Here is a 209970-nt window from a genome sequence, read left to right as displayed (position 1 = left end):
CCTCCTATCTCAGGCCTTCACTCCTCTGTCCAAGCAGCCTGAAAAGGGGAACCCTCCCACCCCCTGCCCAGAGGAAAGTGGGCCACCTGCCCCACACTCCGTCCCCTTCTCTGTAAAAGGAGAGCTGAGTGGGTGAGGGCCTGACTTCACCCGAGGCCACCATGAGATTTGAGCAAGGGGGCCCCACCTGCCTTCCTCCTGCGCAGGGGCCGGGGGTGTGGGCGTGGGAGCACAGCTGCTTTCCTTCCCACAGGTCCCCCCCAACCACGACCCCGGAGCCCTGACCCCAAGACCCCATCCCTCCGGCCTGCTGAGAGGGGCTGGCTTGCCCTCCTGCCCTCCTGTTCAGCTTGGGCAGAAGATCCTTGGGAACCGCCCCCACCCCCGGCCTGCGAGAGCACCCCTCCGTGGCCGCCCTCTAGCGGCTGCTGGGAGTGAAAGAGTTAACTGGTCTGTGGTGTTTTCCTTCCCGGACTCAGGATGTATATTTAGCAGGCCCGGGCTAGGAATGCCAAGAGGCCCTGGCATGGGCCCCTGCTTCACCACAGCACCCCTCGGAGGCTGCGGGGAGGGCAGCGGAGTGGGAGGAGGGGCCCGGGTGCCCCGGGGGTGGGATGGCGGAAGGGGAGAGGGTCCTCCGCCGGCAGGGGAAGGGGTGTGCGAGCTGGCTGTGGTCTCAGAGAGAGCATCCAGGCCCAGAAGGGGAGGAGGGGAGGGCGTTGCTCTTTCTCTGTGGGAGGAGGACCGAGTGACCCAGTCTCCCGGGGGTGTGAGGGGATTGCTGGAGAGCAGGGCTGGGATCAGTGGGCTTCCCAGGGAGGGGTGAGGGGGCAGGGCTGCAGGGAGAGCTCCTTCAGCCACCTGCTGAAAGGGTCCTGGGCCTGGGAACGTGGGAACTGAGTGTCCGCGCCAGGATGTCCCCTCCTGGTTAAGGTGCCCACCAGGCTGGTTGGAGGGTTCCAGAGGCGAGATGGCTGGTGAGTGCTGTGCTGGGCGCCACACCGTCCCTCTGGGATGGCAGACATGGTGAGGCTGGGGCTGGGGCTAGGGTGGATGAGGGGTTCCGAGGATCCCCTCCAAGCGGGGCATCCCCTACCAGAAAAGGATGGCTCTCCCTTTGCCTGAGGATCTGGGGATTGTCCGCCACCAAGACATGCCAGGTGTTACTGCTTTTAGTCTATCTTGGTTCTCCTGCCCAGGGGATAGCACCCTTCTAGAATTTTCTGTGTCACGAACTCTCATGGAGGCAATGAACCCCAACCCCTTCCCAAGTGCCCTCTCTACAAACAAAGAAGGCAGCTAACCCTTCTCTGACACCAACGCGCTGCAAGACCTTGGGAACGTCATTTCCAATCTCAGGGTATGGATGGAGGTTGGACTAGATGGGGCCTGTGGTCACGTCCATGGGCAAGCTGCTCAGCCCCGGATGCAGCACCTTGTAGAAAAGGTAGCGTCTTCGGAGCCTTTCCCACGTCCCGGGCACGGGGCTGAGTTTTTTGTGCGCACCATCTCATAGAATCCTCACACTAACACCACAAGGCAGGAATTACTATGTCCATTTTATAGATGGACATACTGAGAGTCACAGAGGTAGAGTTATTTGCCCAAAGAACACGCAGCTGGGTGGGGAGAGGCAGGGCTCAGGACCAGGCCCCTTTACCTCTGGAGTCTGTACGTCTAACCATTGTACAAGGCCTGCGGAGATGCTGGAGTTGGCAGAGAGCCCAGAGCCAGAAGAGGTGTGCGAGAGGAAGTCTACACGTCCAACTACACGCCAGCACATGCCCCTTTATTCTAACTCTCGGAATCAGGTGAAAACAGTGAGTAGTTTGGTGTAAAGTTGGGAAGCTGGGCTGGTCCCAGCCTGAAAGGCCTCTCTGTGTGGTAGGCTGAGCTTCTGAAGGTTCTCAGGATTGCGTTCTAGAAAGATCCCACCAGTGGCACTGTGAAGAATAGATCGAGGTGGGAAACTGGAGACCCCGAGACCAGCGGCTAGTCCAGGTGAGAGAGTGAGGCCAGGACGGAGGGGCCCAGATGCTTTTGAAGGGTCTGCTGAGTTTGGAGGAGACCTGGGAACAGAAGGAGGCAACAACCCCCTCCACCACCACCACCACAATGGCCCCTGGAGCACTGCTGGGGAGAGAAAAGTTTCCACCACTACCTGAACTGGGGACTCCGGCCCTCCCTGACCCACTGATCACCCTGTGCCTGTGGGAGCTTAGCCTGGGTCCAGGCATTCAGAAGTGTCCCCCCAGATGCTGGACATGTATCCAGAGATAATCTGCAGGCAAGGCGTAGTGGGGGATGGGCCTAGAAAGCCCTGCCTCAGTGGTCCTTGGTAACTGGACTTGCTCATTTGGCTACAGCTGGCTTGGCCACAGCTGGCACTTCTAGTGCCAAGGACACTGGGGCCTGTCCTTCTCGTGCTCACGTGCCAGCATGTGAGGAGAACGGACCTGGAGGAGGCTGACCCAAATACCGCCGCCATCGAGCTCAGATCGGTGGCCTGGAGAAAGTTCAGAAGGCAAGGTCAGGAGGCTCCGGAGGCTTCCCTTCTCGGAACACCTGCTCTGGTCCTCGCCAGGAGCCTTCCTACCTACAATCTTTCCACCTTACCGTTCTAGAAGTCCTGAGCTCTTAACCAACTCGCACATCCCCTCACTGCTCTGACCCCAGCATGGGAACAGATGAGAGCCACCCACAGGAGAACCAGCAAAGGCTAGTGCTTCAGAGCTTGGAGCTTGCTACGAGGGGTCAGCCACCATCACCCATGCTTCACAGGGACTCGAGGGGAATGGGGAGCAGGAAAGCATATAGTGGAACAAACAGAAGATCTCAGATGTGCCGCAAAGGGAAGCTAGGGACCAAGGCCAGCACAGCTGCAGCGAGGGGCGGCTAACCAGCCACGGGGCATCCTGTAGGACTGAGTGGTTAGGCGCAGATTTGGTATTCTCTGGTTGGTCCTAAGCAGGGACAAGAATTAGGGAAGCTGTCACTCATTAATCAGGTCCACACCATGTGGGGTCGATTGTTACAAGGCTCTGGTTTGGCTTCTGGGGACCAGTTGCTAGAGATAGTGGTCCGAAGCCCTGCGTGTCTCACTCACAGCTACCCGCTGGCTTCCTGGGCCGCTTCCTACAAACCATGACTGGATTCCTGAGCTGGTTGCTGCAGGATTGTGGGTCACAGTTCTATTTTTATGGACGGTCTGGCCATTGTCCATCTGTAGACTCAGTCTGCCACCAACAACCTGTGCATATCAGCCCAGTTTTTCAGGCAAGCACACCAGAAATTGGAAAGGTTAGGTGACAGCTCGGTTACAGAGCCAGTTAAGTTTCAGAAGTTGGACAAGAACCCATTGGTTTTATGCACAACTTTTTCCTTCCAGCCTTCTGAAGGCAAGCTCCCTGCGCCTTCTCTCCGGCTCCTCTCCTGATGCTTTGCGCTCGCTCTATATAAATATTTATTAAATGAGTGAATACTCATTTTTATGATGTCAGCGAGGAGATCAGATAGAAATGCAAAAACAGAGAGTAAGGGTGTGCTGGCTGGGGAGGCAGCTGCACTAAGAGAGGCCAAGTTCCGGGCTCTCTCCCAGCCGGCAACCTGTGAGCACCTGATCACTCCTGATTTGAAAGTTGAAACCACAGCCTGAGACTTGTGGGTTTCTGCCAATTGGGCCGGAAGGGAACCAGCCTCTGGGATGCAAGCAGTCTGCCCCCGGGTGTGTCCACCCCACCGCCCACTCCGTTGTTAATAATCAATGGATTGGGGATTCTGGTCCATCTCCCTGATGGACAGAGGCAGCCAGGGGTGGAAGAGGCTGTTTCCTCCCAGGGGTTGGCCTGGAGTAAAGCCGGGTAGAGGGGCAGGAGCCTCAGCCCCTGTGGATGGCAGAATTTTAAGGTGACCCCATGATCTCCATCCCTTGTCCTCAAGAGTTACTCCTTGATCATCGTAGAGGACATTTTGAGGCAACGGGCTTGAGCATTGGAAAGTTGAATGAGGCCAAAGGGCCCATAGTGACCCCTGAGCTGATGCAAACAGACTTTCATTAAGCCTTAGCCCCTAACTGACGGATGGGCTATTTACAGCGAGCCCCAGTAGTTCCTAAGGAACCAAAAAGGGGAAAGTTCCACCTGTCCCCATACGCCCTCCCTCCGCCCTGTAACTATAGCCCCTCACCACCGCCTCGTGGCAGCCCGTCTCTCCTTTGCTGTCCTGCCTGCTGCTCCGTAGCCGTTTATGCAATAACAATCTTTTTTGTTCTTCCTTGGGGGAATTCTCTAACCGGCCATGCCACCAACCCAGACCCCATCAGGATGCCCCACAATTATTTTAAGTACTGCAGTGAAAGGGATTTCCCACATAGGGAAAACCGCACTGCATTGGGGGCGAGGGCAGTGGTCTGAGATGTCAGGTGACCTGGAGGGTGGGGGTCAGACACCCTGGGAGGTCAGGCGACCTGGCTGCCAGTGTGTATCCCATACTGGCCCCAGAACCCCAGGCCTCTGCAAGCCCCAGTTTCTCTATCTGTGGACTGAGTTACTGGCCCGAGTAATCTAACCCTACCTATTGTGATCTGGATTCTTTTGAGCCCAAGAGAGGCCAGGATTAAGGCCAACTCCCCTGGGTTATGCCCGTCAGGTGGGTCGAGGTGACTCCTGGGTCCGTTGGAAAGAAGCAGCAGAAACCGCTTCTGAATGTGGCCACTGTCTGTGCAAACCCCGCCCCCTTCCCCACCCGCCGGGCCCCTCCCCCTCCAGCCTCTGGTCCTCTCCCACCTCAAGTGGATGCGCCACACCTACTATGAAGGAAAGAGAATTTGGGTGAGAAACAGGTGTGGCTGTTGATTTTTCCAAGGGCTTGGTTCTGCTTTCTGAGGTCTGCATGCACCCGTACACACACACAGCCACACACACCCACACACAGCCACAGCAGGGGTGTGGTCACAATCTGGCAGTGACTTCTCAGTCCCAAGGCCTGGAGACCACGTAGTCCGAGGACCTTGTGGGCTTCACATAGGCCCTGGCATCGGGAGGCTGAGCGTGGGCAGGGCCGGGCACTGCCCAAACCCCCGCTGCTCCCCTCCAGGCCCCTGCGCCCCAACTTCAGCACACTCGCAAGACGGGGCAGTGGGCAGGGGCCCTCCACACAGCCTGGAAGCGCTTCGGGGTCTCTGCGTCCGGCCTCTGCGTTCTCTCTCCGTTCTTTCTTTCCGAAGGGCATCCCACAGAGGGCTTGGTCCCTGAAAAGCTAAGGAGAGAGGCTGGTGTCCGGAGGGAGTCCCGGAGGAAAGGAAGTAGCACCCCGTGCAGAAGCCGCAGGGGACCCGAAGGGACAAGAGGAGAAAACGTGAAGAGAGACAGGGCTTGGAGACAAAAGTCTTCTTTGGCAGAGCTGCCTGGTGCCAGATCAGATGGGGCGTCATTCTCCTGAGAGACTCGACTGTGGACTCTTGGTGCTTACGGGTAGGAGGGGGCCTTGTCCACAGGCCTGTCCCCTCTCCAGAGGGTCCCCTGGCCTCCCTCCTCCAGGCTCAGGCCTGACCCTCCCTGCCTTGTAGGCAGAGCCTTCTTTCTGGAGGCAGTCCTGACTCTGTCCCCGCACAGAGCCCTCCAGTGGCTTCCCAGGGCCCCAGGATGAGACCCGGACTCCTCCCCTGGCCTGCCCTCCAGTCTGGGCTCCCAGCCTCTCGCCTCTTCCTCCCCTACCAACACCCCAGGCCCCAGCCGAGCACTGGCCTGCTCCAGCTGACTGTGGGACTCCCAGCAGCTGCTCGGCGTGGGACACACGGGCGTCACGATCCGCGCTTCCGTGAATGCACTCTGGCTACGTGCGTGATAACCATGTGGCCAACGGGATACTTTTCTCCCAGCTTCAAAGTTCTGCGTAGGCAGACATCACATCCCGGCACACCAGGGAACGTCCTCGGGAACCAACCCTGTCCAGCAGGCTGCAGGGTCTGTCCCAGCCCCAGGGAATCAGGAGGGCTCCCCTCACACCCCTTGTTGCCTGCAGAGAGCCCCGCCGTGCTTCCTGCTGCCTTCCACGGGGCTCCAGGGGAAAGGAAGGGCTCCCAGGCCCGCAGCTAGACTCCCACGGAGCTTTGCTTTTGCCCTTGGGATGGACCATCGAAAGAGGGGCCTGTTCCAGTCCCCCAGCCCCCAGCACTTGCCTGCAAGAGGGGAGACCGCGGTCCACTCAGGGGGGGCCGAGACACCACGTCCGAGATGGGAAGGAAAGGGGGCCACGCAAGGGTCTTTCTTCTCGGTGGCCCCAGGACACGGGCCTTCAGCTAAGAAAACATTTTTAGTGCTTTTTGCTGCAGACGCCCACATTCCTGAATTCCAGCCGTGAATGGAAGGCAGCAGGCCTCAGGTGGAGGGAGAGGCCCTAACCTGTCTTGGCTACAAGGAAAAGGCATAAAAAGGACCTCGACACGTGTCACAGAAAGTGCTGCAAACGTGTGCAGGGCAGACCCTCAGTGAAGCTTGGAGCCAACCAACAGGCCAGAGGCAAGTCTAGGACGTGAGGTGGCAGGGCCAAACCTGAGCGGCAGCAGCCAGAAGCCCAGGGGGGCAGGACCTCCTGATTCCAATGGACGCTGCCCTCCCCAGGGTCAGGCCATCCATGGGGGACAGACCAGGAGCTGCTTCTCCAGGCCGGGAACCATCTGGGTGGCCAGGAAGTGGGTCAGGGAATGCCAGGGAGCTGCCAAGGCTTGAAGTCACTGTGCCCAGGCCTGCCCTTCCCTGAGGGGGTGTGAGGGAGGATTGAGGCAAGAAGGTGGGGAGGCCGGAGAACTACGCGGCTCTCTTCAGGGCAGGAGACCTGAGTGCGGGAGGTCAGGGGTGCGGGGGAGGCAAGTCAGGGCCGTTGCCTTGAGGTCCCTGGTAACAGGAACTGCCTTTGTTTCTCTCCGTGCGGAGTGCTCTGTGCAACATTGAGCTCCTCCTTGGGGGGGCCCAGTCTCCGTGAGGCTTTAAGGAAAAGGAACTGACGGGGGTGGTCAGCTGCATTCCTCTGTTCTTAGACCTCCCTTGCATAGGGTAAGGGCTGTGGCCAGGCCTGTCCTTCAACCTGCCAAGGCTGGGTGGAACCAGGTGGGGCAGCTTTTGGACCAGAAGACAAAAGTCTCTTTCTCGGACACCACTCTAGGTCCCAGATACAAAGGCTCAGGTGCTGTGGAAGGCAGAATTCTAAGATGTCCCCATGACCTCCTTCCCTGGGGTTTGCTCCCATAATTAGATCAGGTCATATGGCAAAAAGGGATTTGCAGTGAAATTAAGGTTACTCATCAGTTGACCTTCAAACAGGACAGGTATCTGGGTGGGTCTGACTTAATCACATGAGCGCTTTAAAAACAAAGTCTCCGGTGAGAAAGGAGAGTCGGGATTCCAAGCACAGGAAGAATTTGATGTACTGGGTCATGGCTTAGAAGACGGGGGCTCTGCATGGAAGGGATTTCAGAACCACCTCTAGGAACTGAGAAAGACCCTCCAGCCAAGAGTCAGCAAGACCAGGGGGACCTCAGTTCTGCAACCCCATGCAACCAGGAAACCTGCTCTGTTCACAACCTAAATGACCCGGGGACAGATTATCCCCCAGAGCCTCTAGTGAGAGCTCGGCCTGGCCAACACCTTGATTTTGTCTTTGAGGCCCTAAGCGGAGACCCAGGCGCGCCCACCTCAGACTTCTAACCTACAAAACTAGGAGCTGACATGGGTGCTGTTAAGCTTCTAGGTTTGTGGCGGTTTGTTACTGAGCAAAGGAGACCTAACCCAGAGGCCCGCACGGAGATGGCTTCAAGCTTCGTAGGCTGACCCCAGGTGAGAAGGCGAAGGTAACATTCCTATTTCACCCCAAACCCTGGGGTTTGAACTCACCCTGCACTCTGGCTGTGGCCCTCCTCCACACATAGGCATCCAAATCATTGTCCATGAAACCTCTGCCAGGGGCCCCAGTTCCAATTGGTGAGCCAGGAAGTTTGGACACGAACTATTTATAGATAGACAGACCAAGTGTAGGTGAATAGCACAGCTTCTTAGGCCTCATAATCCAGGTTCCTTAGGAGTTGGCTTCTCTACTAACTCTCTCCTGTCTTTCTACCCCATTCTGATGCTATTAGATCTTCTGGTCCTTGGCAAAAGCAAAATCTCTTCTAGCCAGTTATTGAAGCCAGACTCTCTAGTTTAAGACCCAGACTCTTCTTCTAGATAGTTCCTTAAATAAGTTCCAGAATGAATTGGTCTCTCCCAGTTGCATGGACCAACTACCTTGATTTCATCCTCTGGCAGAGGTGGTTAGAGGTCCATTGAAATCCCTGCTCCCCTTGTAGCTGTCATTAAAGGGCAAAAACTACATTTCCCAGCAGCTCTTGTGACTAGGTGTGGTCATGTGACCCATCCCCACCAATAGGATGTGAGCAGAAGAGCTGTGTGCCACTTCTGAGCCAAGGCCCTAAGAAGCAGGTGTCCCTCCCCCCTCCTTCCCTTCCTCCTCTGTCAACTAGATGCAGATGCCAATGAGGCCCTGGGGAATGGCAGAGCACCCAGAAGGAAAGAGCCTGGGTTCCTGGATCACCACGTGGAGGAAAGCCACTGGCCGGTCAAGGATACCTCCCTTGAGGGGCACCCAGGTGTCTCAGTCGATTAAGCGGTGAAGCATCTGCCTTCAGCTCAGTCATGATCTCAGGGGCCCAGGATCGAGCCCTGTGTCTGGTTCCCTGCTCAGCGGGGCGTCTGCTTCTCCTTCTCCCTATGTCCCTCCTTCTCCACTCGCGGTCTCAGTTGCTCTCTTTCTCTCAAATAAATAAATAAAATCTTAAAAAAAAAAATATGTGCCGTGGTGTATTATATGAGTACGAAATATATTTCTAAGGCATTTGAGCCATTATACCATTATCTGTAATTTGAACCATTATCTATAAATTGGATAATTATTCCATATTTGGGGTCTGTTACTGATTCTTAGTAGCCTACACTTCACAAAGCACATGCATCCCTCTGCTTGGCCCTCGACCCGAAGCGAGTAGCCCAAGGTGCTGACTAACCTGGGTGAAAGCCTCTTAATGTCTCTGTGTTCCAGTTTCCTTGGCTGGCTCCTACCCAGGCCTCGGTTCGCACTGTCTGCTCGCTCCGGAGTCTGGCTGACTCAGCTGGCCCGGGCCAGCGTCCATCTGCTGTCAGCGAGGGCCTGGCTCACAGAAAAATGCACATGTATTCCCCCAAACATAGGGTTCTTATTTTTCAGCAAAGGAGGTGAAGCAGTGTATTTGGAGAAGCTGGCTTCTATTCGGCGCGTGGCTGCTGGTTACTTGGGGACACAGCCAGGGAGCACAGGTCCTCAGCCCTCGTGCGCTAAGCAAGGGCCTCTAGCGGCTGGGGAAGAGGTAGAGGGAGGTACTGGAGAGAGGAGGGGACAATTCTCTCAGAAAGCAATTAAGCCTTTCTTGGAGCCCCTGGGGACTACCTCAACTTTTGTACATTTCCCCCAGGGAGGTTGGGGAGAGAGTGGGGGTGAGGAGGAGAGCACTGTGGCTACAGTTCTAGAAAGCTCCACTGTGGGCTGTGGCTAAGGCCGGAAGAAGCTCACTGCAGGAAGGCAGCAGCAACCCCTCCACCCCGCTCCTCACCCAAGGATGCTCCCTCTGGTACCAGCAGCTGGCACACCAAGCAGCAGCACGGGGAGCCCGGAATGGACCAGGAGAGGGGGTCCAACATACAAGAAGGCCCCCCTTTCTTGGTCCGCTGCTGAAGAGCAGCCCTGGATCATCGACCCCAGCAGAGCAGACAGGCCAGGCAAAGATAGGGGTGCAGCTTAGGAAGGGCCCTGGGCTCTGCTGCAGTTCACAGATGCCACCGTCCAGCTCTCCTGTGGGCTCAGAGGAGCCAGAGGTCATGGACTCTCACATCAGCCCCGTGCTTCATGGGGCTCCAGGATGACGCTGCCTCAGCAATTTCCTGTGCAAATGTGCGTTCTGTTTGAGTCTGGAAATAACGGCGGCAGACTCCCCAGGGCCCAGGAACCTAGCCACTGGCTCCTCTTGGTGTCTTCTGTCCAGGAGCAAGACGCAACCAGATGCGTGGGGCGGCACTGAGGTTAAATGACAAGTTGACCTGGGCTGCCGCACGGACGCCGAGCCACCTTGCAGAGACGGGCAGCGAGCGTCCCCGGCCCCTCCACGCCTCTCGCTGGTCACACAGGTGGCCTGAATCCTCTGTGAGCACCAAGGGAGTGTCTCTGCTCCAGATTCCAGCCAGGGATTAGCACAAGCCCTGCTGTGGTGGTGAACTGAGCGCCCGGGACAGGGTGTATCTCATGCAGGATGCTTTTGGAGATTGCCCGTGAGGTTCTCTTCCCAGTTTTCCCGACCCCTTCACTGTGGCTCACCGCACACCCTGCCCGGAGCCTCTCCCAACAGCTACATCCCCCTCCACTGCACCTGGCCTGGCTCCTCTCATTGTGTTACTTAACAGCTCCTCTCACTCTGTTACAATTAGGACGTTGCTAATTCATTCCTTCCCAATGTCCCCTCTCCAAATCTAGCTGAGACCTTACCATGCCTAGTTCATGAACATGCCTGTCCTGATCCCCACCTGCACACCCCATCTCTCCCTGGGGGCCCAGGGAGGCCGGATCAGACAGGCACAACGATCCCGCGTGCCTGTGCTGGGTGCTGGATGCCCACGGACGATGCCAGAGACCAAGGTCCTCCCAGGACTGGCAGCTCGGATGGCTCCCGGGGCAGAAATAACCCGAGCCTGCTGCCCTTTCCTTCTGGAGTGACTCAGCAAGAACCTGGGGGACAGAAACACAAACCCGTTCCTGGATCTTGCAGAGGGCATAGCGGGCAAGGCCCTGGCCTTCCGCTGTGTGCGGAAAGGAGCCAGTCCAGAGCGGGGCACTAAAAAGATGCTCAACCTCACTCTGAATAAAAGAATCAAACAAAAACGCCCAGGGCCCATTTTCCACAGAGCAGATGAGCAAAGATCAAAGTTTCAACAGTGCCTTGAGCTGGCAAGGGTGGAGAAAGGCACTCCGGGGCTTCGCCGGCAGGACTGTAGACACGCACATCCTCCACGGAGGGCAGTTTGGCAGAACCTACCGAGTGCACAGATTCTGTGACCCAGCAGCACCACTTCCAGAAACGGAACGCCCAACGGCGCACAGCTGTAAAAGCACCTACGGGTCATTGCTTATAAGAATGACAAGGGATCTGAGGTGCCTTCTGCAGGTGAGGGATTCCACACACTTACGGTACGCCCAGGACAAGGAACTGGAGCATGGAGCTGGACACGGGTCCCAGTGACATTGTGAAATGGGAAAACTAAAGTAAAGTAAAGCAGGAGCAGAACAGCCTGTGGGTTTGGCTGGTTTCGAGTCTCGGTGAATGAATGAATAAATGAATCAATTGACAAACTCCCATTTGGGTAAAAATCAGAAAAGGAAAACAGTGCATATGGTCGTCTCTGGTCAGAGACCCAAGGAAAGGGTTCCGTCGTTTCCAGGGGAGCAGGTATTTTCATGATATACCTTTTTTGTGACTTCAAATGTTTGACCTGTGACTACAGGACCTATTGAAAAGGAAAATACAGTTTCAGCTATGTGCCCCGGAATGGAATGGAACTATCCTAGAACTGGAGGGGCCACCAGCAAGTTCCCAGGACAGAATGTGACAGTGGACAGGAGATATTGTCCCGTCCTACACTCCCCCCGCATGTGACGTTGACATGACACTCCTTCGTTTGTGCTGCACTTACAATCCTCAGGACAGTCCCTTTCTCCAGAAGAAGAAATGGAGGCCCAGAGAGGGGAAGTGATTTCTCTGAAGTCACACAGCAGGTGGTTGAGCAAGAACTTGCATCCAGGTTTGCTGGCTCCCCCCTCTCCTTTTCCCACCTCCCCTGAGAGTCCTGGGGACTCAGGTGGCTGCTGTCATGTCTGCCTAGAACGTTCCTACCTAGAACATGAGCCAGGCCGCAGGTCAGACAGGTGCAGGCACCAGCTATGATGTCAGAGCCTGGCCTCGAACTCTGAGTTGGCGGCCTCCTACCTGGGCGACTTTGGGAAAGTAACCCTTACTTCATCACTGAAGCAGGAATGAAACCACCGCCCACTTCAGAGGGTTGTCCTGTGTTTGACATGAGCTAAGTACCCAGGGAAACAGCAGCCTGGAAGTATGACCACGCCAGGCTGCCTGGATCCCGGAGCTGCCCTCTGAAACAGCGCAGCCGTGAGCTGCCTGCTTCTTAGGAATCTTGTACAAATAAAGAAGAAAAGTGTTTTGCATGCATTCCAGTGCTGGTTCTGCACCGTGGGCCGGTGGGCCTTCCTTCTGATGGATGCTCTTTTCTCCTTCCCTTTCATTCTCACCCCGTCTCGTCCTCCCTGGTCCTGCCCGGCTCTCGGCAGCCTGGAGGGGTGGTCCCGAGATTCTGCACGGAGACCGGGGGCTGCCCCACCAGCTCTTTGTTTTCTTTGGCAACTGAAATCACCCAGAAAAAAACGGAATAGAAGGGAAGAAGGCAAACAGAAGTGAGTTTTTCCTCTCCCTTTCTCCTTAAATAGGTTGGAACATGAAGGCTTTAGCTACATGTTCCCCGCTCCCGCACCCCCACACCACCACTGTTTTCTAAAATAAAACAAAAGTTTCTCTCTCATCTCAGGGTCTGGAGGGGGGAATGTCTCAGCTGCCGGGGCTGCTCTGCTCCACAGTCTCTCAGAGACCCAGGCACTTCCCATCTTGCGCTGAGTAACAGCATGAAACACGCCTGCAGGTGGAGGCCCCACACGGGGCTCGATCCCGGGACGCCAGGATCACAACCGGAGCCAAAGGCATATGTTTCTCTAACTGAGGTACCCAGGTGCCCTAAAGGAAGAAGATATTGACTAAAATAGCCCATTTCTCCCTTAATTCAGCCTCCCCTTCTTTGCTCTTACTTTATTTTTTAAAATCAACAGAATAAAACTGACTTTATCTGCGTTGGGTGTTTTGGGGTTCAAATTCGTGTCATCGCCTCCCACGATCAGATCAGGTCGGGACATTTCGACCTCCCCAACGCCCCCCTTTAAGCCAGAGGTTGTCTTTTTTTTTTTTGAGGTTGTCTTTTTGAGAACAGGTCGTCGAACTGGAAGTCTACGGCGCCCGTAATCTTTTGACCGTTTTTTTTCACTCATAATAATGCCTTTGGGATCCTTCTCATTGCAAGTGCCAAGAGCTCTCTCCCTTTACAGCTGAGTTGGATCCCGCAGTGGCGGGCTCCACAGTTTGTTCATCCACTTATGTGTGGAAGGACATTTGGGTTATTTCCAGGGTTAAGTGATCATGCACGGAAGGCTGGAAACATTAGACAACCAGCTCTCGCGTGAACAAAAGTTCTCCTTTTCTCAGAGCAGTGGGTCTCGACTGGACACAATTTTGCCCCCGAGGGAACATCTGGCAATGTCTGGAGACCTTTTTGATGGTCGCATGCTCAGTGTCTAGGGGCTGGAAGTCAGGGACACTGCCAAACCTCCCACAGAGCCCTGGCCGGCCTCATGATACCGAATGATCTGGCTCCCCATGTCACTAGTGCTGTGGCCGACAAAGCTGGCCCCGGGGGAAACGTACAGACGCTGAGATTGCTGGGTCACCGGCCGTGCTCACGTTGAACTTTATGAAAAACTGCCCAACGGTTTTCCCGAGTGACTTTCCCATGTTGCATTTCCACCAGCAACATATGAGAGTTCCAGGTGGGTCGCATCTCTCTGCCCAGGCTTGACAGCGTCCGTGTTTAAAATTGAAGCCATTATGATAGGTATATAGTGGTACCTCATTATGCTTTATGTTTGCGTTGGCCCGAGGGCTAGTGATGCGCGTCTTTTCACGTGCTTCTCTGCTGTCTGTCTGTCCTCTTTGGTAAAGTGTCTATTCAGGTCTTTTGTCCACATGGCGGGGGGGGGGGTGCACCATGCTCCCTTCCAGCACACAAGCCCAGAGGAGGCAGGAGCCCAGAAGCCTGACAAATCTTGTTCTTTTATACAGCTTAATCTCCCGCACCGCCTCCATCGGTGGAAGGGGTTGAAAGCTTCTCAGTTCTAATGACTTGCTCTTCCTTTTACCCAGCCCCATAAGGACAGACCAGAGGGAAGCTCTGTAGGGACCCCACACTAAGTCTCCTCTTTAGCATAAACTCAGGTGTGATCCAAAGGGCTTGTCTCCTCTCACTTAGGAAAGGACAAGGGCTTTAGGAGCTCTATGCCTGGAACAGAGGACAAAGATCACATACTTTTTTCTTTTTTTAAAAAAGATTTTATTTACTGACTTGGCAGAAAGAGACACAGCTAGAGAGGGAACACAAGCAGGGGGAGTGGGAGAGGGAGAAGCAGGCTTCTCCCTGAGCAGGGAGCCCAGCGCGGGGCTTGATCCCAGGACCCTGGGATCATGCCCTGAGCTGAGGGCAGGCGCTTTACCGACAGAGCCATTCAGGTGCCTCTGAATATATTTCTTATTACGCCACAGGTATAGACTTAGGACGATGGTTCAACTTTCTTTGTCCTAGCTATAGGACTTTCACACTCCGATCAGACTTTGTGTCGGTTCTAAAGGAGGAGAGAAATGCTGATTTTATAGAAAACTCAAAAACAGACATTCCCTTGCTTCCTGGGAGAACAGATTGTATTTTGCCTGAAGAATATGACGAATGCAAATTTGCTTTCTTTTCCTTGCTATGGAGTTGCTAAGTGTTTATAAAAAGATTCACAGATCAGTGCTCTCCACTCACTCCCAGGACCGAGCTGTGTTTACTCTGACAGTGAAACGGTTGTAACACTTCTGACTTCGCCTGCAACATAGTACTTATCTGTGTGAAGCACGTTTTTCATCAGGTCAAAAAACTTGCCAGAAAGTACACATATAATTTCTTCTAAAGTGGAGTGGGAATTCATCTTGTCTTGTTCTGGGATCGTTGGGTCTGAACACACACTAATCTTTGGATTCTAGAACAGGCGAGGCTGAGTCTACACCAAAGCTAAGAGCAGAGTAGAAGGAGAAAGTGGGTTTCCTGGTTGCACTGATCTGTCCAGTGTCCGGCTGTGGGATACCCGCTCTCCACTGGCCTCCTTCCTGGGACTGGAGGCCTCACCCTCCTTCTGTCCCTCCGTTTCTGGGGTCTCTAACCTTGTGTGACCCCCCTTTTGCTGCCTGTAAACTGGCAACTTCGCTATCTGACCTGCCCATCTCATGGAATTGTTTCCAGACATAAACGATCCAGCACAGAAAATGTCTGGAAAGCTACTACCCGAACTGGCTTCTCTAGGGTATGGAATGGGGTTAAGTAGAGAAGCGGGTGGAGGAGGTCGGCAGGCATCAGGATATCTTCTTTCAAGTTTAAACAACTCTGATCTTGTTTCATAATCTTTAAAAATATTAATTCCTTTTGTGATAAAAAGTTTGTAAATGTTCACAGTGGTTAAATATAATAATGTAATGATGTATTTTGTGGTCTTCCAGAATTTTCCAGCTCTGCTAAATGGCTGGCTAGCTGTTCTTCTGTACCTGTGTGTGGGTCACTCCATCTTGCGTGACCACCTTCCATCTGAGGGTGTCACTGGCTGAGATCGGCCAGGATGGGGATCTGGGTTCCAGGGGAGGTGGCTGGAAGAGAAGGTGTGGCTCCCTGTTGGCTGTGAGTTGGCTCCTCCCTCGGACTCTGAACCCCAGGTATGGGACATATGTTCCTCCCTGGGTATCTGGCCAGACCAGCCTGCAGGCAGGAGCCATGGTGCCAGAGGGAAGGATGCTGTAGGACAGAAGAGTCAGCACAGAGCACATTAAAAAAAAATCAATCACTGAGGCAGCAGCCCACCATAATGGGGGGGGGGGGATGGGTGCTGAGGTCATCCTCCCAAGGAGCCAGCTTGCAGCTGGGGCTCTGGGCATGCTGATGGCTCAGCAGGCACTGAAGCCTGCTGAAGTATTCAGTGGCCAAGGGCACAGCCAGGGGCTGGCACACCTTCGCTGGACAGCAAGGAGGAATGAGGCCGTGTGCATTTGTACTTGTTTATTTGTGGCTGAAGCTCCTCGCCCATGGGTGTGGGTGCCGACTTCCCCAGGTGCCTAGAACCCACCCAGGAAAAGCCCTCCCTTGCTCACAGCCCCTCCCAGGTCTCGGCAAGTGGCTGGGGGCACAATCCTTGGGGAGCCCAGGATATGCCAGGGGAAAAAGGACCACTTAAAGAGACCACCATTGTTTGTAATAGCAGCAGTCCCCACCGACTCTCACTCTGCCCATACCAGGAGGACAGGTCCCCAGGATGTCTCCCTTGAAGGGGGAGAGAGGGAGAGGAAGGATTGGCGGGGAGCCCAGGTCCCTCCAGCGAGCTGCATAAACCAGGTCACTTTAATACCTAAACTCAAGTTACAGAGGCTCTCAGCCCCTCCACCTGGGACATGGGGGTCCAAGGGGACAGAAGCAAGCAGCGGTTATCTCCTGGAGGCTGCAGCTGCTCCGCGGCCAATGGTGTGCTCTGGGTGGGGGTCAAGAATGAGCTGGGTCCTGAGTCTGCACTGCCTCGGACTGCGACCTGATCTTGTCCTGAACGAGCTGTCAAGTTTGGGAGAAACACCAACACATCCCCTCCAAAGGAACAGAACTCTTACTCAGAACAGAAGAAGCTCTTCCCTCTTCTATCAACCCAAACAGCAGCCCAGAGAGAAGTAATCTTGTAGAAAGAGCAGTACAGGGACTCCCCTAATTCAGGGGTTGGCAGGTTTCTGTAAAGGCCAGATGGCAAGGACTTTCCACTTACGGGCCAGGGTCTCCATCAAAACTACTCAGTTCTGCCATCATAGCATGAAAGCAGGCAACAGATTTGTCAACAAATGGATGTGGCTGTGCTCCAATAAAACTTTATTTATAAAAACAGGCAGCGGGCCACATTTGGCCCAGGAATGTCTTTTGCCCTTAGCCGACCCCTGCTCTAATTCACCAGACCCCTGCTAGGGCAGGTCTGAGCAGCCTTTAGGATTAGCCATGTTCCTAAACTCCTCTGGACCAGCAGGGAGTGGGGGGTATTCCTGTTTCCCAGAGTGCCTGGCTGTCCACCACCAAAGGGCAGGAAAGTCTGCGTGGGGGGAGGGGAAGAAGATGTTGGCTGAACTGACCCCCACCCCCAGCCCCGTAAATCACTTCAACTTTGCCCAATTTTTTAATTACACCTGAAAAGATCTCCCCCATGAGCACAGTTGTGGCTCCATAAATCACCAAGGTAAGCCACTTAAGGAGGTAACAAGGAATGATCCTTCTGGGGGGGGGAGGATGCGAGTCTAGAGAGCCCGCTGGAGGCGGAGGGAGGGGCCACAGCCCCCTCCCCCATGGGGGCCCAAGAGCCAAGGAGATGTGTTTACTCTTCTACAGAGCCTCGGGGCTCAGGGTCAGTCTCCAGTGGGAAAAACAGGGTTTCGGCTCAGACCACAGGCCACTTACTCACCGAATGACCTTGAGCAAGTTACTTAATCTCTCTAAACTTTAGTTTCCTTGTTTTATAAAATGGAGATAAAAATAGTACCTCGTTCCTGGAGCCCTGAGGTTTAGCTCAGATAACACACGGAAAGCCGTGAACACAACAGCTAACGTGTTAGGGCAGGGCCCGGCCCGCGGCTGTGACTCCCCGCTGACTCACTGGCACCTTCCAGGGCCCAGGTCTGGGCCAGGAACCGCTAAGTTAAACTGAGTTCTGACTCAGTACGGCCCTAAGAGGTGGTTCTTAGTAACCCTGGGTTACAGGTAAGGAAACGGAGGCTCCAAGGAGGGATCCCTTGCCCCAGAGACACAGAGATAGCCAGGGTCACAAGGGAGACGGTGAGAGCGCAGATCCGAGAAGAGTAGGGTGGGTGGGAACGGGAAGCCTGGGAACGCCCCCACGTGGGTTGGAATCACGGGGTTTCCACTCTCTAGAGGAAGAGGGCAGTGGCCGCTGAGTCACCATCTCCGTGGAAGGCCTGTCTCTTGCCCACCTGCCTGTCTCAGCCAGGAGAGCGGAGTGTCCTGGTGGGAAGATTCTTTGGGGGGTTTTCGGTGAACGTCCCATGCCTCCGTGTCCCGGTTTGAATGGTGTCTCGCAAAAATCCGTGGTCACTGCAAGCCAAGGGTTGCCAGCAGCCACCAGAAGCGGGGACAGGGGCGTGGAATGGGCTGTCCCTCAGAAGGCTCCCACCCTGCCCACACCTTGATCTTGGACTTCCGGCCTCCTGACCTGGGAGAGAAGCTGCTTCTGTTCTTTGAAGCCACCCAGTGTGTGGTGGTTGGTTACAGACGTCTCGGGAAGTGAACACACCCGGGGCGAGCATTGGCGGGTGGTTCCCGGTGACCCTGGTGCCCCGCACCCTGAGGTCCCTGAGGACGCCAGTAGGATGGCACAAGGGGCAGGGAAAGAACGCAGGAAGGGAGGAGGCGGCTGGTGGCCCGCTCTTGGCTTGGAAGGCTGGGGAATGTGCTCGAAGTCACAGGGGAGCGGCTGCCCCGAGCCAGGGAGGGGGCCAGGTCAGAAAACAAGCAGGAGGGGCAAGGCTGGCCAAGCAAGGCTCCATCTTCTCGGCGATGGAGAACTACAGACAGACGGTGCTGGTGACAAGTTCTCCAATAACGAGATACAGCCACACCGCGGATGCAACGAGACGACTGTTTGCTCAGCTCCCTGTGCCGCTTTCAACTGCCCTTCCGCCCCCACATCGGGGCCTGCACAGCTGTCCAGCAGACGGTCCAACACCACCCCCTCGAAGCCATGCAACTGCTTGGTCAGAGCTGTGTCAGGGTGTGGGAGGGAGGCCGGGCTGGATGCTGGCCATGTCCAGGCCTCGATATCACAGCCTTGACCTTGGTGCCCAGGGCCTGTGCTGGCCCACATTCCCGTGGCCCAGGGCAAGGCAGCGGCACCTGGGGGAGAGGGGGGAGGGGACTAAGGCTGCCCAGCAGCTTTTCAGTTGAAGGGCTTTCTGGGTCCCCATGCTCCAGCCAAAGCTGGGCCCTCTGGGTGGTCACAGGAACAGCCCATCTAAGCTGGGCAGCTCAGGAGCCTGAGGAACGGGGACTGTCCCTGGTTCTGCGTAGCTTGCCTCTGAAGGTAGCAGGCCTCTGTTCCTGCCCTCTGCGGATGACCACCCCATCGAGGCAGAGCCCGTTCCTCCCTACCCTGCATCCGGGCGGCCTTGTAACTACTCTGAGCAGTGGAATATGGCGAGAGAGATGCTGAGCCAGATTCGCACCTAGCTGTGAGAGGACTGGTGTTCCCACCTGCTCTCGAAATCCCGGGTCACCCCTTGAGAGGTGGAGGCCATCCTGCGGGAGCGAGAGGCCACACGGAGGAGCCCTGAGCTGCCACCTGGGACTCCAGCCCCATCCGGCCCCAGCCGCTGTCTCAGAGAAGACCACTTCCATCACGGGGGAGAACTGGCCAGCTGAACCCTCTGGACCCACAAAACCATGAGAGAGATACATAAATTGTTTGAAGCTACTACATTTAGGGACAGCTTGGTGACCCAGCTCTGCATGATAGAAATAGTCTGAAAGACTCATCAACCCTTCATCCCCGTCCCTGGGCTCATTTCTGGGTGCCGCTTCCAGTCGGGGCAGCAGCACTGGGTTACTCAGGGGCCGCAAGAACTCTCAAGCCCCAAAGTCTGCAGCTCCTCATCGACGATCTGACCCCACGGTCTCCCCAGTCATTGGCCCTGGTCGTGGGGCCGACTTGCAGGGGTCGCTGCTCTTTCTGGGGCAGGCAGGAAAGCTCAGCATGAAAATCCGTAAAGCTGCTGGGACGTTTGTGGCACTCCGGGGAGCTCAAAGAGACACCCGATGCCTCTTACTTGAAGAGCATTACATTGTGTAGCCAGCACTCCAGCCTGTTGAACCTCATCTCACCCATGAAAACCACCAAAGTAGCAGGAGGCATTATTCCTTTTGTTCTAGAACAGGAAACTACCTTGTGATGACACAAACAGGAGTGGCATGTCCCCTGGCTGCCCGTCCGAAAGCTGGCCTTGTGGGCATTCCGATCGTGTCCAAACCATCCTGGAGAGCGGCGGTGGCCTCGTCAGGCAGGGGACAGGGACGTGGGGAAGAGAAACTGGCTGCGGCCAGTAAGCCCTGGTTGTGGTTCTGGCCCCCAGCCCCCTTCCTGGGGGCAGGCGTGGCTCTTAGCTGTGATAACTCGACTGTGATAACTCACCTGGCCGCACCTTAGTGCCTGCTTCTGGAAAGGGAGATGCCCTCCAGCAGAGACCTTGGTGTGAACTGAGGTGGGCTTTTGTGACCGCCTCCAAGGATGGAGCACCACGGAGGTGACCATCGGTGATGCTGAAGGCCAGATCACGAAATACAAGTTCTCCGCCTTGCTCTCCACAAAGCTGGCAGAACTCTCGAGGCTGCCGGGCTGTGAGGAAGCCCAGACCAGCCCACCTAAGAAGGCCACATGGAGAGGCCTTGGGGCTGCAGGAAGAAAGATGCCTGTCGGGGCCCCAGCTGCCTCGGTTCCATGCTGCTCCTGCTCCATCCACTGTCCACGCCAAGAACTGCCCAGCTGAGCCCTTCCTGAGCTCCTAACCCAAAGAAAACGTGACAGCTAAGAAAATGGTGCTTGCTGTTTGAAGTCACTAAAGGTTAAGATGGTTTGTCACACGGCAATAGATAACTGGAACAGAGTGGGTTGGGGGCTGGTGGGTTGAATGGTGTCTCTCCCTTTCCTCTAAGAATCCTCAGAATATGACCCTGCTTGGAATAAAGGCTTGCAGGTGTCCTTAAGATAAGGATACTGAGATGAGATGATCTTGGATTGGGGGGAGCCCTACACCCAGGATGAGTGTCCTTATAAGAAACGAGAAAGAAGACACAGAGATACAAAGGAAAAGGCCACATGAGGTCAAGGGCAGAGATGGGAAGGATATGGCCACAAGCCAAGGGACGCCTAGAGCCACCTGAAGCTGGAAGAGGCAAGGAAGGACAGAGGGAGCCTGGCCCTGCTGACACCTTGATTTGGGACTTCCGGCCTCCCGAAACGTGAAAATGTTCATTCTGGTCATTTGTCACCACCAAGTTCAGGTTACCTCCCCAATATCCTCAGAATTCAACTTTTTGGCTGAGTGTGCCCCCAACATCTTTCTCCCAAAATCTTGTGTGAATTTGGGACTGAATCACCAGCCAGCCGGAGTTGGCATACGATGCCCCACAAAAGTGAGGACACGGCAGCGGCAACGGGTGTTGGAAAAAGGAACACCAACTGCAGTGCTGACGAGGGTCAGGCGGGCAGTGTCGGGGAAAGAAAGCTGAGCAGGAGAGGCGAGAGGGAATGGAGGGGAGTGGGGCAAACCAAGTGCTCCAGCTGATGGTCACTGGGGAGCAATGTGGGCCCAGAGCTGCCACATCTTCCAGTTTTCTAAGAGAACCTGAGAATCCAGATTTCCATGTAAAATCTACTTTTTAAATTGTAGTAGTCAATTCCGATTTTAAACATTGGGTGGGTAAAACAACATTTCTGTAGGCTGAATCAGAGCTGAGAGTTGCTGGTTATGACATCCATTCATGACCAACTATTTGAGCTTGGCACTGACCTGAAATCCCACGTCTAGCTCCTTCTCTCCTGGACACTCTTCCACCCAGATTCCCAGCTAGCCTGCAGTCCCTTGTCCTTGATCCCACAGCACTTCTCATACTTCCATACCTGCTAGCACCCCGTATCTCAGCGACCTGTTGACATGACTCCTGCTGATTAGATCAGAGCTGCTTGGGGGCAGGGACTGTGATTCAGCTGCCTTTGCACCCCGTGCCTGGCACAGTGGGAGTATGCAGTACAGAGTCGTTGGAATGCACCTGCCAAATTCAGAGCTCTTGTAGGAAGAGCTGAAGAAACTTGCTGGAGGTCACCCAGCTCACTGGAGGCAGAGCGGGGACTGGGAACCACTGCCCAGCTGGGCAGTTTTCTGACACACATCGCTGGGTGCCTGGCTGGACCAAGGAGCCAGTGAGGGCCAGGAACAAGGGGCTGAGTGGTGTTCCTTGGGAAAGTGCCGGGACTCCACCAAGAAACAACTTTTAGAGAAGAAGTGGCTTCAGAAACAGGAAGGGAGACATGGGCCTCGGAGATGCTTGGGGCAGTCAGGTGAGAAAGTCATGGAACAGAATCAGCTGCTGGCAAATGGAGGGTCTAAGGAAGAATCTGATGGACACAAATTTGGTGAATCAAATCCACAACCCACTGGGAAGTATGAGGACACTCCAGTGAGAGACAGCAGCCTGGGCTTGGGGAAAATGGCCAAGACAGCAGGACTTTCAAAGTGACCTAAAGGCTGCCATAGCAATGGCATTGGCCTCCAGGAGGGTGACCAAGCTAACCCTCTGCTCCCATCAGCAATTTCAACCAGCTGTGCTGTAATTAAAGAGAAGACTCAGGACACCTGGGTCACTCCATCGATTGACTGTCCAACTCCTGATTTTAGTTCGGGTCATGATCTCAGGATCAGGAGATTGAGCCCAGTGTGGGGCTCTCCACTGAGTGAGGAGTCTGCTTAGGATTCTCTCCCTCTCCCTCTGTTCCTCCCCCTGCCTGCATGCTCTCAATAAATAAATAAAATCTAAAAAAAAAAATTTAAAGACAATCCGGACTCACATATATACGGGGTTTTACACACCACACTTGAAGAGATACTTTGAAGTTCTAATCCCGTACCTGTGAATGTGACCTTCCTTGGAAGTAGGGTCTTTGTTGATGTCAACAAGTTAAGATAAGGTCATACCGGAGTTGGGTGGACCCTAAGTCCAGTATGAATCCTGTCCTTAGAAGGAGGCCATGTAAAGACCAACACTGGGAGAGGCCATGTGACAACAAAGCAGAGATTGGAGTGAAGAAGATGTGAGCCTGAAACACAAAAGATCACCAGCAACCACCAGGAACTGGAAGAGACAAAGAAAGATTCTTCCCTGGAGACGTCAGAGGGAATATTGCCCCACAGACATCTTGATTTGGGACCGATAGCCTCCGGACAAGTGAAAGGGCATTTTTCTCTTGTCTAGGTCTACCCAGTCTGTGATACAACAGCCCTACCGAACCTCTACAGCGTGTTTACATCTATTCTCTAAGTTAATTGTCCTAACCTCCGTTAGCTGCTCTCTGTCACTATCTGCGACCGCCAGCCTCCAGGATGGCCCCACCTTCTGAAGTTTGCTTCTCTGTATGGTTCCTTCCACACCCAAGAGAGCAGTCCTGTGTAACCAGTAGGCTACTGTGGAAAAGATGCGTGTACCGTCCATGGCTCAATTCCAGTGTCTGCTTTGCCTCCTCTTGGAGTAATTGCACTGGGCGAAGCCTACAACCATGTCCTGAGGCCACGTGAACAACCTGTGGAGAGAGATCCACTAGGAGAGCAATGGAGGTGTCCAGTCAACAACCAGCTCCATGTGAGGGCTCCATCTTGTTAATGGGCCCTCCAGCCCAGCCCACTCCCCTCCTGATGAGTACAGCCCAGGCCAACACCTTAGCTGCAGCCTCATGAGAAACTCGGAGCCAGGCACTCCCTGAATCCGCTCCTTGATTCCTGACCCACAGAGGTTGCATGTCCTGATGGACATTGGTTGCTCTACACCACTGAATTTCATGGTAATTTGTGATACAGCACTAAGTCAGCACTATGTTTTTACCCCACAGAGACAGTCTGTGTAGGAGCAAAGAGGCCAAGGTCTGGAGTCAACTATCTTTGACTAGCTCTTGGTCTTCAGCAGATTACTTCAACCTCTTTGAGTTTCCTCATTTATAAGCAGGTAGAGTCATTAGAACTCATATTATAGAATGTTGGGGGACCAAAGGAGTTAATACATAGCTTATAATCATCCTTAGCACGTAGTAAATGTTACTGTCATTATATGGGTGAGAAACAGCCCAAGAGAGGTGAACAGATGTCTTCGCGGCTACACAGTCTGGAACATGGAAGTTAGGCAGAGTCCTGAACCCAGTCACTTGATTCCTCGTGCGGCGATCATGCTTTAACTGACAGACTGTGCATCCTGGGTGATTCTGTAACGTCTCCCACTTCCTTCCCTGTAGCAGGCCGTTTCAGCCATGAAGTGTTGTCCACAGCTGACCATGCACATGCACGTTGTACTGGGTCGGGGGGACAGCAGGTCAGGTCAGGCTGTGGCTCTGGCTCCAGCCCTGGGGAGAACCCCTCAGTCCCTGCAGGGGGGATGCTGGAAAGTCAGGCAGCAGTGGGTGGGCACCCTCTGAGAGGGCTTTCCTGGACCACACTGGATTGACAGAGTGGGCCCTAGGACCCCAAGGGGGGGCCACTGTTTTCAGCCCAGGGTTCAGAAGCTGTGCAGAGAGCAGGATGACTGTCTTGAAATGCAGTAAGATATTAGAGCAAAAAGGATTGTCAGGGAATCAATCTCTACGGCTTAGGCTGCTTTCATTGGAGCTGATCAAAGTGACCTTGGACAAGCAAAGGCCCAGGAGTCACCAGCTCCCATGGGGCAAGTACCCACTCCTCTTTTGCTCAAAGTCTATGGCTCCTGTCCCACATCTGTTAGCAGGAAACAGTCACAGTGCATAATGCAAAGGGAGAAAAAGGGCAGAAATTTAAAAAAAGGGCAGCTGAATCTGAAAGGTACCTTTGAATGAGCAAGATCACCTATGGAAATTAGATGCAAAAACCTCCAGGTGTGCTTGTAGCTAATGGCCAGGTGTGTGGCTCTTTGGAAAACATGAAAGAAGCTTACCGGGTGTGGTTTTTCCTAAATTGTCACTGAAGAGTGGCAGAGCATGCCTCCTCAAAATATGCCTCTTTGGCATAAGGATTATTTTGAGCCGATTATTTTGAGAAACAGCAGACACCCGGAGAAGCTCTGGAAACTGTCAGTTACCCTTTTGTAAGGGAAAATTTACATTTATAAAGGAAATCTCCCCTTGGTAAGCGTGTCTCCCTCTCTCTACCAGGAAGAGAAGGACAAGGTTCTAATTCTCGAACACCCACGTCAATCTGCATAACAAATCTTACTCTCTTATTTGCCTACTTTTCCTGGTCCCCTCCCCAGTACTGGCCTTGCCCAGAACTTTCTTTTGTCTTAGCTGAAGATAGTATTTAGGCCTGAATTCTAAATCACCTCTTGGAGTTACTCATTTCCCCCATATGGTTCTCCTGTAAACTTGTTTCTTTTCCTCCTACTAATGTGTCGTTTGTTACGGAGTTCCCAGCTGAGAACCTAGAAGGGTAGAGGGAAAATCGTCTTCCTTCTCCTACTTCACCGTGACCCCAAATCCCCTAAACCAGCCGCCAAGGCTACCACGTTCCTCCAGAGGACTTGCTTTTTTTCTCTGGAGTCTCACCACTTCTAGAAAGAGGAGGCTGGATAAGAAGAGGGAAGACCAGACGCCAGCCGAAAATAATTCAGTGATGGCCGCCTCTGACCTCCAGGAAGAGGAAACCTACAAGGGTCAGCGCCAGGAAAATGTTTATGAGGGCTTGTGGTTGGGACTGGCTCCTATTTTTTTTCTTGAGCTCTGCCCCCTTTCCATCTTCGGAATCCTCACCTTCCAACAGACGAGAGTCCCAGCAATGCTTCTCCCTGCAGTGCTACTCCCACTGGGGACGCCACACCTTGCCCTCTCACTGCTTGTCTCCCCAACAAGACCCCGTTCCCAGGAGCACAGCCATCTAACCCGACTGCTCCGTGACCACATGCCTTCGTCAGCAGCAGCCTCTTGGCCCCGACGCCTGCCATCCCTCTCCTCTCCAGGGAAGTAGCCGAGGCCGATCTGTATTTTGGCGGCTCTTACACTTTATCAGCCCACCAACCTCTGCAGCGCTTCTGAAAAGAGAGTCTGAGGGAGTCTTGAGCTCGGAGGAACGGCGCCCTTATTGGGAGGACTACAGACGGGGCTGGAAAATATGAGGGGAAGGATCAGGAGGGCAAGACGAAGGAGGAGAAGCCTCACAGGAACTTCCTGACCCTTAATCACGCTTTTAACACAGGAGGGGCCGAGGGTGGGTGTGGGGGAGGAATAGAGAAAACCACAAGGCCCTCATTTCCTGGAGTGCTTCTGCGGGGTATCCGCTCTGTGCTTCCCTAACCCCAGCGTCACCCTTACGCGCACGCACGCTCCCAAGTCCCTCCTTCCGGAGGAGCAGGAAACCCAAGCCTGCAAGCCTTCTGGGTTTTGCCTGCATTTCCCCTTCCTTTCCTCATAGGTGCCTGCAACAATCCTTGGTTTAACCTTGCCTCCCTGGTTCTCAAGGTCAGTGTGCATCCCTAATCCCACGTGGGGGGGGGGAGTGCACCTTGTAGAACAGGCTCTTGACTAGAGACTTGGGTTCTACATCCAGAATGGGACCCAGAAATCTGCTTTTTATTTTTTAAAGATTCTATTTATTTTTTTGTTTATTTATTTATTTATTGGGCGGGGGGTGGGGGGAGAATGTGCATGGGAGGGAGAGGAGGAGAGAGCATCCCAGGCAGATTCACCCCTAGCAGGGAGGCCACCCCCGGCCCTCCACCCGAGGATCTCACAGTCATAGAGATCATGACCTGGGCCTAAATCCAGAGCGGGCAGCTCCACCTACCGAGCCACCCAGTCATCCTGAAATCTGCTTTTTAAATAAACAATGCAACCGGTTCTGAAGCCCGAGGTTGAGGTTGAAGAAAGCCTAAGCGCCAGCCTCGCCCCTGTTTCTGCGAGATGCTCTCTCCCTACACAGACCCGGGGCCGGGCAGTGGAGGGTGACGAGCCTGGGGCCGGAAAGTCCCAATTCGTGGGCATTCTGGCCAAGGGCTCTCAGATCTGTGGATTGTCATAATCTTCACAGAGATCACATGGGGCACAGATTTTTACCCCATTTCACAGATGAGCACGTTCTGTGCTCTCTGGACAACTCTGCAGCTCCTTCTGGTTCTGAAAGTATGGTTTCATGACAGGAGGTCAAAGGCCACACCTAAGCCTTATGTCCATTATCACGTGACCTGGGGGGTTGCTCTATTCCCACCCGGGGCCTCCAGTTCCCACATGAGGATAATAAAGCTGGCTGCATCATCTCTACGGGCTTTTACACAGGCTATCCAGAAATAGGTTCATCACGGGGGCTTAATTTTGTCGTCACGGGGTTTGATTATGACTCGAATCTTCCTTCACCCAAACTCAGCCTTCAGACTTTATCGCTCACACTGCAGAATCAAACCATGCCATCTCAATTAAAAAACCATAAAGAAGAAGAAGGAAGAAAACAGGGTCTCAGAGGAATTCACCACAGGCTTTATCCGGGAGGGGCTGTGCCAGAAAGCCTGAGAACGGGTTAATGTGGCAGGGCGGGTCTGGGGACAGATGGTAGAAGTCAAGAAGCCCAGCTCCGGTCTGGACGATTGGCAGCGAGAACACAGGCCGTGGCATCGGCGGGCTCCAGTGTACGTGGTTTATGGCCAGGTCCCACTTTAGCGTAACCGCAGCTGCTATTAAGACCCTCAAATGCACCATCCGTGGTTCTGAACTCTGCGTAATGACTGAACTCTGCCTTATCATCAGAGGGGAGGAGAAGAACAGCGTGGAAACCAAAGGGGCTGAAATTTCAGCTGCTGCCAGGCAGCCGGGAGCTCCAGCACGCTCCCAGAATAGCGCGGCTGGGTTCCCGGCAGCCTCCCGCTGCACCGCAGCTGGGCTTCCGGCAAGGGAAACAGAGTCAAGCCCCAAGTGGCGCAGGGGGGTGGGCAGGGTGGGAACAGCTGCGACCAGACACTGTTGAGCAGCCTGCCAGCAGGCCCTGCCCTGCTGGAGTGCCAACTCTGGTGAGTGCCGCCAGTCTCCTGTGGCGCCCGGGCTTTCTCCATCACCTCGGGGTCCTGGCTGAGTTCGAGAGTCGGGGTGCTCTCCAATCCAAGGAGATGGGTCAGGGCATCGAGGAGGACTGGGTCTTTTGAATGCTGTTGAGAGAATTGTGTTGGTGGCTGACGGGGCCGGTAAAAGGCAGGCTATGGACCGTGCAGAGGGGCCGTGAGTGACCATAGGGGCCAGCGGCCACCCAGAGAACAGGGTTGGAGAAGGAAGAAGGGGTTAGAGAGGGAGACAGGTGACCTTACCAGAGGCCAGGCAACTGTCTCCCGCAGCACTGGCGGGAGATGGCTTCAGAGGGCGAAGGGACTGTCGGGAGAAGGGAGGGTCTCAGGTCGATGCTGGGGGCTCTGTTGTCATCATCTTTCTCCCGTGCAGGCATGTCCAGATCCTTCCCTTACTTCCTCCCTCACAAATATTGATTGAGGCCCTACTATGGGCAAGGCACCAAGGGAGCCAAGATGGATCTTTCCTTCAAAGAGCTCACACCCAGGTTGGGGACACAAGACGACGTACACTAATGAGGCAGAAAAGGTAAGAGCTATAGGAGAGATGAGAAAAAGCACTTGGTGGGCACCCCACAGAGAAAGTGCAAGTCCGGCGGAGTTCAGACCAATGGGTTTTAATCCACGGCACACTGTTTGACCTTTAGGAACTTCAGTTTTTAAATCTATAAAATCAAGATCATATCTGCTTTATTGAGCTCCTAAGTTTATAAGGATCGAATATATATAAAAGACACTTGAAAATTGTACAGCACTACACAAAGACAAGCTATGATGAGGACTGCATTGTCAGACCAGCTAGCATCTCTCTGAACTTCCTGGCCTGGACTTCTGGGAGCCAGAGGGAGCCAGGGATCTAAGTAGGGGGTTCATAACCGCAGCAAGGCCAAGGCTAGACCCTGAGTCTTACCCTCCCCCTTCAAGAAGGCTGCCTTGCTCAGTTCCTAGCCGGTCAGTCCACTATTCTGCTGATATTTATTGCCTTTTTTTTTTTTTTTTTTTTTTTAGTGTGTATAAAGCACTATCCTAGGAACTGTGAGGAAGGATAGACATGAAATCTGAGTCCAGTCCCCATCAAGCCTATCAGCAATTAGAGAATCAAGATATTTGTGGATAAGGTATAAGTAATGACACAGAGCACTGCTAGGCTAGCAAATCTGCCTTAGAAGGGGAGCTCTAGGGGAGCAGAGGGAGGATGACTGTGGGATGGGGTCACCAGCGAAAAATCCTGGGAGGAGCACAGGACTTTCCAAGGGGACTGATCAGAGAGGCCCTGAGGGGGCTTCCCGGACTGAGAGTCGGGGGCAGTGTGAGCAAAGCCACAGGAAGGCAAGTCCAGTGGCCAGACTGGGAGCTGACCTCTCAGGCTGGAGTGGCCATTTCCTGTAGGGAAGAGGAGGGGGGTGAGGCTGGCGCCCGGGGTCGTGAGCTGGCTGGGGAGGTCTTGAATGTTGAGCGAGCAAGCTTATCTTTCCCTGCAAGGCGGTGGGAGCCCATGAGCCAGGGGTGAAATCAGAGAATGCCCCCCTGATGGAAGGGGGTTTGCAGGGTGACTGGAGTGCTGGGGGGGGGTGGTGGCGGTGAGAGGAAGACTGTAAGTGAGGTGATCAGTTTGGGGCCATGTGGCCACTGGAGTAAAGTAAAGGGTACCCCATCCCTGAAATGCTCTTAGATGGGGGTGAGATCCTCCCTCCCCTGAAGGTAAGGGGGAACTAGACACAGCATCGTGTATACATTTCTTTCTCATTTTTGGAAGGGGTGAGAAGGTGGAGGGGCCCAACTCCTTGGACCACCTGCTTTGACCCTGGTTCCTAGATCCACTGTGCACTGATGGACACTCTCCAGACCTGGGCAGCTCAGAAAATCCAGTTCTCTCCTCCACAGGGAGTTGATTAGTGGCCACTGAGCCATGGACGGGGCGGGGGGGTTGTGCGGTGGGGAGAACAGATTTGTGCCCACTGTGGATGGGCTTGGCAGCAGGAGACATTCCAGCAGGCTCTGCCCAAGGCCCGTTTCCGGGTCCATTTCCAGAGGGATCATCCATGGGCAGCCAGTTGTGGTGAATTAGTGTTTAACTTGCCTGCTCCCAGACCCCTGGCTTCTTGCTTCTTAAGGGACCCGAGTCCTTAAAAAACAAAAACCAGGGGATACCTACTGGTCTCAGTGTCAGTCCTATAAACCCAAGAGAAAAAAGAGGCATAGCCAGACACTGTCGGCTGGGTAGTATTCAGTTAATATGGAGTCTGGGAGCAAGGAAAAGTCAAATGCAAAATCTGTTTACCAGTCAGTGGTGGGGCCCTCAGCTGCCTGGCACAGGATTCCAGGTACCTACCTGTCAGGGAGCCAAGAGCCCTCACCCTCAGCTCCAGGAGGGACTGTTCTCGCTTCACTGCGGCCAGGCCCCAAGATCAAGGGCACTCAACCCCTGTGGGGGTGAGAGGGAAGCCCTCCCCCTCCTCAGAGAAGGCAATGGCTCCTGAGAGTGAAGCCACCCGCTGAAACTGCAATGCGGGACTCCTGCTACCCAGGCAAAAGGCAGTCCCTCTAGGGAGCAAAGCTGACCTCTAGCCTCCTGACCCCTGTGCCCCAACCAGGTGGCCAAGTTCCTCTACCGGGACTCTGAATGGAGGGCATTGTTGGTCCAGGGGCAGTGGACTTCTCCAAAAGGCACTGGGGGTAGTGGGCTTCCCAGGAAGGTCTCCGGGCCGTGTGCGGGGCAGGTGTGGTGGGCAGTGGGGCAGGTGCCCAAGGCTTGCAAGGTTGCAAGGTTGCAAGGCCCGTGGTGGGAGTGAAGGTAGTGGCAGACCACTGTCCAGGGGCTGCACCCCTCCGCTACTCTTACTGCCACCGGCCTAACCACAGAACAATGGAGCCACCACGTGATCGGCTCTGTGCCAGATGCCGGGGACCACAAGATGCGTGAGCCATGCCCTTATCTTGAGAACGGCACAGTCCGATTGTGGAGACAACGGTGGACAGGACTGATGAAGATACACTGAGATATGATAAGTAAACAAACCCATAAAAAGCTGTGGGTAAAGCAAGTCCAAGTTCTTTCTGGGGAAGGTGAGGAAAGCTTCACAGAGGGACACTGGGGCTGAGCTTTGAGGCAGGGCTGATTCTGTAAAAATTTTGGTCAGAAAAAGGGAGGGAAGTATGGGGCGCCTGGGTGGCTCAGTGGGTTAAGCCGCTGCCTTCGGCACAGGTCATGATCCCAGGGTCCTGGGATCGAATCCCACATCGGGCTCTCTGCTCAGCAGGGAGCCTGCTTCCTCCTCTCTCTCTGCCTGCCTCTCTGCCTGTTTGTGATCTCTCTCTGTCAAATAAATAAATAAAGTCTTTAAAAAAAAATAAAATAAAAAAAAAAAAGGGAGGGAGGTAGAAGGTAGACGATGTTGGAGGAAGAAGGAACAGCAGAGGGGAAGGCCCAGAGCACGGTGTGATAAGGCTGTTCTGATAAAACAGAATTGAAAAAAGGTCAGAGAAGCAGCTTCTACAAGAGTAGACAGGACCAAGATTTGGAGGGGATGCACCAGGAATGGAGAGGCTGACCGCTGGGCACCTGTGAGGGGCAGACTTGTGGGAGGAACACTCCACACTCGGGTTCATCTGGATGTTTCGGTGAGCCGTAAAGCTGAGGTTATCAGCCCATTGTACAGGAGAGGATAGTAGGGCCCAGGGAGGTGCAGGGACCTGTCCAGGTCACAGCTGGCTGGTAGCAGCGCTGCTGCTGACCCCTGGGCCCTGTCAGTCCCTTGGCGTCCTGCAGCTCATTGAAGAAAGGCCCGGATGGATGGAAGGAGGAACCCAAGCACCATATATAAGGGGAGGGAGGGAGCCAGACACTCCCTGACAATCCATTAATCCAGGATCTCTCTGAACAGTGTGGGGGTTGGGGGGGGCAGTATCCATAGAGGATGACTTCACAAAGTGATATTTTTTGGTGAAAATGGGAGTTCATAAAGGCTTCTATGCCTATAGGTCATTAAACTGGGTGAATGGCATTTGGGGGCACAGACAACCTTATACCTGGAGTTCTGGAAAACACCACCCCTCTCACAGAACTTCCCTTCTGGCCAACCTAGGCTGCCTGTGTCCAGCAGCACCCTTCACCCCCACGGGGACTCACGGGGGCTGGAGTGGGATGGGGCTCTCATGATCTGGACCTCCAATGCCACCATCCCACACCCAGCTGGGCCCTGCCCGAGGGACTAAACCAGAGGGCACCAGGGATCCCGGAGGCTGAAAGGGACAGGTCATCTGCCCCGTGGGCCTGGCTTTGTTTTGAAGGCAGATCCTGTTCCAGAGTGAGACGGGGTGAAAGGGACCCAGCAAACCTTTCTCAGAAAGCTGCCCTACATTTCCAGGGGTGCCTACTGTGCAGGTTGGCATGCCTCTTCACCCACTCCCAGTGGGTGGCCAGGCCAGGCGCCTCATACCCCAACCTCACCCCTGCCTGGGCAGGGACTGACAGGGGAAAACTTGCCTCTTGGGAGGGTCCTCTACCTGAAGGAGTTCCAGTAGCCGGAGAAGATGGGTTGGATCCAGAATGCTTTCACTCCCAGACCATTTCCCCTACACCCACCCTCGGCCCTCAGAATTGGCTTTTCACCTATGCTAATGAGCGGCCCTCCTTGCAAACTGATTTCAATACTTGCCTTGTTAATGAAAGCCACGAGTCAGAGGCGGGAGGGACTTACTGGCTCGCTTAGGGCTTGCCTTCCCCGCGGGGGCACCTGCCTACACACCCACAAGGGAGGGTCGAGAAGACGTGGGGGCAGGGGTGGACTTAGGGGAGGGGGACGTAGAGTAAGGCACAACTTTGCACCAGAAACGCGCTGTTCCTCTTAATATTTAAAAAGAACGGAAACAATTCAGTGATCACCGCACTTCCCAGACTTGCAAGCGACGGCAAGGCACAGGGAGGGAGGCGGGTTCTAGAAAACAGGGCCCCACCGCCGGCCCCGGCCGCTAAGCAAACAATCCCTCCTGGACTCCGAGAGGCCGGTGCGCGAGGGGAGGGGCAGGCCTGGGGTTTATCGCTCCGGCAGCTCCTGGTGATTCATTGAGTTTGACTCCTGCTTGTCGTAGATTGAGGCACACAAACAGCCCTGGAGGTACCCCTCCCCTTTCCCCGCGCCCTCCCCGCAACCTTGCCACCCCCCGAACCCGGGACCAGCCGCCTCCCCTCCCCGCCCCTCCCGAGGGCGCTCCGGGCTGTGCAAACACGCCCCGTCGCCCGCCCCGCCACCGGCTGGCTCCGACCGCGCGCTGCTGGCGATCCCCCAGGCAACTCGGCGTCACGAGAACCAGCACCCCGGAGACCCGGCGTCCTGCCCTCCCTCCCCGTCCCCTGGGCCCCGGCCAGACCCAACAACCTCTCCCTTCCCAGTGCGCCGCGGCCCCTCCGGGCCTCCGGAGCTTGCTAACTAGGCCCCGCTGGGCGCCCCCGGACCGCGCTGCCCACCTCCCGCAGAGCCCGCCAGCCCCAAGGGAAGGCGGCCGGAAAAAATCTCCTCTTGTTTACTGGGCCGGGGACGTCCCAAACTGGATTCGCTTCCCCAGTTTTGCGGTTCCCTTTCTGCTGATTCCTGGGGCTGGAGGGGAAAGGGTGGTAACCGGGGGATCCACCCCGGGGCAGAGGGTGGGGGTGGGGCGGAGGGTACTCGAACTCGTGGAAAAGTCCGCGGGCGGCTAGAGACCTGGACTCGGAGTTAGGGCCGATGCGTCCCTGAGCGCAGGGACCGCGGGGGCCGGGTTAAACACTGTACCTCGGGGAACATGACCGTGAAGGCTAATTAGGACAAGTCGGAACAGGGAACCGGGACGCGGGGAGGGGAGGGCTTGCTCGGAGTTGGACGGTGTCTGGGGCGGTCGCAGGAAATCCAGGCGCAGGGGAGTCAGGCCCGGGGTGACGTTTGTTCACGGTTCCGAGTGGATCCCCGCCCCGCCCCGCCCACGGCGGTAGGGACGCTCGCGGTGCGCCCTCCGCACCCCCATGCACGTTTGGTGACCCAGGTGCCAGGGAAAGGCCGCGCGTATTAGAGGCGGACAGTCGGTGGGTGGTGTGTCCACGTGTGCAAGCTCGGGGAGGGGGCACAGAAGACGTGACAAAGACGGACTTTGTGTCCGAGTGTGCGCCTCGCTCTAGCCCAGAGCAGCGAACTGTGCCCGGCGAGTGTCCCTCACGGAAGGGCCAGGACGAAGGTGACGAAGGCTCGGTGAGACGCACCAAGGTGGCCGCCGCGCGTGTTCGTGTGTGCGCGCGCTGGGACATGCGGGGCGAGAGAGCCCGCCGGAGAGGTGTGCTGGGTTGCACCCCAAACCGCTTTCCTGAAAGTGAGCGCGCGTGAGTGCGCGTGAGTGCGCGCGCCCGCGTGCGGGGGCGTGGCAGTAAACAGCAACAACACTCCGGCCAGCTCCGCCAGTAACTCCGAGCTCCCTCCCCGGCCGGAAAGTACGCCTCGCCGGAGCCTGGAGGTGAGTCGGCGGGGGGGAGGGCCCGGCGGGCTTTGTTGCTGTGCAAACGGATTGCACATACCTGGAGCGCCGCGGCCGCGCGATAAGCGCCTGAATGGAGGTGATGTCACGGTGATGCAGGCGCCGGCCCACCCTCTCCCAGAGAAAGGAGCGGAGTGCGGGGAGAGGCCAGCGCCCGAAGGAGCGACTGAGTGCGGCCGGCCCGGCCCCGGTTCCCGGGAGAGGCAGGCCCTGCGCCCCGAGCCCCCGCCCGGGCCCCGCCACCCCAGGCGGGGGCTGCGTCTGGCTCCGCTCCCTCCGCCGAGCCCCTCTCACCCCACTTGCGCTCCGCTTGGGGCTGGAGGTGGCCCCAAACGCCGCGCGGCGTGCGGTGGGCGGCGCGTCCCAGGTAAGGGCTGCTGCCTCCCGCTCCGCCCTCCGCTCCGCTGCCCGGAAGAGCCCGGTCGGGCCGGCGGGCCGTGGGCGAGGGCAGAAGCCAGAGGGTGGAAGACCGGGGCGCGGGGGACGCTGCGCCAACTCCGCTCGGTCGCAGAAACTTTCCAGACCGGCGCAGGCTGGGGACCAGGGGTGGGGGAAGCCCGGCGCTGTCCCGAACTCCACAGTCGCTGCCCCCTCCACTCCCGCGGCCCTTTGCGTGAGTCCACGGTCAGCCCTGACTGGTGGGGCAGCCTCCTCTCCGGTGCCCGGGGATGGGGAGGGCAGGTTTCTGTGGCCTAAGGGAATGCGGGAGACAGGATGGGTCCCTGCTCCCCAGGCGGTGGGAGCGCCGGTGCAGACCGCAGGAGTGAGTAGGGAAATTCTCAGAATCTTGTAGAAAGTTTGGAATCAGACCATTAAGGAGCCCCTATTTCTGGCAGCTTGGCTCCTAGATCCCTGCTCCCCTCTCCTACCTGCTAGGGCTTTTCAGGGAGGAGGGAGGGGGCTTGCAGCCGCAGGGGTTGGGGGTAGGGCCCCTCCATCCTCAAGCCCGCAGTTTTACACCTCAGAAAAGCTGATCATTTCAAAGCTGCACGATCTTGGTCCTACAGCACAGGAATCAGAATGTGTCAAAATAGGGTTCTGGGCTCTTGGAGGTCCCCACCTTTTCTTCCTATGTGTGTGTGTGGGGGGGGGTGCGGGGCGCATTCCGGAGTGGCATTCCACAGCAGACCCTTGGATTGAAGACTTCCACCTTTCAGAATTCTCAGGAAATTTTGGCCCAAAGGTCCACTTAATGTGGAGGTCTAGGCTGAGGTTCTCAGAAGCCTCTCCCTCCCCAGCCTGGATACCTCAGTACCTCCTAGCAGGGCATCTCTGATCCCTTTTATCAGTGGGTTTTTGTCTCCAGAGCCCCCTGGACAGGAGTAAGGGGACAGAACTTCAGGGAGGGGAGGTGGGATGGGGGAGAAGGGAAGGAGATGGGAGGGGCTGTTGGCGGGGTCCATCCATCTGTCCTGATAGGCTGCTGAGTGCTGGCAGATGAGGAAGGAGGATGCTCTGTGGTGTCCCTGGGTGAGCCTAGGTGCCTTTGAGAGGGGGCTGTTGGGGGTCACGGCACCCTTAAATGTAACCACAGGCTGCGTTTCTATGTCTTACTCTGTCCTTGAGCCTGGGAGATCCAGAACAGGGCAGTGCTGTGAAGCCCTTAGTACCTTCTTCGGGATGGTCTCCTGTGCCCTAGAGGTTCTCAGGTTCTGGTGTGAATGGCAGGGTTGAAGTGGGGGTTCTGGAAAGGTGAGTGGGTCTGAGTGCCTCTGATCAAGCCAGTCAGGGCCCCCTGGGCCTCTGAACCCACCCCCTGCTGAGGCCTCCCTGCTCCCCTTGGAGAGAGAAACTGGGAGGAAGGGGATTCAGGAACTGGATGGGGCTGACTCAGACCAGAGCTGGGGGCTGAGTGGCTGAGCTGCGGAGAGGCTGATTTCAGAGGTGATTAAAAATATTTGTATGACTGATTCCAAGGAGGTGAAGCAAAAGGGCCCCTTTGTCCAGGAAATAATCTGAGACTGGGCTGTGCTGCCGCCGTGGAGAGGGAGAAATTCGTGGGGCAGGAGGAGGTCCCCTCCTTGGTCCCACTGAGAACCTTGAAGCAGAAGATGTGACTCTAGACTGAAGAAGGCCGGGGAAAAGCGGGCACTGAGTCTGTTCTGCGAATGCTTTTTAAATGCGTACTCTGTTCAGGGTGCAGCTCTAGATGTTTGCAGGGAAGCTAAGATACACATGGCTTGTTCACTGCCCTCACACACCTTCCAGCCTGGTAGGAGAGGCCCTTGCGTAGAAGAGCCATCCAGGCCCAGAAGACAACCAGGAAGTGCAGGCTTTAGGGACCTGCAGGACGGAGAGCCTCTTAGCAGAGCTGGGTCCATCTCTTTGCAGTGCTTTTCGCTTTTGCCCCTGCCATCATGTAAAAAGTGGCATGGGTTGACTGTTTGAATCTGCTTTCGTGGAGGTCAAAGGACCTCTTCTGAGCTTCCTTCTCTAAATCTGTTGGCCTCCACGGATCACTGCCCTAGGCTTGAGTAGGTGTATTCTTGTCTCCATACTGTCCCTTGCGTGTTCGGGGGAATAGAGAAATGGATTGTGTGGGGTGGGAATAGTTTGTTTCATCTGGGGCTGGCAAGTTTCAGGGCTGCTAAGCAAGCAGGGTACCGGGTCAGGAGGAGGAGCCACAGGAAAAGTTTCCTCTTTCCTCTTCCCACATTGGTGGGGCAGAGAGCTGTGAGGTTGCTGGATGCTGGGTAAAGGCGTGTACTTCTAAGAGCAAGATGGACGGAGAAGAGTAAGTGACCAGAAGGGTTGCAGAGCTAAATGGGACCTAGTTTGTTGGTGGGTTTTTTTTCCCCCTTCATCATGACGTGGCTGTTAACCAGATTTGAACTTGTAGTATGGGCTTTGGTATCCTTTTCCCCTCCTTCAGCCAGTCCTTAGATTTTATTTGGGAAATGATCTCTCAGATCTGGCCGTTATGGCTTTACCTTTGGCCTCTATCTTTAAACGGGTGAATGTGTCCTCAACAAATCGATTGCCTGTGCATTTGGCCAGATTGAGATCTTAAAGCACAACCCTGGTTATTCCACGTTTGTGCAAAACACAGCTTTCGGTGGTTCCCCATTGCCTTTAGAATGATGCCCCCAACTCCCTCCCTGTAGCATTTCTAGTCTGTGTCTCCCCTTACAAACTTGGTTCATGCTTGATACAATACTGAATAAAACGCTGTTGAACGGTCTTCTCCATTCTCTTTTCTGACCCGTTAGCTGGAAAAGCTTCCACCTGGGTGTTCTTGGAGCACCTTTCCCTCCCCCAGAGGCAAATTCTTTTGTGTGGTACTTAACCATTTTCTCACACACCTACCTTATCTCTCGTACTGGATTTTAAAAACCATCAAGTCCTGGAGGAAAAACAAAACGGAAAAAAACACCAACAAACAAACCAACCATGACTGTATTTGTTCATCTTCGTTTCCCAGAGCTCGGAGAACGACTGGCCTTTGTCCCCTGCAAATGCACAGTAGATATTTTCGGATTGGGAAGCGATGCCTGTTTCTAAACTGGCACCCAGAGCTGGGAGGGGGTAAAATACTGGAAAATAGCAGATACCTGGGGGGCTAAGTCGAGGTGGCCTTTCTCAGGGCGCACTGCCACATCTCCAACTCTACCATAAAGTTCTGGCTGCTTTGCTGTGAGCTCCAAACACCCAAGATGGGGTTGAAAGCTTAGGAACCCCTAGCATGGAATCTGCAAATCACCTCTCTCCTTGGAGTGGATCGGTGTTCCTCCTTATCCATCAATCATCGACCCTTCTTTCTTTCCAGCACTTGTAAACACAGTTTATGCTTTATTGATCTACGATTACACAGAGTCCCCTACGAAAGCTGATTTAAATCTCGATGCAGGGGAAACGTGCTTTTGCTTTAGAACTGAGCTCTGACCATGCAGTTATTTGGAAACACAGTAAAGATGTTAGCTTATTAAGAGTTAATGATAGGTAGCATGGGGGTGGGGAGGAGCCAGCCTAACTGAAAAATGAAGGACCCGAGTGCATCTGGGTGACTCAGTTAAGCGCCTGCCTTCATCTCAGGTCATGATCCCAGGGTCCCAGGATCAAGCCCCACATCCAGCCCTCTGCCCCATGGTGGGGGGCTTGCTTCTCCCTCTCCCTCTGCCTGCTGCTCCCCCTACTTGTGCTCTCTCTGCCAAATAAATAGAAATCTTAAAGAAAAAGAAAAAAATGAACTAGCTGAGAAGGTCGAGATACCTACAGTGTTTTCAAGGGGTGCCTTGGGCCTGTGGGATATATTAAAGGTCTTTGAAAATTGATGATCTTTATTATGTAGATTCATTTAATTTTTGAGCTTTATTTTCTGTTATCTATAGCAGGTACTCTTCCACTTATCAGTGACAGAGAGACCGTTTCTGTTGACTGAGATGCAGGACTTTTGTTCACCTGTTAGAAATTAGGTAACTAGGAATGGTGAAAACTTAAGGGGGTAGACAGTATCACCAACCGCGGAGGAGGAAGGATGGAGGTGGGGAAGAGTCGGATCATGCCATTCCCTTGAGAGCCACTAGTGGTCACTATCGTCCTGGGAAGCTTGGTTGCCATCCTTTTTCTTTTCTTTTCTTTTTTTTTAAGATTTTATCTATTTATTTGTCAGAGAGACAGAGAGAGTACAGGCAGGCAGAGTGGCAGGCAGAGGGAGAAGCGGGCTCCCCGCGGAACAAGGACCCTGATGTGGGACTTGATCCCAGGACGCTGGGATGACCATGACCATTGACCCAAGCCAAAGGCAGCCGCCTAACCGACTGAGCCACCCAGGTGTCCCGCTTGGTTGCTATCTTTCTGGGAGTTCTGGGGACCGAAGAAGGGAGAGAGAAGAAGAGGGTTTTTTCACTGTTTACTTGAAGAAGGGGTGATATAATGTGCATATCTGCATTTTGCAGTATTTTTGAACTTGGCTGTTTAGAACATCAGGATTCTCTGTTCTCCAAGTAAATTTAAAATCTTTCACTAATTAGAGATTTAATTTCTCTTAACCTGCCACATTCTTTTTTTTTTTTTTAAGATTTTTATTTATTTATTTGACAGAGAGGGAACACAAGCAGGGGGAGTGGGAGAGGGAGAAGGAGGCTTCCCGTTGAGCGGGGGGACCCCGACGTGGGACTTGGTGCCAGGATCCTGGGATCGTGACCTGAGCAGAAGGCAGATGCTTAACAGCTGAGCCACCCAGGTGCCCAACCTGCCACATTCGTCACCTTCAATCCACAGAGGGCTAGCCCAGCTGGTGTTGAGGGCAGGGGTTCCGTTTTATTTGCGGCTCACTAGCCGCTCTAGAGCTGCTGTTGACGTTGGGACTAGTTGTCGGGACTGGTCCAATGAGTAGTACATAGAGTAACAGGGTACCTTCCTGGTGTGAATGAAAGATCTCTTTTTTTTGCCTTCTAGCTACGATTCCTTCAGGTCTTCCATGACAATAAGTTCCTCTGGGCTTTGCATTGCCCTTCCCCATTCTTGGATTTAAAATGTTAATGCCTCATAGGAGGATTTTTGCATGAAGTCATTAACTCCCTAGCCGAGAAATTATTTTATCCTTGACTCCGACAACCAAGCTAGACAAAGAAGTCTGGGTTCCGAAGAGGAGAGCTGACGTGGGAAGTGGGCAAATGAAGGGCAGACAAGGGAGGTGGTAGGGAGGAATCCGAGAGAACCGTCTCTCTCCATTTTTTCTGGCTGCAGGCCATGCCTTTCAGGGGGCTCGGAAGTCCGTGGTAGTGTGAATGAGCGCATGGTGGGTGGGGCATGGCCATGAGCATCACAGAGACGGAGTCTCAGGGCAGAGAGAAAGTGCAAAATGGGTGATAGGCTTGGTTTTGACTTGCTTTCAGACCTTGTCACCCTCAGCTCAAACGCAGGAGCTCAGGGAGTTTTGGGGTCCTGGTTAGAATAGGAGAGGGGGAACCTGACAGTTCCGGGACAGGTTCTGCCTTTTCTATGACTAGGAACAGAGATGACAATTGGCCTTCCATCTCATTTGCCTCTCTGGTCAGTGGATACGCTTCCCAGGAGTGCTGTGTCAAGAAGGATTCTGAAGCCTGGGGGGACAGCCTTGTGATCTGCTCCCGCTGTGTGCCCTGGTTCAGGATCAGGGGAAGCAAGTGACTTGTGTGTCCGAGTCTGGCCTTGGAGGACTAACTTTGCCTTTTCCCTCGCTTGTCTCTAGGGACCCAACCGGCGCCTGGCCTGGGCGCCAGGATGGCCGTCCCCAAAACCTTGCTGACGTGCCTAGGGCTGCCTCTCTTCCTGTCCGCCGGCACCCAGGCCCAGAACCACGTGCCGCCTGGCTGCAGCCCAGACCTCAACCCCCTCTACTACAACCTGTGTGACCGTTCCGGGGCTTGGGGCATCATCTTGGAGGCGGTGGCCGGGGCGGGAGTCGTCACCACTTTTGTCCTCACCATCATCCTCGTGGCCAGCCTCCCCTTTGTGCAGGACACCAAGAAGCGGAGCCTCCTGGGGACCCAGGTGTTCTTCCTGCTGGGGACCCTGGGCCTCTTTTGCCTCGTCTTCGCCTGCGTGGTGAAGCCTGACTTCTCCACCTGTGCCTCGCGGCGGTTCCTCTTCGGAGTCCTGTTCGCCATCTGCTTCTCCTGCCTGGTGGCCCATGTCTTCGCCCTCAACTTTCTGGCCCGGAAGAACCACGGGCCGCGAGGCTGGGTGATCTTCGCGGTGGCCCTGCTGCTGACGCTCGTGGAGGTGATCATCAACACCGAGTGGCTGATCATTACGCTGGTGCGGGGGGGCGGCGGCGAGGGCGGCCCTCAGGGCAACGGCAGTGCGGCCTGGGCCACGGCCTCCCCCTGCGCCATTGCCAACATGGACTTCGTCATGGCGCTCATCTATGTCATGCTGCTCCTGCTCTGTGCCTTCACCGGGGCCTGGCCGGCCCTGTGCGGCCGCTTTCGGCGCTGGCGGAAGCACGGCGTCTTCGTGCTGCTCACCACGGCCACGTCCATGGCCATATGGGTGGTGTGGATCGTCATGTACACCTACGGCAACCGGCAGCGCAACAGCCCCACCTGGGATGACCCCACGCTGGCCATCGCCCTCGCCGCCAACGCCTGGGCCTTTGTCCTCTTCTATGTCATCCCGGAGGTCTCCCAGGTGACCAAGGCCAGCCCGGAGCAGAGCTACCAGGGGGACATGTACCCTACCCGCGGCGTGGGCTATGAGACCATCCTGAAAGAGCAGAAGGGCCAGAGCATGTTTGTGGAGAACAAGGCGTTCTCCATGGACGAGCCAGCCTCAGGTAGGCAGAGGGAGACCGTCCCTGGGTCCCCCATCGATCGTTCCACATCCTGGACGGCGGGACCGTCGGGGCTGGTCTCCTCAGCAGGATGGAAGGTTCTCGAATTATCGCTAGTTTTCTGCCTTAAAGTCCCTAAAAACCATTTTTTAAGGTTTTTTTTTTTCCATCTCCTGTGGTTCATGAATATATTATCACTGGAAAATTTCAAACACTACAGATGACCCCCTCCCCAGGCTCTCTCCCCGGTTTTATCCTGTTCTTTCCTGTCCTGTCCTTGGCCACCTCTGACTGATACTTTACCAACACAGGCCTCTGTTTCCTCATCTGTAAAATGGGGATGATAATGGTTCCTGTTAAATCAGGCTCTTGCAAAGACTGAGTTAATGCTTGTGCCTGGCACTTGGAAATTATTCTAGATGTATTAGCTATTAGCGGTCTGTATTCCTCTTTCACCATGATCACAATCACCCTTCCTGGACTTGTTTTTCCATTGTGTACATATTCATAGTCTTAGCTTCCTTTAAAGGTCTTCTCTGTGGAGATTTTGTTCTTTTTTTTTTTTTTTTTAAGATTTATTTGTGTATTTTAGAGAGAGTGCGCCAGAGCACATGCGCAAGCTACGGGATGGACAGAGGGAGATGGGGGGGAGAAAGAGAGAAGCAGACGCCCTGCTAAGCGCAGAGCCCCACACAGGCCTCGATCTCACGACCCTGAGATCATGACCTGAGCCAAAATCAAGAGTTCATTGGACGCTTAACCAACTGAGCCAGCCAGGTGCCCCAATTTTTTTCTTTTTAACAGAAGCACTGGGCCACATCCTGGTCTCAGCAGCACCCACTCTCCCCTGGCTTGTCCCCAAGCTCCTGTCCTGGCTCGTTGTGAATGGGATGGGGCTTTCCTGTTGGAGCCCAGCACTAAGGGCACCAGCCAGATGTACAGCCTCAGAGGGGTCAGGCCGAGGGCGTCCTGGAATTGGAAGAGGCAGGAATGGGTGAAGCTTCTGCAGCCTGTGCCAAGCCCCTGTCTTGGGAGCAGCTTGAGAAGCAGGCGGGCAGGGGTGGGGGGAAGGGGGAGGGGGGATCATTCTCTGGGACACTTGGCTGCCAGTTGAGCTCCTGGCTTCCAAAGGGAAGAGTATTTCTCTGACATTTTGTTAACTGTAAGGACCACTAGCATTTATTGAGCACCTACTATGTGCCATGTGCTGTACCTTTCCTGATGTGTCCTGTGGCGTGCTATCCTTAGCCAGCTGCCCACAGTACTCTTTGTCCGACATGACTGGGAACTGGAGAACAGAAAGACGAGGACAGCCCCCTGACCCCAACCCCAGACTGTTCTGATCCGAATGTTTTGGGGGCTTAAGACTTCAATTGCTTGGCTGTCCATCGCCAGCTCTGGAGTCTCTGCCTGGGGGCTGAGTCAGAGACAGGGAAAGTTCCAGAAGCAGAACTCCTTGCCTCTTCTCTACAAACTGAGATCCCCATTATTTCTGTTTTGGGGGGAAGGAGTGACCTTTGTCCTGTCCGGCACTTGATCTGTGATCTGCCCACTGGGGTAGCCCTGGGTCTGCATACAGGGCGGAACCAATTGAGTGGGGGCGGGGCTTGGGCACCCATATCTGCTCTCATCCTGGGTCTGGCCAGGAGGCCTTCATAGTACTCAGCCTTTGTCCTCTCAAGGCAAACATTTCTGGGGCTGTGAGGGTTTTTTTTTCCTCCTTTTTTTTTTTTTTTCTAAATGGAAAAATCAATCAAGTGGGCCTGGCACTTAGGAAGCTGGCCCTGTACAGTTGTGGTCCCTTGGAGCTGTGGGCCAGCAGCCTGCAGGAGACAGACATCCTTCCTCCTGTCCTGCTCTCGGGCCCCAGGGGTTGGTCATCAGCTTTTCTCGGACACCCTGGGAACCCCAGCAGGGTAGAACAGATCAGGACACCAACATACCCGAAGGCATGGCGAGGTATTCTTGGAGCTGAAAATAGTTCTGGAAACTTGCCAGGGTGCCACAGGACAGGATGCGTGTACATTCGCTCCTCCTGGTGGGGCTCTGGGTTGCGGGGTCCTGGCGGATCAGCAGCCAGCTGTGCCCTGGGATGACATGAGGAGTCCCAGTCCGTGGGGTGTCCGCTCCGTGTACCCTAGCCTCTGGCAGCTAGCCTGCGTTGGTGGAGGCCAAAGCTGGAGCCTGGCCACCTTGGAAGGCAGCCGAAGACCCATGTGCCCCTCTTGGCCTCTGGCCCCGGAGGGCGGATGGGGATATGAAGGTTGCTGACAGGAGCATTTTTCTTTGCTGAAAGCCAGGGGTGGGGGGGGGGGGTTCCTCCCAGTGCAGGAAAGCCCAAGCGGAAGGCAGGCAGTGGCAGCTCTTCTTGACCCCTGACAAAGGCATGCTGGTCTCTGGAGGGGACCCCCCACCTGCAGCTACCCTTCCCACCAGGTGGGCCACCCCTGGCCAGGCTTCCCCCTTGGGTCAGATGTTATCCCAGGGAAGGTGAGCCACTCTTCCCTCTCCATGCCCCCTGGGGAGCCCTGCCTGAGAGTCCACTCTCCAAACCGTTCCTGTGTCTCTTTGCAGCTAAGAGACCGGTGTCACCATACAGTGGGTACAACGGGCAGCTGCTGACCAGCGTGTACCAGCCCACAGAGATGGCCCTGATGCACAAAGGCCCGGTGAGTGTGGCCCCAGCGGTGCCCAGCCTGAGCCGGCCAGTAGCGAGGGTGCAGAGGCCATGTGGCCAGTTGCCGGCTGGGGCGGGAGGTGATGGGGACAAGGCAGGCTTCTCCTTCTGGTGCGTCGGCTTCAGGGAGCGGAGCCCCTTGGCTCCTAATGCTCTTTTCCTGGAGTTGATGTAGACACTGCCTTCAGTGGCACTGCAGGGGGACCTGCCCTATGTCCCTGGGCATCACACAAGGACCTTGGCCCGGCCCCAGGCTGCAGAGAAAGCAGAAGAGTCCTCCTTGAGCTGGTGGGAGTTGCCTGCGTTACCCTAAGGAGCTTAGGGAGGGACAAAGGAAGGTCTCAGCCAGGTAGGGAGGGGGCGTTCCTTAGTGCCCCCAAAGGCACAGAGGACCAGAAAACAGGTCTGGGTAAGTACTTCTCAGCCACAGCTGTCCCAAGAGGGCCTTGGCTCCCCTCCCCCCACAAGCAGGCGGCGGCAGCCCTCGACCTCATACCTCCCCTGGGTTCTGGAAACCAGATGCTCCATTAGCCAGTGGGGGGTGGGAACAGGAAGACAGCGGCTTAGAGTCTCACTCACTCCATATATGTTCCTCCCCCTGGGCTGGCAGTCACTGTGGGGAGAGGTCAGTGACCTGCCTTGGCAAGACGCTGGGAACAGGAAGCCAGGGAGATCAGCCGGTGGTGTTCTCACCCCCCTCCGTGCCGTGAGCCCCAGGGCAGTGCAGCGTGCAAAGAATATCTGAAACTCCAGCTCCAGCCCCTTCCCTTTCTCGGAGCTGAGGCAAGGAGTCTCTGAAGGACGGAAGCAGGGTCTGCTGGTCCCAGCCACTCAGGCTGTGAGCCACTCCCCCCGACCCCCAGCTCCCCAGGATCCTTCCTCCAGCAGCTGTCCCAGCTTGGCCACCCCTTAGTCGCCCTGGCACACTGAGTCCTGCTTCCCCGGTGGTTGGGGATCGGCGCGAACAGGGATGTTTTATCTGACATGGTGATTCTCACAACGTGGTCCCCAGCGCCCCCACCCCAGCATTACCATCCCCTGGGAACTTGCTGACAAGGCAGATTGCGCAGAGTGAGGGGTGCGATGCTGATGGTTCGCATCTCTTCCTGGCGTCATGGTGACAGCCTGGAGTCTGCCCGGATGGGAGTTACCACCCAGAGAGATGAGCGAAGACTACAGATGGGGGCTCCCCTCCCCCACTTAAACACTGACCTGGCCCCCACTGGGTGGAGCCTGATTGGGTGTGACAGCGGGTGGGGGGGGCAACCAGGTGCCCAGGTGATTCTGAGGCTCACCCACCTAGATGTTCTGGGAGCTTCCAGGGGCCCGTCAGCCGGGGATTGTAAACCAGTGGGAGGGCCTCCCGGGTCTGATTCCACCAAAGGCAGCTCGGGGCTCTGGAGTAGCAGGGGTTAGGGATAAGGCAGGTGGGCTAGGAGTTTACCTTCCTTCCAGGGCAGGCATTGGGACGGGTGCCTCTGGACCCCCCCTCCCCCTGACAGCTGTCTCTCGCCCACCCAGGAGCCAGACCCCTGCAGCTCTAGCCGGCTTCCAGGCAGAGAATTTGGGCCTTAAGTCTCCACATTGGACTAGCCTGGTCAGGTTTCAAAATCAGAAACAGGGGCATGCCCACGACCTGCCAGCTGTCCTCGGCCAGGCAGACCGGCCCCCCTGATGCCACTGGGTGTCACCTCCTGCCACTTGAGGGCTCAGGGAAGAGTTCGGGGAGAAGGGAGCCTGGGAGCAGGGGCCACTCAGTGCGGTTCACTCTGCACTGGGCCCCAGGACTTGCCCCAGGAACTGGGAGCACGAGGCAGGAGGCTTGAGAAGAGGTTGGATCCTTCTGAAAACAGCGACGCCCCGGGGGCCATCAGCGGTGACCGGAGGCCTCTTGGCCTCGTGGCCAGGCACTCTGCGGGGAGAGGGCAGGGGTTGCAGGTCAGAGGCCAGTCCCTCTGTTTGCAGCGGTGGAGTCCCCCATCCCATGCCGCCGCTGGGGCCCGGCTGGGGGGCAGTGGCGGGGTGAGGGGGGGCGCAGGGAGGGAGGTGAGCTGGCCCGCACAGCCCTGCAGGAAGCAGAGTGTTTGCGCGTCCGCCCTGGCGGAAGCGGGCTGTGAGACCGCCTGTCCTTCCTTTCAGTCCGAAGGAGCTTACGACGTCATCCTCCCACGAGCCACCGCCAACAGCCAGGTGACGGGCAGTGCCAACTCCACCCTGAGGGCCGAGGACATGTACGCCGCCCAGAGCCACCAGGCAGCCACCCCGCTGAGAGACGGCAAGAACTCCCAGGTCTTTAGAAACCCCTATGTGTGGGACTGAGTCGGCGGCCAGGGGGAGGCAGGCAGATCTGGGGAGGGCCCCTGGGACGGGGTCCTGGGAGAGGAGCCCAGAGCTCTCCTGCGGCCCCTGCCCCCTCAGTGGCTCAGAGCTGGGAAGGCCATCCCTGTCCGCCAGTGTCTGGGTGGGTGTCCCCGGCCCCCCCTCTCCCCAACTCCTCAGTGTCTGTGGGGCTGAGGACCCAGCCCTGGCTTCGTGCTCCAGCCAGACAGTGTTCTTGGGGTGGTGGCCGGTCAGTGCCAACATTTTCTGGAGTCTTCGGAGAGATTCCTGCAACCTCGAGAGATTTCTCAGGCGCGTCTGTCCTGGGTCTTGCTCCTCTGTGAGGAGCAAGGGTGCCTAATAAACACGTTTTTGCTTTACGAGCCCTTCCTCTGGGAATGTCATTGTTGACCCCGGGCTCTCTGTCCCTGAGGAGCCACCGCCTCCCTCTGAATCCAGCTCACGTGAAGGCCGCTGCTGCTGTTTCCTTCCGGGCAGTTCAGGAGCTGACACCTGCCTGCAGGGAAGGAGTTTTCAGCTGAGCCTGTGTGTTGTGTCGTGTGGCATCGCGTGCATCAGAATGGACTCCGGGCCCAGCGCCTGTCCAGGATCTAGTCCAGCATCTGGGCTTAGCTGAGATCAGACAGCTTTCCTCGGGGACCCCCCCCCTCCCCCAGCCCTGCACAGGGCCAGAGGGGGAGGGCGGACCCACCACCACCACCAGGCAGCTCTGCGGGGGGTGTATTAAGGGAAGGCGCACCAGCTTCAGACCCTCTTAGGCGGGGATGGCCATTCATGTGCTCCAGGGGATGCAGTGGAGAGCAGCAGGCCTGTGCCTTTAGATCGTGCTGTGCTGAGCACGGTGGGAGCGGATGGCTCAGAAAGCCCCGGCGCCTGTTTACAAAGTGGGTTTTCAAAGGTGGAAAGGGTCAGCCGGTTCCGGTTGGTTTCATTCCTGGGCAGTTATTAACATGTCCTCTGGCCGAGTCCTTTATGATAAACAAGGCCTTTCCACATCAGCTCATTTTAAACCACCTGGCTGCCAAGAAGGGTGGACAGGACAGCCCTCTGTCCTCTCTACAGAGTCGGAATCCCAGAATTGTGCCATTTTAGGGTTGGACGTGGCCTTATAGGCAAGGCAGGTGTGTCCCCTCTCCTGGCCCCGTCACAGGTAACCAAACAGACCCACTGAGGCCACACAGCCTCTAGAGGTGGCCAACACTGGCCAGGTTTTCTGGAGCTCTGTCTTCCAAGGCCCACCCTGGGACCAAGCCAGTGGCCTGGGCTTGGATCAGCAGCCGCGCTCTGACCCTTGGACACCGGCTCCAGGCTTTGCGAAAGGGGCTGCCAGGCCCGCCCCTCCCGAGCTTGGGAATGTTTCTCCCCAACGAGTCAGAAGCTATTTTCTGACACCGGTCGTAGGGAAAAAAAAAAAAAAAAAAAAAAAAAAAATGTCTCTGTTGGAAGGGAGAGAAAGGTTGCCGGAAGAAAAACAAATTTCTCCCAGAGTTTCCCTTCTATGTCAGATTGCACCGGCCCCGCTGGGACTCAGACACTGTTTTTAGTAGAAGCCCAAGCTTGGGCCCCCCCAGGCGGTAGGGTCCCCTTTGACTCTTGTTCTTTCTGGTTACTTTAGGCTCAGTCCCCGCAAAATAAAACGAGATGGTAGAAGCCCTCTTCCCTGAACCACACGTCGTCCTGATGTCCTCGTACCTCTGTCCGGGTTGGGCAGGGCCCAGCACCTTTCCCTTGTCACTGGAACTGGGAGGGACCGGAGGCCACCAACAGGAAGCAGAGGACTGAGTGGGGGCCTGTGAAGCCCCGAGGTGTGTGGCTGGGGCCCCAGGGCCAGTCCCTTTGCTGCCCAGCCCACCTCTCCTGACCGCCCCCCCCCACGTGACTGAGGCCACAAGGATCTACAGAACTGCCCAGCCTGGCTCCGTCCCCTCTCGACGCCCTTCCCCCAGTCACAGCCCGTGTGTCCCCACGCTGTGGTTCTCCAGATGGCCATCCTCAGATGCCCTGTCTTCACACCACGGGCCTTCCTGGCTGTGTTGGTGTCCAGCGTCAGCTTGCCCCGCCTGCGCCTGGGTGTTTGGAGCCAAGCCCTGGCGGAAGTGGGCTTTCTCTCATCAGGGCTTCCTGCCACCACCTGGACCGAGGAAGGCCCCGGAGCAGGGCCGGAGCTCAGCCCGAGGCCTGGGCAGGGACCGCTCCTCTTCGTGGCCTGTGGGTGGTGGATCCGAGCCCCTTTGGTGCTGCTTCTCTTACGCGCCCTCCTGCGCCATGGCCCCGTGCCTTCCCCACCTGCAGTGAGCTGGGGCCCACCGAGACATGGGGGTGGGGGGCGGTGCTGGGCTGCATCCTCAGGGGCCAGCTGGGAGTCTGGATCATACGGGCCGGGGTCTCAGCTGCTCACAGAACTGGGACTCGTGCCATGTCTTGCTGGGCAGATGGCACAGATTTCCGCCTCCCCTTGGGCACCCCAAACGTGCTGGCACTCTTCCTCTCCCACGACATGCTCCAGAGGGTCCTGACGGCCACCCAGGGAAGTGGGGGGCATCTTTCAGGACCTGGTGATGGTGGCAGCAGGACAGAGATGTGCGAAGCTCCAGACTCACGGGAACGAGGTCTCTGTAGCATCGTCTCCTGAGTTTGTCCTGCGCTCGGGTACCAAGCAGAGCTGGCTGGTCCAAGGGGGCCGCCTCAGGCATGAGCATGTCTGTGCTCAGTGCAGGGACTTCGCGGGGTGCCCAGGGTGGGGGGAAGAGAACAAGAGCAGGGCCCAGCCTCGCTCTGGTCAGCCCGCAGCTCTCCAGTGCCACCCTCGGGCCCCCAGCAGCCTGTGCCTTTGTTACTGGAATATTTTTCCAGAGTAAAAATTGGGCTAACAGGCCCTGCAGAGAGAGTAGGGCTGAACAGCTGCCTGTGACAGCTCCCCCCGCCCCCCAACCCACGCCCCCTCCGTCACTACCATTGACCGATCGTGCTCTGGGTTGCTCAGCTCCTGGAACAGAGTATTACTTCCCTCTATTGGAGAGGAAGAGGGAGTTCTTGGGCACTTCAGACTTTTCTTGATCTAGGGTAGTGGCCCCAAGATCTCTTCCAGTGAATAAAGGCACTGTCTTGCTTTTTGAAGTGACAGTCTCACGGGAGTCTGGGCCCCACCAGACGGCCTCGAAGAGCAGCCTGCAGTGAATGTGGGTTTGTTCATTGTCCGAGTACACCGGGGATCTGGGTCCCGAGTACACCAGGGATCTGGGTGTTGGCTTGGGGAGGATGGGCTCCTGAAAGCTGCAGGCCACCCTGGCTCCGGGGACACCCAGTGGCCCTGCTCTCTCCAGACCTTGGCCAAGTGGAGAAGACAGGTGTGTTTTTAGGAGAGAGGTGCCTTTCCCCAGGTGGTCCAGCCGTATCACAGATGAGCCTGGGATGGAAGAAAACGAAAAGAGGTTGGAACAGCACCTTAGTAAATTTCACAGTCAAGCCGTTCAGCTCAAAGTAGAGTAATTTGGACGGTAACTGCTCAGAATTAAAGGATGTTATCCTCTTGTTTCTGAGGAATTCCTATCACAGAATCCCCATGTGTTCACGGAGAATGTTTCTGGGATTTGATACATATTTTTAACCTAGTCTCTCCCTTCTAAACCAACAAAGACAGATTCCAACTTTTTCTGGGTTGGGGATTTATTCTAAGGGAGGAAACCAAGCCTCCAAAAATAGGCAAGATTTGTGCCTGTACCCCTCCCCCTGCACCCCTCCCCCAAGGTCTGGGAATGGAGGATGGGTTAAGAGAGGGGGACAGCCCCTATTATAGTTCTGCCGCTGCCTGGTGTGCTGAGTGCCATACTGGGCCCGTGGGAAGGCAGATGGGGCCAGGGGGACGATCACTACCTCCCCTGAGGACCTGCCAAGGGCCACACCCAGTATTCCCCTTTACACTGGTGTTCACACCTCCCGTAAGAGCTAGAAATGAGAGCAGCAAGACACCAGTGAAGTGACTTGCCTGGGGCCATGCCCTCCAACCCTTTCTCCAGCACCACAGGGTTTGCAGAGATCAGGCTCAGGTGCAAGTGACCCGATTTTGTTTCCTGTCTGCTGTGTGCCTTCTAGGCCCTCCCGGAAGCTGCAGCCCCTGCTTCACACAGCCCCATGAATTATTTAGATCTCTTCCAGCTGGGTAATGGTCTGACCTCATCCTCCTCCTTGGGCTGAGGGCGAGGCTCTGACCTTCCTCTCCTTTTAGAAGGGATATTGACAGATGAAGGCTGGAGGGTGGTGGGTCCCTCTGTGGGCTGTGGGTGACTGAAAGGTACAGGGAACGAAGTGAGGACCAGAAACCAGCTGCCCGTTTAGCAGGAGGTTCTGCAGGCAGAGCATGACCTAGGAATCCAACAACAGGTTCGGGTCCAACTCGTGCTTACTAGCTTTGTGACCTTGGGCCGCTCAGTTTCCTCCCCTGTAAAATACGATCACTAACACCCTGAGTTCATATTTAGTGTCTAGTTCCTCAAGGTCACTCCATGAAAGTCACAGTTTCATGAAGCTAGCTGTCCAGTGTTTTCTGCCCAGACACTGCTTTCAGGGCCAGATTTCACCGGGTTCTGCCCTCTGGAGAGGATTCCTTTCCTTTTCTCTGCTGTCCCTCATGCATGAGGTCCCCAGAGTGGTGGGATAACAGATTGCCAGGATTGGGAGGGGGTGCTAAGGAGAGGGACAGACACTGACTGGCAGGGGTTGACCATCAAGATGCTAAGAGGGTCACCTGGGGCACAGGACGTCAAGAAACCAGGCTGAAGAGGGGATCTTGAACTGCCTTCAGTGGACAGGAAATACTGAGTTCCTGTTCTGGGGACAGAGAGAAGCAGTATCTGGTCCCTGCCCTCTGGGGGTTAGGAGCCTAATTCTTCCTTCCTGCAGGTCAGACCCAAGGGCTGACGTGGACAGGGTGATACTGGGTTCCCTCCTGGATCCACACGGTTAGCATCCCACTTCCACCAACACCCCCGGTTTCTCAGGTAGGACCTAGTTCTTACTAACTCCTCTGACAAGCTTTCCTCATCTCTAAGTTGCACCCTGAGGCTCAGCTGTGCACAAGCCCTGGAACTGGGACCCCGAAGCACAGGCTGTGCTGAGAATGAGCCCTCATGGCCTGGATTCAAGGTCTGGCGCAGAGCTGGGTGGGTGCAGAGGCGCTGGGGGTCCAGATCCTAGCAGCTGAACCCTCGCACCCCGGGCCTCTCCAAGCCAAGGCCCCGGGGCGCCCCGGGAGCACGGAGAGGTCGGCTTCAGCATCCGACGGCGCAGGCAGGGCCGGGGGCCAGCGAAGGTTTTGCGGAGTCCCTAACCCAGCGCTCCAGACGTCGCCCAGCCCTCTCCGGGCGGAGCGCGCGCATCCCCGACTCCCTCCCGCCGCCTCCGCACCCAACCCACCTTCCCCCAGGCACCTGGGGGGCTGGGACGTGGGGGTGGGGACCGACTCCAGGATCCGGCGTCACTCCGAGGGGCCCCGCCCCTAGCTGCCGGCCAACCCGAGGCCGCCTCCTGCGCCCCGCCTCCTGCGCCCCGCCCTGCCATCCCTGCAACCTGATCCCCGCCACCCCGAGGAGCCGGCCCCGACCGGCTGGCTCCGCTTCCGGCCCGCTGGGTATTGGTGGTATCGCAGCTGCCTGCCCAGCCTGAGGCCAAGTAGAGACCCTCTGCTTCCGCTCTACCTACCCACACCCCGGGGGGCTGGGGCGGATCACCGTCCCCTAGGACCTTTTTCCTGTTCCTCCCGGGCTGTGAGCCCCAGACCCAGGCCAATACCGATAGCGTTCATTCCCATGTCTCTGGGCCCAACACCCAGCAGGGGGCCCAGGCAAGTGCCTTTGTGCCCAAGGGGTTCACTATGCTTGGGTGGGTGCAATGGGGCGGGCCTGCGGGGAGCCCCAGCGCTACCTAGAGTCTGCCTCTAGGACAGGGCCCCTCAGTCTCAAACCACTGACATTGGGCCTGGATCATTCTTTGTGCTGGGGTCATCCCGTGCGCTGTCAGAGCTGAGCAGCCTTCCTGGCCTCCCATTTACTAGATACTCAGTAGCAACGCCCTCGGCTTAGTGGAGACAACGAATAATGGCCCCAGACATTGATGATGTTGTGATGCTGTTCCCCTTCACAGCCGGTTTACAGCTGCCTGGGGCCAGCCTGGGGACTGTGACCTTTAGCCTGACAACATTTGGGCAGCATGTGACTGGCCAGCTCCTCTCACTGTGCAAACAGCTTCTGGTCTCCTGCCCTGTTGTGGGTGCTGAGCGGAGCCCTGGGACGGAGAAACTTGGGAGTTTTTCTGTCCCCGGCAGTCAGTGTCATTGTGTTAGAGGTTAAAGGGACACTTAGTAGTCAGGGCCAGGGTCCCCAACAAGAAAGCAAAAAAGTGGGGACAGCTAAGACCAAACCGCAGCAGCATCCTGTTTCACAGCTTAGGACCTGAGAGCATCCTGTCCCAGAGTCTGCAGGAGTCACTTTTGCAAAACATCCTGAAACAAAACAATGAACCATAAAATGTGGGTCAGTATCACAAGCTGATAGTCTTCAGATGTCAGCCCCAAAGACCAGCCACACGTGAACAACAACCAGTTAGGGAGACAGGTGCATGATAGAAGCCCTGATTGGCACACCTTAGCGGCCAAGCCACCCAGGATGCTCAAGATAGTTCCTCACAAGAGTTTATAAATTTGAACACCAAACCGGAAACTTTTAGGGTCCCCTCCCTCTCCAGGAGCTTTGTACGATCACTCAGTAAACTCTGCCTCACTGCCCATCACTCTACCTCTTCATCCTTCTAAGAGGCGTGACCAAAAACCATGACAGTAAGGGAACAAAAATCCTATAACAGTTGGACACCGGAAAGAGACATGTGTGTCCATCGGGCAGGCTCCGGGGTTAGGGGATCAGAGGTGGGGAAGGAGGTGCAGTGAGCTGAGGCCACCAACAGAGCCCACGGGCTGTCAGGTGGGAGGGTTAGGGGAGCATCCTGGCCAACTGGGGGTCAGATGTGGACACCTTGGGGCCAACCAGACCTAGCAGGGCTCCGTCCCTGTTCTCTCTTTCCTTAGGGGAGGTAAAAGCCAGGTACACACCCACACACGGAGCTAAGGGGTAGGGGAGCAGGGTTTTGGAGAAGGACAAAAAAAAGTGAACCAGTCCCAGCTGGAGAAGATTCCATCTCATCCTTAACCAGGGCTGTTTGGGGTGAGGGTCATAGGCAGGTGGAAAGTGGAGTGGGGGGTGGGGGGGTAGATGCCGTTGGCATCACCGCCACCCCCCACCCTCACCCCACAGGCCAAGTAGGATTTTCCAAAGGATCCAATTCCCTGCTTAAAGGGGAAGTGCCCCCTCCCCCCTGGACATTCATTTTACCTGCATTCGCACAGAGTCCAAAGAAACCCCAACAGGTCGAAGAGGAGGGGGTGGGTCCCTGGGGCCAGGCCGATGGGGGTCATGAAGACATTTCAACTGTTTTCTTTTTCCCTCCTTCCTTCCTCTTCCTCTTTCCTTTTCCATGAAAATCAAGTACCTATTTTTAAAAAAATTGATCTGAAAAAAGCAAAGGAATCCCAAGGTGAGCGCACCCTATAGTAGCCTCTGCCCCCGCCCCCAGCCCACCAGCGTTATAACTGCCAGCCCTTCAGGAAGGCCAGAGCCCAGCAGGGCCAGGCCACACCTCTCACTCCGCTCCCTCCGAGGAAGACAGGCAGCTTTCACCCTGCCAAGTTTCTTCCAGTGCATTCTGCCCTTGGGAGGACTTCGGAGGAGGCTGGAGATGGAGGGCCTGGGGGAGACAGAGTGTGTTTGTTGCATGTAGGGGCGTGGGACCCTCAACGCCCACTGCCCACCCCAACCTAACTAAAAACTGCAGTTTTGAGAAGACTGACTTAGATGTGTACCTAAGGAAGATGCCGGCGCGCTGACGCCACTCTCGAGGTTTCTGTGGGAGCGGCTCGGCGTTAGAAAGCACGGGGTGTCCCTCAGGGCAGAGAGTACAGTGGAGAATGACATTCGACCCATTCATTCATTCTCTCATCGGTTCTTCACCAGCATTCATTAAAAGCTGTTCCCACCATGTCATTAACATCAGTCCCCACCCTGAACTCTGGCACACAGTTCTCCGTCCCCCGTCATCGGAGGACGCACCTTCGCTGTGTCAGCCCCCTGCTTGCCTGGTGTCTATTCTCTTTGGGAATTCTGCAGCTGCTTTACTGTATCAGTAAGGTCCTGGTCTGTCCCCTGGGGACAAAACCACCCCGTGTGTGTGTGTGTGTGTGTGTGTATGCGTGTGTGTGTGCGCGCGCGCACTCGTGCACAGTGTACTTGTGTTGAGGAATGAGGGCTTACCTGGGAGAGGTTGTGTCTCATGTTGCAAAGTGGAGCCAGGGGGCCAGGCTGAGCTGCAAGAGAGTATCTCCCTGGATCATAATCACGGAAGTCAAGAGGGGGGTCTCTGGGTCCTCAGGAGGTCCCTTCCTCTTGGGGTCCAGTGAGCAGCAACCTGTGGTATTGGTTCGTGAGGACCATCTGACCACGCAGCACAGACCGAGGGGCTTCAACAACAGAAACTTGTCATCTCCCTTCTGGAGGCTGGGAGTCTGAAATCAAGGGGTCGGCGGGGTCGGCGGGGTCGGCTCTTTCGGGACGGGTCCCTGAGGGGAGGATCCGTCCAGGCCTCGCTCCTGGACTTGCAGACCGCCGTCTCCTCCCTGCCGCTCTTCACGTCTCTCCTCTATGTGTGTCCCCGTGTCCAAATGTCCTCTTTTTGTAAGGACACCAGACGTACTAGATGAACGCACCCCCTAATGACCTCAGGGTAAGTTGATCATTCTGGTAAAGACCCCCAGCTCCAAGTCATGTCCCATTCTGAGATACTAGGACTTCACCATGTGAGTGGGGTGGAGAAGGAATTCAGCGCCTAAGACCTGGGCTGGTCCTGAGCAGGTGGAGGGGAAGTGGGCGGGTCGGGGCAGGCTGTAACAAGGCAGCTTGAGGATGCCCCAGGCCCTAGGGGGAGGCTGCACGCTCCCACCGTGTCCTTCGCAAGTGTGGTCTTAAAAATGTGGCGTCTTGATCCTCTTGGGTGGGCCTTGAGATACTCCCACATGGGGGCTGGATCTCCCCGGCACCAAGCTGAGATTCTTTCTCTCCTCCCGGGAAGCAGATGGCGTTCATAGAAGGAGAGAATTATCTATTGTCCACAGGCCAAGAACACTGAGATCTGTGTACCCCTTCCCAGATACGGGCTACGGATCTGGGTCAAGGGAGGGCTGGTGGCGAGCAAACGTGAGGCGGGAGTCTCTCCGTTGGGAAAGTGTGCCTCCTCATTTCCCGTGTTTCAATAAAAGAACAGAGAAGACACTGCCTCCTCAGCATCCCAGATGAGGCAGGAGACCTGTGATTGGATGTCACGATGGGCCCACAGTCGCCACCCCTCCCCTCAACCAGGACAGCCATAAAAGCAGGGGCCTCTGCCCACCGCGGGTCAGAGAGGCGCCCTGTGTCACCCACCCCCAGGAGTGAGCTGCGCCGACCAATTCTGTGCCCGAGACCACCGGCAGAGGCTGGAGAATCCGGTCTTCCAAGGAGACAGGAGGCTGAGGTAACACCCGGATACAGTGTCGTGTTCCCACCAGAGAGCACAAGGGGAGCGGGTCATCCTGACCGGTTTCTGGCTCCTTGTGATCCTAAAGGAGGTTCAGCCTTGCAGGGCGGGAGGGAGCTCCCCCAGCCTGGCATTCCCAGGGACAAGGCGCTGACAAAATGCCTTTTAAAATGGCCATCCTGGGGCGCCCGGGTGGCTCAGTCGGTTAAGCATCCAACTCTTCTTCTGGCTCAGGTCATGATCGCAGGGTCATGAGATCGAGCCCCGTGTCAGGCTCTGTGCTCAGTGCGGAGTCTGCTTGACGATTCTCTCTCTCCCTCTGCCCTTCCTCCTGCTCGCTCTTACTCTCTCTCTCTCTGAATAAATAATCTTTAAAAAAAAAAAAAAAAAAGGTCATCCTGCCTCAGCTGTCCTGTGACCAGGGAAAGTTTTCTGGCCTCCTTCTGGCCAGCCAGGAGGAGGGACTTGGGGAAGAGGCTGGACTTCTTGGATGAATCTTGACAAGAACTGGGGAGTTCTGGGTTTTATCTTTCTGAGGATTATTAGTTTTTTTTTGGTTGTGTTTTTGTTTTTGTTTTGTTCTGTTTTATTTTGTTTTTTAGGAACTCCCTCCTTGTGCAAATTTCAAATCTTGAAATCCTTAAAGAGGCCATGACATCTTTACCTCCAGCTGCCCTCCTGGGGCTTCCTCCCCCATCACTGGGGTCTCCCAGCTCCTCCTAGCTCCTGGTCCACAGTCTGCCAGGACACAGTTCTCCGAGCATCCCCAGAGCAAGCCACATGCCAGGCTGATTGTCTGTAGACAAGGATGTTGCTGCCATGATCTCACCTGTGACCCAAAGATGGTCTGAGCCATCCTACGCTGTTCCCTACTTTTTAAAAAATATTTGAGAGAGAGAGAGCACAAGCAGGGGGAGGGGCAGAAGGAGAAGGAGAGAGAGAGAGAGAATCTCCAGCAGAATGTGGGGCTCTATTTCATGACCCTGAGATCATGACCTGAGCTGAAATCAAGAGCTGAAGGCTTGACTGACTGAGCCACCTGGGCGCCCCCTGTTCCCATTTGAAAGGATCTGGACTGCCATGACCACACCATTAGCTAGCCCTCCATGCTCGCATGCTTTATCAAATACTTCTGATGCTTGAGGACACCCAGGCACAGTGAGTGCAGCATCAAACTCCTTGCTAGGACTCTAAGACCCTCTTTCTGGATGGGACTCTCACCCTAATGCCCCCGGACTCTGGGAGCCCAAGGGAAATCCAGAGAGACTGTCTGGAGGAAGCTGCAGAGCTGCCTTTCTCCATCCCCCTGACAGGTACCAGAGAGCTCTTCTCACTGGCTCATGTCATTCAATAAATATCTATTGAGTTTACTGTCAAGTGCAAGGCACAGCGCTATCCTGTCCTATCCTATTCTTTTTTTTTTTTAAACAAAAATATTTATTTATTTAGAGAGTGAGGGAGAGAGAAAGAAAGCGGGGTGGGGAGGGAGAGGAGAGAGAGAGAATTTCAAAGAGACTCTCTGCTGAGCACGGAGCCCAACCCCATGACCCTGATCATGACCTGAGCTGAAATCAGGAGTAGAGACCCAAAAGACAGGGCCGCCCAGGCTCCCCTGTCCTAGCCTCTCCTAATCTATCCTAACCAATCTACCACCTCCAAGCACGAGGAGAGTCCCAGGCCTTCCAAATTCTGCAGGGTGGAGTTTCCTAAATGTGATTGTAGGTATCGTCTTAGGGAGCCTGTTGAAAGGACAGATTCCTACTCCCAGCCCTGGAGAGTCCTGATGGGGGAGGTCTGAGGCCCTGGGGCCCTGTGCTGGGGACCCCGATGTCTATGGTCCCCACCCCTGACTTCCCTAACAGTCCTATGTAGGCTGCTTGGGAGCGTTGAAGCAGCTGGGTGACTGGCCCACAGGGACAGTTTCAACCACTTTGTCACACTTTGGGGACTGCTGGGGGTGGGGGTTGCTGGGCGTGTGTGGGAGGAAGGGGAAGAGTGAAATGACTTAAGGCCTGTTGTCCCCTCATACTTCCAAAGAATTGAGCCTCCATTTAGGGTGGGCTGGATATCCTTCTGGAATTTTCAGGGGCTCTGTTCATCCTCCTCCCAGAATTCTGGAGAACAGAAATCAGATGGGACTGACGGGGCAGGGTCACAGGACTGGGATCCCTGACCCTGGGGCCACTTGTCTGCACCATTTCCTGTGTCCCATAAAAGGGAGAAGCCCTTTCCCACCCCGGCCACTGGGATTTTTGCCTTGACCTTTGGACCACTTCTACCTTTTAAGATAACCCTTTGTTTTCCTGTCTGTTTATGTGCTTCCTACTAAACGGTGAACTCCCAGAAAGGAGAATTGTCATAATTTTATCTTCCTGTCCACAGCGCTTGGCATAATGCAGACGGTCATTATTTGTCAAATAAACCAATACACCGTGCCTGGGCATAGAGTGCCCCCTGGTGGCTTCAGAAGTCTGGCAGGTCTCAGGTCTTGGCCAGAGCGGTCAACCTGATCCTCTCTGGTTCTGGGCGGCCCATCCAAGTGTGAGGCCAGGTGGGGCTGGATTCAGCACAGGGTTCCCTGGAAAGGCATGGTTATCCTAGGATAGTGAGGAACAGGGAAAAGGATTGAAAGGAGTCTGTGCTGTCCTGCAGAAAAGCGAGGACGGGGACAGCTGCTCTGTTGGCCTTGGATATTAAGGAAGTGGCACACACTGTGGCCCGTTTCACTTTCCCCTCGGGCACGGGGGTGATGTGGTAAAGCCAGTAGCGGCAGCAACCCCAAACCTTTGTGGGGTGTGGACGCTGGGGAGTGGGGCGATCATTAGCCTCATTCTCCAGGGGGACAAGCTGAGGCTCAGAGACGTTCGTAAGTCAGCCAAGATCACACAGCTTGTCGGGGGCAGGACTGGGATTCAAAGCCAGTCCGTGAGTCCGAGTCTCTGCTCTTAATCATTGTCAGCATGGAAGGCTTGGGGCTGGGACACCAGATCCCACAGCCACGGGCTTTGCTGTTATGTCGAGTTCCCCCGTACAAATGCCCGCCCTCCCTCTCTGGAGAGAGTTTTGGTGATTCAGGGGTAAGAGCAATTCCTTGAGGTCAAGTGTGTGGCTAACTTCTGGGCTTCCTGCACCTGCTCCCGGGCACGTCCAGGGTGGGTCTAAAACCTCTTTTTTCTCCTGCATCCTCTCTTCCCCAGGGCGTGGGCCAGGGGTCCGCCCAGATCAACTGAGTCAGAACCTCAAGCTGCACTTGGGTGGGGGAAGGGGAAGGAGGTTGCAAAGGTGGCTCAGGCACCGGATATTTTTTTTTAAGGAGCTCTCCAAGTGAGTCTAATAAGCATCCATGATTGAGAGCCCTGTAGGCTTCCATGTCAACAAAGTCAGTCAGTGGGGCTGGAAAGCTGGATCAGGATCACTCCCCTTTCTGCCTCATCCGTGGAGACCCCCCAGTGCTACTCTGTCTCTTCTCCATCCCCTCCACCCCCTGCACAGACACACACGTGCACCCCTGAAGCTGTCCGCCACGAAAGCCGCGCCTCCTGTGTTCTAGAGCTGGAAACTCAGGAATATGCAAGCCCTCATCCTTCCCATGTGGCCAAAACACACGTTCAGAAAGGGGGTCCCACTGGTGGGACCTTGGCCCTTGAGCCCAGAGCCTTACAGTAGAGAGTTTAGCTGGGAGAGATGGCAGGGAAGTTGATGCGTTTCCCCGCCTCTGCCTTCTCAATCCCAGAGGTGAGGCTGCTGCTCTGCCACCCCCACCTGCAGCCTCAGCCCCGCCCCTCTTCTAGAACAGTCCAGCAGAAGCAAGAAGTGGAGCAACTGTCCGCTCTATCTAACAGGCAGCTGAGCAGTCCCAGGTGGGCCTCGGAGCTGGCCGTCTGGAGAGGCTTCTGAGCGTCCCCTGGTCTCATTGGCTGGGAACCAGGAGCCCTAGAGACCCCAGAGTCTGAGTTCCAGTGCCCCTCACCACTCCTGGGCAGCCTGGTCGGAGAGATGGGCTCATTCCTGTTCCCTTCTCCATAATTCCCCCCACCCCCTTCCCCAGGTCCTTGTCCACCATAGAGGCCCCCCTGCTTCTCTGAAGCCCCCACATTCTCTCTCCCAGGGGCTGGAGCCTTCCCCTTCTTCCTGGTCTACTGGCTGGAGGATCGGGTAGGATCAATGCCACTCACCTAGATATGTGTGCAGAAACTTCTCTGCTTCCTGGCTTGAGAGATGGAAACCAAGTTACCTGACACAGCCGGCAGTTCTGGAAACTACCGACAGATGGCGCCATGGACCGCCCGTAGCTGCCCCATTCCCGATTTACTTGGGTTCTAGGGAGAGCAGCTTCTCTACTGGCTGCAGATCGCACTGCCCCTTGCCGGCTGGGCCCCGCACCTAATTTGTGTTCCCTAGTTCCGGCCACCTTGGGAATTAGGTCTGGGACTGTTGGACCTCCCTGGCACTGCCCCACAGCCCGCCTACTCCAAGGCTAGGTTAGGCCATTGGGTTCATCTCAGCTCTACTCTGTTTACTCTGTGCTCACTCCCCACCCCACCACCCCATTCCCTGGGGCCCTCATGTGCCCCCTGGGACCAACCAGGTCTGAAAGAGACAGGCAGGAATGGGCTGAGGGGAAACCAAGGCGGAGCAGTCAGGAGTTGAAGCTTGGAAAGTGCTGGAATTCAGGGTGCAGTGGATTTAGATACAAGTGAGCTGGGCATATGAGGGGCCAGGCCAGTGGATCTTGCCTTCAGCGCTACTGACAAGCAGTCCCTGCGCTTCTGCACTCCATGCCTCACCTCCCTGGGAGAGGTAGACATCCATTCCCTCTGTTGGAAGTTTTTAACGATGTTGGTACTTGGTTTGTCAACAGCCTTCCCTGTTCCTCTCACATTGCAGGAAGGAAGGAATCAGCTCTTTGAAATATTAATATCTGGTCAGTGCCAGGAAGGCTCTGAGGGAGACTGGGGCAGAGGAGGGAATCAAGCACAAGGCGAGGGACGTGGGATGCCTGGGTGGCTCAGTCAGTTAAGTATCTTCCTTCAGCTCAGGTCATGATCTCAGGGTCCCGGGATCGACTCCTGCGTCTGGTTCCCTGCTCAGTGGGAAGCTTGTTTCTCCCTCTGCCTGCTGCTCCCCCTGCTTGTGCTCTCTCTCTCTGACAAATAAATGAATAAAATTTTTTAAAAAGATTTTTATTTATTTGACAGAGAGAGATCATAAGCAGGCAGAGAGGCAGGCAGAGAGAGAGAGGGGGAAGCAGGCTCCGCGCTGAGCAGAGAGCCCGATGCGGGGCCCGATCCCAGGACCCCGGGATCATGACCTGAGCCGAACAGGCTCCAACCCACTGACGCCCCTGAATAAAATTTTTTAAAAGGATTTTTTAAAAAGGACATTCAGAAATCAAGATGGATAGATGAGGGGAGGTGATGGAGAGAAGGTTTTGGGCTCACACTCACAACGTCGCTTCTTAAAGATTTATTTACGTATTTGAGAGGAGGGTGGAGTGGAGAACAGGGGGAGAGGGAGAGAGAATCCCCAACAGATTCTGTGCTGAATGCAGAGCCCAATGTAGGGCTTGATCTCACCATTCTGACATCATGACCTGAGCCGAAACCGAGCGTGAGACACTTAACCCACTGTGCCCCAGAGGTGCCCCCCCCATTTTTAAAAATTTAGGTATCATGCCCTAAAATTTACTCATTTTATACATGTGCTTCTCTAATTATAAATAAATTCACAATTGTGCAACCATTACCAGAACCCGATTTTTGAACTTTTCTTCAAACTTAGTATTGACATTATTCCTAAGTGAGTTTGTTCTTAAAGTCCCAGCATTTATAGGACTTCTCCTGCTGGGAAGGAGAGAAGGGGTCCTTCCCATAACTCTGCAGCGGGGTCCCCTTGCCAGCCCACACCATGAGTTAGTACTTTTATAAACCTTGTAATTGTGTGTGTGTGTGTGTGTGTGTGTGTGTGTGTGTGTTTTGCATGTCAAAAGCCTTGACTTGTTAAATGCTCTAATTTTCATTAATCTTCTTTTGGACTCTTCATTTACTACTATATTCAAAGACTCAGGAAATGTAAGTGGATCAGACCTGTCTGCATCTCGGGTAAAGCACAGTAAGTCCAAAAGAAATAGAAAGAACGCACCAGACTTGGGCATGGTGAGGCAACACAATTAGCTTCACCTTTTCTCCCCGGAAGCATGTATACTCCTGACCTGCTGTCTTGGAACAGGGAGGGAGCCATGGACACATCTATAAGCGAACACTCCCCTACCGTAAGGTCCTATGAACTCTTGGCTTGCCCAAGTTCTTGGCTTTGAAACACATGTTCTGGGCAATGCTCTCGGGTCCCCTCCCTCTTCCGGAACTTCCTACTGTCAGTAAACTTGGTTTTGCTGCCTACCAAAAAAAAAAAAAAAAGAAAGAAAGAAAAGAAAAGAAAAGAGAGAAAGAAACAAATGCATTCTGCCAGCTTCTGGAAATGTCTGTGGGAAGACTGCTGCAGGTCGTGGGACAGATAAGCAGTGGGGTGTGTGTGTGTGTGTGTGTGTGTGTGTGTGTGTGTGTGTTTGAGGAAGCTGCTGCCCTTCCTGAGGTGGGGTCATTCCCAGAGTGTCACAAACTCACAAAGTCAAGCTCAAGGCCAACTGTGTTTCCTGAAGCCAATATTAGAAGTGTTTGAACTGACCATTTGCTGGTTCGACCCCACCCCCTGTCAGGACAGGGGCGAAAGCCCACAAGGACTGTGTTCTGTTCGTCTGGTATCATTCTACAGAGAAAGAGGCCCGGGGTGGCCCTTGGGTGAGGGAGGAGAAGGAAGCAGAAGGTGGTGATGGGGAGAATGAAGACTCCCGGGCAAGTCCATCCATTTGTCGGTCGCAGTTGCCCAACATCCTCTTCCCCGTCGCACTTCTGGGACAGCAGTTTGGTGCCCTCCACTGCCTTCTAGAACCCACTCTCTCCCTGCCCTGAGCAGTCACTCACTGGAGAGGCGTGGTAGGGTGGACGAAAGTGGGGTCCTTGCAAGTAAGTCATCTCATCTCTCTGAGTGTGGGGGCAGAGGCGAGCCCAGGTCAGGGCGTGAGTTCAATAAACAGCAGCCCAGGTGCTGGGCAGGTGCATTCGCGTCTCTGTGGTCCTGGGGAGCCTCCCTCGGGGGGAGGGGCAGGCTCCCATTTCACAGAAGGAAGCACTGATGACTCATTGGGGCTGCACCTGCTGCTGGAAGGCCGCTCAGGGCCAGGCCACAAAGGCCGGACCTCCCTGCTGTGCTGAACCCCACGTCCCAGTCACGGGGCCTCCAGGGCTGGCTCGCCTCACCCACCTCCCAGGTTATTAGCTGTGATTCAGGAGACTCGGGAGGTCAGCACTGGCCGGAAGCTGCCCCTGCGCGTCTGGCCGCTTGGTGTGTCCCTGGGACGTTGGGAAAGGACAGCCCATGGGTGCTGGGTGCTGCCCCTGCCCCCCGCTGGGTGCGGGCTGCGGGCCTCTGCTCCGACCTCGGCTCTGCTGAGCGGTAGCTTAGGGTAAGAGCGCAGATCCTAAGGGCTCTGCTGGACGGATCTTACCATGCTTGCACAGTTTTAAGTTCTATTGCCTTTCTTCCTCCTGAGGATGCAGTTTGGCAAGAGGACGAGAGAGGCGTTGACAGCCTGGCTTCTCTGTCTCTATCCCCGCTTCTGGTTGCCCTTCCCTGGGCCATGTGGTGTGGTGGGCATGGGAGCCTGGGGCGGCGGGGGCCTGTGTGGTCCCTGCTTTCGTGGAGTCTTACTGTGAAAAGGAGGGCACTCAGCAACCCCCCGGTGTGGGTGAGCAAAACACAGAAACCCATTTCAGGGGACAGGGACACGGGAGGGGGCTCAGAGGGGCCTGGGGGAGGCAGGCATGTCTTCTGAGGGGATGGCTGGAGTGCAGCCCTGAGTGAGTGAGGAGGGGGTCGTGGAGGAGGCTGAAAGGGAAGGAATGACCTTGAAGAGTCACGGATGCCCTTCTTGCTACTGTGACTGGGACTCGGAGGAGCCTCCCAGGGCTGCCCCTCAGGGCTACCCCTCCACGTAGACCCTGGAGCAGACCCCCGGTGGAGGCCCCTGCTGAGCTCCACAGGCCCCCATGAGATCAGGTCTCTGTCCCGGTCCTCTCTCTGGGGTGCGGACGCCTGTGAGGGGGGCAGGGCCTGCATGGAGCTGCGGCTGTGTGCACAGGAAGCCTCGGGAGCCCTCTGGAGGACAGAGAGTGCTCCCAGGCCTCTGGCCGGTCCTGCCCCATCTGCTCACCCACAGTGTCATCTCAGTCTAGAACACAGCATGCCCGGGGCCAAGCTGGAGAGTGTGTTATAGACCATGACCCCGCTGGTTGTAGACTGTGTCCCTGGGACTATGCAATGCACTGGAATGTGGGTTGGTCATGCTTGCCTGGGCCCCTAGAAGGTCTGGTTCCTTGACATGGGCAGGTGGGTGGCATGCGGGCAGTCCCGGGGAGTCCAGCGGAGAGGCAGGCTGGGCCAGACGGGGAAACCAGACACTTCCGGGGCTCTGTCCTCCTTCCCAGCTTCTCATTCCCGGTTATCCTTTTTACCTCCAGAGATCCCGAAGGTATCAGCCCCCTGGAAACAAAGCATCTGGCGCAGGTGCTGGTTCCCCCCTCCTGCTTCATTACGGACTCGCCCAACGGTCAGCAACCCTCCCCGGCCAGCCGGTCATGCGGCCACTTCCTGCCGGTCAGCCCTCAGTGCCCGGCCTCTTGGCTTTTGGCCACACCTGAGGGACCCCCACAGTGGCGGAGGGGCCTAGATCTCTAGAAAGGAAAAGGCAGAGTGATGGGGAGCCATCGACTGCCCAGGAGAGAGGGCAGCTGAGATTGTGCCACCTTGGAAAGGGAAGTTCTGCTGAATGGCCCCACAGCTACCCCCCGCCCCGATCTTTTCTGAGGCGCCTACCGTTCTCAGGACTCCAGGCAGCGCCTGCTGCTATGACTGGGTCTACCCAGGGAGCCCCCATGCAGCACTGTCCACCCCTGTCCCAGCTGGCCTCCGAGCACGTGTGTCCACCCTGGGAAGGAGCTCCGAACCCGATGATCCCTAGGCCTATGGTTCTCAGGCTTCGTCTTCCCCTAAATCATGCCCACTAGTAGTTGTTACGGAATAGGGAGAAAGTGTCACTTCCCTAACCTTCTGACAGCATGGGGCAACTAAAAAAAAAATTTACTTGTTTATTTTAGAGAGAGAGAGAGAGAGAGCAGGTGGTAGGGCAGAGGGACAGGGAGAGAGAGTCTCAAGATGACTCCATGCAGAGCACGGAACCCGGCGCAGGGCTCGATCTCGAGATCCTGAGGTCATGACCTGAGGTCGGATGCTTAACCGACTGTGCCACTCAGATGTCCCATCACAGGAAAATTTGTCTCATTTCGTTTCTTCCTCGGTGTTTGTGGACAGGATGGGGCCACCAGGATCAAGTCCCCTGCCCTTCCCCCTCCAGGAGTCCAGGTGTTTCCTTGGGTTCCTAAGAGAAACCTCCCCCAACAGGTTACTTGTGAAGCCCACACTCCCTATCGAATCTTATTTTCCTATTGTTTTGCTTTCTTTTTTTTTAATTTTAAAAAATTTGGGGGGCACCTGGGTGGCTCAGTGGGTTAAAGCCTCTGCCTTCGGCTCAGGTCATGATCCCAGGGTCCTGGGATCCAGTCCCACGTCGGGCTCTCTGCTTGGCCAGGAGCCTGCTTCCCTTCCTCTCTTTCTGCCTGCTTCTCTGCCTACTTGTGATCTCTGTCTGTCAAATAAATAAATAAAATCTTTAAAAAAATTTATTTTGTTTGTTACTTATTTTTTATATTTATTAATTAGGCTTCACACCCAGCATGGAGCCCAGTGTGGGGCTTAAACTCACAACCCTGAGATCTGAGCCCAGATCAAGAGTCAGACTCTTCACTCACTGAGCCAACCAGGTGCCTTTCTTTAGAGTAAAGATGTATTTCCAGGTGACATTGTTACCTCACCTTTGAGTATTTTTATGATTATTATACTGTTTATTTCCCCAGATTGGCTGTGATTGTTGACACCTTGAAGGAGCCACAGAATTTACCCACGGTTGTGCCAGTGCCAAGTGGACAAGCCACAGGAGATCCTAGCCTCCTGCTTCTCAGTCTGGTGCGTCCCCCTTTAAACCTTGACATTCAAGACCACAGCAGTGCCTTTGGGTGGTTGAACTGGAAAATATGCACTTCTGGGGAAACTTTATAATTACTAGACCAAGCAAACCACCAAGTATGACCCCTCTCCCACAGTCTCCTGTTCCACTCAAGATCTTGATCTTGGATCTCTGTGAGCTTTGATTAAACGATGACTGTACTGTCTTAGAAATTCTTCCAATGCCTACCTAACTCTGTGCTTGGAATCTTCCAGAGGAGAATGGGCAAGTCTTCTGGGTTCCCTTGCGCCTTCCCAGGGAAGGTGCTTCTGTGGCCAGAATGGAGGAGGAAAGTGAAAATCCTTTAAGAAGCGGGGAAAGGACATTCTTGGGACTTCAGAGCTAGTGCAGGGCTCCCTCCAGGCAACACTTGGGGTAACCACAAGCACCCAGATGACATGTCACACGTTAGGGTTGGTTTCCTCTGCTCATGTGGCTGTTCTGTGCAAGCTGAGCACTTGTCACGGGAGATGTGCATGCGTGTGTGTGTGTGTGTGTGTGTGTGTGTGTGTGCATATTTAGAATCTGAACTCTCGGTGGATCAGGGCACGGGGGTCCTTGTAAGCTTGCTAAGTCCCCACTCTGTGCCCAACCCTGAGCTGGGACCACTAGGGGCTGCAGAGGAAGGAAGGTCACAGCCTGAGGACACGTTTCCAAGAGTAAGAAACATTCAGGGACTCTGAAGTCACCATGCCAGCTTAGGAGGTCTGGTTCTTGAGCTGGGAGCTACTAGAAGGGGAGCTCCCTGGGGTGGCCTCACTGTGGGTGCCCCCAGGGCTGGAGAAGGACGCTGGCTCTGGCTCCGCCCCACTGGGTGCTCACCCTGACCACAAGGAAACCAGAGGAATTACTGGGCCCAGAGGAAGGAAACCAGGCCTTGTGGTCTTGGGGTGTGATGGAGGGGGGCAGGGCACAGGCCTGCGGCCCTGTAGGGGAGCGGGGGTCCTGGCACTGGAAGTGCGTGTGGCATCTGGGACACAGGTGGGATGGGTAGGAGGGTGCGTGGGTCCTGGGGGGTCTCAGCTTACCATCGTCCATGGAGGCTTCGTTCCCGCGGTGTCCTTCATTTTCTGACAGCTCTAGGAGCAGAGCCTAAAGGTACTAAACCAGGAAGCTGCAGGGACAAGGAAAAGCAGAAGTGGGAGGCTTGAAGACTAGACCCTCCTCCTCCAAGGGGCCTGAAGACGCCTGGCAGTGCTGCAGGTGACTTCTGTGCCAGAGAGATGAGCCGGCGGGGCCGGGTCCCGTGGCTGTCCTGGGCTCTGCTGCTTCTCTGGGTCCCAGGTAAGGGGCTGCCCAGACTGAGCCTGCCCCGGGGAGGGGGGCTTGGGGAGCAGGGCTGCTGGGGAGGCAGCGGCAGGTCCGACCTCGGAGCAGGGTGCAGTCTGTCCAGCACGGACCTGGACAGATGGAAGGACTGCACCCTGGAGGGGCCAGACGCGGCTCTGGCCATCCGCCTCACCTTCCCTGAGCCACCGCGGGGTGCCCAGAGGGGCTTTGTGGGCAGTTTTGGGTGAATTATTACAGGAGAAGGAGGCGAGAGCAGGTGACAGCAGCGTGGGTGGGAGAGTGGCCGCTGAGCCCGCCATGGGGAGGGGGTGTGTCTGGTGCAGGGGGTGGGAGGGCTGGGGACTGGCAGGGGCAGCCCACGGTGTCAGGGACACGGAGGCGTGTAGCCAGGGTAGCTCGAGGGATCTGGCTTTCCCATGGCAGGGAGATGGGGACAGAGCAGAGGGGAAGGCGGTGGGGACGAAGGGGAGGGCAGAGAAGCTGTGGGGAGGGGACGGAGGGGAGCTTCTCCAGGGAGCAGAGGGCTCCCTGCTTCTGGGGATCTGACATCTGTGTCCCTCAGGAGCTCGCCGCTCACAGGCGGGCACAACCTCGTCAGGTCAATCCCCGGGATACTCAAATCATTTTGGTTGTTTCGATGATAAATGGTATGTTTTCTCTAACTCTATCTGCTAACTCGTTGTCCATGGGAACGCTCTTCCTTTTGTATAGTAATTTGGAAGCGGTCACCCCAGCACGGCTAGTCTGTCCCTTACCCTCTGGGGTGTCCTTGTGTTTCATGGGATCTGTCTGCAGTGGGCGTTTGTGGTTCCTTCTGGATATCCATTTGTCTTGTTTGTTTCTCTCATCGGCCACAGGCTCGTGCGGCCGAATGATACCCAGGACGGAGGTGGCAGGAACCATCTCTGCCTTGTCCCTGCGGAGGGCAGCTGCCCAGTGGTTCCCATGAAGCCTGAAGAAGGCGTCCACTTGTGTCTCTTAACAAACGGTAGCAATGGGTGTAGGAAGCTTTTTCATGATCTGTGAAGATGATTATTTTTTCTTCTTTGGACTATTAAGACAGTGAATTATATTAAGAAATTTGAGCCAGATTTTTTCTCAGTGTATCATGCTACCTTCATGAAAGGAATTAGGGAGGTTTTCCCGCTTCTGCATTCTCTACAAATGTGTAAGTGCAATTGGAACTGTTTGTTCCTTGAAGGTTTGAGAGAACTAATTTACAAAACTGTCTGGGTTTTCCTTTTTTTTTTGGTTTGGGGGAAGACAAAGAACTTTTTTTTTTTTCCATTTTCTCCAAGCTTTATTGAGTTTTAAGTACCAAATATAAATTCTGCATATTTATCATGTACAATGTGATTTTTTTTTGTTTTTTTTTTAAAGATTTTATTTATTTTTTGACAAAGAGAGAGAGAGCTCACAAGTAGGCAGAGAGGCAGGCAGAGAGAGACGGAGAAGCAGGCTCCCCGCTGAGCAGAGAGCCCGATGTGGGCCTCGATCCCAGGACCCTGAGATCATGACCTGATCCAAAGGCAGAGGCTTTAACCCACTGAGCCACGCAGGTGCCCCAGTGTGATAGTTTGATATACATGGCACCTTACAGACTTATCGCCAGGAAAAGTCTCCTTGCTAACACCCATCTTCACAGGTCTGCATTAAAAAGATAAATATTCTGGGCCAATATCAGTAATGTATATTTTTCTAAATATAGAAAATTATCAGTTTCATATAGGTTTACAGACTTAGTGGTAGAGGCTTACAAATAACCCTGGCTATTTTTCTTATGAGTTGTGTGTGTGTCTCTCCTGTGTTTTCTTGATTTGGCTACTCTCAGCATGTTTGTCTCTCCCATATGAAACATCAGTTTTCCAATGTATACGTTCATTCTACTGTTCTTCTGTTTCTTAATTCACTAATTTCTACACTGACCTTACTCTTTCTTTCCTCCTGGGTAGGGAGTATATGTGTGTGTTCCTCTCCTGACTTCCTGATTTGGAGGATTCACTTGTTCAGCTGGGGTTTGCTGGGATAAGATTTCATGACCCTGAGCAGCCAGAGAGGAGGCTGGAGTGTGGAGGAAGGGGCTGCTGTGATACACACACACACACACACACACACACACACACAGACTTTGAGCATGACAGAAAAGAAGAAGAGGGGTGACCAATGTGAGATGGGGCAACTTTGGGGGGTGACTCCAGGGGTGCCCTAACCCAGGCCTCTCTGGTGAAGGGTCACCCTCGGCTGTGTTTTCCAGGTTGTTGGTCTCTGCGTGGCCCCACCTCCGTGATGAGCACCGTGGGGGGATCCGTGAGCGTGCAGTGTCAGTACAAGGAGGAATTCAGAGAGAATGACAAGTACTGGTGCAAGAGCCCATGTGTGTGGAGTTCGGTAAAAACCAAAGGGGCAGACAGAGAAGTGAGGAAGGGCCGTGTGTCCATCAGGGACCATCCTGCAAACCTCACCTTCACAGTGACCTTGGAGAACCTCACAGAGGATGATGCTGGGACATACAAGTGTGGGATTGATACATCAGTTCTCCAAGGGTATTTTCGTGACCGCACCTTCCCAGTTTTGGTGTCTGTGGACCCAGGTGAGCTGTGCGCACCCCTCCCCCAGCGCCAGCACCAGCACCAGGGCTGCCTGAAGGGTCTCAGGTTGGAATGGCTGAGGCAGGAATCAGGTCAGAGCCTTGGAGCAAACTATGAGCATGTGTGTGTGTGTGTGTGTGTGTGTGCGCGTGTGTGTGTGTGTGTACACGCACACACACATGCACACGTGTGTGTAGGACAGGTAGTAATAGAGAGAAAGAGAGTCAGGGAGGCTTCCTGGAGGAGTCGGCTCCTCTGCTCAGTCTCTAGAAGGCAAGGTGTACAAAGGAGAGAGGGGGAGCGCTGGTGCCAGCCCTGCTGACCCAGAGAGCCGCGCTGTGGGAAGGTGGGAGCCGAGCGGAGAGGCAGGTGCCCGCCCAGCGGAGAAGGTGCTGGAAGCAGCAGGAGCTCCAGTCGGGTCAGATTTGCAGGTTACACAGAGGTCTCAGGCAGACGGCCCGTGGCTATGACAGGACGGGGACAAGGCTCGAGTGCAGGGATGACCTGGGGCTCTCCCGAAGTCATGACCCTCCTTCTCAGGATGGAATCAGGACTACTGGGAGCGAGCAGGGCCCGTGTCCCGTTTGGAAATGCTCACTTGGCTCAGGAGAGCCCTGGGGAGACTTTGGCTCCTGGGGTCGTCCGTCCTGCTTCCAGCCCGAGTGAGCATTTTGTGTGAAATCAAACCAAAAAGGCCTTGGCAAGCAGAGGGAGAGTCCGAGAGAGCTATCCTGGGTCTGATTTGTGTTTCCACACCAGCAACAATGCCTGCCCCACGTGTCAGCATCATTGTAACCCAAGTGTCAACAACCACAGCTAAAATTACGACCACGCCGTCCCCGCCCTCCTCCGGGGCCCGGACCACCGTGGGAGCCACCTGCAGTGCAAGCAGCCAGGAGGAGTTCCTGCCGAGCCAAGGCCCGGGGTAAGGTGCCCGGACCCCTGTCCCCTGTCCCGGAGGTGGGCTCTCCCCTCAGGGATTGCTCCAGGCCAGGGAGAGGCCACGGCGGGGCTGGAAAGAGGAAATCCAGCGAGGGCTGACGATCCTACCAGGCACCTGCTACTTGCCTGTGTGTCGGTTCTCATCCCACTAGAGCCCTGTGTCAGCACAGCTCCGTGGTCCCGAGGAGCAGACAGTGTGTGTGTGGGGGGGTGGGTGGCGGTGCTTAGAGAGGTTAAGCGATTCGCAGGGTCACATAGCTATGAGAGGCAGGCTGGGCTTCAGCCCAGGTGACCCAGAATCTTGAATTTTTTCTTCCAAACTTGCGATTCTTGACCTTTTGGGGTCATGAGAATCCCACATTTATAGACTCTCTCCAGGAAAACACACGCAGATGTAAACCATTTCTGAGGTTTTCGGACTCCTTATACCCCCACCACGTAGTTTCCTGGGATTCAGCTCTGGCACTGACCCCTGGAGTTTGCACAGACCCAGCAGCCGGGGGGGGGGGTGGCTCAGCCCCATGAGACTGCCTGACTTTGGAGGCCAGAGCACTTTGGGGATCCCCAGGCCATCAGGTTTCTGGTTAACTGGTTATAAATTTGGGGGTTCCCATGACCCCCTTTGGTTTGATGATTAGCTAGATAGCTTAGAGAATCCAAGAAAGTGCTATACTTACAAATATGGTTTTATCATAAAAAATAAAGGCCGGGACCTGCCAAAGAAGAGGCACACAGGGCGAGGTCGGTCCTGAGCCCAGAGCTTCCCTGATGACTCCCAGGGGAACTGGGGCACGTCGCCCTCCTGGGACATCGATTTGCTCACCAACCAGGCAGCTCCTCCAAGCTTTGCTGCCCACAACTCTTCAAGGGGTTCCTTTACATAGGCGTGATTGGTTGAGTCATTGGCCACGTGATTGATCTCAATTCCAGCCCCGCTCTGCTCGCTGAATTTCAGGCTGACTCAGAGCCCCAAGTCTGTATAATCATGGGGTTAGGCCTTCTGATGACCAGCCCCAACCCTGACTTCATCTCTTAGCATGAACTCAAGTCTGATCCAAGGGACCCAATAGCAAAGGCACGCACACTCTTAGGGAAATCCCAAGGATTTAGAGCCTTCCTTCCAGGATCCAGGGGCAAAGTCCATCCAGATTTTTTTCTTTTTTAAAAATCATTTCTACACCAACGTGGGGGCTCAAACACATGACCCTGCTGTCAAGAATCTCGTGCTCTACCGACAGCCCCCCAGGCACCCTCATTCAGATTCCTTATTATATGACCCCCTGAATCCCTCCCACGGGCCTCCTGTCAACCCGAGGGACAGTCTTGACATCAGGCAAGGTGAAATGCAAGCCCTGAACACATCACTTCCAGAACTGACTGCAGATACACACACAGGGCCGAGCTAGGCTTTGTGCAGCTTGGATCCTGTGCAATCTGGAGTGTGGGGGCCGAGGTGCATCTTTGAGGGAAAGACTAGAACATCGTGAATGCAAACTAGACATAAAAGAGGGGTCTGGTAACGTGAGGGACCCAACGTCAGCTTCCCATCTGCTGCGGCTTGTTCACGGCATCTGCCATAGAAAGGGCAGAGCTACCGGGCGCCTGGGTTGCTCAGTCGGAGAAGCATCCGACTCTTGATTCAGGTTCAGGTCGTGATCTCGGAGTTGTGGGATTGAGCTCTGTGTCCAGCCCCACGCTCAGCAAAGTCTGCCTGAGAGTCTCTTGCTCTCTCTAAATAAATAAATAAATCCTGAAAAAAGAAAAAGAAAGAAAGAAATGGCAGAAGTACAAGATGGATTTTTGGAATCATGTTTGCAGTTGCAGGAGACTGGGAGAAATGCCAAGTAAGAGGGAAGAATTAAATAAATGATGGTCTGGAGTAGTATACACGCCATGGAATAGTATGCAGCTGTGAAAAAGAGTGGGGGTCGTCTTTATGCACGGATATATGGAGAGATGTCCCCCATGTACTGCCAAGTACAAATACAGTGCTGGCTTATGCCTCCTTTGTGTGAATGAAGAAGGAAAATAATGTACATTTCTATTTTCTTATATCTGGGAAAGAGCCTCTGGAAGGTTCTTAAGTATACTGCATGTGTGTAGAAAGGAGACTATACACTCTCTTTTTTTGAAATGTGATCTTATCATCTATTGCAAATGAGGGGGGCACGGCAAGCTCCCACCTGCTCAACACTGCCCTGTGTCCCCCTCTAGGCTCCAAGTTCTCCTCTCCTTGTTGGCACTTCTGCTGCTTCTGCTGGGGGGCAGCTCGCTGCTGGCCTGGAGGATGGTTCGCAGACGGCTCAAATGTGAGTCAGTCCCCAGCCAACTGGGGAGTGGGCCGGCACACCCTCTCGTTTTCGAGGCTCTATGTCCTAGTTCCCCAGAATGGGCATCACACACGTACCCTCAATCCACACATCCTGGCTGGCCCTCAAGGCCAGACCCCAGAGGGGGCATCTCCGCTATGTGGGAGGGGGGGTCCCTAGAAGGGAGTCTGTAAAACCATCACCTTCTTCTGTTTAACACCCTTCCATGGGGGCGCCTTGGTGGCTCAGTGGGCTAAGCCTCTGCCTTTGGCTTGGGTCGTGGTCTCAGGGTCCTGGGATCGAGCCCACATCAGGTTCTCTGCTCAGCAGGGAACCTGCTTCCCCCTCTCTCTCTGTCTGCCTCTCTGCCTACCTGTGATCTCTCTCTCTCTGTCAAATAAAATAAAATCTTTAAAAAAGCAAAAATAAAGCCCTTTCATGACCTCCCACACCCTCAAAAGTTCAGGTCTCTCCACTGACAGTCCCACCCACCCCCGCCCATTGTCATACTCAGGACAGCTGCTGCTCCCAACCTCCTAGGACCTAGGGGAGCTATACCTTCAGTCTTCCCTTCTGCGTTTGCTCTGGGCCCCTGGGGTGCCTGCTCTGCCTTCTCTCACTGGCTCTTTCCTGGTGGGCTTCAGGGCCCTTGGACTTCTTTCCCTCTGGCTCTTTCTCCTGCCCCTCACAAAGCAACTGGGGGGCCCTTCCTGGCTGCACCCCTCTGCACACACCATTGGGCCCGTTTCCCTGCTGATTGTCCCCACCTGCTTCCTTGCCTGTCTCCCTGCCAGCGTGGGCTACTCTTCAAGACCAGGGAGGAACCCGAGAAGGCACACGGTCATATTTGTTAAATTAACGTATTGTTAAATATCTCCCACCACAAGGGCACCCCAGATGCTGTGGACATCCTGGGGTCTACTTGCTCTCCTCTGGGCTCAAATAAAAAGAGAGAACAGAGGGGCGTCTGGGTGGCTCAGTTGTTAACCATCTGCCTTCGGCTCAGGTCATGATCCTGAGGTCTTGGGATCGAGCCCCACATCGGGCTCCCTGCTCGGCGGGGAGCCTGCTTCTCCCTCTGCCTGCCGTTCCCCCTGCCTGTGCTCTCTCTCTCTCGCTGTGTATCTCTGTCAAATAAATAAATAAAATAGATGGGACCTTCTTGTTGCTGGCTGGAGATCCAGCTGTCACCCAAAGGAGCTCAGATTTCTGCCTGCATTGGAATGTGGAACCTTACATTTCCTTCTTGTTCTAGAACTTTCTGACTCTAGCAGCCGGTTCTCAGGGGGATCTATGTCCAGCCTTAGGGGAGGAGGCAGTGTTCTGGAAGCTGGTGCACGGCCACCCTGAGCTCTTACCTCCTGGACTCCCACTACCCCTCCCCACGGTGGGGGTCAGGCCTTCAGAAGAGAAGTCAGCCCAGCATGTGTGTGCCTGACATAGGGAAGGAAAACCACTTCCTCTTCCCCATCTGCTTCTCTCATATCACTTTTGAGGGCCCTTCCCTTCATTGGGCCCATGTGATGTGGGCCTCCCCAGGGTGCGGGGGATTTTCCCAGCCCCAATTGCTACAGACCTCTCTGCCCTTTCACCTAGAGAGCCTCCCTTCTAAAAAAAAAGGGGGGGGGGATACGAGATGGTTCTAGAACATTCAAAAGATAAGTAAAAGCACAAAGAAGGAAATAAATTCCCCATAATAAATAAGAAAGAAAACTCCCAACACTCAGAGAGAGAGCTAACCACAGACATTTGAGGTGTGTCCTTCTAGCTGCTTTTCTCTCTTTTTAAAAGTAAATTGAATTAATTAACTTGAGAGCGAGAGAGAGCATGTGCTCAGGCATGTGTCGGGGGAGGGGCAGAGGGAGAGGGAGAGAGTCCTCAAGTGACTCCCTGTTGAGCCCTTGGTGGGGCTCGACCCCACAACCCTGAGACCAGGACCTGAGCCAAAATCTAGGGTCAGACACGCAAGCGACTGAGCCACCCAGGCCCCCCTCAACTCCCAGCTGCTGTTTTCAGTGCTTATTTATGTAGATATGATTTCTCACTTACGGTTTGCTTCATACCATAATCCCTCTTTTAAACCTTTTTTTTTTTTTTTGCACTTAACCTATTGTATCATTTTCCCTGCCCTAGAATGTTCTAGAAGTCTCTTACTGCAGAGTTGGACAGTGTGTTTGTGGGTGGGGGGGATTACACCTTGCTTCACTGATCCTCTGTAACAGGAGAAAAGCCTTCTGTTCAAATATCCTGACTCTCCCATCCCATCCCTGCCAGTCTCAGCTCCTGTCCCCTCCCCGCCCCCTCCCCTGTCCCAGAGCCTGATGCCTGCTCCGTCACACCTGCTGACGGTTCTCCCCTCAGCCTGCTTGCCGCGCTCTCGCTCATGCCCTCCTTCCCTCCCTCACACACCCAGCACCACTGTCCCGAGCACCCGCTGTGACACCAGGCCCTGTGCCGGGCTCTGGGTGACACCGCTGCGACCGGGTTAGACAGAACTCCACCTTCGGTGTTCCAGCGGGCTCCCGGTCACATTCCTTCCCCGACGATGTCCCTGCAGCTACACCAAAGGCATTCCCGGCCACGTGTGCATCCCCTGGGAGGACCCAACCTGCTCCTTGGGGCTCCAGGGGGCAAGGCCAGGGGCGCACAGAGCCTGACTCCCAGGCAGGATTCCTGCAGAGCAACGTTGTGGGCCCCAGGAGCCCGAGGTCGTGTGCCCCGAGCCACCTTCATGCTCAAGTTCCCAGTTCGGGGATGTTAAGTATATTCACGTTTTGGTGAAAGAGATCTCCAGGGCCATTTCATCCTGACAACGGGTCCTCCTGAAGGGGTGTCCCTTTTCCTGTCTTCTTCTGCGGTGGAACCATCTTTGAGTGGCTGTTTCGAGAACTAGCTTTGGTTTGGCCACTCTTCCCAAGCCAGAGCGCCTTCCTGCTGGCTCCATTCTTCACGCCTTCCATTCTCCTTTTTCTTCTTCACAAATTCACCCTCTCGGCAAAGCCTTGAACTCCTACCCTGTGGCAGATCGGAAGCAGCAAGTCCCTAGGGCCAGATTTTCTAGGGAACGGGATTTTAGGGAGCCCCATTCCTGCTTCGTTCTGGGATTCAAACTTCTAACGCTTCTCCTGTCTCTTTAGCTGGCGAGAATCCAAAGCAACTGCGGTCCCCCAGTCAGGTAAGACAGGCTGGGGGTGTACAGGAGTGGCTGGCGGGGAGAACAGAGGAGGTTGGGGGCGTGAGCAATCCCACTGGCCCCTGGAGGTCTGAATGCATCATCAGGGGATGGAGTGGGGTGCTCGCCCAGAGCAGGGAGAGTGATCCCTGGGAGATCTGGTCACTGGGTCTTGTCTTGAACCCTGGCCAATCTGTCCCCACTCCCAGCCCCCATACAAAGTGGAATGGGGGAGGGTCCTTTGATGCTGACCTGGGGGGCATTCCAATACTGCCGGAGATGACCGGAGTAGGGGCTGGGGTAGGAAGGCTGGGGCATCCAGGGCATCGAGGGAAGGGGGAGATATCTGCACACAGGCAGGAACAGAGACCCCTCTGGGCTGGACCATGGAGGGGCTCCGTGGAAACCCACAAAACCCCCCCATTTCAGCAAGGGGAACCCCACTATGCGAATCTGGAGCTGCAGACGTGGCCCCTTCGGGAAGAGCCCATGCACCCGAGGCAGCCAGAGGTGGAATACAGCACAGTGGTGAGTGTCAGGGCCTGGTTCCCACACGGGGTTCCTGGACTCCGCTAGGGGTACCATTCTGGGGGGTGGCAGCAGGCGGAGAGGGGAATGAGAGGGGCTGGCTTGGTGATCTCTCCAGCACAGGGCCACACACAATGCAGGGCAAGTGTCGATTCAGCCAGAGCTTGGTGTCATTGTAGCTGGGAGAGGAAGGGGCTTTCGGGGAGGTCAGTGATAGTCAATAGTCAGTAAAGCATAGCATTTATTAAGCACCTACTGTGTACCACACACCGATATGCAAGCCTGAGATTTCCTGCTGTTTGGGGTACCATCATCTCTTTGGTATCAACTCTGCTTTTCAGGTTTTGAATCAATGACCCCCCCCCGCCCCGACCGTCAGTCAACCCTTAGGCACATAGACTGTAAAATGAAACATGGAAGAGATCCCCCCACCCCGCAACCCCAGGGTCAAGACCCACCTGCTAGTGAAAGAGTTCGGGGAAAACAAGAGTTCCTTGTTTTTCTAACTTGGGGATTAATGATCTCAAAGTAGATCCCAGGCAGCCCTCCACCCCCGCCCCGCCAAGCCCCATGTCCACATCTGGGTCTGATGCCTGGGACTTTGTGCTGTGTTTTCACAGATGGGGTGAAGCAGGGGTGTGGACAGGACAGTGAAGAAGTCCGGACCCCCCTCCCCAATGAAGGCCCCCTGCCATAAGTCCCCTCCCCCTTGGGTATCCCCTGTCTCCATCCTGAGCTGGGGGCCCATGCTTCTCTCTCTGAGCTACCCGTCTCTCTCTCTGCAGAAGGCTCCCAGGGAAGAACCTTACTACTCGACTGTGATATTTGACTTCCAGAGTGGGGGTTCTGAGGCCAACAGCATTCGCTCCCAGAGGACCCGGGATGAGGAGACACAGTACAGTGTGATTAAGAAGACATAATCCTGTGTCACCAGCCCCATCATGTGGAGGTCTCTGTGGGCCACAGAATACCAGGGCCCGGGCCCTCAGCCCTCACTGATGTCTGCCTCAGGCTGCTCCCCTCAACGGTCACCAATAAGGCAGCTGGGTGCCATCAGCTTGGTTGGCTTTGTTTAGGATGAGTGGGAGTGGGATTCCAGTGGGGACCTGTAGGGAACCCTCCATCCCACAGGCTCTTGTCACACCCTTCCTCTCTTCCCTGCTTCCTTCCAGCAGTGTGTGGAGGGCAGAAGCTCAGTCCCATGTGGCTCCAGGAAAAGACTTGACCCTCATAGGAGGGTACCTACAAAGTTTATAAATTACAGCTCCATGGACATGTCTGGAATCACTGCGGCATGGGGAGAACTGGAGGAGGGATCAGAATACAAAGACCCTGAAGATGGAGTCTCCCTTGTGTCATGGACAAGGACCCTGTGGCCCAGAGAGCAGAGACTTGCCCATGGTTCCAGAACCAGTGGCACGTTGCTCTGGACTCTTAGATAAACTTTATTTTTAATATTAAGAGATATCAAAAAAAAGAGAGATATCAATACAGTTTAAAATAACCTTCAGAGAGAAGAAAAAAATTATTTAAGCCATGCCTGCTACGTGCCTACGATCCTATATTAAAGAACACTCTTCCCTTTTGAAGTCTGAATAGTATTCCATTTCGAGGATCTATCTCACTATGCGCATGCTTTCATCCACCGATGAACACTATTTGGTTTTTGTGTTTTAGCTACTGTGAATATGTTGCCATGAACATGGTGTGTAAATGTCTCTTTGAAAGCCTGATTTTAATTCTTCTAGATATATACCCAGAAGTGGAGTTGCTGAATCATTAGCTACATCTATTTTTAAGCTTTTGAGGAATTACCATCCTGTTTTCAACAATAGCTGTACCATTTCACATTCCCACCAGCAGGGCACAAGGCTTCCAATCTCCCCATGTGCTCCCCAACACTTGTTTTATGTTTTTTGTTTGCTTGTTTTGACAGTAGCCCTCCTAACAGATGTGGTATATCATTGTAATTTTGATTGGCATGACCAATGGCAAGCATCTTTTCACGTGTTTGGTGTCCAGCTGTGTGTCTTCTTTAAAAACATGTCTGTTCAAGTCCTCTGTCCAGTTTTGAACTGAGTTTTGTTGTTGTTGTTGTTGTTGTTGTTGAATTTTAGTTGTCTATATAATATGGATATTAATCCCTTGTCAGATATATAATTTGAAAATATTTTATCTCATTCTGTAGGCAACCTTCTAACTCTGTTGATAGCATCTTTGATGCATAAAACTTAATTTTTTTAAAAAAAAGATTTCATTTATTTATCTGAGAGAGAGAGGGAGAGGGAGAGCAAGAGAGGGAGTGAGCACCAGAGTGGGGAGTAGCAGGGGGAGAGGGAGAATTAGGCTCCTCACTGATCAGGGAGCCCAACACGGGACTGGATCCCAGGACACTGGGATCATGACCTGAGCTGAAGACAGACACTCAACAGACTGAGCCACCCAGTCACCCTTGATGCACAAAACTTTAATTTTCTTAATGTCCCATCTATTTTTTCTTTTGTTGCTTGTTCCTTTTGGGTCAGATCCAAAAAATCATTGCTGAATACAATGTTGTGAAGCTTTTGCCCTGTTTCCTTCTACGAGTTTTATAGGTTCACATCCTATATTTAGGTCTTTGATCTATTTTGAGTTTGTTTTTGTATATGCTGTTAGGTAAGGGACCAGCTTAATTCTTTCGCATGTGGACATCCTGTTTTTCCAGCATCGTTTATTGAAAAGACTATCCTTTCCCCATTGAATGGCCTTGACCCCTTTGTTGACAATCATTTGGCCACACATATGAGGGTTTATTTCCAGACTCTATTTTACTCCATTCATTTCTATGCCTGACTTCATGTCGGCATCACTGTGTTTTTTTTTTAAAGATTTATTTGTTTATTTTAGAAAGAGAGAGAGAGAGAGAGAGAGAGAGTGCAGAGGGTAGGGACAGAGGGAAGGAGAGAGAGAGAGAAAATCTCAAGTAGACGCCTTGCTGAGTATGGAGTCCAACACAGGGCTCAATCCTAGGACTCTGAGATCATGACCTGAGTGGAAACCAAAGGTCTGATGCTTAAATGACTGAGCCACCCAGTTGCCCCAGCATCACTGTCTTTTAATTACTGTGGCTTTGTAGGAAGTTTTGGAACCAGAAATGTGGGTCCTCCAGTTCTTCTTTTTCAATATTGTTTTTACTATTCCCATGAGATCCCACAAGATTCTGTATAAATTTTAGGATGGGTTTTTCTATTTCTGCAAAAAAATATCTCTGGGATTTTGATAGGCATTGTATTGAATCAGTAGATCACTTTGAGTAGGATTGACATCTTAACAATATTAAGCCTTCCAGTCCATGTACATGGGCTGTCCTTTCATTTATTTGTGTCTCATTTCTCTCGGCAATGTTTTGTACTTTTCATGACACAAATCTTATATCTCCTTGATTAAATTAATTCCTAAGTATTTTATCTTATTTAAAAAATTGTATTGTCAATGGAATTGTTTTCATAAATTCCTTTCCAGATTGTTCATTGTTAATGTATGGAAATGCAACTGATTTTTGTGTGTTGGCTTTGTATCTTGCTACTTTGCTGAATTCATTTATTGGTTCTAGCTTTTTTTTTGGTGGAATATTTAGGTTTTTCTACATGTAAGACCATATCATTTTCAAACAGAGATAATTTTACTTCTTCCTTTACAATCTGGATGACTTTTATTTATTTTTCTTGCCTAATTACTCTGTCAGAACTTCCAAAGCTATGTTCAATAGAAAAAGCACAAGTGAGTATCTTTGCCTCATTCCTGACCTTAGAGGAAAAGGCCTTAGTCTTTCACAGTTGAGCACGATGTGGATTTTTCATACATGGCTTTTATTATGTTGAGGTAGTTTGCTTCTTTTTCTAGTTTGTTGGGTGTTTTTGACCATGAAAGAGTGTTGGGATTTTGCCAAATACTTTTCCTGCATCAACTGAAATGACCATTTTTTCCCTTCTTCATTCTATTAATGTAGTGTATTTCATTGATCGATTTTTTCCATTGAAACATGTTTGCATCCCAGGAATAAATCCCACTTGATCATAGTGTGTGATCCTTTTGCTATTTTTGCTGAATTCAGTTGATTAGTATTTTGTTGAGGATTTTTTTGCATCAATGTTCATAAGGAATAGGGGATTAGTTTTCTTTTCTTGCAGTGATTTGTTTGGTTTTGGTATCAGGATGATGATACTGGCCTCATACAAGGAGTCTGGAAATGTTGCTTCTTTCTGTGAGTTTTGGAAGAGTATAGGAAGGATTGGTATTCATTTTTCTTTAAATGTTTGATACAATTAATCTGGGAAGCCATCTGCTTATAAGCTTTTCTCATCAGGATATTTTTGGTTACTGATTCAGTCTCCTTATTTGTTATCAGTCTGTTCAGACTTCTCCCCTCCCCTCTCCCCCCTCCCCTTTCCCCCGTCTCCCTTCCCCTTTCTCTTCTTCTTCTTGTTCTTCTGCTGAGAGAGAGAGAGAGAGAACATGTGAGTGGGGGGAGGAGCAGAGGGGAAGGCAGAGAGAGAATTGCAAGCAGACTCTCTGCTGAGTGCAGAGGCCAATGTGGGACTTGGTCTCACAAACCCGAGTTCATGACCTGAGCCGAAATTAAGAGTCAAATACTTAAATGAGCCACCCAAGAGCCCCCAAAACTTTCTTTTCTTGATTCAGTCTTGCTAGTGTGTAGGAATTTGCTCATTTCATCATTATCCACTTTGTTGGTGTACAGCTGTTTACAGCAGTTTCTTGTAAATCGATCTGATCCTACGGAGTCATAGTAATGCTCTCACTTTCATTCCTGATTTTGGTAATTTCAGTTTTCTTTCTTTCTTTTTGTTTGTTTGGCCCCCATCTAGGTCAAGTTTTGTCAGTTTTTTTTAATTTAATTAATTTATTTGACATACAGAGAGCACAAGTAGGCAGAGAGGCAGTGGGGGGGGGGAGGAAGCAGGCTCCCTGCTGAGCAGAAAGCCCGATGCGGGGCTCCATCCCAGGACCCTGAGATCATGACCTGAGCTGAAGGCAGAGGCTTAACCCACTGAGCCACCCAGGTGCCCCAAGTTTTGTCAGTTTTGTTGATCTTTTGAAGAAACAAGTTTTGGTTTCATTGATTTTCTCTATTTTTTTTTTCCTATTCTCTATCTTGTTTATCTGTGCTCTAATCCTCATTATTTCCTTTTTTCTGGTAGCTTTTGGTTTATTGTGTTCTTTTTTTTTTTTTTTAAATTCCCTAAATTGTAAAGTTAGGCTGTTTATTTGAGGTCTTTCTCAATTTTTAACATGAGCCTTTACAGCTATAAATCTCTCCCTTAGCACTGCTTTTGTTCATCCCATGTTAGGTATGTGGCATTCTTGTTGTCATTCATCTTTGAGTATTTTCTAATTCCTTCTTTGATCCATGGTTGTGTAAGAGTATGTTGTTGAGTTTCTATCAATTTGTGAATTTTCTGATTTTACCTCTGTTAATTATTTCTAACTTCATCCTGTTATGGTCAAAGAAAGTATTTTGTATGCTCTCTATTTTTAAAAATCTACTGAGATGTAGTCGTGACCTCACATATGGTTGACTCTAGAAAATTCCCACATGTACTAGAGAATGTGCTGTTGTTGGGTAGAGTGTTCTGTGTTCATCTGTTAGATCTCGTTGACTTACTATGTTGTTCAAGTCTTCATTTCGTTTATCTCCTGTCTTGTTTTCCATCCATTACTGAGAGTGGGTCATTGACGTCTTCAACTATTATCATAGAACTCTCTGTTCCTCCCTTCAGTTCTGTCAGTTTTGCTTCATATATTTTAATGGTCTGCTGTTAGCAAGACTGAATCAATCACATGTGTGTGATTGTTAAATATTCTCGCTGTCACTACTGATCCAACTTTATGCTGTCTGAGAAATAAACCTGAACATGATTTAAAACAGAGGGACGTGGTAGAAGATAGGATCTAAGACCTAAGGGGTTATTTGAAGGACTCTTTCTCTTCAAATGCAGAGGATTTAAAATCTTTATTTAGTCTGAATTTCCACCAATTAGGAAGAAATCCTCTGTAAAATGCCAAGTTCTAGAGTATGAGTATGTGTAATTGACGCTAGCTTCTATAACAACCACAACCATGCCAATAAAACCAGCTGGAGTGGCAGTGGGGGCTAGATCAAGAGGGTATTTCTGTTATAACTGCACACTGCCTCCACACTCCTGCCCCATGAACCTCTAAGGCATGGTGGGGGATAAATTTCCCAGTGTAGATCACCTATCATGGTGGCTACCCCTGGAGAGCCCTTAATGTCACTTTCTCAGTGATATTAATGGTCTCAGTTAGGACCATCCCAATTTTCCAGAGAAGTTCAGACAGCACAAGGGAGTGTGCTGGCTCTCCAGCTTTCCCCCCCAGAAGTCTTGTTGCTTTAATCTACACGAATTTGTCCAGCTCCCTTTTAGGAAGCTCTGAATACCCAAGGGCATTGGGAAAGGCAATCTCTGTCAAGTCAGACTTCTTAAAAGTTCTTTTATAGCCTTCTTCCAGGGCCCCTGGGGGATGTGCATCTTATAATCACATCATGAAGAATGGCAACATGGTGACTCTTCCCTGAACAAAGATTTGTTCTGGGGTGGTTGTTCAGGAAATGTCACAACCAACATTTTATTTGATTTCATATTTTTAATTTTATTTATTAGAAATTAAGCAATGTATTACATGACTTAGAACTCAAAATTTACAGGAGAAGGGACAGTGAAATTCAGCGTCTTTATTATGCCTATCTCCAGTCATCCAGAGATAATGTTAATATTTCTTATGTTTCTTCCCTGAGATATTTAATAATAGTGTACATCTGTATGGCATGTATCTGTATTCTATGTACCTTCCTATCTATATAACTATCTATTATCTATTTATCAATCATACATATGAATATATGATACATGTATATCTCATATACATATGAGATCTATCTATCTGTCCCCGAACTTCAGTTTTCTTGTTTGTAGATGGGGAAATAGCCTGATAGTTCTCCATATATTTGTGGTGAAGTTACAATGACAGAGAAGGATGCCTCCTTAGATCGCACAATACAGTAGCAATGAAGGCAGCTGATACAAAATAATGCCCCTGCCCACTGAGAGTCAACAGTCTGCCTCATGTTGGTCTTCACTCCCCAGTCCTCTGAGTCAAACCATCATGCCCTCCACTGACCTCTGCTAATCCTTCTTATGCTCGAGCCAGGAACGCTGAAGATGCTGAAGGGTCAGAGGCTTAACCTGAAAAGAAGAATCCTCGAACTCAGAACTGTCGCTTCCTGCTGGAATGGGGGGGTTGGGGGAGTGGAAACCTTTCTTTTACTAGGGAGCTATCCACTGTTCTCCCCTCCCCACCACAGGGAAGGTAGTTATGAAATGGTACCCGATGCATTTCTTTTGCTCTTGCTTTTTCTTCTGCTCCATTCATTCCACTAAGCCTGCTGCTTCTGTAGCCTTGGGGCTGGCACCGCACAGCTGGAAAGCAGAGGACAAAGGCTGCTTGCCTCTGTAGTTCCAAAACCTTCAAGGATGTGCTGGCAGAAGAAATGTGCCCAGACCAGAGATGTTGAGCGAAAGGTAAGGAGCACGAGAGAACTTTCCAGCCTCAAACCAGACAAGGATGGCCTGGACAGGGAACGGGGGAGAAGGAGGATGGTGGCCAGGGGTGGGGCTGAGCCCTGACTCAAAGGTGCCCAGATCACCGGCACAAAGACCTGCAATGGGCCACTCGAGGCAGCCACTGGCCACAGGTGGGTCCTAGCTCATGAAATGTGCTAGTCTCCGTGAAGGGGGCTGTAAGTCTAAGGCTTATTACAAATAAGAGAAAGTTAAAAAAATAAAGAAAGAAATAAGAGAGAAAGTAAAATCTCTCACTGATAATTCAACACCATGATTACATGTTGAAATGGTTATACTTTGCCTATAGTGAGGCAAATAGAATACATTACTAAGATCAAGTTTGTTTTCTTTCTTTCTCTCTCTGGGAATGGGTAAGCTGAAGTTTACTCATGCAGTAGAAACTTTGCAGTAGTGGAAAGAGATGGCTTTCTTTATCTTATAGAAGAAGAACTACTGGCCAAAGAGGTTACTTGAAATGACAAATACCAAGAAGAGGGGTAATAGAAGGTGTGATTCTTACATCCAGGCCTCCTGGATCTTAGCATTTTAAAAACCTTTATTTTGAAACAATTTCAAACTTACAGAAAAAATATGAAAACAATACCAAAAAGTCCTGCATATCCATTACCCAGATTCACTCATTTTTTAAAAAAGATTTTATTTATTTAGTTGAGAGAGGAAGAGGGAGAGAATGAGAGCAGGGTGAGGGGCAGAGGCAGAGGGAGAAGCAGGCTCCCCGCTGATCAGGAAGCCTGATGTGAAGTGGGTCTCCACCCCCAGACCCTGAGATCGCAACCTGAGCCAAAGGCAGATGCTTAACTGACTGAATCACCCAGGCTCCCCCTCCCACGCTGCCCCCTGTCTTTTAAAGATTTTATTTCAGATTCGTTTATTTATTTTAATTTTATTTATTTGACAGAGATCACAAGTAGGCAGAGAGGGAGGCAGAGAGAGAAAGAGAGGAAAGCAGGCTCCCTGCTGAGCAGAGAGCCCGACATAGGGCTGGATCCCAGGACCCTGAGATCATGACCTGAGCCGAAGGCAGAGGCTTAACCCACTGAGCCACCCAGATGCCCCTCAGATTCACGTATTTTTAAAAACATCTTGCCACATTTGTTTTCTTAATCTGTATAAACACGTTTTTATGTTTATCTGTATAAATACAATTTTTCCCCCAGAAGCTTCTGTGAATAGGTTACTTACCTGACTTCCACGGGAGTAAGCCTGGGATACTCGGGGGCTGTCCCTCTGTGTGTCCCGTGGTGTCAGATGACGTCCTTCCCCACTTGTGCCTCGCCTTGCTTTGTAGTTCAGATTCGCCTTCACAGACTGCCAACGTGATAAATATTTTCAGGATTAAATAACGTTAGGTTAGGGATTCCTGGGTGGCTCAGTTGGTTAAGCCACTGCCTTCGGCTCAGGTCATGATTCCAGGGTCCTGGGATCGAGTCCCGCATCTGGCTCCTTGCTTGGCAGGGAGCCTGCTTCTCTCTCCACCTCTGCCTGCTTGGGGGTGCGTGCGCTCTCTCTCTCTCTGATAAATAAATAAAATCTTTTTAAAAACAACAACAACAACAAAAAAAAAAAAACAACAAAAAACCCACGTTGGGTTAAACATCAGTATATTTACAGCTGGCCCAAGGAGGTGGAAGATATTTCTAAATTAGCCCGAGTCCTTTTGAAGGATGACCCAGGGCTTCTTATCAGGGTTTAGAAAATGATTTCAAGACTACGTTGGTTTGTTTTTAAACCTTGCCACCCAGCAAATCTGCTTTGGATAAACCCCTTGATGCAACTCAGCCCGGAGAGACACAGAGGGAACTGACTACTGTGTGTCTCCACCCTGTGGCCACATCTGGAATCACACATCCTGGATTCTAAGGCCACCTCGCCTTTGCTGGGGCTGGCAGGCCTGTGCAGAAGGAATTCTGTATTTTCCAGGTCAATGCAGCTGAGAAGGGCAAGGGCCTGAAATTGGGAAGGGAGAGGAAGACCCCTACTTGGCTTGGCAGTTCCCCTACCCAGCCACCCTTGGGGTGTCATTGTGCAGAAAACTCAATTCCTCCCCAACATTGAGATCCCTTATTTTGAATCCAATCGCCTCTTTCCAGTTCCTGGGTTTTCCCAGCCTGAATTCAGCATGTCAGAGGGAAGGGCGGTCTCCCCACCTGTAGTTGGCATGGCGCACTGGGTGTCCGACAGAACAGGTGTTAAGTCTCAGATCTGCGCTTACCAGCTCTCGGGGCGGGGGCTGGGGCTGGCCATCAAGGCCATCGGTAACCAAGGATGTCCTAGTGCTCCTCCAGTGCTCGCTCCCTTACTAGGCTCAGGAGCAAGTTCTTTATAAAGGCTCTCACCACTCCCTTACCCCCACCCCTCCTTTTTGTGGTCTCCAGACACCCCTGACCTGGATTCTCGTTGCAGAGAGCTCTTTGTTAGCAATTCTTCAGTTTTTCACTGGCTAATTTCTAGCAATTCTGAATTTGTCCCTCTGACTCCCCTTTGCCTCCCGTGCGAATCTGGGCCACCTGGGGCAAATGAACCCATAACACATCCTAACACCCAAGCCGAGGGCAGATCCTTGGTTCCATGTGTCTGGGAGGGAAAGTGGAAATGGGAATGGCAGGGTCTACTTTCAGGATCGCTGAGGGCGTCCTCGGGTGCGCTGAATAGAGGTCTTGAACCAAAACCTGTTCTCCAGATGCACGAATTTCTCTCTTCCTCCCTCTATCCTTTCCTTCCCTTGCTTCCCTCCTTTTTATAGTAACTGTGAAGCAAGTCTATAAGACTCTGTGAACTTCGTCTTAATAAATTGTAAGAAGGAGCATAGCGAGTCCCTCTCTGCCGGGTTCTCCGGCATTGGTTGATTGCAGAGTGATGGGGTAACTGGGCCAGCCTCAGCTGCCTTACGCAAGCGGCAACAGCCAGGGTTTTGTAGCAACGTATTAGAACAAATCGTAGTGGGGGTGCCTAGGTGGCTCAGTCAGTTGAGCGTCCAACTCTTGGTCTCAGCTCAGGTCATGCTCTCATGGTTGTGAGATGGATCCCCATGTTGGGCTCCATGCTCAGGAGAGGAAAGAAGACTCTGCAGAAACTGTGTGCGACTCTCTCCCTCTGTCCCACCCCTGCTCATACCCCCCCCCACCTCAAATAAATAAATAAAATCCTAAAAAAGAACAAATTGTAAGGACGGTGGCCAAGTACCAAACAGACACATTAACTGTTTATTTTTTTTAAAATACTTTATTTATTTATTTGACAGACATAGATCACAGGTAGGCAGAGAGAGAGGAAGGGAAGCAGGCCTGAGCCGAAGGCAGAGGCTTTAACTCAGTGAGCCACCCAGGTGCCCCCCAGTAACTGTTTACTAAGGAAAGAATGAAGTTGGCATCTATGGGTGAATGTGTGCAAGCAGGTGAACAGAGAGATGATGGGTTAGAAGAAGAAGCAGGGAGCTTGGGTTGACAAGAGTCTGTGACACCTGACGCTCAATGAGCTGAATTCAAGATCAAAGGCACCTGCAGAAGGTCCGTTGGCCCAGTTGCCTTCCTGTGCACAGAAGCAGAGATGCTCTCACAGTATAGGACTGGTCTGAGCAAGAGGGTCGAACATGCCCTTCACTTGTCAGATTATCAGCCTCATGAGCTGCCGGCTAATCCCAAGGATTAGGTCAGGAGCAGGTCTGCATAGAATTTTCCATGAGTGTCAGAGAAAGAATTCTAGGACAATAAAGGCCATTTCTACTCATGTCCCAAATGAAGGGGAAACTGCTTCGTCATTACTCAAACCAGAGCTGACCACTCAGGAAAAACTGTGAGAAGAGAGACCAAGAGCCAGGGAGGGGTGTTGGTGTACTGGGGGCACAGCACGGGGGCTTCCTGATGAGAGAGATGACAGCCGTGTAATAAATCATCTGTAAGGGGCGCCTGGGTGGCTCAGTGGGTTAAAGCCTCTGCCTTTGGCTCAGGTCATGATCTCAGGGTCCTAGGGTCGAGCCCCCCATGGGGCTCTCTGCTCAGCGGGGAGCCTGCTTCCCACCCCCCCCCGCCCCCACCGCCTCTGCCTGCCTCTCTGCCCACTTGTGATCTCTGTCAGATAAATAAATAAAATCTTTAAAAAAATCATCCGTCAGATGGTCCTTTCCCCTGAGCCTCCTTGTTCAACATTTCATTTGTGAGACACTGTCTGTCTTTTTATTTGGCAAACTTATCTACAATTCCTACCAAGTGTCGTTCGGGATCCTCTTGACGGATTCCCATTCTGATTCTTCTAAAGTTATGAGTTAGCAAGCTCTTCAGGCATATGAATCCGATGTACCCAAACTGGACCGACCCGACTAACCAGGTGCTAACGGTCATGAATCTGGTACGAGGAGGAGGAGTTGGAGGAGGACATCATTCATTCATGTTTCCATTCATTTGTTCATTCATTCATCCACTAACCCATGCCCGTGGAGTTTGACTATGTGGGGACACAATCCAGAAGGAACTCAGAGACTAGTTAGAGAGACTGACACTTAAATGTGAAAATCTTATAAAAAAAAAAAAACAAACAAACACTGTAAGTTGCAATGAGAAAGATATACACAGTGTCTTAGGGAGCAGAGAGGTTGGGCGTGTATCCTGCTATGGTGGAGAGCAAGGAGTTTTTCTGGGAGCTTCCTGGAAATGACTTTTTTTTTTTTTTAAAGATTTGTTTATTTGGGATGCCTGGGTGACTCAGTCAGTTGAGCATCTGCCTTTGGCTCAGGTCATGTTCCCCGGGATTCTGGGATCAAGTCCCGCATCAGACCCCTTGCTCACCAGAAGGCTGCTTCTCCCTCTCCTGCCAACCCCCCTGCTTGTGCTCTTTCTCTCTCCCTGTCAAGTACATAATAATAATAAAAAAGATTTGTTTATTTATGTGAGAGAGGGAGCGTGAGCAGGAGGAGGGGCAGAGGGAGAGAGGGAATCTCAAAGGGACTCCCTGCTGAGCACAGAGCCCGATGTGGGGGCTCGATCTCACGACCCTGAGATCATGACCTGAGCCAGAATGAAGAGTTGGACACCACCAACTGAGCCACTCAGGGTCCCCAAAGATGACTCTTGAATGAGCAATGGAGTCCTAAAAGTGTCACATTTAGGTGAACCAGGTGACATGGAAGGAAGCAGGCAGCGAGCGAAGAGGACCGGCCGGGGGACAGAGCTGCTGGGCCTACTACTGGAGGACAAAGTGAGAGGCAAGGGTGATAAGAGCTAGACTGGACGGGAGACCAGGTCTTCAAACATCTGCTACGGGACACCAAGAGGGCCTAGATTTTATTTTATAAGTAAGTCAGGAGCTATTGAAAGTTAACAGTTTTTTAAAAATGATTTTTACTGGGGCACATGGGTGGCTCAGTGGGTTAAGCCTCTGCCTTCGGCTCAGGTCATGATCCCAGGGTGCTGGGAGAGCCCCACATCGGGCTCTCTGCTCAGCGGGGAGCCTGCTTCCTCCTCTCTCTCTGCCTGCCTCTCTGCCTACTTGTGATCTCTCTCTCTGTCCAATAAATAAATAAAATCTTTAAAAAAAAAAAAAGAAAAAAAATTATTTTTACTATGCAAGAAATATATATTCATCATAGAAAATTTGGGAATGGTAGACAAACATAAAGAAGAAAGTAATAAAATGCCTGCCTATTTACATTTTTCCTTACTAAATATGGGTTCAAATCACCTCTTCTAAGGTTTGTGCAATATTCTCTTCTAGGAAGGTAATTTAATTGATGTAGTCACTTGCCTGCCACTGTACAGTTTGGTTGTTGGCAATTTCCTGCTACTGTTACTCCTGAACATACACATTTTGCACATAATTATTTCTATAGGGAATTTTAAATATGCAAAATCTATCCTTCTAGAAATAGCCATGCTAACATAATACATAATAATATTATTTATTTTCCCATCAGCTACACAGGAAAATATGCTTTAACATATCCCATGGCCAACATTGGGGGTGTGTGCCAAAAAATAGTTAAACCTTTGCCAAATCGACAGAAATGATATCTCATGGCTTTTCATTCAAACATGATTACTTTAGAAAAGTCTTTATAATTCTATCCCCAGATAATATCTCTGAAGCCAAAAACAAAGAAGGAAAGGAAAGAGAAAGGGGCCCATCTGAATTTCTCACCAGAGACAAAGCAGTGAAGGAGATACATATTGTCACTTCTTCTTCTACCTCGTTCTCCAGTGGGGGGTGGACAGATTATAAACATAATCAGCCCAGTCAGTTACTGGAGAAGCTTGGGCAAGGTGTCTGGAAACAAGTATCCTGTCGTGGCTCAGAGTCGGAGCAGTTAAGCTGGAAGAGATGCAAGAGGTCCTGCATCACCCATTTCACAGATGTGAAGACTGAGGTCTGGAGAAGCGAAGGGATGTGCCCTTGTCCGCACGGTTGGTACAGAACCTGGATTCAGGACCAGGCTTTAACGGGGTCTGAGTCACCTTCTTTGAAGATTCCTTCACCAGAGAAGTGGGCTTGAGACTAGCCTGCCCACCTGCCAGGGCGGGAAGAAGGGTGTTGAAAGGGGCGTGCCGGCTCCCCACGTGCTGTGTGCTCATGGGACTCGATGCCAATGGTGACCCGTGCTGTCACTTCCCTTTCCTCCCCTGATCATCTGCTCACGGATTCTTTCTGATTTCCGTCTTGCGGGCATTTCTATTTTCTTGTGAATTTTTGGCTCAACACAGTGATTTAACACGTGGGGGTGGTGCTGGGGTGGAGGGAAGGAGAAATGTGTGAGCCGCGAGAGGGCGTGGCGCCGGCGGGCGGACAGAGGTGCGGGGCCCCTTGCAGATCGTTCTCTGAGGTTACTGTGTGGGCCAGAGGGCCCCTGGTTTCATTTGGCTGGACCAATCCCCCAGGCGCTTTTGAGGTTAATGGAGTCAGGAAATGATTTAAGAAACGAGAGATTCTGAAACATGAAACATCACTTCAGTGAATTTACCCAAGTCTGGTCTTCATCCTTACAAATCTAGAACCCAGGCTCCAGGCAAGGGGAGATGTTTAGTTCTATGAGACTCGGGGATTTACTGGGCGAACATTCTTTCCCAGGGATCTGAATGCCTTCACAGGTGTCCCAGCACGTCCTTCTCCAGGTTTCTGACATCAGCTCCGTGCCGGGTGGCCTGAGTGGGCAGAAGGCAGCTCATAAGCCTGGTCAGGAGCAGGTGTCCCTGAAGGCCTCCCCTTCCATGGCGAGACTGGCCTTGAATGGCCCACTTGGTTGGTTTCCCTCCATTCCTTCCGTCTGTCCGTCTGTCCGTCCTTCCTTCCTTTTTTTCCCTTTCTTTCTTTCTTCTTTCTTTTCTTTCTTCCTCCCTCCCTCCCTTCCTTTCTTTCCTGTAGAGATTTTATCTATTTATTTTTGAGAGAGAGTGTGCACACGCATTGGGAGGAGGGGCAGAAGGAGAAAAAGAATCTCAGGTAAACTCCTTGTTGAGCAGGGATCAACAATCGGGCTTAATGCAAGGCCCGATCCCATGGTCCCAGGATCAAGACCTGAGCCAAAGGCAGATGGTCGACCAACTGAGCCACCCAGGCGCCCGGTCTCCATCTTCCTCTGGGTTCCATCACCAAATAATTTTCATCGAGAACAGTCTCTCAAACTCGGCACTATTCCGTTGATTTTTTTTTTTTAAGATTTTATTTATTTATTCGACAGACAGAGATCACAAGCAGGCAGAGAGGCAGGCAGAGAGAGAGAGAGAGAGAGGGAAGCAGGCTTCCTGCGGAGCAGAGAGCCCGATACGGGGCTCGATCCCAGGACCCTGAGATCATGACCCGAGCCGCAGGCAGCAGCCCAAACCACTGAGCCACCCAGGTGCCCGGTCTCCATCTTCCTCTGGGTTCCATCACCAAATAATTTTCATCGAGAACAGTCTCTCAAACGCGGCACTATTCCGTTGATTTTTGAGTGTTTGTTTTTAAAGATCTAATTCCATTCAATCAAGTTCACTCTGTGGTTCTTGGCATATTCACAAAGGGCATGACCACCACCACGGTTCAATTTCAGAACATCGTTGTTATTCCAAAAGCCCCACCCCATGCCCATGAGCAGTCACTGATTTACCTTCTGTCTCGACATATCGCCCTCTTCTGGACACTTCATGTACATGGAATCCTACAACAGGTGCCTGTGGGGTTTTTAAGGTTTAACGTTTTCAAGGTTCATTCATGCTGTATTGGGGGTCAATACTTCGTTCCTTTTTATGGCTGAGTCATACCCCTGGTAAAGAGTAAACCATGTTGGGTGCCTGGGTGGCTCAGTGGGTTAAGCCTCTGCCTTTGGCTCAGGTCATGGTCTCAGGGTCCTGGGATCAAGCCCCGCATCGGGCTCTCAGCTCAGCTGGGAGCCTGCTTCGTCCTCTCTCTCTGCCTGCCTCTCTGCCTACTTGTGATCTCTATCAAATAAATAAATAAAATCTTAAAAAAAAAGAGTAGACCATGTTTTGTTTATCCTTTTATCAATTGATGGACATTTGGATGCTTTTTGACTATTGTGACTCTTGCTACTATGAACATTCACGTACACATTTCCGCGTGGACATGTATTTTCACTGCTCTTGGGTATATACCTAGGAGGAGAGTTGCTTGCTCCTATGTTAATTCAATGCTTGGTTTTGTTTAACTCTTGACATTTTGGATGAGGTCATCCCTTACCGTGGAGGACTGTCCTGCGCATTATAGGACATTTAGCAGACTCTCTGCTCTTGACCAAGCAGACATAAGTAGCACCCTCCCTAAACGCACACCAATGGTGACAGCCCAAATAGCCTCAAACATTCACTAGATGTCCCTTGGGAGGCAAAATGGTCCCTGGCTGAGAACCTCTGGTTTAGAGGGCTACTTTGGCTTTTTAAGGTAAAGTCAAGTCATGACACTCATCCTTTGGACTTGGAAAACATTCTCTGTGTCCTTCAAAACTTCCCCTCGCAGCAGCCCCATTGCTGAGTTTTAATTTAAATTACCTTGTCCTTCCTACCATGGAACAGATTCCTAAGAACAAACAACACGGTGTGGCTGATTACCAGAGGGGAGGGGGTGGGGGATGGGTGAAACAGGTGATGGGGATGAAGCAGCGCTCCTGTGTGAGCCCTGGGCAATACGTGCAAGTGTTGAATCACTGTATGGTGCACGTGAAACTAATAGCACACTGCGTGCTAACTTACTGGAATTTATTTGTTTATTTGGAATTTAAATAAAAACTTCAAAAAATAAATTACCTTGGGTGCCTGGGTGGCTCAGTTGGTTAAGCATCATCTGACTTGTTGAAGACATGGAGAAGACTTCAGAGAAGACTCTGACTTGTTGCTGACTTGTCTTCTCTATCTCCCTCTGCCCTTCCTCCTGTTTGTGCGTGCTCATTCGCTCTCTCTCTCTCTCTCAAAAAAATAAGTAAAATCTTCAAAAAAACCAAATTACCTTGTCTTTCTCAGAGTCCGAGTCCCCCATACAGAGAGGTACCCCCTTTTCTGTCATTTCTTCCTTCCCTTATTCAGCATCTACTTGCTACCTGGGTTGGGTCCCAGGGGTTGCCTGCACACAGGAGGTGGAGAAGCAAACAAAATACACAAAAGTACTGCTTTATAGCTTTCCTCTTCCTCCTTCTGCTCATCACCACCAATAACAAACATTTTTTGGTGCCCAACGTACAGAAAGAGGGATCAAGCGTTCTTGAACTTTAAGATGAAAAGACTTCTTAAAGTCTTCTTGGAAAACTTGAAGACATTCTGTCTGTGCCCTCACCACTCATAGGACATTGAAAGGACAGAAGCAGGGAGATCAGAGGAGAAGGACACACCAGCACAAGGACCAGGACCCACAGGTCCTGACCCCACAATAGTGCTCTTTTGCTCCCATTACTCAGAATTGGGTGTCTCTGTCCTGCTATGATCAACCCCCTAGGCCTTCTCAGGGTGCTTCATGAACCCAGCCTTGTCAATTGGTGAGCAATCCAAGGCTGGGTTTTTTGTTTCTTCTTTTTAAAACTATTTTTAGTCTTAAAAAGTTTCTTTTTGAGTCTAAAAGGATTCCAGAGAGTTACCCAGGAGAGGAAAGACTAGAAAACTTTACAGTACCCATCCTGATTTTATTCTCAGTTCTTGATCTTAGCTGAATGACCTTAACTCTCTGACCCAAACCTGCTCCTCTAGCCTCATGTCCCCTCCTCCTGCCCTCTCGAGAAGCGCCCCCTTCCCAAGGTACTTCCTCAAGCAGCGCTGGCAGCAGGCTCAGAATCCTCCTTCTCTGGCTCCTGCTTCTCCTGGCAGAAATAGGCAGCAAATCCCAACATCATGTGGATGTTACCCCCAGCACTGTCTAGAATGGGAATCACACGCGTAATTTAAAATTTCCAGTAGCTACATTAAGAAGGCTTTTTAAAAAGGTGAGAGTAATTTTAGTAGTACATTTAATCTAACCCAGTACCCTCAAAATATTATCATTTGATGATATTGGAGATATTAAACATTTTTTTTCATAGAACTTCTTCGACACCTAGTATATCTTCAACACCTAGATGTACACTTACGGTACAGCTCAGTGCCGACCACCCCCACTGTCACACGCTCAGTAGCCACGGGCGGCTTGTGGCTGCCAGAGTGGTCTCAATGCTCCTTACCCAGCTCCCAGACCAAATCCCTTTCATCTACCTTCTCCTCCCACACCTCCAGCTGTGTCTTAATTTCACATATTAGAAAAGGTAATGGTGACAGAAATTTCAGAGCTGGTTGAGTTTGGGAAACTTAATAAGCAGAATGCATGCAAAGTTCCAGGTGTGGCAACCTTCTACTTCTTGCACTACCACTCCCGACTCCCTGTCACAGCTTCGTCCTGCCTCTGGCCAGCCGCTTTCCTTTCCAAGGCTTTAATTTCCTTTCTTTGTGCCCTAAAAATAATTTTTCTGAGGGTGACAATTCTGCCCATCTTTCCTGTTTGACAGTGAAGTTACGATTCATGTTGGATTTTTTTCTTTCCATGTTGGCTTTATCAGGATTAGTTTCATCAGTGTTCATTCTGTTTTGGGGACATTGGTGCCGTATCCTGGGTGGTGGAGACACGTATGATTCTGGGTCAGTGTCTGTGACACCAACATCGGGAACGGCTGTCAGTTCTCTATTATTAATCTATTATTAATATAATCTACATTTTGTTATGTTTTCCCCAGGGCTGGTTGGTGTGAGTAGCAAATTGCAGGCACACATCACCCCATGAGACACTGAAGACACATCCAAAAGTTCTCCACTTCTTGCAGGAACTTGAGAGTCATATGTTGATAACACCTTGTGGGTCTCTGGCTGCTCTGTTTAAATAGATGGTGAACAGTAAATGAGCAGGGATGTCTCTGAGGCTCAATTGGGTATCTCTAACAAAGGATCAGACTAGACTCTACCACCACGTACAGGGGACCTCCTAACTGGGAACTCTGGTCTGTGCCTTGTAGGATTTCTCATTTTTCCTGCTCCCACGTCCACACCAATAATGCCCCATCTTTCCTCGGCTGATGTCAGCTGCGGATGTCCTGAGCACATCCTTCCCTGGGAACTGGGAAGAAAGCTGAGCCAAAGGTCATTCGTACTTGAAGGGCAGTTCTTCCCTGAGAAACCTGGAAAATTTTAGGAGAGAAATTGGCAGCCAAATAAAGCATTAGTACTTTTTTTTGTTGTTACCAGGGCCATCATCGCCCGAGTTTAACCCTAGAACCTGGAAAGGGAGACTAGCTAATGCAAGACTGGAGCTTTGAGGAGCTTGGGCCCTCCAGGAACCTGTTTGCAAAGAGGGAGTTGTCCTTGGCCCGGAGGAGACTGATCTGGCAAACCCAGGAGTGGAAGAAAGGGTCACACTCCCAAAGCTGCAGCCCACAGAAAGACCCAGGTCTTGAGAGGTGGGTGTGGGAGCAGGGAGTGTGTCATGTTCACATAAACTGAGGTGCAGCGATCCAGGAATACAAAAGATGAGCCAGAAGTAAAGTGGGTTCTTGGAAGGTTTCCACAGCAGACATCTGGGTGGCTTCCTACCCAATTTCTGGGTCCCCCCAAGATGGAGCCACCATCTTGCCTGGCAATCCCCCTTCCCCATGTGAATGAGTGATTGGTTGAAAGTGGTCACCTTTGTCTGAACCAGCCAGTGAGGTGTCAGGGAGAGCTGGTGGTCAGGGCTCCTGGAAAGTTTCTCAGAGCAGTCTCTTGGTTTTCTTTCCCAGAAGTCTTGAGTCTGGGTGTGACCTCTGTTTGCTTCATACTCCCTGGGGGAGAACTGGCCACAGGATGAAGGCAATGCTGAGACCATGATGCAAAGAGAAGGAAGCAACTTGCACCAACCAACTCCAAGGGCATCCCCAAAGGCCAAACAAAGCAACTAAACCCACAAAATGAATAGTTACCAGAGAAACCAGAGAGGAAACTGTGGCTGCTTCCAGCTAAATGGTCTTATAAAGGGGTCAGGGTTTCGGAATGAACTTGGAGTTTGGGGGCTAACAGGCTCAGCTCAATGAACAAGAGCTGTACCTGTGAGACCACTTAGGACCAGAATCCTTAAAGGGTCCATGTCCTCAGAAAAATAGTAGTTTGGGAATTACCTGCTTATAAACAAAGTGAAATGCATAAAATAGTAATAGGAATAATAATGAATAACAACGGTAGCCTCTCTATATCCCAGTTTCAGGGAGCAAAAGTTATTAGCAATCATGCTAATAGGAACAGAGCCCCTTGAGAATTGTAAGCATGGGGTTGGGATTCAAATTTACCCTTCCCACACATGTAGGAACACCCAAAGCAGGAAAACTTAAATTACAATGATGCCCCACAGAAGCAAACATAGATACTTCCCAGAAGGAAACATGTTCCATTCCCATTTGGCTACAAAAAATTTAGCCAAGTACAAGCTCCACCTGTATTACCCGGCATAGAAGAAAACTAGTCACAATAAGCATCAGTAGAAACGAACTATAGATTTGAATCTCTGAAGACTTCTGCTGCTGAATTGGTCTGATGAAGAACATAAAGTCTGTTGAATGGGCTTAAAGAAACCTAAGAGGACATTGCAACTATGACCAAGGGAGCAGAAACTACTCAACATTGACCAGGCAGGTTTGAAATTATTATATGTCTCTCCTTCTTGCATAGGACATCTGGAAGGAGAGACATATAATAATTGAAATTAAAAACACAATGGTTGTGCTATATAGCAGATTTGTGACCAGAGGGGACATTTTGATCTGGACAGGTCCCCGAATGTAGGCATAGAGACAAGCAGAGGACACCCATGCAAGGGAGTCTACGAGGCACAGAAGCCAGAATGGAAGACCGACTATGTGCCTACTCCAGTGGTTCTCTTCCAGGAGGATTTTGCCTCAAGGGAATATTTGACAATGTTGGGAGACAATTTTTTGGTTTTCACCCTTGCTAGGGGTGTTCCTGGCTCCGAGTGAGATGTTCTAATAACTTTTCTTCCCTACCAGGCTATAGACTTGAGAACTTAAAAAGAAAATTCACTGAGGTATAATTTATAACACAGTGAAAATCACCATTTGTAAGTACACAGTTGGACGAGTTTTAGTAAATGGTCTAACTGTGGAACAGCCACCATACTCATAATATGGAAATCCTCCATTATTCTGGGAATTTCACTTGTGCCCTTCTGCAGTCAGTCCACAGCTCCTCCTCCAGTCTCTGACAACTACTGAACTGCTTTAAAAGATTACAGATTTTTCCTCCTTGGTATTTTATGTGGAATTCACCTAAAATATGAATTTTAGATGAAATTCACACAACAGAAAACGAACCACTTTATAGTGGCATTTAGTATTTTCACAATGTTGTATAACCACCACATCTATTTTGCTCCAAAACAATCTCCTTTAAAAAAAAAAAAAGATTTTATTTGTTTATTTCAGAGAGAGAGAGAGAAAGATCACCCATGAGCAGGAAGAAAGGCAGAGGGAGACAAAAACCATCTTGAGCAGACAGAAAGGATCTCGAGCAGACTCCTCACTGAGCATGGAGCCAGATGCTGGGCTCGATCCCACAACCCTGAAATCTGACCTAAGTCAAAACCAAGAGTCAGTTGCTGAACTGAGTGAGCCAGCCAGGCACCCCGCTCCGAAATAGTTTCATCGCCACAAAGGAAACGCCATGCAATGGTCACTCCCTGTTCCCCTTTGCCCTGGCCCCAGGCAACCACCAGGTTGCTTTCTGTCTCTATCACCGCTGTCGTTTTGCCTCTTCTAGGATTTTACTTGAAGGGAATCATGCAGACTTTGTCTTTTGTGACTGGCTTTTCTCACTTAGCACAGTTGTTTTATAATTCTTCCGTTTTAGAGCATCTCATAGGTTCCTCCTTTTTAGTGCCAAGCCGTTTCCCTTAGTGTGGACAGGACTTGTTTATGGGCTCGCCAGGTGATGGGTGTGGGGGTGGTTTCTTTGGTGTCTGCGTCATCGGGGGTCCCCTGCAGTGTCCCCTGCAGTGCTTTGTGCCTGCTTGGCGGTGCCATACAAATGTGCACAACAGAGGAATGAGATAATTAATGAAGAGAGAGTCTGAGTGCACCAGACGGGAGATGGGACCCAGGAGGGCTGGTGACTTCATGGGGCTCCTGGGCCACCCCACCACACTCTGGCTGGGATGGGGGCTAGGACCAGGGAATGAGCCTGGGGCTGGGTGAGGGGCCCAGGTTCATCTCCCCAGGAGGAGGGCAAGCAGTGGCTCGGTGGGCTTTACCCTCAGCAGGAACCACTTCTCGGGTTGATGGTGGGGCAGCCTGAATCCTCCCCAGAAGCCAGCTTTCTTCTTCCAGTCTTGTCACTACACGCATAAGCAGATGACACGAAACTCTCAGTTCCCAGTTCCGCATATGAACTCAAGGGCTCACCTTGGGCTGCCACCACAGAGCACTTCCACCTGTGGGATCTAGAAACTTGTGTTTGACCTTGGCTTTGTCCCCACCCAGCTGTCTCCTGAATCTTCCAAACCATTAATTCCCTCTTAAAAAGGAAGTGGCTTTTCATGAAACCAAGGTGTAAAAGGCGTAGCTCATTCCCATGAATTCAACTTTGTCTTGGGGACTAACTTAGCACAGAAGGATTTTTTTTTTTAAATGTACTTTCTGTTTTACCTGCCAGTCTAGATGAACTCCTTTCTGAGCCCCTTTTCAGGTCTTTTCTGGTCTGGCTTCAGGTAGTTTAGTGTTAAATTGTGTCATCTATGAGAAGCCAGGGAAGCCTCTCTCCTATGCCAGGGAAGAGCTTTTAAAGAGGCTGTGTGGTCCTGTGTTCTCCCCGACTTCACCAAGCACCTCTTCTTTCTCCTCTCTCTCCCCCTCCTCTTCCTTCTTCAAGATTTTATTTATTTCTTTGACGGAAAGAGAGTTCACAAGCAGGGGGAGCAGCAGGCAAAGGCAGAGGGAGAAGCAGACTCCCCGCTGAACAGGGAGCCTGATGTGGGTCTTGATCCCAGGACCCTGAGATCACGACCTGAGCCAAAGTCAGATGCTTAACCAACTGAGCCACCCAGGTGTCCCTTCACCAAGCACTTCTGAGAATGGACCAAGGGCTCTGAGTGAACGTTCGACTAGCAGAGTCTTCTTGAATCCTGCAGTCATCCCCATTTTACAGGTAAGGAAATAGATGGTTAGTGAGAGCAAATGGTCCCAGATGGCAGGCAAGGAAGCTGCAGAGCTGGGATGTGAACTCAGGTCTGTCCAATTTCAGAGGCCATAATGTAAACCATCACCGTATAAAGTTTCCCTCTCAACTTCTTTGTCTTCAGACGTCTGTTCTTTGCTGTGCCTGAGCTAAAGATACCTTCCTCTCTCTTCTCTCTGTTGACATTTCTTGGTAACTCTTTAAAGCCTATTAGTAAGCTTCTGGTTCACTGTAAATGCAGCCTCTCCCAACTTCTCATTTCCTTGTTATGAGAATTTCTGTGGATCGCAGACACTGTGTGGGGGCGTAGAGGATGACTGGCTGATGAAGGGAGTGATTTTTCTTTTTTCTTTTTTAGAGAGAGAGAGAGAGAGCATGGGTGTGCAAGCAAGTGGGGGAGAGGCAGAGGGAGAGGGAGAGAGAGAATCCCAAGCAGGCTCCATGCTCAGCACGGAGCCCAAGGTGGGGCTTGATCTCACAACCCCCAGATCAGGATCTGAGCTGATATTAAGAGCTGGATGCTCAGCTGAGTGAACCGCCCAGGTACCCCAGGAGATAATTTTTCTGGCATCCCAGATGATGTGCTGAAGCCTCCAGTGGCAGAAGCTTTGGGGATCAGGTGTGATCTGTGTCACCCCTAAAAGCTCCCCATGGGAGGAGGGAGACCCAAGAGCCCCGGAGCAAGTGAGGCTACGTTCTACCCCAGAGGAGGCTCAGGGTCAGCCCGAAGAAGGTGGGGCTGCCTCTATAGTTGCTTTAGAATTGGGGACTTACATTTCCCCCAAAGTTTTCAGTATCCCATGCAAGGTCTTCATCTTCTCACTAGTCTTTTCATTTTTGTTTTCTCTAGTGGGCTTTATTTTTCAGACCAGCCTTACATTCACAGCAAAGTTGAGCAGAAATACGGAGTTCCCATGTGCCCTGCCCTCGCCCAACCTCCCAACCATCAACCCCTTGCTCCAGAATGGGACGTTTGTTACACATGACTGATGAGCCAGCATTGGCATGGCATGTCATTACCATACTAGAACATAGTTTTGTTTCGTTTTAAGATTTTATTTTTATATTTGACAGAGAGAGAGCAGGAGCGCATAAGCAGGGGGAGTGGCAGAAGGAGAGGGAGAAGCAGGCTTCCCGCTGAGCAGAGAGCCCGATGCGGGGCTCCATTCCAGGACCCTGGGATCATTACCTGAGCAGAAGGCAGTTTACTTAACCAACTGAACCATCCAGGCACCCCAAGAACACAGTTTACATTAGAATTTACTCTTGGTTTTCTACATTCTGTGAGTTTAGACAAAGGTGTGTCCGTGATTACGGTATCCTTCAGAGCAGTTACACTGCCCTAAAAATCCTGGTGCTTCCTCTCTTCCTCCTTCTCTCCTTCCAACCCCTGGTAACCACTGATCTCTTTACTGTCTCCATAGTTTTGCCCTGTCCAGAATGTCATATAGTTGGGATCATACAGTATATAGCCCTTTCAGATCGGCTTCTTTCATTTAATAGTAGAACTTTGTGTTTTCTCCATGTCTTTTTGTGATCTGATAGCTCATTTATTTGTAGGGTTGAATAATATTCCACTGTCTGGATGGACCACAGTTTATGTGTTCATTCATCTACTGAAAGACGTCTTGGTGGTTTCCAACTTTTGGCAATTGTGAATAAAGCTGCTGCTATAAACATTTGTGTGCAGGCTTTCGTATGGACATAATTTTTCAGTTGATTGGAGCCCATCTCAAGGATTGCTGGGTCACAAGGTTAGAGTATATTGACTTTTGTGAGAAACCTCCAAACTAACTTAAAAGTGCTTGTACCCATTTTGCATTCCCATCAGCCGTGAACAAGAGTTCCTGATGCTCCACATCCGTGTCAGCATTTAGTGTTGTCGGTGTTTGGGATTTTGGCCGTCCTTTTTTTTTTTTCTTTTTAACTCTTTAAAAGTTTAAAATCAACTAATGACATATAAGCATTATTGGTTTCAGAGGTAGAGGTCAGTGATTCATCAGTCTTCTATGCTACCCAGGGCTCACTACATCATGTGCCTTCCTTAATGTCCGTCACCCAGTTACTCCCACCCCCCACCCTTGGATTTTGGCCATTCCAGTAGGTGCGTAGCGGGATCTCATTATTGTTTTAATCCCAAGATGTGTTTTCTAAATCATGTTCCATGCTGACTGCCACAGGAGAAACCATGATTTTCCTGCTCAGCTGCAACCTTTCTCTTCAGTGTTAAAAGGAGAGCAGCTGATGAGAGAACAGGCCCTCGCATTTCTATCTAAATGTGTAGAAGGAGACAGCAAGGGGCTCCCCTCATTCATACAATAGTCCATGTGCTCTGGAACCAGTGCCTAGACTTCACAGGCACTTCAGTTACATTTGTTGAAGGAATTCATGGGTAGATGAATAAGGGAGCAGTAAGGATTTGACCTGGCCCCAAACCCATGCTTTCAATGGGAACAACAGCCTTGGCCCTAATTCCCCCCCAAATCATCCTCCCAGCTCCCCACTGGACAGTGGTCACATCTCTTGGGGACTGAGGCTGGCCTCCACCTTCAGCACGCCTCCTGTCCTGGCCATGCTGAGTTGGCTCCAATCATGGGACTGCAGAGACTTAAGGGCGATTCAGGAAATATTTTGGGATTGGCAGGAGGTAGACAAGAGGGCTAAGTTTGAAGTAAGGTGATCAGAAAATTTGGAGCTGGGTTGGAGATGATGCAGGGCAGCAGACAGTGCCTTTCTAGTGGGAGAATGAGACAGTGGCACCCAGAGAGAGCCCAGACCAGACCTCTTCCCTGGTAGCCTTCACAGCATGGGCTTGAGGGGAGGTCACAGAGCTGCCAGGGCTGTACCTGGACCCTCATTCTGGTGGATACTTGACTCCCCGACAGCCCAGGTACAGAGCAGGGGTGGGGGGGACATAAGCAGACCAGCCATGGGGATCTAGAAAGCCTGAGCATGTGGAAAAAGGCAGACCAGTGAGCTGTAGGGGGAAATGCTTCAGAGGGTAGGCAGAAGGTGCTAGAAACTTCCTTTAACCTCATTTATTAAGAAAACACCATTCAGGACATAGCCAGCATCAAGAAGAACTAACCCCGTGTCCCAGGTAGTGGTAGGGGCCCTTTCCACTGGGGCGTCCTTTCCGGATGGGGCTGTCGTTGATTCTCCTGACACTGACCAGCTTCTCCCTGCTCTTGATAAACTTCCTCTGTGGTTCCAAAGCTTCTCAGAAGTGGGGTAATGGGGGAAGCTCCATTAAAAAAAAAAAAAAAAAGGAAGGAAGGGCTCACAAGGAGGAACCCGTGGGGAAGGAGAAGTTATGCTTTCTTCTCAAAAGAGCAGTCAACTCTTGCTCTCTCCCCTTCTCTGCCTCTACTAACTCCTGGTTATCGTGTGTGCCCATGTGAGAAGGTGAGGAGCTGTCCCCATCCAGAGCTGTTTGCAAGCACAAGGGCTTGGGCACCAGGCTCCTAGTGGAAACTCATTTGCTGGAAAATTCTATCCTGCCCCAGTGGCTAACTTACAATTTTGTCTTTCTCCCTACCTTGGACAGCGAATGTACGAGGCAAGTTTTGCTTCACCATTTTCATGGGAACCCAAGGGGCAGTTTCCAGAAGTGTGTGTGTGTGTGTGCACACACATGTGTGATGGGGGTGGTGTTCAGGACAGACCCCCAAAGCCTACTCCAGTGCATTCTCTTTGACGATGTCCTGAGAGTAAAAGCCCAACCGCAGATTCTCCAAAGACATAGGGGTTGTTCAATATAAACAGGAAGACACTGTGGGTAGAGCATGGACCAAGGCAGCGATTACCAGGGGCCTTGCACCCGTTTGGGCCAGCTGGTGAAGCTGCTGGGCCTTGGCTTTGCCCCCCAAGGACTGCTTGTCACCCGAGTCTGTTTACATCTTGGAAAGGCTGGATCCAAGGATGTATCTGCAGTCCATAGCTGGTGGACTATGGACCTTGGTCCCCAAGCAGGGTGATTCAAAGCCTATTAGTCTGGCTCAAAGTTTATCCTTTCTGGGGGCAGTGAAAGTGGGAGAAAGTTTCTCGTTGGCTAAAGGGCAAAGAGAGGGGGCTCTTGCTTCCCAGTGGGGAGGGGATGTTCCGGCTACCATGCTAAGGACAGGGATTCCTGTCTCCTTTTTCCCCGGGTGAGCCACCTTCCCATGGCTGCCTGAGGCTCAGAACCAAGGCCTACCTATGGGGACAAAGGACAGGGTGGACACGTCCTCCCAGGTGTTCCGAGGGAAACATTCCACATCGAACCAAGGGCTGGGGCACAGGACAAAATGGGGTGCTGTTGCTCAGAGGGCACAAACTTTCAATTATAAGCTAGGTTCTAGGTTTAGCATAGTGCATACAGCCTGATGACTATGGTTAGTAATACTGTGTGGTATACCTGAAATTTGCTAACAAGGTAGATCTGAAGTGTTCATCTCACATCAAAAAAAAAAAAAAAAAAAAAAGAGAGAGAGAGAGAGAGATAAATATGTAAAATGATGGGTGTGTTAATGAACTAGGTTGTAGTGTTTATTTCAAGGAGTTTATATATGTTAAATATATAACATATATAAATCATCACTTTGTGCCCCTTTTAAAAAAGCACATTTACACCTTAAATATATACAATTTTATTTGTCACTTATAGCTCAATAAAGCTGCAGGATAAAACAAAGGGAAACATTCCAAATGGATGTGTTTGTGTGCGTTTGCTTGTGGGTGGACACATCTCAAATGGGGGGTGTTCCTTCTTACATGATGTGACAGTCCCTTTGGTGGGAGGATCCACGGCCCATAAGGTAAAGTGACCGAGTCCATCCAAATGGACAAACCAAAAAAAAGGCATTTATCATGACACTTTTAATGATTAAGGTTATTTAAACAAATTAATTATTAAGATTATTAAAATATCATCATGCTGGAGAGACCATATCGTTTTCCTCAGAGTTTTCCTGACTGGCCTCCCCAACCTTGAAGGAGTTTCTGAGGCCCAACTTGACTGGCTTATTAAAAAACCCTTATGTATCAGAAGCTCAGACATAGAGAGTGCTGAGCTGGTCTCAGCAATGAAGGAGACCAGGGCGTGGGCAGGGCTCCATCTCTCTGTCTGTCTGCGCCCCTACTGCTTCTCTCTGTGCTTCGGTCATTGGCTTTGTGCCCCCAACTTCTTAGAAAAGAGGTGGCTTGGGTTCCACCCCAATAGCTCTGACCATGAGCCCTGGCCCCATGTTGGGTAGCATGGGGCATTTTCAACCTGAAGGAGGGGGAACAAGTCCAAGAAGCCATGGAGCCTCAAGAGGGTCCTGAGTTGGGGCACCTAGGTGGCTCAGTGGGTTAAGCCTCTGTCTTCAGCTCAGGTCATGGTCTCAGGGTTCTGGGATCGAGCCCCGCATCAGGCTCTCTGCTCAGCGGGGAGCCTGCTTCCCTCCCCCTCTCTCTGCCTGCCTCTCTGCCTACTTGTTATCTCTGTCTATCAAATAAATAAATAAAGTTTTGTTGTTTTTTTTTTAAATGAGGGTCCTGAGTTGTGTCCCTGAGCTGTGCAGAGCCAGGAGGGTGACTGGCCAGCCCCTCAGCACCCCCAGCATCAGTCACTGCTTCCCGAGGACCCAGAGACATTTCTGCCACAGCCTGGGTCTCCTCTGGAAATGGGGTCCAGGAGTGGAAGGTTCTGCTCGTCCGTCTGTCTAAGGGGCTGTGTCTCCGACGAGATCAGAGGACAAGTTCCTATAGACGGACAGTCTCTGCTGAGACCCCTTCAACCAAAGGACAGCAACGACCAACATGAGCAAGACCGGCGCCTTCAGAAAAACCAGGAGAATGTAGTGGTTCCTGCAAGAGAGGACAGAGCTGTCAGAGCCCTAGGTGCCCAGGCCCTGTCACTCCCCGTACCCTGACCAGAGGGAGCATTGGCCAGCCCTGCAAAGCCTGAGATTCTGGACCTGGAAGCCCCAGGTCAAAGATCGCCATGGCTTTGGCTCAGTGGCTCAACCATGAGGGCTCCTCAGAAGGAACCTCACATTGTCGGTTTTGCTTGGCTCTGGGCCCACCTTTATTTCTAATCACGCCTCCTGCGTCTCCCCTTTCCTGAAGTGAGTCTCAGCACCCTGGGGTGGCCCACGACAGGCTCTGTGCCTTTGCTGCTCCTGAAAATGCCAGCTCCAGGTGGCTGAGCCACACTCCCGCTCCGTGGCCACCCGACGCCTCACATGGTGGGGATTTTTTTCTTATCTCCCCTTGGCATGCTCTAGGTCATCAGGACTTTGTTGTTGTTGACAACTGAACATAAAGAAAGGTTCTGGGGGCGCCTGAGTGGCTCAGTGGGTTAAAGCCTCTGTCTTTGGCTCAGGTCGTGATCTCTGCTCAGCAGGGAGCCTGCTTCCCCCCACCCACTCTGCCTGCCGCTCTGCCTACTGGTGATCTCTCTCTCTCTCTCTCTCTGTCAAATAAATAAATAAATAAAATCTTTAAAAAAAAGAAAAAGAAAGATTCTGCAGAGTGACTTTCTTGGGAAGTTGGAATGGGGGGATGGGGGTAGGGGCAACATAGGTGGGAGCGAGTTGTTGGGAGGGGTAGCGGCTTTGGGCCTTCACTCTGGCTGTGACTGCTCTGGTGGCCCGTGAGGGTGCAGAAGCAGAGTAGGAGAGGCCCCATGTAGGGGCAGGGGCAGGATGGCAGCCACTCACCTGATGTAGGAGTCGGATGTCCCCTCTGTACGTCTGCTGGTAGTTGTCCTGGATCTTGGGCTCGCCAAGGTGCTCAGAACCATGTCCACTAGACACAGGCAGAGTTGGCCACAGGTTATGGGGACAATGACTGGGGCTCATGGGTGGCTCCCTGCTGGGCCCCGTGGGAGCCACCCTGCCCCTCGACTAGGAAGTCAGATACAGCCCCCAGGCTTCTCCCGTCCTACTGAGTTTCCTTTCTCTTTCTTTCTTTCTTCCTTCCTTCCCTTCGTTCTTTTTTAAGATTTTGTTTATATATTTTAGAGGGGAGTGGAGAGGCAGAGAGAGAGAGGGAGAGAATCTCAAGCAGATTCCACGCTGAGCACAAAGCCCGACACGGGGCTCAGTCTCACCTCCCTGAGATCTTAGCCTGAGCCCAAACCAAGAGGCAGACACTAAACAGACGGAGCCAGCCAGGCGCCCTCTGCCCGAGTTTTCTGAACCGCCACTCAGTCACTTTCCATCGACTCAGGTAGAAATAAAAAGGAAACAGGAGCCTGTGCTATATGTGCTTCTGGGGCGAGAGATCCATTCTTTCACTTCTTTCCACTTCCCCCTCTAGGTGGGACTTTAGCCAGATGGGGGCCCGGGGCCAGACGGGGTCCTCCTCCAACATCATTGGTCCTAGAGCAGTGCCTGAGCTGGGCTCAAGGACACGTGGTTCTGGAAATGGGGCAGCCAGTTACTGGCATGGTGAGGAGGAGGAGGAGGACTCTGGAGGGCTGGTGAACAAGAGGGCACATTCTGGTTCTATCGAGAGCAATGGCTATGATGAATTAAACATCTGTATGAGAAACTATGAAGACAGTTTATGGTCGACTACTTGGTCATGGATTCCTGAGACCAGCTTGGCGCTGACTGTCCATGAGCTATTTTTAGTTGAGTCCTAGGCCTGCGGAGACCCCAGGACAGCCAGAGGGGTCCCTGATCTTGGCATAATGGTCAAATCCTTCCTTTCTGCTTACAGCATCCTCTGTTACCTGAGCCCCTTCTTGGGTCCCTCTAACTCCTTGCTCACTCTTATGCAGCCAGAGAAAGTAGAGGGCAGGGTGGCTGGGGGCCCAGAAAGGAGAGGCATTGTCACATGCCCAGAGCTACTCTGGGTTGGGCAAGTTCCTGGGGTTCAGTGCTGAGACCCTCTGGGCTTCCCCAAGTATCCCCTCTGCCTCTCTCTCTGTGTAGTGATGGGTCAGGAGTGTGAGTACCAGTGACCACTTCCTGGAGCCATGCCCTGGGACCCAAGGCATCCAAGGTCCACCCACACATCTGATGAGAGACTGGGAGGCTGCCAGGGTTGTGGGTCCCCAGGACAGCTGGGCTGGACCACGGGCAGTGATGCTGGGGTCCATGTTCTTGCCTCTCCCCCAAGACCTGCCAGCCCTGCGTGCATCATCTAGATACCTCAGGTGACCTCAGGGACTGTGATGGGGACACTGTTCCCAGCTACTCAGCCATTACCCTTCTGCCCTTGGGGAGGGGGAAGCAGAAACCCTCATTCTTTCTGTCCTAAGCAAGAGGGTCTCACTGTGTAGATGAGAAAGTTCTTACCTGGGTCAATGGTCACTTTGATAGATGCCCCAAGGTCAGGTCCAGATCTGTTAATCCCACACCAGTAAGTGTCTGTGTCACTTTGCCTGACCTCCTCCATGGTCACTGTGAACAAGAGGTGACTCTGGTTGTCCCTGATGGACACACGATCTACCTTCTTTTCTTGCTCTGATCCATCGGTTTCAACGAGGTTGTGGCATGACTCCCACTCTGCTCCGCGACACCACCACTTCTTGTAATTCTCCCATCCTGGTGTATATTGGCACTGCACGCTCACCGAACCCCCCTCCAGGCCCCTCACAGACTCTGGGCCTTTGATGGAGAAACAGCCTGGAAAACAGAATCCCAAGATAAAACCCCTGCCTCCTGGAGCCAGGTCTGGCCTGGGAGCCCCAAGGGCTCAGGTGGCCCCAGATTGGTATCCAGGGACTGAGCCAGGGTCCCGGCCTTTGCAGCTACCCACTAGCTGACCCCCACAGGTCCACCTCCTCTGTCCAGCTTCCCCATCAGCTCCTGCGGTGATAATGTCCAGCCTGTACTGTCCTCACATTCCTGGTCCTTCCTGCAGTGGTGACACTCCTGACTTTCTGACACTGTCTTTCTTGGCTTCACAACTCGGTCCTCTTCCACACTCTCCTTCTCCGACTGCCCATCTCTGAGGCTTCTACTGATTTCTCTTCCTCCCTCTTTAAATCTTGGTGCAAAAGGGGCGTATTGGTAAATACTTAACAACTAACCCTCCGGGGAAGAAAATCTCCATTTGTAACATTTTCCAATTTCTGTAGTGTAAATATTCCTACCCTGGGTTGATCTCAGGCAGTCAGTGCCGTGTCACTGGACACACAGCTGAGAAAAGTCGGTTCTTGCCAGCCAGTGTGAACCAGTCCCAGAGCACTGCGGGAGGAGCTGGGGGGGGTCTCTCTCCAGTCCTCATTTTGTCCCATCTTACTACACCCCCATGGAGGAATTCTCCCTTCCTATGATTTTGGTTATTGCCAACATGCTGATAATTCCCCAAATTCACATTGATGGCCCACATTCTTTCCTTAGCTCCAGCCTATTGTTTCCAAATACACACTGTACATCTCTACCCCAAAGTCAGTAGTCCCAGGACTAAATCCTCCTTGAACTTGGTCTGTTTCAGTATTTCCTCTCTCCCTTGGAGAGCTCATGTGGTGCACTAGCAAAGGTCTGTGGGGAGTGGGATGGGTTCGGGGCAAGCAAGAGTTGGAAGGGTATCGTGCTGCTCTGGGGATTGACTCCAGTCAAGCTGAGTATATGTGACTGGACAGACACTCTTTGTGCTTGGCAATGACCTCTTGTGCTTTGATTGCATGGAAGTGAAAAAGCAGGGAGAAGCAGAGAAACACAATAGAAGCCTCTCCTGACTGTCTTAGCCCGAGAGCCTCAGGATCATCCCAGAGGGGTGAGAGGGGTTGTCTTCTGGGGGCCGCAGGAGTCAGGTCTGTCGCACCAGGAAGGTGCACCTCCTCATACCCTGTACCTTCTTCCTCTCAGGTCACTTGAGGTTTGCATTTGTGCTCAGTAGAATTATGTCTCCCAAAGATGTTGATGTCATAATCCCAAGAACATGTGAGGAGGGGTAATTATCCTGGATTATATAGTTGGGTCTAAAGTCATCAGAAGGGCTCGTATAAGATGAAAATGAGTTAGTGGTCAGAGTCAGAGGGAGATTGGAAGATGCTGTGCTGCTGGCTTTGAAGATAGATAAAGGTATCCTGAGCCAAGGAATGCGGGCGACCTCCGGAATCTGAACCAGGTGAGAACACGGTTTCTTCCCCAGAACCTCCAGAGGGAATACAACCTTGCCCACAGCAGGATTTTATCCAGGAAGTCCATTTTGGACTTCAGACTTTCAGAACTGTAAGATAATAAATTTCATCATTTCAAGCCAGTTTGTGGTTTGTGGTCATTTGTTACAGCAGCCATTGGAAATAAACTCAGTATTCCATGAGCAGAACTAACTCTACTCTCTTCAAACCAACAGCGTTCCTAGTGCACCTGACGGAGAACTTGACATCTCCATTGAACCTGTCCTCCTCTTCTCCCTCAACAACTGATTGGTGAGCCCTTGAGTCGACTCTACCTCCAAAATGCTTCTTAACATGATTTCTTTCTCCCCCGCCACCCCCGTCCTGTCACAGTTCATGATGCCAGCATGACATAGCAGAAAGAGTGAATTTGGACAGAGAAAGTCACGTCTACCACACACTACTCGGGAAGTCTTGGGTAAGCTACTTCACCTCCCTGGGTCTTGCTTCTCAATTTGCAAAATCGTTTCGCTACTTTCGAACTTTGCAGGTTATTGTAAGACTTGGGTCTTGGCCAAAACGCAGATCTTCTGTTGGGGGTTGCCCCCTCAGTGAGAGCCTTTCACCAGGTCAAGAGCCCATCTGGTGCCTGGATCATGGCCATAGCACCCAGAGAAGCTTCTCCAGTTCCTGTTACACTCCCTTCTCCACTATTCTCTGCATATCACTGTTGGAGCTTCATGCTAAAATAGTCCCCACCTTGTCCTCAGCAGCACTTGCCATGAGCAGGATTTCAGGATCTCTTCTGCAGCTGCTCCCCACTGCCTCAGAATGATTTAAAATGCTTTTGTTGGACTTCCAACTTTTTTATTCTTCTAAATCCAAGTTCTCTGTCCAGCACCATTTCCTGCTCCCCCTTGCCTTCCACTGGACCCTATAACCCCCACCCCCCACTTTTCTTTTCCTCTGACCCTGGTAGGCCCTCCCAAGAGCTATGTCACTGCTCCCACCCTTCCTTCCACCTGGAAACCCTTCTCTGAACCCAGCCTGCCTACTGATCACCTTAATTCCTTTCCCAACTAGAACTGCTTCCTTCCATTGCTCCATGACCTCACGGAACCCGAGCGCCACACTGGTGTTTTATGATCACTACCAGTCTCTCTCTGTCTCCTTTACTAGGATGCTCTGTCCTGAAGGGAAGAGACTTTGGGTGTGCATTCTCCCTCTTCCCCGTCACCAGTCCCCGTGTCTTGCATGGTATCTGGATCCTGGAAGGTACCAATCAAGTTTATGATCATTTTTGCAAAAGAGCTTGTTGTCATGCTCTTGGACATTTTGATTTTATTTTGGACATTTTGAGTTGACATTCTGATTCTGGCATGAACTATAATTTCCACACCAGGGGGCACTGAAATATAAGGCTGATAATTGCAGTGCTAACATAAAACACAGTAGAGTCTGGAAACAAATTCAAACACCATTACTGGGAGATTGGGCTAATGAATTACCGTCCTCGCACATCATGGTTAAAAGAAGACAGATCACAAATGATAACAGGGAAGACATCCCTGATACATCAGTATTAAGTTTTTAAAAAGTTGCCTAACAGAGTGTTTAGATTCCATTTCTGTGGTTCTTCTGTGGCCCATGCATAGAAAAAAATAGGTCAATGAGTGTTCGAAACTCTTGACAGTGGTCAGTGCTGAACCTGGGACTTGGGAGGAAATTTCCCTTTCTAAATCATACATTTCTATTATGTGTAAATGTTCACAATATCATCAACTGATAAAAAAAATGATGAAGAAAAAATTTTAATAATCAAAAGGACCCCATTAGGAAAAAGATTGCTAAGAAACAGTAATCATAAGAGTTGGCAGAAAAGGTGGTTTTCTTTCTTAAGACAACAACAGCAACGACACAGCTACCATCCGAAGCTGAGGGTCAGTGTACATGGTATTTTCAACAATCATAAACAGAATTAGAGATGTTGCTGCTCTGAAACAGAAGTTTCATCAATCCCAACTTTGCTAATTTAATCTTGCAATTAAGCATTCATAATGTGATTAGGCTTGTTTTAGAAAGAAATACATGCAAAGTTTCCATAAATGCATACTGTGATGGGTGGAACTATTGATCAGGTCTGTGTGTTTTGTGGAGAGTTGGTCTGAAGGAAGGTGGAGATGTTAGGACAGCAGTCAGCTGGGAGCAGAACTTGGGCTGATGGGTTTTAAAAGCATAAGGCTGTTTGAATCTCAATTTTTCCTTTCCCTGACTCTGAGATGTAACCTCTCTCCTTCATGTCAGTCCTTCGGGAAAGTCTGCCCCTTGTGCACATCCTTGCGTGAATAGTCTTGTGTCAAAGTCAAGAGAACAGTTGAGCTCCTGGTCTGGGTTGATAGCTTCCTGTCTGGGTTGATAAATCCCTGTCTGGTTTGACAATTTCCTGTCTGAGTTGATAGGTCCCTGTCTGGGTTGATAACAAGGCAGCCAAGGGAAGCGCTCAGAGCATAGGGGCTCATGGGGTGTGGGATGTACAAAGGGGTTTGAATATAACTTGTTTTGCACTGATGGAGCAGGGCGTCCCTGCTGGTATCCCCAAGCAGCCATGCCATCTCAAGCGCCAAAGAGTAATTTCTGGGGTACAGGTCGGTGCTCCTGTTCCCCCACTTGCTAACATTCCCTGAGCACCCATCAATGCCAGTGGCCTGCCTTCCCCTCAGGGCTGCTGTGGGACTGGGTACCAGAGCCAACAAGAGCGTCTTATGGGAAGTCGGGTCTTTCCAACTTCCCTCCATCCACTTTCTCTCCTTTTCATTTCACAGAAGAAACCTGAAGGCTGTCAGTTAGTGGGGTCGCTTTCCTTGCATCACTGACTACTTCACTCCCTTCCATTGTGAAATGGCAGAGTTGGAGGAGGAAGGACACCCTGTCTTGTTTCTGCAGCCAAAGCCACAGAGTAGCCACTGTGAGTCTCAGCCTTCATCTGGGAGAGAAGATTCTTTGTGTGGGTCTGGGCATGTAAGGGACATAGTGGGTGAGTGTGTGAGTGTGTGTGCGCACACGTGAGTTTGTGTCAAACTCTGTAGGAGTGTGTGAGCACACAGATGTGAATGGGGGACATGCCTTGTGTGTGGAAGCTCAAGCAGTTCACCCTTCCCCTTGGCCTCTGGGTGAGCTGGGTGTTGGGATTAAGAGAAGGAGCAGATGGGGTTCTTTGAGCTCAGATGCAAAGCTAGAGTTCAGGGGGAGAGGCAGACATTCTGAACTGCTGTTTCTTGGGAATTCTGGGCTGTTTGGAGTCCTGCCTAAGGACCATAGTGGTCACAGAGAAGCCACTGCCCTCCCCACCTGTCTACAGGTAACATCACAGGGCCTCTGTCATGATAAAATCAGAAATGGCCTTGATAATTTGAGAATGACCACAGTCCTTGTCTATTTATATCTGATCTGAATAGCAGAGTCTCCCAACATTACAGCTAGAAAGAGCATCAGAGACCTTCCATTCATACCAGAAATCCAGGTCTTAGAACAAGGAGGGGGCTTGCCTGTGTCATGTGCTGCTATCAGAACTGGAACTCCAGCCTCTCAACTCCCTGGCTATGTCCTTTGTGGGGAATCCCTGTGGACCCGTTTGTTTTGCTAGAAGGTCTGTCTCCTGGCTCATAGACAAGACTGTGTGTGACCCACATGTACAACATACATTGTGCAAACTTTTGGACTGACCTTAATGCTCTCTCAGTGTATGCAGTGGCTTTCCATAGAGAAGATACATGACCCCCTCCTATCTCCCATCTGGGTTCCTGAGCAATTTTCTCTTTCTTTGAAAGTCTCGGTTCCTGGCCATGGTGTCCAAGAGCCTTCTTAATCTTGTCTTGTGCTTTTTCAACCTCATGACCTACCAGTCACCCCAAGGCCTCCTGCACACTGAGACCCTTTGTGCATGAATGTACCATCTTTTCTCAAGGCTCCGTGTCTTCATCAAGCAGTCCTCTCTCCATGGAATGTTCTTCTGCCTTCTCTGTTTAAAGGGTTGATCCCTTTCTTCAAGGTTCATCAGATGGATGGTGTCTGTATGGGTTTCTGCAGCTCCTGTTCGGGCCTCTGAGTACCCCTCCATCAATTCCTGCCATTGTTTGTTCTTTATCTGCAAGTCTTACCATCTGAGCTGTCTGGGGTCCCCTTTCTAATGACTAATCCTGTTTCTTTTTTCCCTTCAAGTCCTCAGGGCCTGGTGAATGCCTGACACAGAGTAAGAACCCATTTTTTTTGCTTAATAAATTATAAATAATAAGTTATATTATTATATATATACATTATATTATAAAAAATAAATTATATTAATTTATAATAAATAATAAATTTTAAAAACCACATTTCATTTCCCCAGAAATCATATCCCCTGCTGCCTGGACTAGCTCTTGGTCCTCTGCCCTGCCACAGGGGTACTAAGTCCCCAGAACCCCTCCACACTCACCTGGGAAGTTGAGCAAGAGAAGAACTAGCCACAGCCTCATGGCTTCACCTCCCAGACTCCTCGCCCCTCTGTGGACAGTGGGAGGGCACACTTGGATCCCAGCTGGACTCTCGCAGCTCTGCCTGGGCCCAAGATTGCACTCTGAGTTTCTGGCCCTTCGAGTTTCTGACCCACTCACTTCCTTTTGTAGAGTATTTCCTGCTTTTAATTATTCAGCAAATTGAATGTCATTTCTTGAAAGGGATGGGGCACAGGGCACAGAAGTCGCCACTACATAAGAAAGAGGAAACTGGGCTGTGTGAAGTGGGGAGGGGCAGGATATGGGTCTGTAGCAGGGCTAGAGCAGGGGGCATCTGGTCTACCAGGCTTTGGGTCCAAGGGGTACAATAGTTTGGGTGTCAACTCTCCAGAAATGTTTCTCTAACACAACAGTGGGTCCCAGCAGCAGGCAACACGTGAGCAAGTTTGGCTTACCTGGAGATGCATTTGTTCTGGTGTTATAACCAAGGGCATAAAAGTGTCGGCTGGAGGGTCAGACACACCTGGACTCTCATTCTGAGCACCACTCACAAGCTGTGTGACTATGGACAATTACTGAACTTTTCTGAGCCTCAGTTTGTGTATCTGCAAACTGGGCTGTGATGGAGTAACAGAAGATTTGTTATGGGAATGAAGTGAGAAAATGTATGTGAAGCTCTGAGATCACAGTCCTGGGATAGGGCTAGCACTCTACATCGGTGTCAGTGCCCGGGGCATAACTTCACATGCTGGATGAAAAGTCACATAAAGCAAGCCCAGGACAGGAGGCCAGGGGAGCAAGAAGGCGATGGACTGGGTTTCCTCATTAGTAATAAGGAAAATTCTACCCCTAACCTGACATAATTTAATTAGCATCCTGATTTATAACCCAGTAGCTAAAATTCTTGAAGAACAGTTTGGGGAAGCAGATGAGTGTCTGGCCTGGTGTCCAGGCCAGGCTGCAGAGGAAGGAGGTCTTCTGGAGGTCCTTTTTGGGGGAACATTCAAAAGGCTGAGAGGAGGAGGAGGGCTCAGTCCTATAGTGACGTAAATCATATTACAAGTAGGAGTCAAAACAGTATGGTACTGGCATTAAAAACATATAGATCAGAATTGGGGGTGACTGGCTGGCTCAGTTGCGAGAGTATGTGACTCTTGATCTTGGGATTGTGAGTTCAAGCCCCATGTTGGGTGTGGAGATGACTTAAATAAATACAATTTTTTTTAAAAAACCATAAACCTATAGACCAGAATTGAAAGCCTACAAATAAGCTCCCACACATAAAGCCAATTAATACTTGACAAAGAAGCTGAGAATAGCCCATGAGGGAAAGTGTAGTTCCTTCAAGAAATGGTGATCAGAAAAGTGGAGAACCATTTGCAGAAAAATGAAACTGCACACCTCACAAATATTAACTTAAAGTGGATTAAGACTTAAATGTAAGACCCAAAACTGTGACCCTTATAGGAGAAAATAGTGGAAAAGCTCCTTGACATTGGTCTTGGCAATAATTTTTAGGTGTGACACCAAAATTGTAAGCAATGAACGCAAAATTTAATTAGTACAATGGCATCAAATTAAAAACTTGTGTACAGCAATAGAAACAATTAATAAAATAAAAAACCTACAGAATGGGAGGAAATATTTGCAAATCATGTATCAGATAAGGCGTTAATATCCCAAATATATAAAGAGCTCATACAACTCAAAATCAACAACAACAATAAAATAACAATTTCTATAATGTGATTGGTCTCATTAAAAATATATATATATATATATATATGTCAGGGGTTCCTGAGTGGCTCAGTCAGTGAGATGGCTGACTCTTCGTTTTGACTCGTGTCACAATCTCAGCGTCCTGAGATTGGGCCCCCTGTTGGGTTCAGCACTCGGTGGGGAGTTTGCTTGAGGATTCTCTCTCTCCCTCTCCTTCTGCTCTCTCCCTCATAAATAAGTAAATATTTAAAAAAATTAAAAATATGTGTGAAGTTTTCATAAACACAGACTGTGATGGGTGGCACTATTAATCAGGTCCATGTGTTTTGTGGAGAGTTGGTCTGAAGAAAGGGGGAGAGGGTAGAATGACAGTGAGCTGGGAGCAGAACTCAGGAACAGGGCCGATGGGTTTTAAAAGCATAAAGCTGTTTGAATCTCAATTTTTCCTTTCCCTGACCCTGAGATGTAAACTTTCTCCTTCATGTCCATCCTTTGGGAAAGTTTGCCCCAATTGCACCATCCTTGTGTGGCCAAAGGTAGTCAAGGGGCAAGCTCAGCCCCAAAGGGCTCATGGCAGTGTGGGATATGCAGAGGGGTTAGAGTCCACTTTGTCTTGCACAGATGGGTCAGGGCATCCCTGCTGGTGTCCCCATGCAGCCATGCCGGCTCAAGAGTTATTATTGGGGTACAGGTCTGTGCCCTGCTCTTCTACTTGCAAATGCTTACTGATCACCTACTCACCAACTCCTTTAACCAGGTTAGAGTTCCCCTAATAGTGCACTTAGGTTTCCATTCCTCCACACTCCTGCCAGTGCTTGCTCTCTCTTGTCATTTTGGTGATAGCCATTCTGACAGGTGTGAGGTGATGTCTCATCATGGTTTTATTTGCCTTTCTGTGATGATGAGGGATGTTGAGCACTTTTTTATGTATCTGTTGGCCATTTATATGTCTTCTTTGGAAACTATTTAGTTCCTCTGCTGATTTTTTAAGAGATAAAGAAAGAGAGAGAGAGAGAGAGAGAGCGCCTGAGTGGAGGGGAAGAGAGAGAGGGAGAGAACCTTAAGCAGATTCCACGAGCTCAGTGTGGAACTTGACGAAGAGCCTGACATGAGGCTTGAGCTCATGAGCCAAAATCAAGAATTGGAGGCTTAACCAACTAAGCCACCCAGGCACCCTTCTCTGCTCATGTTTTAACTGGATTGATCAAAGGATACAAACTTCCGATTACAAGACAAATACATTCTAGAGACCTAACATATAGCATGAAGACAACAGCTAATCATATTCTGTTATATACTTGAAAGCTGCTAAGAGAATACATGTTAGATGTTCTCACCACGAAAAAGAAATGGGAGTGATGTGGCGTGATGGCAATGTTAGCTAACCCCCCAGTAGTAATCAGTTTGCGATATATATGCATCAAATCAACATGACCTACACCTTCAGCTCATATAATGCTATGTGTCAGTTATATCTAAACAAAGCTGGAAAAAATAAAAATAAAAGTAAACTTGGGAGGGGCACCTGGGTGGCTCAGTTTTAAGTGTCTACCTTCATTCAGCTCAGGTCATGATCCCAGGGCCCTGGGTTCGAGCCCCACACCGGGCTCCCTGCTCAGCAAGAAGCTTGCTTCTCTCTCTCCCACTCTCCCTGCTTATGTTCCCTCTTTCGCTGTGTCTGTCTGCCAAATAAATAAAATCTTTTTTTTTTTAAGTAAACTTGGAGACTGCTAAAAAATACAAGTATATAGATTGAAAATATATATGCATATATATGGCAAACCCATGAAGAAAACAAGAACATGAATGTAAGATTCATAATTGGTTTCCTCAGAGGGCAGCTTGGGACTTCAGAAATATTAATGATGTTTATTACTTAAGCTGTGAGGTGGGCACCCAACGGTTGAAGAGTATTTGGGCTGTAAGGAGTATGCATTTATTGAGAACATTCTTTTTGTCTATGAAAGATTGCAAGGAAGTTACAAAAGAGTTTACAGAGTATTCGGAATGAGGTAAGGACAGTGGCTGGATGTGTTGGTCAGAAGGCCGTTCCCATCCATCAGATGGGCTGTGCTCCTGGGTGGGTCATCAAGGGGCAATTGGTGTTACTGACTTTAGTTATTGGGCTGATGCCGCCTCCCCACCCCAGATCCCTTCTGATGCCTGTTCCCTCAGAGGACAGCACTGAGCATACTTAGGACCAGGGGCACCTCCAAGAAGACCAGGAGCTGGAAGTAGATGCTGCTGAGCAGGGACCTGTGGGGGACAGTGACAGGAAGTGAGCCACGTCCTCAGGGAGATACCCTGGTACCTTCCACTTTTCTTCTGTCCCTGTGCCCATGTCCTGAGGCTACAATAGTCCACACAGAGATCAGGCCCAGGTGGGTCCATGGGCAAGACAGCCCTACATAACAGATACTCCCATGACCCCCAGGCTAACAATTGCCCTTGAGACAGGACTTTGAACATGGAGAGGGCCTGGCTATTGGAGTGACATAAGGGAGATCGCAGGGAGCAGGAGGGACCTTAGATAAAACCTAGGAAAAGGATTCTAATTAAGTCCTCCCCATTGGGGCTTATCCTATCTGTGGACTAGAAATCAGCACTAGGTTACTTGTCTAATGTCTGCTCTCCCATAAACAGTAGTTCCCATGAGGGACTGGGAGTGTTTGCTTTAGTCCTAGGGTCCGTCTGGCACCTGTGTGGTGCCTCCAAACCTTACCCTTGAGATTCAGTGGTTAATGATGGAGGGAACGAATGACCCCACTCACCTCTCCTCTCCCTTAGAAGCCTGGTCTTCAATAGGATGACTCCTAGGTGAGGACCTGTGGGGTGGAGAGCAGGGGAGAGACTGCAGGGGCCCCCAGAACACCTGGCCTGGGCCAGGAGCTGAAGGACCCCTTTGCACAACATTGGCACTTGTCTTCCTTGTCCCTGGAGACCAATTTCTGCAGATACCTGAGTGCGGGCTCCCCCAATCCTACAGGTCTCCAGGGGAATGTCTGCCCAGGACTCACTGGCCAGGACTCCCTGATCATTGTGCATTGAAGAACGGTCCCGCCTTCCATCACTAACCACACCATGCTCTCCCCAACCCATCTGTCCTAGTTTCCCCAAGCACTCATCATGAGCTGGCATGTCCTCTATTGATGAACGTGTTGACTTCTTCACTGTGTGAATTTCCCAACTTTTGTCAGAGCCGGACTGTGTCTCGGTGACCAGGGCTATATCCCTAGAAGAGGGCCTGGCACATGGTAGGACTTCCACAGTGAGGTGGGGAATTGGTACCTAAGTGTGGGACCGAGGCCATGACAGTCACACCCACACACCTCAGCCCTCCATGTTCCCCAGAAATCACCCAGCTGTCAAAGGTCTCCCACAGCTAGCCCCTTACCCAGGATGTTGTCTGGAACTGGGGGACTCCTGCGAGGTCGCGGTCTTCTGTGTGGGGTCTGGCAGGGTCCAGTGAAGACCTGTTGTTGATGAGGGAGGAGAAAGCAGGCTGAGGACAGGCCAAAGCTGACACCCCACAACCCCACCCCCCATACTCCTGGGTGGGACAGGTGACACTCCTCCAGGAACTTCCCAGCTGTCTTCATGGTAATGCCTTCCTAGAGGGAAAAAGAACCCTAACACTGACAATGGCAAGGCCTCCGGTATCCTGGGAGTCTTCTTTAACACATGAAAAGCCTTCTGAAACCTCCCCTTTCCCTTACCTTCCCAAACTTCCAAGTATACAATTAGCCATCCCTCACAAGCCCAGGCAGCAGCTCTTTCTGCCCTGGGGTCCTGTCCCTGAGCTTTAATGAAACCACCATTTTGCATTGAAGATGTCTCAAGGATTCTTTCTTGGTTGTAAGCTCTGGACTCCACCCCACCAAACCTCACCCACATTCCAAAACCACATCAAGGGTACTGGGGGCCCTCTTGAAGTTGGGGGCTGCGGTGCTGGGTGAGGGAGAAGCACATGTCAGGCCTGCTGTCCTCCCCCGGGCTCTCCCACTCTCTGGCAGCTGTGTGGTTCCAACTCACATAGTCCTGGTCACTCAGGACATCTGGACAGGTGTCCAGGCTCCACATCCGCTCACAGCCACACCCAGGCCTGCCTGGAACTCTGGCCTCCCCGGCCCCCTCTGCAGGTGCAACCTGCCCAGATGGGCAATTTCAGAGGCAGAGCATCCTCCCAGCAGGGCATGGGACAGTGTGTGGAAGGAGCTCAGGGCTCTGGGCTCAGCCACCCCGCCCCTGGTTTCTCCTGGCAGAGGATGGCCTGAGCTTTCCTCTGCAAAGATTGATCCAGAGCTGGGAGTGGGGGCCGGGTCCTCAGGCAGGGCTGATGTCTGGAGTGAGGACCATGAAACAGAACCCCCACATTAGGGTCTGGGGCTCCTTCTTGGGCCCCTGTCGAGACTGCTGCAGACCCCCAGGATCACAGCTGTGAGGCTGGTGCTCAGGAGTCATCCAAGACACAGTGATGTCCTATTAGAACCCCGGGGTCCTGGGCAGCCAGTAAGGGAGAGAAGCCAAAGCCCTAGGGTCCCGTTCCCCATTGGAAGGACAGAGAGACGTCCAAAAAGAGGCTCAGGACACTTTCAGCATGGACAGGACCCTTGTCAGGACAGGAAGGCAGACAGCTGTCCTCAGACTCAGGGCCATTCCCACTGCCCATCCTGGGAGAGCTTTAGGCATGAGAGTGTGACAGGGCGGGGCACACTGAGACGCTTAGGTCAGCTAGAGGTGTGCATGTGCTTGTGTGAGTGTGCAGACAACACCTGCACACACACTTAAACACGCAGACATAAACACAGACCAAATGCACGACATATGCACACACACACACACACACACACACACACAGGCACACCCCCAGTGTCCTGCATCACCCAACCCATCCTCACCCCGCTCTTCTATCCCACGTCCCACCACTTTCCTGACAGGGTCGGGGTGATCAGCCCCAGTCTCAGGCAGCCCTAATGCTGGTGTCGGGGGAGGGGTGTGCACAGCTCACCTGGGGTCACAGACAGCACAACTCGGAAGTTGAGGTCGAGCAAATATTCTGGGAGCAATGATGTATCGATCCCACACCGGTATGTTCCTGTATCACTTTCTGTGAGGTTCTCCAAGGTCACTGTGAAGGTGAGGTTTGCAGGATGGTCCCTGATGGACACACGGCCACTCCTCACTTCTATGTCTGCTTCTTTGGTCACCACAATATCCCCCAAACATGGGCTTTTGCACCAGTACTTGACATTCTCTGTGAATTCCTCTTCGTACTGACACTGCACACTCAGGGATCCCCCCACGGTGCCCGTCACAGAGGTGGGGCCACTCAAACACGAACAGCCTGGAAAACACAGCCACGTGTGACCCCTCACCAGATGGGCCTGGGTCAAGGGGATCTGTGGTCAAGGTGACCATTGATTCCCTGAAGGGACCTAGGGGTCTGGAGGAGGCCTTGGCAGGAGACAGGCCTTCCTGAGATTAGAAAGCAGATGTACCTTCCTCCTCAGAGTGGATCAAGGTTTCCTTGGTGTGTCTTGGTGTGTGTGTGTGTATGTGTGTGTGTGTGTGATGCACTAAGACCTTGTTTCTGACTATGACACTACAGTGGTCACAGGAGCCCCTCCACTCAGGGCTGTTCTGTCCACTATATTGGACATGACTCACCTGCTTTATGCACTGAATCCTCCTGGTCTTTGCTAAGGCACTGCTGGCCGATCCGAGAACCTTCTCTGCTCTCCCTCCTCCCTCCCATGTCCTCCTCCCCTCCCCTGCCTCACACCCCCATCCCCCTGTCTCCCTCCCTCCCACCCAGGGCAGACTTCCCTGCCCAGCTCAGCCCCACTCACCTGGGACCTGCAGAAGGAGCAGCACTGCTGGTAGCCACAGCCTCCCATCCCCTGGGGTCATGTCTGCAGCACAGATGTCACTCACAGAAATGCCAGGCTTGTGATGGGGGACAATTTCAAGTCTCTCACAGAGGGTCCTCTCTGCAGGGCCCACTTCTGCTTTCTGGGGTCTCTTTGCTTCCTCGTCCTGCCTGTGTTTGGTCTCACAATCTTCTTCCACGCTGGCTCAAGCTGGTTGGGGTGCAGGAAGCTGTGGGACAGAATCAGCACGAGCTAAGGCAGAGTCCTGGACCTGGTGCACAGGATCTGCTCAATCCCAATGACAAGACAGCTCCTGGTCCTGGACTGGACTGGGATTGCCGTCCCCTTCCACAGCCAACATCTGCTCCTCTCACTGTCCACACTCGCCCAGAAATGGAGCAACACGGGAGCATTTCCTGCTCAGTGGAATGTCCGCCACCCTATGACGTGTCACTTCCTTCTGGTCAGGATGGACTGTCCGGGGTGGAACCCCCAGCAGCCCATCTTCTCAGGCATCAGTGGTGACCACAGTGGTATTAGGACCCCCCAGCCTGCAGCTCCAAGAACCCACAGTCCCCGTGAGACCCTGGCTCTCCTCTGACCACACAAGTTGACACTGTGAACTCTGATGCTTTCAAAGGTTCCATTTGGGTTCTGGGTTCCGAACCAGGGTACTAATTCCCCAGGTGTGCTTCCCTCCTGTGTGTTTGCCTGGTCTCAAGACACGGACATGGAACAGCCATCACCAGTCCCATGTGCACCTCATTTTTGAATCCTTCTTGTTTGGAATGTCCACCCTACTGTGACTCTCAGGGCAGAAGACTGCCAATGGACAAGAGGGTCCAGAGACTGAAGGAGCTGATGGGACGTTGGGGACATGTGAAGCTGAGACTGGGCTTCTTCTCTCCATCCAGTGGCAAGAGGAACCATTGTGTAAGAAGAGGATGGTCTGACAAAGCACTGGCTGCCGGTGTCCATTTTGGGTTCACATGGTGACCGGGGGCTTCTTCCAAGAGCAGAATTGGGGGATGGTCCATGCCAGGAGGTGGGGAGGTATGTCTGTCCTAACTCAGAGTGGCTTGTTCTCATGACATGATGGGTTTGGGGTGGGTTTACTCTGGAAATGGTAAGGAGGTGAGTCACAGTGCAGAGTCTTGCCTGGGTTATGCCAACTCCTCAAACTTATCAGAACAACCAGGTCAATCAATTTCCCCCTAAACACTCTCTGCCCAGATCTGCTCCTCCTCCACACTATCTTATCCCGATCTAAGGCCACAGTATTCCCAGAGTTATTGCAATCAGACCCTGTCATCTGGGATTCCTCTCTATGCTCCTCCCCATTATTATTTCTTCTAGCATCTCCATCTGCCCATATCCTCTCTTCCTCCTGACATAGCAATCCTCTCTTCTCTCAGTGTAGTAGTGCCATCCCTGTTCCTCCCAGTCCCCTTATGCTTTGTCCTCCCTCTGTTCCACTCATCAGCAAGAGAGCTTTTCAACAAAACTCAGAAGTAGCCAGTACACCCTTGGTCCCATGCCCTTCAGACGAAACCCCCTCTCCATGCTTGGCTTACATGGTCTGAGTGGCCCAGCTGCTGCTGGGTTCTGCATTTCTATCTTGCTCCCCCACCACAATGTGCTCCATGTTCTATCCACTGTGCCCACCCTTCCCCAGGGCCTTAGCACCTGCTTGTCCCACTCCTCGGGTCCTCTGCCCACCTCTTCACAGTGCTTCATCCTTCTTACTCTTTAGATTGCACCTTGGATGTACTCCCTTAGAAAGGTCCCCCGGTCACTCTTCCTAGGGTCACCCTGTTGTCTCAATCACCAACCCTTGCTTGTTTCCTGCATAGTTCACTGAATCTTGTCATATGTTTACTTTTGGTGGTCTCTGTGCATCTCCACCACTGGGATAGAGCTTATATCATAGCAACATTCTGGGTCTGTTTCATTCTTCACACAATGACTCAGTGGCCAACTGCACTTTGTGACCAATGGTTGACTTCTGATAACTGTTCATAGAATGAGTGAATGAATGATTGAGTCAATGAATAAACACTGCATTGGCTGCAGACATGGCCCTAGACAACTGTGGTCCAACGAGATGCAATATCTATGGTGGTATAATGAATTCCCCCAGAACTTGGTGGCTGAAAACGTATTTATTATCTCACACTTGCTGAGAGTCACAAATCTGAGAGTGGCTTATCTGGGTGGTTGTGGCTCAGTGTATCTCTTTCACAGCACTGTGGTCAAGATGTTGACCAGGCTATACTCACTGGAAGGCTGGACTGGCCTGAAGGATCTGCTTCAGGGATAACAGTCCACTTGGGGGTTAGCAGGAGTCCTTAGCTCCTCCCCCAATACAACTGCTCAAGTGTCTTCATGAGGTGACATCCAGCTTTTCCCACGGAGAGTGATCCAAGAAGAGCAAGGCACAACATATTTATGATTTATCCTTGGAAATCGTGTACCATTGTTTCTGCCATATCTGGGGACTACACACCCACCCTGACACAATATAGAGGGCCCCTGCCAAGGGATGTGGAGATCTGATCTGAGTGGAAGCTATGAAAGGATATGATTCCTAAAATATCAGATATCTCTGTATTTATATTTCTGCAATTTCCTGTTCCCCTGTGACACTCCAATAGAAGATTTAAAAACTAAACATCAAAACATGAAAGTAAAGCTCTGAAACTTTGCTTGATTTGGGTGGGGGGTGTAGATGTTCATTGGTTTTCTGTCATATAGCAAAGAATTTCCATAATCTTCCCCGCTACTAGTTACCCAGCCTAAAGCTCAGACATTGATAATCTAACCAGATGATATCAGGATGGAATGCAGATTCCTCTGTTTTGACTGCTCAAGTACCTTTCCTCCAGACCATGATGCTGGCAGGCAGAGAGTGGCCAGCAACCAGCAATAGGGAGAAGCACCATCTTCAGACCCAGGAGAGGGTCTGCAGAATGAGAGGGTTTGTCAGGCAGCTGGTGGCCATTGTAACACATACTGGGAAACTTGACAAGAACTCACGGTTTCTTCAGTCTTCTCAGCCCACCACCTTCTCTTCCATCTCTCCTTCATTTCCTGGTGCATCTTCCTTTTCTACAAACTTGAGTTTCTGCAGCTTCTGGCTGAGCTGAGAAGTTGGAAGACCCACCAGGTGCACAGAGCAATTACAACAGAAATTTGACTTCAGGTTTGAGTCCGAGGTGTGATGGTTCATGGTATGGGTTAACTGTCCACGGGAAGCTCAGATGGAAGATGATCTTGGGTGTGTCTAGGAGCATGTTTCTAGAGGAGATGAGCCTTTGAATCCATGGACTTAGTGAGGTGGGTGTCCTCTCAGCAGACTTTTGCTTTGTGAAGCCCTCAGCATCTGAAGAAAAGAAGGATATCAAAGTAGGGTTACAAACATTCTGGGCTATTTGAGAGTGGGAAGAGGAAAGTGCTTGGCTTGGGTCCCAATGTTAGCTAGGAGGATGAAGAGTTCCATGGCCTGCCTGCACATGGAGCCTCAGTGTCCCCAGTCGCTGACAATGTCCTCATGGGTCCCAGCTTATCTCTAGGTCACCGGGAGAGGTGCCTGCGCTGTGTGCCCACGGCCTTTGGGCGTGCTCATGAATCAACTTTTGGACATGCAGGTGGTCATAGGGCATAAATAATTGGTCTAGAAAAATGATTCCTGATTCACAAAGTTAGTCCACTTGTGGTTGGCTGGAATAAGACACATGAAGAAATAGCAGGATGAACATCTAAGTCAGTGCAACCCTGTGATTGTATTGGTAATTCAATTTAGACATAATGTTAAAGATGAGTTTTGAAGCTGTTAATGGGAGGCCAGGCCAGAGCCAAAGGGCAGACTTTTCTCCCTGCACTGCAAGATAGACCCTCCCACCCCGACCTCCTGCCCATTTCTGCCCATCTTCTTGGTCCTGGCACCTCTGTCTCCTTGTTTCCCATCCCCTCAGCCACCTTTCCTTAGACCTCGCTGGCACGGATCCCAGGGAGCCCTTGAAAGAGCTGCTTCCCTCACTTCTGGGCAATAAGAGGAAGCATTGCCAGATGTCACCATACCAAGTTCCATGTCAGCTGACCGTGGTCAGGAGGGGGCACTGGGTCTATCGACCTCTTCCAGGGAGTATGGATTCCAGAAGAGCCATGTAGGCACTGCTTCTCAATAAAGCTTGAGGGGCTGGGCTAGAGTCCGAGGTGTCCTGTCTCTCTGCCTGGTTGTGTACCCTCCCCTGGACACAGGTGGTGAGGGTCCTGACTTATTCTCGTCTGAACTACCCTTTGGGCTCCGGTTCCCTGCTTGCATCTTGAGCTCTGGACTGTGAATGTCTCAGCCCACCTCTAGTTGAGACCAAGCAGACACAGTGATTCGAAAGCCAACAACTCAGGCTGATGTGCAGCATGGGGCTTGGAAAGGGAAGCAAGCTATAGGACTGAGCCAGAGGAGGAAAGGTCATCAGGATACAGTGGGTTTAGTTCTAACCCCTGGGGTGGCCAGGACCAGCGTATTTGAATCATCTGGGGGGACTCAGCAGCTAAGAAGCAATCCTGTTAGAGGAGAATTATTAAGTCCTTGAAGGGGCTGCCCAGAAGCTCTGCAAATGATCACTATCGCCATCTTTTGGTGACTTGAAGAACTGCCCCAAGTGTGCTCTGGATGTTACCTTCATCCTCATCCTGGAGGTTGGGAACTAGAAATGCCTTTTGTGCAAAACATAAGAGATTCTTGAGCATAGGAAACAAACAGGTTTGCTTAAGGGAGTGGGTTGGGGGGATGGGGTAACTGGGTGATGGACATTAAGGAGGGCATGTGATGTAATGAGCCCTGGGTGTGATGAAAGACTGATGACTCACTAACTCCTACCTCTGAAACTAGGAATACTATATATGTTAATTAACTGAATTTAAGTTAAAAAGCGAAAATTGAGAAATGTCTTTTGGGGGTGCCTGGGTGGCTCAGTGGGTTAAAGCCTCTGCTTTCGGCTCAGGTCATGATCCCAGGGTCCTGGGATGGAGCCCCGCATCCGCATCCGGCTCTCTGCTCAGTAGGGAGCCTGCTTCTTCCTCACTCTCTCTGCCTGCCTCTCTGCCTGCTTGTGATCTCTGTCTATCAAATAAATAAGTAAAATCTTTAAAAAAAATTTAAAAAATGTTTTTAAAAAGAAATGTCTTTTGTAGTTGAATATCAAGGCCTGTCATGATCCCTCCCGATCCCTCCAGACAGAGGACCAGAGCTCACGGAAATTCTGGAGCCCCATGGAAGAAGGATATTTGGTTTTCAGTCAGAAGGATGAGAACTCGGGTTTAGGGAGAATGGCCTTCTATTTATATAAATTTTCTTTGATTTCCGACAACAGCAGTTTGTCATTTTGGACATCCATACCCAGGACATATTTGGTTCTGCTTATACCTAAGGATTTCATTTTCTTTGGAGTAAGTTCACATGGAATGCATTTTCCATATGTTCACTTGTTTCCTTATGTTTCCATATGTTCACTTGTTAGTATATGGACATGTGATTGACTGATGTGTGTTCATCTTATATCCTATAACCTGCTGAACTCACCTCTTAGTTCTATGAGGTTTTGTAGATTGCTTAAGATTTTCTTTTTTTCTTTAAGTCTTTATTTATTTATTTGACAGTAAGACATCCTAAGTCGACGGAGAGGCAGGCAGAGTGAGTGGGGAAGCAGACTCCCTGCTGAGCAGAGAGCCCGATGTAGGGCTCCATCCTAGAACCCCCAGATCATGACCTGAGCTGAACGCAGAGGCTTAACCCACTGAACCACCCAGGCACCCCTGCTTGAGACTTTCTACATAGACATTTATGTCATCTGCACACAGGGACACCTTTATGCTTTTTTTTTTTAATTTATTTTCAGCATAACAGTATCATTATTTTTTCACCACACCCAGTGCTCCATGCAATCCGTGCCCTCTATAATACCCACCACCTGGTACCCCGACCTCCCACCCCCCGCCACTTCAAACCTCTCAGATTGTTTTTCAGCTTTATTCTTCTTTTCCATCTTCTATCCCCTCAATTCTTTATCTGACCTACTGCAATGGCCAGAATTTCCATGGCTGAGATGACTACATGGCGAGAGAGGGCATCTCTGCTTGCTCAGGGTCATACAGGGAAAACTCAGTTTTGATCACTAACTCTAATGTTAGCTGTATTTTTCTTTTAGGTGATCTTCATCACGTCGAGGAAATTCCTTCTTTTTCCTTCTTAAAACTAAGAAATTCCTTCTTGAAAATTATTTTTATGAGTTTCTTTTTGATCATGAGTGGGTATTGGAGGTTGTCATAGGCTTTTCCAGTGTCATTTGATATGATTCTATGATTTTTTTTCTCGTTACTTTGGTATGGTGGAACGCAGTGATTCACTTTTCAACGCTGAACCAGACTTCTCTACCTGGAACAAACCTCACTTCCTCACGGTGCATAATTCTTTGCTGGATCCATCTGCTGGCCTTCCCTATCCATCTACCTGACCCCCAGATTCCTGCCCACTGGCCTCTCAGGACCCTCCCTTGCCCTGAGCTTTGCCATTGTTCAAACCATCGACCTTCCCTCCCTCAACAGCCTGAGGCTCTTACCCAACAGAAGACAAATCCTGAGAGAATATGGACTCTGGGAAACAAAGGGAGGGTTTCAGAGGGGATGTGGGTGGGGGAATGCAGTAGCCGGGTGATGGGAATTACCGAGGGCACGTGTTGTGATGAGCACTGGGTGCTCCATGCAACCAATGAATCACTGAGCACTACATCGAAAACTAATGATGTGCTCTACAGTGGTTAACTGAACATCATCATCATCATCATAAAGAGTCTACTCCTGTCCTCTGTCACCACATTCATTGAACTCTCATCCATTCCTCTTCAAGACACTTCTTATAAACCATTATTCTTTATTTAGTTTTCAAAAACACCCATTCGAATAGAAAGGCCTTGTTTTGTTGACTGCTTTCTTCCCAGCACCTAGAAACAAGCCTGGTGCTACACAGGCTTTTGGTGAATATTTGGTGAGTGGTTGTAGGAAGGAAGGAATGTTGAGTTGAGAGCCAGCACTGGGGGTTCTCAGGAGGACAAGGTCATGGAGAAGCAGGCCTTCCCTCACCTCGGGCTCTCCGGTCACCTGGGCTGTGCACCAGCAAGCTATGAGTCCTAGGGCGTCTCTCCCCCATTCTTCCCAGCAAAACACCACACACATCGACTTGTGTGAGTGATGGATCTCATTGCTTCACTCAAGTATTGAATGATTTGTTTGTTACCAGTTTTTGGCAATAAGGGGAGAGGAGACAGGTCTGGGGCCAGAAGTTCTTCCTCTTCTGGTCTGCGTGGTGTTGTCTCTGGACAGGATAGGGATGCGCAAGGAGGGCTGAAGGTTGTCTTCATCAGGCTGACTCTGGTGCCCACAAATTGCCCACTGAGGCCTGTTGACCCAGAACACGGCACTGAGCATCATCAGAAACAGGGGCACCTTCAGCAGAACGAGGAGCAGGAAGTGGACGCTGCCCAGCAGGGACCTGTAGGAGGGACACGGTGACTGGCAGGAGTTTCTCCTGGACATGAGGCCCAGGCTCTGTCCCCACCTGCCTTTGTGCTCAGGTCCTGTGGCCTCAGAAATCAATATCAGCCTCAAAGCTGGAAGGTCCGGCACCAAGGGCCCGTCTCGTGTCCTCCATTCAAGACTTGACCTTGAGCATCAGGACACAGCAGACACTTGAGGGTGTGGTGGGGAGGAATGGAGAGAACGGGAGAAGAGGGGACCCAGGAGGCTCTGGCACCCAGAAACAGCTCTCTGAACCCACAACCCTCAACACTCCCTTGCTCCTGCGGGGGCAGATTTTGAGGGTGAAATGCTCCCTTATAAAAACTCTCCTCTCTCAACCTAGTCTGGAGTCAGCTTCAGTATGATCGCTGGAGAAGCACTTCTGCTGAAAAAAGTGACCACCCCAAGCTCAGCTCATGGCCAGTCCCCTCACCTGTGGGTCCCAGTAACTGTCCCCACACCAGCTCCTCACAAATGCTGTGTCCCCTCCCCACACGGGACCTTTCTAGAAGCTCTCTGCCTCAGCAGCCCCTCGCCTGACTCTCAGCCTGTGGTTTAACGGATGTCCTCTCCAAGGTCACACTGGGACCCTCTTGCACACCCGCTTGGCACCCTGGCTCATATCCTCTTTGCCCACTTGAACTCCAGGCCAGCTCTGGACAGTCTTGGACCGGCCAGTGGTTTCCCCCCTCCAGCTCCCTCTCTTCTTTGCCAGAGGACACTCTTTAGCTATAGGAGAGTTCGGCTTGCTGAGCAGAACAGGCCAGAAACGGCACAGAATCCATGTCCCCAGGAGGCACCCTCTGCCTGCCAGACTCTTTCTCCAGATGAGGGGCCTTCCCTCATCACTCTGTGAGAGTATAAGAAGCCTCTCTGCCTGCACTACTCTCTCTAGATAAGGGGACGTCCCTCATTTTCTGTGAGCAACAGGAAGCCCCACCATCTTCCCCACATGAGGACAGATCGATGTTGATCACTGCCTCAGCTTCCTCAGGGCTGGTGGGACAGCTGTGGGGTGCGTCCTACACAGCACATCCGAAGACACCCAGTGACGGAGCCCAGTTGCCCTGTGGTAGCTCCTCCATCAAAGCACGCTTCATTGGCTTTACCCATCCCCTCGCTCCCTTTTTATGCTTCCCGGGATCACCATTCCATAGACTAATCGCACCTAAGTCCTTGTCTCCCCCATCTGATTTCAGGAAATCCAAACCCAAACAGGCTCTTTGTCATTTGTTTTCAATGAATCTGGATTCCTTTCGTCATGCCCACCGTCTTCCCGTGCACCCCCTCTTCCTATCCTTTAATGGACAGTTGGCATTACTGGCTTTATCAGGCTGATGCCACCTCCCCCCAGATGCCCTCTGAGGCCTGTTCCCATGGAGGACAGCACTGATCATGCTCAGGACCAGGGGCACCTCCAGCAAGACCAGGAAGGAGAGGAAAGTAGATGCTTCTCAGTAGGGACCTGTGGGGGACACAGTGACAGGCAGTGAGCCCCATCGTCAGGGAAATGCCCTGGTGCCCTGCATTGTCCCTCTGTCCCTGTGTCCATATCCTGAGGCCACAACAGTCCAGAAGGTAATCAGGTCCAGATGGGTCCATGGCTGGGATTGCCCCATTATCAGACCACTTCTGTGACCCTCAGGCTTACAATTGCCCTTGAGACAGGATGTGGACATGGAGAGGGCCTGGCTATTGGAGTGACATGAGGAGACCCCAGGAAGCAGGCAGGACCTGGCCTGGGGAAAGTGTTCTATCTAATCCCTCTCCATGGGCACTGACCCTGTGTATGGACTAGAAATCAGCACTAGGTTACTTGTCTAATGTCTGCTCTCCCATAACCGGTATTTCCCATGAGGGAATGGAGTGTTTGCCTTAGTCCCAGGGTCCATCTGGTACCTGTGCGGTCCCTCCAAACCTTAGCCTTGAGATTCAGTGTTTAATGATGGAGGGAATGAATGACCCCACTCACCTCTTCTCTCCCTCTGTGGTCTGGTCTTCAATAGGATGACTCTCCAGTGAGGGCCTGGGAGGAGCAGGGAAGAGAGCTCAGGGCCCCCAGAGCTCCTGGCCTGGGCTAGAGCCTGAAGGCCCCCTTTGCACAACACTGGCACTTGTGCCCCTGTTTCTGATGATGCCCGATTTCTGCAGATACCTGAGTGCGGGCTCCCCCAATCCTATAGGACTCCAGGGAAATGTCCTCTCACCGGCCAGGACTCCCTGATCATTGTGTATTGTGAGCAATCCCACCCCCATGGCTCCCCACACATGCTCTCCCTGACCCATCTGTTCTCAGGTTGAGTCGTCCACGGTGTGAATTTCCCAGCTTTTGTCAGAGCAGGGCTGTGTCTCGGTGGCCTCTGGCTATATCCGTAGCAGGGTGCCCTGCACTCAGTAGGACTTTCACCGTTAGGTGTGGAATTGGTAAATAAGTCTGGGACCAAGGCTATGACAGTACCACCCACACAACCCTGTCCTCCGTGTTCCCCAGAAATCACCCATGTGTCAAAGGTCTCCAGCTGCTAGTCCCTTACCCAGGGCGCTGGCTGGAACTGGCAGACTCCCGCAGGGGCATGGTGCTCCATGTGAGGGCGGGCAGGGTCACGTAAAAATCTGGAAAGTTGGTGATCCACACAAAGCTGAGGGCTGCAGTGTGGCTGGGGGGATCACATGTCAGGCCTGCTGTCCTCCCCCGGGCTCTCCCACTCTCTGGCAGCTGTGTGGCTCCGACTCACATAGTCCTGGTCACTCAGGACATCTGGACAGGTGTCTGGGCTCCACATCCGCCCACAGCCACACCCAGGCCTGCCTGGAACTCTGGCCTCCCTGGCCCCCTCTGCAGGTGCACCCTGGCCAGGTGGGCGATTTCAGAGGAAGAGCATCTCCCAGCAGGGCTTGGGACAGTGTGTGGAAGGAGTTCAGGGCTCTGGGCTCAGCCACCCTGCCCTGGTTTGTCCTGGCGGACGATGGGCTGAGCTTTCCTCTGTAGAGATTGATCCAGAGCTGGGGGTGGGGGCCGTGTCCTCAGGTAGGGCTGATGTCTGGAGTGAGGACCTTGAAACAGGGGCTCAGCAGAGTCCACACTGAATGATGGGTCAGCCCGGAACTCCAAGCCAGAACTATGAACCTAGGTGGCCACCGGACAGAAGGATAGACAGAAAGAAAGACCTAGTGAGACAGACACACACCCAGGGCACCACACAGAACGTTTCCTGTCCTGAAGCCAGCTGGACAATGGTCTTTCTCTTCCAGGCGGTGGTGTCCGAGGACACTCTGCCCTTCGCTGTTAAATAGGAGCCCACAAGGCCTGGGTGGGGGGGAAAGGCCCCGTGTGACAGAGACGCCCTGCAGGAAGGACGTCGGAGGAGCCAAGGCCAACATCGGAGTAAGAACACAGGACAAAAACCTGAACACTCCGAAGGATGAACTCCATGTGGTTCTCAGGAAACAAAAACAGGGTTCTAGTAAAGAATTCTTTGTAGAACGTGGTAGTATCTTTGTGGCCATCGGACCTGAGAATTCCTTTTTCTCATTTTTCCCCCTCCTTTGTCTGAGGGGAGCTTTCAGCGGTTTCTCTGGGTTCCTTCCTGTGGGGACAAGATGACAGAAGGAATGGGGAGGGTCAAGCTGGAGGGGCAGGGTGTTCCCTAAATGCTCACAGAAGCCCCACGTTAGGGTCTGGGGCTCCTTCTTGGGTCCCCGTCGAGGCTGGTGCAGATCCCCAGGATCACAGCTGTGAGGCTGGTGCTCAGGAACCATCCAGGTCTTGGTGATGCCCTGTTAGAGCCCCAGGGTCCTGGGCAGCCAGTAAGGGAGAGGAGCCTGTACCCTACGGGAAGCCTGTTCCCCATTGGGAAGACAGATAGAGGTCCAGGAAGAGGCTCAAGACACCTTCAGCATGGTCAGGACCCTTGGCAGGACAGGAAGGCAGACCTGTCCCCAGAGTAGGGCCATTCCACTGCCCACGCTGGGAGAGCTTTAGGTGTGAGAGTGTGTCAGGGCGGGGTGCACTGAGGTCAGCCAGAGTGTGCATGTGCTTGTGTAAGTGTACAGACAACACAACACCTGCACACAGATCTAGACACACATGGACACAGACACAGACACAACACGCATACACACATCCGTGGACACACACAGGCACACCCCTGGTGTGGGTGTGCTCACCCACTGCATCCTCACCCCATTCTTCTATCCCACGTCCCCCCCCCCCCGCTTTCCCACTGGGGCCGGGGTAATCAGCCCATGTCTCAGGCAGCCCTGGTGCTGGTGTCGGGGGAGGGGTGTGCACAGCTCACCTGGTTCCACCGACACCAAAACTGGGAAGGTGCGGTCACGAAAATACCCTTGGAGAACTGATGTATCAATCCCACACTTGTATGTCCCAGCATCATCCTCTGTGAGGTTCTCCAAGGTCACTGTGAAGGTGAGGTTTGCAGGATGGTCCCTGATGGACACACGGCCCTTCCTCACTTCTCTGTCTGCCCCTTTGGTTTTTACCGAACTCCACACACATGGGCTCTTGCACCAGTACTTGTCATTCTCTCTGAATTCCTCCTCGTACTGACACTGCACGCTCACAGATCCCCCCACGGTGCTCATCACGGAGGTGGGGCCACGCAGAGACCAACAACCTGGAAAACACAGCCGAGGGTGACCCTTCACCAGAGAGGCCTGGGTCATGGGGGATCTGAGGTCAAGTTGACTGTTGAGACCCTGAAGGGCCCTCAAGGTCTGGAGGAGGCCTTGGCAGGAGAGAGGCCTCTCCTGAGACCAGAGGGAACAGCGGTAGCTCCCTACTCACGGCGTGGCACAAGGAGAGTGTGTCCCTGTTGTGTGTGTGTGTGTGTGTGTGTGTGTGTGATGCATGGAGACGTCATTTCTGACTGTGGCACTACAATAATGCTGGTCACTGGCCTCCCTGCTTGTCAGGGTCCCTCTTTCTCGCACACTGGACATGACTCACCCGCTTATGCACTGAATCCTCCCGGTCACTGCTGAGGAGTGCTGGTCCATCTGAGAATCTTCTCTGCTCTCCGTCCTCCCTCCCACATCCTCCTCCTCCCCTTGGGCTGCCTCCCACCCTTGTCCCCCTGTCTCCCTCCCCCCCACTCAGGGCAGACTTCCCTGCCCAGCTCAGCCCCGCTCACCTGGGACCTGCAGAAGGAGCAGCGCTGCAGGCAGCCACGGCCTCCCATCCCCTGGGGTCATGTCTGCAGCACAGACGTCACCCACAGAAATGCCAGACTCCTGGAGGGAGATGATTTCAAGGCTCCTCACAGAGGGTCTTCTCTGGAGGGCCCACTTCTGCTTTCTGGGGTCTCTCTGCTTCCTCGTCCTGCCTTTGTTTGTTCTCACAAACTTCTTCCACGCTGACTCAAGCTGGTTGGGGTGCAGGAAGCTGTGGGACAGAAGCAGCACGAGCTGAGGCAGAGTCCTGGACCTGGTGCACAGGATCTGCTCAAACCCGATGACAAGACAGCTCCTGGTCCTGGACTGGACTGGGATGGCCGTCTCCTTCCGCAGCCAACATCTGCTCCTCTCACTGTCCACAGGCGCCCCACACAATGGAGCAAAACTATGAGCATTTCCTCAGGGGAATGTCTCCACCCCATGACATGTCATTTCCTTTTGGTCAGGAGAGATTATGTCCGGGGTGGAGCCCCTAAGAGTCCATCCTCTCAGGCATCAGCGGTGACCACAGTGATGTTAGGAACCCCCAGCTTGCAGTTCCGAGCACCCACAATCCCCATGGGACCCCTGCTCTCCTTGGCCACACAAGTTGGAACTGTGACCTCTGATGCCTTCAAAAGTTCCATTTGGGTGCTGGGTTTCTAACCAGGGTACAAATCCACAGACTCCTCCTGTGTGTTTCCCTGTTCTGAAAAATGGACATGGAACCGCCGTCACCAACCCCGTGCGCACCTCACTTTGACTCTTTCTTCTTTGCAAAGTCCACTCTACTGTGACTTTCAGAGTAGAGGACTGACAGTGGACAAGAGGGTCCAGAGACTGAAGGAGCTGATGGGACGTTGGGTCTATGTGAAGCTGAGCCTGGGCTTCTCATCTCCATCCAGTGGCACAAAGGGCCATGGTGTAACGAGAGGGTGGTCTGACAAAGCACTGGCTGCCAGTGTCCCTTTTGGGTTCACATGGTGACCAGGGACCTTTACAAGGTGCAGAGTTGGGGGACAGTCCTTGCCAGGAGGTGGGGAGGTGGGTCTGTCCTAACTCAGGGTGGCTAATTTTCATGACATGATGGGTCTGGGATGAATTTACACTGGAAATGGTAGGGAGGCAAGTCATGGGGCAGGACCCAACATCTTGCCTGGGTTATGCCAACTCCTCAAACTTGTCAGAACAACCAGGTCCATCAAATTCCCCCTAAACATGCTCTGCACAGATCTGCTTTTCCTCCACACTATCTTATACTGATCTAAGGCCACAATATTCCCAGAGTTATTGCACTCAGATCCATTACCAAGGATTCGTCTCTATGCCCCTCCCCATTAATATTTCTTCTAGCATCTCCACCTTCCCATATCCTCTCTTCCTCCTAGCATTACAACAATCCTCTCTCCTCTCAGGATGGTGACATCCCTATTCCTCCCAGTCCCCTTGTGCCTTGTCCTCCCTCTGTTCCACTCATCAGCAAGAGAGCACGTCAACAAAACTCAAGAGTAACCAGTACAACCTTTGTCCCGACACTACCCTTCCCCCAAGCCTTGCTTGGCTTTCATGGTCTGAGTGGCCCAGCCACTGCTGGGTTCTGCATTTCTATCTTGCTCCCCTTCTCCAATGTACCCAATGCTCTAGCCTCGGAGCCCATCCTTCCCCAGGGCCTTAGCATCTCTTTGTCCCTCTCCTTGGATCCTCTGCCCACCTCTTCTCACTGTTTCTTCCATCTTACTTTGTAGATTTCACCTTGGATGTACTCCCTTAGAAAGGCCTCCCCAATCACTCTTCCTATGGTCACCCTGTTGTCTCCATCACAAACCCATGCTTGATTCCTCCATAGTTCACCAAACCTTATTAGGAAGTTTCCATGGGTGGTCTCTGTGCATCTCCCCCACTGGCATAGAACTCATATCATAGCAGCATTCTGGGTCTGCTTCATTCATCACACAATGAGCCAGTGGCCAACTGCACTTGTGACAAATGGTCGGCTTCTGATAACTGTTCACAGGAGTGAATGAGTGATTGAATCAATGAATAAACACAAAATTGGCTAGAGACATGGTCCTAGACAACTGTGGTCCAGCAAGACGTAATATCTATGGTGGTACAACAAATTGCCCCAGAACTTGGTGGCTGAAACAATAAATATTTATTATGTCACACTTCCTGAAAGTCACAAATCGAAGAGTGGCTTATCTGGGTGGCTGTGGCTCAGCGTGTCTCTTTCACAACGTTGCAGTCAAGATGTTGACCAGGCTAGACTCATTGGAAGGCTGGACTGGCCTGAAGGATCTACTTCAGGGACGACACACCCACTTGGGGGTAAGCAGGAGTCCTTAGCTCCTCACCCAGTACAACTGGTTGAGAATCTGCATGATGTGCATCCAGCTTCTTCCCTGGAGAGTGATCCAAGAAAGGGCAAGGCACAATATATTTATGATTTATCCTTGGAAATCGTGTACCATTGTTTCTGCCATATCTGGGGACTACACACCCACCCTGACACAATATAGAGGGCCCCTGCCAAGGGATGTGAAGAACTGATCTGAGTGGAAGCTATGAAAGGATATGATTCCTAAAATATCAGATATCTGTGTATTTATATTTCTGCAATTTCCTGTTCCCCTGTGACACTCCAATAAAAGATTTTAAAAACCAAACATCAAAACATGAGAGTAAACCTCTGAAACTTTACTTGATTTGAGTGGGGGGTGTAGATGTTCATTGGTTTTCTGTTACATAGCAAAGAGTTTCCATAATCTTCCCGCTACTAGTTACCCTGCCTAAAGCTCAGACACCAATAATCTAGCCAGAAGCACATTTTGAGTGATGATATCAGGATGGAATGCAGATTCCTCTGGTTTGACTGCTCAAGTGCCTTTCCTGCAGACCATGATGCTGGCAGGCAGAGAGTGGCCAGCAACCAGCAAGAGGGAGAAGCACCATCTTCAGACCCAGGAGAGGGTCTGCAGAATGAGAGGGTTTGTCAGGCAGCTGCTGGCCATTGTAACACATACTGGGAAACTTGACAAGAACTCACGGTTTCTTCAGTCTTCTCAGCCCACCACCTTCTCTTCCATCTCTCCTTCATTTCCTGGTGCATCTTCCTTTTCTACAAACTTGAGTTTCTGCAGCTTCTGGCTGAGCTGAGAAGTTGGAAGACCCACCAGGTGCACAGAGCAATTACAACAGAAATTTGACTTCAGGTTTGAGTCCGAGGTGTGATGGTTCACGGTATGGGTTAACTGTCCACGGGTGGCTCAGATGGAAGATGATCTTGGGTGTGTCTAGGAGCATGTTTCTGGAGGATATGAGCCTTTGAATCCGTGGACTCAGTGAGGTGGGTGCCCTCTCAGCAGACTTTTGCTTTGTGAAGCCCTCAGCGTCTGAAGAAAAGAGGGATGTCAAAGTAGGATTACAAACATTCTGAGTTATTTGAGAGTGGGAAGAGGAAAGTGCTTGGCTTGGGTCCCAATGTTAGCTAGGAGGATGAAGAGTTCCATGGCCTGCCTGCACATGAGCCTCAGTGTCCCCAGTCTCTGACAGTGTCCCCATGGGCACCAGCTTATCTCTAGGACACTGGGATAGGTGCTTGAGCTGTGCCGACTGCCTTTAGACGTGCTCATGAATCAACTTTTGGACATGCAGGTGGTCATTGGGCATAATTAATTGGTCTAGAAAAATGATTCCTGAATTACAAAGTTATTTCACTCGTGGTTGGTTAAATAAGACACATGTAGAAATAGCAGGATGAACCTTTAAATCAGTGCAACCCTGACTACCCTACTATAGTGATAATTCAATTTAGACATAATGTTAAAGATGAGTTTTGAAGCTGTTAATGGGAGGCCAGGCCAGAGCCAAAGGGCAGACTTTTCTCCCTGCACTGCAAGATAGATCCTCACACCCCGACCTCCTGCCCATTTCTGCCCATCTTCTTGGTCCTGGCACCTCTGTCTCCTTGTTTCCCATCCCCTCAGCCACCTTTCCTTAGACCTCGCTGGCACGGATCCCAGGGAGTCCTTGAAAGAGCTGCTTCCCTCACTTCTGGGCAATAAGAGGAAGCATTGCCAGATGTCACCATACCAAGTTCCATTTCAGCTGACCGTGGTCAGGAGGGGGCACTGGGTCTATCGACCTCTTCCAGGGAGTATGGATTCCAGAAGAGCCATGTAGGCACTGCTTCTCAATAAAGCTTGAGGGGCTGGGCTAGAGGCAGAGGTGTTTTCTTTCTTCTTTCTTTCTTTTTTTTTTTTTTTTTTTTAAGATTTTAAGAACCTGAGATCATGACCTGAGTCGAAGACAGAGGCTTTAACCCACTGAGCCACCCAGGCACCCCGGTGTCCTGTCTCTGTGCCTGGTTGTGTACCCTCCCCTGGGCACAGGTGGTGAGGGTCCTGACTTATTTTAGTCTGAACCACCCTTTGGGCTCCAGACCCCTGCTTGCATTGCGAACTCTGACTGTGAATGTCTGGATCCACCTTAGTTGAGGCCAGGGAGACACAGCTCAGGCTGATGGGCAGGATGGGGCTTGGGGAGGGAAGCAGGCTGTACGGCTGAGCCGGAGGAGGAAAGGTCATCAGGATACAGTGGGTCTAGTTCTACCCCCTGGGGTGGCCAGGATCAGAGTATTTGAATCATCCCAGGGGACTCAGCACCTGAGAAACAATCCTGTTAGAGGAGAATTATTATTAAGTCTTTGCGGATGGGAAGACCGGAAGTTTTGCAGATGGGAAGACCGGAAGTTCTGCAAATGGTCACTATCGCCATCTTTTGGTGGCTTGAAGAACTGCCCCAAGTGTGCTCTGGGTGTTACCTTCATCCTTATCCTGGAGGTTGGGAACTAGAAATGCCTTTTGTGCAAAATATAAGAGACTCTTGAGCATAGGAAACAAACAGGTTTGCTGGAGGGTGTGGGTTGGGGGGAATGGGGTAACTGGGTGATGGACATTAAGGAGGGCACGTAATGTAGTGAGCGCTGGGTGTGATGGAGGACTAACGCCTACTAATTCTTAACCTTTGAAACTAGGAGTAAAATATATGTTAATTAACTGTATTTAAGTTAAAAAACTAAAGAAAAGAAATGTCTTTTGTACTCGAGTATCAAGGCCTGTCATGATCCCTCCAGATCCCTCCAGACAGAGGACCAGAGTTCACGGAAATTCTGGAGCTCCATGGAAGAAGGATATTTGGTTTTCAGTAAGATAGATGAGAACTCAGGTTTAGGGAGAATTGCTTTCTATATATATAAATTTTCTTTGATTTCAGACAACAGCATTTTGTCATTTTGGACATCCATATCCAGGACATATTTGGTTCTGCTTATACCTAAGGATTTCATTTTCTTTGGAGTAAGTTCACATGGAATGCATTTTCCATATGTTCACTTGTTTCCTTATGTTTCCATATGTTCACTTGTTAGTATATGGACATGTGATTGACTGATGTGTGTTCATCTTGTATATCATGACCTGCTGAACTCACCTCTTAGTTCTATGAGGTTTTGTGATTGCTCGAGATTTTCTTTTTTTCTTTAAGACTTTATTTATTTATTTGACAGTAAGACATCCCAAGTCGACGGAGAGGCAGGCAGAGTGACTGGGGAAGCAGACTCCCTGCTGAGCAGAGACCCCCCCCCCATGTAGGGCTCGATCCTAAAACCCAGAGATCATGACCTGAGCTAAACACGGAGGCTTAACTCACTGAGCCACCCAGGCGCCCCTGCTTGAGATTTTCTACATAGACATTTATGTCATCTGCACACAAGGACAGCTTTCTTTTTCTTTTTTTTTCATTTATTTATTTTTATTTTTTCACCACACCCAGTGCTCCATGCAATCCGTGCCCTCTATAATACCCACCACCTGGTACCCCGTCCTCCCACCCCCCCCACTACTTCAAACCCCTCAAATTGTTTTTCAGCTTTATTCTTCTTTTCCATCTTCTATCCCCTCAATTCTTTATCTGACCTACTACAATGGCCAGAATTTCCATGGCTGAGATGACTACATGGCGAGAGAGGGCATCTCTGCCTTGCTCAGGGTCGTACAGGGAAAACACAGTTTTTGATCACTAACTCTAATTATTTTAGGTGATCTTCATGACGTCAAGAAAATTCCTTCTTTTTCCTTCTTAAAACTAAGAAATTCCTTCTTAAAAATACTCTTATTTTTATGAGTTTCTTTTTGATCATGAGTGGGTACTGGAGGTTGTCATAGGCTTTTCCAGTGTCATTTGATATGATTCTATGACTTTTTCCCTCCTTACTTTGGTATGGTGGAACACAGTGATTCACTTTTCAACGTTGAACCAGCCTTCTCCACCTGGAACAAAACTCACTCCCTCGCGGTGCATAATTCTTTGCTGAATTCCTTCTGCTGGCCTTGCCTATCCATCTACCTGACCCCCAGATTCCTGCCCACTGGCCTCTCAGGACCCTCCCTTGCCCGGAGCTTTGCCTTTGTTCAGACCTTCAACCTTCCCTCCCTCAACAGCCTGAGGCTCTCACCCAACAGAAGACAAATCCTGAGAGAATATGGACTCTGGGAAACAAAGGGAGGGTTTTAGAGGGGATGTGGGTGGGGGAATGCAGTAGCCCGGTGATGGGAATTACCGAGGGCACGGGTTGTGATGAGCACTGGGTGCTCCATGCAACCAATGAATCACTGAGCACTGCATCGAAACTAATGATGTGCTCTACAGTGGTTAACTGAACATCATCATCATCATCATCATAAAGAGTCTACTCCTGTCCTCTGTCACCACATTCATTGAACTCTCATCCATTCCTCTTCATAACACTTCTTCTTATAAACCATTATTCTTTATTTAGTTTTCAAAAACACCCATTCGAATAGAAAGGCCTTGTTTTGTTGACTGCTTTCTTCCCAGCCCCTACAAAAAAGCTTGGTGCTACACAGGCTTTTGGTGAATATTTGGTGAGTGGTTGTAGGAAGGAAGGAATGTTGAGTTGAGAGCCAGCACTGGGGGTTCTCAGGAGGAAAAGGTCATGGACAAGCAGGCCTTCCCTCACCTCGGGCTCTCTGGTCACCTGGGCTGTGCACCAGCAAGCTACGAGTCCTAGGGCGTCACTCCCCCATTCTTCCCAGCAAAACACCACACACATCGACTTGTGTGAGTGATGGATCTCATTGCTTCACTCAAGTATTGAATGATTTGTTTGTTACCAGTTTTTGGCAATAAGGGGAGAGGAGACAGGTCTGGGGCCAGAAGTTCTTCCTCTTCTGGTCTGCGTGGTGTTGTCTCTGGACAGGATAGGGATGCGCAAGGAGGGCTGCAGGTTGTCTTCATCAGGCTAACTCTGGTGCCCACAAATTGCCCACTGAGGCCTGTTGACCCACAGCACGGCACTGAGCATCATCAGAAACAGGGGCACCTTCAGCAGAACGAGGAGCAGGAAGTGGACGCTGCCCAGCAGGGACCTGTAGGAGGGACACGGTGACTGGCAGGAGTTTCTCCTGGACATGAGGCCCAGGCTCTGTCCCCACCTGCCTTTGTGCTCAGGTCATGTGGTCTCAGAAATCAATATCAGCCTCAAAGCTGGAAGTTCCGGCACCAAGGGCCCGTCTCGTGTCCTCCATTCAAGACTTGACCTTGAGCATCAGGACACGGCAGACACTTGAGGGTGTGGTGGGGAGGAATGGAGAGAACGGGAGAAGAGGGGACCCAGGAGGCTCTGGCTCCCCCAAACAGCCCTCTGAACCCACAACCCTCAACACTCCCTTGCTCCTGCGGGGGCAGATTTTGAGGGTGAAATGCTCCCTTATAAAAGCTCTCCTCTCTCAACATAGTCTGGAGTCAGCTTCAGTATGATCGCTGGAGAAGCTCTTCTGCTGAAAAAAGTGACCACCCCAAGCTCAGCTCATGGCCAGTCCCCTCACCTGTGGGTCCCAGTAACTGTCCCCACACCAGCTCCTCACAAATGCTGTGTCTCCTCCCTACACGAGACCTTTCTAGAAGCTCTCCACCTCGCCAGCCCCTCCCCTGGCTCTCAGCCTGAGGTTTGGCGGATGTCCTCTCCAAGGTCACACTGGGACCCTCTTGCACACCCGCTTGGCACCCTAGCTCATATCCTCTTTGCCCACTTGAACTCCAGGCCAGCTCTGGACAGTCTTGGACCGGCCAGTGGTTTCCCCCTCCAGCTCCCTCACCTCTTTGCCTGAGGACTCTCTTTAGCTATAGGAGAGTTCAGCTTGCTGAGTAGAACAGGCCAGAAATGGCACAGAATCCATGTCCCCAGGAGGGACCCTCTGTCTGCCAGACTCTTTCTCCAGATGAGGGGCCTTCCCTCATCACTCTGTGAGAGTATAAGAAGCCTCTCTGCCTGCACTACTCTCTCTAGATAAGGGGACGTCCCTCATTTTCTGTGAGCAACAGGAAGCCCCACCATCTTCCCCACATGAGGACAGATGGATGTTGATCACTGCCTCAGCTTCCTCAGGGCTGGTGGGACATCTGTGGGGTGCGTCCTACACAGCATCTCCGAGGACACCCAGTGTCCCAGTGACGGAGCCCAGTTGCCCTGTGGTAGCTCCTCCATCAAAGCCCGCTTCATTGGCTTTACCCATCCCCTTGTGCCCTTTATGTGCTTCCCGGGATCACCATTCCATAGACTAATCGCACCTAAGTCCTTGTCTCCCCATCTGATTTCAGGAAATCCAAACCCAAACAGGCTCTTTGTCATTTGTTTTCAATGAATCTGGATTCCTTTCGTCATGCCCACCGTCTTCCCGTGCACCCCCTCTTCCTATCCTTTAATGGGCAGTTGGCATTACTGGCTTTATCGGGTTGATGCCACCTCCCCCCAGATGCCCTCTGAGGCCTGTTCCCATGGAGGACAGCACTGAGCATGCTCAGGACCAGGGGCACCTCCAGCAAGACCAGGAAGGAGAGGAAAGGAGATGCTGCTCAGTAGGGACCTGTGGGGGACACGGTGACAGGCAGTGAGCCCCATCATTACAGAAATGCCCTGGTTCCCTGCATTGTCCCTCTGTCCCTGTGTCCATGTCCTGAGGCCACAGCAGTCCAGAAAATAATCAGGCCTCTGTGGGTCCATGGCTGGGACCGCCCCATTATCAGACAAGTTCTCTGAGCCTCTGGCTTACAATTGCCCTTGAGACAAGATGTGGACATGGAGAGGGCCTGGCTATTGGAGTGACATGAGGAGACCCCAGGAAGCAGGCAGGACCTGGCCTGGGAAAAGAGTTCTATCTAATCCCTCCCCATGAGATGTGACCCTGTGTATGGACTAGAAATCAGCATTAGGTTACTTGTTTAATGTCTGCTCTCCCATCACCAGTATTTCCCATGAGTGAATGGAGTGTTTGCTTTAGTCCCAGGGTCCATCTGGCACCTGTACGGTGCTCCCAAACCTTAGCCTTGAGATTCAGTGTTTAATGATGGAGGGAATGAATGACCCCACTCACCTCTTCTCTCCCTCTGTGGTCTGGTCTTCAATAGGATGACTCTCCAGTGAGGGCCTGGGAGGAGCAGGGAAGAGAGCTCAGGGCCCCCTGAGCTACTGGCCTGGGCTAGATCCTGAAGTTCACCTTTGCACAACACTGGCACTTGTCTTCCCTGTCCCTGGAGCCTGATTTCTGCAGATACCTGAGTGCGGGCTCCCCCAATTCTACAGGACTCCAGGGAAACGTCCTCTCACCAGCCAGGACTCCCTGATCATTGTGTATTGTGAGCGATCCCACCCCCATCACTCTCCACACATGCTCTCCCTGACCCATCTGTTCTGAGGTTGAGTCGTCCACGGTGTGAATTTCCCAGCTTTTGTCGGAGCAGGACTGTGTCTCGGTGGCCCGGGGTTGTATCCCTAGAAGGGCGCCCCGCACATGTAGGACTTCCACCGTTAGGTGTGGAATTGGTAAGTAAGTGTGGGACTGAGGCCACGACAGTCACACCTACACAGCTCTGTCCTCTGTGCTCCCCAGAAATCACCCATGTGTCAAAGGTCTCCAGCTGCTAGTCCCTTACCCAGGGCGCTGGCTGGAAGTGGAGGACTCCTGCCGGGTCGCAGTGTCCCATGTGGGGGCTGGCAGTGTCCTGTGAAGACCTGGAGTGCTGGGGGGCCTTACAGAGCTGGGGGTTGCAGTGCTGGCTGGAGGAGAAACACATGTCAGTCCTGCTGTCCTCCCCCGGGCTCTCCCATTCTCTGGCAGCTGTATGGCTCCGACTCACATAGTCCTGGTCACTCAGGCCATCTGGACAGGTGTCTGGGCTCCACATCCGCCCACAGCCACACCCAGGCCTGCCTGGAACTCTGGCCTCCCCAGCCCCCTCTGCAGGTGCACCCTGGCCAGGTGGGCGATTTCAGAGGCAGAGCATCTCCCAGCAGGGCATAGGACAGTGTGTGGAAGGAGCTCAGGGCTCTAGACTCAGCCACCCTGCCCCTGGTTTGTCCTGGCGGACGATGGGCTGAGCTTTCCTCTGCAGAGACTGATCCAGAATTGGGGATGGGGGCTGGGTCCTCAGTCAGGGCTAATGTCTGGAGTGAGGACCTTGAAACAGGGTGCTCAGCAGAGTCCACACTGAATGATGGTCCTGCACTCAGTGCACTCAGCCCCGGAACTCTCAGCCAGAACTGTGAACCTGGGTGGCCGCGGGACGGAAGGATAGACAGAAAGAAAGACCTAGTGAGACAGACACACACCCAGGGCACCACACAGAACATTCCCTGTCCTGGAGCCAACTAGACAATGGTCTTTCTCTTCCAGGCGGTGGTGTCCGAGGACACTCAGCTCCTCACTGTTAAATAGGAGCCCACAAGGGTCCTGGGAGGGCAGTGCCCCGTGTGAGAGAGACGCCCTGCAGGAAGGACGCCGGAGGAGCCAAGGCCAACATCGGAGTAAGAACACTAGACCAAACCTGAACACTCAGAAGGATGACCTCCATGTGGTTCTCAGGAAACAAAAACAGGGTTCTAGTAAAGAATTCTTTGCAGCACATGATAGTATATTTCGGGCCATAGGACCTGAAAACTCATTTTTTCTCTTTTTTCTCATTTTTTCCCCTCCTTTGTCTGAGGGGAGCTTTCAGCGGTTTCTCTGTGTTCCTTCCTGTGGGGACAAGATGATGGAAGGAATGGGGAGAGTCAAGCTGGAGGGGCAGGGTGTTCCCCAAATGCTCACAGAAGCCCCCCATCAGGGTCTGGGGCTCGTTCTTGGGCCCCTGTCAAGGCTGGTGCAGACCCCCAGGATAACAGCTGTGAGGCTGTTGCTCAGGAACCATGCAGGACACAGTAATGTCCTGTTAGAGCCCCTGGGTCCTGGGCAGCCAGTAAGGGAGAGGAGCCCATGTCCTAAGGTCATTCCCCATTGGGAGGACAGAGACACATCCAAGAAGAGGCTCAGGACACTTTCAGCATGGTCAGGACCCTTGGCAGGACAGGAAGGCAGACCGTCGTCCCCAGACTAGGGCCATTCGCACTGCCCACCCTGGGAGAGCTTTAGGTGTGAGAGGGTGTCGGGGCAGGGCACACTGAGGTCAGCCAGAGTGTGCATGTGCTTGTGTGAGTGTACAGACAACACAACACCTGCACACAGACTGAGACACACATGAATATATACACAGACACAACATGCATATGCACACACATGGACACACACAGGCACACCCCTTGTGTCCTGCTCACCCAGTGCATCCTCACCCCACTCTTCAATCCCACGTCCCCCTGCTTTCCCGCTGGGGCCGGGGTAATCAGCCCATGCCTCAGGCAGCCCTGGTCCTGGTGTTGGGGGAGGTGTGTGCACAGCTCACCTGGGGTCACAGACAACACAACTTGGAAGGTGCGGTCAAAAAAATATCCTGGGAGCTCTAATGAATCAATCCCGCATAGGTATGTCCCGGCATCATCCTCTGTGAGGCTCTCCATGGTCACTCTGAAGGTGAGGTTTGCAGGATGGTCCCTGATGGACACACGGCCCTTCCTCACTTCTCTGTCTGCCCCTTTGGTCCTTACCATCTTCCACACACATGGGCTCTTGCACCAGTACTTGACATTCTCTCTGAATTCCTCCTTGTACTGACACTGCACGCTCACGGATCCCCCCACGGTGCCCGTCACGGAGGTGGGGCCACGCAGAGACCTACAACCTGGAAAACACAGCCGAGGGTGACCCCTCACCAGAGGGGCCTGGGACAACGGGATCTGAGGTCAAGTTGACTATTGAGACCCTCAAGGGCCCTCGGCATCGGGAGGAGGCCTTGGCAGGAACGAGGTCTTTCCTTAGACCAGAGGGAACGTCGATAGTTCCCTCCCTACAGCGTGGCACAAGGAGAGTGTCCTTGATGTGTGTGTGTGTGTGTGTGTGTGTGCATGGTGCACAGAGACGTCATTTCTGACTGTGACACTACAGGAATGTTGGTCACTGGCCTCCCTGCTTGTCAGGGTCGCTCTTTCTGGCACAGTGGACACGACTCACCCGCTTATGCACTGAATCCTCCTGGTCACTGCTGAGGAGTGCTGGTCGATTGGAGAATCTTCTCTGCTCTCCGTCCTCCCTCCCATGTCCTCCTCCTCCCCATGGGCTGCCTCCCACCCCTGTCCCCCTGTCTCCCTCCCCCCACCCAGGGCAGACTTCCCTGCCCAGCTCAGCCCCGCTCACCTGGGACCTGCAGAAGGAGCAGCGCTGCAGGCAGCCACAGCCTCCCGTCCCCTGGGGTCATGTCTGCCGCACAGACGTCACCCACAGTAATGCCAGGCCTCTGAAGGGGGGAAATCTCAAGCCTCCTCACAGAGGGTCCTCTCTGCAGGGCCCACTTCTGCTTTCTGGGGTCTCTTTGCTTCCTCGTCCTGCCTGTGTTTGTTCTCACAATCTTCTTCCACACTGACTCAGCTGGTTGGGGTGCAGGAAGCTGGGGGACAGAAGCAACGAGGGTTGAGGCAGAGTCCTCGACCTGCTGTCCCAGATCCACTCAATCCCGATGACAAGACAGCTCCTGGTTCAGGACTGGACTGGGGTGGCCACCCCCTTCCACAGCCAACATCTGCGCCTCTCACTGTGCACACTCGCCCCATACAATGGAGCAACACTATGAGAATTTCCTCAGGGGAATGTCCCCACCCCTCTGACATGTCACTTCCTTTTGGTCAGGAGAGATCATGTCCGGGGTGTAGCCCCCCGCAGCCCATCTGCTCAGGCATCGGTGGTGACCACAGTGGTGTTAGGATACCCGGGGCTACAGCTCCAAGCACCCACAGTCCCCGCGGGACCCCTGCTCTCCTTGGCCACACAAATTGGAACTGTGACCTCTGATGCCTTCAAAAGCTCCATTTGGGTGCTGGGTTTCTAACCAGGGTACAAATCCACAGACTTTCTTCCCTCCTGTGTGTTTCCCTGTTCTGAAAAATGGACATGGAACCGCCATCACCAACCCCGTGCGCACCTCACTTTGACTCTTTCTTCTTTGCAAAGTCCACTCTACTGTGACTCTCAGAGTAGAGGACTGACAGTGGACAAGAGGGTCCAGAGACTGAAGGAGCTGATGGGACGTTGGGTCTATGTGAAGCTGAGCCTGGGCTTCTCTTCTCCATCCAGTGGCACAAAGGGCCATGGTGTAACGAGAGGGTGGTCTGACAAAGCACTGGCTGCCAGTGTCCCTTTTGGGTTCACACGGTGACCAGGGGCCTCTACAAGGTGCAGAGTTGGGGGACAGTCCTTGCCAGGAGGTGGGGAGGTGGGTCTGTCCTAACTCAGGGTGGCTAATTCTCATGACATGATGGGTCTGGGGTGAATTTACACTGGAAATGGTAGGGAGATGGGTCATGGTGCAGGACCCAACATCTTGCCTGGGTTATGAACTTCTCATGAACAAACTTGTCATGAACAACCAGGTCAATCAACTTTCCCCCTAAACATGCTCTGCAGAGATCTGCTCCTCCACTACAGTATCTTATCCCAATCTAAGACCACAGTATTCCCAGAGTTATTGCACTCAGATCCATTACCAAGGATTCATCTCTATGTCCCTCCCCATTAATATTTCCTCTAGCATCTCCACCTGCCCATATCCTCTCTTCCTCCTGGCATTACAGCAATCCTCTCTTCTCTCAGGACAATGGTGACATACCTATTCCTCCCAGTCCCCTGGTGCCTTGTCCTCCCTCTGTTCCACTCATCAGCAAGAGAACACTTCAACAAAACTCAGAAGTAGCCAGTACACCCTTGGTCCCATCCCCTTCAGATGAAACCCCCTCTCCTTGTTTGGCTTACATGGCCTGAGTGGCCCAGCCACTGCTGGGTTCTGCATTTCTATCTTGCTCCCCTTCCCCAATGTGCCCAATGCTCTAGCCTCGGAGCCCATCCTTCCCCAGGGCCTTAGCATCTCTTTGTCCCTCTCCTTGGATCCTCTGCCCACATTTTCTCACTGCATCTTCCATCTTTCTTTATAGATTTCACCTTGGATGTACTCCCTTAGAAAGGCCTCCCCGATCACTCTTCCTAGGATCACTCTTTAGTCTCAATCACCATCCCCTGTTTGTTTCCTCCATAGTTCATCAAACCTTGTCCGTAAGTTTCCTTGGGTGTACTCTGTGCATCTCCCCCACTGGGATAGAGAACATATCATAGCAGCATTCTGGGTCTGTTTCATTCATCACACAATGAGCCAGTGGCCAACTGCACTTTGTGACCAATGGTCGGCTTCTGATAACTGTTCAAAGAATGAGTGAATGAGTGATTGAGTGATTGAATAAACACAAAATTGGTTACAGACATGGCCCTAGACAACTGTGCTCCAACAAGATGCAATATCTATGGTGGTACAACAAATTCCCCCAGAACTCAGTGGCTGAAACAATAAATACTCATTATCTCACACTTCCTGAAAGTCACAAATCGAAGAGTGGCTTATCTGGGTGGTTGTGGTTCAGTGTGTCTCTTTCACAACATTGTGGTCAAGATGTTGACCAGGCTATACTCATTGGAAGGCTGGAAGGGCCTGAAGGATCTGCTTCAGAGATGACAGTCCACTTGGGGGTTAGCAGGAGTCCTTAGCTCCTCCCCCAATACAACTGCTCAAGTGTCTGCATGATCATCCAGCTTCTCCTGCAGAGAGTGATCCAAAAAAGGGCAAGGCAGAATATATTTATGATTATATTTATGATTATATTTATGATTTATCCTTGGAGGTCATGTCCCATTGTTTCTGCCATATCTGGGGACCACACACCCACACTGACACAATATAGAGGACCCCTGCCAAGGGATGTGGAGATCTGGTCTGAGTGGAGGCTGTGAAAGGATATGATTCCTAAAATATCAGATATCTGTGTGTTTATCTTTGTGCAATTTGCTGTTCCTCTGTGACACGCCAATAAAAGATTTTAAAAACCAAACATGAAAATACGAAAGTATACCTCTGAAACTTTGCTTCATTTGGGTGGGGGGTGTAGATGTTCATTGGTTTTCTGTCACATAGCAAAGAGTTTCCATAATCTTCCCCGCAACTAGTTACCCTGCCTAAAGCTCAGACACCAATAATCTAGCCAGAAGCACATTTTGAGTGATGATATCAGGATGGAATGCAGATTCCTCTGGTTTGACTGTCAAGTGCCTTTCCCTCAGACCATGATGCTGGCAGGCAGAGAGTGGCCAACAACCAGCAAGAGGGAGAAGCACCATCTTCAGACCCAGGAGAGGGTCTGTAGAATGAGAGGGTTTGTTAGGCAGCCGGTGGCCATTGTAACACATCTTAAGAAACTTGACAAGGACTCAGGGTTTCTTCAGTCTTCTCAGCCCACCACCTTCTCTTCCATCTCTCCTTCATTTCCTGTTGCATCTTCCTTTGCTAAAAACTTGAGTTTCTGCAGCTCCTGGCTGTGCTGAGAAGTTGGAAGACCCACCAGGTGCACAGAGCAATTACAACAGAAATTTGAGTTCAGGTTTGAGTTCGCGGTGTGATGGTTCACGGTATGGGTTAACTGTCCATGGCTGCTGAGATGGAAGATGATCTTGGGTGTGTCTGGGAGCACGTCTCTGGAGGAGATGAGCATTTGAATCCATGGGCTCAATGAGGTAGGTGCCCTCTCTGGGGTGGGTGGGCCTCATCCCATCCAATCTGTTGAGGGTCTGAGTAGAAGTGGATGACCAGCAGAGGAAGGAGGAATTCACCCTTTGCTGCCTGATGGCTTCAGCTGGGACGTCCGTCTTTTCCCACCCTCTGTACTCTGGGCTCTCAGGCCCTTGAACTCAGAATGGATTTCACTACCACATCTCTTGGGTACTCCTTAACTCCCATCACAACGGGAGCCTATTCCTTTAAGGAACTCGTCGTAGGCAGGCTTCTCCTACTGGTTCCGTTTGTCCAGAGAACCCTCACTGATACACGTGTGTATTTGACCCTGTGGCAATTAACTTCTTCAATGCCAAGCCTGCACACGAGGACCTCATTCAGGAAGATCCCTCTGAGGACTCAACAGGAAGATCCAAAACCTCATCACTTCCTCTCCCTGCAGTGTGACCTGCCAGGACATCTCCTAGAGTTGATGGAATGTAGGTGTTTTAAGGGCTGCTACAGAGAAACACAGAGAAAACATTCAGGATGTCAGCATGCTGAGCATGGAAGAGCATGGGGACCACCCCCCGGTGAACTGGGCCTGCGTTTTGCGAGGGAAATAGTGATGAACAAAGGCCAAGTTAGAAGCAAATGTTACTGCCTTTCCTTGGGCTGGAATCAGAAGGATCTGCTTTACTCCTCTTTGGCTTTAGGGTCTCTGTGAGGTTCACAGACGTCTGGGAGACTTTTTTTTTGGTGAAGATCTCAGCATCTGAAAAAAAAGAGAGAGATGTCAAAGTAAGGTTACAAACATTCTGGGCTATTTGAGAGTGGGGAGAGGTAAGAGTTTGGCTTGGGTCCCAATGTTAGCCAGGAGGATGAAGAGTTCCCCGGGCAGCCTGCACCTGGAGCCTCAGTGTCCCCAGTCTCGGACAGTGTCCCCATGGGTACCAGCTTATGTCCAGAACACCGGAAGAGGTGCCTGCGCTGTGTGCCCACGGCTCATGGGCGTGCTCATGGGTCAACTTTTGGACATGCAGGAGGTCATAGGGCATAACTGATTGGTCTAGAAAAGTGATTCCTGAATCACAAAGTTAGTTCACTCATGGTTGTTTGGAATAAGACACATGTCGAAATAGCAGGATGAACATTTAAGTCAGGGCAGCCCTGTGATTGTATTGATAATTCAATTTAGACATAATCTTTTTTTTTTTTTTTTTTTGAGAGAGAGAGTGAGAGCGAGCACAGGCAGACAGAGTGGAAGGCAGAGTCAGAGGGAGAAGCAGGCTCCCTGCGGAGCAAGGAGCCCGATGTGGGACTCGATCCCAGGACGCTGGGATCATGACCTGAGCCGAAGGCAGCTGCTTAAGCAACTGAGCCACCCAGGCGTCCCTAGACATAATCTTAAAGATGACTTTTGAGGTTGCTAACAGGAGGCCAGGCCAGAGCCGAAGGGCAGACTTTTCTCCCTGCACTGCAAGATAGACCCTCCCACCCCAACCTCCTGCCCATTTCTGCCCATCTTCTTGGTCCTGGCACCTCTGTCTCCTTTTCCTTAGACCTCGCTGGCACGGATCCCAGGGAGTCCTTGAAAGAGCTCCTCCCCTCACTCCTGAGCAATAAGAGGAAGCATATCCAGATATCACCATACCAAGGTCCATGTCAGCTGACCGTGGTCAGGAGGAGGCACTGGGTCTGTCAACCTCTTCCAGGGAGTACAAATTCCAGAAGCGACATGAGGCACTGCTTCCTTATAAATCTGAAGTGCTGGGCCAGAATCAGAGGTGTCTTGTCTGTCTGTCTTTCTTTCTTTCAGATTTTAAGACCCTGGGATCATGACCTGAGACAAAGGCAGAGACTTTAACCCACTGAGTCACCCAGGCACCACGGTGTCCTGTCTCTCTGCCTGGTTCTGTACCCTCCCCTGGGCACAGGTGGTGAGGGTCCTGACTTATTCTAGTCTGAACTACCCTTTGGGCTCCAGACCCCTGCTTGCATCTCGAGCTCTGGACTGTGAATGTCTGGATCCACCTCTAGCTGAGCCCAAAGGAGACACAGTGCAGGCTGCTGCGCAGGATGGGGCTTGGGGAGGGAAGCAGGCTGTACGGCTGAGCCGGAGGAGGAAAGGTCATCAGGATACAGTGGGTCTAGTTCTACCCCCTGGGATGGCTAGAATCAGAGCATTTGAATCATCCCAGGGGACTGAGCAGCTGAGAAACAATCCTGTTAGAGGAGAATTATTTTGAAGTCTTTGCAGATGGGAAGACCGGAAGTTCTGCAAATGGTCACTATCGCCATCTTTTGGTGACTTGAAGAACTGCCCCAAGTGCGCTCTGGGTGTTACCTTCCTCCTCATCCTGGAGGTTGGGAACTAGAAATGCCTTTTGTGCAAAATGTAAGAGACTCTTGAGCATAGGAAACAAACTGAGGTTTGCTGAAGGGAGTGGGTTGGGGGGATGGGGTAACTGGGTGATGGACATTAAGGAGGGCACGTGATGTAATGAACCCTGGGTGTGATGGAGGACTGACACCTACTAACTCTTACCTCTGAAACTAGGAATACAATATATGTTAATTAACTGTATTTAAGTTAAAAAACTAAAAAAAAAAGAAATGTATTTTGTAGTCGAGTATCAAGGCCTGTCGTGATCCCTCCAGACAGAGGACCAGAGCTCACGGAAATTCTGGAGCCCCATGGAAGAAAGATATTTGGTTTTCAGTCAGAAGGATGAGAACTCGGGTTTAGGGAGAATGGCCTTCTATTTATATAAATTTTCTTTGATTTCAGACAACAGCAGTTTGTCATTTTGGGCATCCATATCTAGGACATATTTGGTTATGCTTATACCTAAGGATTTCATTTTCTTTGGAGTAAGTGCACATGGAATGCATTTTTAATCTTGGTTTCCATATGTTCACTTGTTAGTATATGGACATGTGATTGACTGATGTGTGTTCATCTTATATCCCATGACCTGCTGAACTCCCCTCTTAGTTCTATGAGGTTTTGTAGATTGCTCGAGATTTTCTTTTTTTCTTTAAGTCTTTATTTATTTATTTGACAGTAAGACAGCCCAAGTCGACGGAGAGGCAGGCAGAGTGAGTGGGGAAGCAGACTCCCTGCTGAGCAGAGAGCCTGATGCAGGGCTCAATCCTGGAACCCTGAGATCATGCCCTGAGCTGAAAGCAGAGGCTTAACCCGCTGAGCCACCCTGGTGCCCCTGCTTGAGATTTTCTACATAGACATGTCATCTGCACACAGGGACAGCTTTATTCTTCTTTTCCATTTTCTATCCCCTCATTTCGTTATCTGACCTACTGCAATGGCCAGAATTTCCATGGCTGAGATGACTACATGGTGAGAGCGGGCATTTCTACTTGCCCAGGGTCATACAGGGAAAACTCAGTTTTGATCACTAACTCTAATGTTAGGTGTATTTTTCTTTTAGGTGATCTTCATCATGTCGAGGAAATTCCTTCTTTTTCCTTGTTAAAACTAAGAAATTCCTTCTTGAAAATACTCTTATTTTTATGAGTTTCTTTTTGATCATGAGTGGGTATTGGAGGTTGTCATAGGCTTTTCCAGTGTCATTTGATATGATTCTATGATTTTTTTTCTCGTTACTTTGGAATGGTGGAATACAGTGATTCACTTTTCAACGTTGAACCAGCCTTCTCTACCTGGAACAAACCTCACTTCCTCACGGTGCATAATTCTTTGCTGGATTCCATCTGCTGGCCTTGCCTGTCCATCTACCTGACCCCCAGATTCTTGCCCACTGGCCTCTCAGGACCCTCCCTTGCCCTGAGCTTTGCCTTTGTTCAGACCATTGACCTTCCCTCCCTCAACAGCCTGAGGCTCTCACCCAACAGAAGACAAATCCTGAGAGAATATGGACTCTGGGAAACAAAGGGAGGGTTTTAGAGGGGATGTGGGTGGGGGAATGCAGTAGCCCAGTGATGGGAATTAACGAGGGCACGTGTTGTGATGAGCACTGGGTGCTCCATGCAACCAATGAATCACTGAGCACTACATCGAAACTAATGATGTGCTCTACAGTGGTTAACTGAACATCATCCTCATCATCATAAAGAGTCTACACTTGTCACCCCATTCATTGAACTCTCATCCATTCCTCTTCAAGACACTTCTTCTTATAAACCAATATTCTTTATTTAGTTTTCAAAAACACCCATTCAAATAGAAAGGCCTTGTTTTGTTGACTGCTTTCTTCCCAGCACCTAGAAACTAGGCTGGTGCTACACAGGCTTTTGGTGAATATTTGGTGAGTGGTTGTAGGAAGGAAGGAATGTTGAGTTGAGAGCCAGCACTGGGGGTTCTCAGGAGGACAAGGTCAAGTAGAAGCAGGTCTTCCCTCACCTCAGGCTCTCTAGTCACCTGGGCTGTGCACCAGCAAGCTACGAGTCCTAGGGCGTCACTCCCCCATTCTTCCCAGCAAAACATCACACACATCAACTTGTGTGAGTGATGGATCTCATTGCTTCACTCAAGTATTGAATGATTTGTTTGTTACCAGTTTTTGGCAATAAGGGGAGAGGAAACAGGTCTGGGGCCAGAAGTTCTTCCTCTTCTGGTCTGCGTGGTGTTGTCTCTGGACAGGATATCGATGGGCAAGGAGGGCTGCAGGTTGTCTTCATCAGGCTGACTCTGGTGCCCACAAATTGCCCACTGAGGCCTATTGACCCAGAACACGGCACTGAGCATCATCAGAAACAGGGGCACCTTCAGCAGAATGAGGAGCAGGAAGTGGACGCTGCCCAGCAGGGACCTGTAGGAGGGACACGGTGACTGGCAGGAGTTTCTCCTGGACATGATGCCCAGGCTCTGTCCCCACCTGCCTTTGTGCTCAGGTCCTGTGGCCTCAAAAATCAATATCAGCCTCAAAGTGGATGGACCAGCACTGAGGCCCAGAGTCCTGTCCTCCAGTCAAGATTTGACCTTGAGCATCAGGACACAGCAGACACTTGAGGTGTGGTGGGAAGGAATGGAGAGAGAGGGAGAAGAAGGGACCCAGGAGGCTCTGGCTCCCAGAAACAGCCCTCTGAACCCACAACCCTCAACACTTCCTTGCTCCTGCGGGGGCAGATTTTGAGGGTGAAATGCTCCCTTATAAAAGCTCTCCTCTCTCAACCTAGTCTGGACTCAGTTTCAATATGATTGCTGGAGAAGCTCTTCTGCTGAAACTGCTCAACAACCTCCATCAGCCTCCAGATGTGACCACCCCAAGCTCAGCTCATGGCCAGTCCCCTCACCTGTGCGTCCCAGTAACTGTCCCCACACCAGCTCCTCACAAATGCTGTGTCCCCTCCCTACACGAGACCTTTCTAGAAGCTCTCCACCTCGCCAGCCCCTCCCCTGGCTCTCAGCCTATGGTTTGGCGGATGTCCTCTCCAAGGTCACACTGGGACCCTCTTGCACACCCGCCTGGCACCCTGGCTCATATCCTCTTTGCCCACTTGAACTCCAGGCCAGCTCTGGACAGTCTTGGACCGGCCAGTGGTTTCCCCCCTCCAGCTCCCTCTCTTGTTTGCCAGAGGACACTCTTTAGCTATAGGAGAGTTCGGCTTGCTGAGCAGAACAGGCCAGAAACGGCACAGAATCCATGTCCCCAGGAGGCACCCTCTGCCTGCCAGACTCTTTCTCCAGATGAGGGGCCTTCCCTCATCACTCTGTGAGAGTATAAGAAGCCTCTCTGCCTGCACTACTCTCTCTAGATAAGGGGACGTCCCTCATTTTCTGTGAGCAACAGGAAGCCCCACCATCTTCCCCACATGAGGACAGATCGATGTTGATCACTGCCTCAGCTTCCTCAGGGCTGGTGGGACAGCTGTGGGGTGCGTCCTACACAGCACATCCGAAGACACCCAGTGACGGAGCCCAGTTGCCCTGTGGTAGCTCCTCCATCAAAGCACGCTTCATTGGCTTTACCCATCCCCTCGCTCCCTTTTTATGCTTCCCGGGATCACCATTCCATAGACTAATCGCACCTAAGTCCTTGTCTCCCCCATCTGATTTCAGGAAATCCAAACCCAAACAGGCTCTTTGTCATTTGTTTTCAATGAATCTGGATTCCTTTCGTCATGCCCACCGTCTTCCCGTGCACCCCCTCTTCCTATCCTTTAATGGGCAGTTGGCATTACTGGCTTTATCAGGCTGAAGCCACCTCCCTCTAGATGCCCTCTGAGGCCTGTTCCCATGGAGGACAGCACTGAGCATGCTCAGGACCAGGGGCACCTCCAGCAAGACCAGGAAGGAGAGGAAAGTAGATGCTGATCAGTAGGGACCTGTGGGGGACACGGTGACAGGCAGTGAGCCCCATCATTACAGAAATGCCCTGGTGCCCTGCATTGTCCCTCTGTCCCTGTGTCCATGTCCTGAGCCACAGCAGTCTGGAAGGAAATCAGGTCCAGTGGGTCCATGGCTGGGATCGCCCCATTATCAGACCACTTCTGTGACCCTCAGGCTTACAATTGCCCTTGAGACAAGATGTGGACATGGAGAGGGCCTGGCTATTGGAGTGACATGAGGAGACCCCAGGAAGCAGGCAGGACCTGGCCTGGGAAAAGTGTTCTATCTAATCCCTCCCCATGGGCAGTGACCCTGTGTTTGGACTAGAAATCGTTGCTGGGTTCCTTGTCTAATGTCTGCTTTCCCATCACCGGTACTTCCCACGAGGGAATGGAGTGTTTGCTTTAGTCCCAGGGTCCATCTGGCACCTGTGTGGTCCCTCCAAACCTTAGCCTTGAGATTCAGTGTTTAATGATGGAGGGAATGAATGACCCCACTCACCTCTTCTCTCCCTCTGTGGTCTGGTCTTCAATAGGATGACTCTCCAGTGAGGGCCTAGGAGGAGCAGGGAAGAGAGCTCAGGGCCCACCCAGCTCCTGGCCTGGGCTAGAGCCTGAAGGCCCCCTTTGCACAACCCTGGCACTCGTCTTCCCTGTCCCCGGAGCTCGATTTCTGCAGATACCTGAGTGCAGGCTCCCCCAATCCTACAGGTCTCCAGGGAAATGTCCTCTCACCGGCCAGGACTCCCTGATCATTGTGTATGGAACAGCAATCTCGCCCCATGGCTCCCCACACATGCTCTCTCTGACCCATCTGTTCTCAGGTTGAGTCATCCACGGTGTGAATTTCCCAGCTTTTGTGGGAGCAGGACTGTGTCTCGGTGGTCCCTGGCTATATCCGTAGCAGGGCGCCCAGCACTCGGTAGGACTTTCACCGTTAGGTGTGGAGTTGGTAAATAAGTCTGGGACTGAGGCCATGATAGTCACACCCACACAACCCTGTCCTCCGTGTTCCCCAGAAATCACCCAGGTGTCAAAGGTCTCCAGCTGCTAATCCCTTACCCAGGACGTTGGCTGGAAGTGGAGGACTCTTGCCGGGTCGCAGTGTCCCATGTGGGGACTGGCAGTGTCCTGTGAAGACCTGGAGTGCTGGGGGACCTCACAGAGCTGGGGGTTGCAGTGCTGGCTGCGGGGGCGGGGGGAAGCACATGTCAGGCCTGCTGTCCTCCCCTGGGCTCTCCCATTCTCTGGCAGCTGTGTGGCTCCGACTCACATAGCCCTGGTCACTCAGGACATCTGGACAGGTGGAACTGCCTGGAACTCCAGCCTCCCCGGCCCTCTCTGCAGGTGCACCCTGGCCAGGTGGGCGATTTCAAAGGCAGAGCATCTCCCAGCACGGCATGGGACAGTGTGTGGAAGGAGCTCAGGGCTCTGGGCTCAGCCACCCTGCCCCTGGTTTCTCCTGGCAGAGGATGGCCTGAGCTTTCCTCTGCAGAGATTGATCCAGAGCTGGGGGTGGGGGCCGGGTCCTCAGGGAGGGCTGATGTCTGGAGTGAGGACCATGAAACAGGGTGCTCAGCAGAGTCCACACTGAATGATGGGTCAGCCCGGAACTCTCAGACAGAACTGTGAACCTGGGTGGCCACCGGACAAAAGGATAGACAGAAAGAAAGACCTAGTGAGACAGACACACACCCAGGGCACCACACAGAACGTTCCTTGTCCTGAAGCCAGCTGGACAATGGTCTTTCTCTTCCAGGCGGTGGTGTCCGAGGACACTCAGCTCCTCACTGTTAAATAGGAGCCCACAAGGGGCCTGGGAGGGCAGTGCCCTGTGTGACAGAGACGCCCTGCAGGAAGGACGTCGGAGGAGCCAAGGCCAACATCGGAGTAAGAACACAAGACCAAACCTGAACACTCAGAAGGATGACCTCCATGTGGGTCTCAGGAAACAAAAACAGGGTTCTAGTACAGAATTCTTCGCAGTACATAGAAGTATATTTGGGGCCATCGGACCTACGAACTCCTTTTTCTCATTTTTCCCCTCCTTTGTCTGAGCGGAGCTTTCAGCTATTTCTCTGGGTTCCCCCCTATGGAAATGACGGAAGGCATGGAGAGCGTCAAGCCAGAGGGTGGGGTGTTCCCCAAATGCTCACAGAAGCTCCAAATCAGGGTACTAGGGCTCCTTCTTTGGCCCCTGTCGAGGCTGGTGCAGAACCCCAGGATCACAGCTGTGAGGCTGGCACTGAGGAACCATCCAGGACATAGTGTTGTCCTGTTAGAGCCCCGGGGTCCTGGGAAGCCAGTAAGGGAGAGGAGTGAATGGCCTAGGGTTCTGTTCCCCATTTGGGAGGACAGAGAGAAGTCCAGGAAGAGACTTGGGTCCACTCCAACACCGACAGGGCTTTGTCAGGGCAGGAAGGCAGCCAGACATCACCAGACCCGGGCCATTCCTGCTGCCATCCCTGGGAGAGTTTTAGGCATGAGAGTGTGTCAGGGCACACAGAGACACCCAGGTCTGCCAGAGGTGTGCATGTGCTTCTATGAGTATGCAGACAACACAACCCCTGGACACAGAAATGTACACCCACCTAGACACACACGGACATATACACAAACAGACACACACACTCACACACACACACACACACACACACACACACAGAGGCTCATCCCAGGTGCCTTGTGTCACCCACCCATCCTCACCCCACTCTCTTCCCACATCCCACTGCTTTCTTGCCAGGGTTGGGGTGATCAGCCCAAGTCTCGGGCAACCCTGGTGCTGGTGTGAGCAGAGGGGTGTGCACAGCTCACCTGGGGTCACAGACAACACAACTTGGAAGGTGCGGTCAAAAAAATATCCTGGTTTCCCTGATGTATCGATCCCGCACCAGTATGTCCCGGCATCATCCTCTGTGAGGTTCTCCAAGGTCACTGTGAAGGTGAGGTTTACAGGATGGTCCCTGATGGACACACGATCCTTCCTCCCTTCAATGTCTGCCCCTTCGGTCTTTAGCGTCCTCCTCACACATGGGATCTTGCACCAGTATTTGGGAGTCTCTCTGAATTTCTCCTCGTACTGACACTGCACGCTCTGGGATCCCCCCACAGTGCCCGTCACAGAGGGGGGGCCATGCAGAGACCAACAACCTGGAAAACACAGCCGAGTGTGACCCTTCACCAGAGGGCCCTGGGTCAATGGGATCTCAGGTCAAGTTGACCGTTGAGTCCCTGAAGGGCCCTTAGGGTCCGGAGGAGGCCTTGGCAGGAGACAGGTCTTCCTGAGATCAGAAAGAGGGAATGTAGGTCCTTTTCTGGAGCGGCACAAGGTGAGTGTGTCCCTGATGTGTCTGTGTGTGTGTGATGCACGGAGATGTCATTTCTGACTGTGACCCTACAGTAATGCTGGTCACAGGCCCCACTCTTGTCAGGGCTGCTCTTTCTGGCACAGTGGTCACGACTCACCTGCTTTATGCACTGAATTCTCCTGGTGGTTGCTGAGACAGTGCTGGTCGATTGGAAAATCTTCTCTGCTCTCCCTCCTCTTTCCCACGTCCTCCTCCCCTCCCCTACCCACAGACCCATCCCCCACCCTCCCTCCCTCCCATTCAGGACAGACTCCCCTGCCCAGGCTCAGCCCCGCTCACCTGGGACCTGCAGAAGGAGCAGCGCTGCAGGCAGCCACGGCCTCCCGTCCCCTGGGGTCATGTCTGCCGCACAGACGTCACCCACAGCAATGCCAGGCTCCTGAGGGGGACAATTTCAAGTCTCTCACAGAGGGACCTCTCTGCAGTGCCCACTTCTGCTTTCTGGGTCCTCTTTGCTTCCTTGTCCTGCCTGTGTTTGTTCTCACAATCTTCTTCCACACTGACTCAAGCTGGTTGGGGTGCAGGAAGCTTGAGGACAGAAGCAGCACAAGTTGAGTCAGAGTCCTGGACCTGGTGCCCTGGATCCACTCAATCCCGATGACAAGACAGCTCCTGGTCCAGGACTGGATTGGGATTGCGGTCCCCTTCTACAGCCAACATCTGCGCCTCTCACTGTCCACACTTGCCCCACACAATGGAGCAACACTGTGAGCATTTCCTCCTCAGGGGAATGTCCCCACCCTGTGACGTGACACTTCTTGTGGTCAGGATGGATCATGTCCAGCGTGGAGCACCCAGCATCCCATCATCTCAGGCATCGGTCATGACCTCAGTGGTGTTAGGGATCCCACAGCCTACAGCTCCAAGCACCCACAGTCCCCATGGGACCCCTGCTCTCCTCTGGCCACACAAGTTGGAACTGTGACCTCTGATGCTTTCAAAGGCTCCATTTGGGTTCTGGGTTCTGAACCAAAGTACTAATCCCACAGGCTTGCTTCCCGCCTGTGTGTTTGCCTGGTCTCAAGAATGGAAAGGGAACAGCCATCACCAACCCCATGTGCCCCTCACTTTGACTCCTTCATGTTTGGAATGTCCACCCTACGTGACTCTCAGGGCAGAAGACTGCCAATGGACAAGAGGGTCCAAAGACTGAAGGAGCTGATGGGATGTTGGGGACATGTGAAGCTGAGACTGGGCTTCTCCTCTCCATCCAATGGCAGAAAGGGCTGTTGTGTAACAAGAGGGTGGTCTGACAAAGCACTGGGGGTCGGTGTCTCTTTTGGGTTCACATGGTGACCAGGGGCCTCTTCAAGGTGCAGAGTTGGGGGATGGTCCTTACCAGGAGGTGGGGAGGTGGGTCTGTCCTAACTCCGAGTGGCTTGTTCTCATGACATGATGGGTTTGGGATGGGTTTATGCTGGAAATGGTAAGGAAGTGGGTCACAGTGCAGAGTCTGACACTTCCCTGGGTTACGCCAACTCCTCAAACTTGTCAGAACAACCAGGTCCATCAATTTCCCCCTAAACACTCTCTGCCCAGATCTGCTCCTCCTCCATACTATCTCTTCCTGATCTAAGGCCACAGTATTCCCAGAGTTATTGCAACCAGACCCTGTCATCCGGGATTCCTCTCTCTGCTCCTCCCCATTAATATTTCTTCTAGCATCTCCATCTGCCCATATCCTCTCTTCCTCCTGGCATTACAGCAATCCTCTCTCCTCTCAGTACAATGGTGACATCCCTGTCCTTCCCAGTCCCCTCATGCTTTGTCCTCCCTCTGCTCCACTCATCAGCAAGAGAGCACTTCAACAAAACTCAGAAGTAGCCAGTACACCCTTGGTCCCATCCCCTTCAGATGAAACCCCATCTTCTTGCTTGGCTTACATGGTCTGAGTGGCCCAGCCACTGCTGGGTTCTGCATTTCTATCTTGGTCCCCTTCCCCAGTGTGCCCAATGCTCTAGCCATGGAGCCCATCCTTCCCCTTAGCATCTCTTTGTCCCTCTCCTTAAATCCTCTGCCCACCTCTTCTCACTGCTTCTTCCTTTTTACTCTTTAGATTTTACCTTGGGTGTACTCCCTTAGAAAGGTCTCCCCGAACACTCTTCCTATGGTCACCCTGTTGTCTCAACCACCAATCCCTGTCTGTTTCCTGCATAGTTCACTGAATCTTGTCATGTGTTTACTTTTGGTGGTCTCTATGCATCTCCACCACTGGGATAGAGCTCATATCATAGCAGCATTCAGGGTCTGCTTCATTCTTCACACAATGACTCAGTGGCCAGTTGCACCTTGTGACCAATGGTTGGCTTCTGATAACTGTTCACAGAATGAGTGAAAGAGTGATTGAGTTAATGAACACAGAATTGGCTGCAGACATGGCCCTAGGCAGCTGTGGTCCAATGAGATGCAATATCTATGGTGGTATAACAAATTCCCTGAGAACTTCGTGGCTGAAAACGTATTTATTATCTCACACTTGCTGAGAGCCACAAATCTGAGAGTGGCTTATCTGGGTGACTGTGGCTCAGCGTGTCTCTTTCACAACATTGTGGTCAAGATTTTGACCAGGCTATACTTATTAGAAGGCTGGACTGGCCTGAAAGATCTGCTTCAGAGATGACACGTCCACTTGGGGGTTAGCAGGAGTCCTTACCTCCTCACCCAATACAACTGCTCGAGTGTCTTCATGAGGTGACATCCAGCTTCTCCCGCGGAGAGTGACCCAAGAAGAACAAGGCACAGCATATTTATGATTTATCCTTGGAAGTCGTGTGCCATTGCTTCTGCCATATCTGGAGACCGCACACCCACCCTGACACAATATAGAGGACCCCTGCCAAGGGATGTGGAGATCTGGTCTGAGTGGAGGCTTTGAATGCATATCATTTCCTGAAATGTCAGTAAATTGTGTATATAGGATATGTGCAATTTCCTGTTCTCATGTAACACTGCATAAAAATTTAAAAAACAGAATCCAAACCATGAAAGTAGACCTCTGAAACTTTGCTTGATGTCCGAGGGGAGATTTTCTGTTTATTGGTCTTTTTTCACATAACGAAGAGTTTACATAATCTCCCACACCCCAGTTACCTTGCCAACAGCTCAGTCAACAAAATGACCAGAAGCTTATCGTAAGTGATGATGGTAGGATTTGAACCCAGATTCCTCTGGCACAACTCCTCAAGTGTCTTTCACTCAGACCATGACTCTGCAGAGACACACAGTGGCCAAGAGCCAGCAAGAGGGAGAAGCAGGAAGCAGAATGAGAGGGTTTGTTAGGCAGTTTGTGGCTTTTTCTTCAGTCTTCTCAACCTGCCACCTTCTCTTCCTTCTCTCTTTCACTTCCCGGGGCGTCTTCCTTTTCTAAAAACTTCAGTTTCTGCAGCTCGTGGCTTAGCTGAGAGAGAAGTTGGAAGACCCACCAGGTGCACAGAGCAATTACAACAGAAATTTGACTTCAGCTTTGAGTCCGCGGTGTGATGGTTCACAGATGGGTTAACTGTCCACGGGCGGCTCAGATGGAAGATGAACTTGGGTGTGTCTGGGAGCACGTTTTTGAAGGAGATGAACTTTTGAATCCATGGACTCAGTGAGGTAGGTGCCCTCTCTGGGGTGGGTGGGCCTCATCCCATCCAATCTGTTGAGGGTCTGAGTAGAAGTGGATGACCAGCAGAGGAAGGAGGAATTCACCCTTTGCTGCCTGATGGCTTCAGCTGGGACATCCGTCTTTTCCCACACTCTGTACTCCGGGCTCTCAGGCCCTTGAACTCAGAATGGATTTCACCACCAGCTCTCTTGGGTACTCCTCCGCTCCCATCACCATGGGAGCCTATTCCTTTAATGAGCTCTTCATAGGCAGGCTTCTCCTACTGGTTCCATTTGTCCAGGGAAGCCTCACTGACACACGTGTGTATTTGACCCTGTGGCAACTGACTTCTTCAATGCCAAGCCTGCACACGAGGACCTCATTCAGGAAGATCCCTGTGAGGACTCAACAGGAAGATCCAAAACCTCACCACTTCCTCTCACCTGCAGCGTGGCCTCCCAGGACATCTCCTAGAGTTGATGGAATGTAGGTGTTTCAAGGGCTGCTACACAGAAACACAGAGAAAACACTGAGGATGTCAGCATGCTGAGCATGGAAGAGCATGGGGACCCCCACCCCCCCACCCTGTGAACTGGGTCTGCGTTTTGCGATGGAAATAGTGATGAAGCAAAGGCCAAGTTAGAGGCAAATGTTACTGCCTTTCCTTGGGCTGGAATCAGAAGGATCTTCTTTACTCCTCTTTGGCTTTAGGCCTCTGTGAGGCTCAGAGACGTCTGGGAGACTTTTGTTTTGTGAAGCTGTCAGCATCTGAAGAAAAGAGGGATGTCAAAGTTGGGTTACAAACATTCTGGGCTATTTGAGAGTGGGAGGAGTAAAGTGCTTGCCTTGGGTCCCAATGTTAGCCAGGAGGATGAAGATCTCCCCAGCCAGCCTGTACCTGGAACCTCAATGTCCCCAGTCTCTGACGGTGTTCCCATGGGCACCAGCTTATCTCTAGGACACTAGGAGAGGTGTGTGCCTATGGCTCATGGGCATGTGCATGAATCAACTTTTGGACATGCAAGTCCATAATTGATTGGTCTAGAAAAATGATTCCTGAATTACAACGTTAATTCACTCGTGGTTGGTTGGAATAAGACACATGTCAAAATAGCAGGATGAACATATAAGTCAGGGCAGCCCTGTGATTGTATTGATAATTCAACTTAGACATAATGTTAAAGATGACAACTGACGCTGCTAATGGGAGGCCAGCCAGAACCAAAGGGCAGGCTTCTCTCCCTGCACTGCAAGATAGATTCTCCCACCCCGACCTCCTGCCTATTTCTGCCCATCTTCTTGGTCCTGGCACCTCTGTCTCCTTGTTTCCCATCCCCTCAGCCACCTTTCCTTAGACCTCACTGGCACAGACCCTAGGGAGTCCTTGAAAGAGCTGCTTCCCTCACTCCTGGGCAATAAGAGGAAACATTGCCAGATGTCACCATACGAAGTTTCATTTCAGCTGACCGTGGTCAGGAGGGAGCACTGGGTCTATCGACCTCTTCCAGGGATTACGAATTGCAGAAGAGCCACAGGGGCACTGCTTCTCAATAAAGCTGAAGCCCTGGGCTAGAGTCCGAGGTATCCTGTCTTTCTGCCTGGTTCTGTATCCTTCCCTGGCACAGGTGGTGGGGGTCCTGACTTCTCGTCTGAACTACCCTTTGGGCTCCAGGCCCCTGCTTGCATCTCAAGCTCTGGACTGTGAATGTCTGCGTCCACCTCTAGTTGAGCCCAAGGGAGACACAGCTCAGGCTGATGTGCAGGATGGGACATGGGGAGGGAAGCAGGCTGTAGGACTTAGCTTGAGGAGAAAGGTCATCAGGATACAGTTCTAACCTCTGGGGTGGCCAGGATCAGAGTATTTGAATCATCCCAGTGGACTCAGCAGCTGAGAAACAATCCTCTTAGAGGATTTTTTTTTTTCAATTTCTTTTCAGTGTTCCAGAATTTTCCAGAATTCATTGTTTATGCACCACACCCAGTGCTTCCTGCAATACGTGCCCTCCATAATACCTACCACCAGGCTCACCCAACCTCCCACTTCCCTCTCCTCCAAAACCCTCAGTTAGTTCCTCAAAGTCCACAGTCTATCATGGTTTGTCTCCCCTTCCAATTTCTCCCAACTCCCTTTTCCTTATTTTTTATTTATTTATTTTTTTAAAATTAAATTTATTTATTTTCAGCATAATAGTATTCATTATTTTTTCACCGCACCCAGTGCTCCAGGCAATCTGCGCCCTTGAAGAGGGGTTGCCCAGAAATGCAAATGGCCACTATCGCCATCTTTTGGTGGCTTGAAGAACTGCCACAAGTGTGCTCTGAGTGTTACTTCATCCTCATGCTGGAGGTTGGGAACTAGAAATGCCTTGTGTGCAAAACATAGGAGACTCTTAAGCATAGGAAACAAACAGGGTTGCTGGAGGTGAGGCAGAAGGGATGGGGTAACTGGGTGATGGACATTACGGAGGGCACGTGATGTAATGAGCCCTGGGTGTGATGTAAGGCTGACGACTCACTAACTCCTACCTCTGAAACTACTAATACAACAATTGCCTTCCATTTATATAAATTTTCTTTGATTCCCAACATCAGCATTTCGTCATTTTGGGCATCCATATCCAGGACATATTTTGTTACACTTATACCTAAGCATTTCATTTTCTTTGGAGTAAGTGTGTAAATGGAATGTATTTTTTTCTAATTTTTTAATTTATTATTATTTTTATAAACATATAATGTATTTTATCCCCAGGGGTACAGGTCTGTGAATTGCCAGGTTTACACACTTCACAGCACTCACCACAACACATACCCTCCCCAGTGTCCATAACCCCACCCCCCTCTCCGACCCCCCTCCCCCCAGCAACCCTCAGTTTGTTTTGTGAGATTAAGAGTCACTTATGGTTTGTCTTCCTCCCAATCCCATCTTGTTTCATTTATTCTTCTCTTACCCCCAAAACCCCCCATGTTGCATCCCCACTTCCTCATATCAGGGAGATCATGTGATAGTTCTTTCTCCAATTGACTTATTTCACTAAGCATGATACCCTCTAGTTCCATCCATGTCGTCACAAATGGCAAGATTTCATTTCTTTTGATGGCTGCATAGTATTTCATTGTGTATATATACCACATCTTCTTGATCCATTCATCTGTTGTTGGACACCTAGGTTCTTTCCATAGTTTGGCTATTGTGGACATTGCTACTATAAACATTCAGGTGCACGTGCCCCTTTGGATCATGACATTTGTATCTTTAGGGTAAATACCCAGTAGTGCAATTGCTGGGTCATAGGGTAGTTCTATTTTCAACATTTTGAGGAATCTCAGTGCTGTTTTCCAGAGTGGTTGCACCAGTTTGCATTCCCACCAACAGTGTAGGAGGTTTCCCCTTTCTCCACATCCTCGCCAGCATCTGTCATTGCCTGACTTGTTAATTTTAACCATTCTGACTGGGGTGAGGTGCTATCTCATTGTGGTTTTGATTTGTATTTCACTGATGCCGAGTGATGTGGAGCACTTTTTCATGTGTCTGTTGGCCATCTCGATTTCTTTGCAGAAATATCTGTTCATGTCCTCTGCCCATTTCTTGATTGGATTATTTGTTCTTTGGGTGTTGAGTTTGCTAAGTTCTTTATAGATTTTGGACACTAGCCCTTTATCTGATATGTCGTTTGCAAATATCTTCTCCCATTCGGTCAGTTGTCTTTTGGTTTTGTTAACCGCTTCCTTTGCTGTGCAAAGGCTTTTGATCTTGATGAAATCCCAATAATTTATTTTAGCCCTTGCTTCCCTTGCCTTTGGCGATGTTCCTAGGAAGAAGTTGCTGCGGCTGAGGTTGAAGAGGTTGCCACCTGTGTTCTCCTCAAGGATTTTGATGGATTCCTTTCTCACATTGAGGTCCTTCATCCATTTTGAGTCTAATTTCATGTGTGGTGTAAGGAAATGGTCCAAATTCATTTTTCTTCATGTGACTGTCCAATTTTCCCAATTTATTGGGAAAATTTATTGAAGAGGCTGTCTTTTTTCCATTGGACATTCTTTCCTGCTTTGTCAAAGATTAGTTGACCATAGAGTTGAGGGTCTATTTCTGGGCTTTCTATTCTGTTCCATTGATCTATGTGTCTGTTTTTGTGCCAGTACCATACTGTCTTGATGATGACAGCTTTTTTTTTTTTTTAAAGATTTTATTTATTTATTTGACAGAGAGAGATCACAGGTAGGTAGAGAGGCTGGCAGAGAGAGAGAGAGAGAGAGAAAGAGAGAGAGAGAGAAGCAGGCTCCCCACTGAGCAGAGAGCCCCATGCGGGACTCGATCCCAGGACCCTGAGATCATGACCTGAGCCAAAGGCAGCGGCTTAACCTACTGAGCCACCCAGGCGCCCCGATGATGACAGCTTTGTAATAGAGCTTGAAGTCCGGAATTGTGATGCCACCAACTTTGGCTTTCTTTTTCAATATTCCTTTGGCTATTCAAGGTCTTTTCTGGTTCCATATAAATTTTAGGATTATTTGTTCCATTTCTTTGAAAAAAATGGGTGGGATTTTGATAAGGATTGCATTAAATGTGTAGATTGCTTTAGGTAGCATAGACATTTTCACAATATTTATTCTTCCAATCCATGAGCATGGAACATTTTTCCATTTCTTTGTGTCTTCCTCAATTTCTTTCATGAGTACTTTATAGTTTTCTGAGTATAGATTCTTAGTCTCTTTGGTTAGGTTTATTCCTAGGTATCTTATAGTTTTGGATGCAATTGTAAATGGGATTGACTCCTTGATTTCTCTTTCTTCTGTCTTGTTGGTGTAAAGAAATGCAACTGATTTCTGTGCATTGATTTTATATCCTGACACTTTACTGAATTCCTATATAAGTTCTAGCAGATTTGGAGTGGAGTCTTTTGTGTTTTCCACATATAGTATCATATCATCTGCAAAGAGTGATAGTTTGACTTCTTCTTTGCCAATTTTGATGCTTTTAATTTCTTTTTGTTTCTGATTTCTGAGGCTAGGACTTCTAGTACTATGTTGAATAGCAGTGGTGATAATGGACATCCCTGCCATGTTCCTGACCTTAGTGGAAAAGCTTTCAGTTTTTGTACATTGAGAATGATATTTGTGGTGGGTTTTTCATAGATGGTTTTGATAATATTGAGGTATGTACCCTCTATCCCTACACTTTGAAGAGTTTTGATCAGGAAGGGATGCTGTACTTTGTCAAATGCTTTTTCAGAATCTATTGAGAGTATCATATTGTTCTTGTTCTTTCTTTTATTAATGTGTTATATCACATTGATTGATTTGTGGATGTCGAACCAATCTTGCAGCCCTGGAATAAATCCCACTTGGTCGTGGTGAATAATCTTTTTTTTTTTTTAAGATTTTATTTATTTATTTGACAGAGAGAGATCACAAGTAGACAGAGAGGCAGGCAGAAAGAGAGGGGGAAGCAGAGAGAGAGGGAGGAAGCAGACTCCCTGCCAAGCAGAGAGCCCCATGTGGGACTCGATTCCAGGACCCTGAGATCATGACCTGAGCCGAAGGCAGTGGCTTAACCCACTGAGCCACCCAGGCGCCCCGTGAATAATCCTTTTAATGTACTGTTGAATCCTACTGGCTAGTATTTTGGTGAGAATTTTCACATCTGTGTTCATCAAGGATATTGGTCAGTAATTCTCTTTTTTGATGGGATCCTTGTCTGTTTTGGGGATCAAGGTGATGCTGGCCTCATAAAATGAGTTTAGAAGCTTTCCTTCCATTTCTAGTTTTTGGAACAGTTTCAGGAGAATAGGAATTAATTCTCCTTTAAATGTTTGGTAGAATTCCCCTGGGAAGCTGTCTGGCCCTGGGCTTTTGTTTGGAGATTTTTGATGACTGTTTCAATCTCCTTACTGGTTATGGGTCTGTTCAGGTTTTCTATTTCTTCCTGGTTCAGTTGTGGTAGTTTATACGTGTCTAGGAATGCAATGGAATGCATTTTTAAAAAAGATTTTATTTACTTATTTGACAGACAGAGATCACAAGTAGGCAGAGGGGCAGGCAAAGAGAGAGAGGGAAGGAAGCAGGCTCCCTGCTGAGCAGAGAGCCCAATGCAGGACTCCATCCCAGGACCCTGAGATCATGACCTGAGTTGAAGGCAGAAGCTTTAACCCACTGAGCAACCTAGGCACCCAATGGAATGCAGTTTTAATTTTGGTTTCCATGTGTTCACTTGTTACTATATGGACATATGATTGACTGTTTTGTGTTCATCTTGTATCCCATGACCTGATGAACTCAGTTCTGGAGCCCAAAGGGTAATTCAGATGAGAATAAGTCAGGACCCTCACCACCTGTGCCCAGGGGAGGGTATAGAACCAGGCAGAAAGACAGGACACCTCTGACTCTAGCCCACCTCTTAGTTCTCTTAGTTTGCCTCTTAGTTCTAGGAGGTTTTGTAGATTGCTTGAGATTTTCTACATAGACAATTGTGTCATCTGCAAACAGGGTCAGCTTTATTCTTCTTCTTCATTCTCTATGCCCTTATTTCTTTATCTGACTTATCGCAATGGCCAGAATTGCTCTGGCTAAGATGACTATATGGTGACAGTGGGCATCTCTGCCTTGCTCAGGATCATACAGGGAAAGCATTTAGTTTTTGATCACTAACTATAATGTTAGCTGTATTTTTCTTTTAGATGATCTTTATCAAGTTAAGGAAGTTCCTTCTACTCTTATTTTTATGAGTTTTTTTTTTTTTAATCATGAGTGGGTACTACAGTTTGGCATATGCTTTTTTGGTGTCATTTGATATGATCCTATGATTTTTCTTCCTTAGTTTGCTGTGGTGGGTTACAGTGATTCATTTTCAAAGTTGAACCAGTCTTACATACCTGGAACAAACCTCACTCCATCAGGGTGCATAATTCTTTGCTGGATTCTTTTGCCTGCCCTACCTATCCACATCTACCTGACCCCCCAGAATCCTGCCCCACTGACTTCTCAGGACCCTCTCTGCCCTGATCTTTGCCTTTGTTCAGACTTTCCACCCTCCCTTCCTCACCTGCCTGACGCTCTCTCCCAAGAGGCTGTCCCTGTCCTCTGTCACCCCGTCCTCTGAACTCTCATCCATTCTTCATGACATTTCTCATAAACTAATATTTTTAATTTATTTTTTGAAAGTACCCATTAGAATAGATGGCCGGTGTTTTGCTGACAGCTGTATCCCCAGCACCTAGAAAGAAGCCTGGTTGCTCCAGAGGCCCTTGGTGAATATTTGGTGAATGAACGGAGAAAGGAAAGATAGTTGAATTGAAAGGCTACACTGGAGGTTCTCATGAGGGCAAGACCACCAAAAAGCACACTCACACCTTGGACTCCCTTGGCCAATCAGGCTGTCCTTGGTGCTCTCTACCTGCAAGTTAGGAATCCTATGGAGTTCTTTCCCCATGCTCCCCAGCAAATCACCACACATATTACGTGTGTGTGTGTGTGTGTGTGTGTGTGTGTGTGTGATGGTTCATTGCATCCATTTAAGTAGGTATATATGTATGTATAGTTACCAGTTTTTGGCAATAAGGTGAGGAGAGACAGGTCTGGGGCCAGAAGTTCTTCCTCCTCTAGTCTGAGCGGCAGTGTGTCTGGACAGGATATCGATGGGCAAGGACAGCTCCAGGTTGTCTTACTCAGGTTGACTCTGTGTCCCACAAATTGCCCACAATTGCCTGTTGATCCCAAAGGACTGTGCTTGCCCTGTAACCATCAAGCCACTGATGCTTCCTATGGCTATGACTTGTGAAGATGCTGCCTTTAATAATCTTAAAAAAATAATAATTATAAAGGGACCTCAGTCTCCTGCCTATGAGCATAAGAGCAAGTAAATGGCTGGACTGATTTACCTCTTTTAGAAGCAGGAGGCTGGCTTAGCTTGAGGTCTCTTCTGGCCCCCCTGCTGGGCTGTAGCAACTTGTCCACAGCATCTCTATTCCTGTAAGGTCACAGTCTAGAACCCAGGCTCATGTGTTTTCCCTTTGTCTGCCATCAGTCTTCCTACTGGACAACCAGCTCCTGTGCATTTTCAGACTCAGGCTTACAGACCAATTGAATCATAACTCTCCTTAATTACAGAAAGCCTTCTCAATATCATTGAGATAAAAAGTAGGACAAGAGAAGCTTGCATTGCTGGAGGCTGCCTTCAAGAATGAGACTTCTTCCCTGAATTCTTCACCGTCCCCATGCCAGATCAATAAACCAAAAGGATCCTATTCAGTATGACCTAGTTGAGAGTCAGTACAATTTTTTTTTTCATCTAGATGATCCCAACCCTAAAGGGCAGTGGAGCTGTGTCTTTTCATGCCTGAGACTCCAATGTCACTCTGTAGGACACACATGCTTGATGTGGGCCATCTCAGATTTGTCTTAGTAAATGTAACAAATTACTTTTTGGATCCTCAAATTTATAAGAAAATTACTTTACCTTCCCAATCACCAAAATTTGGGTGTTTTTAAGGAGCTTTATTTTTAATTTTTTTTTTATTTAATCACCTCTTTAAAGCATTACTTTATTATTATTTTGAGAGAGAGTGAGCAGAGGGAGGGTCAGAGAGAGAATGAGAGGGAGAATAATTCCCACTAAGCAGGGAGGCTGATGTGGGGATTGGCTGCAGGGCCCTGAGATCATGAGCTGAAGGCAAATTTTCAATGAAATGAGCCATCCAGGAGTCACACTAAAGCATTATTATTTAACAGTCAGTCAAGGTTTAAAGTTCTAAGATGTGCTTTTCTGTTCAGACAGCTTTATCTTCCAGAGTTTCTTTATGTTCTGAGATTTAGTGTCCTGTTTTGGGAGTAATATTTTTAAGGGTTTTGGTGGACCTTGATTAATACAGCTAGAAGTGGGGAAAATGGGATTAAGGTAATAAAGATTCTTTCCTACTTGGGTTCTGAAGGTTGGCTCTGACATCAGATTACTTTGTATTCTAATTGCTGCATTTCATAAACACAGTTTCCCTCTCTCTCTTTTTTTTTTTTAACACTGGAAAGAAAATATTTAATTATAAATTTTAAAAAGTAAATGATAAAATTAATAATTTTAAAGAATCAAGACAATTCACCAGTTTTCTCTGATCCTGTCCAAACACAAGTGTAGCACAACAAACCTGTGAGTTGTCTTGATTTTTTTCTCCCATTCTCCCATTCCCAGGCCTGTCAGAGGCATAGGGACCCCATCAACACCTGGAATACATAAACACCATTCACAGGGAGGCTTGTGCAATAAGTGACCATTTTATTATGTAAAAAGGGTGATGGCTTGGGAAAGAAGTATTATAAGAAGACCAATCACCTTGGAAATAAAAGTTGTTTTGTTTTTTTTTTTAACTTTGGTGCCTTTTATGAACTGACCTAGAGTAAATAATTTGCAAATATGTGGCAAACCCATAAAGAAAACAAGGATAACATGACTGTAAAATTCATAGTTGGTTTCCTCAGAGGGACTTCAGAAATATTCACGATATATCCAAGGGTTGAAGAGTATTTGGGCTTCAAGGAGTATGCATTTATTGGGAACAGTCTTTGTGTCTATGATACTTTGCAGGAAAATTTACAAAAAAGTTTACAGAGTATTTGGAATAAAATAAGGATGGTGGCTGGATGTGTTGGTCAGAAGGCCATTCCCATCCATCAGATGGGCTGTGTTCCTGGGCAGGTCGTCAATAGGCAATTGGTATTACCAATAGTCATTATCAGGCAGATATTGCCTCCCACCAGATCCCCTCTGAGGCCTGTTCCATCAGAGGACAGCAGTGAGCATGCTCAGGACCAGGGACACCTCCAGGAAGACCAGGAGCCAGAAGTAGATGCAGCTGAGCAGGGACCTGTGGGGGACATGGTGACAGGTGGTGAGCACGTCCTCAAGGAGATGCCCTGGTACCCTCCACTTTCTTTCTGTCCCTGTGTCAATGTTCTGGGGCCACAACAATCCACACAGATATCAGGCCCATGTGGGTCCATGGCTGGGACCGTCCTATCAACAGACCACTTCTGTGACCCTCAGGCTAACAATTTCCCTTGAGACAGGATGTGGACTTGGAGAGAGCCTGGCTATTGGAGTGATGTGAGGGAGACCCCAGGGAGCAGGCAGGACCTGGGCCGGGAAAAGAGTTCTATCTAAACCCTCCCCATTGGGAGTTACCTATCCGTGGACTAGCAAATAACTGGGTTATTTGTCTGATGTCTGCTCTCCCACAAACAGTAGTTCCCATTTGGTATCATAAATATTTGCTTTAGTCCCAGGGATGATGTGGCAGCTTCTAAATCTTAGCCTTAAACTCAGTAGTTAATGCTGGAGGTAATCAATGACCCCACTCACCTCTCATCTCTCTTAGAGGCCTGGTCTTCAACAGGATGACTCTCCCAACTGTAAGGGCCTATTCAGCCAGAGTGGCCTCACCCCGGTTGAATGGCCTTTTTGTTGTAAAACTTAAATTGACCTTGCCCCCCACCCCCAGGGGAACTTATTTAAAAGCAAGTCCGGGGAAACCAGTCCCAGGTAACAAAGTCCCAAATTCAAGGGTGGGTCAGGCCAGGTGTAGGTATTCAATCAGTGGGGGTGCATACTGTCTCCTAGCTACTGAGGAGTATGGGCCCCACCATTTGGGCACCTTTTGGGCGCCAATTCTGAACTAGGTGATAGGCTGGTTCAAATGTCTAATAGGGTAAATTGTAATTCAGTTGGTCACCTAGCATCACTGTGGAGTTTCCTGTGTGTGTCACAATCTCATTGGCCACCTGTGTGTGGCCAGGCCCAACCACATGGCCTTTGCTCTATAAAAAGTTAGTTTGAAAAGCAGAGAGGGGTCACCCTCTCTGTAAGAGGTGCGGCCCTGGCCATCCAGTTTGACTCCTGATGCTTGGTGTGAAATAAAGCTTTGCTTGACCTTCGCTTTGTATCAGTCTCACTCCTTTAATCACGGACCCATTATTGGGGTACCCAATTTTGGGGGGACCCAATACAACGAGGGTGTGGTGAGGAGGGGGAAGCAGAGAAGAGAACCAGGGGCCCCCAGAGCACCTGGCCTGGGCCGGGACCTGAAGGCCCCCTTTGCACAACACTGGCACTTGTCTTCCCTGTCCCCAGAGTCCAATTTCTGCAGATACCTGAGTCCCGGCTCCCCCAGTCCTACAGGTCTCTAGGGAAATGTCCTCTCACCGGCCAGGACTCCCTGATCATTGTGTATTGAAGAGCAATTCCCACCCCACCCCCGCACCCCCTACCCCCGCCGCCCTATGGCTCTCCTGCACATGCTCTCCCCCACCCATCTGTGCTAGTTCCCCCAAGCACTCATTAGGAACTGGCATTTTGTCTATTGATGAACGTGTTGACTTCTTCACTGTGTGAATTTCCCAACTTTTGTCAGAGCCAGACTGTGTCTTGGTGGCCCAGGGCTGTATCCCTAGAAGAGGGCCTGGCGCATGGTAGGACTTCCACGGTGAGGTGTGGAATTGGTAAGTAAGTGTGGGACTGAGGCCATGACAGTCACACCCACACACCTCAGCCCCCCGTGTTCCCCAGAAATCACCCAGGTGTCAAAGGTCTCCCACTGCTAGCCCCTTACCCAGAATATAGGCTGGAGGCATAGTAGTCGTCGGAGGCTTCGGTATTCAATGTGGGGTCTAGCAGGACCGTGTGAAGACCTGGGGTTGATGAGGGAAGAGAAGGCAGGCTGAGGATAAGCCAAAGCTGACACCCCACAACCCCACCCCCCATACTCCTGGGTGGGACAGGTGACACTCCTCCAGGAACTTCCCAGCTGTCTTCATGGTAATGCCTTCCTAGAGGGAAAAAGAACCCTAACACTGACAATGGCAAGGCCTCTGGTATCCTGGGAGTCTTCTTTAACACATGAAAAGCCTTTTGAAACCTCCCCTTTTCCTTACCTCCCCAAACTTCCAAGTATACAATCAGCCATCCCTCACAAGCCCAGGCACTGCCCTGGGGTCCTTCCCTGAGCTTTAATGAAACCACCATTTTGCATTGAAGATGTCTCAAGGATTCTTTCTTGGTTGAAAGCTCTGGACCGCACCCCACCAAACCTCACCCATATTCCAAAACCACATCAAAGGTGCTGGAGGGGGGTGGCTCATGGAGCTCGGGGTTGCAGTACTGGCTGGAGGGGAAGCACATGTCAGGCCTGCTGTCCTCCCCCGGGCTCTCCCATTCTCTGGCAGCTGTGTGGCTTCGACTCACATAGTCCTGGTCACTCAGGACATCTGGACAGGTGTCCAGGCTCCACATCCGCCCACAGCCACACCCAGGCCTGCCTGGAACTCTGGCCTACCCGGCCCCCTCTGCAGGTGCAACCTGCCCAGATGGGCAATTTCAGAGGCAGAGCATCCTCCCAGCAGGACATGGGACAGTGTGTGGATGGAGCTCAGGGCTCTGGGCTCAGCCACCCCACCCCTGCTTTCCCCTGGCAGAGGATGGGCTGAGCTTTCCTCTGTAGAGATTGATCCAGAGCTGGGGGTGGGGGCCGTGTCCTCAGGGAGGGCTGATGTCTGGAGTGAGGACCTTGAAACAGGGGCTCAGCAGAGTCCACACTGAATGATGGGTCCTGCACTCAGTGCACTCAGCCCCGGAACTCTCAGCCAGAACTGTGAACCTGGGTGGCCACGGGACGGAAGGATAGACAGAAAGAAAGATCTAGTGAGACAGACACACACCCAGGGCACCACACAGAAAGTCCCCTGTCCTGAAGCCAGCTGGACAATGGTCTTTGTCTTCCAGGCGGTGGTGTCCGAGGACACTCAGCTCCTCACTGTTAAATAGGAGCTCACAAGGGGCCTGGGAGGGCAGTGCCCCATGTGACAGAGACGCCCTGCAGGAAGGACGTCGGAGGAGCCAAGGCCAACATCGGAGTAAGAACACAAGACCAAAACCTGAACACTCCGAAGGATGACCTCCATGTGGGTCTCAGGAAACAAAAACAGGGTTCTAGTAAAGAATTCTTTGCAGCACATGGAAGTATATTTGGGGCCATAGAACCTGAGAACTCATTTTTCTCATTTTTTTCCCTTCCTTTGTCTGAAGGGAGCTTTCAGCGGTTTCTCTGGGTTCCCTCCGGTGGGGACAAGATGACGGAAGGAACGGGGAGGATCAAGCCAGAGAGGCAGGGTGTTCCCTAAATGCTCACAGAAGCCCCCCCATCAGAGTCTGGGGCTCGTTCTTGGGCCCCTGTCAAGGCTGGTGCTGACACCCAGGATCACAGCTGTGAGGATGGTGCTCAGGAACCATCCAGGACACAGTGATGTCCTGTTAGAGCCCCTGGGTCCTGGGCAGCCAGTAAGGGAGAGGAACCTGTACCCTACAGTCGTTCCCCATAGGGAGGACAGAGAGAGATCCAGGAAGAGGCTCAGGTCCCCTGCAACGTGGGCAGGACCTTGTCAGGACAGAAAGGTAGACAGCCGTCCCCAGACTCAGGGCCATTCCCACCGCCCATCCTGGGAGAGCTTTAGGCATGAAAGTGCACACTGAGACGCTTAGATCAGCCAGAGGTGTGCATGTGGTTGTGCGAGTGTGAAGACAACACAACTCACACACACACACTCACACACCTAGACACACACAGACAAATACACAGACACAACACATGTGCACACACACACAGGCACACCCCTGGTGTCCTGTGTCACCCACCCCATCCTCACCCCACTCTTCTGTCCTATGTCCCACCACTTTCCTGCCAGAGTCAGGGTGATCAGCCCCAGTCTCAGGCAGCCCTGGTGCTGGTGTCAAGGGAGGGGTATGCACAGCTCACCTGGGGTCACAGTCACCACAACTGGGTAGGTGAGGTCGAACAAATATCCTGGAAACTCTGATGTATCAATCCCACACCGGTATGTCCCAGCATCCTCCTCTCTGAGGTTCCTCATGGTCACTCTGAAGGAGAGGGTTGCAGAAACATCTCTGATAGACACACGGCCATTCCATGCTTCTACATCTGGGACTGCGGTCTCCACAATCTTCCACAAACATGGGCTTTTACACCAGTATTTGGTATTGTTTTCGTAGATCTTCTCATATGGACATACCACACTCACGGATTGCCCCACAGTGCCCACCAGGGAGATGGGACTATTCAGAATCTGGGAAACAAAGCCTGGAAAACACAGCCAAGGGTGACCCTTCACCAGAGGGGCCTGGATCTGAGGTCAAGGTTACCCCCACGTCCCTCAAGGGCCCTCAGGGTCAGGAGGAGGCATTGGCAGAAGTCAGGGCTTTCCTGAGATCAGAAAGAGGGGATGTAACTCCCTCCTCACAGAGTGGCACAATGAGTGTGTGTCCCTGATATGTGTGTGTGTGTGTGTGTGTGTGTGTGTGTGTGTGATGCTGATGAGGGAGCAGGAGGCTGGCTGAGGACAAAGCAAAAGCTGGCGCCTTGCACCCCCTCTTCACCCTTTCCCCTCCATAAGTGTAGCATCCCTCAGGCAGCCCTGACTGCCAAGAACAATAAGCAAATAGTTAACTTGCAGAGCTCACAATCCTGCTAGACAGGAGTCTCCCTTGGCTTACAAATGTCCTAAATCTCACTAACAAAGACGATTGATAGCAGGATTGTGAGACCCCACCAAAAAGTCTCCCAAAGATCTTAATGTCAATGGCCGGTCTAAAGACAACACTGATCCAGCAGCAAGGGCAAGGCCTCCGGCAGGCCTGGAACATCCTGGCACCTTGTAGGCCCTCTTTAGCATATGAAAACTCCACTGACACCTCCCTTCCCCTCACCTTCCCCCAACAGCAGGGTACATAACCTGCCATCCCTCAACAACCCGGGGCAGCAGCTCTTCCTGCCCACGGGTCCTGTCCCCGTGCTTTAATAAACCACCATTTTGCACCAAAGATGTCTCAAGAATTCTTTCTTGGTCATCGGCTCCGGACCTCAGCCCACCAAACCTCACCTAGGTTCTAGAACTTCATCAATGCAACAAGATCTTGTTTCTGCCTGTGACACTACAGTAATGGTGGTCACAGGAACCCCTCCACTCAGGGCTGCTCTGTCCACTATAATGGGCATGACTCACCTGCTTTTTACACTGAATCCTCCTGGTCACTGCTGAGGCAGTGCTGGCCAATCTGAGGAGAATCTCTGCTCTCTGTCTTCCCTCCCATGTCCTCCCTCCATCCCTCCCCTTGGGCTGCCCTGCACCCTCATTCCCCTGTCTCCCTCCCTCCCACTCAGGACAGACTTCCCTGCCCAGGCCCTGCTCACCTGGGACCTGCAGAAGGAGCAGCGCTGCAGGCAGCCAAGACCTCCCATCCCCTAGGGTCATGTCTGCAGCACAGACGTCACCCACAGCAATGCCAGGCTAGTGAGGGGGGATAATTTCAAGCCTCCTCACAGAGGGTCCCCTCTGCAGGGCCCACTTCTGCTTTCTGGGGTCTCTCTGCTTCCTCGTCCTGCCTCTGTTGGGTCTCACAATCTTCTTCCACGCTGACTCAAGGAGGTTGGGGTGCAGGAAGCTTGGGGACAGAAGCAGCACGAGCTGAGGCAGAGTCCTGGGCCTAGTGCACCAGATCTGCTCAATCCCGAGGACAAGACAGCTCCGGGGTCCAGATCTAGATTGGGATTGCCATCCCCTTAATCAACATCTGCTCTTCTCACTGTCCACACTCACCCCACACAATGGAGCCACACTAGAGCATTTTCTCCTCCGTGGGACTTCCTCACCCCTGTGACATGTCACTTCCTTGTGGTCAGGATGGATCATGTCCAGCATGGAGCCCACAGCAGCCCATCCTCTCAGGTATCAGTGGTGACCACAGTGGTGTTAGGACCCCCCAGCCTGCAGCTCCAAGCACCCGCAGTCCCCATGGGACCCCTGCTCTCCTCTGGCCACACAAGTTGGCTCTGTGACCTCAGAGGCTTTCAAAGATTCCATTTAGTTCCTGGGTTCCGCACCAGGGTACAAATCCCCCAGGCTTCTTCCCTCCTGTGTGTTTGCTTATTCTCAAGACATGGACATGCAACAGCCATCACCAATCCCATGTGCACCTCAGTTTGGATTCTTTCTTCTTTGAAAAGTTCAATCTACTGTGACTCATAGGGCAGAGGATTGACAACAGACAAGAAGGTCCAGAGATTGAAGGGGCTGATGGGACGTTGGTGCCATGTGAAGCTGAGACTGGGCTTCTCCTCTCTATCCAGTGGTACAAGGGGTCATTGTGTAACAAGAGGGTGGTCTGCCAAAGCACTGGCTGCTGGTGTGCCTTTTGGGTTTGCATGATGACCAGGGGCCTCTTCAAGGTGCAGAGATATGGGATGGTCCATACCAAGAGATGGGGAGATGGGTCTGTCCTAACTCACAGTGGCTTTTTCTCATGACATGAGAAACATGGGTTGGGGTTGAGTTTATGTTGGAATTGGTAGGGAGCCAGGTCACTAGTCATTAGGAAAATGCAAATTAAATCCAAGAGGAGATAACACCGCACACCTGTTAGAATGGCCAAACTCAAAAAGACAAGAGATAACCAATGCTGAAAACGGATGTGGAGAAAAAGGAACCCTACAGTGGTGGTTGGTGGAAATGTAAATTGGTGCAGCCACTACAAAAAACAGTGCAGATGATCCTCAAGAAATCAAAAATAGGAGCACCCTAGTGGCTGAGTCGGTTAAGTAATTGCCTTCAACTCTGGTCATGGTCATGGGGTCCTGAATTGAGCTCCACTTTGGGATTCTTGCTCAGCCAAGAGTCTGCTTCTCCCTCTACCTCTGCTCTTTGTCCCACACTGGCCCATGCTCTCTCTCTCTCTTTCTCTTCCTGAAAAAAAAAAAAAAGTGAAATCTTAACAAAAAATACAAGTTTTAAAAAATTAAAAATAGAAATACAATATGATCCTGTAATTCCACTTTTAGGAATATACCTAAACAAAATAAAAATAGCTCCAGGGCCTGGAGATTATGACCTGAGCTGAAGGCAGATGCCCAACCACCCGAGCCATCCAGGTGCCCCTGTTCAGAAGCTTTTGGGTTTCATGTAGTTCCACCTATTTCTTTTTTTATTTTGTTGCTTGTGCTCTGTCTGTCCAAAAGATCATTACCAAGACCCATTTCAAGGAGCTTTGTTCCTATGTTTTCTTTTTCTTTTTTTTAATTATGTCATGTTAGTCACCATACATTCATTAGTTTTTGATGTAGTGTTCCAAGATTCATTGTTTACATGTAACACCCAGTGCTCCATGCAATACGTGCCCTCCTTAATACCCATCACCGGGCCAACCCATCCCCCCCACCCCCCTCCCCTTCTAAAACCCTCAGTTTGTTTCTTGGAGTCCACAGTCTTTCATGGTTTGTCTCCCCCTCTGATTTCCCCCCTTCCTTTTTCCTTTCCTTCTCCTAATGTCCTCCATGCTATTCCTCGTTTTCCACAAGTAAGTGAAACCATATGATAATTCTTCTAGGAGTTTCATGGTTTGGGGTCTTATATTTGTCTTTAATTCTTTGAGTGGTGTAAAAAAAAAAAAAAAAGGAGTCCTGTTTCATTCTTTTACATGGGAATATCCAGTTATCTCTGCACAATTTGCTAAAGAGACTGCCTTTTCTCCATTGCATATTCTTTGTTCCTTTGTCAAATATTAGTTGACCATATAGGTTTGGGTTTATTTTTGTTCTATTCCATTGGTCTATTTGTCTGTTTTTATGTCAGTATCATACTGTCTTCATGACTATCACTTTATAATATGGCTTCATATATAATCATATATCGAGTCATATATATATGTATGACTAGATATATAATTGCTATATAATATAGCTTAAAATCAGGAAGTGTGATGCCTCCTGCTTTGTTCTTTTTTCTCAGAATCCTTTTGGCTATCTGGGGTCTCTTACAACTCTACAAAAATTTTAAGAGTTTTTTTTTGTTTGTTTTGCCACTATAAAAAATGCCATTGGAATCTTGATAGAGATTGCATTGAATCTATAGATGGCTGGTTCTTGGTAAAGTAAGTGATTTTTCTATTAGATCCTGGACTTTTTAGATACTATATTATGAGTCTCCCAGTCCTATTAGTCTCCCTTTTTATTTTTCTTTTTATCTTTCTTCTAGTGTTTTCTAAAAAAAGGTATAATGTGGAGGGGCTTTATATGGCTATCATGGTTAGGACAATATGGGAACAAACACAGATAGGTAAGGAGCTTGATTAAATAGCATAGAGCCCCCATAAACAGCCCTGTTTTTACATGGACACTTGATATAACTCGTGTAAATGAGGAAAGAAGGAGAACAATAGATACGCTGGAGGATATGATTATTCATGTGGGAAAAAGGAACGTGGCTCCAACCTCACAACATGTAAGGGAAAAAAAATTCAATCCCAGATGGATCCAGGACTTTAAGTATTTAGAAAAAACATAGGAAGATATTTTTATAACTTTGGGATAAGAAAGGCTTCTTGAATATGGTACAAAATATACAAACCGTAATACTCTGATGAATTCAAATACTCTAAAGTTGTGGTGTATTTGTGAAAAGACTCCAGAATGAAAAGACAAACCCCAAATTCTGTGAGCCCATATTTGAAAGGCATCAATGATAAAACTTGACCAGTGAGAGTGTGAGTCCTATAATTCAGGAAGGAAAAAGAGAAACCCAAGAAAGATGGGCCAAATCTGAACGGAAGAGGGAATGCAACATAAGTGAAAATGTGCTCAGGATGACAAGTGGAATGCGTTCAGCCACACCGCCCACACTGGCCGCTGAGGGGATGCACCCACCATGGGGGAAGGATGTACCACCTGATCCCTCCCTCTCTCCTTCTGCTGTAAGGAAACTCTGCACACCCTGAGCCTGTGTGCATGTTGTCTGTTCTCATCGACTTCAAAACCTGCACTGGCCTCTTTCCTGCTCACACTTAGCTACTTTTGACCATGGGCTGCACTGCCTAGCCACCCTGTAGATGGTGCAACAAAGAACTATTTCAAACTGGCAAAAGTTAACAATTAAAATGTCTGATATTCTAGGAAGTCACACAGAGAGGCAGGGCAATAGGAGCCCTCAGTCATAGCTGATGGGAGCTAAGTGGGACCATGAATTTTGGGTTTGGAAAATCACTTGGCATTATCTAGTGTGGTTGAGTGTGCACAAACCCTAAACCCCAGCAATTCCATCCCTAAGTATGTACCCTAGTGAATTCATGTCACATATACACTAGGTGACCTGTACAAGAAAGTTCATGGCAGCACTCACTGTGGAATAGCCCCAGCGGGCAGCAACCCTAAGCCATCAACAGAAAAATGGGTAAATCAGATGTGGTGAATCTTCTCTTCTCTCCTCTGAAGAGCTGTGTGTCTGGGCAGCATATCCAAAGGCACGAAGGGCTGAAGCTTCTCTTGGTCGGGGTCCCCACAAGGAGAGAGGACACACCAAGGCCATCAGTGAGCATGGTCAGGAGCAGGGACACCTTCAGGATGACCAGGAGCAAGAAGTGAACCCTGCTAAGCAGGGACCTGGGAGGGAAGGACACGGGGACAGACACCGAGCTGCCACCTCAAGAGGAAGGCCCGGGTCCCTCCTTTCTGCCCCCAGATGTCTCTGATCCAAGACCCTGGACACCTAATAACCACATTTGGGCCAGACTTTGATATCTGGACATATACTCACCTCCAACCCCTCAGCTCAACTGTTGACTTTGGACATTAGATGGTCCAATATTGAGAAGAGAGAGAGGGTTTGCCTGGGCAGGACCAGGCTCCACAAACAGCTGCTTTGTCCTAAGCCCTGCCCCTCCTTCTACCATCCACGCTCCCAAGAACCCAGCTCAGGCTGGGACTGTTTTTTGTGATTTCTCATAGGTCAATGTCTATATAGGCTGGTGCTACATCGGTTCTACATTCGGATGGAGGAAGAAAGGAATGTGGAGTTGGGAGGCTGCCCTGGGGGTTCTCAGGGGGGCAGCATCATTGAAAAGCAGGCCCTCACCTTGGGCTCCTCTGGCCAACCAGGCTGTGCTTGACACTCTCTGCTGGCATTTAGGGGTCCTATGGGATGCTTTCCCCCTTCTCCCAGCCAAGCACTGTGCACATCTACGTTATACACACAATTGTGTGTATGTGCGTGTGGCATATTTTATTGCGTTTTCACAAGCTTTTCTTAAATTTACCAGTTTTGGGGAATAAGGTGAGAAGAGATAGGAGGCTTGGGGCCAGAAGTCCTTCCTCTTCTAGTGTGAGTGGCAGTGTCTCTGGACAGGATGTTGATGGACAAGGAGGGCTGCATGTTGTCTTCATCAGGCCGACTCTGTGTCCCACAAATTGCCCATTGAGATCTGTTGACCCAGAGGATGACACTGAGCATCATCAGAAACAGGGGCACCTTCAGGAGTATGAGAAGCAGGAAGTGGATGCTGACAACCTGGGACCTATAGGAAGACACAGTGACTGGCAGGAGTTTCCTCCTGAACAGGAGGCCCAGGCTCTGCCTTTCGCCCCTGCCTTTGAGCTCAGATTCTGTGGCCCTAGAAGTCAATATCAGCATCAAATCTGGTTGGTACTGGTGCCAAACAGCTCTGGGCTGAGGGCCCCAGACTTCTGTCCTTCAGCTCAAGACCTGACCTTGAGCATCAGGACAGAGCACACACATGAGGATGTGGTGGTGAGGAATGGAGAGAACGGGAGAAGAGGGGACCCAGGAGGCTCTGGCTCCCAGAAACTCTCTGAGAGTTCACAAAGCAGAGGGAACTCAGGGAAGGAGCGGCACAGAGCTTCTGGGGCCATCATCTCCCACTAGCCAGACCCAGGGCTGGCCAGAGTGTGGTGTAGCCCCATTCAACACCATCCCAATCTGCTCAGCAATGGATGTGTCATAAACCAGGACCAGAGAATCATCACCTTCCCCATCAAGCATTACAGCGTCCCTCATCTCACTGGAAACGAGAGTGTTTGAAAGTTGGCACTGGAGCAAGACCTCAGGTCCCAGCCCCAGACAGTGCATCCCCCTGCCTTGTCCACCCTGCCAGAAGACTGCAGAGGTCACTTCAGGAAGTTTGTTAATGGGACACACAACCCTGGAGGACAGGAGGGTATACAAGCTGCCTGAGTTCTAATAGAGATGCATAGCCCAGAACTCCCCTTGTGGACACCACCCTCAGAGTCCCCGAGGCCCAAGGCTCTTGTCAGGAGACTGGGCTCATGGCAGGGACCTTGGATGTCACAGTCCCGCCATCCTTCATTCTCAGGGGCTTGCACACATACTCTCTCATGCATACAAGCACACACACATTCTTTCACACTCCTGTGCACTCCCACCACTCACATTTCTCTCACACTCACACCCACACAACCCACTTGGTCCCCAGTCTCTGAGCCACAAACACCAGGCCTCGTTCTGCACTCCTCAGATGCTCTGCAGGGATTAGCTAGATCTCTTCCCCTATGGCAGCAGAGAAAAGCAGGGTCTTACCTGGGGGAAACAAACACTTGAACCTGGAAGAAGAGGTCAGGCAGGAAACCATGGAGTCCTTCTTCATGCAGTATCGTTGCGATCCCACACCTGTATTTTCCTGCATCGTCTGCAGTGAGGTTCTCCAAGGTCACTGTGAAGGTGAGGTTTTCAGCATGGTCCACAATGGACACGCGGCCACTCCTCATCTTTTCCTCAGACCTTCCGGTGGCCACAGTCTGATTCCAAGATGGCAAGCATGGTTGCCGGCACCAGTATTTGGTAAATGTCTTGTACTTCTCCTCGTACTGACACTGCACGCTCAGGGATCCTCCCACGGTGCCCATCACAGTGCTGGGGCCACTCAGAGACAAAGAGCCTGAAAGACACCATCAGTATTTTCTTCACCTGGAGACCTGGGCTGGAGGTGCATTGTGGGGTCGGGCCCCCTGGAAGCCCAGACGTCACCCTGAGGCTGGAGGAGGGAAGGGTTAGGAACCAAGGAGGCATGGGCTGTTAGCCTGAGGTCCTCCGGACACAGGTTTGTGGTTAGGGGGAGTGGGGGCATCAACACTCAAACTTCTCTGTGCAATTGCTGCCAATGGGGGCTAGGGGTGCCTGGTGGGGGTGAGTGGACCCTTCAGAGCAAGCTTCCCACTTTGCCTCCTCTTTCAGTTGCTTATGGCCCAGCCTTGAAGATGTGGGGCTGCTTCTTCGGGGCTGGATGAGAAAACGTTATCAGGGACGCTCTGTTACACCCAGACAAGACCCTGAGCCAGCACGGTGTCCCCCTCACCCACACTCCACTCCTCTACCCCCGTAGCAGGCTTCCTGCCCACCAGGGCCTGGGAAAGAAACTCCCAGCTCCCAAGGGCACTATAGGACATTCGACAAAACCCTTTGCGCCTCCACACTACATACCAGTAGCCCCCTTCCCCCAGTGGCAAGAGCCAAAATTGTCAACTGGCATTGCCTAATGTCTCCTGGGAGTAAGTCATCCCTGCTGAGAGCCACCGCTTTAGAAGAGGAGGGTTCATCCAGGAGAACCTGGGGTAGAAATTCCCAGGCAAGAGGATGGACTGTGGGTTCCTGTCCTTAGCATGTCCTCTGTCCTGGTGAGCATGCTGTATTTGCAGCTGTTCTTTCCTGGCATCTCTTCCACACCAGCTCAGTCCTGAAGGGTCGTGGGTCATGGTGCTCTCTGCCCTGTGTCTCAGCTGTCTCTCAGGGGCTGCTTACTCCTCTCCTGCCCCAGGTTCTTTCTAAGATCCCAAGGGACCACGTTTGCTCTGTAACCATCAACCCCTGATGTTTCTTACAACTTGTAAAGATGATGCCATCTTTATAATCTTAAAAATAATCTTAAGAGATGATTATAATCTTAATATATAATCTTTATAATCTTATAAATATATAATCTTAAAAAATAATTATAAAGTTAGAGACCTCAGGTTCTGTGCCTATAAGTGTAAGGACAAATAATTGGCTAGACAGAGACGTTTATCTCCTTGAGAAGCAGGAGTCTGGCTTAGCTTGAGGTTTCTTCTGGCCCCCCTGCTGGGCTGTGGCGACTTGTCCACAGCATCTTTGTTCCTGTAAGGTCACAGTCTAGAACCCGGGCTCGTGTGTTTTCCCTTTGTCTGCCGTCAGTCTTCCTACTGGGCAACCAGCTCCTGTGCATTTTCAGACTCAGGCTTACAGACCAATTGAATCATAACTCTCCTTAATTACAGAAAGTCTTCTCGATATCATTGAGATAAAAAGTAGGACAAGAGAAGCTTGCGTTGCTGGAGGCTGCCTTCAAGAATGAGACTTCTTCCCTGAACTCTTCACAGTCCCGATGCCAGGGCGATAAACCAAAAGAATCATATTCAACACGGACGGGACTGGAGGAGATTATGCGGAGTGAAATAAGTCAAGCAGAGACAGTCAAGTATCATATAGTTTCCCTTACTCGTGGAGCATAAGGAATAACATGGAGGACATTAGGAGAAGGAAAGTGAATTGGCGGAAACTGGACAGGGAGACGAACCATGAGAGCCTGTGGCCTCGGAGAAGCAAACTGAGGGTTTTGGAGGGAAGGGAGGTAGGGAGATGGGTAGGCCTGGTGGTGGCTATCATGGACGGCCCGGATTGCAAGGAGCACTGGGTGTGGTGCATAAACAATGAATCTTGGAACAGTGAAAGAATAAAATTAAATTAAAAAAAAAAAAACAACAGATGGGGCACCTGGGTGGCTCAGTGGATTAAGCCTCTGCCTTCGGCACAGGTCATGATCCCAGGGTCCTGGGATCAAGCCCCGCATCGGGCTCTCTGCTCAGCAGAGAGCCTGCTTCCTCCTCTCTCTCTGCCTGCCTCTCTGCCTACTTGTGATCTCTCTCTCTGTCAAATAAATAAATAAATTCTTAAAAAAAACAGAAAGAACCCAAAAGGGTCCTATTCAGTATGATCTAGTTGAGAGTTTAATTTTTTTTTCATCTTGCTGATCCTATTCCTAAAGGGCAGTGGGGCTGTGTCTTTTCATGCCCAGGAAGCCCAGTGTCACTCCGCAGGACACCCCTATTGGCTGTAGGCCAACTCAGATTTATCTTTGTAAGTGTAACAAATTCCTTCTTAGATACTCAAATTTATAATAAATTTATATCAGCTCTCCCAGTCACCAAAACGTGGTGTTTTAAAGGCGCTTTATTTTTTAAATTTATTTTTTAATTTTATCACCTCCCTAAAGTATTATTATTATTGTTGTTGTTGTTGTTAATTTGAGAGGCAGAGAGAGAAGAGAGCGTGAGCAGAGGGAGGGGCAGAGGGAGAAGGAGAGGGAGAAGCAGAATCCCCGCTGAGCAGGGAGCCTGATGTGGGGGTCTAGACCAGGACTCCAGGATCCTGACCTGAGCTGAAGGCAGACATTCAACTGACTGAGCCACCCAGGGGGCCCCCTAAAGCATTATTATTTAAAAGTCAGTCAAAGTTTAAAATTCTATGATGTGTTTGTCGGTCCAGTCAGCTTTATCATGCTGAGTTTCTTTTTTCTTTTTTTTTTTTAAAGATTTTATTTATCAGAGGGGGGGGTGGAGAGCGAGCACAGGCAGACAGAGTGGCAGGCAGAGGCAGAGGGAGAAGCAGGCTCCCCGCTGAGCCAGAAGCCAGATGTGGGACTTGATCCCATGACGCTGGGATCATGACCTGAGCCGAAAGCAGCTGCTTAACCAACTGAGCCACCCAGGCGTCCCTCATTCTGAGTTTCTTTATGTTCTGAGTTTTAGCGTCCTGTTTTGGGAGTGACATTTTTAAGGGTTTTGGTGCACCTTGATTAATACAGCTAGAGGTGGGGAAAATGGGATTAAGGTAATAAAGATTCTTTCCTGCTTGGGTTCTGAAGCTTGGCTCTGACATCAGATTACTTTGTATTCTAATTCCTACACTTATGCTTGCAGGATCAGAGCAAACTGGTAGGTTGTCTTAATTTTTTCTCCCATGTATAATAAAATATTCTCCTTCCAGTGTTTAAACACAAGAAAGAAACTATGCTTACGGGAACTCTCAGAACACACCACTGTTGATGGGAACTCAGAGTAGGACTGCGCACAAGTGCCCAACACTTTCACCTTCGAGCAGCTCCTAGTGCAGGGCCCCTGAGGCCAGCCCAGGCCTGTCCGAGGCCCAGGGACAGTATCAGCACCTGGAATACATAAGCACCATTCACAAGGAGGCTTACGCATTAAGTGACCATTGTATTATTTTAAAAAAAAAAAGTGATAACTTGGGAAAGAAGTATTATAAGAAGAGGGAGGATGTTGGAAATAAAAGTTGGGTTTTTTTTTTTTTATCCTTGGTGCCTTTTATGAACTGATCTAGAGTAAGTAATTTGTAAATATGTGGCAAACCCATGAAGAAAACAAGGAGAACCTGACTGTAAAATTCATAGTCGGTTTCCTCAGAGGGCAGCCTGAAACAATAGTAATGATGTTTATTACTTACGCTGTGAGGTGGGCACCCAAGGAGTGAAGAGTATTGGGGCTGTAAGGAGTATGCATTTATTGAGAACATTCTTTGTGTCCATGATACTTTGCAGGAAAACTTACAAAAGAGCTCACAGGGTATTCGGAATGAGGTAAGGACAGTGGCTGGATGTGTTGGTCAGAAGGCCGTTCCCATCCATCAGATGGGCTGTGCTCCTGGGTCCATCGTGAATCGGCAATTGGTGTTACTGGTTTGAACTATTGGGCTGATGCCGCCTCCCCACCCCAGATTCCCTCTGAGGCCTATTCCCTCAGAGGACAGCACTGAGCATGCTCAGGACCAGGAGCAGCTCCAGGAAGACCAGGAGCTGGAAGTAGATGCTGCTGAGCAAGGGACCTGTGGGGGACAGTGACAGGCAGTGAGCCACGTCCTCAGGGAGATGCCCTGGTACCCTCCACTTTCCTTCTGTCCCTGGGCCCATGTCAGATGGGCTGTGTGCCTGGGCAGGTTGTCAGGGGACAATTAGTATTACTGATTTTCATTATTGGGCCCCTGACAAGGCTGCTGCAGACCCCCAGGATCACAGCTGTGAGGCTGGTGCTCAGGAACCATCCAGGACACAGTGATGTCCTGTTAGAGCCCCAGGGTCCTGGGCAGCCAGTAAGGGAGAGGAGCCAATGCCCTAAGGGGAGGACAAAAAGAGGTCCAGGAAGAGGCTCAGGACACCTTCAGCATGGTCAGGACCCTTGTCAGGACAGAAAGGCAGCCAGCCAGCCAGCCAGTGGGCCATTCCCACTGCCCACGCCTGGAGAGCTTTAGTCGTGAGAGTGTATCAGGGCTGGACACACAGAGGCGCCTAGGTCAGCTAGAGGTGTACATGTGCTTGTGTGAGTGTACAGAAAACACAATGCCCGCACACACACTTACACACACATGGACATGTACAGAGACACACATACAGACTTGTAAACAGACACAACACATACACCCACACACACAAACGGACACATACACACACATCTGCCGTGCCCTGCATCACCCAACCCATCCTCACCCCGCTCTTCTATCCCATGTCCCACCACTTTCCTGACAGGGTCGGGGTGATCAGCCCCAGTCTCAGGCAGCCATAGTGCTGGTGTTGGGGGAGGGGTGTGCACAGCTCACCTGGGGTCACAGACAGCACAACTCGGAAGGTGAGGTCGAGCAAATATTCTGAGAGCCATGATGTATCGATCCCACACCGGTATGTTCCTCCATCACCTTCTGTGAGGTTCTCCAAGGTCACTGTGAAGGTGAGGTTTGCAGGTTGGTCCCTGATGGACACACGGCCACTCCTCACTTCTTTGTCTGCCTCTTCAGTCTTCATAATATCCCCCATACATGGGGTCTTGCACCAGTACTTGACATTCTCTTTGAATTTCTCCTCGTACTGACACTGCACGCTCAGGGATCCCCCCACGGTGCCCATCACGGAGGTGGGGCCACGCAGAGACCAACAACCTGGAGAAAACAGCCACGTGTGACCCCTCACCAGATGGGCCTGGGTCAAGGGGATCTGGGGTCATGGTGATCCTGGTGTCCATGAAGGGCCCTTGGGGTCTGGAGGAGACCTTGGCAGGACTGGCTTTTCCTGAAACCAGAGGGAAAGGATGTAGCTCCCTCCTCCCAAAGTGGCACAAGGAGAGTGTGTTCCTGGTTGTGTGTGTGTGTGTGTGTGTGTGTGTGTGTGTGTGATGCACTAAGACCTTATTTCTGACTGTGATACTACAATAATGGAAGTCACAGGAGCCCCTCCACTCAGGGCTGTTCTGTCGACTGTAATAGACACGACTCGCCTGCTTTATGCACTGAATCCTCCTGGTCACTGCTGAGGTAGTGCCAGCCGATCCGAGAATCCTCTGCTCTCCGTCATCCTTCTCATGTCCTCCCTCCCTCCCCTTTGGTCTCCCTGTACTCCCATCCCCCTGCCTCCCTCCCCCCCACTCAGGGCAGACTTCCCTGCCCAGCTCAGCCCCGCTCACCTGGGACCTGCAGAAGGAGCAGCGCTGCAGGCAGCCACGGCCTCCCATCCCCTGGGGTCATGTCTGCAGCACAGACGTCACCCACAGCAATGCCAGACTCCTGAAGGGAGATAATTTCAAGCCTTCTCACGGAGGGTCCAGTCTCCAGGGCCCACTTCTGCTTTCTGAGACCTCTTTGCTTCCTCGTCCTGCCTGCGTTTGGTCTCACAATCTTCTTCCACGTTGACTCAAGGAGGGTGGGGTGCAGGAAGCTCAGGCACAGCAGCAGCACTGGCTGAGGCAGAGTCCTGGACCTGGTGCTCGAATCCATTCAATCCAGATGACAGGACGGCTACTGGTCCAGGTCTAGATTGGGATTGCCATCCCCTTCCACAGCCAACATCTGCTCCTCTCACTGACCACACTCGCCCCACACAATGGAGCAACACTAGAGCATTTCTTCCTCAGTGAGATTTCCTCACCCCTGTGACATGTCACTTCCTCGTAGTTAGAATGGACCATGTCCGGGGTGGAGCCCCCAGCAGCCCATTCTCTCAGGCATTAGTGGTGACCACACTGCTGTTAGGGCCCCCACCCCCGGCCTACAGTTCAAAGCACCCACAGCCTCCATGGGACCCCTGCTCTTCTCTGGCCACACAAGTTGGAACTGTGACCTCAGATATTTCACAAGTTCCGTTTGGCTCTGGGTTCACGACCAGGATATTAATCCCCCAGGCTTGCTTCCTTCCAGTGTGTTTCCCTGTTCTCAAGACATGGACATGGAACAGCCATCATCAACCCCCTGTGCACCTCACTTTGACTCTTTCTTCTTTGGAATGGCCATTCTACTGTGACTCGCAGGGCAGAGGACTGACAACAGACAAGAAGGTCCAGAGATTGAAGGAGCTGATGGGACGTTGGGGACATATGAAGCTGAGACTGGGTTTCTCCTCTCTATTCAGTGGCAAGAGGAGCCATTGTGTCACAAGAGGGTGGTCTGCAAAGCACTGACTGCTGGTGTCCCTTTTGGGTTCACATGGTGACCGGGAGCCTCTTCAAGGTGCAGAGATGAGGGATGGGCCTTGACAGGTGGTGGGGAGGTGGGTCTGTCCTAACTCAAACTGAGTGAATGGCAAAACACTGCATTGGCTGCAGACATGGCCCTAGGCAACTGTGGTCCAACAAGATGTAATATCTATGGTGGTATAACAAATTCCCCCAGAACTTCGTGGCTGAAAACACTTAATATTATCTCACACTTGCTGAGAGTCACAAATCTGAGAGTGGCTTATCTAGGTGGTTGTGACTCAGAGTGTCTCTTTCACAAAGTTGTGGTCAAGATATTTACCAGGCTCTACTCATTGGAAGGCTGCACCAGACTGGAAGATGATTTTTGTGTGTTCATCTTGTATCCCATGACGAACTCACCTCTTAGTGCTATGAGGTTTTGTAGATTGCTTGAGATTTTCTACATAGAGAATTGTGCCGTCTGCAAACAGGGATAGCTTTCTTCTTCTTTTCCTTTATCCACGCCTGTATTTCTTTTTCTGGCCTAGTGTAAGGGCCATAATTTTCAGTGCTGAGGTGAATAACAGTAGTGAGAGTGGGCATCTCTACCTTGCTCAGAACCTTAGAGGGAAAGCATTGAATTCTTCATTGTTATGTATGTTAGCTATATTTCATTTTTAGATGATCTTCATCAAGTTGAAATTCCTTCTATGCTGCTTTTTATGAGTTTCTTTTTTTATCATGAGTGGGTGTTGGAGTTTGTCCTATGCTTTTTCAGTGTCATTTGATATGATCCTATGATTTTTCTTCTTTAGTTTGGTATTGGGGTTGCAACGATTGATTTTTCCATGTTGAGCCAACCTTGCACACCTGGAATTAACCTCACTCCATCATGATGTATAATTCCTTGCTGGATTATATTGGATAATATTTTGTGGAGGATTTTTGTGTCTATGTTTATGAGACATAACTGGCATTTTCATCTTGATTTGGTTTTTTTTTTTTCCCACTCTTCCCCTATGGTCCTCTGTTTTTCTTTAAAGATTTTGCTTATTTATTTGACAGAGAGAGAGAGAGAGATCACAAGTAGTCAGAGAGGCAGGCAGAGAGAGAGGGGGAAGCAGGCTCCCCACTGAGCAGAGAGCCCTGATGGCTCAATCCCAGGACCCTGAGATCATGACCTGAGCCAAAAGCAGAACCCACTGAGCCACCCAGGCGCCCCCTCTGTTTTGTTTCTTAAATCCACCTGTCATGAGATCATATGATAGTTGTCACTCTCTGATTGACTAAATTCACGTAGCATAATACCCTCTAGTTCCATCCCCATTGTTGCAAATGACAAAATTTTTTTTTTTTTTTATGGCTGGGTAATATACCACATCTTCTTTATCTGTTTGTCTGCTGATTGATCTGGGCTTCTTCCACAGTTTGGCTATTGTGGACGTTGCTACTACAAACACTGGGTTGCAGGTGTCCCTTCAGATCACTACATTTGTATCTTTGGGGTAGATACCTAGTAGTGCAATTGCTGGGTCATAGGGTAGCTCTATTTCAACTTTTTAGGAACCACCATACTACTTCCCAGCTTGGATTCCCACCAATGGTATAAAAGTGTTACCCTTCCTCCACATCCTCATCAACATCTGTCATTTCCTGACTTGCTAATTTTAGCCATTCTGACTGGTGTAAGGTGATCTCATTGTGGTTTTGATTGTATTTCCCTGATGCCACGTGATGTGGAGCATTTTTTCCTGTGTCTGTTGGCCATTTAGATGTCTTCTTGGAGAAATATCTGTTCATGTCTTCTGCCTATTCCTTGACTGGTTGATTTGCTCTTTGGGTGTTGAGTTTGGTAAGTTCTTTATAGATTTTGTTTATTAGCCTTTTATCTCATAAGACATTTGCAAATGTCTTCTCCCATTCTGTCAGAAATCTTTTGGTTTTGTCAACTCTTTCCTTTGCCGTGCAAAAGCTTTTTATCTTGATGATGTCCCAATAGTTCATTTTTTTGCCTTTGGAGATGTGTATAGCAAGAAGTCACTGGGGCCGAGGTTGAAGAGGTTGCTGCCTGTGTTCTTCTCAAGGATTTTGTTGGGTCCCTGTCTCACATTGAGGTCTTTCATCCATTTTGAGTCTATTTTTGTGTGTGGTGTAAGGAAATGGCCCAGTTTCATTCTTCTGTATGTCGCTGTCCAATTTTCCCAACACCATTTGTTGAAGAGACTGTCTTTTTTCCATTGGCTAATCTTTCCTGCCCTGTCAAAGACAGTTGACCATGGAGCTGCGGGTCCATTTCTGGGTTCTCTATTCTGTTCCATAGATTTGTGTGTCTGTTTTTCATGCAGATACCAGGCTGTCTTTATGACGACAGCTTTGTAACAGAGCCTAAAGTCTGGAACTGTGGTGCTGCCATCTTTGGTTTTCTTTTTCAACATTCCTTTGGCTATCTGGGGTCTTTTCTAGTTCAATACAAATTTTAGGATTATTTGTTCCAGCTCTGTGAAAAAAACTTGATGGTATTTTGATAGGGATGGCATTGAATGTATAGATTCCTCTAGGTAACATAGACATTTTGACAATATTTGTTCTTCCAAGCCACAAACAAGGAACTTTTTTCCATTTCTTTGTGTCTTCCTCAATTTCTTTTATGATTGTTCTATAGTTCTCTGAGTACTGGTCCTTCGCCTCTTTGGTTAGGTGTGTTCCTAAGTATCTTATGGGTTTTGGTGCAATTGTAAATGGGATAGACTCCTTAACTTCTCTTTCTTCTGTCTCATTATTAGTGTATAGAAATGCAACTGATTTCTGTGCATTAATTTTATATCCTGCCACACTGTTAAATTCCTGTATGAGTTCTAGAAATTTGGGAGGGGGAGTCTTTTGGGTTTTCCACATAGTATCGTGTCATTTGGGAAGAGTGAGAGTTTAACTTCTTCCTTGTTGATTCAGATGCTTTTTATTTCTTTTTGTTGTCTGAAGACTGAGACTAGGCCTTCTAGTACTCTGTTGAATAGCAGCCATGATAGTGGACATCCTGACCTTAAGGGGAAAGATCTCAGGTTTTCCCCATTGATAATGATATTCGCTGGGGCTTTTTGTGTATGGTTTTATTATACTGAGATATGTTCTCTCTATCCCTACACTGTGAAGAGTTTTAATCAAGGAAGGATGCTTTACTTTGTCAAATGTTTTTCTGCATCTATTGAGAAGATCATGTGGTTCCTGTCTTTTCTTTCATTTATGTAGTGTGTCACATTGATTGATTTGTGGATGTTGAACCATGCTTGCAAACCAGGATAAATCCATCTTGGTCGTGGTGAATCATCCTTTACTGTTGGATCTTATTGGCTACTATCTTGGTGAGAATTTTGTCATCTGTGTTCACCAGGGATATAGGTCTGTAATTTTACTCTGTGATGGGGTCTTTGTCTGGTTTTGGAATCAAAGTAATGCTGGCCTCAAAGAAGAGTTTGGAAGTTTTCTTTCCATTTCTATTTTTTGAAACAGTTTCAGAAGAATAGGTATTTATTCTTCTTTAAGTGTTGGGTAGAATTCCCCTGGGAAACCATCCAGTCTTGGACTTCTGTTTGTTGGGAGATTTTTCTTTAAGGTTTTATTTATTTATATGACAGAAAGAGATCACAAGTAGGCAGAGAGGCAGGCAGAGAGAGGAGGAAGCAGGCTCCCCACTGAGCAGAGAGCCTGATGTGGGGCTCAATCCCAGGACCCTAGGATCATGACCCAAGCCAAAGGCAGAGGCTGTAACCCACTGAGCCACCCAAGTGCCCATGTTGGGAGATTTTTTATTACTGCTTCCGTTTCCTTGCTGGTTATGGGTCTGTTCAGGTTTTCTATTTCTTCCTGTTTCAGTTTTGGTAGTTTATGTGTCTCTAGGAATGCATCCATTTTTTCCAGATTGCCTAATTTGCTGGCATAGAGTTGCTCATAATATGTTCTTAAAATTGTATTTCTTCAAAGTTGGCTGTGATCTCTCCTCTTTCATTCATGATTTTATTTATTTGGGTCCTTTCGGTTTTCTTTTTGATAATTCTGGCCAGGGGTTACCAAACTTATTCTTTCCAAGAACCAGCTCCTAGTTTCATTGGTCTGTTCTACTATTCTTTTGGATTCAATTTATTAATTTCTTTCTAACCTTAATTATTTCTCTTCTCCTGCTGAGTTTAGGCTTTATTTGCTGTTCTTTCTCCAGCTTCTTTAGGTGTAAAGTTAGGTTGTGTATTTGAGACCTTTCTTGTTTCTTGAGAAAGGCTTGTATTGCTACATAATTCCAGCTTAGGACCACCTTTACTACATCCCAGAGGTTTTGAACACTTGTGTTTTCATTTTCCTTTGTTTCCATGAATTTTTAAAATTCTTCTTTAAGATTATTTATTTATTTATTTATTTGACAGAGATCACAAGTAGGCAGAGAAGCAGGCAAAGAGAGAGGAGGAGGGCACCTGGGTGGCTCTGTGGGTTAAGCCACTGCCTTTGGCTCAGGTCATGATCTCAGGGTCCTGGGATGGAGTCCTGCATCGGGCTCTCTGCTCAGCAGGGAGCCTGCTTCCCTCTCTCTCTCTCTCTCTCTGCCTGCCTCTCCATCTACTTGTGATTTCTCTCTGTCAAATAAATAAATAAAATCTTTAAAAAAAATCTTAAAAAAAAAAAGAGAGAGAGGAGGAAGCAGGCTCCCTACCAAGCAGAGAGCCGGATGTGGGGCTCGATCCCAGGACCCTGGGATCATGACCTGAGCCAAAGGCAGAGTCTTTAACCCACTGAGTCACCCAGGTACCCCAAAATTCCTCTTTAATATCCTGGTTGACACATTCATTCTTTACTAGGATGCTCTTTAGTCTCCATATATTTTAGTTTTTTCCAAATCTCCTGCTGTGTTTGAGTTTCAGTTTCAAAGCATTGTGGTCTGAAAATATGCAGAGAATGATCCAAATCTTTTGGTACCTGTTCAGCCTGACTTGTGGCCCAGTATGTGATCTATTCTGGAAAACATTCCACGTGCATTCAAGGAGAATGTGTATCTTTTGCTTTAGGATGGAATGCTCTGAATATATCTGTGAAGTCATTCTGGTCCAGTATATTATTCAAAGCCCTTATTCCCTTGTTAATTTTCTGCTTTCATGATCTGTCCATTGCAGTGAGGGGTGTTGAAGTTCCCTATAATTATTGTATTGTTATCAATGTGTTTCTTTGATTTTGTTATCAATAGGCTAGTATAATTGTCTGCTTCCATGTTAGGGGCATAAATATTTACAGTTGTTAGATCTTGTTGGATAGGCCCTTTAAATTATGATACAGTGTCCTTCCTCATCTCTTATTTCAGTCTTTGTGTTAAACTCTAATTTGTCTGATATTAGGATTGCCACTCCAGCTTTCTTTTGATGTCCATTAGCATGATAAATTGTTTTCCACCCCCTCACTTTAAATCTGGAGGTGGATTTGGGTCTCAAATGAGTCTCTTGCAGACAGCATGTCAGTGGGTCTTGCTTTTCTATCCATTCAGATACCTTGTGTCTTTTGATCAGGTCATTTAGCCCATTTATATTCAGAATAACTATTAAAAGATAGTAATTTAGTGACATTGTATTACCTGTGAAGTCCCTGTTTCTGTATGTTTCCTTTTGGTCTATGTTACTTTTGGTCTATGTTACTTTTGGGAGCTCTCCTTGCTTAACAGATCCCTTTTACTATTTCTTGCTGGCCTGGTTTAGTGATCACAGATTCTTTTAGTTTCTGTTTGTCTTGGAAGCTTTTGTTCTCTCCTTCTATTTTGAATGACATCCTCGCTGGATAAAGTATTCTTGGCTGCCTATTTTTCTCATTTAGCACTCTGAATATATCATGCCAGTGCTCTCTAGCCTGCCAGGTCTTGTGGATAGTTCTGCTGCCAGTCTAATGTTTGTACCTTGTTGTTTACAGACCTCTTGTGCCGAGCCTCTTTCAGGGTTTTCCTTTGTCTCTGAGATTTGCAAGTTTCACTGTTGTATGTTGGGGTGACCTATTTTATTGATTTTGAGGGGTGTTCTCTGTAACTCCTGGACTTGAATCCCTGTTTCCCTCCCCATATTAGGAAGGTTTTCTGCTATAATTTACTCCAATATTCCTTCCGCTGTCCTCTCTCTCTTTCATCTACTTCTGGGATCTTAATTATTCTAATATTGTTTTGTTTTATGGTATCATTTATCTCTTGAGTTCTCCCCTTGTGATTCAGTGGTTGTTTGTTTTTCTCAGTTTCTTTATTCTCCACCATTTTGTCTTCAATATCACTAATTCTCTCTTTAGTCTCATTTATCCTAGCAGGTAGAGCCTCCATTTTTTATTGCATGTCATTGATAGCTTTTTTATTTCAACTGGATTAGATGTTAGTTCTTTTATGTCCCCAGAAAGGGATTCTCTAGTGTGTCCTATGCTTTTCTCAAGCCCAGCTACTGTTTTTATAATCATTATTCTGAACTCTAGTTCTGACATTTTACTTATATCCATACTGATTATGTCCCCAGCAGTCAGTACTGCCCTTTATTCTCTCTTTTGATGTGAGTTTTTCATCTTATCATTCTGTCCAGAGAAGAATAGATGAATAAGAGAACAGAATACTAAAATGACAACAATGACCCCAGAGAAATATACACTAAGAAAATCAGAAGAGACCCGAACCAAAAATCTAAATAAATAAATAAAAATAAAATTAAAAATAGAGAGAAATGTTCATCAGAAAAGTGAACAGGACAGAGAAATGCACTGGGTCCTGTGTGTATGTATGCTGGTCTGTTTGTTAGAAAACTTGATCCCTAGATTTCAAAGAAAGAATAACTTATATATGTACAAAAATAAAATTAAATACACTGAAATGATAAAATGTCACTGTGAAAATGAAAATTAAAAGACAAAAAAAAAAGAAAAAATAATGCATATCAATAGACAGGTGAACAGAACAGAGCAATATATGATATCCTGAGTGTATTTTGCTTAGTTTGTTAGAAGAAATTACATCTCAAAAATTGTAAAGAAAGAAAAGCTTATATATGTATACAAAAATAAAATTAAATATACTGAAAGGATAGAATGTAACTGTAAAGATGAAAATTTAAAAAGACTTTAACAACAAAAAAGAGAAATGATATCATCAGACAAGTGAAGAGAACAGAGCCATACACTAGACTCTGGGGGTATTTTGGTCTGTTAGTTAGAAGAAGCTATATCCCAAAGTTGTAAAGAAATAAAAAACTTCTCTCTCTCTCTCTCTCTCTCTATATATATATATATACACACACGTATATACACATACATACATGTATATATACACTTATTCATGTATACACATATGTACATGTATGTATATACATATATACATGCACGTATATGTATACATATATGTATACATATATAGAAGTTTTTAAATTTTTAATTTGTTTTTTGGTATTTTCATATTTTGTATTTTTTAATTTTTAATTTGTATTTAATTTTATTTGTGTGTGTATATATACATATATATTTTTTAATATTTTAAATTTTTATTTTTATAGTTACATTCTATCCTTTCATTGTATGTAATTTTATTTGTGTGTGTATAAATATACACATGTATATGTATATATGTACATATATGTATATATATACATCTATATATGTGTGTGTGTATATATACACATGTATATGTATATATGTACATATATGTATATATACATCTATATATATATATATACACACACAAATAAAATTACATACAATGAAAGGATAGAATGTAACTGTAAAAATAAAAATTTAAAAATATTTTTTAAAAAAGGTGTTGATACTATAAGAAATTCATTGAAAAAGGAAAGAGGAAAAACATTAAAATTAAAAGACTAAAGACTCGTCGGGGAAAACCCATGAATTACATGTATTATTTTCTAAGCTCTGGAGTTTTGCAGTTCTCTGTGATTGGTAAACTTGGTCTTAGCTAATGTTTGCTGATCTTCCGGGGAGGGGGCCTGTTACACTGATTTTCAGGTGTCTTTGCCCCGGGGGGAATTGCACTATCCTTGCCAGGGGGGCATGATAATTAATCTGCTTCAGATTGCTCTGTGTGGCTTTTGTTCCCTGAAGGCATTCCGGAGGGCATTAGAGACTGAGAATGAAAATGCCTGCTCCCAATCTCCAGTCCTCCAGCTGAGAACTAGGGGCCCCACTACTCAGTGCCTCCTCAGGGAAATACAGTCAGTCACTCCTGTCTCCCTGGTCTGTTTCTGCCTTCTCTGCTCAAACAGCCTGTGACTGAGCATTTGTATCTCAGGCACACAGCCCAGTTTTGAGTCTCCAAATCCTGCAGACTCCTGCAGCTCACACTGAGCTGCTCATCCTGTGGTGGGTGGGGGTGGAAAGGGAGGGGGATCTCGCTGGTTCTGCCACTTGCTGGGCCCCGGCTTGGAAAGCAGTCCCCTAACCATGCTGCGGTTTGTGGTTTATGACAACCACAAACTGAGAGCCAACGCCTGGGCTTGCTGATTGCAGCCAGCTTCCTCACTGATGCCTGGGAACTAGGTGACACTGAGGCACTTCTGGTCTTCTATGATCCTGGGGATCCTGAGACCACATTGTCCCAGTTAGGATTCTATTCTTCTTTACCACTTGAGCACCTACAAAGCATGGATTTCCCTCACTGGAGCAGACTTCTAAAATCTCTAATTTTGTGCTCTGCTACTGTATCACTTCCTGGTGCTGGCTGATGGAGTCTCTCTCCCCCTGTGGTTTATATTCTAATATATCACATCAGATTCATTTCTCCACACCTCTACCTTGCAGAAAAGAAAAAGCCACCAATTATGGAAGCACATATTTGAAAGGCATCATTGATAGAATTTCACCAACCAGAGTAGGACTCCTATGCTTCAGTAAGGAAAAGAGAAACCCAGGAAAGACGGGTAAGACTTGAACAGAAGAGGGAATGCAATAGTAGTGAAAAGATACTCACCATGAGGCAGCCAGATAAACTCAAATTAAAACACTGGAAGATTGGGAAAGGCAGCCTCCTCCTTGATTCCTGCTTGGCCACATGGAATATGTCTGGGGCCAGAACACTTCCTCGCTGAGAGATAAAAAACCCACAAGGACAGTGCTGAGCTTATTGTCTGTTGTGGGAATACTTTCCAGGCTCCGTGAGGGCTCCTCTGTTCTGCTTAAATGCATGAGCCAGGGACCCTCGGGTGTACCATTAGGGCCGGGATTCTACCACAGGACAAGTGGAATGCATGCAGCCACACGGCCTACACTGGCCACTGAGGGGATGCACCCACCATGGGGGAGGGTGTACCACCTGATCCCTCCCTCTCTCCTTCTGCTGTAAGGAAACTCTGCACACCCTGAGCCTGTGTGCATTGTGTCTCTTCTCACCGACTTCAAAACCTGCACTGGCCTCTTTCCTGCTCACACTTAGCTACTTTTGACTGTGGGCTGCACTGCCTGGCCACCCTGTAGATGGTGCAACAAAGAACTATTTCAAACTGGCAAAAGTTAACAATTAAAATGTCTGATATTCTAGGAAGTCACACAGAGAGGCAGGGCAATAGGAGCCCTCAGTCATAGCTGATGGGAGCTAAGTGGGACCATGAATTTTGGGTTTGGAAAATCACTTGGCATTATCTAGTGTGGTTGAGTGTGCACAAACCCTAAACCCCAGCAATTCCATCCCTAAGTATGTACCCTAGTGAAATTCATGTCACATATACACTAGGTGACCTGTACAAGAAAGTTCATGGCAGCACTCACTGTGGAATAGCCCCAGCGGGCAGCAACCCTAAGCCATCAAAGAAAAATGGGTAAATCAGATGTGGATATGCTGCCCAGACAAACAGCTGCTTTGTCCTAAGCCCTGCCCCTCCTTCTACCATCCACGCTCCCAAGAACCCAGCTCAGGCTGGGACTGTTTTTTGTGATTTCTCATAGGTCAATGTCTATATAGGCTGGTGCTACATCGGTTCTACATTCGGATGGAGGAAGAAAGGAATGTGGAGTTGGGAGGCTGCCCTGGGGGTTCTCAGGGGGGCAGCATCATTGAAAAGCAGGCCCTCACCTTGGGCTCCTCTGGCCAATCAGGCTGTGCTTGACACTCTCTGCTGGCATTTAGGGGTCCTATGGGATGCTTTCCCCCTTCTCCCAGCCAAGCACTGTGCACATCTACGTTATACACACAATTGTGTGTATGTGCATGTGGCATATTTTATTGCATTTTCTCAAGCTTTTCTTAAATTTACCAGTTTTTGGGAACAAGGGAGCCAGAAGTTCTTCCTCTTCTAGTGTGAGTGGCAGTGTCTCTGGACAGGATGTCGATGGACAAGTAGGGCTGCATGTTGTCTTCATCAGGCCGACTCTGTGTCCCACAAATTGCCCATTGAGGTCTGTTGACCCAGAGCACAGCACTGAGCATCATCAGAAACAGAGGTACCTTCAGGAGTATGAGAAGCAGGAAATGGACGTTGCTAAGCAGAGACCTACAGGAAGACACAGTGACTGGCAGGAGTTTCCTCCTGAACAGGAGGCCCAGGCTCTGCCTTTTGCCCCTGCCTTTGAGCTCAGATTCTGTGGCCCTAAAAGTCAATATCTGCATCAAATCTGGTTGGTATCAGCACCAGACAGCCCCTGCTGAGTGCCCCAGACTCCTGTCCTTCAGCTCAAGACCTGACCTTGAGCATCAGGACAGAGCACACACATGAGGATGTGGTGGTGAGGAATGGAGAGAACGGGAGAAGAGGGGACCCAGGAGGCTCTGGCTCCCAGAAACTCTCAGAGTTCACAAAGCAGAGGGAACTCAGGGAAGGAGCGGCACAGAGCTTCCGGGGCCATCATCTCCCACTAGCCAGACCCAGGGCTGGCCAGAGTGTGGTGTAGCCCCATTCAACACCATCCCAATCTGCTCAGATATGGATGTATCATAAACCAGGATCAGAGAATCATCACCTTCCCCATCAAGCATTACAGCGTCCCTCATCTCACTGGAAACGAGAGTGTTTGAAAGTTGGCACTGGAGCAAGACCTCAGGTCCCAGCCCCAGACAGTGCATCCCCCTGCCTTGTCCACCCTGCCAGAAGACTGCAGAGGTCACTTCAGGAAGTTTGTTAATGGGACACACAACCCTGGAGGACAGGAGGGTATACAAGCTGCCTGAGTTCTAATAGAGATGCATAGCCCAGAACTCCCCTTGTGGACACCACCCTCAGAGTCCCCGAGGCCCAAGGCTCTTGTCAGGAGACTGGGCTCATGGCAGGGACCTTGGATGTCACAGTCCCGCCATCCTTCATTCTCAGGGGCTTGCACACATACTCTCTCATGCATACAAGCACACACACATTCTTTCACACTCCTGTGCACTCCCACCACTCACATTTCTCTCACACTCACACCCACACAACCCACTTGGTCCCCAGTCTCTGAGCCACAAACACCAGGTCTGGTTTGCACTCCTAAGTTACTCCGATGCTCTTCAGGGATTAGCTCAGATCCCTTCTTCTGTGGGAGCAGAGAAAAGCAGGGTCTTACCTGGGGGAAACAGACACTTGAACCTGGAAGAAGAGGTCAGGCAGGAAACCATGGAGTCCTTCTTCTTGCAGTATCGTTGCGATCCCACACCTGTATTTTCCTGCATCATCTGCAGTGAGGTTCTCCAAGGTCACTGTGAAGGTGAGGTCTTCAGCATGGTCCACAATGGACACGCGGCCACTCCTCATCTTTTCCTCAGACCTTCCAGTGGCCACAGTCGGGTTCCAAAGTAGTAAGCATGGTTGCCGGCACCAGTATTTGGTAAATGTCTTGTACTCCTCCTCGTACTGACACTGCACGCTCAGGGATCCCCCCACGGTGCCCATCACAGTGCTGGGGCCACTCAGAGACAAAGAGCCTGAAAGACACCATCAGTATTTTCTTCACCTGGAGACCTGGGCTGGAGGTGCATTGTGGGGTTGGGTCCACTGGAAGCCCAGACATCACCCTGAGGCTGGAAGAGGGTGGGGCAGGAACCAGGGAGCTTATGGGCTATTGGCAGACACAAGTGGGGAGACCTGAGGAGATTTTGGTGTGGGATTCTGGGATTCAAGAGGCCATGTCCAGCCTTCATGTGGTCAGTCAACCTGGAATGTGGGGGAAGAACGATTTTGGGTGGCCCCAGACAGGTTCTGGGTCCCCAGACATGTCAGTAGTGAGAGGAGATAGCTATGCCCATCAATCGCCAAGACCTGAATGACACTACAGAGCATACTCTGAATAGATGGATGGATGGATGGATACATGAATGCATGGACACATGGATGGGGCATGGATGGATGCATGGATGGACGGAGAGATAGACAGTTGAAATAGGAAAAAGGAAACAAGAATGGGAACCAAGAAAAAAAAAAAGAATGGGAACCAAGAAAGTCCAGCTGAAGCACAGAATTGAGAGCTAGAAGGAAACCTTCAGGTTCTGACTACATCCCCTTCCCAAATGATCACCTGTAGGCCCCAAGCTTATAGCCCCCTCTTGTATAGGTGGAACCTCCTGCTCACAGTCTGGGTCACTCAAGGGAAGCCTATTGACCAAAGGGTATAAAGAGGCAATCAGGAAGGGGTTCCTTTTGGCTATGATTTAAGGACAACTTCCTCCTTATTTCTTTCCTGGAACAGAATCCTGTGACAACACTTGCCATCACCTAACATCCTTAGGGACTTCTTGCCCCATGCTGCTCCTTCCCCCACCCCTTGGCAGCCACCTACCAACTTTGGCATGTCCTGGCCTCATCTCTAGCACTTCTGCCACCTTCAAGTTTTTTTGTTTTTTTGTTTTTTAATATATCTATTTGACAGAGAAAGAGAGAGCACAAGAAGGCAGAGAGGCGGGCAGAGAGAGGGGGGAATGAAGGGGGAGCCCCGATGTGGGGCTCGATCCCAGGACACTGAGACTATGACCTGAGCCGAAGGCAGACGCTTAACCCACTGAGCCTCAGGCTCCCTGTGTCACCGCCAGAGTTTTGACATTGTCTTCCCTCATCTAGACACCCTGGAGGCTCCGGTTTCAAATAATCAGGATGCAACCCCCTAAACTCTAGCTTCCTGCCTAGAGAGCCATGCCTGCCCCAGACACCCAAGGGGTTCTCATTACTCCAATGCATGGCTCTTGTCTGACCTTCTCTTAACAAGGAAGGGTGGTAACCCAGGGCAAAGGGACACTGAGAAATAATTTGGGCAAAATACCAAACTTCTGAAAAAGAACTGTGCATGTCCTCTACTTACCTATCATCCATCTGTCTGTCTGTCTACCCATCTTTCCACCCATCCATCCATTCTTCTCTCCCTCTATTCACCTATCCAGGCAATATATTGTCATCCATTGAATGTGAGGCTTTCCTATCTTTTATGCTATAATTAGAAGAAAATTTGTATTTTTTGTTTCTTCCTATTAAATACCTTACATTTTCTCGCTGCATTTCCCAGCAAGTAAGTTCAAGTGACCTACTGACAGATATTCTCCATCACAAGGCCATCTGTCTCTCCCACCAATAATCTGAAAAGCAGTGGCTCTCAACCAGGGGTGACAGTGCTCCCCCGAGAGACATTTGACAATGTTTGAAGACATTTTTGGTTGTCACAGCTTGAGGGGTGGGGAGTGGCTACTGGCATCCAGGGAGTAGAGGCCAGAGATGCTGCTAAACATCCCACAGGGCACAAGACAGCCCCTCAAACAGAATGATCCAGTCCCATTGTCAGCAGTTGGGAGGTTGAGGAACTGCGCTCAAGAGGATGAAATGCCCCAACTTGAGGTCCTCCAGACACAGGCTTAGAGCTGGGGGAGTGGGGGCATCAACACTCAACCTTCTCTGTGGTTGTTGCCAACAGGGGCTCAGGCTATAGGAGTGCCTGGTGGGGGTGAGTGGACCCTTCAGAGCAAGCTTTCCATTTTGCCTCCTCTTTCAGTCGCTTAAGGCCCAGCCTTGAAGATATGGGCCTGCTTCCTCAGGGCTGGATGAGAAAACGTTATCAGGGATGCTCTGTTACACCCAGACATGACCCTGAGCCAGCACGGTGTCCCCCTCACCCACACTCCACTCCTCTACCCCCACAGCAGGCTTCCTGCCCACCAGGGCCTGGGAAAGAAACTCCCAGCTCCCAAGGGCACTATAGGACATTCAACAAAACCCTTGGCCCCTCCACACTAAATACCAGTAGCCCCCTTCCCCCAGTGGCAAGAGCCAAAATTGTCAACTGGCATTGCCTAATGTCCCCTCGGAGTAAGTCATCCCTGTTGAGAGCCACCGCTTTAGAAGAAGGTTTATCCAGGAGAACCTGGGGTAGAAATTCCCAGGCAAGAGGGCAGACTGTGGGCTCCTGTCCTTGGCATGTCCTCTGTCCTGGTGAGCATGCTGTATTTTGCAGCTGTTCCTTTGTGGTGTCTCCTGCTTATTACCTGTCAGTCACGGAGCATGAGAGCACTCTCTCCTGTATCTCAGCTGCCTCTCAGGTGCTGCTCAGCCTTCTCCCACACTGGGTTCTTTCCAGGATCCCACAGATGGTGCTTGCTCTATACCCATTAAACCCCTGATGCTTCCTACAGCTCTGACTTCTAAGAGACCTCGGGTTCTCTGCCTATGAGTGTAAAGGCAAATATTGGCTAGATAGAGAGGTCTATCTTCTTGAGAAGCAGGAGGCTGGCTTAGCTTGAGGTCTTTTCTGGCTCTTGTGTGTATGGCCTCCCTGCTGGGCTGTAGTGACTTGCTCACAGCATCTCTGTTGCTGGAAGGTCACAGTCTAGAACCCAGGCTTGTGTGTTTTCCCTTTCTCTGCCATCAGTCTTTCTACTGAGCAACCAGCTCCTGTGCATTTTCAGACTCAGGCTTAAAGACCAATTGAATCATAACTCTCCTTAATTACAGAAAGTCTCCTACATATCATTGAGATGAAAAATAGGAAAAGAGAAGCTTGCACTGCTGGAGGCTACCTTCAAGAATGTGATTCTTCCCTGAACTCTTCACCATCCCCGTGCCAAAGCAATAAACCAAAAGTATCCTCATCAGTATGACCTAGTCGAGAGTCAGTTTAATTTTTTTTTTCCATCTGAATGATCCTATCCCTAAAGGGCTATGGTGTTGTGTCTTTTCATGCCTGAGATGCCCAGAGTCACTGTAGGACACACGTGCTTGATGTGGGCCATCTCAGATTTGTCTTAGTAAGTGTAAGAAATTACTTTTTAGATCCTCAAATTACTTTACCTATCCTGATCACCAAACTTGGTGTTTTAAATGTGCATTTTTTTTAATGTAGGTTTTAATTTAATCACTTCACTAAGGCATTATTATTTAAACGTTGGTCAAGGTTTAAAAGTCTAAGATGTGTTTGTTCAGTCAGTTTTATCATGCAGAGTATCTTTATGTTCTTAATTTTAGTGTCCTGTTTTAGGAATAATATTCTTAAGGGTCTTAGTACACCTTGATTAATACCTCTAGAGGTGGAGGGAAATGGGATTAATGTAATAAAGATTTTTTTCCTACTTGGATTCTGAAGGTTGGCTCTGGTGTTGGATTACTTTGTATTCTAATTCCTACATTTGTGTTTGCATGGGATCAGAGCAAACTGGTGAGTTGTCTTGATTTTTTCTCCCATTTATAATAAAATATTTTCCTTCCAGTGTTCAAACACAAAAGAGAGAGAAAATTGTGTTAATAGGAACTCTCAGAACCCACAACATTGTGGGAGCTCTCAAAGTAGGATTGCTCACAAGTCCCCAACAGTTTCACCTTCAGGCAGCTCATAGTGCAAGATCCCTGAGGCCAGCCTGGGCCTGTCAGAGACACAGGGACTCCATCAGCACACAGCATATATAAACACCATTCACAAGGAGGCTTATGAAGTAAGTAACCAATGTATTATTAAAAAAAAAAAAAAAAAAAAAAAAAAAAGGTGATGACCTTGAAAAGAAGTATTATAAGAAGAGCAATGGCCTTGGAAATAAAATTATTTTACTTGGAACCTTAGCTGCCTTTTATGAATGGATCTAGAGTAAATAACTTGCATCTCTCTGCATCTTGGTCTCTTGTTTTCAAGGATTGTGATAAGAATTGGATTCGGTTACAGGGAAAGCCAGGTAGTACAGGATTAGTCAATTCCTGTTAGTTTTCTGCTCCCCTCCCCGGGATGGTGCCTAAGACAGTATTCCCATTTTTCAAAATGGTGGGAATGATGATTCAAGGGGCCAATTTCTTTAGCGCTCAGTATGCGCTCTCCTGTGGGAATCATCTTATCATCCATAACTCCTCCTCTTTGCCTGGGTGAGGTATCTCCGTGCTCACCTCCTCCCCGCTTTGCTTGTCTCCTCATCTCTTCCCTTCCCCATCGCCAGCCTTGCCCCACACCATTGTCACCCCGACCTGCCCGGCCCCGCTCACCTGGGACACAGAGGAAGAGAAGAGCTAATGGCAGCCTCATAGTCTTGTCCCACTGGTGTGTCTCCAGTTGCAGCTGGAGCCGCCTCATCTGGGGCCCACTCACCCCATCTCCCTCTTCTGCTTTTCTTGGCATTTCTCTGCTTCCTTCTAAAGAAGGAAGTTTTTTTCTCAGAGCTGCTCAGAAAATGGAGGAAGCGAGGAGCTCAGGGCATTGGGAAGTCAGCTGACGGCCTGCTGAATTTCATCCTCAGAAACACATTTGAATGCACAGTTCTTGTTTCTGTTCCCTCTGAGGATGACGCCTTTACCATAACTTCACCCGCAGCTGACACACCCTCGAGCCTTTGGCCAGGCTGTCACATTGACTTCTATCTAGATTTTCTGAGCCAGCTTCCACCCCTCCCCAACCCCCATCTATGGATGGTAAATGTCCTGTGGCTGGTGTGGCTGGCATGAGCAGTCCTGAGAAGAAAAGGCATGACCAAGA

General features: G+C 50.8%; 10 protein-coding genes and 1 long non-coding RNA gene across 37 annotated transcripts; 3 read left to right on the top strand and 8 right to left on the bottom strand.

Moving 5' to 3' along the window:
* Positions 1-25273: 25273 nt before the first annotated feature.
* Positions 25274-31047, top strand: LOC101681889. Of its 3 annotated transcripts, XR_006608364.1 has the most exons (4): positions 26498-27800; positions 28222-28377; positions 28857-28966; positions 30711-31047. It is a non-coding gene; the product is annotated as an uncharacterized LOC101681889 (long non-coding RNA). The 3 variants fall into 3 exon arrangements; XR_006608363.1 differs by lacking the exon at positions 26498-27800 and adding an exon at positions 25274-26262 and having other exon boundaries at positions 28857-31047; XR_199177.3 differs by having other exon boundaries at positions 28857-31047.
* Positions 31048-32858: 1811 nt separating this feature from the next.
* GPRC5C (G protein-coupled receptor class C group 5 member C) lies at positions 32859-49738 on the top strand. Of its 4 annotated transcripts, none has more exons than XM_004749024.3 (5): positions 32859-32965; positions 40522-41607; positions 44179-44273; positions 46421-46570; positions 48237-49738. In XM_004749024.3, exons 2-5 carry the CDS (start codon positions 40554-40556, stop codon positions 48267-48269), a joined length of 1332 nt encoding a protein of 443 aa, XP_004749081.1. In that variant the 5' UTR covers positions 32859-32965; positions 40522-40553; the 3' UTR covers positions 48270-49738. The 4 variants fall into 4 exon arrangements, with proteins under 4 accessions (XP_004749081.1, XP_004749080.1, XP_004749079.1 ...); XM_004749023.3 differs by lacking the exon at positions 32859-32965 and adding an exon at positions 33095-34328; XM_004749022.3 differs by lacking the exon at positions 32859-32965 and adding an exon at positions 34357-34716.
* A 6367-nt stretch (positions 49739-56105) lies between these two features.
* Positions 56106-78828, top strand: LOC101675577 (CMRF35-like molecule 8). 4 transcript variants are annotated; one of them, XM_045085973.1, is made up of 10 exons: positions 56106-56230; positions 66262-66370; positions 67488-67694; positions 69955-70290; positions 71048-71213; positions 73445-73539; positions 76677-76714; positions 77141-77239; positions 78025-78188; positions 78412-78554. In XM_045085973.1, exons 3-9 carry the CDS (start codon positions 67634-67636, stop codon positions 78157-78159), a joined length of 930 nt encoding a protein of 309 aa, XP_044941908.1. In that variant the 5' UTR covers positions 56106-56230; positions 66262-66370; positions 67488-67633; the 3' UTR covers positions 78160-78188; positions 78412-78554. The 4 variants fall into 4 exon arrangements, with proteins under 4 accessions (XP_044941908.1, XP_044941906.1, XP_044941907.1 ...); XM_045085971.1 differs by lacking the exons at positions 56106-56230; positions 78025-78188 and adding an exon at positions 64880-64898 and having other exon boundaries at positions 78412-78828; XM_045085972.1 differs by lacking the exons at positions 56106-56230; positions 66262-66370; positions 78025-78188 and adding an exon at positions 66384-67069 and having other exon boundaries at positions 78412-78828.
* Positions 78829-105153: 26325 nt separating this feature from the next.
* CD300LB (CD300 molecule like family member b) lies at positions 105154-115951 on the bottom strand. 2 transcript variants are annotated; one of them, XM_013054468.2, is made up of 4 exons: positions 115058-115951; positions 108812-108916; positions 107225-107312; positions 105154-106370 (listed from the first exon to the last, which is right to left on the bottom strand). In XM_013054468.2, the coding sequence occupies exons 1-4, from the start codon at positions 115095-115097 to the stop codon at positions 106226-106228; spliced, it is 378 nt and encodes a 125-aa protein (XP_012909922.1). In that variant the 5' UTR covers positions 115098-115951; the 3' UTR covers positions 105154-106225. The 2 variants fall into 2 exon arrangements, with proteins under 2 accessions (XP_012909922.1, XP_004749076.1); XM_004749019.3 differs by having other exon boundaries at positions 108812-109141; positions 115058-115935.
* Positions 115952-118520: 2569 nt separating this feature from the next.
* On the bottom strand, positions 118521-123081 carry LOC101680033 (CMRF-35-like molecule 4). 2 transcript variants are annotated; one of them, XM_004749017.3, is made up of 5 exons: positions 122645-123081; positions 121804-122139; positions 120190-120268; positions 119567-119620; positions 118521-119051 (listed from the first exon to the last, which is right to left on the bottom strand). In XM_004749017.3, the coding sequence occupies exons 1-5, from the start codon at positions 122703-122705 to the stop codon at positions 118967-118969; spliced, it is 615 nt and encodes a 204-aa protein (XP_004749074.2). In that variant the 5' UTR covers positions 122706-123081; the 3' UTR covers positions 118521-118966. The 2 variants fall into 2 exon arrangements, with proteins under 2 accessions (XP_004749074.2, XP_004749075.2); XM_004749018.3 differs by having other exon boundaries at positions 121804-121923.
* Positions 123082-129579: 6498 nt separating this feature from the next.
* LOC101679733 (protein CD300H-like) lies at positions 129580-135850 on the bottom strand. 4 transcript variants are annotated; one of them, XM_045085967.1, is made up of 5 exons: positions 135391-135842; positions 134539-134874; positions 132775-132853; positions 132213-132266; positions 129580-130214 (listed from the first exon to the last, which is right to left on the bottom strand). In XM_045085967.1, exons 1-5 carry the CDS (start codon positions 135449-135451, stop codon positions 129956-129958), a joined length of 789 nt encoding a protein of 262 aa, XP_044941902.1. In that variant the 5' UTR covers positions 135452-135842; the 3' UTR covers positions 129580-129955. The 4 variants fall into 4 exon arrangements, with proteins under 4 accessions (XP_044941902.1, XP_044941903.1, XP_044941904.1 ...); XM_045085969.1 differs by lacking the exon at positions 129580-130214 and adding an exon at positions 130392-131705 and having other exon boundaries at positions 135391-135848; XM_045085968.1 differs by lacking the exon at positions 132213-132266 and having other exon boundaries at positions 135391-135843.
* A 6372-nt stretch (positions 135851-142222) lies between these two features.
* Positions 142223-149945, bottom strand: LOC101678746. 4 transcript variants are annotated; one of them, XM_045085955.1, is made up of 6 exons: positions 148835-149943; positions 148054-148303; positions 147206-147541; positions 145424-145547; positions 144865-144918; positions 142549-142767 (listed from the first exon to the last, which is right to left on the bottom strand). In XM_045085955.1, exons 1-6 carry the CDS (start codon positions 149213-149215, stop codon positions 142734-142736), a joined length of 1179 nt encoding a protein of 392 aa, XP_044941890.1. In that variant the 5' UTR covers positions 149216-149943; the 3' UTR covers positions 142549-142733. The 4 variants fall into 4 exon arrangements, with proteins under 4 accessions (XP_044941888.1, XP_044941890.1, XP_044941889.1 ...); XM_045085954.1 differs by having other exon boundaries at positions 142549-142860; positions 148835-149940; XM_045085953.1 differs by lacking the exon at positions 145424-145547 and having other exon boundaries at positions 142223-142767.
* Positions 142223-161833, bottom strand: LOC101679050 (CMRF35-like molecule 6). Of its 10 annotated transcripts, XR_006608361.1 has the most exons (7): positions 161401-161832; positions 160568-160903; positions 158816-158939; positions 158256-158309; positions 155709-156234; positions 142927-142930; positions 142223-142330 (listed from the first exon to the last, which is right to left on the bottom strand). XR_006608361.1 is itself a non-coding variant. In XM_045085959.1 (6 exons), coding segments are annotated over exons 1-6 (831 nt in total). In that variant the 5' UTR covers positions 161462-161832; the 3' UTR covers positions 152102-152215. The 10 variants fall into 10 exon arrangements, 8 of the variants coding, with proteins under 8 accessions (XP_044941896.1, XP_044941894.1, XP_044941900.1 ...); XR_006608362.1 differs by lacking the exons at positions 142223-142330; positions 142927-142930; positions 158816-158939 and adding exons at positions 150252-150495; positions 150807-152216 and having other exon boundaries at positions 155980-156141; XM_045085959.1 differs by lacking the exons at positions 142223-142330; positions 142927-142930 and adding an exon at positions 152102-152216 and having other exon boundaries at positions 155980-156234.
* A 12117-nt stretch (positions 161834-173950) lies between these two features.
* Positions 173951-181496, bottom strand: LOC101674986 (CMRF35-like molecule 6). Its single transcript, XM_045085952.1, has 4 exons — positions 179953-181496; positions 178501-178842; positions 176302-176380; positions 173951-174561 (listed from the first exon to the last, which is right to left on the bottom strand). The coding sequence occupies exons 1-4, from the start codon at positions 180011-180013 to the stop codon at positions 174477-174479; spliced, it is 567 nt and encodes a 188-aa protein (XP_044941887.1). The 5' UTR covers positions 180014-181496; the 3' UTR covers positions 173951-174476.
* A 1687-nt stretch (positions 181497-183183) lies between these two features.
* On the bottom strand, positions 183184-193537 carry LOC101677848. The gene is made up of 6 exons (XM_004749008.3): positions 192100-193537; positions 191243-191578; positions 189651-189797; positions 186140-186497; positions 184842-185099; positions 183184-184188 (listed from the first exon to the last, which is right to left on the bottom strand). Exons 1-6 carry the CDS (start codon positions 192407-192409, stop codon positions 183957-183959), a joined length of 1641 nt encoding a protein of 546 aa, XP_004749065.2. The 5' UTR covers positions 192410-193537; the 3' UTR covers positions 183184-183956.
* Positions 193538-203275: 9738 nt separating this feature from the next.
* LOC101677358 (protein CD300H) lies at positions 203276-209658 on the bottom strand. Of its 2 annotated transcripts, none has more exons than XM_004749007.3 (3): positions 209484-209658; positions 204613-204970; positions 203276-203521 (listed from the first exon to the last, which is right to left on the bottom strand). In XM_004749007.3, the coding sequence occupies exons 1-3, from the start codon at positions 209614-209616 to the stop codon at positions 203506-203508; spliced, it is 507 nt and encodes a 168-aa protein (XP_004749064.1). In that variant the 5' UTR covers positions 209617-209658; the 3' UTR covers positions 203276-203505. The 2 variants fall into 2 exon arrangements, with proteins under 2 accessions (XP_004749064.1, XP_004749063.1); XM_004749006.3 differs by having other exon boundaries at positions 203276-203567; positions 209484-209654.
* Positions 209659-209970: the final 312 nt, after the last annotated feature.

Source organism: Mustela putorius, unplaced genomic scaffold (assembly GCF_011764305.1).
Source record: "Mustela putorius furo isolate JIRA1106 unplaced genomic scaffold, ASM1176430v1.1 tig00000873_pilon_pilon_pilon, whole genome shotgun sequence".
In the NCBI taxonomy this organism is placed as follows: domain Eukaryota; kingdom Metazoa; phylum Chordata; class Mammalia; order Carnivora; family Mustelidae; genus Mustela; species Mustela putorius.
Note: the sequence above shows the minus strand (reverse complement) of the source record. Positions and strands in the feature narration are given on the sequence as shown.

Coding starts and splice junctions, on each gene's coding strand:
- LOC101680033 (XM_004749017.3), bottom strand. CDS start 122,705: ATGACCCCAGGGGATGGGAGGCTGTGGCTACCAGCAGTGCTGCTCCTT. Junction 122,140..122,644: donor GCTCCTTCTGCAGGTCCCAG/GTGAGTGGGGCT, acceptor TGTGTTTTCCAG/GCTGTTCGTGTTTGAGTGGC. Junction 120,269..121,803: donor TGTGCTGTCTGTGACCCCAG/GTGAGCTGTGCA, acceptor CATCAACAACAG/GTCTTCACTGGACCCTGCCA.
- LOC101678746 (XM_045085953.1), bottom strand. CDS start 149,215: ATGACCCATCTCCCTACCATTTCCAGTGTAAATTCACCCCAGACCCAT. Junction 147,542..148,053: donor GCTCCTTCTGCAGGTCCCAG/GTGAGCGGGGCT, acceptor TGTGTTTTCCAG/GTTGTAGGTCTCTGCGTGGC. Junction 142,768..144,864: donor ACCACAGAGGGAGAGAAGAG/GTGAGTGGGGTC, acceptor GTGGGTCAACAG/GCCTCAGTGGGCAATTTGTG.
- CD300LB (XM_004749019.3), bottom strand. CDS start 115,097: ATGAGGCTGTGGCTAGTTCTTCTCTTGCTCAACTTCCCAG. Junction 107,313..108,811: donor CAAAGTGACCATTGACCCAG/GTAAGAACTTTC, acceptor GCCTGTGTCTAG/TGGACATGGTTCTGAGCACC. Junction 106,371..107,224: donor ACATCCGACTCCTACATCAG/GTGAGTGGCTGC, acceptor CCTCTCTTGCAG/GAACCACTACATTCTCCTGG.
- LOC101679733 (XM_045085966.1), bottom strand. CDS start 135,451: ATGACCCCAGGGGATGGGAGGCCGTGGCTGCCTGCAGCGCTGCTCCTT. Junction 134,875..135,390: donor GCTCCTTCTGCAGGTCCCAG/GTGAGCGGGGCT, acceptor TGTGTTTTCCAG/GTTGTTGGTCTCTGCGTGGC. Junction 133,828..134,538: donor TTTGGTGTCGGTGGAACCAG/GTGAGCTGTGCA, acceptor TTGTCCCCACAG/GAAGGAACCCAGAGAAACCG.
- LOC101677358 (XM_004749006.3), bottom strand. CDS start 209,616: ATGCCAAGAAAAGCAGAAGAGGGAGATGGGGTGAGTGGGCCCCAGATG. Junction 204,971..209,483: donor TCTCTTCCTCTGTGTCCCAG/GTGAGCGGGGCC, acceptor GGTGTCTTTCAG/GCTCTTTGTCTCTGAGTGGC. Junction 203,568..204,612: donor CAAGTGTCTGTTTCCCCCAG/GTAAGACCCTGC, acceptor GTCTTCCTGTAG/GTCTCTGCTTAGCAACGTCC.
- LOC101675577 (XM_045085971.1), top strand. CDS start 67,634: ATGAGCCGGCGGGGCCGGGTCCCGTGGCTGTCCTGGGCTCTGCTGCTT. Junction 70,291..71,047: donor TTTGGTGTCTGTGGACCCAG/GTGAGCTGTGCG, acceptor TTTCCACACCAG/CAACAATGCCTGCCCCACGT. Junction 71,214..73,444: donor CTGCCGAGCCAAGGCCCGGG/GTAAGGTGCCCG, acceptor GTCCCCCTCTAG/GCTCCAAGTTCTCCTCTCCT.
- GPRC5C (XM_004749022.3), top strand. CDS start 34,443: ATGCAGGCGCCGGCCCACCCTCTCCCAGAGAAAGGAGCGGAGTGCGGG. Junction 34,717..40,521: donor CGGTGGGCGGCGCGTCCCAG/GTAAGGGCTGCT, acceptor GCTTGTCTCTAG/GGACCCAACCGGCGCCTGGC. Junction 44,274..46,420: donor CCCTGATGCACAAAGGCCCG/GTGAGTGTGGCC, acceptor CCTTCCTTTCAG/TCCGAAGGAGCTTACGACGT.
- LOC101679050 (XM_004749013.3), bottom strand. CDS start 161,461: ATGACCCCAGGGGACGGGAGGCCGTGGCTGCCTGCAGCGCTGCTCCTT. Junction 160,904..161,400: donor GCTCCTTCTGCAGGTCCCAG/GTGAGCGGGGCT, acceptor TGTGTTTTCCAG/GTTGTTGGTCTCTGCATGGC. Junction 156,235..158,255: donor ACCACAGAGGGAGAGAAGAG/GTGAGTGGGGTC, acceptor TCCCTCCTACAG/GTCCCTGCTGGGCAGCGTCC.
- LOC101677848 (XM_004749008.3), bottom strand. CDS start 192,409: ATGGATTCGAGCACCAGGTCCAGGACTCTGCCTCAGCCAGTGCTGCTG. Junction 185,100..186,139: donor CAAGTGTTTGTTTCCCCCAG/GTAAGACCCTGC, acceptor GTCTTCCTATAG/GTCCCAGGTTGTCAGCATCC. Junction 184,189..184,841: donor CACCTTATTCCCCAAAACTG/GTAAATTTAAGA, acceptor CTTCCCTCCCAG/GTCCCTGCTTAGCAGGGTTC.
- LOC101674986 (XM_045085952.1), bottom strand. CDS start 180,013: ATGACCCTAGGGGATGGGAGGTCTTGGCTGCCTGCAGCGCTGCTCCTT. Junction 178,843..179,952: donor GCTCCTTCTGCAGGTCCCAG/GTGAGCAGGGCC, acceptor TGTGTTTTCCAG/GCTTTGTTTCCCAGATTCTG. Junction 176,381..178,500: donor TGTGGTGACTGTGACCCCAG/GTGAGCTGTGCA, acceptor CATCAACCCCAG/GTCTTCACACGGTCCTGCTA.